The sequence below is a fragment of the Thermobia domestica genome, chromosome 16 (genome assembly GCF_964235325.1).
Source record: "Thermobia domestica chromosome 16, izTheDome1.hap1.1, whole genome shotgun sequence".
Lineage (NCBI taxonomy): Eukaryota > Metazoa > Arthropoda > Insecta > Zygentoma > Lepismatidae > Thermobia > Thermobia domestica.
Genome location: NC_137469.1, coordinates 10,469,683 through 10,758,040, shown reverse-complemented (window position 1 = coordinate 10,758,040; position 288,358 = coordinate 10,469,683). Strand labels below are relative to the sequence as shown.

At 38.0% G+C, this 288,358-nt stretch overlaps 3 protein-coding genes across 3 annotated transcripts in view; all 3 read left to right on the top strand.

Moving 5' to 3' along the window:
• The first annotated feature begins 25,923 nt into the window (after nt 1–25,923).
• LOC145672411 (uncharacterized) lies at nt 25,924–26,508 on the top strand. Its single transcript, XM_081741565.1, has one exon. It carries the CDS (start codon nt 25,924–25,926, stop codon nt 26,506–26,508), a length of 585 nt encoding a protein of 194 aa, XP_081597691.1.
• A 117,340-nt stretch (nt 26,509–143,848) lies between these two features.
• On the top strand, nt 143,849–266,993 carry LOC145672410 (cytochrome P450 4C1-like). Its single transcript, XM_081741564.1, has 22 exons — nt 143,849–144,031; nt 146,965–147,071; nt 151,106–151,199; nt 152,830–153,015; nt 154,963–155,032; nt 167,681–167,807; nt 177,214–177,304; nt 181,360–181,469; nt 182,515–182,583; nt 188,377–188,545; nt 192,338–192,517; nt 194,626–194,786; nt 232,513–232,606; nt 233,734–233,919; nt 235,880–235,949; nt 241,498–241,624; nt 243,523–243,592; nt 245,564–245,673; nt 253,468–253,536; nt 256,750–256,918; nt 259,603–259,782; nt 264,651–266,993. Exons 1-22 carry the CDS (start codon nt 143,998–144,000, stop codon nt 264,815–264,817), a joined length of 2,640 nt encoding a protein of 879 aa, XP_081597690.1. The 5' UTR covers nt 143,849–143,997; the 3' UTR covers nt 264,818–266,993.
• An 18,471-nt stretch (nt 266,994–285,464) lies between these two features.
• The window catches only part of LOC145672409 (uncharacterized), a 5,228-nt gene continuing 2,334 nt past the window's right edge, over nt 285,465–288,358 (top strand). The window contains exon 1 of the mRNA XM_081741562.1: nt 285,465–286,023. Within this exon, the coding sequence (XP_081597688.1) occupies nt 285,465–286,023 (559 nt within the window). The remainder of the gene's footprint in view (nt 286,024–288,358) is intronic.

Genomic DNA, 288,358 nt, shown 5'->3' with positions numbered 1-288,358 from the left:
ACTATGCATATATGTAATACATATTATATACAATTATGATAACCTCGAATTCATTGTTTCTTCCGAACACTCCGATAATCCCGAACTTTTCAAAATATTCAAGCGACTCGACAAATGCGATCATATTGATATATTTCTGTATTTGCTGCTTTCAAACAATTCGAGACTCTCGAAGAGTTCGAGTGTCTCGAAGTTGTCTAATGCTTTTTACATTTCGAGTGCCTCGAACACTTCGAGAGTCCCGAACATTTCAGGAGTGTCGAACATTTCAGGAGTCTCGATCATTTCGGGAGTCTCGAACATTTCGGGAGTCCCGAACATTTCGGGAGTCTCGAACATTTCGGGAGTCTCGAACATTTCGAGAGTCTCGAACATTTCGGGAGTCTCGAAAGTTCGATAATTCGATAAAATTAAAATTCTTTATCGATGAAACGGTTTTGAAATTTTATCGAATTATTATCGATTACTCGATTATCGGAACAGCCCTACCATGGACTCCACAAAGGAGGATATGGCCTCTCCCTAACAAGTAAGTGAATAGTTTTATATTAAGTTTCCGGGCATAAGCAAATATTTTCTGAATTTAATGCTACAGTAGTTTCTTTTCTTTTCTTTTTCCTTTCTTTTTTCTTTCTTTTTTTTACGTTTACAACTTCTGTTGTATAAATAGATATTATTCCTAGGGAGTATTTTGCACACCCCTAACATCCCAAATTTTCTTATACCTCTGGGCGTAAAAATAATGTTTTCTTTGAGTTTTTGTAGAATGTATATCATTATTCTGGGTGCACACCCTCTTTTATTTTGAACACCCCAGTAAATGAAAGTTCATGGCTTTCTTTGTGATTGTGTCATGTGGTACTACCGTGAATACTGAGATGGTATCAAATAAATCAGCGTCAGTGCGAATTCTTTGCATATCCTTTCTCTTATTATAGCTATATTACATTTTGGACTACATTTAGAACTTTGCCCTCTCCTGCGAAAATTCTCGTGGATATATATCAAGTCAGGACGGAAAAAAAGCAAGTCAGGAAAACCGAATGTATACTGGTGCGTACTGAACAGGCGGCTGCTTATGAAGGTTTGTCTTCTAACTCGAATAATCCAATGGAAAATATGTCATCCATCTTCCATCAGTTTCTTAAGGTTTGTGATCGTCTCATCGTCGGTTCATTTTGTCTGCAATCGAAAACGATTTCAAGCTGATTATACGTGTACCTTTCATAAATAGCTATCTACGATATTCTCACTAGCGTACATTAGATTTTCTGACTTGATTTCTTTTTTCAGAAAAAAAATAGAGCTGTTAAGAAATATTTGAACCAACGAATTCATATCAATATGCATTTCATTATGTCTTACAAATATAAATTTATGGAAACAGACTTCACCATTGTATTTCTCGTAAAATTCTAGTCCAACTTGATATTTTACATGTCTTCCTTCCAATTTAAAAAGGCGAGCAAGATACAAGATGGCCGACTTCAAGATGATGACAATGATAAACATACCCTCAAATAGATATCTACATCCTCCCCATGTCGGTTAAATGTGTATGTTTTTTTTTTTATCCCTTTACCCGTTTTACAAATTAAATGACATTTTCAAACTTGAAACACATTGTTATGGCATATTCTGATCAAATAGGTTTTTGGCCACTGTGGCCATCTTTATGGACGGAAGCATTTCAAATTTTGCTTACGCTCGTTTCTTGATAGCCCACACTTCTCTGCCATGTTTGGTCAAGAAAATAGACTTCGACATCGATAGGTTAACTTGTAAGAGATGAAAATTATGAAATACTGGTACAGAATCTTGAACAATTGCGAGGCACAAGAGTGAAATATGTATTTTAAAATTCATTTACTGTCTGTATTTCTATTTGAGGTATTTCTCTGAAAAATTAGCTGCTATAAGTAATGAACAGGGTGACAGTTTTCACCACAACATTTTGCAGATGGAAAAAAGTTATAAAGGGAAATGGGACCTATCCATGATGAGAGATTACTGCTAGAGCCTCCTGAAAGAGGTTTCCACAACATAGAAACGGGAAAATATTTCGAAACTGTCTTTGCCGTTAATCATTTTTCTTAATCAAGCTTATAAGTAAACATCGGGTTCCAGGGATGAACTGACAAACTTATCATGTATTCAGGATCTCAATACAAGAAAATGTTTCAAAACAACAAAATTAAAGTTTCAGACTTTTTGTTGAATTGAGGTTCTGAACACATATCCGAAGTTTGTCAGCTTTTCCCGGAACACCCTCTATATGAATACGTAATAACAATATACACATAAGTTTGTAAATGATGTGTTTGTAATGTTTAGTATGACATAGTATCACATATATGAATTTCTTGCATTAAAACATAATTTATCTTCATAAACACCTTTTATTTTATATCTCAAATTTCATTTGCTCCTATCAGCAGTTAATCATTATCATTATCATTATGACTGTCCTTTTCAGATATGATATACTAATATTGCTAGTTGTAATTTTATATTGAAATGTACCTTGTAAATGTTTAGCCTATTAACTTTCACTCACTATTTAAGCGCACATTTTTAATTGCCATCTATTCTAACTGCAAAATCTCTATTAAACTTTTGAAATGAAATGAAAATGTTATATATTTTTATTTTATGTCCCAGGATTTGTTTTTAGGAGATGAAAGATTTATAAAAGAGAGTAATTATGAAATTGTGTGTGCTCTCCCACCAGGAATCGGGCTCGAGACTATGTACAACACAGGCGCATGCACTAACCACTAATGGGAGAATGGAGACCAACAGGGAGAATGCTATATATATATATATATATATATATATATATATATATATATATATATATATATATAGTGCAAGTTAGTTGTAAACCTAGGGCCCCGCAAAATGTTTTCAATCGGGCCCCGCACCACCTAAGGCCGGCCCTGGTGTCACGGCTTCTTCATTGAATCCCTTTATCTCATTCAAACTTACTCCCTCAGGTTTCATTAGGCTTTGTTCGTGGATTTCTTTATAGAAACAGTTTTAACTAGTCCATACTAGCAACTTTGGTATTTCCATCAAAATTATGGGCAATTCGATTTGCTTCAGAAATTCGTACGTCAAACGCCAATGGTCTGTAGGTGTGATAGCAAAAAATAAATTTGCAACGATAATCACATTGTCCACAAATTCGCGTTCTTGTTCTCGCGAGAACACTGATTTCCTTCCTAGACTAGCACCGTATTTCCAGTTTTCATGCCTAGACGAATAGCATATTCCGCTGTTCCGTACAAATCTTCCAACTTCTCGAATCGCACACCCACTTTTAACAGAAACAACAACTTCTCTTAGTTGTTCCTCTGCATAACCACCTCTCGTAGTTGTTCTTTCTCTTCTTTTCGGCATCTGTAATGAGTGACGATATTTTGCGGATCTATTACGTACGCTTGTCATTAACATAAACACTCTTGAGGTGCAATTCTGCGCACTGCGCAAAATAACGCCACTTCGCCAATTAACAAAAAAACATGAAAATACGACATATCAAATATTGATTAGCACTACGAATTGCCATGATTATAATGTCTATTGTACAATATAAATGGAACATAAAAGTAACTACCTAGAAATATATAAAGTATAGAACGTATCGCTTAATTTGTTTGAAGAAAATTTAACATCAACAAGAAAGAAATAATTTCAATGGCCACTTATAGCCTAAACATTTGACATAATGGCTTCTTTCCTTTAATGTTAGTTACTAGTAATGGTTCCTTCGTGGCAACAGCAACCAATCTGTCGTAAAGATCTCCAAGTTCAAGAAACACGTGTGTGCAGAATTATCCACCGCACAGAATTCGACTACCTTCCCCTATTACTTCCTTTTGTTTCTCTTGAACACATACATGCTGCATTTCTATATGTATATACATAGTTTAAATTACAAATGTTATAAATGAACCTAAGCGACGTAAGAAATAAATAGCAATATGTAAAAAAGATAATTGTCTAGGTAAGAAAATAAAGTTAGACCTACATCTTCGATTGGTAATTTCAGTTGCAAAGAAAACTTCGGATAGGTTCATGAAGAAAGGCTTATCCCAAGAAATTGTGCACGCCTATTGTTTATCTACACCTCACAAAGAAATTAGATCTTCCTTTTTAAAGCACTACCACCTATATTATAAGAAAATATTATAAATTTATTTGTTTTCATGAGAAGAGAACAGATCATATCTTTAAGGTACCGTACTTCAAGCAATTCTGTGCTAGAGCAATCATAATAGTCTTAAGAACGTGTACAAATTACTGTCTAGTTAAAAAGTTAGCAGGGCGAGGAAAGAAGTGAAGTCGGTGAGCTATTTCCGTGGGTGCGACTCGATTTTGTATCAATTACCTTTATCAAATGTATTCCGGGGCTAATTTGAATAAATAAAGTGTTAATAACATTTAAGGAATAATTCTCAAAGGCGAATTTAGCTAGTACAAAAGAGGTTCACAGATGGTAGCACATTGAGCCTTTAACAATCTTTCAGATGACAAACACAAATTTGTCTATTCTGTAAACCTGTTTTTTATCGCCGATCAACATTTAAATTTCTGTTCAAATGGTTTCTTTAATGAGGACATACATGAAAGAGTTTTGTTCAAGTTTGATATGAAATAAAAGTACCCAAATTTTAAATATTTTGGCTGTTGATATTAGCTCGTGTTATGGGCAACCCGTGCATAAATATCAGAGGCATAAGCCGTATATCGAATTTTATTTTTGAAGAAGCAGTAATGGGTAATTTATGCCCTTGCTTCCAAGCTTAAATGATAATAAGGGTTAGTGATGGGCAAAATGGTTCATTTCGGAGAATCGATTCATTTAGTCTGATTCACTGAAATGATTCGATCATTTAATTCGTTCATATGAATTGGTTGTCAGCGCATTCCCTTCGCGCAAGTGAATTGGTTGGGAATGATTCGCTCATTGAATCAGTTGGGTTTCCGCGCATCTATTTTGCGCAGATGAATTATTCGATCATATGAATTGGTTGGGAATGATTCGCTCATTGAATCAGTTAGGTTTCCGCGCATCTATTTTGCGCAGATGAATTATTCGATCATATGAATTGAGTGGGAATTATTCGATCATATGAATCGCTTGGGTTACTGCATTGCTTTTCTGCGCAACTTAATAAATTCCTTGTGAGGAAAGGAAGTACACCAGATGACACGGCCAGCGTTGCATTGGGGTGAGAGGTGGCTCAGTGCTATTATGAAGTTTCAATAATATGGTGTTGCTCTGCTCCCATTGTTGTTATTTTTGCATCTTGTTTTGATATTACGGCTTGAGGCAAAAACGGGGGCGCGGTGGCTCAGTGGTAGAGCGTTCACCTCTGGTGATTGGGGTCCCGGGTTCGATCCCAGCCCCCGCCAAGTGGACTTTGTGGTGGACAAACATCGTGCTCGTGGGTTTTCTCGGGGTTCTCCCGTTTCCTCCCACTTTCTTCATTCCACCATTTCACTCATCTCTCATTATCACCGTCTTCTTTAGCCTAACCGGCATAACCGTGGGACGTAAACCTTAAAGATTTCATTTCATTTTTTGAGGCAAAAACTAACACTGTTGCAATCTCCACGTTTTTTCTGCCAATTTCAGTTCTCGAGGAAGTACTTTGTTGAAATATACTCCATAAAATTTTCACGGGAAACTAGCAATTTTAAGAATTTATTTGTAACTTCTTATTGTCGTACATATTAATATGGGGAAAAATATAGAGTCCTAAGTGCAATGGATAGGCTACATTCATGTTTTTGGTTTTAAATACAAAAGTACTATGTAATGAGTCCGTAGTAGTATATTCATTTCTGGTGCGTACTATTTCCCCAAGTTATGTACACTTTGTAAAGTACACATCATGTTAATGAATTTTATTCTGTTGTTACGTCTTACAGTTTTGCACTATAGGCTAAAGAAGAGGCAGATGATTAAAGTAAATTGTTATCTCGCAATCCATTCTATTCTATCCTGAGGTCACCGTGGCTCACTGATAAAGCTGTTACCTCCGGTGTGTGGGGTTCTTGGTTTGATCCACTGCTAAATAAGTCTGTGGTGTACATCATGATGTCGGTGGGTTTTGTCGGGTACTCCCGTTTCCTCCCACACTCTCATTCCACATACTCTTCCATAATCATTTACTTGCCTTAATCATTCGTTTTCCTTAGATTAATGGACATAAACGTGGAATGTTAAACTGCAAAATTTCTATTTTATCCTATTACATTCTAAAATATGTTCTATTTTATTCTTGACTGGCAAAAAATTATGATCTTTTTGAATTTTTTTGAGCTAGAGAAGAAAGGGAGTTAACACATCAACATATACTTAATATTATTGTGATCATTTTATAAGGTTTCCCTCTGGGAGACATTGAGTAAACGCGGAATGAAATGAAATGTTAAAAACTTTTACGTTCCATGGTTATCTTCGTCGAGACTAAAGGAAACGATGATGATGAGGATGAATGAAATGGTGAAATGAAGGAAGTGAGCGAAAACGAGAGAACTCAGAGAAAACCCACACATATGGTGTTTGTCCACCATAAAGCCCATTTGGCGTAAATAGGAGAAAATCAGGGACCGCATCCACCAGAGGTGAACGCTTTAAGATTGAGCCAATACAACTTCAATAAGCTAGAGATGAACTTATATTTGCGAAAATACTGGTAACCCCAATTCAACCCAATCTGAGAAATGCCCCAGGGGATAATTCTTAGCCTCGGGGTATTTTCTCCTCGCCTACCCCTGAAATCATCACTGTTCTTCTATATTCTTAAGAGAAAACCATTAGCTAGTTAAATTTGAGTTGAGTTGATTTTGAGCTTAACGTCCCATTCAGCAGCGAGGCTATATGAGATGTGGACCTACTGGTTAACATGGAATCCGAATCACATGAGCTCTTGCCGGGAATCGATCCCGGGTCGCCCACATCCTCGTGTTTACATGGAAGCTCAGAAAATCATTTGTATCTCTACGTCCATTTCAATAGTAGTAAAGCGAAAAATATGTGCCACTAAACAAGGGCACCGATTTTTCTGTAACTTAGGGCGGGGGGGGGGGGCGCATTAAGGTGTGTTTGGTTGCAGACAAGGGTCTAAAGGATTTTAAGACTAATTCAAGTTATGCTGAATATTGAATATTCATAAAAATGCATTTAAGCATTCAGGGGTCCGGTCCCCCCAGAATCGGCGCCCTTGCCACTAACTTTTTTGCATGTGGATAAGTGTTTCTACTGAAAGATGCATTATCTTCCCAGAAAGAATCTGCGTTCGTCTTTCTATACATGTATATACATTTGTGAAATCCATTATGTACAGTACAAATAGTTTACAGTGCACCTTTTCTGTGTAAATATTGTATTTAGATTGAATATAATATAGTACTTTGAGCTGATTATGAAACATTAAAATTGCCTTTTTTGGCTAGTGCAGTTGAAAGTGATGGTAATATATTTATCCAATGTACGTATAGTATCTTGATAAAATAGATAAGCGATTATCAAGAGTATGTTGAAACTAACTACGAAATCGTATTATATCAAATTGAGCAACACTGTCAGTACTTCACGACGAGCAGCAAGCAAAAGAAAAGTTTATTTTGAAAGTAATCTGCTTCTAACAACGCGGCTTCCTCTCTGCGCAAGAAGCAACCCTGCCATGCAGGATGAAAAAAAAAAAAAAAAAAAAACGCACGCCATCTACGAAAGCAGGAAGAAAAAACGCGCGTACGGTTTTCTTTCTTTTACCATTCCCCGTGAACTGCAAGCGCATTTGCAGAAGCAACCCTACCAATTCTCTCACAAAAGCTGGCACTTTGTGATTCTCAATTCATTTCGATCACGGAAAGCAATTCAGTGGAAAGTACAAATGATTCATTAGAAGAATCGATTCATTTCTAGCAAGAATCATAATTCATTTGATTCACGCCATGATTCGTTCATAATGATCGAATCGTTCATGATCGACACAACACTAATAAGGGTTATTATAGCGATGCGAATTCTGATTCCTTTCTGGTATTCGATTTCTTTGAATTTGTTGAGTTAGTGGAATCATAAAAAGAAACGACTATTTTCGTTTGATTCCAAGGACTCATTGTCCCTCTGAATCCCTGTACTCAGTTACCTTTTGGGTTTCTTTCCCTCAATTCTGATTACCCGTACTCAAACACATTTTCAAAGGCTTGTTCCTCGTTTTCGTCAGTGTATTCAGTTTGGCTTCGTAGTAGTTCGTATATCTTCGGCAGCATACGATTAATGAAGAAGTAAAATAGAATTCTGCATCGGGCGAGAACAAAAGAATATATTTAGGTAAGTGACTTTAAAAGAAAATAGCACCTAATTGTTGTGCTTAATTAATTAAATCGTTGAAATATTAAAACGTGTTATATTAAATAGTGTTGTACGAAAAGAAAATAACTAGAAACGTCAGAAGACAAATAACTTTCAGAAAAAAAAAACAATACGAAAATAAACCACAAGGACTTATTACGTACAAGTTGTTTGTCACATTCTTTAGTCTCTCAAACGAGTGTATAAGATTGAAAAATAGGAACATTATTATCTATCCGTCTCTCTTGCGTCTTCGATCTGACGTCGAGCGTCTTCCATTTGGATCTTGGATCTGGACACTTCTGAAGCTCAAACGATGATTGTCTTCAGTATAAGCTACATCGAGTTGAGAGAGAGACATCCGAATGTAAAATGTAAGTTTTAACCTTTTGAATATTTAGTCTCAGAAGAAGTAATTTCTTCAATGGCAGTCTCCTGCTAGGCCTCTTTGATAACAGCTCTTAAAGCCTAATTTTTGTTGATTGTTAAATTTAATTATTGGTTCTTTTGCAGACTATATTTGAGCTTATTGAATTTAAAGAATTACTGTTGATTGCAACAAGTCTGCATGTGTATAATAATGTTATAAGTAATCTCTTGTAATAAATCTATATATTGAAATTCTTTTCTGTCACATACACTACCTAAATAGTAATGAACTGTTATCAAGAGTAAAGATACTACCATCATACATATTCATACCGAAGGATAATTCAAATCATTAAATTAAACATAACGTTTCTCTCCGTCCTCTTTAGAGGGAGTGACTCCAGCGAGCGGTGGCAAATAGTTGTTTTCATTTTCCTTCAATATCCGACGTAGAACTGCCATAAATTTGATAGTACTATTGTGAATAAGTGCGGAGTGGCTAAATAAAATAAAGAGTGAAGTGCTGTATTTCACTGTATTATAACGTTTTTTAAAATCGTATTTGTTATGAACATAAATTTGAAGTGAAATAACATAATATCGTTCGAAAGTAAGAAAATACCGCGAAAATAGAATGGAATTTGAGATAAAAAAATGTAGAACGCAAAGCTTTCTAGTCTCCACTACATATCAAGCCTTTACAAACAGCAACTACAAGTAGTGTGCGAACTGGAGAATACCGGGGAATTCCTCCTCCGGAAGAATTGAAATCTCCTTAACTAACTAGAAATAGGTTCTGTCCAAGGGCGCCGATCCTGAGCTCCAAGACCTCATGTTGTCTCCCCAACTATATTTATAAATGAACAATATTTGGCATAATTTGAATGCAATTTCTTTTAAAATAATCATAAATATACCTTCTGCATCTGAATGGGCTTCCCGTCGTTTTCTCGTTTACTTGTTATACTCGTTTTCTACGCAGCCTACCTCCCGGCTTTGGCTAGGGATTACTCTGGGGACCATTCCAGGAACCCGTGTACCCCTGTTTCGCAGAAACGGGTTCAAACTGGTTTTGGTGCTATGTTTCGGAAAAGAGAATAATAACCCAATGCATGTGGTCCTGTTTCTCAGAATTGAGAGATTTTATTTTTCACATAGGTTTTGTGGAAAATCTATACTGCACCGGAAGTGTACCGATATTTGTATTACATTTTGAGAAATTGGTCCCATCGTTTGGAAATTAATTCCATCGTAATACTCTAATCACATTTAGAAATTCCAAGTAAAAATTCAATTATTTCAAATTATTGAGGAAGTGAAGATGACTGGTATACTAGAAGGGGTTGCACGAGAAGTATTTAGGACGATTCTTTCCCCTCTCTCATTTTGCTAATCGCAAAACAAAAATCAGTCGTTGTACACATTTGTGCCTCAGCAAATCAAGATTGTTGCTTCTGATTTTGTGTGCCAGAATTTATGATTGACTGAAAAAGTGGCAATAAACAATACAAGAGAGACATTCCAGCAAGGGACAATATGCTTTTGTTTCATTTTACCAAATTTATATTGAGAAAGGTAGAAGATATTGGGTTTGGATTCACTCTACAACAATGTTCGAAGTGTGGGAGGGTGAAGAGGAGGGGTTATATTTTATCACGATTTTGAGTCGACATACCGTCTATCTAAATGTTGAAATACAGTGAGGGTATATACCTACTGCCTAGAATATTGCATTTCTGTTTACACAATGACAGAAAACCATTGGAGAGCTTTCCTCTAGTTACTGGGGAGGGGCATGGAGAGACTTTGATCCTTCGCCAATACCTTTCTGAATAAAATAGAAAAATACCCTTTTTTGTTGAATTATAGAGAATTAAACACGAAATTGCTCAAAAACCGAATGAGAATATTAACTGTTTCCAGTGGGAAATATCCCGGATTCCCCACTCGACTGGAGGTACTCCAGACCCCAGAAGGTTCGCTCTCCAGCTGATTACCCCTAAATCCGCCCATGCTCAAAACACTGCATTTATATGCATTAAGGCAAGAAGATACACACATACATAAGAAAGAAACAATTCAATATATGACATCAAAACATTAACTAGATGAACTTCTATGAAGAGGCTTCATTTTAAAACAGGCCCGCAACCAGACGCAGAAGTTTGAGGGACCATGAATAAAATGGGGGGGGGGAGTCATTAAAAATTCTCTTACAAATATCTAAATTCTGATTTTTGTATTAATAATAGCATTTTGTATTGAGGTCTGGAGAGGCCATGAAAAGTTTAGGGGGGACCAGGCCCTCCTGGCCCCCCTCTAGTTACGGGCCTATTTTAGAAACAAAAAATAGGGAAATATAACAAAAATGTCGGTGTTGTCATCTTTGAAATTATTTCTACCTAAATTAAATCTTTTTACGAGCAAAGCTGTTCGTCAATTACTGTGTATAAAAATGGATTTACTAAAAGTATTTAGCACCTACTTCCAGTGACGGTATGTCTTGATCACTGAATAACCAGAGGCAGATCTAATTACGATCACTGCCTACAAGGCTGATAGTGATGTGAGGAAATAGGTAGTATTACTTCCTCTTGTTTCTTTTGAACACATACATGGTGCATTTCTATATGTATATACTATACAGCAAAAATGAAGTTTTGAAATAACACAAAATGACTATCACTTTAGCGTGTTACTGGTGTGTCAATTAAAAACAAAGTTTTTTTTATACAATGGTAACTCAGGCTAGCTACCTTTTATAGGGTTACGCCCTGTTTGAGGGAAGTGGTGTGAGAGAACTGAGATTTCAAGGTCTGGGGATGGTCTGAGTGCTGGAGTATACCTTTATTCATTTAATTGCTGGATTTAAGGAACTTTGCGTTCCCTAACATTTGGCGTGGATAAGAAATGAGCACAATTGACAAACATTAAATACAGTGATACATGTTAATACATACAGTCATGCAGTTGTTATGAATTGCAGAAAAAAATAATAAAAATAATGAAAATGAGGTTTACAGTATGTATGATAGTTACGGAAAAACACACATAAAAAACATAAGAGGGCAATTAGAACATGTATGAAAAGAGACAAATTTTGAAATAAAGACAAAAGAGAAAATATATGTTTTTAATATATGAGTCGGTAATTAATGTTGATGGAAGTGAAGGATGAAGTGAGGTGCGATGCACAGGACAACACAAGGGATTAAATGTTAGCAGACGAATGCGGTTATCTTCTTACCTCGGGGGACTCTAGGCTATGATGAAAGACGTTGAGAACCCAAGTTAGACAGTGAAATCACTGTGCATGAAATGATGGGAATATAAGAGGACGATGAACATGAGTAATGTAATCATTGATAAGCAAAAGTGAGGGATCATCGGGTGGAAGTGTGTAATGATATAGTGTGAAAAGAAGGGATAATGGAGTGTGTACATATCGTGAAGATGTGGGATGTAATGCTAAGTATTGCATTGTGTCAAAGAGAAGGAGATGGTGAGCTTGAAAGCGGCTACGGAAGTAGGTAAGTCGGAGTGCTTCGAGGTGATATTGCAACGTTGGGAATGAGATACGGGAATAGACGTCACGTGTTGGGGTAGGCAATGCTATGCGAAAAGCTATCGGGAAGCCGTGTCGTTCAAGGACAAGTAGTTTATTGTAGAAAGGGTCGGAAGCAGCGATCCAAGCTGTGAAGCCATACGTTAAGGTAGGGTGCAGAAATACCTTGTAGGTGTTTAATACAGTAGAAGGTGTTAGGCCCCACGTTGTACCCACGAGACGTTTAAGCAAATTTAGTCTATTGTTAGCCTTTGTCGTTATGGTTTTCAGATGGTGTATCCATGTAAGGTGATTGTCGAAAGTGATGCCTAAGTAGGTTACTGTCCTGGTAGCTTGCAACGGAACCTGATCGACATGCAGGGAGAGACAACATCGATTTCTGTGTACTTTAGATGTTTTCTTCCTCGGGATGAAGACTATGGCTTGTGTCTTAGTAGCATTAATTTTAAGTTTCCAGTGTCTCCACCATCGGCAAAAGTCATCTATGGCGGTTGGTAAGATGCGGTTGATGTGTTGAATGGGTGTGCCCAGAGCGAGAAAAGCAGTGTCGTCTGCATACTGAAAGGCATGAACGGAATCTGAAAGGCGTGGCATGTCAGCTACAAACAGAATGTACAGTAGAGGTGAGAGAGCAGAACCTTGAGGGACTCCTGAGAGTAAGAAGATCGGGTGAGATAGGCAATTTCGGATGGCTACATATGTAAGACGGCGGGAGAGAAAGTTAAAGACGAGGCGTATGTATGCGGTAGGTAGCTGAAGCCTGATAAGTTTGTAAATTAGTCCAAAATGCCGCACTTTATCAAATGCTTTTTCCAAGTCGAAGAGGACGAGGCATGATGGGTGCACTGAATTATAGTTTGTGCTGATTAGGCTGGTGAGGCGTAAGACTTGGTCATCAATAGAAAAGGAAGGGCGGAAACCTGCTTGACTGAGAAGTAGGATGTTTCTTAGTGAGAGATAACTATGAAGGCGTTATCAAGAATGCGCTCTACAATCTTGTTGAATGTTGTGGTGAGTTGAATCGGCCTGTAAGAAGATAGTTCATGAGGTGGTTTATGTCGTTTCGGAAACAATAGCGTTTTTGAAGTCTTCCAAGACATAGGGATGTATCCAGTACGCAGAATGAAAGGGAAAATGTTTTTAAGAAGAAGTAGTAATGTAGAAGGACATTCTCGGATCTGGCGATACGTTATATTATCGACTCCTGGTGCTGTATTTCATTGGTATCTGTGATCTCCGTGACGGTGATGGGTGCGGTAACAGGTTGATTTTGATTGAGAACATGTAGATGACTAGGTTGTAAGAATGGAGTAGATGGGTTTACTCTATCTGCAATGTGTGGCCGGTCCTCAGAGGCTGGCGGGGTGAAGATGTCTGGAGGTGATCGGCATAAACATTTTCTGTGTCTGTATCCGTATGAGCAGCGAAGTTTCCGATCAGTATGGGATAGGGAGTGTTGCTGGACTTGCCGCATAGAGCGTTGAATCTTTTCCAGTACTTAGTGCGATTACTGATGTTTGATAGGTTATTGCAGGTTTTAACCCTGCATCTGAGTTTGTACGCTTTGATGTAGTTGTGCACTGTCCGTTGCAGTTGTTTATGATGATGTAAAGCTTCAGGGTTTCCGGTGCGAAGGTAATCTCTGAAGAGTTGGCGGGAGTGGGGTATCATAGTCAGATAGTGTGGTGGTAGACGTGGTTGATATGGAATGCTTTTACTGGTTGGAATAGAAAGTTTTGGCTTCCTGGGTGGTAGTGGTAATAGTATCCATTGTAGCGTAGAGTTCATCTTCGGTAGTGGGTGATGTGAGATGTGCCGTATGTTGAGTCAAATAGCTGCTATAATCGGTCCAGTTTACTTTATCGAAGCGATAACAAGTACGAGAAAGCATCTGTGAGCGATATGATGTAGTGTCTTGTAGCTGGAGCGTAAGATGAACAGGAGCGTGATCACTACCTATTGTATCGAGAAAATTAATGTAACTATGGGTGAAGATATTAGCAGAGGTGATGACAATGTCAGGTGTTGTGTTGGAAATGGGTCGAGTAGGCTTTGGGAGAGGATGTATGATCCCAGATGTGTGCGTAGTTTTAAAAGCTGCAAAATTGACACGAATTAGTTGTGAGTGACTATGAAGATTAAAATCGGCCATGATGATATAGTGACGGTATGCGTTTGAAATATACTGTACAAACTGAGTCGGAAGAGGGTGACCAGGACCTACGTAAATGGTTGCAAACGTGATGCTGTGAGATTTGAAGTATACAGTGGTGACGAGATGCTCAGGTAACAGATTAATGCACAATGGTGTTAGCGATACGGGAGATGCGGGGAGAAACCAATTGCTACTCCATTTACTCGTTGTGCTGGAATGTGACTATCTGCCCTAAGGATGGTGCAGACTGGTATGCGACATAGAATTGTTTTGTCAAGAATGTTTCGATTAGCAGAAAAACTGTGATATGTTCCTCCATCAGGACAATTTCAAAGAGGAATTTATTTGTGGAGAGTGATCGGATATTCAAGTACAGGAAGTTTAAAGCCATAGCGAAAGAGTGATTATCCGATGTGAGTGATTGGAGATGTGTGAAAGTGAACTGTATTACCAGAATAAGTAGCTGTGAAATTGAGATGAAATGTTGATTTAGCTGCTAGAGTAATTTGTTGTAGGGAATGGCCTTATGAAAGGGTAAATATTTTGGAGTGCCAGACTAAAAAAGGTGAGCACTTGATTCAGGGGGACAGGAGTTGAAGGGGCTACAGGTGCTGTATGGGCTGGTGTTGGTTCCGGTTTTGTTCCGGTTCCGGTTTTGTTACACTTATAACTGTAAGTGGGTGGTTATCGGGACATGTGGAACACTTCGCTGGCTAGTGAAAATTGGTACAGAGCCGTGTTGAATGGGATCCGGCAGAGTAGTCGCACTTAGAATTATTTTCACATTCAGATGTGATATGTGTATTATATTCCTGACAACGTTCACAGCGTACTGGCAATGGTGCTAACGATCGCGAGGGTTCGACTCTATGTTTTCGATTATAAATGTATGCTCCATGTGCAAGTAGATCGTCTATCGTCTCCTGATGAGGAGTAAGAATTCGGACCATGTAGGTGGGCCCACGGTCGTTACGAATTCTAAGCAATTTAGTAACAGAGTAGCCATCGAGTTTCAGTTCCTCATGAATTGATCATCTGTGTATGAGGGATCTACGCCGCGGATAACCACAGAGAAAAGTGAGGGTTGTCGTGGTGGAGGTGGTTGTTTGCGTGCTGATTCAGAAAGGCTTGTGATCTCGGCGTTGGCCCCAAAAGTATCTATTGGTACTTTGTTAAGAATGGTGGTGTAAAGATCAGGGTCTGCTGTTTAGAGAATGTAACCATTCCAAGTATGAACTATTTCCTTGAGAACAGCGCGTGGTAGATATTTCCGTAATTGAAGTGAGACAAACTTCTCGTTGGAAAACTTGCTGTCGTAATTACGAAGTAATATGGAAAAAGTAGACGAAGTAGGTGAGCTGGACGATGTTGATGCTCCTATATCCATAGTATCAGTACCGGAATCTTCCTGGTGATGTTTTTTCTTTGGATATGAATCCTAAACACGTGAAGCATAGCTGTCTTTAGACTGACGTGACCTGGATCGGACGGAGGTTGTAGATTCAATAGATGCAACTCAAGTATGAGAATCTCTTCGTGTGCTAGAGGTTCTAGCGTTTGTCTGTGTCTTCGATGATCCCTTCCATGGCATCGCCTTCGTGGGACTCACAGGAGGTTCGTCAACGACAGAAGGAAGAGAGGTATACCGACTGCTCGCGCGTTTGCCAGAGGTGGAGAATGAATCTGTCATATTTAAAGACCGTCCGTTGGGCAAGTCTAAGTGGGGTTAAGTTATTTATTATTTATTTATTCTTTATTATTCATTATTCTATAGGGACATTATGATCTTTGCGATCATAATCATTCTGAAAGGTGGGATGAAGGTACAACATATAAGATATTAATCAGACATTAAATAATAATATGAATGAAAACAAAACATCAGTAATACCAGAAAATGTGAAGAAAGAAAAATGACGAAATGTCTTAGAGATGGGAAAGTACAGGTTCTGAGTTAATAAAGTGTAATGATAAATATAAATATAAAGACTGAATTATAATGGGCATGAGGGACGAGGTGAGGTGCAAAGCACGGCACAACACTTGGGAGATGTTAGTAAAACAAATGCAGTTACCTTCTGCCTAGGGGCGACGCTAGGCTGATGATGACATGGGGAGCCCTGTTAGTTACAAAGATAGAAACTGTACACTATATGTTGGGAAAAGATGCGGAAGATGATCGTGCAAATGATAGTCCTCGAGCAGGGTAAGGTCCGGATGATCAGAGAAGAGTGTGTAACAGTATAGTGTAAAAAGGAGGTGTAACGGTGTGTGATAATAACGAGAGCGACATGGATGGAGTACGATGTAGCGCATAGTCTCAAGAAGAAGAGGCTGATGATTGACATAACGTTCAGCAATAAGCTTGAAGCGGAGGGCTTCAAGGTGAAATTTGAGAATCGGGAAGGAGATGCGAGTGTACAGATCACGAGTAGGGCTAAGAAGTGATATGCGGAAGGCAATACGGAATGCATGTCGTTCGAAAATGTCCAGTTGTTTATAATAGGAGAGTGGAGCGGAGATCCAAGCAGGAAACCCATAGATGAGTACTGGGCGAAGGAACGCTTTGTAAGTATTCAGTACAAGATGTGCAGATAGTCCCCAGGTAGTACCAGTGAGGCGTTTTAACAGGCTTACTCTATTTGTGACTTTGGTCTTGAGAGATTTGAGATGGAGTTTCCAAGTGAGATGATGATGGAAAATTATTCCAAGATATGTTACTGTTTTAGAAGATTGAATGGGGTATCGTTAACTGTTAAGGAAAGCAAAGATGGATTTCGATGAACTTTGGATCGTCGTCGGGGCGGTATGAAATTTATACTTTGAGTTTTGCCTGCATTGATTGTCAGATTCCACTGGCGACACCAGCGTGTGAAGCGATTAATGGCTTCCTGAAGAGAGAGATTGATCTGTTGGATGGTTCGGCAGAGAGTAAGAAAAGCTGTATCATCTGCATACTGAAACAGGTGAATATTCTGAGGCAATTCTGGAAAATCGGCTACAAATAGAATATACAGCAGAGGCGATAAAGCTGACACTTGTGGTACACCACACGTGAGAAAAATAGGGTGAGAGAGTGCATCATAACTGCATATGACAGACGGCAGGTGAGAAAATGGTAGATGAGACGGATATATGTAACAAGGAGTTTCAGCTGGGTAAGCTTGTAGAGAAGAGCTATAAGTCAAATTTTATCAAAGGCTTTCTCTAGATCAAAGAGAATGAGACAAGATGGTTGAACAGAGTTATAGTGGTTGGTAATGGTCGTTTATGGAATACGAAGGTTGGAATCCAGCCTTATTGTGGGGATTATGTTTGGAGAGGCTAACTATGGGTGTAGGCGTTTAACCATAATCCTTTCAAAGATCTTGCTGAAGGTGGATGTTAACTCTATTGGTCTGTAGCATGAAATATCAGACGGCGGTTTATTCGGCTTGGGAAACATCAGAGTTTTGGAGCCTTTCCTGTCTAGCGGATAAAAGCCAGTGCGGAGTATGAAGGTATAGATTGATGAAAGAAGAGTGAGTAATGAATGGGGACTTTTTTTACATGGCGATAAGTGATACCATCAAAACCTGGAGCGGTATTACGTTTTCGCCGAACGACAGAAGTAATCTCCTCTATTGCAATGGGAGTGGTGAGTGCGTGTGTAGGTAGTGTATGAGTATCAGCTGGTTGGAGATGTGAAGACTGAGTATTAACTGCATCGGCAGGAAGAATGCGAGTAGTAGGAACTGGTGTGTCAGCACAGAGACATCGCCTTCCGAGGATATCAAAAATAACTAGTTACTACCTGAGAAAATTTGCATTGGTATTTATCGTTTAATATGACCAAAGCTTTGAGAAATATCTTTGGCACTTCTGCCAAGTAACGAGTAATATTCTATGTTTTTAGTAATCGCTCACAATAATATCGTTGTAAACAAGTGGATCATCTGAAAACAGTTACACAGATAGCTATGCTTCCATCTGTTTTCTTTATCTGTTATTCTTGTGTCTTAGTACATATGAACATACGATGGCAGAATTTTTGCCTGTGTTACTGTTGTCAGACGATTCACAGGCTCACAACAATATTATTGTAACCGATTACTGAAAACATAGAACATTATTCGTTACTTGGCAGAAGTGCCAAAGATATTTCGCAGAGCTTTGCTCATATTAAACAATAAATACCAATGCAAATTCTCTCAAGTAGTAACTAATTATTTCTGATATGGTCGGAAGGTGATGTCTTTCTGCTGCATACTTTCCCCGAAGGTTTCTCTGAAGCGCCACTGAGTAAATAGTGACGAGTTTTGCGAAATTCTTCCTTTTACTGCTCCTGAGCTTTTTCTCTGTCTCTTTTGCGCGAACCGTCTGTCAGACTGATCAAGCCAAGGGCAGCCGGTTTTACAGATCGAGGCAGGGGACCTGCTCCCCCTGGACAACTATCTAAACGGGTTGTCCTACTATCACTATCATCAACTTCCACTCAATCATTCATTTTTACATTGTCAAGCGTCACGGTTTTCCAGCACACATCAGTTTTTTTTCGATGGGAGATTCTGATGCTCATCCTGGGTCTGGTGGATGGACGCCACTGTGACTTACCTCCTGTCTTTGTCTCTCCGTCCGCTTCGACCGCGAAGGTGATCAAGCGGAAGAGTAAGGGCAATAGGCAGAGAACCCAATCGGGCAGTTCAACAGCATCCACTGCTTCAAATATCTATACTAAATCCAGGTCTCCAAGACAGCAGCAACTCCATGCTGACACTATCAAACAGCCTCGCCATCAAGCCAACAAAGATAATGCTTCAGAAACTTCTGACATGGAAACCGGTGACATGAGCTCTTCTGCGATCCATCAACCTCAATATTCGCCTATCAACAAAACTTCTGATAAGCCCATACTTCATTCATTTCTACGACAACACTACGACACTAAGTATAGCAATGAGAAGTCCATAACACTCTAAATTCGGAAATATCTTCCAAGTATACCGATCACAGAAGTCATCAAAACTCGAAATGGCTACATCTTCAAATCCACAGATCCGCAGTTTCTCACCACAGTTAGGAATAAAGCTTCCTTTGAAATATTTAGCAAGAATGCCACGATGTCATCTCTTTCTTCCGCACGCCAGAAACAACCGCCATCCCCTAAACGCCCGCCATTTCTGTCTGTCGTCATCCGTGGGGTTTATCCATCCTACTCTGATGACGAAATTCAAGAGGAACTTCACCTCGTTGGCCATACCATTCACAAAGCAATACGTATACGTAACAATAATGGTGCCACATATATGGTTCGTATGCTTACTTCCTCACAAAATACCATAGATTCCTTGCTTATTACTGGAGCTTACATATATCATCGTCGGCACAGAGTCGAGCCCTTACGCCCGCCTGCTCCTCTTCCTGTGTGATGCGAAAATTGCCAGACTTACAATGATCACAGTACTCGTCATTGCTAGAATCCACCAGTTTGTGGCTATTGCGCAGGATCTCATCAAACACGCACTTGTCAGAATCTCCAACGACCACCTGAATGTCCAACTTGTCATGGTCAATATCCGGCCTACAGCTAAAGGCGCAAAAATAAACTGCAACCTGACCAACAACACCCAGGTTTATAAGTTCCACTTCGTATCCCAGACCCTTCAACAAAATACCTGATCTGCCCAACAAAATACAGACCCAGTTACCATTCAACAACTCCTTCAATTTCTAACTCTCACTTTACAGAACATCCATCCTTTCAGCGTATTCACATTCTCCAACAACTCACTGGGGCCCTAAATCTGTTTTGAATGTCAACTTTTACGCAACATACACAAACAACTATGTCCATTTCTACACATCACTACAACAAACAGCCGTTTAGATATGCTTATCATGGATTTAGTCTTTCTTTTTTTTAATATTCGCTCTCTACCAACGAACAAAACTTTATTCAAAGCACTTCTACTTGAGGAACATGTATCAGTTTTCTTATTTAATGAAACGTTTCTAACGAAAACCATTCACTGTAAAATTCCTCGTTATACGCTTCTACGTCAGGACAACACAGTACCAGCATTACGGGCAACTGGCGGCGTAGCGATCGGCTTTCGCAATCATATACCTCATCGCCAACAAATTTGTTCCATTCCTCATCTCCCCGAACATCTCATCTCTACATTATACTTCAGGTCTATCATGATCACCTTTGCCACTATTTAGGTTCGACCCGGACACCCTATTCCTCTTGCTTTCTTCAGTCACATCTCTCATAATTATAAACATTATATCATCCTCGCTGATATCAACTACCATAGTCGCACTCCTTGAGAACGCACACAATTTTCCGACCATATTACCACTCATTACACTGACATTCTTCATATTTCTCCGGCTCCTATTAGGCCAATAACAAATACCACACCCGTTGTAGCTATCACGTCCAATACGTTTGATGCTCACATCACCCTTACATTTCTCGACCTCCTTGGCAGTGATCATGCTCCATCTTCCAACTTATCTTACAACTGCCATAGCACATCTGCACCCTCCTACTACATCAGAGGAGCTCTACGACCATGTAGCAACTATCACTTCAGAAATTACCCATGCATCAGAGCTCTATATCCCTGCTACTAGTTCAAAACCATATCGGCCTAAATTACCTCCGAATTGCCTTCCTTAAGTCAAACGCTCCCGACAAGCTTATCGAGACTACGTCAGAATACAAAATCACGACGCTCTTCGTCTTCACCGTCAGCTGCAACGTTCAGTTAAAAATTACATCCAAGCATACAAACGCCGTCAATGGATCAAAACTTGCAATAACCTTGCTGAAACTGCACACCCTTCACGTTATTGAAAACGTATTAACGCACTCTGTGACAAGTACAGCAAAACGTCATACCCTATCATCAACAACAGCCACGTACATTCTGACCAAGATAAAGCAAACGCGGTTGCCGATTATCTGCAAGACAATTTCACACCATCCCCTCATGCCCACATTTTTGGTCATCCAGTCGACAATATCAACCGTGCAAATCCTATCTTCCAACCAAATCATAATCATCTTTTACCGTCTCATGAACTCACATCTCCCATCTCCGTTACTGACATAACAACAGTTGTTCAACATAAACGTAACTGCTCCTGGCTTTGATTCCATCACACATCGCCATATTAAAGCAAGTCCTATTTCTCTACTTCTTCTCCTTGCATTTATTTACACCTGTATTCTTAGAACTGGCTTCTTTCCTGCTGGATGGAAAACGTCCAAAACCCTCATGTTTCTGAAACCAAATAAACCTCCCAGCGACGTCTCTTCATATCGACCTATACAACTAACTTCCACTTTTAGCAAAATCCTTGAACGTATCCTTGTCAACAGACTTCATCCATATCTCCTTGACCACCATCTCATACAATCTTTTCAAGCTGGATTCCGCCCGTCATATTCAATTAGCGATTAGCTTTAACGTTAACTACCCTCATTACCAACCACTATAATTCAGTCCGCCCATCCTGCCTTCTTCTATTCCACCTAGAAAAAGCATTTGATAAAGTCTGGCATCTCGCACTCATTTTCAAACTCATCAAATGTAGATTCCCCATGTCTTACATACGCTTTATTTTTCACTTTTTGGCCTGCCGTATCACATATGTTAATATCAACAATCATCTATCACGTCTCGTTTTCCTGAACTCTGGCGTACCTCAAGGCTCAGCTCTGTTCCCTCTGCTCTATTTACTGTTTGTTTCCGACTTCCCTTCTCTTCCGGACGATGCGTATCCTTTTCAATATGCAGATAATACAGCCTTCCTTGCCCTTGGTCGCACCATCAGCCATATGAACATCATCTTACAGGAATCTATAAATCGTTTCTCTCAATGGTGTTGCAAATGGCACCTCGCCATTAATGCTTCCAAGACAAGGGCCATAGTATTTCTACCACCACGCAAACGTTCCAAGATTCACCGGAATCCTTCTCTTCTTTCTCTGTCAGGTCAAGGTACATCGATCCGTCCATCTAGAACAGTCACTTACCTAGGTATTGTTTATGACCACCATCTCACCTGTCTACTTCATCTTAATACATTAAAACCAAAGTTTACAACCATCTGAATCTTCTTCAAAATTATCCTCAACACGTACAAAGTTTTTCTCCGGCCCGTCCTTACATACGGTTTCACGGCTTGGACATCAGCTCCCGTCTCCTACTACTACAAACTTGCCACCTTTGAACGCCATGCCTTCCGCATTGGTCATCACATTTCCCTTCCCAGCTCTACTCGACACTTATATTCACTCATTACTTTTCTTACTGTCTTTATAAGCTCGAGTCTCTTCGGCTCAAATTCATTACTGTCCGCTATATGCAGCAACAGCCACTCCTGTTAACCACCTTGTATTTTCTTCGACACGCCCTCGATATTACCATCTCCCTCTAAATTTACTGTTTACATTGTATTGTTATATCTTGCCGCCCAATCATCCCGACTTAGAACTCTTGCAGGACCATCAATTGCATGTTCATCTTCCGCATATATATCCATCGCATCAAGCGCAGTGATCAACCTCTGTCTCTAACAGGGCTTCCCCTCGTCTTCATTCGCCTAGCTTCGCCCCTAGGCAGAAGATAATCTGCATTTGTCCTTTCTATCATCTCCTATGTGTCGTGACGTTATCTGCACCTCATTCCATCTCTGCTTATATAACATTTCTAATCAACCTATCCTGTATTCTTTAATGTTATTATAATTGTTATTTTTTGTATTTATATGATATTCATACTTATGATTAATAATATGTTCATACATGTATAATGTATTACCTTCCTCAATAATGATTATGGACGCAAAGCCCATAATGACCTTCCAACTGAAGTATTCTGATTTTAATAATAAAGGAACACCCCATAGCCCAACGCCAGTTCTACCACATCCAAAATAGTTTTCTTTGCACCCGCTTCCCCCAAAGAGGATGTAGCCATCTACAGGGTAGCCAGCCTATGGGCTAGCCAGGGGTGTATCCAGCTGGTTTGTGTAGGAGGGCCCGTCGTTTTTGAGGGGGGCCAGCTACAATGTACAAAGCCAAAAAATGTGTTGCTGCTAGTGTTTTTGAGGCCTGAAAGAAAGGAAAATTTTGGTTTCCTTCTGGAAAACTAAAAGCATTATTTCGCTTCTTCTTCTTCTTCTTCTTCTTCTTCTTCTTCTTGTTATTATTATTATTATTATTATTATTATTATTATTATTATTATTATTATTATTATTATTTGTTCGGGCCATTCTGCCCTCTGTTTGTTTCATAAAATTAATTTAAAAAAGGAGGCTTGTGTTTTTTCAGTGTTCGAGCCTATTGTGAGCATTTCCAAAACTTGGAACAAAATATATGTTTTATGTAGTGTCAGTTTTGCTGTAGAGATGTCTCTGCAGGTCAATATGGTTTATATTTGTAGTATCTTACTCTGGCGGTCTCTTGTCTTTCTTTTCAAAAATACCGTTAGGCCGCCTCCTGCATCTTTTGTCAGTGTTGTGTCGTGCTTTCCTGCAAAAGCCTCGTGTGCGGGATCTTCAGTGTTTGTGTATTGGATTTTCTTCTTCTAATACTTATTAATTCCAGCAACTATACAAATTTATACAGTCCAAAATTCCAGATGCAAAATAAATTGTTATTGTTTTCAGTGACTCATTATCTGTTTAATTAAATGCGCAAAACAATAAACTATTGTTTGGTCGGCGTATACATGGTCCTCCGAACCGGATTACTAGTGCCTATGTGAACTGTTGCTGTGAACAATAATAGACTAGTGATTGAGTGTTTTTTTCCTCACGAACCTAGTGCAGTGTTTTAGAGATGGAGCCGCTAAAAATTAAGAAAAGAACATTAAAGTCAAAAATTACGCGCGAAGAAAAGCCATCACAGAGTTGGACGCTACCGCAGCGGCAGCCATGTTCAGTGAACTCCAACAGGAATGTTCAAAGCTGCTGGATGATATTTTGTTAGTAGCAGGAGACGAGGAGTTCGAAAAAGAAGAAGAGTTAGCGGAAATGGACAAGAGAATAGTCCAGATGTGTGTTCAATTGATGGATTTTCAGTTGTAGGGAAGTAAAGGAGCTCAGCCTTCGTCTTCGTCTGAAAGGCAACCTGCTAGTGACGTAAGACTACCGCAGTTTCAGTTGCCAGTGTTTTCGGGAAACCTCCATGAGTGGTTATCGTTTCACGATTTATTTGTGGCTTCAGTACACAATAACAAAAATCTCTCAGGTGCTCAAAAGTTGCAGTACCTCAAAACATCCTTGAAAGGGGAACCAGCACAACTCCTTCAAGCGATGCAAACCACGGACAGCAACTACAAAGAGGCGTGGGACATTTTAAACGCACGTTATCACAATAAGAGGGAAATAGTGAACGCGACAATTAAGCGCTTAGTTACGCAACCTGTAATACAACAAGAATCGCCAGCCGCCCTACGTAAGTTAATTGATACCACAATGGAGTGCACGCGGTCCCTCAAGGTGCTCGAGCAACCAGTCGAACACTGGGATGTTATCTTGGTTTATCATATCGTGGATAAACTGGACAGTGAAAGTCGTTGACAGTGGGAACTTTCATTGAAAACAAATGAACAGCCATCATTTGAGCAGCTCGCAGAGTTCCTCGATAACAGAGCCCGCGCGCTCGCAGTGTCTGCCGGCGGGAAATCGCGCGTCGCTGGAAGTAGTGAGCAAGTGAAGAATGGCGACAAAAAACAAACTTCCTCCCATGTTACCACCAGTGAACGTGGTCAAACATTATGTGACGTATGCAGTGCAATCCATCCCCTCTACAAATGTGCGGAGTTCACAAAACTCAAAGTGTCTGATCGTGTCACCCTGGTGAAAGAGAAAAAACTGTGTTTTAATTGTCTTCGGAAATCGTGTAGAAAGGATACGTGCGCATCTAGTACGTGTCGCAAGTGCGCTAAAAAAAACATCATACTCTCTTGCACTACGAGAGAGCTGAGTCACCAGTGCGTGAATCAAATATAGCGGACGCAAGTGTACCACAGGTGTTATTATGTACTGCCATCGTGAAAGTAAGAGGAAATAATGGTGTGTATTACCCCTTCAGAGCGATGCTAGATTGCGCGAGTGAATCTAGTTTCGTCACCGAAAACTGTGTACAAAAGCTGGGTCTGAAGAAAAAGAAATCCAGTATTGTGATTTCCGGGATTACAGGAGCAGGAGTGGCGACAGTGAGTGCAATGGTGGACTTTCAGGAGTTTCAGTCATTCGGGGGAACAAGTGAAACTTTTGAAACTCGTGCTGTGTTAGTTCAGAAAGTTACATCTGATCTACCCATCTGATCTAGTGCTACAAACTGGTCTCATTTAGAGGGCCTAAGATTAGCAGATCCCACTTTCAACGTAGTGGGCCCCATTGACATTCAGTTGGGAGCGGACGTGTTTCCATCACTTATGTTGAGCGGGAAGTGTATGGGGCCACCCGGGACGCCTGTCGCATTAGAAACTAGTCTCGGCTGGGTGCTATCTGGCAATATAGGTTCGACAAGTGGGAAGCTAGCGGTGACGTCACATCGAGTTTCCTGCGAGATCGATGAAGCTCTTCGCCAGTTTTGGGAGTTAGAAGAGCTCCCACTTACAAAACACCTGTCCAAGGAAGAAAGGAGCTGTGAAGAACATTTTGTAGCTACACACCACCGTGACGAGCACGGAAGTTATGTTGTGAGACTACCTTTCAGGGGTAACACAGCTCCATTAGGCAGATCACGTGTAATCGCAGTGAAGAGGCTATTAAATACCGAACGGAAGTTAGCTAAACAATCCTCCCTTCAGCAACAATATCGCGGCTTCATGAGGGAATATATTCAGTTAGGGCATATGGAACTCATTCCCCCAAGCGAGAGAAACGTTCCAATTGAAACTAGTTGTAACCTACCACATCATGCTGTTTTGAAGCCCACCAGCTCCACTACGAAGGTGCGAGTGGTCTTTGATGGGAGTGCAAGAACAACTTCGGGTGTATCTCTGAATCAGAAGCTCATGGTGGGGCCAAAGTAGCAGGACGATATTTTCCCGATTCTTGTTCGTTTTCGCGAGCATCGTGTTCCCTTATGTGCGGATATTGCAAAAATGTACCGGGCAGTGTTAGTGCACAAGGACGACGTCGACTTCCAAAGAATTGTGTGGAGAGGTTCTCCAAGTGCTCAAATCGAAGACTACCGTTTGTTAACAGTGACGTACGGTACTGCATCTGCTAGCTTTTTGGTAACCAGATGCTTGCTCCAGGTAGTTGAAGAAGAAGGGTAGAAGTATCCTTTAGCAGCGAAGGCGGTGAGAAGAGATTTTTTCATGGATGACTTCCTCGGAGGTGCAGCTAGTGTGAGCGAAGCAATTGAGCTACAACAACAGCTGATTCAACTTTTGCGAGAAGGAGGTTTCGAACTTCGAAAGTGGCTATCTAGCGAACCGGAAGTGCTCCAGGCTGTTCCTCCCCATATGCGTGAAATTGACCTACAATTCAACTTTGACACCGATAACAACATCAAGACCCTCGGAGTACAGTGGTCACCTGTTAGCGACGAGTTTGGGTTCAACGTAGTGCCTCCCTCTCCCCCTGCAGTGTGGACAAAACGAAAAGTGTTGTCAGAGATCGCCAAGATTTTTGATCCCCTTGGCCTCCTCTCCCCAGTAACCATCAGGGCCAAGATGATGTTACAATCATTGTGTAAGGAAAGTTTCGGTTGGGACGACCCACTCCCCTTTGAAATAAGTACAGCGTGGCGAGAGTACTGCGATGAGTTGTTTTTGCTCCGTGAAGTGAAGGTCGAACGATGCATTGTGCCCTCTGACGCCGTCAGCTGTCAATTAATGGGCTTCTGTGATGCTAGTGAGCGGGCCTATTCTGCAGTCGCCTATTTACGAGCAAAGCGTCTTAACGGTCATGCCGACGTGAGACTCATCGCTGCAAAAACCAAAGTTGCTCCCATCAAAACAGTTTCCCTACCCCGATTGGAACTGTGCGCCGCATTGTTCTGGCCAAATTGTTAAAAACAGTTGCAAGTGCCATCAGTGTAAACATTCAGGATACAAGGGCCTTCACTGACTCCACTGTTGTGTTGGCCTGGTTAGCCCAGTCACCTGATAAGTGAAAAACTTTCGTTTCAAATCGGGTAGCGAAAATACAAGGAATTTTGCCTTCGTCACAATGGTCACATACCAAGAGTGAAGATAATGCAGCTGATTGTGCGTCAAGGGGGTAAAGCCCAGCGAGCTCTTAGAACATCCCTGTGGTGGAGCGGTCCAGAGTGGTTGCGCGAAGCAATGATGCCAGAGCCTCCATATCCTTTCGCTGACTTTACTACAGAAGTGGAAGAAAAGAAAAAATGTATCACCGTTATGTGTGTGCAGCCTGAAAATGACATCGTGAACCGTTTCTCCTCCCTAGTGAGATTGAAGCGTGTAGTGGGTTGGTGTCGCAGGTTTGTTTACAACTGCAGGAATCTGGTGCAGAAACGCCAGGTGACTTGTACTTTTGAAGCAGTGGAAAAGAGTATTTTCTACTTGGTAAATGAGGTACAGAAAAGAGAATTCCATACCGAAATCAAGCGCCTAAAGAAGGAATCCCATCTTCCTCCCCAGCAATGGGGATTAGGACGTGTTCAGTGCATATTTCCAGGAAATGATGGCTTAGTGCGAGCAGTTACTGTAAAGACTGCCTTCGGGGAGTTGAAGCGGCCCATTGCGAAGCTGGTTCCATTGCCTTTCAACCCTTCAAAGTAAAGCGAAGTCATGCGAAACGCTACAACCTCGCTCATCAAGCATGTCTTATCATTGCATATGAATATTTGTCTTGTGTTTGTTTCTTTGTTTTTTTAATTATTACGCATTATTATTATTATTTCGTTCTAGTATATTTCCAGTGTGAAACTCGATCATTCGTTGTGTGCGTGTGTTATTTGAAACTAGAGCGTTTCAAGGTGGGGGCTATGTTCGGGCCATTCTGCCCTCTGTTTGTTTCATAAAATTAATTTAAAAAAAGGAGGCTTGTGTTCTTTCAGTGTTTGAGCCTATTGTGAGCATTTCCAAAACTTGGAACAAAATATGTTTTATGTAGTGTCAGTTTTGCTGTAGAGATGTCTCTGCAGGTCAATATGGTTTATATTTGTAGTATCTTACTCTGGCGGTCTCTTGTCTTTCTTTTCAAAAATACCGTTAGGCCGCCTCCTGCATCTTTTGTCAGTGTTGTGTCGTGCTTTCCTGCAAAAGCCTCGTGTGCGGGATCTTCAGTGTTTGTGTATTGGATTTTCTTATTCTAATACTTATTAATTCCAGCAACTATACAAATTTATACAGTCCAAAATTCCAGATGCAAAATAAATTGTTATTGTTTTCAGTAACTCATTATCTGTTTAATTAAATGCGCAAAACAGTAAACTATTGTTTAGTCGGCGTATACATTATTATTATTATTATTATTATTATTATTATTTTCTCCATAAACTATATTCAAGATAGTTATTATTATGCTTAATCAAGAACTACTACCCGGGACCAAACGCTATACTTTTGTGCATAACTATAAAGGTAACCAAGAAAGTTCTATCCCTTTTCGTGGAGGTCTGTGTTCAATTGGACCACACACCGTGAGTTGAATGCGAGTGGAGATAAGGCGAACGTGAATTGTTAGTGTGGGTATATTCGAAATACTATTTTACCTGGTTGTGGGAATTCAGATACACCGTGAACTTGCGTAAAGACAGAGGGAACATGGGACATCCCCAGAGCGTCATAAGAGCATGTATGCTGAACGGGTTCAAACGGTGGTCTAACGCCGCTGTAGCGGGACAGAAGATATGCCAGGCCTTTGGTGAGGGTGTCGTGACGACGCGGACAGTGCAGAGATGGTTTAACAAGTTTAAGGACGATGACGAAACATCCGAAAACACCACGTGCCGGAAGACCAACACATGTACAAAGAGGAACTGGGACTACAATTCAGTGTGTGGAGAAACCATGCGGCAGCACATCCATCAACTTGGAAAGCACTACAAGTTGGGTCGATGGGTCTCACATGTTTTGATTCCGGACCAGAAGGCAACGTGGCAGTAGCCTGTGTTTATTTTTTTCAGTTCCATTTCTGGACACGGTGCTGACATGTGATAAAAAGTGAGTCCTATACGAAGCTCTACGGCGCCGTCATCATTGGTTAGCATCCCATGAACCGATTTCAAAACAGCCAAAGCCAGCACTGTCCCAAAAGAAGGTCCTTCTGTATGTTTGAAGCATCTTGCATCGGGAACTGCTACCAGCTGGTCAGAGTATCAATGCAACTGTGTAGTGTCAGCAGTTGTGCTGTGCTCAAGAAAAACTCAAAACTCTGGAGCCATCACTTCTGAATTGCAAATGGGTCCTCGTTTACATAACAACGCTAAGTCCCACGTGGTAGGATGACTCAGGACACCATTCTCCGCCTTATGATGGGAAACAATGTTGCAACCACTATACTACCCGGGTATTGCACCGTCCGATTATCACCTGTTCCGTTTTTTGGGCAACCACCTTAGAGGACGCCAGTTCAAATCCCTAGTAAAAGTCCAAAATGCACCTGATACCTTCTTCGTCTCACGGCCCACCCAAGTTCTACCGCGATGGATTCCATGGCCTTCCAGAACGCTTCAGAAGGTCGTCGATGCTGATGGGGACTATTTTTGATCTTCCAGGTTAGGTGACATATCGATGTTCGAAGGTGGTGAGTGAAAAAGCAACAAAACTTTTCATGGTTAATTTATATTTAATTTAAAGACCTTGTATACAGAACCTATCTACACAAGATTGATTTTCTTTGAAATTTCACTTAATTTTTTTACGGTTTCCTGAAAAAAATATTTATTTATTATTCGTGACTAAAAAAAAACAATTATTTTATTACATTGAGTAGAAATAAAAGAGAGAGCGAATGAAATCCAAATTGAATAAAAACATTGTTTCTCACCAAATTTTCCATCCTCCATACACAGATGAAATTATTGGAGATTATCAGAACGGATTTAGGTAAAATCGATCAACTATCGACCAGATATTTACCGTTCGACTAATACTTGAAAAGAAATGGGAATGCAATATCCTGGCATAGACTATGGTAGAAGGAAAACATTGTACATGCTTACAGAATTTGGAATACCGATAAAGGTAGATTAATTAAGATGTTTAAATGAATCCCAAAGTAAAGTCCGGCTAGGAAAATTTTGTCTACGAGCTTTCACGTCGAGAATGACCTGAAACAAGGAGATGCGTTTTCGCCATTATATTTAACTTTGTTCTGGAGAACACTATAAGGAAAATCAAAAACAGCAATCAGGTCCTTAAGCTGAATTCAGGGGTCCTTTCAGACTTCGCTCTAGGGGGGGGGGGGGGCAAAAGCACTACCGACATAGACTTTCACGTTTTGTACTAGTATATTAATAAACAATCTATTAAAGTATATGTAATCCGCAAACTCTTGGGGTGGGGCAATTGCCCCCTCCTAACCTCCTCAAATGACGCCCTTAGCTGAATTGTATTTACCAAGTTATGGCGTACGCTGATTATGTAAATTTAATAGCGGATGATAGAACAATAGAAAGGAATGCAGAAGTCTTAATTAACGCTTGCAGGGATAATGGGGTTAGAAGTAAATGCTTAAGAAAACTAAATACATGAAAGTTTGTCGGGATCGTACTGTATTTTATGGATGCGTTAACATACCAAATAATATTTACTTTCGACAAAGTGAATACCTTTACATATCTAGGATTATTATTAACAGACCAAAATTATAATCACTACGAAATTTGATGTCAACTCAAAAGAGGGATTTCGTGTTATTATTCAGTTGAAAATCTTTTGTTGTCACGAATTCTGTTGAGGAATTTGTAGCTTAAATTATAAAACTATAATCATGCATGTTGTGCTGCATGGTTGCAAAAAATGATCACTGACTCTGAGGGAAAATCTCAGACTGAAAGTATTTGAAAACAAGATTCTTAGACCAATATTCGGACCCCAAGAGGAACGGGAATTGGGAGTGGCAGAAACTTCATAACGAGGAAGTCCATAATTTATACGTTTACCAAACATTGCTATGGTCATCAAGTCTAGGAAGCTCAAATGGGCAGGTCATGTAGCCAGGGGAATTGCGGAAACTTCATAACGAGAAAGTGCATAATTTATACGTTTACCAAACATTGTTAGGGTCAAAATCTAGGAGGCTCAAGTGGGCAGGCATGTAGCCAGAATGGAAGAAATTAGAAACGCTTTCGAAGTTCTAACTGGAAATCTGAATAGGAAAACAACAATTAGGAAGACCGAGGTGCAGATGGTATAACAATATTAAAATGGTTCTAGCAGAGATTGGAATATAAAGGAGAAACTGAGTTCAATTGGCTAAGGACAGAAATCAATGGAGAGCTTTGGTAAACGCGGTACTAAACCTCCTTTGTCCATAGGCTATAGAGCTATATTAAATTGTTGGTATATTTAGCTTCTTTCTATTTGACAGAAATGTTATTACAGGAATTAAAAAGTTTTTCTCTGGTAAACAGGATTTCGATTCGAGGTTTCCACAAATTAGCTATTTACGTTGACACTAAAACAAATTTGGTGATGATTTTGATATAAAATGAGACCCATACTTTCTTTCAGTCTCTCTTCCCCCCTCTTTCTCTCTCTCCGTATATATATATATATATATATATATATATATATATATATATATATATATATATATCAGTTTGTATGGGCGCCCTTTCAGTAGACTTGTCCACCGCCCGCATTATTATCCCAGCACGGGCCTGGGCACTCCTACTGTTTATCTACGCCTCACAAAGATATTATTACTTCCTTTCTAAACTACTAGCACCTATATTATCAGAAAATATTAAAAAATCTATTTGTTTTCATGAGAAGAGAACAGATCATATCTTTAAGGTACCGTACATCAAGCGATTCTGTGCAAGAGCAATCATAATTGTCTTAAGAAATTGTACAAATTACTGCCTAGTTAAAAGCTTAGCACGGGGAGGGGAGAACTGGACTCGGTGAACTATTTCCGTAGGTGTGACTCGGTTTTGTATGAATTACATTTATCAAATGTATTCCGGGACTTATTTTAAAATATGAAGAAATAAAGTGATAATAACATTTAAGGAATAATTCTCAAAGCCGAATATAGTTAGTGCAAAAGAGGTTCATAGATGGCAGGACAGTGAGCCTTCAACGATCCAAACACTCACCGATTATGAAGAAGAAAACACGGAGGACACCGTCCGAAGCAGGAAGATCCCTCCTCTATTCATATACGGCGTAAAGAAAAGGCACACATTCATAAAGACGCTAATCGCAAACTGCAAGGACCCCTTTAAAATACTGCAACCAGCGCATACATAAAGATCCATTGCACCACCTGGCGAGACTTTGAAATGATGGAAGCCTTCTGCGTCCAGACCGGACAATCATTTGCCACAGAACTTCCGAAGCAAACGCGTCCCATCAAAGTAGGCACCGAAAGATGCCACTTGACACTCCAACGGTTGACATACTGCAGGACCTGAAGGACCAAGGGTTCACACCAACCAATGTTGTCCAGATGCGGGGACGCAGTGACCCCTCCGGTAACAGGCCTCTGTTTCCACTATTCCTTGTGACTCTACCCAAGGACCCAATAAACAGCAAGATACACGACCTCAAGTTCATCCTAAGCTACAGTGGAACCCTACAAGGGACAGTCAATACTACAATGTTACCGATGCCAACGAGTAGGCACACCACGCAAACGTGCAGAGCGACCCGTCGCTGCATCAAATGCGAAGACTCCCATCTCTCCACAGAATGTCCGAAATAAACGAGGGACACTCCGGCCAAATGCTGCAACTGCGGAGGCGAACATCCCGCCAATTACATGGGCTGTCCCACGCTCAAGGCGGCAAAAGCCAAGAGGAAACAGCCAACCCAAGCACCAACCAAGTCAGACCCTCCCTCAAAACCTGAACCCAGCCATAGAAGAAACAACACTACATCCTACGCAGGAGCAGTTACGCCTGAAGACCAAAACAACACCAACCAGAAAAACAAGAGACCCTCTAACCAAGACACCAAGCAAAAGGAAACCCAGAAGGACAACTCCCAATCCAGAGCAGAAGACACCGAGGACAAAAGCACAGAACCATCATTGGCAGACACATTCAAAGAGATCCGAGAACTCTTCTCGGGCCTTAATCTTCGTTCGATGCTAGAAAAGCTGCGAGTAGGACTACGAAAGGTAAAAGACACGACAGACCCACTGAGCAAAATCACCGTCATGTTTGAGGTTGTTGCATCCATCCTTGACGATGGCCTGACTAAAAGAAGAATCAACAGACAAGTCAAAGTGCTGCACTGGAACGCAGAAGGAATCCAAAAGAAGAAAACCAACCTGGAGGACTTTCTCTGCAGAGAAGAAGTGGACATAGCCCTATTGTCAGAAACCCACCTCAAGCCACACCTAACCCTTAAAATCCGCAACTACTCCACCATCCGAACCGCCCGCCCAGACAGACCCCTCGGAGGAACCGCAATCCTAATCAAAAATAGTATCCCCTACGACCCCCTCCCTCTCCCTCCCCTACAATCGCTGGAAGCCACAGGGATCACCCTCCACGCAGCAAATGGACCGATCATAATAATATCAGCCTACAAACCACACTACAATAACCTCAACCCATTGGACCTACAAGCTCTGCGTCAACTGGGACAACGGATTCTGCTAGGAGGAGACCTCAATAGCAAACATCCGGCGTGGAACTCCAACGTGTCAAATGCAAACGGAAGGATACTACATCAAGCCCTCAATAGAATAGATTTTACTCCCACGGCTCCAACGGAACCCACGCATTATCCAAGAAACGGCGGGATGCCTGATGTACTGGACATGGTACTGACAGCGAACCTGGCAATCCTAGGTGTACCCCAGGTTATCCACGGCCTCGACTCGGATCATCTACCCGTTCTACAAACGATCGCAATCAGCTACCACTTCACAACTCGAACCCTTTCAACCCTACGCACAACAGACTGGGACCACTACAGATTGTTGCTCAGCGACATGTTAGATCCACGCCGGATAATAGAAACAACTGAAGACATAGAGGCCACCACTGCGTCCCTCACCACAGCCATCAACTCAGCCTTTGCCATCGCTTCAACCACCTCAACAACGACTCATCCATCACACCAGACCACTCCAGAAGAACGACGCACCTCAGCCTTGATCCACCTGAAGCGTTGGGCCCGGAAGCAGTGGCAACGTACCAGAATTCCCCAGTTCAAAACACTTTGGAACCACCTAGTTTCCAGGGTCAGGAAAAGGCTCATTCGAATCAAAATCAGAAACTGAAACCTCCACCTCCAGGAGCTAGAGGCACCCAGCAGGCAATTCTGGAAGTTAGTGAAAAACATCACAAGACCAGAAGCAAACTCCAGAACACTCACACTTCAAACTCCACAAGGAATAATACACGAACAGGAAGAACAGGCCCAGACCCTGGAAACCACCTTCCAGATCAACGCTACCAACACGCCAGCAACCACCACTGCAGCAGTACATAGATCCTACAACCACACCCGAACAGAAGACCCACCTCCTCCAGAAGCCCTCACAACACCGCGGGAGATACAAGCAATCATCAAGAGGATCAATGCACACCGGGCTCCAGGTCAAGACCGAGTGACGCCGCAAGCACTGAAGCACCTCCCGAGAAAGGCCCTGGTCCTACTCTGTAAGCTGTGCAACGCCATTATGAGAACCGGACACTACCCAGAAGCCTGGAAAGAAGCAAAAGTCATAATGCTGGCCAAACCAGGAAAGAAAAGATCAAACCCGGCCAACTACCGCCCTATCAGCCTGCTCTCGCATACCAGCAAGGTGTTTGAAAGAGTACTGCAGAGCAGACTTCAGCAGTTCATCGAAGATCATGACATCATCCCGGACCACCAGTTCGGCTTCAGGAAAGGACAGTGCGCGGATCAGCAGCTGGTACGGGTGGTAGAGAAGATATGTGACAGATTCAACGAGGGAGGCCACACCTTGGGGCTTTTTCTCGACATAGAAAAAGCATTCGACAAGGTGTGGCACGAAGGCCTCTTTCACAAGATGATGCTCCAGGGCACTCCACACTACCTTCTGAGAATCATCAAATCCATTCTACAAGGAAGAACCTTTCGTGTTGCCCATGCAGGACAACTAACACCCTCCAGACCTATCCAAGCAGGAGTCCCCCAAGGATCCTGCCTATCCCCAACCCTCTACGCCATGTACACGGCGGACATTCCCACAACCCCCAACACAGCGGTAGCAACATTCGCAGACGACACGGCAATCTTTGCCAGCCATGGGAACATCAGATACGCTGAACTATACCTTAGCCGACACGCTGAACTTCTCCACCGATGGTCTGAAGAGTGTAAGATCAAAGTCAGCGAACAGAAGACCTCAGTAGTAAACTTCACAAGAAACAGAAGAAGGGTTCACGTCAGGATCACCATGGCTGGAACACCCCTCCAGAATCGAGATGATGCCAAATATCTCGGAATAGTACTGGACAGGAAGCTAACATTTGCTCACCACATACATTCCATCGTCAAGAAAGCCAGTCAACGCCATCAAGCCTTGCTACCGCTACTCCTCTCCCCATCCCTCACCCTGAAAACCAAACGCCATATATATCAGATGAGCATTCGTCCCATCATGATGTATGCCCACCCTGCATGGCAACACGCAGCAAACACGCACCTCAGACAACTATAAGTCATCCAGAACAGAGTAGCCAGGGCCATCACTGGACACTCGAGAGACACTCGCCTCGAGCAAATACATGAAGATTTGGAACTCCCATTTCTACAAGACTACCGAATTCACCGATCAGCCAACTTCTGGAGGACAATCAGAGCCTCGCCACACCAACACATAGCCACCATAGGAACGGCAAACCCAAGAAGACGAACCTACAAGATGCCGCACCCCTAAAGCGCACAACCACTAACCTGACATAGGAACAGCAAAAGAGGAGCGCGACAGTTGCGTCCTCTCTCACAACAAATACGCACGCAAAACCAAACGACAGTCAACAACACAAATGTAAGGCAAGGGCTCAAGCCCGGTACTTAAAGCAACCACAAAAACCGCCAAGAAATCTCTGCTCTGCTCTGCTGCTCTGCTGTTCTCGTCCTTCTTATACCGGACATCGAATTTTATTTTTGAAGAAGCAATAATGGGCAGTTTATGCCCTTGCTTCGAAGCAGTGATACCAGTTGGCGGATTTTTTTCTTTAAAATATGCTGATAACGGGAAATTCTGGCATTCTCAACTTTTCTGGGCGTACAATAGCCCAGCCTGCAACATTGAGCTCTTTCTTGGTAAATCAGGGATAAAAGTGCGGGGAATGTGAGTTGAAACCGTCCCCCCACCTCGAAAAAATATATACAGCGTCCCTTCAATTCCTAAAAAAAAATTACAATGGGCAAAGATAGGCAGGGGGAACGGCGTGACGTCATGCCCCTACCTACCGTCCCCCCACCTTTTCAGATCCGCTTTTACCCCTAGGTAAAACAGGGCTAAAAGTGATGGGGGACGCAGGTGCATGTCGTCTCCTCACTTCCAGAAAATATCTGTGGCGTCACACGCTTCTAAAAATTACAATGGGAAAAGATAGGTCAGGAGACTTCTTTACGTAATGTGTCCCCCTACCTTCTGAGATCTACTTTATCCCTGGGTAAAAGTGAACATTACGAACACACAAAACACTTGAAACATCAAGCTAATGTAAATAAACTATTGGAAAATACCCTACTTATTGCTGCATTTTAAAACATTTTAAACTTTTACTTATTTATTTTTGTGGCAAGGAACAAGCGGTGTGCAAGCAACACCAGAATCGTGTTAAGGCTAATACAATTTAATTAAGTGTTGCTTTGCTGAACATAACATACCTTCCAAACCACAGAAAACACCATATTTATCGTAAAAATGGTGCACATTCTATTTTTTCTTTAAATTTTGACCTGCTATAGATATTGTAAATTATATCTACTGAAATTGACGGGAAATTTTGTATCTAATCGGGAAATTTATGGTTTCGGACGGGAATTTCGCTGTTACAAAACTGGCATCACTGCTTCGAAGTTGAAATGATTATAAGGGTTTGCTTATATGTTTCAAAGATTTTAATTGATCACTTTCTGCAAAGTACAGTGGGGATTTCTTGTGTTCATGGTGGACAGACAGCTTTTACTTTCTACTCGATTCCGAAAAAGGGATTAAATCTTGAAGTTTTACGTCTCACGTTTATGCCGGCCAGGTTGAAGGGAGAGACACTGAGAAATGAATGGAATGGTGGAATGAAGAAAGTGGGAAGAGACGGGAAAATCTCAAGAGAATCCACCATTCCAGGGACCACGGTGTTTCTCCACTACAAAGTTCACTTGGCACGAGCTGGGATTGAACCAAGGACCCCAGGCGCCAGAGGAGAACGGTCTACCATTGAGCCACCGTGGTCCCTACTCGAATCCAGGTAGTGTTGCCAACTCATACGTAAAAAAATGTAACTCTAATTTCCTGATGGTCTATTCCAATATCTATATTTATTGCGACGATTACAGCAACGACTATCACTCACAAAAATTATTATACAGCAAACGTAAATATCTCCTACAACGTGAAGTTATTGGCATTAGGCTTTAGAATTTCACAAACTAGTAAACTTTGCTGATACACGCATGAACAAAAAGGTTTATTGAATGGGGGGCGATGATCACTCATGAATGTGAAATAGCTTTTCTGGTTCCCGAAAAATGCCTTTCCTTGAAGGAGGAAAAATCCCCAATTACACCATTATGATTTTCAGCTGGAAGGAGGAAGTCTTACTTTCAGGAAGATTTCACGAACCTGTTTCTTATCTCTCCCTTTTTTATTTTTTGTTTTGTTGTTTGCATGTTTTTGATACAGATCCAGTGAAGTTTCAACATTCGACTGAGAATTAACAGAAGATTAGCGGAACCAATTTATTCCTTACAAGTGAGCAAAGTCACACGAGATCCTGCACCTGGAAGCAAGGGTACCGATTTGTCTGTAAATTTGGGAGATGCAGAAGCCATGTACAGGATGTTTGAACACAACACCGACAACGTGTGGGGGGTGATTTCTGACACCAAGATAAGACGAAAAGTATAGACTAACCTGGGTGCTCAAACGCTTCCTTTCGGAGTTATAGGTTGAGAGAAAACATGAAAATATGAACTTTCAGGATCCATATCTTCAATACTATGGGATCTACTGTAGTCGGGTCAAGACTTCACTTAGGAACTAATATGTGTGCTACCCAAATATTCATGTTTTAGAATCCTGCGGTACTTTTGTAACAAGTTTTATAGAGGTAGTTGGCGAGTATTTCACATTATATACCCGTAGCCAAACTCCCTCCATAAAAATTGTTGTGTGAGTACCTTAGGATTCTGAAACGTGTATTGTATTTTTGGATAGCGCGCATATTAGTTCCTGAGTGAAGTCTTAATCCGACTACAGTAGGTCCCATACCTTTGGAGCTATGGAACTTCAAAGTTCATATTTTCATGTTTTCGCCAGCCTATAACTCCGAAAGGAAGCATTTGTGCACCCAGGTTGGTCCATACTTTTCGTCTTCTCTTGGTGTAAGGAATCATCTTCCAAACGTTGTCGGTGTTGTTTTGATCGGTTCTAGATATTTCTCAAATGTAAGCAAACAATATTTCGGCGCCCCTACCCAGAGCATAATAAAAGAGTAGAAAGTTGTAATGGAGAAAAATTCTTCGAACAGTTGTTACAATTGCAAATTTCTTCAATATCTGTAGTCTCCCTCTGAATATTAACGAAAAATGGCGAAATTATAACTAATTGACTGTGAATGAATATTGAACAAAGTCTTAATTTTCATAATTATTAGCATTTTTTTAAATTAAATAAGCACAAGACATCACAACTAAGATATATACTTAAGACGTATTTTGACAAGTACAATTGAAACATAAAAGTCGAAACAGAATAAAACTCATGAGCTTCAAGTCCAACATTAACAGAGGTTTGATTTTGACAAAGAGATTTGCTCTTATGCTTCATTAAAAGCGTATTTACATAGCATTTACATAGTACAAAGAGCTCCTCAAATGATAGTGAAAGCAAGCATGAAAACATTCGAGCTCCATTAATGATAATGAACTCGAGCTTAATGAACAAGTTGGAAGCGAGATCGAGCTATAGGAAACCTCATTGTGGATAGCGTGCTTGAGCTCCAACGAGCCTGACTCTAAGATGCCTGAGCCTCTTTGAGACTAATGAACCTGAGCTTCAGTCCACAGTAGTTTCTGGGAAAGTTCTCCTCACTCATGAATATTCATGAGTGTAGAACTTCTCCACAGTGACTAATAGCTTTAAATTTCATATTCCGTGGAGATTCTCTACATTTGACAGTTTTTAATTATATATAATAATTGTATTTACGGGTGGTCCTTTTATAGTATGACAATTTGAATGAAACGTATATTTTTCTCTCATATGTAATGATCCAGGAAGTATATGTAAATGATAGAAGAAATATGATAATATATGCAGCTATGAATTACGAATCGTACGGACGTTTTATATGGAAAGAGGATGTGACATATAATAAATGATTTCCGTTTTTTAGAATGTTTAAGAAATGCTAATTTGGCAAACAGAATATAAATTGCCTTTAGAAATGAAATATGCAGATCACACACGTATAAGATAATATATCTGTGGAAATCCCTTTGATGTAGAATGGGATATCACGTGATGGACTAAGCATATTAAATACCCGATGTTTTAAGTGAAAGGAGTTATAGATTGGTTTTAGAACATGGATTTACCGAAACCTTCGTATCTTAGTACAAGAGATGAAAGTAATTTCACACAGTCTTTATCTTTGCCGGGGACAGAGTTCTCAACATCGCCGGAGGTGACCTCGCAATCTTCGCCACTGAAAACAGAAGTTACCACATCTAAATTGGATGTATTGACATTTTTAACGGGGACAGAGTTTTTATCTGAACCGGTGGTGAGCCCGCAATCTCCGCCACTGGAAACTTAAGTTTTCCATTTACTTGATGTATTCTGGGCCCATCGCGTGGTTAGCGTTTACAAGATTGTTTAAGGCTGAGTGTGCTTTCATCTGTGAACCTCTTTTGAACTAGCTATATTCGGCTTTGAGAATTATTCCTTAAATGTTATTGTCACTTTATTTCTTGATATTCTAAAATAAGCCCCGGAATACATTTGACAGAGGTAATTGATACAAAGTCGAGTCACACCCACAAATATAGTTCACCGAGTCCAATTCTCCCCTCCCCGTGCTAACTTTTTAACTAGACAGTAATTTGTACACGTTCTTAAGACAATTATGATTGCTCTAGCACAGAATTTCTTGAAGTATGGTACCTTAAAGATATGATCTGTTCTCTTCTCATGAAAGCAAATAAATTTATAATATTTTCTGATAATATTGGTGGTAGTACTTTAAAAAGGAAGATCTAATCTCTTTGTGAGGTGTAGATAAACAGGAGGCCTGCACAATTTCCTGGGATAAGCCTTTCTTTTTGATCCTATCCGAAGTTTTCTTTTCAACTGAAATTACCAATTGAAGATGTAGGTCTAACTTTATTTTCTTACCTGGACCATTATCTTTTTTACGTTTTGCTATTTATTTCTTACGTAGCTTACGTTCATTTACAACGCGTATAATTTAAATTATGTATATACATATACAAATTCATTATGTATGTCTTCAAGAGAAACAAAAGGGAGTAATACTACCCATTTCCTCACGTCACTATCAGCCTTGTAGGCAGTGGTCGAAGTTAGATGCTATGAGTGGTATGCCATACCGCCTCTGGTTATTCAGCGATCAAGACATACCGTCACTGGAAGAATGTGCTAAATACTTTTAGTAAATCCATTTTTTATACACAGTAATTGACGAACAGCTTTGTTCGTAAAAAGATTTTACTTATGTAGAAATAATTTCAAAGTTGACAATACTGACATTTTTGTTATCTTTTCCTTACTTTTTGTTTTTAAAATAAACCCGCGACTAGAGTTGGTCCTGGTCCCACCTAAACTTTTCATGGCCACTCCAGACCACAATACAAAATGCTATTATTAATACAAAAATCAAAATTTAGATATTTGTAAGAGAATTTTTAATGACTTGCTACCCCCCTATCTTATTCATGCCCCCCCCCCCAAACTTCTGCGTCTGGTTGCGGGCCTATTTTAAAATGAAACCTTTTCAAAGAAGTTTATCTAGTTTATGTTTTGATGCGCTGTATTGAATTGTTTCTTTCTTATGTATGTGTGTATCTTCTTGCCTTAATGCATATAAATGCCGTTTTAAGCATGGGCGGATTTAGGGGTAATTTGCTGGAGAGCGAACCTTCTGGGGTTTGGAGAATCTCACAGTCGAATGGGGAATCCGGGTTTTTCAAGCAGGAAACTGTTAATATTCTCATTCGGTTTTTGAGCATTTTCGTGTATAATTCTCTATAATTCAACAAAAAAGTTTTTTTTCTATTTTCTTCAGAAAGTTGTTGGCGAAAGATCAAAGTCTCTCCACGTCCCTCCCTCCGTAACTACAGAAAATCTCTCTAATGGTTTTCAGTCATTACGTAAATAGAAATGCAATATTTTAGGCAATAGGTATATACCCTCACTGTATTTCAACATTTAGATAGACGGTATGTCAAATCAAAATCGTAATAAAAAATAACCCCTTTGCTTCCTCCCCCCCACTTTGTTGTAGAGTGAATCCAAACCCAATATCTTGTACCTTTCTCAATACAAATTTGTTAAAATGAAACAAAAGCATATTGTCCCTTGTTGGAATGTCACTCTTGTATTGTTTATTGCCACTTTTTCAGTCAATCATAAATCCTGGCACACAAAATCAGAAGCAACAATCTTGATTTGCTGAGGCACAAATGTGTACAACGACTGATTTTTGCTTTGCGATCTGCAAAAGGAGAGAAGGGAAAAAATCGTCCCGAATACTTCTCGTGCAACCTCTTCTAGTATACCAGTCATCTTCACTTTCTCAATAATTTGAAATAATTGGTTTGTTACTTGGAATTTGTAAATGTGATTAGAGTATTACGATGCAATTAGCTTCCAAATAATGAAACCAATTTCTCAAAATGTAATACAAATATCGGTACACTTCCAGTGCAGTATAGATTTTCCACAAACCCTATGTGAAAAATAAAATCTCTCATTCTGAGAAACAGGACCACATGCATTGGGTTATTTTTCTGTTTTTTGAAACATTGCAACGCTGAGCGGGTAAAACCAGTTTGAACCCGTTCCTGCGAAACAGGAGTACACGGGTCCGTGGAATGTACCCCAGAGTAACCCCTAGCCAATGACGGGAGGCAGGCTGCGTAGAAAACGAGTATAGCATAGGTCTTCTGAGATATTTTTATTGATAGTATTATTACATTTATTAACTCAGAGCTGTAGTTATTCTTGGTTTCTGTTAAATAGTAGAACGAATATCATAATCCTATCTTTATTGTCTTTATAGTTATCATCAATTACAGCTTTTATGGTGTTTAACTTTTTATCTTAAAAACAGTATTATATTTATTTTTTCATTTTCAGTTTTAACGATGCAATACAATTTCCTTTATCCCTTTCGAGACAGCGCATTTTAGGCGTTTACATAGACTTCAAATTAATGAATTATAACTCAAAGACTTTACTCGATTCATATGGTTTATACCTTGTTTTTTAGAAGGAGAACGTAGACATTTTACGACCTAAATTTGATTGCTGTGTTGCCAACAGGAAAGAAATTATGGAAGGAAATGTAGGGGTAAAAAATTTAAAAAATATTCCTAACCGAATTTTAAGATTTTTTGGAGCTGGCACCACTCTTGCCACATGAGTCCAAGTCACCTCAAACATTCTTTGGTGTGTAGACAACGCACGGTGAAAACCTGAAGTCATTGGCTGCCAACACTTCACCAAAGCACATCTTTGGATGCCTGGGGTGGAAACATACACATGCACATGATAGCCCTGTCGTTAAATCGAGCTATTTGGTGTTATAGTCCAAATCATGTAACGCTCAGAAAAATAAGAAACGCAAGAAACGATAAACAAGACATAGCAACGATGCTGAGAAGTTTTCCAGCCTTCACGTCTTTCAATCCAGATGAGAACTTGCATGAACCGCTTTGGCTATTACTATCTGGAGGCCATTTTGAACCATTGTTCAAAACAGCAACTTGTGATTTAAACATGCAAAAAGTAATCACTGCAATTGTTCGTTGTTTTGTATGGAAGTAGTGTGATTGTGAAGAAGAAATGTATAAAACATTTTTTAAATTAGAAAAAGAGTACATGCTTGTGTGAGGAATGCTCCTCGAAAAGCACCTCGACCACGTCGTTAGGAGCGGAAACGGCTTCATAGCCGACTAAGAGTGCTTACTAAATTTAAAAAAAAATAACTAGGGATGAGCACGAGACAAGATTTGAGACAGTCTCGTCTTGAAAATGTGCTGTAAAAGTGATGTCTCTACTCGAAAAATATATATTTTTCTTTTGGAAGAGCTGTGTCTCGACACAAATTTTATCAGGAAAATCCTGTCTCGACTCGTCTCGTGCGCATTCCTAAAAATAACGTCGCAACTCTTTCCTTCCCTTGTGCAAAATATCGAATAATAACGCTTTCTCTGAAGTAGTTTTATTCCACCGTCACTTTTATCAGGTATTTTCATAGTTTGTTTTGAAAAATGAAATGAAATGAAATCTTTGAGTTTTACGTCCCACGGTTATGCCGGTTAGGCTAAAGGAGACGGTGATAATGAGAAATGAATGAAATGGTGGAATGAAGAAAGTGGGAGGAAACGGGAGAACCCCGAGAAAACCCACGCACACGGTGTTTGTCCACCACAAAGTTCACTTGGCGGGGGCCGGGATCGAACCAGGGACCCCAAGCACCAGAGGTGAACGCTCTACCACTGAGCCACCGCGGTCCCTAGTTTGTTTTGAGTAAGTGACTTGAACCACTGCGCAATAATGCGATGTTCTCCATGTTTGACTGCACCGATTTTAAAAATTCCTTCACTAATCGATTTCTCTCGTTGATCTCTACAAGAACCAGTTAAAAAGCTCGAGGGTCCCTTTTTCTTTCCCATTTTGAACCGGTTCATGAAAATGCAATTTTCTCCATTTTTGCCTGCGTCCATTTTGAAAATTCCTCAGTAATCGATTTCTCTCGTCGAGAACTACAAGAATCAGTTGAAAACTCGCGTGCTTTCTTTCTTCCCCCCAACCGAATATTTAATGTATAGCAAATAATAAAAATAACAAACGATTAATGTAAAACAATAAAATTAACAATAAAGCATAATTTGGAAAAAAGTAAAGCATAATTAAACAAAAATAAAGCATAATATGGGCTGCTCTACTTATATATATAAGGGCACTTTTCCCCAGTTTTCAGTACATAATTTCTTACTGGTACATCTGACTAAATACATTCGTATATTTTCTAAAGGTGTGGTCTCGGACGATTGAAAGAAGGTATTACTCATTCCTCTACGATAATCAGGGGCGGGACAATACATCCCTAAGTAAAAAATACACAAAACACAAAAAATTAACGCATTTTTAAGGAAATTATTAATTTGCCTAAAAATCTTACATGATGCATTGCAATGGAGGTCATTTTTCGGTCTCAGCATGTCGAAATCAATAAGAATCAGCAAACACATGCTGGGCATCAGAAAACACGTTTAATTTTGCAGACTTGTGATTACTGACAATCAATACCAACAATAAAAAACGAAGCAAAATAAAGTCTTCCAAGAGCTGAAGTCTACCATCTTGATATTTGGGTCTATCGAGATTGCCAGTGGACTGGAACCCGGAACATTTCAATTAGCCTATGAATCAAGAAAATACACTGTTATCCTCCAGTTCCCGATAAAAGTTATTGTGACAAGAGGTTTAGATATACTGTAGATGCTATATGGAATTTGCAAAGCTTTTTTTAAAAATATTTCTCTAATTTTCTCAGAATATTAGAGTGTTTCAAAGCTGCAAATTGATCCATTCCACTGGTTCCCAACCTAATTACTATCACGACCCCCATTTTATCACATCCTCTTGCCATCCTATTTATAATTTCTGGTTTGTAATAAGCTTGTGTGGGATTTCTAATATGCCCATTGCGGAGATCCCACGACATCCATCTTCTTCTATAATAGTATAACCCATTTCTTGTATATAGTGAATAGAGTAACTTTTACTAAAAGCGAATAAATTAAAACCAAATTTGGTTAGTTCATTCATATTACAAATATCGAATCCGATCCGTCATACTGTTTCAAAATGTAGAACGTTTGAGAATTTTAACACTTCATAACTCGCTTTATTTTAGGTCATATGATAAAAAAGAATAAATTGATTTCAAATTTTGGTTTTAAAAAACCTTGGACAGTTCTTTAGAAAGTTATTGAGTATTTTAAATGACTTAATAATGTGGGTCATTAAAATTGAACCGGACATTGCCGCACTAGTGAAATCACACCATGCTCAGGTATCTAATTAGATTAGAATTTTAATTGTATTTCAATATGCATGTTTTGTATTTTTCTGCTATTTCAATATACAATTCTCATCAGTTTAATATCGTACCTCTTTCGTTTAAATTGATTTTTAGACAACTCTGAAATTGTTAAAATGTTTAGTAGACCGATTTTTTTATTGTTCTTAACAATATGTATAAAAAATATATCTGGCAGAAAAAATTCAAAATAATATTTAATCATATTTTCCGGTATTCGATTCTACTTACATTTATCTCTTTCGGTTAATCTTCGCGATTCCCATGAAACCCTTTCGCGATCCTCCTAGGAATCGCGACCCCAGGTTGAGAAATCCTGATCTACGTTAATTCACATTCGAACAAAGAGATATCTCAACTGTAAATGTTAACATAGGCAGCGAATGTTGTTGGCAGGAAATGGTAATACATTTTTCGAGGACTGAAATATTCGCTTGAGTTGAGTTGATTTTGAGTTTATCGTCCCTTTCAACAGTGACGTTATGTGAGAGTGAACCTACTTATTAACGTGGAATTGGAACCACATGAGTTCCCGCCGTGAATCGAACTTGGGTCTTTCACGCCAAAGGCGCCTTCGCTAACCCCTTAACCACGAAGTAGCTCTGAAACATTCTGTGTTTGTCTGTGAGATATGTTCGGAAGTGATACAGACAGTGATATAATTGAAACTTGTTACACAAACAGAACATACAGTAACTATTCAAAAGAGGAAGATAAACTATAAGGTAACCAAGAAATTTCTTTTGCTTTTTGTGGACGTCTGTGTTCTATTTGCCTTCACACCGTGAGTTGAATGCGAATCGGTCAGTTGTTGGTGTGAGTATGGAATACGGACAAAATCTCGCGGCCGAAACATCGTCACCCAAAATCTCGCTGGCTAAAACCTCGGGAACCAGAAAGCTTTTCCACATTCATGAGTGATCCTCGCCCCCCGTTCAATAAAACTTTTCGTTCATACGTGTATCAGCAAAGTTTACTAGTTTGTGAAATTCTAAAGCTTAATGCCAATAACTTCACGTTGTAGGAGAAATTTGCTTTTGCTGTATAATAATTTTTGTGGGTGATAGTTGTTGCTGGAATCGTCGCAATAAATATAGATATTGGAATATACCATCACGAAATTAGAGTTACATTTTTTAACGTATGAGTTGGCAACACTACCTGGATTCGAGGGGGACCACGGTGGCTCAATGGTAGACTGTTCGCCTCTCGTGGATGGGGTCCTTGGTTCGATCCTAGCTCGTGCCAAGTTATCTCTGTGGTGGACCAACACCGTGTACTTGGATTTTATTGGTGTTTTCCCGTTTCTTCCCACTTTCTCCATTCCACAATTTCATTCATTCCTCATCATCACCGTCTCCATTTAGCCTGGCTGGAATATTTATGAGACGTAAAACTTGAAGATTTAATTTCATTTTCGGAATCGAGTAGAAAGTATAAGCTGTCCGTTCACCATGTACACAAGAAATCTTCCCCGCTGTACATCGCAGAAAGTGATTAATTAAAATCTTTGAAAATATATAACCATTAGTGATGGGTCGTTTTTTGCGGAGTCGTTACAAGGTAACGACTCTTCTTGAGTACTTAAAGGAACGAATCTTGAAAACAACTCAAAGGACTCGGATTCATTTCAGAATCTTGGGAGTCCAAGGACTCAAAGTATTCGTTTGCATTTGGACGTAAAGTTAGACATATGATACCTGAAATAAATTCACATCTGCATGGGAGAGATTGAAAAGATTTAGTAACGAATACTCACACGAAACGGTAGGCAAAAAAGCACGCTGGAAGCATATGGCTATTACAGTGCGCATACGTTAAAAAAACACTTTCTTTCTTTCTTTCTTTGTTTGATTCTTCTGTTTGTTTCTGCTTGTTTCTGCTTGTTGAGTGTTCTCTCCTCTTCATCCCTTATGCACGCTTCGTATACAGGAAGGCAAAACTAAACTGTTTCCCTCCCGTTTCTCTCGGATTGACAACTTTTAACATCCAGAATCCACGGCTTACCCACACAAGCGAACAAACAACGAAGTAATAGAGAAAATTGTGCTGCCCTCTATTCTCTAGTTATATACAAATTGTTTATAAATGTATTTATAACTATTTACACTGGCAGACTTTCTTACACATTTGCATATAAAAACAGAATTTTGGAGACTTTGTAAGGGTGCAAATACCTACGTGTAGTTAGCACCGCCGCCCACAAAAAATAAATAAATAAATAAATAAATTTCTTTTATGTCAATCGTTTGATCAGGTATGATCAACAATTTTTAACGTTTGATCAGCTGTAGTAATGTAAATATAAGTTATGTTTAGAAAGGACTAACTACACGCTAGCCCCCTCTTCGGCTATGGCTTAAGGAACCAGATAGCCCAATAGCTCATATTCGCAGAAACAAAAGATTTCCATCCGATGCCACTTTGAGCAGCTCCAATTCAATTTGAATCCTTATAAGGCTGAGTTCTGTCAAATAATACTTTTATTTCATTTGTAGTATGCAAAAACGTTTTGAAGTACAATTCTTAGAATTGAGAAGATGTAATATTTAAAAATACCTCAAACACAATACAATTTACATTTAATGTGTTGAATTCACTGTTCTAGTCACTCTCTTCATATAGATTTTTTAAATCATAATTTGTGGTAACACTGCAAATGTCTATAGATATGAACGCTAATGGTTGCTTTTATGCATCTTTTCTGGTGCATAACACCATTATCTATGATTTTGGTTATTCACATTGCCGTATTTGCTTTCATTCTTGATAAACTCAAAGGCAAAAGAAAAAAACGTTAAAATGTAATCAGATTCGAAGTAGTATTACCGTCTCTCAAAGATTCTGTTTCATCTTTAGGATTACAGGATAAGGAATTGGGTTTCTGGGCTTTCGGCATGGATGGCCATGTTAGCCCGTCACGTATGATGAATGACGACCTCGACTAACTGAGGAAAAGGTAAGGAAGGAAGCGGCCTAGGACCTATATGGAAAACCCAGGAAAATCCAATCAGGATGGGTGATCTCAGAAAGATTCTACACTTTGTCGACGGAGTGTCCCAACCGGGAATAGAACCCGGAACCTCTAGCACCAAAGGCGAGGGTGTGTTAGCGATTACGCTATGCGGGGCCACTCTTACAATTCTTGCGCAGAAAGTACCGGTACCTTAAATTTTTCAACCTTGTTGAATTTGTCATTTGTAGTCAGTATGCAAATTAATTTATTTAGGAGGGACAAAACCAAGGGTGCCCATTTTCTGTAAATTTGGTGGGGGCCCATTCAGATGCAGAAGGTATATTTATGAGGATTTTAAGAGAAATTGCATTCAAATTATGCCAAATACTGTATATTCATAAATATAATAGGGGAGCCCACATGAGATATTAGGGGCCAGGGCCCCAGACGATCGGCGCCCTGGGACAGAACCCAATTTCCATTTAGTTACGGACATTTCAATTTTTCCGGGAGAGGAATTCCCGGTATTTTCCAGTTCGCGCACTGCTTGTAGTTGCTGTTTCTAAGGCTTGATATGTAGTGGAGGCCAGAAAGTTTTGCGTTCTACATTCTTTTTATCTCAAATTCCATTCTATTTACGCGGTATTTTCTTACTTTCGAAGGATATTATGTTAATTCACTTCAAGTTCATGTTCATAACCATTACGATTTAAAGAAAAAATGTTATAATACAGTGAAATACAGCCCTTCAGTCTTTATTATATTTAGCCGCTATTTTCACAATAATTCTATCAAACTTTTATTTTATTTATCACAATAATCCTATCAAACTTACGGCAGTTCTACTTCTGGTGTTGAAGGAAGAATGAAAACAACTATTTTCCACGTCTCGCTGGAGTCACTCCCTCTAAAGAGGGTGGAGAGGAACGTTATGTTTAATTTAATGATTTGAATTATCCTACGGTATGAATATGTATGCTGGTAGTATCTTTACTCTTGATAACAGTTCGTTACTATTTAGGTAGTGTATGTGAAAGAAATGAATTTCAATATATAGATTTATTACAAGCGATTACTTACAACATTATTATACACATGCAGACTTGTTGCAATCAACAGTAATTCTTTAAATTCAATAAGCTCAAATATAGTCTTAAAACAAGCAATAATTAAATTTAACAATCAACAAAAAAATAGGCTTTAAGAGCTGTTATCAAAGAGGCCTAGCAGAAGACTGCCATTGAAGAAATTACTTCTTCTGGGACTAAATATTCAAAAGGTTAAAACTTACATTTTACATTCGGATGTCTCTTTCTCAACTCGATGTAGCTCATACTGAAGACAGTCATGATTTGAGCTTTGGAAGTGTCCAGATCCAAGATCCAAATGCAAGACGCTCGACGTTGGATCGAAAACGCAAGAGAGACGGATAGATAATAATGTTCCCATTTCTTAATCTTATATACTCGTTTGAGAGATTAAAGAACGTGACAAACAATTTGTACGTAATAAGTCCTTGTTGTTTATTATCGTGTTGTTTTTTTTTCTGAAAGTTATTTGTCTTCTTACGTTTCTAGTTATTTTCCTTTCGTACAACACTAAGAAAATGTTCGTGATTGTACATTCATATACAATGTTTCGTTTTAATATTTCAACGATTTAATTAATTAAGCATAACAGTTAGGTGCTATTTTCTTTTAAAGTCACTTACCTTAAAACATTCTTTGTCCTTGGAATCAAAGTAACGAAGGTAGTCGTTACTTTTTATGATTCCACTAACTTAACGAATCCAAAGAAATGGAATATCGGAGAGGAATCAGTATTCGCACCACTATAATAACCGCTATTATCATTTAAACTTGGAAGCAAGGGCATAAATTACCCGTTACTGCTTCTTCAAAAATAAAAGTGAAACTGAATGATAATACAATGTTAACCTACTCGGGCGGTTTTTTTTTTTTTTTTTTTTTTTTTTTTTTTAGTGTGTTTTACCGCAGACGATAACGTCGTCTCTTCGGGAGTGATTGTGATAGACATTGGTTATGAGTTATCACATATATGGGCTATGAGGTTTAACAACAATAATAAAGTAAGTCACTTTATTCATACACAGGTGAATTATTATTGTTGTTGTGAAACATAGATAGTAGAAACTAGAAGCACAGATATGAATATGAAATATTAACATGTAGTATTGAGGACAGATAGCAGATAACAGTGATCACATGTAAGGATGATGAATTTTTAGAAGGAGATGTTTATTCAGTGAGCGAAGCGAATGATGAGATGAAGTGCTTGGACGCCACAGTACACAGGGAAGAGTTAGTATTCACAAATGAGCTTATCTTCTGTGTTGGGGCTACTCAACACTGATGATAGACACGGGGGAAGCCCTTGTTAGGTGGAATCACTGTGCAGACGATGGGTAGATGTGCGGATTGAATTCTGATGGATGATAGGTAGCAAAGAAATGATGGTCAGGGTGCTCTGGATGCGTCCGGCTATAGATGGAGAGGAGATGTCGCAGTGGAGGATAGTAATATGTAGGTGAGGCAAAAAGTCTACTATCAATGTGTATGGTGTCCATAAGCGTATGATGGTGTATTCTCCATTTCTTGTCTATGTAGCGAGAGCGAAGGTCTTCCAGATGTCGAGTGATGTGCGGGAATGTTAGTCGTTCGTATAAGAGACGTGTCGGGCTGGGTAATTTGATTCGAAATGCGAGACGCAAAGCATGGCGTTCTATAATACGTAGACGCTCGTAGAAATCATCACTCGCACTAACCCAGGCAGTGTGACCGTGAGTGAGACATGGGCGAAGAAATGCCTTGTACGTTTTTAGAACAGTATCTGTATGCAAACCCCAGGTAGTACCGACGAGCCGCTTCAGGAGATTTAAACGATTTTGCGCTTTCTCCTTGATGGAAAGAAGATGAGGTTTCCAAGATAACTTGGCGTCGAAGGTTACCCCCAGATATTTAGCAGTAGTGCTAGGGTGGATGGGTACACCGTCTACATTAATGTTAAGTAATGATGGATTGCGGCGCACTCGACTGCGTCTCTTGTGTGGAATGATGACGAGAGCCTGGGTCTTAGTACAATTTAATTTCAACTTCCATCTACTGCACCAGTTGGTAAAAGCATCTATGGCTTTTTGCAGAGAGATGTTGATTTGGTGCATAGTTTTGCCACATGCGAGCAGTGCGGTATCGTCTGCGAATGTGAAGGTATAAATAGGCTCAGGCATGACAGGCAGGTCACTGACGTACAAGATATATAATAGTGGCGATAAGGCTGAACCTTGCGGAACACCGGTGTAAGGAAAAATAGGGAAAGATAAACTGTCGTTGATGGAGATGTATGCAAGACGATTCGTAAGAAAGTGGTACACCATACGTATATATGCGGCAGGAAGATTGAAGAAGTGTAACTTATACACAAGACCATTATGCCACACGCGATCAAAGGCCTTTTCAAGATCGAATAAAAGTAGGCATGAGGGTGCAGTTTTATTATAATGGTTCGTAAGAATAGTGCTAAGTCGTAAGAGGTTATCAAGGAGACTATGCTCAGGACGGAAACCAGCTTGGTGTTTAGGTAACAGATCATGTAGTAGCAAATGCCTATGAAGTCTGCGGACTACGATGCGCTCAAAGATTTTGCCGAGTGTGGACGTGAGCTGAATTGGCCTATAAGAAACTGGGTCCGTTTTATCTTTGTGGGGTTTCAGAAACATTAGCACTTTAGAGACTTTCCAAGTAGGTGGATAGTAGCCGGTTCTGAGGACAAAATTGTAAAGCGTTGCCAAAATATGTAGCAAAATAGCAGGGCCTTCTTTAATATGTCGGTAGGTTATACCATCAAACCCTGGCGCAGTGTTTTTCTTGTGACGTATCACGTCTGTAATATCCACTGGCGTTATTGGCGATGTTAAAGGATGCTGGTCATCCAGAGTATTGGCGACGGTAATTTGAAGATATTCATTATGAGGGTTGGTATATCTGGCAATGCGTCTGTAAAGTATCGACCTATCTCGAAAAGAAGTTTCTGGTGTAAAGGTGGTCTGAAGAACATGCGCAAAGGCATCCGCTTTCGCAGAGTCCGTTGTAAGAGCAGTATTCTTGTCTAGTAGAGGATACTGAGTGGTGCTGGTTTTCCCTATTAGCCGATTGAAATGTTTCCAATACTTAGTTGGATGACTTTCCTCTGCTAAAGCGTTAACTGTCTTTATCCAGTTGCGTTTTTTGTATGCTCGGATGTAATTTTGAACCATACGAAGGTATTGACGATGAAGTCGCAGTGCGACATCGTTACGGCTGTGTAGGTATTCCTTATACGCTTTCCGAGCTAGAGATATGAGTGAGAGATAATGAGGTGGTAGTTTAGGGCGGTAAAGATTACCTGTGGTTACAGGAATGTGGTTTGCACCGCTGTTTTGAATGCTTTGCGTAAGGCGATCTAAAATGGTGTCAAACGTAGGAATGTCAGATGGAAGTTCAATATCTGCTAGTGTGTCATGTATATCCTGCCGATAGTCTAGCCAATTAGCACGCTCAAAATTTGGCCGGGAACGGAGAAATTCCTGAGGTGGTTTTGATCGATTAGGAAAATTTATGTCTACCTTTATAGGATCATGGTCGCTACCAATAGAATCGAGGACACTGATATCAAGGTATGGTACTATACTAGAGGAGGCAATCACCACATCAGGAGTTGTATTAGAGGATGGACGAGTCGCTCTAGGCAGTGGACAAATTTCGCCGTTCGTGTGAGTGTTAATGAAATCGGAAAAAGAGCGTTTTTCGATAGCACTTCTGCTATGATAGTTAATGTCAGCCATGACGATATAGGAGCGGAAATTATTATCCAGGTAAGTGAAGAATGAAGTGGGTATACGAACATATGGTCGGATATATATGGTTGCTACAGTGATAGGTCTGGAGTTGAAATAAATGGTGACAATATTGTGCTCCGGTAAAGATTCAGTGAATCTATGATTAATAGTTTTGCTGGGTAACTTATGTTTAGTTCCGATAGCTGTTCCCCCATTAGCTCGCTGGCCCGGTGGTCCATCGTGGCGTATGAATTGATAGCCAGGAAAATAAACAGATTGTTTGGGAGTCAGGAAGGTTTCGTTCAGGAGAAAACTATGAACCTTGTGCTCATTTAATAAAGCTGTAAGTAGGTCTTTTCTGGTACAGAGTGACTGTATATTGAGGTAAAGTAACGTAATAATGAAGCCCGTATCCATGATATATGATAATTAAACTTCGGTTGTGAGTGGATAGATTTGAAAATGTACTGTCTGTCCGGAATAGGTTGCTTTGACATCTAGGTTGTAGAGTAGTTTTGTTGCATAGACAACTTGGTGAATTATGTGAGTCCGTAAGAAAGGATGTATATTCTGGAGAGCTAGACTAAAGAAGCGAATCATGTCTTCGACTGTAACTGGTTCTCTGAGAGAATTATGCGGAGGCACTGGTGTATCTGGTGTACGTAAAGGCACCACCAGTTCGGGTTTAGTGGGTTCAGGTTGAGGTTTGGCCTTACATTTATAGCTGTAAGTAGGATGCGCATCATGGCAGGTGTTGCAATTTGGTGGCGCTGCTCCATTAGGACAGTCTTTAGTCAAATGATTTTGGCCGCAGTAACCACATTTAGAAGTGTTCGGACAGTTAGATGTCTGATGCTGGTTGTAAACCTGGCACTTTTCACAGCGAATCGGAAGGGGTGGAGGTGTGCGAGATGGTTCTACTTTATGGCGGCGTTTAAATATGTAGGCCCCATATTGTAATAAATGGTCAATAGCTTGCTGTTCGTTTGTCAGAACTCTAACTAGATAGGTCGGACCAGTATTGTTGCGTATGCGAATACATTTGTGGATCTTGACGCCTTCAGCAGTAAGCTCTTCTTCTACTTCTGAGTCAGTTATCTCGGGATCGACACCCTTGATGACGACAGATAATAGCGGTGGTTTTCTTGGTGGTGGAGCTTGCGTCTGACGTTTGGGTTGCAAGATAGTAATATTTGCATTCTTGCCAAAGATCTCAAAGGAAGCCTTGTTACGAACGTGGCGATGAAAATCTGGGTTCTTTGACTTAAGAATGACACCATTGTTTGTGAAACGAATCTCGGCTATCTCCAATCGTGGCACATATTTAACAAGCTGTTGAAAAATATGCTTCGAATTTTTGAATTTAGTATCAAAGTTTGTCAGAAGGAAATTATAAATTTGATCGCGAGATTGAGTTGGTGTAGGGTCAGAGCTAGTGGAAGGTTGGATGTCCATACTCAAGTCCTGGTCATCAGCAGTGTTAACATTGGCCGCCTCAGGAGCAGACCCCGAACGGGGACGCTTATCAACCGACTTATCCGAGGTATCCGATTCCCGCCTAGTGCGCCTACGTTGATCCCTAGGCTGGGGGGCCACAGGTGGTAGTTTATGCATCGGGCCAGTGGCCCTTCAAAAGTGATGAATGTAAATGTATAGAGGATACTCGAAACCAGCTGAGAAGAGATGAGATGAGATGAAAACAAAAATACAGGTTTGAACCCTCCAAAAGGCGCAGAATCCTTTTGTCCACCCTGTAAAAAGCGTATTTGCACCGATCTCAGAAATACGTATTGCTATACTTCGTCATCGGAAGGTGCAATAACTACTTTAAGACAGGTTAGGCTAACCCAGAGAAGAATTTTGCGGGCGGGTTGCCCATAACACGAACTAATATCTACAGCCAAATAGTTTGAGCTTTGGGTATTTTTATTTCATATCAAACTTGAATGAAACTCAATCATGTATGTCCTCATGAAAGAAACCAGATGAATAGAACTTTAAATTTTGAACGATGATAAAAAGCAGGTTTACAGAATAGATAAATTTGTGGTTCTCGTCTGTAAGATCGTTAAAGGCTGAATGTGCTTCCATCTGTGACCGTTTTTTGTACTAGCTAAATTCGGCTTTGAAAATTATTCCTTAAATGTTATTAACACTTTATTTATTCAAATTTTAAAATAAGCCCCAGAATACATTTGATAAAGGTAATTGATACCGAATCGAGTCACACCCACGGAAATAGATAACCGAGTGCAGTTCTAACCTCCCCGTGCTAAACTTTTAACTAGACAGTAATTTGTACACGTTCTTAAGACAATTATGATTGCTCTAGCACAGAATTTCTTGAAGTATGGTACCTTAAAGATATGATCTGTTCTCTTCTCATGAAAACAAATAAATTTATAATATTTTCTGATAATATTGGTGGTAGTACTTTAGAAAGCAAGATCTAATCTCTTTGTGAGGTGTAGATAAACAGGAGGCCTGCACAATTTCCTGGATTTAGCCTTTCCTTTTGATCCTATCCGAAGTTTTCTTTTCAACTGAAATTACCAATCGAAAATGTAGGTCTACCTTTATTTTCTTACCTGGACAATTATCTTTTTTTACGTTTTGCTATTTATTTTTACGTTTCTTAGGTTCATTTACAACGCGTGTAATTTAACTATGTATATACATATAAGAATGCATCATGGGGTGAATGTGCCACTAGTCAGATCCTCACCGGTAGTCAGCCACTTACGTATTTTCGAAACAAAAATAAGAACACGTTACGTTTTGACCCTTATCAATATGAAGCATAGTTTTTAGACATTCATCCTGTACACATCCGATCACATGTCACACCGAAATGTCACCTAGTGTCGCAGCAATAGGTGGACAAAGAAGACGCTATGTTGTAATGCGTGAATCTGCTACGTAAAAAATAACAGACGAGACTTTTTGTTACAAGTATGTATTTGTTATCTAATGTAAAAATAATAAATATTCCTATTATTTTTTAATTTGTATACGTATATTAAGGAAATGAAAACAGAAAAAAATATTTTTGAAGATTTTGAACCAGGGGGGGGGGTCGAGTACTGGAATTGGGAAACGAGTTATTTTCTAATAGTCAGCCCCCGGGGCTGAGTACTGGAATTATCGCATATGTGTGCAATTTCGTCCATCACATGCCCAGACCAAGTATTCACTTCCCTTCTGTTAATAATACACAGCATGACTCACAAATCTTTGTTTTTCCAGTAGTCAGCCCTGGTAGAAATGCAAAGGCCGAGTACTGGTGCCTCGAGAGCCAAAAGTCAGCCCTGTTGGTAATTTTACTGCAATTTTAAATATCAATATCCAAATTTGCTAAAACCAGGTTCCTACTTACTCATTTCATGTAAGTAAATATAAATGAATGAAAAAGGAAGAAAAATGGAAGTTCAGAAATGAAAACAATGGTCAAATGAAAACGGTAGTCAATTCACCACTACTTAGAAGAGTCTATCTACAATGCACTGAGGGCTGTAGAAAATGGAATGACTATACGTGAAGCTAGCAGAACATTCAATGTTTCTTGCAACACATTGCAAGATAGGATTCATGGTCGAGTACATGAAAAGAAAAGGAAAATGAGACCAGATCCAATGTTAACACTACCAGAAGAAAATAAGCTTGTTCAGTGAATTACTGAAATAGCCAAAGTTGGATTTGGGCAAAATAAAATGGATATATTGAATACAGTATACAATATTGTAAAAAGTGACAATAGAAAGGAACTTTTCAAAGAGGACTGTCTAGGAGAGAAATGGTTTAAATTGTTCTTACAAGGAAACCCAGAATTAGTTTGCAGAGTTCCCGAAGGCAAGAGCAACAGTCACCGAAGAATTTATTCGGAAGTGGTTTAAAGAACTCGAGGAGTATCTCCAAAGCATTAACGCATCCGATATTCTTCAAGATCCCACCCGATTGTTTAATGGTGATGAAACTAGTTTTAGCCTTTGCCTCGAAACTGGTAAAGTTATCGCATCGAAAGGTTTGAAAAATGTTTATGAAGTCCGACGTGCAATTGATAAAGAAACAATCACTGTTCTTCTAGTTTTCTCTGCAAACGGCGAAAAAAAACTGTATTTTTAATGGTTATTTTCCCGTATGTTAGACCACCGCGTGACATCATAGAAAGTATGCCAAAGGTCTGGTTTTGTGGGAGATCAGAAACAGGCCTGGATGAGTATTGATACTTTTTATGAAAGTACGGTATCCTATATGAGGGTACATATAGGTTTTCCCTCATATCTATTCCGTCTATCACTATGCTCGAATTTTCCCGACATTCTCCAAATTTTCCCTGTTCAAGTGCGTTATGGGACCCAGGACCTAGGACCTCTGGAAAGCTTGTTTCATACTGAAGAGAATGAACCATAAACCATTACTTTCTAATGAACAGTGTTGATGCAATAGCTATTTCGCTGCGAATCTACGATTTTCTTTATACTAAGAGGGTTAATGGGCCCCAGGGACTTACTCCATTGTCCATGGCACCTAACTTTTTGAGAATGAACATATCTTTGTTAGGTTTATCGAATGGACAAGTTTTGATTCGGATGTCCGTATGACAGGTTCACGTCCATTCCTTGTCAGATCATTGAATGTTGTTGGAAGTGGTGGTACGAAAAAACGACCTTTTACAGAGGCCCACGTGAGGAAAAAATGAAATGAAATCTTTTAGTATTACGTCCCACGATTCCCACATGAAGAAATCACATGGAGTCAGGACATGTGTACACCAATCACAAATTTGATTGCATGATAATGAAGCACACAGAAGGATCTCTGTCCTCCATTGAAGGCTATTTTCCATAATTGCTCCTTGCTAATTCTTAGGAGTAGAAACTGTAAATACTGCGTGTAAACTAAACTTTAAAATTTTACCTTTCGAAGCACATGTCTCACAGTAATATCTGTATTAGATTTCAAACTGTACATTTCTGAAATCGAGTCCATCAATTTGACTTACTCTGTATAATTATTAGTGGGTTTGCATAATATATTGACCCCCCTTATTTCATGTTATAAAATTCTTATAAAGACTACATTATGAATCTGTATTTTGTGTTTCAAAGAATTTTGCAATGTGTTGAAATTTTCAATGAAAATGTTGTAAAATTGTAAAATATTGTAAGTTGATCAATATGAAGTTAATAAACTTATATAAATATCTATTAGGTCCAAAAAGTATTATATAACATAATAAAATCCCCAAAATACCTACATTTTGTCGCTCCCCATATATATATATAAAGGGTCTCTTTACTTTCAATTGCTTAGGGCCCCATGAACCCTAAATCCGGCACTGACTACATAGTCCTGGATCCACAGTAAATGCCCGTAAAAATTTGTGGGTGCACGGAGTTTCACTGTTGCATCGTGTTCTTCGACCTATCGTTGTCTACTTTTTCTTGGGTAGACATCTCAATTATGGTCGCTTATCTCTACAGACGCCATTTTCCAATATGGCCGCCAAATAAGCAACCAACATGCATAACTAAGAAACTAAGTCATCTAGGAAAGTGATTTTGGCGTCGAACCATAGGTTTTCGAGGTCAAGGAAGCTAAATATTACCATAAAATTGCTATATATTGAAGAATGTTATATATTACAGACAAAAGATACACTATGTATATACAGGGTGGACCATTTTAATTCATCCACGGGAATATCTCGAAAACCACAAACCGAATCAAAAGAAGTTTTCAATTGTATTTGTTCACTACAAAGAGAGACACATTTTGGCATACTCTTCAATACCAACATATTAACAGTGTTGCCAATCCATTACAAAGTTGTATTTTTTTAAAAAAAAAGTCACTACGTCAGGTTATTACAAATTTCAAATCTACATTTAAGAAGAAAACAAACAATACCACATTTATTGTTCAGTGTTGTAAACTAACGACGCTACAATACCACAAACATTAAAAACAACCAAACATTGAAGGCCTCTGAAATAATAATTACGCAAATGAGACGTACGGGACGAGACATATCGAATGCACCTTAGTGTCTAATACTAGCATCATGATTGGACTATTTCGAATAGATTTGAACAAAATTATAAGAAATTAAAAATTTGTCTTTTTGAAAAGGCTTTATTTCGGAAACAAAGTTAATATACAAAATGGCTTTACCTTTACAATATATGTAAAAGCAGTAAATCAAATATTGTGCTATTAGTACCATTATGAATTAATATTTGTTAATGGTGCAAAATATCATTAATATAAACAAATTGAACCATTAGAAAAGGTGCTGATGTGGCTAAACAACTGAGTATTCTTACAATATTTCCCACATATAAACAACATTATACACAACATTTTGGCAACCACAATATTTACAGTCTCTACTATTATTTTGTCATGTTTAATATATGCTATTTTTGTGTCAAAATATAAAATATCAATATCAACACATAAAACGAAGTGGTTTCATAAAGAGCACTGCGTTATCCTTTTACAATTTAATTCTTTCCCGCACATATCCTATACCTCACATTTGAGCAACCTTATTATTTAAACCACTAAAAGTAGTTTATTTTTGCAAATAAAGATTAAAGATTACCTAATATGCGTCCAAATTTATAAGTCTGAAACAAAATGCATGTGACTTACAGCTGAGAATTTTCACAGCGTTTGTAACAAAGACAGTACATTGCACAACAGTTGAAATTTCTTACATATATATTGTTTACAATTGTTTGTTTTGCAAGAACACACTCGCAATACAGCATCTGGTAAAGATCGGAAACTTTTTCGGTCTCAGGAAACCGTCTACTTCCTCCCATCCAAATTTCACAGGTCTTTCAGTAATATGTTCCTTTTCTAATGACAACAGAGATTCTCCGATGACCAAATACGCGCGTTTAATGGGACCTCGAATAGTAGATGAAGTGAGTTGCAGCTCTGATGAGTTTAGGGCTCAGTCGATAAATTTCATAGCATAAACCATCAAAAAGTTTCTACTTTAGTCGATTTCGCCCACACTTTCGTAAAATATGTTTCTGCATTCCTCATGTCTTCAGCTGAGAGACTCCTTGTTTCAGCAAAATGAAGAAGATAATTTGTTGGTTGTGCATTCAGTGCTGCATTGTTGTACCCACTTTACTTACAATGCCATTTCCAGTGAGAATGTGAGCCTTGAGGACGAGCTACTCATTTTGTCTCTAAGTGTATCATATAAGTGGTGAATAGGAATGAAACGATTCTTTTCTCCCACCTCGAACGTTACCTACAATTGCTTCAACCCTTTACTACTCAAGGTTGCATAATATCTTAGTAACAAAATAGCCACATCAGTATCATTGGAAAAGTCGTTGCACGCCTCGTTCAAGTGCCTAGTATGTGTGAGGTATAATTCTTTGGTCGGCTTCTTCACTCTTTGATGTGAGCATTTCAATATTAATTACGTCTCTTTTTATGCGTACTGTAGCAGGAAGGACACTGTCATTTATTACCATTCCGCTTGTAACAAGAATTAAGTCTGTCGAAGGTTTTTCAAGTATCATTTTTTTGCTAATGCTTGCAACATTATTTTATTTTGAATGGCATTCCAAAATTTCAGTTTGGATTGGTATATGAGTCTGAGACTGAAGGCAAGCAACATGAATAGATCCGGTAGTGTCTGATTGACGTACTCTCTTACTTTCTTTGAGTGAATTGTCACAATAATTTTCAAAAATAAAGCGTATTTCTTTGGCTGGGCATACTTTAGTGGTTCGTTCAATAACAGCGTTTATTGCTTCTCCAAAGTTATTAAATACTGACATTTTCAACATTCTTATCTGCGACATGAAATCAACAACTACAGTAGTCCGTGTTTGAAATTTTGGATGAAATGAATTACTCTCTTGTCGATTTTTTCTCCAAATGCGATACTTGCTCATACTATGTTGGTCTCGAAAGTGCATCACCTTCAAACAACTAACTTGAATTTACGAGATCATGAGAGAGTATTTCTTGCATTGTCAAACCTCTTTTATTTGCAATGTGATTTTCTTCTGAATCTGTGCAAAATCCCTTGATTTGATTATGGCAGGTGTCACAGTTACGTTGTTTGTGGTAAGAGTTTCGAAGGTGGGGACATAGACTTTTTCAATTCTGTCCGTCAGTTTCCTTTCTTTGGTAAAGAAGCTCTCTTTCCTAAAGTTCTCATTGTTACTCCTTGTATCTCTTAATACACCTAAAATTTTCGCCCTCACATCCTCAGAAACAATTTCCTTCGCCACAATGTTGTGTAAAATAAAAGAACCATCAAATCTGAATGGATTACCTTCTGCTATTATGAACTGAAGCAAAGGATTGACTTTGCTTCCCTGTTAATTCATGATGAACTGTTTCTGTGTGACTCACTACCTGTGCATTTATAAGATTGTTCCAAACAGGGCCGCCCACAGGGGGGATGTATGGCGCAAGCTGCGCCATTGAGAAAAATTTTGGGGGGAATTTTACTCTACTTTCGAACTAGCAATTTTACTGTCGGAATAGCATTAAAACACGATTTTGAGAAGCTAATTTTCAAAAATTTTCCGGGGTGAACCCCCGTACCCTCCTGCTTCGATACTCGATGAATGAAGTACCGCCCAAGTAGCCGTATGAAAGGAAAGGTTGGTTCGTTTTAAGAGAGAAGGGCCGCCCACCAAAGGGATGAATGGCGCAAGTTGTGCCATCCAGAAAAAAATTGGGGAAGAATTTTACTCTAATGTCGAATAAGTAATTTTGCTGTCGTCAGAATAACATTGGAACACGATGCGATTTTCTTTTACATCTCGAGAATGAATCCCCCTACCCCCTGCTTAGAAACTCTATGAATGAAGTACCGCGCAAGTTGCTATATGAAAGGATGGGCTGGTCGGTTTATCGCTTTGTGTAGGTAATTTACCCATTTTCTGCTGGGAGCATTTACTTATTTCTTATTTATACCATGTACGACACTTAATAAGTAATGCTGTTCAATTGCTACATGATGTATAATAAATGAATTAATGATAATATTTTGTATAGTTTTCTGTTTGTGCGATTACATTTTCCAGGGCCTGCGGTAAACTGAAAACCAGCTCAAAAGTGGCATCACTTTGGGGGGTGGAGTGCGCCATCAGCTTTGGGGGGGATGGGCACCTCTGGTTCCAAACATTGGCAATGGCGAGAACTTCGTGATAGGTCAGTTGCCATTCAATGACGTACTGAGTTTTACGCGTTTGTCCAATTCCTGTCGTACTTTTTAGAGCTCGTTGAATTGTTTCATATCTGGGCCCACTGCGTGTAATGGTGCCGGCTTTCCAGAAACTACAAACTGACCATTCAAGATCTTTTCATGCAAGTAAGGACAATCTATTCCAAGGCGCTTCATTAATTCCAAGTATCATGATTCATAACGTAAATAATTCAGTAATTGAATTGCTGAAATATAGGGATTAATGACTCAACAGTCTCAACATGTAAATTCCAGTCTCTTCGCGATCAGACGTTACAAAGATTTTGATGAGTCCTTCAATGTTAAGAAAATTGTTGAGGTAACTGCAAAGTTCTGATTTCTCGTTACATTCATTCACACATCTTAAATAGCAGTGTCTTAGTTGTTGACTTGAAACTAACAGTTGGTATGGAGTAATTTACATTTTTCTTCTCTATTTTGCAAGGCCAGTTGAAACTGATTTACTTCTTTAAGCATATTGTTGTATGCTTCCTTTTCGTTACTACTCCAGAGAGCATCCCGCATTTTCTCGAGTACTTCAGAGACAATTAACATTCCTTGAAACGCCCGAACATAATATTTTCCATTTAGTACACTCTTAACTGAATTCACTCTGAAGATCTCTGTTTCACCCAGAGCATCATCGAAACCGCTACCAAAGAGGTACTTTCCACCACACTGTAGAGCCACTTTTGTGGAATGAAACATTCTAAGCATTCGCAATATGTCATAAAATTCCTTTGGGTTACTTAGAACTATACACAATTGTACAGAATACTCCTTCGTCGCAGAAGACCGCAAGGTTGGGTTGTCTCAATAGTTGTCTCACAGATTCAAAGATTTTAAGGGCAGTACACACAGTAGCATAATCGGTAACTGGGGAAGGAATAACTGGCAGAAACCCAACTTGTTTAATTGGTACAACTTTGGATGAAATTAAAGAGTGTATATTTCTCCACGTTGGTGATACGAACTGAGCGTCGCCTGAAAACGCACCACATCGAGTAAGAGAAATAACAAATTCAGTTTTTAGAACACATGTGGATGCCTCATCAAATGAACGAATGCCAACATCCTCAGCTACTTTAAACTTGTTCGGAAGAGCAGGGTTGGTTGTACTCTTCCTTCGATTTAGTATTTTTTTTTCGACACGGTAGCTCACGCAAAAGTTTATAAGTTCTGTTCATCAGTGCAGTTTGAGAAATATTTGTTTTCTGTGGATCTCTTCTGATGTTTTATGTTGAAAAAGAACACGGCAGTACGATGGCTCTCAAATGTACCTGAGAGCGGTGAATATCCTCAAAATCGAACTTGTCAAGAGCTCCTATTGTAAAGTCTCTTAAGTTGAAATGACTTGGTATCGGTGTGTCAGCTTTGGACCTCCTCCGAAATAAATTCCTGTGTACGCCCCTGGCTATATTATATACAAGACTTCAATATATCGCAAATGTAAGGTAATATTTGAATTCTCTGACCCCGAAAACCTATGATTCGACACCAAGATCACTTTCCTAGATGACTTGGTTCCTTAGTTATGTACGTTGATTGCTTATTTGGCGGCCATATTGGAAAATGGCGTCTGTGGAGGTAAGCGACCATAATTGAGATGTCTACCCAAGGAAAAATAGAAAGCGATAGGTCGAAGAACACGATGCAACAATAAAACTCCGTGCACCCACAAATTTTTACGGGCATGTACTGTGGATCCCGGACTAACAGCAATCTGAATTGTCTTAGGAAAGTCTACAAAATCAAGGGCGGCTTGCGGTTTCCAAAGGGGGGCAAGTATAAGCGACGTTTCAAAAATAGTTTGCTGTAAATAATGTAAAAATTCTATTGGATTTTTGATATTCTGAGGTACAATTTCCTCTAGGGGCAAGTGCCCCACACTCCCCTGATGGGGGCCATGTACAAATTACTGTCCAGTTACAAAGTTAGCATGGGGGAGGGGAAATCCGAAGTCGGTGAACCACTTCCATGGATGTTACTCTATTTTGAGTGAATTACTTTTGTGTGTTCAGGGGCTTATTTTAAAACATGAAACAGTAATAATATTTAATGTAAAATCAAGCAGAATTTAGCTAGTACAAAAGAGATTCACAGAGGGCAGCACTTAAGACCTTTAATTATATTGCCGACTTGTGCCATAAAATTTATGTATTGTCTAAATGCGTTTTATATCATCCTTAAAATTTAAATTTTTAATCAAATAACTTCTTTAATGAGGACATACATGAAAGAGTTTATTCAAAGTTTTATATGAAATAAAAGTACCCACTTCTTAACCAGTTTGGCTATCCATATTTGCTTGTGTTATGGAGAGTGGAACGTTGATCTTATTATCTAAATCTTACCTCTTTTAATTTTTAAAGAAGCAGTGATGGGTAATTTATGCCCTTGCTTCTAAGTTTATAAGACAATAACTATTTCATATTTTCAAAGACTTTACTTGATCACTTTCTGCAGTGTGCATTGAGGAAGATTTCTTGTATACATGATGAACACACAGTTTCCACTTTCTACTCAATGCCGAAAATGAAATCGAGTTTTAAGTTTTGGATCTCACGGTTATGCCGGCCAGGCTAAAGGGAGATGGTCATGATGAGAAATGGTCGAATGGAGAAAGTGGGAAGAAACGGGAAAACCCCAAGAAAATCCACGTAGGGCTGCATGGTGTTTGTCCACCACAAACTTCACTTGGCACGAGCTGGGATTGAACCAAGAACCCCATAAACAAGAGGGGAACGGTCTACCATTGGGCCACCGCGGTCCCTACTACATTCCAAGTAGTGTTGCCAACTCACACATTAAATAATACAACTACAGTCGGCGGGAACTATCTTGGCAGTGACGTCGACGCTCTCAGTTGCAAGGCTACCAACTTACACTATTTACAAATAGTGTTTAGATGGCGCACTGAACGCTTCGCACGTCACGTCGTAACTACAGTTTAAAATAATGCTGGTAGCGAACTAGAGAGAATTTAGATAACAATGTATTTGAATAATACTAGCATAATATGTGCATTGTTACCACAAAGAAAAAATAAGATTAGACCCTATATTTATGTCGTCTAACGACAATATCTTTCCTTTCAAAAAGCAGTTTTCTATTTCCAATAGAATTTTCTTTTAAACCTAAATCCCAACTTGCGCAGTATTTGTTGTAATGCCCACTCAGAACCTTTGAAGTCATTGCTTTTCTTAAGTTCGCACAATAATTTATTTAAGGTGGCGACAATGCCTTCAGCATAGAGATTTGAATTGTTCTACAACTACTACTTCATCGAAAGAATCTAAATTTGTTTGTCTTTTCTGTGTATTTGGCCTTGCTTTACAGGATGTTACGACGGGTTGTCCAGACTTTATTCCTTCTCTTTCACAGTTCGCTACACGGATCTCTCATTGACACATGTTTGTTCGGGGGTTTCATGAACACTGTCAGATTTATTATTGTTTACTGCAAGAAAAGCTGTAAACATTAAAAACAATGTCTCCTGCATCACAATGCAACGGCTTGCCTTTCTTTAAGGTACCCATTCTTATACACAAAATTTCGAGAACGAGAATAAAACAAATATTGACAACTTTCACCAGTCAGCACAGACTGTACAGCCCTACACCAAGAAAACACGCGCTTTTCAGTTCATTTCATTTCGCTTTTGTCTTTTAATTTGTTTGTGTGTTTTTCCTGGAAGTGCTGTTCTTATGTCCTATTGGTAAATGTTATACTTTTCGAAGCTACATTCACTAACCCTCACGCTCTGTTTTCGCGACCAGGAAACACATTCACATATCATCCTCTAACTCAAGGACCGTGATAGGTGAAGACATGGGGGTTTCTTTAAAATAAACTTTGGACTTCCCTTCCCATTTCGTCCACTGCATATTTGTGTCTATCTTCAATAGAACGGAAGTTTGAAGCATGTTGAAATCTGACTGTTGTTAGAACAGAATAAACATAAATGGCTATCATTTAAAATTATTTTCCACATACTTATAATATAAAATTCATATATAAAATAACCATATTCTTCATGAAAGTTATATAAATATAAAAGCAAAAAATGTAGCATTTATGTCTCCTCAAACTCCAGTTATCGTTATACAAAGATGACAAGTAGGCTATATTTATCAAAAACGAGCCTCCCATTTCGGTTAATTTCCTTTCAGTAGTAGTCCCCCCCGTTGGCGCGAATGACTCATCCTCACTCTCTTTTACGACCGGGATTTTTGAAATTCGTTCCCTTTTACGGCTAAGATGAATGCTTTGGTACCTCGATTCTGATTGGCTGAGAGAGGTCACGTGACGTTAGGCCCCGCCCACGCGGGAAATTCAAACTTTCCAGGTCACGTGGTATGACGTCATGAGTCACCCGCGGGGAAAATCCCTCACCCTGGATTTTTGAAATTTGTTCCCTTTTACGGGTAAGATGAGTGCTTTGATACCTCATTCTGATTGGTTGACAGCTGTCACGTGATTTTAGACCCGGGATATTTGAAATTCGTTCCCTTTTACGGGTAAGATGAATGCTTTGGTACCACGCTGATGATTGGGTGACAGAGGTCACGTGATCTTAAGCCCTGTGACTTTTGAAATTTGTTCCCTTTTTACGAGTAAGATGAGTGCTTTGGTACCTCGATTCTGATTGGCCGACAGAGGTCACATGATTTTAGACCCGCCACACGATGAACAGATTACATGGGAAAACCCCTTACTTATTTGTTTTATTTTATGTGTAAGATGCGTGTTTTGGTACCTCAATTTTGATTGGTGGATAGAAGTCACATGATCTTACACCCCCACCCCCAATGCTAGACATTCAGAGTGCTATGACGACGATCCATCCTAGACCGGGATTTTAGAATTTTGTTCCTTTTTATGGTTATGCGTAAAGTTCCCATGAAGGGTTCAACCTCCTCCTTAAATAACCCTTTTTTGGTATCATGATATTGTACTGAAGTTTACATTAAATATTATCGTTCTCTTTGACAGATAAGATGATTACCAGCTTTTTTACCTTGATGGAGATCCTGTCCTTGAATTAGTAGTCTATGTCTCTGGAAGTAACAATGGTGAAAGAGAGGTGTCGCTTGTAGATTTCTTATAACACATTGTTGTGAGTTTAAGCGATTTTTTTTAAACGCTCAGTAAGCGCTTCATTAATGGAAACAGTGTTGCCAGATTTTTTTTACCTAAACTGCTCCGGTTCTTTTCGAAACGGTTCCGCAAAGTGCAAGAAATTTTAAACTAAAAATTTTTCGAACTAAAAAAATTTCAAAACTAAAAATTTTCGAACCAAAAAGTTTGTTACTAAAAATTTTGAAACAAAAATTTCAAACAAAAGTTTCGAACTAAAAAATTTCGAAACAAATTTTTCGAACAAAAAAATTTCAAACTAAAAAAATTAAACAAAAAAATTTCGAACTAAAAAAAAATTGAAACAAAATTTTGTCGAACTAAAACATTTTTTAAAAACAAAAGTTTCGAACTAAAGATGTAAATCACATCTAAAAATTTTCAAATCAAACTTTTTATCGAACTAAACTTTTAAAATTTTCGAACTAGAAATTGAAACCAAGTTTTAGAAAAATCCTAAGAAATGTTTCTCCAGGAATCGAACTCAGGTCTTTCAAACCAAAGATGTGTATCCTAACCGCTTAGCTATGAATGAATTCGGTTTTTTAATCGTGCTTGGTGGGTTTCGAACCATGGTTCTTGAAAAGGATACACATATACTTTAAGAAAATAAATCTGACAGTGTAACGTGGATTAAAATAAAATGCTGATAGACTTCTTTGTGTGTAGACATAGAAGCACATATGATTGAAAAAATGCAAACGTCAGCGGATCGCATTACTTTAGTTTTACTACGAACGTGTCAGCATGATTCATGAAAAAAAGCAAACATTGACATTCTCGTATGGAATATGAGGAAAATGAAATGTCGTCACAGTTACGACAAGTAGTGACATGATCCTGACAGAAAGCATTTGGGATCAGAACTGTGATACTAGATGTTGTAACTATTGAGAAACTTGAATGACGTCACGATCGATTGTTACACATCGTTTTCGTTCGTGATTCATGACAAAAGCAGCGAGCGTTTTGATTGGTTCGTTGTGATGTCATTTTATAAATTTCCTCGTTTCTGATTGGCTGACGGTGACATCGTTTTCACAACGACCTAAATAAAAATCTAAATTTCATTTTTCAAATCCTACATCGCTCTCAACTGTGAAGTGAAGAAGATCTGCTTTTTTAGAAGTGTCTTCATTTAAGAAGCTTTACTGCACCGACTTTTTGTTCATTGAATTTGAGGTAAGTTCAGTGAGATTTTATTTTTCACACAAGATTCGAAAATCATTTTTATTTTATATTTGTGGGGGTGGATCACTCATACACTGTTTTACTTTTAGTACGAAATATTTAGACTATGAAGGAATTAGTGGAATGGGAAAGTGGGAGTACGAATCAGGAACCCCCACACATTAGAAGTAAGCACGATAAATGATATGGTTTAGCGTCCCTTCAGCGAGCACCCGTCGGGAATTGAGCCATGGCCAGAAAATGTGTGCGCTTAGTTTTGAAAAGAATGCATTACAGAATATTAAAAACTATGTCTGAGAATAATATGGTTCGATACCCTTTGAAAGCATTAGTGTCCCTTCAGCTTAACGTGATATTCGAGCAACCGCCCGGGATTGAACCAAGGCCAGAGGTGTGTACGTCAATCATTTAGCTTAGTTTTGAAAAGAATGTATGATAACGCATGAGAATATTAAATTTCAAAAAAGGCTTGACAGCGATCCGATGTGGGAAAGCAAACCCACCGAGGATTGAACCAGAGCCTTCCACGTTAGAAAGCATGTACGCTAACCGCTTAAATAAAAAAAACGTATTTATTGATGTTGATGATGATATTTACACAATTAAAACGACGGTAAGTTTAATACATTTTTAAAGACAGTACGTTAGATTTTTTTCATTGTCCGGAATACTAAATTGGAAGCACTTGCAATCGTGATCGTCTCCAAGAAGGGATTCACTTTGGTTTCTGTTTCAAATGACGTCATAAACGAAACGCATGCTTGTCGCAGTACATTGACATCTTGAATACAATATTTGATAATTTCTTTCTGGAAATCAAACGTATCATTACGATGATCGTTGTACCACTGCATGAACTTGTTCCTGTCTTCGACGGCCATTTCATCTGCACCATAATACTTTGTTTCTGGAAGTGGTCCAATATACGATTGATTCTCCTTGGTGTTGAAGAAATGCGGGAAGTAGCCTTTGGTTGCGGGTAAATTGAACGCTTTTGACAATTTACTTAATGCCATAGGTAGGAAGTTCAACGAGTCAATGAACGTCAGATTATTCAAGGTTAAACTCAGTATCTTGGTCCCATTTAATATGACGTCAGGTCTCCATTGGCATTGTTCTACCATGGTCTTTAGGATAAAATGTCCATCGTATCCCTTAGCGTTGTGCGCGACACAGAAAATCCTATTTATATTGGGACGACGTTCCCGCAAGTACTGGAGAAAATCATAAACTGGATCCTCTCCTTGGAAAATATGCTGGCGCTGACCACACGTACTGCAAGACTGCTGGATATTATTGTTTTCAACACATGCATAACATACTTGTTGTGCAACCAATAAATTTGGAATGTGTACATACGTATTATCGCCAATATTTTTGTCCTGCATAGATTCTATATCATAGAATATCAACAAGGCTTTCTTTGCGTGCATGAGTGAAGGAACACCAGGTTTCAAGCATTGTCGATCAGGAAGCATAAAACATTGATGGGATCCCGGAACAATCTTCTTACAAACATTGCAAAAGATCTCATTGCAATCATGAATGCGTTGTCCACTTCGTACAAAAGAATAAACTCTGTAGCATTTAGTACATTGCTTCACCATTCTGCATACAGGTTCCCCACGATGATATACAATATTACGATGATTATTAAAACATTCTTCGCCGTAAAATTGCCGATGGCAGTCTTTGCATAATATCGGCGTTTGGTTCTTGTCGCATAGTGGTCTCTGTAGACATTTGGAGCACGTTACAGGACAATTTTTTACATGTCTGTTACGCTGATCATACTTTTTATGGCACGCTTCACAGTAGAACTTGGTTGCAAAACAAGCAGTTAAAGATTGAATGATGTCAAAATGGCCAGCCAAACAAATCAAATTTATGGGAGTGCGATTTTCATCGTTCGGTCCCTCGTACATGATATCACGGCCTGTGAAACTGGTATACACAGTAATTTTATATTCTTTGAGGTATGCCTGGAATTGTCGAATTTCATTTACACTGGCACCATGATCCAAATTGACTCCTGCATTTGCACATAACGCATCGACTTCTTGGTCCACAATACATTTCGATTGATGTTGATACTGCTTATGTCGTTTGACATCTACATTCTTGTATTTTTTCAGGCCAATAGCAATAACAAGGGCGTACGCCAGGCACCTTGAATCTTGATTTTGTACACGTACAATCCCTCGTTTGCAACGTAACAATTCTTCATTTTGAAGTATTCCTTGTGCTAAACGATCTCCATATCCGTATCCTCTTGGAATATCCACACGATGAAAATGCACGGTGAATGGCTCGTGCAGGAGAAATGCATTGTTACTTTGTAACACTCTTTCGAACGAGGCCCACATCGTTTCCAGTGTCAGGTTTCGCGCTTGGCGAAAACTCACCCAAAACGGCTTATTCGTGTTGCGTGGTGATATTACTGATAAACCAACCATCGCCTCATCGTCGACATTGACTAACAAATGGTCCAGCATCGCTTGGAAACTGTTATGTACATACTGTATGATATCGGTTCCTACGGGCGGTGCGTTGAATTGAATTTCGAGCATTCTGCCCTCAATGTTAAATCGTCTATAATGACGAGTGATTTCATTGCGAACAGTAAAACCCGATTCGGCCATGTTAATAAAAGGAGAAAACAAACAAACAGGTACGGTAAAACAAATATGTAATGTGGGGAAAAAAGGAATTATGCAGCGTGAATTTACTACAAAAGAAAAGAAGAAAGAAAAATCTTAATCACCTGATAAACAGGAAATCATAACATTCATGATAAATTCTTAACTAAACAATTCATGTAAAGGTCCTGAGTTTGATTCCTGGCGGTGACGTTCAGAATCTCATTATGAAAGCATATGTACTAGAAATCAAAGTTTTTTTTTTTTTAAAAAATAATTATGTTACTGAAATGAGTGTTTTATTGCTGTCAAACTCGAGAGCATTACATCAGCATGTAACTGACCTACCATTCTATAGTGATAAAAAGAATGCATGAAATGAATGAATGTTTCATCAGTGCTGAGATGTGACAAAGTACGCGTCAGCATTTTTTTTTTCCACTCACAACGACCTTTAAATGATGCGTTTGCAAGTTGAAGAGATTCATCGAACATTAACGATACACATACGTAATTGTCGAAACAAAATCTGCATAGCGTATTTTTTTTATTATTATTGTGACTAAGCGGTTAGCGTACATGCTTCGGACGTGGAAGGCCCTGGTTCAAGCCTCGGTGGGTTTGCTTTTCCACGTCGGGGCATGTCAAGCCTTTTCTGTAATTTAATATTCTCACGCGTTATCATACATTCTTTTCAAAACTAAGCTAAATGGCTGACGTACACACCTCATAATACATAAACGTACATAAATCGTCTATAATGACGAGTGATTTCATTACAAACAGTAAAACCCGATTCGACCATGGTTAAAAATGAAAACAAACAAACAGGTACGGTAAAACAAATATGTAATGGGAAAAAGGAATTGAGCAGCGTGAATTTGAGTTGATTTTTTGATTTTTAGTTTAGCGTCCCTTTCAGTAGCGAGGCTATATGAGACGTGGACCTACTGATTAACGTGGAATCCGAACCACATGAGCTCCCGCCGGGAATCAAACCCTGGTCTCCCACGCCAAAGGCGCGTATGCTAACCGCTTAGCCCAGGAAATCATAACATTCATGATAAATTCTTAACTAAGTAATTCATGTAAAGGTCCTGAGTTTGATTCCTGGCGGTGACGTTCAGAATCTCATTATGAAAGCACGCGTACTAAAAATCAAAGTTTTTTTAAATAATTATGTTACTGAAATGAGTGTTTTATTGCTGTCAAACTCGAAACCATTACATCAGCATGTAACTGACCTACCATTCTATAGTGATAAAAAGAATGCATGAATGAATGAATGTTTCAACAGTACTGAGATGTTAGAAAGTACGCGTAAGCATTTTTTTTTTCCCACTCACAACGACCTTTAAATGATGCGTTTGCAAGTTGAAGAGATTCATCAAACATTAACGATACACATACGTAATTGTCGAAACAAAATCTGTATAGCGTATTTTTTTATTATTGTGACTAAGCGGTTAGCGTACATGCTTTTAACGTGGAAGGCCCTGGTTCAATCCTCGGTGGGGTTTGCTTTCACACATCGGATCGCTGTCAAACCTTTTCTGAAATTTAATATTCTCACGCATTATCATACAATCTTTTCAAAACTAAGCTAAATGGTTGACGTACACACCTCTGGCCCAGGTTCAATCTCGGGCGGTTGCTCGAATATCACGTTAAACTGAAGGGACGCTAATGCTTTCAAAGGGTATCGAACCATATTATTCTCAGGCATAGTTTCTGAAATTTTGTAATGCATTCTTTTCAAAACTAAGCATACACATTTTTCTGGCCATGGTTCAATTCCCGACGGGTGCTCGCTGAAGGGACGCTAAACCATATCATTTATCGTGCTTACTTCTAATGTGTGGGGATCCTGATTCGTACTCCCACTTTCCCATTCCACTAATTTCTTCATAGTCTAAATATTTCGTACTAAAAGTAAAACAGTGTATGAGTGATCCGCCCACAAATATAAAATAAAAATGATTTTCGAATCTTGTGTGAAAAATAAAATCTCACTGAACTTACCTCAAATTCAATGAACAAAAAGTCGGTGCAGTAAAGCTTCTTAAATGAAGACACTTTTCAAGAACAGACCTTCTCACACGATAGTTGAGAGCGGTGTAGGATTTGAAAAATGAAATTTAGATTTTTATTTAGGTCGCTGTGAAAACGATGTCACCGTCAGCCAATCAGAAACGAGGAAATTTATAAAATGACATCACAACGAACCAATCAAAACGCTCGCTGCTTTTGTCATGAATCACGAACCAAAACGATGTGTAACAATCGATCGTGACGTCATTCACGTTTCTCAATAGTATCGCAATTCCGATGCCAATTCCCTTCTGCCAGGATCATGTCACTACTTGTCGTAACTGTGACGACATTTCATTTTCATCATATTCCATACGAGAATGTCAATGTTTGCTTTTTTTCCATGAATCATGCTGACACGTTCGTAGTAAAACAAAAGTAATGCGATCCGCTGACGTTTGCATTTTTTCAATCATATGTGCTTCTATGTCGTCACACAAAAAAGTCTATCAGCATTTTATTTTAATCCACGTTACACTGTCAGATTTATTTTCTTAAAGTATAAGTGTATCCTTTTCAAGGACCATGGTTCGAAACCCACCAAGATCGATTAAAACCGAATTCATTTAAGCGGTTAGCATACACATCTTTGGTTTGAAAGACCTGAGTTCGATTCCTGGAGAAACATTTCTTAGGATTTTTCTAAAACTTGGTTTCAATTTCTAGTTCGAAAATTTTAAAAGTTTAGTTCGATAAAAAGTTTGATTTGAGAAGCGTTACACTGTCAGATTTATTTTCTTAAAGTATATGTGTATCCTTTTCAAGGACCATGGTTCGAAACCCACCAAGATCGATTAAAACCGAATTCATTTAAGCGGTTAGCATACACATCTTTGGTTTGAAAGACCTGAGTTCGATTCCTGAAAAAAACATTTCTTAGGATTTTTTCTTAAACTTGGTTTAAATTTCTAGTTCGAAAATTTTAAAAGTTTAGTTCGATAAAAAGTTTGATTTGAAAATTTTTAGATGTGATTTACATCTTTAGTTCGAAACTTTTGTTTTTAAAAATGTTTTAGTTCGACAAAATTTTGTTTCAATTTTTTTAGTTCGAAATTTTTTTTGGGTTCGAAAATTTTTTGTTTGAAACTTTTTTGTTTCAAAATTTTTTAGTTCGAAATTTTTTTTTGGGTTCGAAAATTTTTTGTTTGAAACTTTTTTGTTTCAAAATTTTTTGTTTGAAAATTTTTGTTTAAAATTTTTTTAGTTTTGAAATTTTTTAGTTCGAAAAATTTTTTAGTTTAAAATTTCTTGTACTCTGCGGAACCGTTTCGAAAAGAATCGGAGCAGTTTAGGTAAGAAAAATCTGGCAACACTGTTTCCATTAATGAAGCGCTTACTGAGCAATAAATCGCTTAAACTCACAACAATGTGATATAAGAAATCTACAAGCGACACCCCTCTTTCACCATTGTTACTTCCAGAGACATAGGCAACTAATTCAAGGACAGGATCTCCATCAAGGTAAGAAAGCTGGTAATCATCTTATCTGTCAAAGAGAACGATAATATTTAATGTAAACTTCAGTACAATATCATGATACCAAAAAAGGGTTATTTAAGGAGGAGGTTGAACCCTTCATGGGAACTTTAAGGATAACCATAAAAGGGAACAAAATTCTAAAATACAGGTCTAGGGTGATCACCGACATATCGCTCTATATTTCACTCATGGGGTGTGTGGCGGGTCTAAGATCATGTGACCTCTGTCGGCCAATCAGAATCGAGGTACCAAAACACTCATCTTACTCGTAAAAAGGGAACGAATTTCAAAAGTCACAGGGCTTAAGATCACGTGACCTCTATCAACCAATCAGCATTGGGGTACCAAAAGGATTCATCTTACCCGTAAAAGGGAACGAATTTCAAATATCGCAGGGTCTAAAATCACGTGACATTTGTCAACCAATCATAAACACTCATCTTACCCGTAAAAGGGAACAAATTTAAAAAATCCCGGGTGAGGGATTTCCCCGCAGGGTGACTCATGACGTCATACCACGTGACCTGAAAATTTGAATTTCCCGCGTGGGCGGGGCCTAACGACACGTGACCTCTCTCAGCCAATCAGAATCGAGAAAATTTTTGCTGACTCGGCTGGACATAACGGGGTCCCTACTACTCTTTCGCTTTTCTGTTGGGGCCGGAGGGGACAGCATACGGCAGCGCCTCCATACATATGAGTTGTCAATTTAAAGTTGAATTCTCTGGGCTATTCTTTCTGCATAATACTTCAGTATTTTATCATGACCGAAATCAGAAAGTTTCACAATTATTACACTGTCAATCGTAAAAGTGTGTAATTACTAAATTCACTGCACATCCAGCTTTTCCTTCTCCCAGAACAGTGAGATTTTAGAGTAGTGGCTTAAGCGTTAGTTTCATAATGTTGGGATCGCGGGTTCGATTCTGGCTGTTGCAATTAAGGAAATCTTTATAATTTGCAATATTGATACTTCTGATGTATTCTAACATGGAATATATTCAATTTCTCTGGGGCTAAGAGTTGAGATGGCTTCCTTCACAGGTGAAATGCCAACAACACAAAATTACGTCATCCGTATCAACATTCATTCGAGACTGTCTGATAAGTAACGTGTTTGGACAAGAATTGATGAATACATAAGATCTAAACATGTCTACATTGCGCCAACAAAAATTCGGAAAGGAGAGTTGCCAATCAGACTTGCCAATGCCAATACTGTTTCAAGATGGGCAAAGGTGTCTCCATATGACGTCACGGACAGGGAGCTAATCAGAACACTAAACGCGAACTTGGGCTATCTGTTATTTTATATACCATGGTTCCATATATAGTATGAGAGGAATCCATAGTGGATATACATAAGTTCGTTTATAAAGAAGATTAATTATAGAAATAATAAATTAAATGCAGAAAATTTGCCAAAAATACAGTAGTTCAAATAAATTCGATTTCTTGTGTTATCATTTGGACAGTTGGTATATGAATATATCTTTAAAATATTTCCATAATTTTAATATAACGAACTCAGGGGTATTATATAACCTAAAACGTTATATAATAAATTGAAAAGAAATGATAGCACACGATGCTGACCACAGGAAATTATATCATAAGATGAAGACCATTACACTGCTCTAAAATCATTTTGCTGTTTGGAAACTATTAAGATTTTCTTACTGTTTTTGACCTGAGAAATCCAAAAATGTAATTAATTTTACTCTATCAAGTACAGTTTTCTTAAAATAGAGGGGAGGGGGAGAGGAAAATAACCGTATAAATGTATATTTCGGAAGAAGTACTGATTATAATTACAAATTACAACGATATATTCTTATTATAATCAATCTGTACCTATTTTGTCAATACATGATCAGAGGCGCAATAATCAAACATATAGCCTATATATAGTTAAAAAAAACATTATTATTGACATGACATGTTGTCATGGTAAAGACTATTATCGACATGATACACGAAATGGACGGATATAGATGGAATATGTTTGTGTAAACAAAAAGGAATAAATCAACGATAACTGGGTACGAGTGAGGTTATTTCGAAGCATTAAATAAAATGGTTAGTAGCTATTAATTGATATGTTTATTGTAATAACTTGATATATCTGCGAATTAGGGCTAAAGTGATTTTTCATTCGCTTTATCTGGTGCCGTAGACCCGGGACTATACCAAAAACCTTTAGTTCCGAAGGATAGTAAGAACGGAGTTTATGTGCATACATATATTTTACCTTTTATGAGTTTCACTACTTTGAGAAGTGGAAAGAAAATCCAAAGAACTGGCATTATGCAGGATTCGGAGATTGAAGAAGTGCCCAGTACTTTAGATGAAACCATGTCTGGAAATGCCGTAACTGTGTCCGAACGTTCTCATTCTAATCTTATTCATATGATTAGTCAACTACTAGATGCTAAATACGAACAACAAAATAAAAAGCTAGAACAGATACAGAAATCGAATGATGAGAAGCTAGAGCATATGAAAAAATCGAATGATGAGATGCTGGAGCATATGAAGAAATCAAATGACGAGAAGTTGGAACAGATGCAAAAATCCAATAATGAAAAGTTCGAGCAAATACTGGCGCAACACAAATCTCTTGCAGAGAACTTGCAAGTATTGGTTGAAAAAGTAAATGGTACTGGTATGAATATGAAAGTAGAACCGGAAGAAGGTCAGAACAAGGACGATGGACGAAATGAAAATATTGAAGAACAGGATGAAAACGAAACAACAGAACCTGTGGTGAATGGTGATGCTGAAGATGCTACAATTAAAAAAGAACCATCATCTCCGGCCAAGGAGACCATCACCACTACCACTACAGGCTGTGGTGGGCTAAAGTGAACGTGTTGGGCTTAGCCAGATTTCGAAATTAAAATACTTAAATATTCGCACCACAATGGTGGAGTGCCCTGAATGGACAGTCCTAAGAAGTATTTAAATTAAGGAATTAACAGAAGTTATGTAAATGAATTATATTAATTAATTGGAATACTTAAATATTAAAGATATAAATGAAGTATTCGGTAGAGCTTTTATTTAAAAAAATAATTAAGTGATTTGAAATATACAAAATACTCATTAACTCAGGTAATCAGTGGCTTGACTTCAACTCAGATGCTCCATTGAAATGGTCAGATTACAACCATACACCCATCTCTGTACATGTTCTTGCCATGCTGTAAAAGAAAAAAAAACATATGCGAAATTTTCCACATGCCTTAATTGATGTCTGGAATCCGTACAAGAAAGACTTCCATGTTATTTTGTCGAATTTTTAATGTTGATAAAAATTTAAAAAAAAAAACACTCCACTCCTCCACAGAAATCATACAGATTTTCAACACTGATATTCACACACACATATAAAAAAAATTATTTTATATTCACACGAATATTAAATCGAAGTGACCGGTCGATAAAAAAATAATGATTATTATTTTTTTATGAAAATTTGGCCATTATACATTTCTGTTCATAGTTCGTGCACGTATAGTTTTGATGTGTTCTTCATTGTCTTCTTCCTTCTGTCCTCTCTCTTCTCACTGAAGTTCACTCGGCATCCTGGAACCTCCTAGATGATATCAATTGCTGCTACTGGACGCTGCTCTGGTTGTTTGTCCGCTGCACTGGTGTCTCTCTCTTAGTATCTCTGGATCCATTTGAAGACATCTGGTTCATGCAGTGTTACTGGATAATTATCATCTGGATTGCCTCAAAGTCTCTGAAAATGTTCTGATTCTATGATCCAGTTCCAAAGTTCTCACTACATCGGCCACATATGACGCACTTAAAAATTTTACTTTTAAGATTTTATACATATATCACACGGCAAACTACATACGAGAGTTATACGCTAGTAGTCATTATCCTAGCTGCAGATTTAAGACTCAGTCTCTGCTTTAAAAAATATTCAAACTCTCCTCTTTTTAACATCTCGTCTCGCAACATGTGTTGCCCGTAAAGCATACACCGAGATTACGTTAAGTTCTGAGACAGTCAGATCGAGACGAAAGAAAAAAAACTCAATCTCGAGTAACACCGCGATTCTACTATTTAAATGTGCCTATCTCACAAAACAGACCATTGTCACGATGAGTCTTGCACTAACTATTACAGAGGAAGACCTCTGTGTATCGCGTCTTAACACCAACTAACTTGCTCCTTCCCTGTCAAACAGTTTTCTTTCAGAGGAAACAACACGATTTTCAAAGGCTCGCTCCTGACCTACCCAAAATTCAATGTATAGTCCCTTTTCGCGGACCCTAATGGTTTTGTCGCCAAAATGTCTGGGTAGTACACTTTCATGTAATCTTTTATTTATTCTTAGATTATTATTGCTTGTCATCTGTATTGAGTTTGACCACTGGATATAGGAAATACTAAGCTTTAAAACGGTGTATCATACACTTTGTTATTCAAATGTTAAATACTTGTTTTCGTATTGTTTTCCCCGGCGTCACTGTACATTTTCTTTGTAAACAATCTTCCTTGCCGAACCAGTCCATGTGCTTTTGTTTACCTCGCCAGAGTACTCTAGCGGTGATCTCTCGCAACCTCCACACACACATTTGTTCATGGTTTTTCACCTTTTTTTCACAATAATTATCATGAATCAACAATATATTCTATATTACATTGTACCTAATATTCCTCTGATTATATTTACATAGGATTCCAGCAGTGACATTCAATTTAGAATTAATAATCAATAAATATACACATATCGGCTGCTATGACATTCACGGTACTGCGTATCGCTGTCGTCTCAATTACAGCAATGTCAACACCAAGCACAGTAAAGTAATAAGCTTTTGTTTTAAAGTTAAGGTAACAACGAAAAATCTTTTCTGACCAAAATTACATCTTATCTTACATTTCTACAATTCTAAATATGTAATAATGCTAAGATATGACTGCATTCATAATTTTCAATGGGGGGAAAACCCACTCGCAGGAAGAGCAGAAGCTCTTCCTTGTCGAAACCGCGCTTTGAAGAAAAAGAAAATATAGGATAGTTTTCTGGCGGAATCCAACCCAAGCTATCGAAGTTTCTAGTGTCAAAAATGTTCACTTTACGAAAAAGTAACACCTTATTGTTCCCAAGAATTCAAACCCACTTGCTAAAATATCTGAGCAGTAATACACAAAGCTAATGGGATAGGATCTATGTCGCCAGGGCACTATCTGCAACAACGTTAGCAACTCTGCTCACTTCTACCTAACTAAGTTAGAAGTACGATTTAAATATATGACCTAGATAAAATTTCTCTCATACCACAATTCTTCTTTAACCTTAGATAGCAATCCTGGGTGCATGTACACAGCTTTTAACTGCTACGGAACATTTTCTTCTTTCTTTCTTTCTTTTTTTTTTAACTCAGTGGAGCTTTTCCAAGTTAGGTTTTCTTTCCTACATATATTTTTAATATATTCCAAATAAAAATGTTTAATTCACCTATTTTATATACTAATTAACCTAACATTACATATATATATATATATATATATATATATATATATATATATATATATATATATATATGTATAGATATATTCCTAAAAGTATATATATATATATATGCATAATCCTATGCATAATTCCAAGAATAAGTGAAAAGAAAAACTTCTATCCTAAACTAACTTATATACTCTTAGTTAACATATAGATATGTAAATTATTCTAATATTATGCAAAAATTTCGGTTGAAATTGACATAAAAATTTTAAATAGAAAATAGCTATATGTGTGCCTCTTATAAGGCGTATTCAAAATTGAAGTGAAAGGTCTGCCGAGATTATACAGGTTAGGGGAATTGAAAAAATTGTTGACAGACGATTTGAAGTTGGAAAGCCATACTATTAGATCACCGAAAAGAGCGAGTTCTTGGATTTATTTGATCTTCAAAACTGAAGAAGACCAACAGAAGGCAGTAAAGACCTTGAATGGATACAGTTGGAAGAAGCGAGTTCTTTCAGCCGAAGTTGCCGGAACTGATCAACGTAAGCGAAAATTGGAAAAGTCTGATGATAAGGATTCTAAAAAGGCGAAAGTTGAGTTACTTGTAGAAGGTAGAATAAAACAGGCTACAATACCTTTGTGGGATGTTACTTATGGAGAACAGTTCAAGAAGAAGACTGAAGAAATAAAATCTTCACTCACGCGACTGACGGATTTGCTGCTGAGAAGAAATCTGGATTTAGCAAGTTGGGCAGAAGAAAGAAAAGTGAATAATGAAGGACTTGCAGATTTTCTGAGGTGTTTGCCTATAGGGAAGATTACGGATGATTTGAAAGATTATTTCCAAAACAGAGAAGGTAACAGCTTGAATGTAACATCGCTCTATTTCCAGATCTTCACTGAGAAGGAAAAAGGTGAGAAACCTCCACCACTGCAGTTGTTGTTCGCAGAAGAATATGTGAAAGAAACTATCTGTGACATGAGTTTCCGAGTATCTCCAGATTCTTATTTTCAAGTGAATACTTCCGGAGCCGAGCAGCTTTATACTTCCATCGCGAAAGTGGTTGAAGTTGACGAAGAAACTTCCTTCATAGATGTGTGTTGTACCACTGGAGGAATTGGGTTTATTCTTGCTAAGAAATGTGCTCAAATTCTTAGCATAGATACGTTGAACCAGGCAGTTGAAGATGGCTGTATTCCTGTTTGTGACTTCTCGTTTAGCTTGACTGAATCTTTTGGCCATGTAACTTAGATTTGAGTTACGGAGTTTGAGAAGGCTGTATTTAAGTAATTTTGCTTTTAATAACGTTATGATTTTGTTTGTTATCCGTACTTTGTTTGAGTAATAACATTTTGTTCAGAAGGGGAAAAACAAAATATTTTTATGGAAATGTGAACCGATTTATTGTATTTTACTTTATGTTATTTAATCTTGAGTTTATGTCTATGATCGCGGTTACTCAATTTATGTCAGCATATGTCTTAATATTATGTGCATTACTTAATATTTGTGTTTCATACTATTTAAGTCTCTCTCTCTTATGATATACCTACTGTTTTGTTCATCTTCATTTCATCTTATGTGTTTAAGAAAGATCTGATTGTGTTAAATTGAAATTCATGACATTGATCTTAAATTGAAGCTTCTAAATGTAATTATTGCCTTCTGATCTTGTTGACATTTGATATGATGACGATCTTAATTATAAATAATGTTATTTGTATATGAATGTTATCGCTCGATGTAAAAAGGAACAATTAACTCGTAACTCTGCGCAAGTCATCAGTTAGTTATAATTTTGAATAGAACCATAAACAATATTTTTAATTAATCGACGTTTTCCTGATATGTGATTTGTAATAAAATAAAATGTTGTTATGAATGAATTAATATATATATGGAGAAAGAAGAGAAGTGAAAACTACTTATATTGATGTAATAATAATTAATACGAGGGCTGATGTAATAATAATTAATACGAGGGCTATTCAAAAAGTGAATGTTTTGAAAATATCCAGGGTTCTTTCCTTCACTGTAATACTGTTACAGAATTCCCGTTCTGGGCGACATTTTATACAACGATATATTCTTATTATAATCAATCTGTACCTATTTTGTCAATACATGATCAGAGGCGCAATAATCAAACATATAGCCTATATATAGTTAAAAAAAAACATTATTATTGACATGACATGTTGTCATGGTAAAGACTATTATCGACATTATACACGAAATGGACGGATATAGATGGAATATGTTTGTGTAAACAAAAAGGAATAAATCAACGATAACTGGGTACGAGTGAGGTTATTTCGAAGCATTAAATAAAATGGTTAGTAGCTATTAATTGATATGTTTATTGTAATAACTTGATATATCTGCGAATTAGGGCTAAAGTGATTTTTTATTCGCTTTAAAATATAAAAAGATACTTTCTATCCCATAGCCTTCTGATTATCTTTGAATTTGTAATAAAAGATGTGCAGTTACTTATTCTGATAACATTGAAAAATATGTACTGTATCTGGTAGCACTGAATGATATCACAACACGTTACACGTTAGGAACGCAGTAACAGCGCTGTGTAAGCTGTGATTGCGAGAACTATAATGCAGAGGAATGAAGGCTTTTTATTGATTCTAACAAGAGAAGCTTGAACGGTCTGCTTCTTCACAACAGCAACCAACAACCCTCTCTATACCCATTATTCATTCTGTACATTTAAAGCAGATTTACGAAAATATGTAAATGTTAAAAAATAAAAAATAAATAAAAAAAAATAGAAGGATCATCAGTGGTTATTGTGCGGCGATCTGAAGGTGATATGTAGGCTTCTTGGACAGCAGTAAGGGTACACCAAATATCCATGCCACGTTTTGCGAATGGAACAGCAGAGAACGCGATAAACACTGGACTCAAATTGATTGTCAGCGAAAGCCGCAATATACGAAGTAAAAATGTGAAAAACATCTGCCTTGTAGACCCTTCAAAAGTCATATTACCACCTTGCATATTAAACTGCGCCTAATGAACAATTTGTCAGAGGTCTGAATAAAGATGGACAGCGCTTCCAGTGTCTAGTGACAGAATTCCCAGAACTTTCAAGTGCTAAGTTAAAAGAAGGAATATTCATCGGTCAGATCAGAAAGCCTCAGATCAGTCAGACTTTGAACACTGTGTGACAAGTGTTGAAAAGGAAGCGTTAAGTGCATTCAGGGACGTGTGTCATAATTTTCTCGGGAACAACAGAGACGAAAATTACAAGTACATTGTGTCTAATATGCTCCAGAAGTTTAAAAGATTAGGGTGCAAAATGAGTCTTAAGATTTATTTTATGTATTCACATTTAAACAGCTTTCCTTCTAACTTCGGAGATTAAAGTGAAGAACATTATGAAAGATTTCACCAGGACGTCAAAGCAATTTAATTCCACTATCAGGGACGTAGGAGAGCAACAATGTTGGCAGATTATTGTTGGAACGTTGGTACGTGAAGATTCACGAATTACTCACAAAAGGAAGTCTAGTTTTAGGAGCTTCTAAGTGAAAAAAAAAGAGACAAAAATGAGGTAAGTTTTACTGTCCCTTGTCATGCAGCACTGCTAGTTGCGTCACTGTTTGTGAAAAGACAGGCATCCAACAGCAGGTACCGAGGCTTTTTGTTCTTTTCTGTTTTCACCCTTTTTATTGCCCAAGTTATGAATGGTGTTGCTAGGACATATAGAAATACATGGAACACGCAGAAACGCACATACAGCTATTCATGGTTCGAGATTTCAGTGTCTATTCGGCGACTATCTGGTTCATAGAATATATATTTCGTAGAAGCATTTCCACCGTCTCAAGTTATTCCAGTTTGAGAAATGGCTGTTAATAGTAAGCAAGCACTTCTTCATATTTTGCTGCTCAAAAAGAAGAAACGTAGAGGGAAAAAAAGAATGTCTGTGCATCCTATGCTATCAATATTGCAAACTGGCCTTTATCATACTTTTCATTATATAGCCGTGTTGCTTGGCTTCTGTTCGGTACCTTTATAAGGGAATCCAGCCCCTCTTGAGAGCATCATATCTCACTGTCTTTCTGGCATTTGCACACAACTCTCAACCATGACTCCAATCCACACGACCATCTCTAGTCCCAGCAAACAGACAGAAGGAACCAAAAACGATAACATACCTAAATCAAAACAAAATTCAAAGGCAAAATGAAATATAATTTGCAATATACATTACTTGGACAAAGTACCAATTATTGCTAATATGTCCTCTGTCTGAATCTTGGAGACACTCTTACGGTTTCTACTGATAGTAGATCGATCAGTGGCTGTTGACTATTCGAAATCTAAATAAAGTTGAATTAGTTATTTTTTGGACAGACCCTTAACCCTTTTAATTTATGATGGCACAACACCTGTGCCATGGCGTCGACCTTCGGAATTTGCTTTATAAATCTCTAGTAAAGCTTTTTAGACCGGGGTTTTTGCATTCATTCAAATATCATAGAACATATTTTATGAGCATTTTGCGGCCTTGTATGCTCTTTCTGGGGGCTATGACGTCAGAAACATGGACGATTGGTTAAAAAAAGGGTATATTTAAGAAGTTTTTTTTCAAAAAATCCCTGACACATTATTATTTACCCTAGAATCATGGTTTGTACCTCGTTGGTTTCGTTATGAGACAGGCTTTCGAAAAGAACCACTCAAATTTTTCTATCGTGTACCAGAAACGGGAAAATCTTGTCTAAAGTGAAAAAAAGGAATTTTTAAAGAAAAAATCCCTTTTCCCAATTTTTATCTTCACAGGTACACGATAGCGAAATTTGAGTGTAACCGTTTGAAAGGCTGCCTTACGCTTAAGAAAATGAGGTATTACTCATGTTGCTAGAGTCAACAGATGTGTGTCAAAAAATCTCGATTTCTTTATTTTTCCAATTTTTTATTACACATTTTTAGTCAATTACTTTAGTAAAGTATCTACAGTATTATCACTATTTATTCCAAATTCATGATATGTACCTAGTTTTTTTTCTTTTTTTGGTATGAACCAGTCTTTCAAACCGAACCACTCGCATGTCTGTAGCATGTACCATAGTGGAGGGGCCCAAAATGGGGAAAAAGGGATTTTTTAACAAAAATTTCCCTTTTTCGCGAATCTTCTCCACTATGGTACATGCTAGAGACATGCGAGTGGTACCGTTTGAAAGACTGGTTCATGGCAAAGAAAACGAGGTACAATTCATGTTCCCACAGTCGTGATGATGATAGTATAGAAATTCACTAAAAAGGTATTATCAAGGGAAAATATATAAATCGGCTGTAGCATCAAACTATTCATCCCAGGGCCACTCTTTGTATCTCGTTCTCTTCACCATAAAGCAAAGTTTTTTAGTAGGATTCGCATGATCGTATCCTATATAAAAGGGGAGCTTTCCACGATAAAAAAGGGATTTTTTAAAATAGAAAATCCCTTTTTCCCAGTTTAAGCGGAAATTTCCCGCATTTGGTACACTTTAGGGAACGTTTACGGACCCAGTTGGAAACACTGCTTTATTAGGAACAAAACGGGGTATGAACCATGTTCCTACGATAAATAGTCTTGACGCAATAGATGATTGAGTGAAAGATCCTTAAAAATGCCATAATTTAAAAGGGTTAAAGGTTGGCTGCTCCTGATAGAGAATGTCGCAATCTTCAATTATGGAGGCTGCTCGATTTTTATTTTAACTAGCTACAATTTATTTATTATCATTTTTTAAGAGAATTAGGTCAGATTGTTCCGACTTCCGGAACAATTTTTTAGATATTTAGAACTGAATCCTTTTAATGAGTGAGTTCCCTGGGTTCTGAAGATGCTGACATGAAGGGTGATATTTTAGGTTCCCCGGATGACAGTTGGCCTGAACCAGCTTGAATGAGGTTCGTGAGGATTCGCAGGACGGATCTCTTTCTGCCAAGAGATTTGCCTTAGAAAAGGATTTGCATGAAAGGAATCCTGTCATTAGGACTATATATATACATATGCACATTATTTCCATAATTTTTTTTTTTTTGAGGTATTGCAGCTCTAAAGTCAACATAAACTTTGTAATTAATTTCTCGATTTATATTCTTTTGTTAGGCGCAGGTAATACTCTTCCACTTACCAATATTTTTGTTTACATATTTTTATTACTTAGAGTTCAACTTCATTTCAACACCTACGCTACTAGGCTACATGGGACGTAGATCTACAAACCACAGTACCTGCCACCGGAAATCGAACCCGACTCCTGCAAGGCCAGCAAAGTTCTAAGCACTTAGCCACAAAGAATCCTATCAATATATGTTTGGTTTTGTCAACAACATATTTCCGTCCTTTACTTCTTTCATTAATGATTTAATAATAATAATAATAATAATAATAATAATAATAATAATAATAATAATAATAATAATAATAATAATAATATACATAATTCTGGTAAAGAAAATAAATAGAAGCGCGCCAATATTTGTCTTTCAAATTAGTATGGAAACCAAAAATGGTAAATGTATACCACGTTTGGTTTTGGTACAGATATTAGAATCGAGATGGAATATTACTCTTGAGACAGAATGGATTACAGAAAACTGCTTCTCCATATTACCGTTTTTACCTTATAGTAATCAACGTTTAGACCGGAAGTAGTTGATTTATGCCATTTCTAGTTTGAATAGAGGGTTAAGAGACGAGATAGTACACATTTTTGGAATGCTAAATTGATTGCAAAAACATTTTTCGCTATCTATTACGGTTTTTATTTTATGGCGATCAACACTGAAACCGGAAATGGTTGATTTCTGCCACTACCGATTTGAATAAAGTGTTCAGAGAGAAGATGCGAACTATTCTTAAAAGTCTAAGTCGATTCCAAGGAAATCGAACTTGCTCTCTTATCGATTTTTCTCTATATGGATTAATATTAAAACCGGAAGTCGTACTGGATTTCTACCACTTCCGGTTTTAATACAGTATTAAGGATAGACATTCCGTTATTCTTGAAACATTTAATCGATTTGAGAAAACCCCTTCTCGCTATCTATTACGGCTTTCGCTCTATAATGGCAACGTTAAAACCGGAAATGGTTTATTTTTATCACGTCCGATTGATTAATCGTCTCCAATAACGAACTCGGACGAGATACCATAATCGCTCCGCATATCTATTGCAAAAACAGAATATAAAAATTTGGCATTTGTCCAAGAGTTATCGTGGGAGTAACGGACGAACGTACTAAGAATACGATATTATAAGTCCTGTTACGTGATGATAATAATAATAATAATAATAATAATAATAATAATAATAATAATAATAATAATAATAATAATAATAATAATAATAATAGTTATAAGCATAGATCCGGAAATGATTCGTTTGGCATAAGGGGTGACTGCAAATCTGATGATTAATATAAATTACTAATATCCAAAGAACAAAACATAATAGACGACAAGGCAGGGTTGGATTTACCACTAGGCCCTAGTCTGGGGCGCAACGTTTTGAGGGGAGCACTTCGTATGAAAATTTAATTGGCAAGACAAAAAAAAGTGCAAAAGTATAATAATAATAATAATAATAATAATAATAATAATAATAATAATAATACAGTAGAGCGTCGATTATCCGAACGTCGGTCAACCGAACGACCGTTTAACCGAACTGTGTACTCGCTCGCACCTGTTACTCTCCCACCCTACCGTCCATCATCCCCCTCACTCCCAAACCAAGTTTCCCACAGTAGTCGCCGCACTGAGCCACCGCTGGCGGAACATTGCTTCTAATGGGGCCTTCATAAGGCGCTGCTGACCGGCCAAGCCGCCAGTCGCTGTGTTTCAATAATTAGCACACTTCTTTTTATGAATAAATTTACTGTACAATACTTCTTTTTGTCAAATAAACATGTACAGTTCGATTATCCGAACAAACCAGTTTTCGGAACACTTATGTCCCCCAATTACTTCGGATAATCGACGCTCTACTGTAATAATAATAATAATAATAATAATAATAATAATAATAATAATAATAATAATAATAATAATAACAGAAGTCAAATAAAAATAGAATTTTAATTGTACTTGCAATAGACAGTAGCGAAAAGGCGGGTAATTATAATATACTGCACTTCCCTCGCAACCCTCCTGTGCATGTGCACCTCAACACCTTGTCACAATATAAATCTAGATAAATTTCAACAATCCGATTATTTTATCCTTTTTAATAAAATTCTTAGTGTTGAAATATTCAAAATATTACGGACGAAAATTCAAAACGAATTTCTTTCATTATTTTGGCCAACGCATATTGTAAAACTCAAACTCATCATTCTGTCTAACTATTTGTATTTCAAACAACAAGAAAAGATCGTGAGTTTGTAGTAATTAAAGTCTTTCTTCACAGTATTTGTAAAATGAAAATTCATTAAAATTTATACTAAAACGAAATAAAGGTATACATAAAATAAGTTTTTCATTATTATTTTCTATTGTGTTAAAAATTTCCCCCAACACGAGGGGTAGAAAACCTGCGACTAGGGCAGGTACGGAAAGATCAAGTGTGCATGTTTCGTCTGATCAGCACTTTTTTTTAAATTTTTTTTTAAGCATATACATACATTGGCATCAAGACACACTGGCAACATTGTGCGGTGACAGTCACTGCAGTGTCCCAGTACGAAGGCTACAATTTAAAGCAATGCTTTCCCACGAGTGACGGACACTGAGAGTTGCTCGAGACAGTTGCGCGAGAGCGGTCGGTGGCGGCAACCGTTTTAGTGACGGCAACTGCAGTTACCTCGTACGAACGCAACAATTTAAAGCAATGCTTCACAAGCAGTTGCGTCACCGAGTTGCGTCACTCAGTGACTGCATATGAAGGCTCAGTTAGCGGCCCCCTGATCAACCAAACCAAAACGCTCCCCTAAATATTTGCCCAATTTGGGCCCTTCCAATCCGGCGCCCGGGTCACAAGCCCCGTTTGCCCCCCTATTAGTGCTCTCAACGGGTCGGGTCGGGTCGGGTTGAAGACCGACCAGACCCGACCCGTGACCCGAATTGACTGACCCGACCCGATGACCCGAACCGTGATCCGATCTGATTGACCTGACCCGATAACCCGACCCGAGCTGACCCGGTTGACCCGACCCGAATAACCCGACCCGACCCGAGCTGACCCGATTGACCCGACCCACCAACCCGACCCGAGCTGACCCGACCCGAACTGACCCGATCCGAGTCGGGTCGGGTCGGGTTGGGTCAACCCGACCCGAGCTGACCCGGTTGACCCGACCCGACAACCCGACCAGAATAACCCGACCCGACCCGAGCTGACCCGATTGACCCGACCCGACAACCCGACCCGTATAACTCGACCCACCAACCCGACCCGAGCTGACCCGACTGACCCGACCCGTAACCCGACCCGAACTCACCCGATCCGAGTCGGGTCGGGTCAACCTGACCCGTTTGAGAGCACTATGGTCACAACACTGGGTGAACGCCAAAATGCACTCACATTGGGAAACTAGTTTTAAAACCATAATTTTAGAAAATAAAGCATAAAGCATAATTTAAAATATATAGCACAATTCTTGTAAAATTCTCTTTAACTGAAAGTTTAACATACTGTGTTAATATTTTTTAAAGCCAATATTTACAATGCAAAATCATTGAGAACATAACAATGCAACAATGAAAAGCTTATTTTCATTTCTGTAAACTTTTCGGTGTAATCCTTTGATGTGGAGAAAAGAAAGTAAAAGAAGAAATTTTTCCGCCAACAATGAATAGTATGCAAGAACTCCATACTACATATATTGTTACAGTGACGACGCCAGCTTTAAGTTCTTAAGGGGGCAAAGGAGGGGCAGATACATTGTCGGGGGGCGGCTATTTGCCATACCAAAAATGACATACTTATTACGTTTGAATTATTTTACATTACATTGCGTATTTCGTTGCTGTTTTTATGTTAGATCTATATGATTATAAATTAAACTTATTTCAAATAAAATTTGTAACTAACAAATACGTAACGTCTGCACATGAAATATTTTTCAATGAAACTTTTGAAGCCTAAACATAAATTGAATTACTTTCGCGTATGCTACAAGTTACACAATCGTCTATATGCTACGTATCTCTCACTCTCTCCCTCTCTCTCTCTCTCTCGATATATATATATATATATATGGAGAGAGAGAGAGAGCCAGAAAGAGAATTTACGAGGAGCTGCTGAAAATGTCGTAGTCCAATCCAGAAGGAGTGTAGGTACTAGGTAGAAAAATGAAACCGTAGTTTAGAAAAACATATCTCTGTATGTACAAATATAAATTTTCATATTAATAATGGAATTCTTATTGTTTCTCAGGCCTCTGAAGTGATTATGTGTGCCCAAACAGATAATTTCACGAACATCCAGATCCTTACTGTTATAACATTTTTGTTCCACCAAGGAAAGTCACCGAAGTAAATTAATTAGGAAATCAGTGAAACACCACGGGACTCTCCTCCGTTATATATAGTGGTGAAGAAGTAAGTGGCTTAGTATAAACGTAGCAATTTCTCAACAAATTATGCTTTACATCCAGGATGATTAAAAGCAATGACTCTTCCTGGAATCATGGATGCAATTTGTGACATTATTCTTGAAAATTGCAGCATTTCAGCCAATGGTGGTTATAGCCCGGGGCCGGAGAGCCTAGGCCACCCCAGTTTTTGTGTGACAAAAATAATTTAAGCTATTTATATTTATTATAGTCTGAGGTCTGCACCCCGCTTTCTCAGTTTTTTACCTTCTCAGCAAAACTTGTGTCAGGGATTCTGGGCATTTCTTTGGAACTCGTCGGTAGCATAATTCAGAATGGCTTGGGTATGCGCAAGTTCTCGGCATAATGGGTTCCCAAAATATATGTCAGGAGAATAAAAGGGTAACGGCATTAAGAGAAGTATTCTTCCAATTTGACCGTAATGCTGATCAATTTTTCGCTGACGAATAGTAACCATAGATGAAATATGGTTGTACCACTATGATCCTGAATCGGAACAACAGTCAATGGAGTAGTAGCACTCATTTCTCCATCGCCCCAAGAAGTTCAAGACACAGAAGCAGGTTGAGAAATTGTTTGGAACATTCTTCTGGTATAAGTATGGAGTGGTAGACTACCTCCTCAATGGTCAGATATTTAATCCAGAATCTCTACATTACTTACAAAACTGAAAGAAAAATTCAGAGTTCAACGCTGCGGAAAATGAAAAGAAAGGAATTCTGTTCCTTCAGGAGGATACACCTGTCCATCAAGCCCCTGCGAACATAACTGACATTGCATAATCTAGGATTTCAATGTCTAGATCATCATTCTTATTCCGCAGATTTAGCTCCGTCTAACTATTACGTGTACTTATTTCCCAAACTTAAATAACACTTGAAAGACGCCATTTTAGATCTGATAGAGGTAGTGCTACGAACAGTGGTGCGAGGAAATCTAGATTTCTTAAATTTTTCTGCAAAAGCTGGAGCACTGTACAAGGTAGGATATTGACTCTCGGGGGAAGAGAAGAAGAAGTAAAACTTCACCAATCCACGTGCACTCCTTGTGGGTTGGGCTGCGAATTTTTCAGCAGTTCCTAGTCAATATGGTAGACGTCACGTCAGTACTTTGAAACAAAATAAGTAAAGGAGCACTAGTATAAACCAATTACTAACTAAAGATCAGCACTCTGACAATGCATTTTATTGGGAATCAATTTCATTCCATAATTTTATTATTATCATTTGCAGGAAGGGAAAACACAACTCTTTTTATCTCCTTCCAAAAATTAAGCCCTGGTAGTTGCAAACTAAGCTGTTATAAGCACATCCTCTGAATATTGGAAGCCGAGAATAATGTTTCAGAAAAAAGAAGTTTTAAAGAAAACAAAATATGAAACTGAAAACTTCAAACCTGGACAAATACAAACAAGTTACGTAACTGGTTTTACCTTTCTTTTGTTTTCAATCGAAGTTGATCCAATGAGAAGAAAACAAGTCGACCAAATCTACTATTGTTCGCTAGGCACAATTATTAAAAATCATAAGAAAGAAGTATAACTAAAATTTACCTCAAAAGGGGCTAAATTAGAAAACAGAAATATGCGTGCATACCCAGACGCTCAAAGAAGAAAGCTTGAGCATTAATCTGCCACATAGTAAATTCATGGAAAGTAGACTACAATTTGTCAATGAGATTGGTTATGATACTGATATATAATACTACATGAAGAATGTTTAAAGATTGTACGAGTCTGGGGGGGGGCAGTCTAGGTGGCAGTCAGGGGGGCAGAAGTAGCTACTAGGGGGGCGCTCGCCCCCCTTGCCCCCCTCTGGCGTCATCACTGTATTGTTATGTTTACTTTTTGAACTTAAGCACTTTCTGTACTTTTTGGTGGCATCTTTTACTTTCCCTTTCTGTATATATGTACCTGTAAGGCGCACACAAATGATAGAAAAAATTTATTCGAGCAAAGCACATCTCTTTACAATGAATTAAGTAGAAAGTTCATTAAATATGAGAGAAACTAGTTGCAAAAAATATCAATAAATAGATCAAGATATTTAGAATATTTGATGTATAATAAATATACATTATACACGATTAATGTAAAATAATCATTAAAATTAACAATAAAGCATAATTTAATAAAAGCATAATTAAACAAGAAATAAAGCATAATTTGGGTTCCTCTAACAATTAAGTTGTATGAAGACGAGAAGAAAACGAAAGCTGATTCCTTAACGAATTTCGTTGATCTTTGTGTCTACAAAAACGCATTCCTAGAAACCTACAAGCTAGGTATCATCTCTGTGATTATATCAGTTTCTAGTGCTACATGTGAAAGGTCATTCTCTTCTTTGAAAAGATTAAAGACTTGTATACGCAAGTCAATGACTCATGATAGGTTGAAAAACTTAGTATTACTTTATATTGAGAAGAAAATTGCTAAATCGTTAGATCTTTAACAAGTTGTGGATACAAGTATGTTTGCTGCTGCCCACACGAATAGAAAGATCCTCTTCAAGTAGAGGCATGAACCTATAAGTTATTTTCTTTACCTGTAAAAGTGTATTTGCTTCCACTTAAGTCAACCAGCTACACATATTTTAAACGCCATGATTAAATAACTATTTACTTATATTAGAAATCAATTGCATTAATGAATCCTAGTTGTTTGAGGTACTAAATTCTTATATTTTCACTGTTTTCCAAAGAGTAAAATCATGAACAATAAAGATGGAAACAACATTCACCTTGAATACACACATACACACACACACACACACACACGTATATATATATATATATATATATATATATATATATATATATATATATATATATATATATATATATATATATATAGATATACCTTATATTGGAGATGTCCCCCTCAAAATCCTCTTGGGCCCTTCCATGCCCCCCCCCCTGAAAAAACTTTAGCTACGCTACTGGACACCATGCACCAGAGATGAATTCTCTACCACTGAGCCACCGCGGCCCTGCTTGGGCTTGGTCGTCCATATCCAATCTCTCTTTTGGCGTTGCTTAAACAACTTCTAGTTTTGTTCTAAATCCAGACTCTATATTGGCGTAGATATTAATATTACAGTCGATTGGTAAAATCAATCTTCCACATTTAAAAATTAAAGTTCACACAAGTAGAAAAATAAGCATTTATCATAAAAACACTAGCTGCGAGTGTTCAAAATAGATTTATGGTTTCTATAAAATCAATTGAAAATTGCTATTTTTAATTAGGCAGCTAGTGAAAAACAGCAGTTTTCGACTCCAGCCGAGTTTAAACTCAACCTAAACTCAGATGACCAAAGTGAACTGACCCGACTGACCCGACCCGACAACCCGACCCGATAACCCGATTTACCCGACCCGACAACTCGACCCGAATAACCCGACCCGACAACTCGACCCGAGCTGACCCGATTGACCCGACCCGACAACCCGACCCGAATAACCCGACCGGACAACCCGACCCGTTTGAGAGCACTACCCCCTAGTTACGTTACTGATGACCTTAATTATTTAGAATATCGATGTTCAGATTAGTTCTGACGCAAAATAATGTTCCTTTGTTAGAAATATATAGTCATAATGTTACTCTATATTAGCAGCGTTGTTGTGTAAATAACACAATTTACGCAATCATGTTTTCCGATTTGTGAAAAAACCTGACGTGATGGGGGAAAGCTAATTTCATTTTCGTAATTAGCTACCTCAAATTATATAAAATCAGGCGTCAAATCAAAAACAGCTTTCAAAAAGTTTCATTTTGCCGAGCAGTGTTATCCTTAATAATATGTTTTTCTACAAGTTATCGTTCATTGTTGATGGAACTGTTTATAAAAGTTATATTTTGAAGTATCTTCACTGGAAATTACTTACTTAAAATTACGCTTTTTTCTTTAATATATATATATATATATATATATATATATATATATATATATATATATATATATATATATATATATATATATATATATATATATATATTAATAATATAAAATTCTTGTTTCTCAGCAACCTTTCACATGACATGAACTGAACAATTCAAGGTGAATATGCACGAACAATAACCTTATTATTTAGTGGTTAAGAAATCCAATTTCATAATTTCCGTTGAGTAATTAATATTACTTGTCACCTGAATTCCCAGGACCAAGGTTGTCAACTCAGTGTCAAAAGACATTCCTCAGCACTAGAATCCAAACTAAGGTAATTCACCTCTTCTTATGAGGTAAATCGCGCAACGCTTTTCCGCCTCCACGTTTTTTATTTTCAACATGTATTTCAATTCTGCTAATGGTGTATTTAATATTTCTAAGTTCACTTTTCAGTTCTTGACTGTCAAAAAGCATCTACAAAATGGCGATGGTTAAATGTACAGTCTTGTTCAAAAGATCTGGTCACCCATCTCTCTTTAAAAAGCCACTTTCTAACCTACAAGGGATACGGTGGCTGGTTCAATCATCTGAGAATTAAGTTTGTGGTGGACAACATCGTCTCCATGGGTCCATGGGGTTTCTCGGGACACTCCCATTTCCTTCAACAACCGTCATTGAATCATATATATATATATATATATATATATATATATATATATATATATATATATATATATATATATATATATATATATATATATATATATAATTATATAAATAAATTATTTACCATAACGTCTTGTTTAAGAGCCTTTTAACACCGAACCCGTCTTGCGTACGCCACTGGGATGAAAGTGTGAACACTTATCAGAATCAGATATTGATTAAGTGAAGAATACACATTGAAGCATGCAGAGATATGTATGCAGAGGCGGACCGAGTGGCAGGCAACTGCCCAGGGCGCCACAGGCAGGGGACGCCAAAATGATACTCAAACAGTACATTTTATAACTAACTTTCTACTGACTTTTTTGGTATATATTCTTGTAAACTAGCGTCAATTATATAATCTTTTTTCCATTCCACTACGGAAGAAGATAGTTTCATAGTACAGGACCTATAGAAAAAGAGTGGTTTAAATTGCTATGCGTAAAAGACGTTCTACATATGTGAAATTTATTTATTGGTATTTCACGTTATTATAATATATTAGCATCGATTACCCGTGTCGCTGGGTTAACATGAAAATATAAATGCACAACTCCGTATCTCACGTGTTTGGTACCTGTAAAATATGCTCTTTTCGTTTTTAGTGGCATCGATTTAAACGGCATCGGAAAGATCACTGTTCATCTCAGCGACCCCGAAAACTTTGAATTCGACACAAATATCACTAATTTTTGATCATTTTTGTACCCACTCAATCCCCAAGTTGCGGGGCTGAATTTGGATGTAAACAGGATTGAATGTGTGACTGTTCATACCAGCAATAACCTCGAAAATTATGGATTCAAAACTAATATTGGTCATTTTCTAACAATTATATATATATAAATTGTTAGAAATATAGGGGCTATATATATATTTCCCCCTCCCGCAAGTTGCGGGGCTGAATTCGTTTTTAAACGTGATCGGAAGTGTCACACCGTTTATCTAAGCGATCCCGAAAACTATTGATTCGACGCTAATATTGGTCGTTTTCGATCATTTATAAATGCTCCTCTCCTCCTTCCTCTCCTAAGTTGCACCGTCAAAATGATACGATACAAACCATCCCAGGACCGAACCCCATCCACGTTGAAAATTTGATCGAGATTGAAAGGGTGGTTCAAAAGTAATGAAGTCACAAAGAGAGTCACTTTCATTTTTTTTTCATGTATCTCCCCCCACCCCATAACCTTAGTTGCACCGTCAAAGTAAAATGATAAAAATTATTCCAGGCCCGAACATTATCTATGTTGAAAATTTAATCGCGATCGGTTCGGTGCTTCAAGAGTTATTAAGTTTTATTTATATCTATATATGTATGTATATCTCCCCGTCCCTTCCCTTCCCCTCCCCTAGGTTCTACCGTCACAGTATATATATATATATATATATATATATATATATATATATATATATATATATATAAACAACTTTTACGGCCCGAACCTCATCTACGTTGAAAATTTGATCGAGATCGGTAGGGTAACGGTGGTTCAAGAGTAATTAGTTTTTATTCACTTTCTTATAGTACTCTTCCTCTCATCTCCCTCCCCTAAGATCTACCGTCAAAGTGATATGATATAACCCACACTTGTCTTCATAATGATTCATGGATGTGTGTAGTCGTCAACCTTCTCCAGTTCCATCACGATCGAAAATCGGTTTTCCTCCTGAATCACCCTGTATATTATGTATTTGAGTATTATCTTTTCTTTTTCAAAAATGGGTTTAAAATATTAAAATTACTGTAATAAAATATAAAATATAGGTTAGGATTAGGGTGGCTCCAAAAAGTCACTTTGCCCGAGTGAAAATTTTGCCTTGGTCGGCCCCTGTATGCATGTTACCTACAAAAGTAGTAAAACAATCACGTGTATTAAAAAGGTGAAACAAGTGAAGAATATTATATTGAAAGTGAAAGAAGTGAACTGTAGGTCAGAGATATCGCAATAAAAAAAGAAAAATAAAATGGTCGGTAGTCTAACCATTCCCTGAGAGGATAGCAAGAAAGGAAATCCTCATACAATGTGGTTTAAAGCCTTCCTTCCAGAATATTTTGTCCGGAACTGGGGCAAAATCAAAATATGAGGGTGCTGCACTGGAGCCAGGGTAGTATTTATCATTTTTGTTGTCTTGGACCATAGAAAAATTGCCGCTCCGTAAATACCAATATATATCAGTGTAGAAAATTTGACACAGTGAAGTGAATTATCAAAGTTTAAGCGAAAACGAAAATTATATTATGAACGTACACGAAATTTAAAAGATTAAAGAAAATCTTCGTTTAGTTTCACTCACAAATTATGATTTTTATGAGTAAAATTAACGATTATTTTTTTAATTCTTAGTTCGTGGTTTCATTACAATCGTAATCGAAGCTATATTTCGCTCAGCATCTTCCTCCAGAACACTTCCAGAATCTTTATTTTGATCATTTCCTCACTTCTTAGGACGACATCATCATACCATGAAAGGCAATGGCAAACTGCCATGGACCAAAGGCCTATCTTCGGGAAGAACAACACATCATCATTGCAATTTAAGAAATTTTGTGAATTTAAAATAGATGATTTACAGTTGGTGGTTGAATCGAAGACAAACAATTACAAATAATTATACAATCTATTCAAACATCAGATTACATTTCGAGAGTAACTGATGAGAATAACCACAGTCTGTAATACGAATGCCGCTACCCACACACACTATCAAAGAAATTCTCCCAAAGAGTACGTGCGCTTTCTTTGGTAACTCACTAACGCGCACTCTTTGGGGAACAGCAGTCAACTCGAGTAAAATTCATCCATGTGGCTGCACATGCAAGACCCCCGAAACAAAGCCATGGTAAACAATTCTATCTGCATTCATGTTTTCTACCATGCAACAAGAGTACTGTAGTTAGCTGCTATATCAGAATAACTTCTTAACTAAGAGTATTAAAATAATACATCAAGAATTCAAAAAAGTTATTTTTAGCTGTATTTTCTGTTTGCAGCGATCCGTTAACTTCCCTTTTCTTCGTATCAACTCTAACACAAAGATAGATAGATAGATAGATAGATAGATAGATAGATAGATAGATAGATAGATAGATAGATAGATAGATAGATAGATAGATAGATAGATAGATAGATAGATAATATAATATAATATACGTGTAATAACATATCGTATAATAATATATAAATAATGATACAAAATGACTCCTGCATAAATCCGATCCAGACTGGGACACTATTTAGTGAAGGACGTGCTCTGCACAAGAGATAAATGTAGTCGCAGTTTAATTTATTTCAAATCCGAGAAGGAAGGGGCATATATCCCCGAAAGTATACATGACAGAAACACTAGTGGCTTCATTAACTCAAGAAGCAGAGTGAAGTAATGAAAAAAGAACTGTCCAAGATATAGGGTACTTGAGAAGAGTTGGAAGGCCTGTAAGAGATCGAGATTACTCCCGATACAGTTATCCCGGTAAAATTATTTCAGGAGGATAGATATCCCAGATATACGGTAACTAGGAAACAGATTGGCCCCGGGATTAGATTATCCCTCGTTGAAAATACCATCAAATAAACTCCTCATTCAAATATTATATATAAATATTATATTATATTATATTATATATAATAACGCATTCCAAAAATTGATTATCCCACCTATTTTTTCTGATATATCACAATATACTGCTTCCTTCAAAAAAGGCTGCGAATTAACACTCACAGAAAAAAAAAATTGAGGCGATTGTCAATGGATGCACTTCAAGTATATGTTTACCATTAATATAATCTAAACTATACACTAACAAGTGCCTTATTAGTAAATTCACCAATTAAGGAAAAAGAATAATGAAAGCAGTAATCTCATCTGGGCCAGGGCCATATTACTCCTATACAAAACACCAACAAATGAGCTCCACATTCAAATATTGTTCTTCTTTACCATTACCATCCCAAAAGAGTATTATTATCATTATTTGAAAAGGATTATTACAAACTTAAAAGACTCGACTGAGTCAGTATTACGATTACTTAATGCCTCTTGATTCTACTGTAGAAGTGTAGTGCTTTTTCTAAATATATATAAGAAGCTTTTAGGCGTAGGGAATCCTTCTGTAAAAAACGTAATTTTTGATTCTAGAATAGGAAAATTTACTGCGGACATCTGGCAACACTGCTTCGGCTTTCTTTGTTACTGTTCAAAACGTAACACTCAACCATTAACAAAGCCTTACCCTCACACCCTAGTAACAGGATATTGTTCTTTGTGAGTGAAAAACTTGTATCAGATTTTATCAGCACAAAGTTTTGCAGTGCAATAGACAGTCTGCTGCTTCTGTACACGATCTCATATATATATATATACAGATGGTTGATTATTTCGTGTGTCAATTTCATTTGTTCACTGTGCAAAAGTGGTATGAGGTAAAGGCGTGTAATTTGGTGTAACTTTAGACGAAGGACATAAGTTCTGTTTCGTCATAGAAGCATGTCACTTGTACTAAAGATTACAGAGATATAGGGTCAAAGATCGAATTTCGATTTTTTCCTTATGGGACTGTAATGATAAATTTTGAAAGACCTTGAAAAAGCGTAAATCGAAGTGATAACAAAGAAAAACCTGTATGGTATGATTCTATGTCGCAAGCGGACCAAATATACGTCAATCAAGTGTCAAGGTCAGAGGTCACGGTCAGATCAAGGTCACAGGTTATCTTGAGAACCCATTTGAATACTCTGAAAACAACGTAATGTCCGTACCTCATCATGTCAAATGGGTTCTGAATGTGAACTGTAACCTTGATCAGAGAGTGACCTCTGACCTTGACACTTGATTGATGCATATTTGGTCAGCTTGCGACATAGAATCATACCATACAGCTTTTTCTTTGTTATCACTTCGATTTACGTTTTTCCCAGCTCTTTCAGAAGTTACCATTGCTGTCCCACAAGGAAAAAAATCGAAGTTTGACCTTTCGCCCTATATCTCTTCAATCTTTAGTAGAAGTGACATGCTTTTATGACGAAACAAAACTTATGTCCTTCGTCTAAAGTTACACCAAATTGCACGGCTTTACCTCATACCACTTTTGCACAGTGAACAAATGAAATTGACACACGAATTAATCAACCCTCTGTATATATATATATATATATATATATATATATATATATATATATATATATATATATATATATATATATATATATATATATTATTTCTGCTGAGCAAATGTAGGGTTAACTTTACATTCAGAAAAAAGTAGAATATGGAACAAGGACGAAGTCTACGATGTAATTTCTTGAATTAAACATTAAGTTTCATTTTAACACAAACGTTTCACAAAGATTAATGAACCAAACTATAAATTTATAAACAAGGCTAGAAAGCCAGGCACGCGATGGAACGTCTATTGTATATTAACAGATTTGTTCAATTTGCGAACTGCAGTCCACTGGCACTTCTGCCGTCGTAAACTAGATTTGTCACAGGAGCCTCATTCTGTTCAGCGAGTCACATGGACATCTGGTACTGGTATTACCGTCAATTTAGGAATTTGGTATCATTTCTTCGTTGAGATGCCAGCAACAAGTTTATAAGACACTCATTCATACAGGTAGCGATACAAATATAAAAGATATCAGTCTAACTGGATGAGATTTCAAATTGAATTTCATGGGTTGTATGTGTAATAATCTTAAATAGGGATATACCTTATTTTCTATTTAGCTGTGACTTGTACAGTAAGGGACACTTCTGGATGGTACACTTTTGCCGTAAATTTTCATATGGGTGTGCCATCCAAAAGTGTACCTTACTGTACAAACAACGAACTATCTCTTTCGCACATTGCTGCACATATTACGGTAATAGTCTTTTTGTTTTAAAACAGCATTTGTGGTTTTCGGTTTTCAGAAAACCGGTTCCCCCCAAAAAAAACGAAAATTGCAAATGTCACAAAAATTCGACAGCACTAAGCAGATTACCCCGAGATCAGTTTATCCCCATATAAAACAAAAAGCAAAATAACTTCTCATTTAAATATTGTTCTAAAATGCTCCACCTTCAAAACCTAACCACTCTACCTATTATTTCTTCTTATATCTTATTATCCTTCTCTGCCAATAAAGGGTAGCAAAATAACATCCACAAAGGGAAAACTTAGAGGATTGTCAGAGGTTTCACTTGATGCGTACATCCGACAATGGAAGTCTATCTCTATCCCTTTGAGGATCCTATGGTACAATTTGGTTTTGCGGGTTTTCCATGGTACATTGCGTTATTTCTCTTCAATTTGAGCTTTTTCGTCCGTTTTTTTTTTCAAGTCCAGAGGCATTGTAGAAGACATTACGTATGGTTTCAGACCGTCCTACGTCCAGACATAGGAGGTGATGACGTCATAATCTTAAAATATATTTTTTCCTTATTAAGCCTATGTTCATTATTTTTTGGCGGGCTTATTTTTGAACGTAGAAGATTGAAATTTTGTACAAACATTCAGTCCACCGAGTAGTATTTACCAGATTTTTTGTTCCGATGTCAGTGTTAAAACAGGGGGGCGGAACCAGAGGGGCAAAGGGTTAAAAAAAGGGATATTTTTACCAAAAAATCCCGTTTTTCGTCATTTTCCCGCCTCACATACATGATGGGGACACGTGAGTCATACCGTCTGAAAGGCAGTTCCATTCTGAAGAGAATGACGGTCGAATTATTATCCTAGGGTAATTAGGGATGTCTCAGGGAATTTTAAAAAAATATACTTCTATGTAGGGAAAAATGGGACAAGGTCGGTTTATTTTTTTTTTGGCGGGCTTACTTTTGCACCTAGAAGATTGAAATTTTGCATAAACATTCATCAAACCTAGTAGAATTTATCAGATTTCTCAGATCTCTACATTAAAACATGGGGGGTCCAGAGGGGAAAAATGTTGAAAAAGGGAGTTTTAGACCCAAAAAATCCCGTTTTTCGTGATTTTCCCGCCACACATACATGATGGAGACACGTGAGTCATACCGTCTGAAAGGCAGTTCCATTCTGAAGAGAATGACGGTCGAATTATTATTCTAGGGTAATTAAGGCCGTCTCAGTGAATTTTTATCAAAATATACTTCTGTATAGGGTAAAAATGGGGCATGGTCGGTACATTTTTTTGGCGGGCCTGTTTTTTCACGTAGAAGATTGAAATTTTGCACAAACATTCAGTCCACCGAGTAGTATTTACCAGATTTTTTCGATTTCTGCGTAAAAACATGGGGGGTCCAGAGGGGCAAAAGTTGAAAAAAGGGATTTTTAGACCAAAAAATCCCTTTCGTCAGGATTTTCCCGACTTACATACATGATAGAGACACGTGAGTCACACCGTCTGAAAGGCTGTTCTATTCTGAAGAGAATGATGGGCGAAACATGACCCTAGGGTAATTAGGGATGTCTCAGGATTTTTTTCCCCTGAGATCATGGTGTTTTGCGGTAATTTTGGGCATTGTGGGAATTTCTGATAAAATTTCTCCCGCCCTTACTATTCAAGATAGAAACTTGAAATTTGACACACGCATTTAGTTTACCAAGTACTATTTATCAGCTTTTTTGGAGGTCTCTACGTTCACACAGGGGAGGGCCAGGGGGGCCCAAATTTGGACAAAAAAATTTTCCCCTCAAAATTTTCCCTTCGACATCAATATTTTCTCTCCTGGTATACGGTATGGGCATGCAAGTAATACCATTTGAAAGCCAGCTCTATTCTGAAGAGAATGAGGTATGAACCATGATCCTAGGATAAATAGTGACGATGCAGTAGCTGCTTGACTGAAAGTCTAAAAAATAGCCCAAAAAGTCAGGATCCGGAAAGGCTTATACAAACGAAGACCTCATTATCAACAATTAACAGGAGAAATAACATTGAGGCCGGAATCAGGCCGCGACCAAATTATTCCTCCCCCTAATTATATGCATTAAGTGTATCTACTGGCAACCGCCTCGATTTTTTCTTTGTAGATGTTGCTGCCTTTTGTTGGAGGAGGGGCATAAGGAGGTAAACAAGAAAGCAGGGGCGAATCCAGAGGTTGCGATCGGGGCAATTGCCCTTTCTTCCTCAGAAGAGGAGACGTTATTATTTTATTTATAAATAAAACCCATCCCAGAATTTCGAACTCTTAAAAGTAGCTTTAAGTAGCAATATTACACCCCACCGCCCCTCCAGAAGTCAGTCCTGTATCCGCCTCTGCGAGAAAGCAACAAACGGGATAGTTAGTTATTTGAAGCAGGGGTACATATATATAATAATATTTGAACGAAAAGTTCATTTGCTGGTGTTTTATATAGGGGTAAACTATTACGAAGTAATTTGGTCCTTCATTATAGCTGGAAAGTATCTTTATCCCTGATTTATTGTGTTTTTTACCGGGGAGTAAACACATTCCAGGGGTAATCTGAATCTGTTAGAGGGTCGTTATCTAGCAATGAGATGACAATGGTTGAATTAAGGATTTCCCCATTTCTTCTTCTATTACTGTCTTTCTCTATACACACACAGAGAGAAAAAACAAGAAGTGGAAAAATCTTAAATTCAGCACATTTTTCTTTTTGTTAATTATTATACTAATTAAACTCTTTAACCAAGTATCCACGCTTTTTTGTTAAGCAACAAATGGACAATGGATAAGTGAATATTTATCATTCATGCTCACAAGATGTCATAACCTTTGTTTTAATTACTCAAATTACCTTTTATTACTAATTACATTTTGAGAATTTTATGACGCACGAATATTTAAAAGAAAAAAGAAAAGGACTTATTTGTCACCTTTGAACTGAATTCTTTATAATAGTAAAGGAAAACTTTGTTGGAAGCAGGGCCATGCCGTGGGGGAGCGACGGCTCCGGGCGCCGAAGTAAGGGGGCGAAAAATCGGGAGAAAAGGGAGCAAAAGAAAGAAAAAAATACTTGGAATATATGTATGGGGGCACCGTCGTATACTCTCCCCCCGGGCGCTGATTTTCCACGGCACGGCACTGGTGGGAAGTTATTATAAACTTGTATGGTGGTACCGGTTTCTAATGGTAACCATTGGTTCTGTTGAAAAATCGGGTGCAGCTCATGTTATTAGAATGGGTTAAGAATTACATACATATATACATTTTATTCGGCTGTAGGCCCACGTCTCATATAGTTTTGGTACTAAAATGGGACGTTAGACTCCGAAACAAGTATGTAAATGCATACCTTAATTTCCTATTTAAATGTAATTTCAATATGCTAAACAACTATAAATAGTTAAGGATATCTTTCCCCCTCTTCCATCTAAGAAAGTCAGTTCCTGCAAACCTTGCAAGAACCTACGCTGTGTTAACCTTCTAAGTAGCGAAACGCAAAAAGTAGCTATTAAGTCTGATTTATAAACATTTAAATACATCTTCCTAATGGGTTCTGATTCACCGTTATCATCATAGGTATTCTGCCATTATTGGTAGGTTACTTGCCACACTGAGGAGCTTCCATGTTCCACGGTCTTCTGATAACCTTTTCGTCTTCACGTACGACTTTTCTATGTAAATATCGTCCATTAATTGTAGTCTTTTTCACAATCCCCTCTCTTTCCTGCCACCATTTCCTCTAGCACGTCCCTTATGATACATTCCTTCTTAACCAATGTCTCAACCAGTTTCTCTTCATCTTCTTAGATAATGTCTAAAATTGTTCTTTTCTCCGCAACTATTTCTAACACCTTTACTTTCGTTTTCCGCTCGGCCCAGCAAATTCTTTCCATTCTTTTTCAGACTCATATTTCAAAAGCTTCCAGTTATTTTTCATATATTTTTCTGACTAATAATGTTAAAATTATCCGAATATGCGTTTTCATTGTTCGAACAATTATTCCAAATGGTGGAGTAATTACCCGTTACCTGAATAACGAATGTTCCAAAAATCCATTTTTCCAGTATTTGAATTTTACCAGAACAAATTCTCATTACCAAACTAGGTAATAGTATACAACAGCTCCTCATCATCTTCCGTACTCGAGGATAGTTCTTACTCTTGCACCACGTACAGAAATGGTGGTATGTCATGTACAAGTGGTAATAGAATACAGAAGAAACCCAGATCATGTTGTACTCACACTGGAATATGCAGTATGAGTACACCGCGATCTGCGTTTCTTATGTGTGCTATTACAACTTCTACATGAAATACCATCACCTTTGCACGTAATGCAACAGTAAGAACTATCCACGAGCACAAGACATGCAATATGCGTTCAAGTCCCTCCCCCCCCCCCACATAGTGAAATATAAAGTACAAGGGCACTACAGAGGCGCACATAAAGTGCACCGTACTCGAGGATAGTTCAAACTCTTGTACCACGTACAGAAATGGTGGTATGTCATGTACAAGTTTCAGTCGATAAGTAAATGGAAGTCGCTTTGTTACCCCATTTTCAAGTTCCTAGATCCTCAATGAATAATCCGTAAAAAGCTGAACTTCGTGAGTCCTCGGGAAATGATGAGGACCTGTTGTATACTATATCCCCAAACTATTGCAAAAAGGCGCATTCTATCTTTCTTTCTTCTTTATGTGATAGTTATAACGGAAATTTGGTAATGTTCTTTGTTGAAGAGTTTGTTGAAGAGTTCATACCTGGTAGCTCTACATCACCACCTTCTTCATTCATATTTTCATTTCTACACACACTCATTTTTATGTTTCTCTAGATTCTTTTCCCACTTCTGAGTAAAATATACTCCGTGTTGAACTATATGCTGAGACAGCTTTACTTCAAACTAACCTCAATATTCCTGGTCGGTAAACCACCATCTTAAATGTAACGTATATAAATAACCACCATCTTAAATGTAACGTATATAAATAACCACCACTTAAAATATAACGATCAATTTATATTATAGCCTACATATATTTTACGTTACATTTCAGCCCACAGTCCGTGTAAGTTTTAAAATATGTCAAAATGATTTGATCACATTAAATTAGGCACGACTAAGTATATCTCTAAAACTCCATTAATTATTCTTTACTTTTTCGGTTGCCATAGCAACGTTTTAAACAAGCAACTATCTACTGTTAAGGTACTAAGTGTAAAGATTAATACACATAAAATCAACATATATCTTCTTAAATCTTATATAGATTAAATCTTTTTTTTTTCTATTTAGAATCAACAACATATATATTCTTTTCTTCTTCTTCTTCTTCTTCTTCTTCTTCTACACGACAGATTGTGCACTTTTATGCACCGTTGCCCAAAACCAAGATATAAAAATAGAAGAAATTACAAAATATATATACAATATCGTTGTAAAGTACATAATTTATACGGTTTACCAAACATTATTAGGGTCGTCAAGTTTAGGAGGCTCAGATGGGCAGGTCATGTAGCCAGGATGGAAAAAAGTAGGAACACTTTCAAAGTTTCAACTGGAAATTCAGACGGAAAACGACTTTAGGAAGACCTAGGGATGGGAGGACAATATTAAAACAGATCTCGCAGAAATAGGAATACAAAGTAGAACCTGGATCGAGTTGGCCAAAAGACAAAAGTCAATGGAGACCAAGGACAAAAATCAATGGAGAGCTCTTGTGAACACTGTATTCAACCTCCGGGTTGGATAGGAAATATAATATTAACATCATAATGGACCTCCTTTAGTAGCATTCCTTCCCCGCAATGCGAGCCCAACGGACCTATTAGTTATGCCACTAGCTATTGTTTTTTTCTTTTTTCTCAGTTTAGTTACTTAAACAGACACACAGCGTACCAAAGAATCAGGCCCGTATCGATGAGCAGTACTGGAGGCGGGTCCAAGGGCGCCGATTTCTCTGTAAATTTGGGTGGCATCCAAATGCAGAAGGTATATATATGAGGATTTTTAAGATAAATTGCATTCAAATTGTCAAATATTGTATACAGGGTTTGTCCGGGAAGTAATAGGACTGATTTTATTCCGCCATTACTGTACTTCGGAGCGTGCGCGCACCGACAGGATCCGGTAGAGGGCGTTCCTAGCTAACGAACGAGCGGCTGGTCAGTTGTCTCCGAGCACACGGAGAGTCAGGACAGGCTTTTTCGCGCGATGTGTTTCTGTGAGCGCTGCAAGCCGAAAATGCAGCGTTCGTTAGAGCAGAGGTACGCGATTAAATTCTGTGTTAAACTCGGTAAATCTGCGACAGAGACGTTTGATATGATCAAGCAGGCTTACCCAGATGATGCTTTAGCAAGAAGTGGTGTGTTTCGGTGGCAAAAGGCCTTTTCGGAGGGCCGGGAAGAGGTCGCCGATGAAGACCGTGCTGGAAGACCTTCGACTTCGACAAACACCGACAATGTGACTCGTGTGCGCGAAGTTTTGAACTCAGACCGTCGACTAAGTATTCGTTTAATTGCCCAGATGTTAAATTTATCAAAAACTGTGGTTCATGAAATTGTGACGGAGCATTTGAACATGCGCAAGGTGTGAGCGAAGATTGTCCCAAAAGTGCTCACTGACGACCAGAAATTGCGGCGAGTGGAATTGTGCCAACAAAATTTGAACATGTGTGAAAGTGACCCTCAATTTTTGAATAACGTAATCACAGGTGACGAATCATGGATCTTTGAGTATGATCCCGAGACAAAGAGGCAATCTTCCGAGTGGCACACGCCGGCGTCTCCTCACCCAAAAAAGGGAAGAATGAGCAAATCCAAAGTGAAAACGATGCTCATTGTCCTTTTGACATCAAAGGCATCGTCCACCATGAATTTGTTCCTCCTGGACAAACCGTCAACGCCAAGTTTTACGTGGAAGTGCTCAAGAGACTCAAACAAAAGGTCAATCGGAGCCGACTGGAAGCTGCACCACGACAACGCCCCGGCTCATACCGCCTTTCTTGTGAACAGCTACCTGACCAAGGCCGGCATCCCAACGCTTCCGCAGCCGCCCTACAGCCCAGATGTTTCCCCCCCGGACTTCTTTTTGTTTCTTCGCCTGAAACGCCCAATGAAAGGCAAGCATTTTGAGACGATAGAGGAGATTCAAGCAGCTTGCACCGCGGCTCTCAAGGCTATTCCGGAGAATGACTTCCGTGACGCCTTCAATGCTTGGAAATCGCGCTGGCAGCGCTGCATCGACGCAGAAGGAGCCTATTTTGAAAGTTTTTTAAAGAATTGTAACGATTAGCTCAATAATTTTTTTAAAATCCACTCAGTCCTATTACTTTCCGGACAAACCCTGTATTCATAAATATAATAGGGGGCCCACATGAGCTGTGGGGGCCGGGGCCCTTCGGCCCCCTCAGGATCGGCGCCCTTGGACGGGTCCCCTTAAATTTTTACTAGCTCCCAAAAATTTTCACGGTAAGCTTACAAATGAACTATAATATGGTAATGGACTAGAATGTGGTTGGATCGTGTCCCCTAACTTCTACCGCCCCCTCTACATTTTTGGTCTGGCTACGGGCCTGCAAACAGAGAATAATACGACCACCGGGCTACCGGGCAGCGCCCAATGCCCCCCAACGAATCGCCCTCAAAATGCAACATATAAAAGAAAATTTCGGACTGAATGGACGAAGTTTTAAATCGTGAAAATCGATGCGGCGTTGTGGAAAGAAGACAAAGGTGTTAGAAGCAGATGCTGATGCCTGAAAAAAGATCACATACCTATTTAGTGCCTGTAAACCTGCAAGACTATCAACTACTGACTGCCAACAGACTGAACACAGTATTGGAGTTAACGATCCTACCTCATCTGCTACGAGTGAAAATGAACAGGAAAACTAGTTTTATGAATGCTTAAATTAGTGCTCCCACCACATCAGCTACTAATGTCACAGTCAGAGTGCAAAATGAACAACAAGGTTCCACTTCCATGAGTCTCGAAATTAGTGCGCTCCCAACATCAACTACGATTGTTGCTATCGAAGAAAATTAACTGAAAATCTTCAGTTCTAGTGATACCGATTCCGAAGTCAGTGAAAACATTGAAAAGCGTTATTCAGCAGAGAACAGAGCACCAAACTCTTTCATGAGTCCACAAGAGGATGATATCCTCAAGTTTTTGAGTTCCATACCCATCAACCAAAATAAAGTATACTCTTTAATCCTGAGTTTGCATATAAACAAGCAGATGGTACCAATGAGGCCTGGTTGTCATATTCTGCTGCTCAAAATACATTTTGTTGCAATGTGTGCACAGCTCTTTCTTCAGATCGAACAAACACGTTTTTTAAAGGTTCTGTACGTGACGAACGTAACACTAAACACGGTTATCAGCGAGTAAGAGAACACACGGTTTAGAAACCACATCAGACTAGCGTGGATGCTTACGTATCAAACAAAAAAGGTCATAGGGTTAAGAAACTACTTCCTCATGGGCAGATAAAACAACGGCAATATCAGATTGAGAAGAACATACAGGTAATAAATCGAGTCGTCGAAGTGCTGAAATTGATTGGTAAAAGAGGGCTCAATTACAAAGGTAAAGGAAATGAAGCAGAATATAGACTGTAAGATACGGCTACAGATCATGGAAACTTTTTGAATAAACAAAATTTTACCTTCCGCTTAAAGTAATTTAGAGAAGGTCATAGAGAAGAGCAAACTGAGTCATGTACGAGGAAGTAAGCAGGATGGTGGTCACATAACTTTCAAAAAACACGGTGAATTATGTTTTGGATGATATCAATGAACTTATCAGAGAAGATATTTCGAAAGAAGTTTCTCAAGTTGGAATATTTTCTGTTCTATTAGACATTACTCAACAGGCCAGTGTTCTGTTGTTTTACGTTATGTTGTTCGAAATGTTTTTTCAAGAATCTTTGCGATTTATTGCTGGAAATTCTGCAGAAGTTGAACCTTAATGTTAAGAAGTGAATTGGAAATTCAACCGATGGCGCAAGTAACATGCAAGGACAATATTCGGATTTTACAAAACAACTATGATCATGTTACACTCATATACTCTATATTGTCATATGCGATCAGAAAAAGTTGCACTGGTTCTGTGTCATCGTTCTGCTGAATGACTGTGCGGCATATCTCTAGAAAACACCTCAAAGGTTGGTGGGTAACATGGAAATTTTAAAACTTTTCTCTGTCGTGAGAGAGCTGTTTTATACTTTGATAAGGCCTCTTCTTCATGACTGCATCTAGATATTCTACCCTTGATCTTTCTCTTCCCGGTTTTCTTTCTGCCAGTTTCTCTATCAACACGATGATCAATCGGAGTGCCGAATAAGATGGTTAAGAATGCTGTTTCTTCTTTTTCCTATTATCTTCATGATCTGTCGTCCTTCATTAGCTTCTTTTAGTACGTCTTCTTTCCTTTTTCTTTCGGTCCGTGATATGCGCATCATTCTGCGCCAACACCCCATTTCAAATGCTTTCAGTTGCGGTATTTATAAGTGGGTATTTTCTGCGACATTTGGAAGGTCAAATGTTAACAAAGGCGTCTTACAGTTATTGCGGAAACAAGATGGTAGAAAACACTGTGTTTTGCAGGTCATATTCGAACCCAGAAAGTAATATGTTCACAGAGTTGACCATAACAATGAAGAAAATTGCTTCTACAAAAATATCAAACCAGAAGTTAGGTACGTAGCGAAAGAGTATATAAAAGATCTTCTCAGGTTCAAAACAATTCTGACGGCACAAGTGTTCCTGAGAATATTTCAAGTGACGACCCCTCTGGCAAACTATCTCCAAATATTGGTGCTGGTGTATTGTAGTTGTATCGAATGGTGCAGGCTACTTTGTCCCAACTGAAAGAGTAGAGAGTTGATCTTGAATCTGTCAACATTTGCAGAATGAACCAATAACAAATTTGAAGAATTGGAACCTGATTTCTTCGTTTTCTACTCACCTTTCAACAACTAGACTTCGGAGGTGAAAAAAGGATGTTTCCCTATGAACACGAAGATGAAGCTGCTTCTGATTCAATGACCAGGTACTGCATCGAAGCATTCAACAAAATATTGGGTACGGTATTTCAAGTATTTCTTCAAGATTCAAGAAAAGAGATACTTTATGGATTACTTGGACATAGAAACTTCAACCAAGTAAGAGAACTTTCAGACACGGCTTTCAATAAACTTACCTTCTGAAGAAAAAAATCCAGTAAAGAACTTTCCAACGATTCCATAAAAGTCTTCTCTTGGACTTTTCAAGGAAGTGGGAACTCTTGAAAGTCAGTCTTGGAGACAAGTTCAACCGAGAAGAAACGTCTGATTGTGCTGATAGCACAAGTGATTCAGAATTAAGAAGAAATACATTTCTTCACAAGGAAGGCGAGTGCAAAAAGGGTTGCGAAAATTGTCTGATGTGCTTTTTTAAATTTTGCAGAGTTGTAATTTGTTCAGTAATGCGTGTCCAGGTTTGCTACTAGTATACAAATTTCTATTGACTTTACCCGTGTCTATGTGAAAGAAAATTTTCAAAACTGAAATTCATTGGAAATAGTGTAAGGAGTATCATGTCTCAGGAACATTTGGAAACATTTATGTTTAACTCTGTTGACAAGAACTTGTTAGAAATGTTTCGAATGAAAACGTGATAGACTTTGTTACATAAAAAAGTAGTACAGTAAAACGTCTGCTAATTTTGTAATATAGTATACGCAGTGGCGTATTTACGATTTTGTTTCGGGAGGGGCTTTGCTAACTTTCGGGGGAAGGGCTTTGCCATAAAATGTGAAAATTCTGCAAGATATTTCATATACTTAACAACAGTTCATTAACTTTATTGAAACAAACACGACAGGCATCATTCATCAACTTCCAGCGCACACACGACCCATCTCACAAACCACCCCAGACATTGTGATTACCTCTGCCTCCCTTCATAATCGCTGTAATGTTACAGTTCTGGGGAATCTGGGTAGCGATCATTTACCAATCAAGTTAACAATCACATGTTTAAAATCTTCTCAAACCCTATCCAGTCATACTGCTCGACGTATCCTGCGTTTCGATAAAGCAAACTGGGAAGCTTATAGAACTGATATAGCTACTGCGTTGGCGGAAACTCCTAGTCCAGAAACCGAAGAAGCACTTTATACTACACTAGATACTATCAACACAGCACTTCAAAATGCCGGGAATAAACACATCCCTACTACCAAGCTTACTTCTCCAAGCCGTCCTCCGTTACCTCCGCAATACTTACCTCTCATACGACGTTCCAGAGCCCTTTACAAAGAATATATCCATACCAGAAACGAAGAAGCTCTTCGTCATCATCGTCAACTTCAACGCACCGTCTCCAATTACCTTAAAGCTTATAAATTACGCAATTGGATAAAAGCCTGTAATTCCTTAGCCGAAACAGCTCATCCAACACAATACTGGAAGCGCTTCCGTCAGCTCACAGGACAATCCACTCGTACTTCATATCCGTTAATAGATAAAGATTCCCCACTACAAGGTGACAAGGATAAAGCCGACGCTTTTGCAACGTATCTCCAGGGAATCTTTACCCCGTTACCACCTGCATACTCTCAGCGCCTTCATCCGGTTGAGAAACTTAATTTTGACACCTTTTGTCTTCAACCTGACATCTCTCACACTTTCCCGCACAAGACTGCGCTTACAAAACCAATTACAATAACGGATATAACTCGAACTGTCCAGAACAAGAAAAATACTGCACCTGGTTTCGATGGGTTTACTTATCGCCATATTAAAGAAGCGCCTTATCAGCTGCTTTACCTTCTTTCTCTCATTTATACATTCATCCTGCGGACAGGCTTTGTTCCTTGTGAGTGGAAGACTTCCAAAACACTGATGTTCCTAAAACCACACAAACCACCAAATACTGTTTCTTCTTACCGGCCCATTCAACTTACTTCTGTGTATTGCAAAATTCTTGAAAGAATCCTTGTTCGACGCCTTCATTCTTATCTAACAGAACGAAATATAATCCCTCTGCATCAGGCTGGTTTCCGCCCCGGTTTTAGTATCAATGATCAGTTACTTCGTCTGTCTAATATTATTACCAATCAGTTTAATACACAATTTCCATCTTGTCTAGTGCTCTTCGACCTGGAAAAGGCATTCGATAAGGTATGGCATGCAGCTCTCATATATAAACTTATCCGTCTGAAACTTCCCATATCATATATCAGGTTTATTTATAATTTTCTTCACAACCGTTATGCTTATGTTGCTCTTAATGACACTCTCTCGCACCCGATATTTATTTTTTCTGGAGTACCACAAGGGTCTGCCTTATCACCTTTGCTGTATCTTCTATATGTAGCAGATATGCCACCATTGCCGCCAGACACACATATCTTTCAGTATGCAGACGACACTGCATTTCTTACATTAGGCCGGACTATTCACCGTATAAGTACTGAAATTAATGCAGCAATTCAAACTTTTCTCACCTGGTGTACGCAGTGGCGTCTGAAACTCAACCCAGATAAAACACAAGCAATAGTCTTTCTCCCGCCAAAACGCAGATCCCGGGTACATCGAAATCCTTCACTACTGAATATCCAAGTAGATAACATGCGGGTTCATCCAGCTAAACATGTAACGTATCTGGGAATTATTTTTGACCACCACCTCACTTGGCGCCCTCACCTTCAGAATGTAATACAGAAAGCATATAACAGGATTAACCTCCTCAAACGCCTCACGGGTACTACTTGGGGACCACGAGCAAATACCATTCTTAATACCTACAAAGTTTTCTTACGACCAGGCCTGACCTACGGATTCACTGCATGGATAGCCGCACTCCAGCGTCATTATGAAAAACTGAAGATACTAGAACGACATGCCATACGAATAGCCTACAGAATAAAACTTCCTAGTCCTACTCAAGATCTTTACGACATTATGCCTTTTCCACATCTTCTGTTCCATCTTGAAGCTTTACGGACGAAGTATATTACTAATCGATTCGAGTCCCGGAATCCGTTACTCCTCACCACAATGCAAGCAGACATACCGTTCAATCCACCTCGCAAATTACAGGATACACCTTTGTCGCTACTCTTAGCACTTTACCGCTATACTCTACCTCCTGATCATCCGGATTTAGACGCAGTTGCAGCTTTTTCATCATCCGTCGTTCCTCATTACATAGCCCCCTTCATCCTCTGCACAATAACAACCTCATGTCTTACCAGGGCACCGTTGGTCTTCATCACGTCCAAAGTTGGACAGAACATAACATTCGTCTGGTACACTATCACATCTGTGTTTGTGTTGAGACAGTGCACTTCATGTTCCTCTTTTCATTTACTTCTTCTACTTTTCTTTTTTACCATGATCAAATAAAATAGAACCTGCATAAAATGAAGATTAACTCCCCGTGTAACCAAATTGCACTTAGACCATCTATTGTACTTGTATTAGCAACACCAATACGTATTGTAACCTATGCCAAAGAGAGGGCGTAACCCTCTAATGGCTGGGAGTAGGAACTTATTTTATAAGGATAAAGCAATTCGATGAATAAAAATTTCAATGTTACCCTATTCCCGTACCCCCCCCAAAAAAAATTCATATACTTTACTATAGTAAGTAAGATTTCCGGGGGGAGCTTAAGCCCGGAAGCACCCCTAAATACGCCATTGTGTATAGAACACGTATTTCTTGAACTTCATATAACACCTTGAACAATTCAGAATAAAATGCTGATAAAATAATATATGATTTTCAATTGTTAATTGTTAATACTGTTAACTTATTGTACAAAGAAAATTGTGCAACAGTGGTTCTTATGGGGAAAAAGCGCCCGACTCCTCCTAATAATGCCTATCCACCTCTGCCTGCAAAGCATGCCAAATTAAATAAACAGTAATCAACACATCCTTAGCATGACAGAATCTTTATAATATAACAATGTAGCTTCTCAAATATTCAGATTTTTCGGCAATTGCACGCTCACCACCGATCTTCAGTTTTAGTTAGGTCATAGATACACAATAGATGGCAGCACAAATTATAATCTAAAGCTGTACAAGTGTTCAGAAATTCGTGAGTGTTGGAACAATCTATCAAAAATTCTAAAATTAATAATATTAGTCTTAATACACATATTATAGTTTTTTCTATGAAAATTCAAATATCAGTACAAGTGTTAAAACGTATTCTGACTCTCGCGTAATTAACGTTTATTATCAGCTATATCAACAAATTCAGGGTGTGGCCCGCCCACATCCAATACTTGCGATGGTCCCCACCCTACCTATTCATACAGATGCACAAAGAAACCGCCACCTCTACCAGATAAGCCGGAAACAGTCGTCCCGCTCCGTCTTCACCCTGCGGCACAAGTGTCGACAGGCACCCAGACTTCTCTCCTCCCGCCTCCGACAGTTGAAAATATCTTACAATTTGTCACCCTTGTGTTGCAGAATACGTTTCCGTATCAGCGGGAGGCCATACTTAACCATGCAACCAAGGCCGCCATCGACATATTCCAACTTCACATGGCTGCTACCTACTCCGGACTATCTACTTACTTCCATTTCCATTGTGATCCGGAATCATGAATCAAAGACCGAAGGGAAGGAAACCGCTCCATATCCTCTTTTCTAATGTCCGTTCCTTACCCAAGAACCGCATACTGCTAGAAACGCTAGCCACGGCTCATCATGTGGACTGCATCCTCCTCAACGAAACTTTCTTGAAACAATCTGAGCCCTACTATTTTCCACATTTCCACCTCCTGCGCTCAGATCACCCTCAACACGTTGCTCGGGGGGGGGGGGGGGGTGCCGCGGTGGCTGTCAGGTCATCGTTACCCTATAGATCAATTACACCTGTTCACGCGGCTGCGTATCCGGAGAGCGTTATTGCCACCATCTATTTCGCAGATAAAATCATCACCGTGGCTACCATCTACGTGCGCAAGACTCAGCCGCTACCCTACCGCTTTCTAACCTATCTTGACACACATTTCAAAACCTATGTGCTCCTGGCAGACCTGAATTATACATCTCGCACCGCAGAACAACAGCAGCGCTTTCAGGATTTCCTCCTGACCACCAAAGCCTCATTCATGCCGCTTCCACAGCCGACTCGCCCCGTCAGTAACACTACACCAGATGTCGTTCTCCTTTCAAGCAACCTAGTGGCGTCTTCAACTCTTGAAGTTCTAGGGACCATCGGCAGTGACCATCTTCCTATTCTCCTTACGGTTGCCAACCCTGGACGAGACACAGCCCTCGTACCACCACCTGTTACTTATAATTTTCGTAGGGCAGACTGGCATAAATATCAAACATATCTGACAGAAACGCTTGACGGTACCCCTACCGACCTTACTAGTGCTGATTCCGTCAACTTGTTATCCACCACACTAACTGATGCTATCCATCGAGCCACTGAACATGCAGTCCCAACGCAGCCAGCTCATCCATCTCGGCTTCCTCTTCCGCCCAGGGCCCTCACTCTTCTGGCACGTTCCCGATACTACCTTGCCGAATACAACCGCTCTAAGGATTCGCATTTCTTACAATTGCACCAGCAGTTCCAACGCATGGTTAAGTCCTATATCATAGCACGAAAACGACTAACATGGCGCAACTCCGGTAATCAACTTGGTACTGAAAGCAACCCAACTAAATTCTGGACCCTCTTTCCACGACTTACTTTTCAAACCAACAACCCACAATATCCGCTTCTGCTTCAGGATGCAGCTCCACCGACAGACGCCGCTAAAGCCCAAGCTTTCGCCACTCACTTTGAGCAGGTTTTCACTCCGCATATGGCTCCAATCTTTAGTCATCCTACCCATCACCATATCACTGAAGCTGGTGATCCGCACCGCCAACTTTATCAACCAATCTTCGCTCCTCAACCTACCGTTTCTACCGGCCTTCTTGCACCGATTACCACAGACGATATCCACACAGCTCTCTCTCATAGATGCAACACTTCACCGGGCGTGGACGCTATTAGTTACCGCCAGTTATCCCAGGCACCAGGCACCACTACAGCCATCCTCACCACGGGCTTTTTTCCTCCTGCATGGAAACTAGCCAAAATCATAGTCTTCCTCAAGCCAGGGAAAGATCCGACTCAGATCACTTCATACCGGCCCATCAGTCTCACCACAGTCTTCAGCAAAACTTTGGAGCGCATCCTCGTCAAACGGCTACATATATATCTGGAACGGCGCCATATCCTTCCGATCGCTCAAGCAGGCTTTCGTCCATTCTACGCCACGAATGACCAACTTTTAAAATTATCATCTCTCATAGTCAACCATTACAACAAGAACCTTCCCTCGGTCTTAATTTCTTTCGACATAGAACGTGCCTTTGACACGGTCTGGCACGAAGGCCTGCTTTACAAACTCAAACAACTACTACCTCTTCCCTACGTCCGCCTTATTGCCAATTTTTTAACCCATAGGCGGGCCTTTATCCATCTCAATGGAGCACGGTCTCACGAATTCACGTTGCGAGCTGGTGTCCCTCAGGGGTCCGTTCTGTCTCCTCTTTTGTATATACTGTACGTCGCGGACATGCCCTTACCACCACCACCAGTTCACGCACTGCAATACGCCGACGATACAGCCTACCTTGCCCTGGGGTCCTCTGTTGACCGAATTTCTATCCAGCTCGAATCTGCCATTGATACTCTGCTTGCCTGGTGCCTTCGGTGGAAATTGAAAATCAACCCGCTCAAAACTCAAATGACACTCTTTGGACCTAAGAAAAATAAGTACTGTCCCTCACGCAATCCGGACCGTCTCTGCATCACTGTTTTGGGTTCCACCATCCCTCTCCGCAGCAGTACTACCTACCTCGGCGTTCAATTCGATAGCCACCTTACTTGGAGACCGCAACTAAAAACTCTAGAGACCAACATCCGCCGGCGTCTTTATTTGCTGAGTCGACTTAAAGGAACTACATGGGGCCTAAATTCTTCAATATTGTTATACACGTACAAGGTCTTCGTCCGTCCTGCCCTCACCTACGGACATCTTGCCTGGCTCTCAGCAAATAAATACTTCTATGACCGCCTCCAAGTCCTTGAACGCCGAGCTATTCGCATCGCCTATTCATTACCAGCCCGAACATCCACTGCCGTAGTATACAATCATACATCTATGCCTCTTCTTCTGGCGCATATCTACCGCCTGCGCACTCGTTATATTGTGCAACACATACTCGGCAACCACCCCATTATAGCAGAGTTATTGGAGCAGACCCTGGCAATACCACGCAGAGCGTACCCACCCCTGGACCACCTACTTGCCATATATGAACGGGAAACAAATGCCGCTGATTACAACCCTGCTCGGCGCATATATCGCAGCCATCCGTTCATCTATCCATCATAAATGCATTTCCTCAAATATTTCCTCGTCTAACGTCACAAACATCATTAACTATCTCACTCCAGCTGGACACAAAGGCTGAATAACACACGCCAAAAAACTTTACTTACATCCTTTTACCATCTCTCTTCTCTTTTTCCATAAGTTTTGTATTTACTCTGGCCGAAGGGAAGGCGTAACCTTCCGTGGCCCGCCCATCTCCGGATGGGAATGAAATTGCTTTTGATGATGATGATGTGGCCCGCCCAGTTTCGACTCGGAATGAAATTGCAGTTAAAAAAAAAAGTGGAAGAAACATATTTTCCAGAGCTGTGCTCTGAAGCATCGCTTCTTGTATGGTGACGAATTTTGGAAAAACCTTCCTTTTCCTTATCCTGGGTCTCACCTTCTGTCTCTTTCTCACGAACCGTCTGTCAGACTTATCTAGCCAAGGGCAGCCGGATCTACAGATCGAGCCAGGGGAGTTACCCCACCTGGACAACTATCCAAACGGGTTGTCCCACCTTGCTCATCTCGTTCATCGCGCATTACTGCATCATTATTTAGGCTCACGGCTCTCCATTATGTCTGATCCTCCTATTGCTACTGGATCCTCGTTAGATGGACGACATCAAGGCCTTCCTCCTGTGTTTGCCGTTCCCTCTGCTTCGGCTGTGAAAGTGGCCAAGAAGAGGGATTTGAGCAACAGACAGCGTACGCAGTCAGGCAGTTCTACTGCCTCTACAACTTCTAATGTGTCCACGAGGTCCAGATCTCCACACGGTCAACAACTTTATGCTGACTCTGTTAAGCAGACTCGCCAACCGGCAAAGAGACAACATCGAGAAAATGCTTCGGATACTTCAGACATGGAAGCCCAGCCAACCAACATCAATAACTCATCTCATCTTTCATCTTCTTCACCGTCTGTCCCGATACTTCACTCTTTTCTGCTTCAAAATTTTGACACCAAGTATAGTAATGAGAAATTCGTTACAATACAACTCCGCAAGTATATACCGAGTGCTCCTCTTTCTCAAGTCGTAAAATCACGAAACGGCATGATACTGAAATCTCCAGACCCTAATTTCGCCAACCTAGTTCGGAATAAAGCTTCATTTGAGATCTTTGGAAAGCAGGCTATCATTACATCACTTAACTCCGCTAAACGTAAACAAGCGCCTCCCCCAAAACGGCCTCCACTTCTTTCCGTGGTTATTCGTGGCGTTGATCCCTCGTATACCGAAGAGGAGGTTCAAGAGGAACTTCAGTACGAAGGGCATACTGTTCAAAAGGTTGTTCGCATACGAAACAATATTGGTGCCACCTACATGATGCGTGTCCTTACGTCTTCTCAAAGCACAATTGACAACGCTCTCTTATGGAGCATATATTTATAAACGTAAACATCGTGTAGAGCCCTCCCGGTCGTCTGTGCCTCTCCCACTACGGTGTGAATTCACATCACACATCTGCCTGTCCAAATCCTACAGTTTGCGGCTTTTGTTCTGGCTCTCACCAAACTCGTTCTTGTCCCAACATGGCACAGCCTCCGAAATGTTCTACTTGCACCGAACAGCACCCAGCTTATAGTTATAAGTGCAAAGGCAAACCTTCTGCTCAAGAGTCTCATCCCGAACTTGTTGTTCCGCTGAAAACCGCCGAATCATCCACTTCCACCGATAATTCCGTTGATGACCCCGTTACAGTTAGTAAATTACTAGAATTCCTTGCCCTTACTTTGCAAAACATCCACCCTTTTCAACGCCAACACGTTCTTCAACAAATTATTGCCGCTGCCAAATCTACATTTCATGTCTCTTCGTTCGCAACTTACTCTAATAACTATGTTCACTTCCACACAACTCGCCTCGAAACCTCAGTATAATCGTACCCAGTATGGATATAGTATTTTTGTTTCTTAACATCCGATCCCTTGTTAAAAACAAAGTGCTGTTCGAAACACTCTTACTCGAAGAACAAGTCACAGCTTTCCTCCTTAATGAAACCTTTCTCAAACCCACTTCATCTTGTTCCCTTTCTCGTTTCACTTTACTCCGTCACGATAGTCATATGCCAGCCCTCAGAGCCAATGGTGGAGCTGCAATTGGTTTCCGACATACAATCCCGTTTCGGTCTCATAACTGTCCTCTATTACATCTCCCAGAACACATCACCACCACATTATATTTCCGTAACATCGCCCTCACCCTTGCTACTATCTACGTGCGCCCTGGCCTTCCTATACCTCATGCCTTCTCACATATTTCCAATACTTATAAACACTTTATTATCCTGGCTGATGTAAACTTTCATAGCCGTTCAGCAGCTGAACAAACCTCTTTCACTGACTTCATCACAGTTCATACCACAGGAACTTCTCTTAATATCCCTCGCTGTACTCGCCCCATCAGTAATACCACTCCAGATATAACAATAGTCTCAAACACAATCGTTGTACTGTTGATGTCCTCGACCTAATTGGCAGTGATCACGCACCCATCAAGCTCATATATCATTCAGGCCTGACTGCTGTTCAATCCTCATTTTCGCCACGCATCTCACTTCGCTATGACATAGCTGACTGAACTCAATATCGTACCTATCTCTCAAACACCTTAGTTGATTCCACATCTCCCACTACGCCGGACGAACTCACAGATCTAGTTACTCACTTAACCACTTCCATTCAACAGGCATCTGCACTCTATATTCCGCAATCAGAATCAATTCCATATCGTCCAAAACTACCACCCCAATACCTAGCCTTTGTTCGTCGATCACGACAAGCTTACCGCGAATTTCTACGCACCAGGAATCCCGACGCCCTAAGACTTCATCACCAACTTCAACGCACAGTCCGTAACTATATTTCTGCTTACAAATTACGCCAGTGGGTGAAAACTTGCAATCACCTATCCGATACAGTTCATCCTAGTCGCTTCAATTCTCTTTGTGGCAAGCATACTAAGACCCCATATCCCCTTCTTCTACAAGATACGCCATTACATTCCGACACCGAAAAGGCAAATGCCTTTGCTGATTACCTCCAAACTATATTCACACCCTCAGCATCAGATAACATTGGCAACAATCATCCAGTAGATCAAGTAGACCTTAACTGTCCATCACTCCAACCTCATGTCGCTCATCCACTACCCAATCATGCTCTTACCAGTCCCATCACAGTATCGGATATCACCTCTGTTGTCCAGCACAAACGCAATACCTCACCAGGTTTCGACTCCATTACCTATCGCCATATTAAGGAAAGCCCCGCTATACTACTCACCATTCTGGCGCTCATTTATACATTCATATTACGTACAGGTTTTTTTCCCACAGACTGGAAAGTTTCCAAGACTCTCATGTTCCCCAAACCAGCTAAACCACCGTCTGCTGTTTCTTCTTACCGACCTATTCAATTAACATCTACTTTCAGCAAAATATTCGAGCGCATTCTTGTGAAACGTCTCCACCCATATTTACTAGACCGCCAATTACTGCCGAGTCATCAAGCTGGTTTCCGCCCCTCCTTTTCCATTAATGATCAGCTACTTCGTCTAACAACACTCATAACAAATCATTACAATTCCATCCTACCGTCATGTCTTGTCCTTTTTGATCTTGAAAAAGCCTTCGACAAGGTTTGTCATATTGGGTTAATTTATAAACTCATTAAATTTCAGTTATCGCTGCCATACGTTCGCATCATTTATCATTTTCTCATCTGTCGCATCACTTACATTGCCATTAACGAACAGCTATCACATCCAATTTTCCTCATGTGCGGTGTTCCTCAAGGTTCTGCTCTTTCCCCATTATTGTACATCCTATATGTTGCCGACCTTCCACCTCTTCCTACTGACGTCCACCAGTTTCAGTATGCAGATATATAGCCTTTCTTGCACTTGGCAAAACTATCAGGATATCAATCTTTCGTTACAGATAGCCATCGATCGTTTCACCCACTGGTGTTCTAAATGGAAACTCAAGATTAACGCCACAAAAACTCAAGCTATTGTATTCATACCACCACGTAAACGAACTAAAGTCCACCGGAATCCATCTCGTCTGTCACTTCATGTCCATAATACGCCCATTATTCCCACACGAATCGTTACATACTTAGGTATCGTTTTCGATCATCATTTAACATGGAAACCGCATCTTCATCGTGTTAAAACTAAAGCTTATAACCGTCTAAACCTCCTGAAGAGACTAACCGGCACAACCTGGGGCCTCAAAGCACCCGTTGTTCTCAACACCTACAAGGCTTTCCTCCGACCCATTCTCACATATGGTTTTCCGGCATGGATTTTCGCCCCTCCCTTGTACTACACGAAACTAGCCATTTTAGAGAGACATGCTTTTCGCATTGCCTTCCGCATTTCTCTCCCCAGCCCAACCCGTGGTTTATATTCCTTAATATCATTCCCTATCCTCAGCTACCATCTCGAAACTCTTCGCTTAAAATTCATTACCCAACGCTACACACATCACCATCCTCTACTGTTTGAAACTATGCACCATCTTGCACTTCACTCCTCGCCTGCACGATACCATAATACTTCGCTTCATCTCCTCTTTACATTATATTGCTACACAGTCCCTCCAGACCATCTCGATCTACAGATCCTCGAAGACTACCGTTTGCATGTACATCTTCCTCATATCTTCCCATCATATGCACAGTGATTCCATTTCTCTAACAGGGTTCACCACGTCTCCATTAGCCTAGAGCCACCCCTAGGCAGAAGATAACTACATGCGTCTTTCTAACAACCCTCTATTGTGTTGTGGCGTCAAGTGCACTTCACCTCATCCCTCATTTTCATCATGTGTTCTGATTTGTTTTCTTTGCTCTTTAACTTTGTATTAGATTTCTCACACCCATTATATTGACTATGTTTTCTACTCTGTTTCTGCCTTATATACTATGTTGTTTTTATGCTCATGTCTGTATCTTGTTTATGTTCCAGTGTAACCTCCAGTATGTTTATGATCGCAAAGATCATAATGACCTTTCCTCCAACTGATGATAAGAATAATAAAGATTAATAAATAAATAATACAGCCCATAGCCCAACAACCAATCCTTCAGTCCTCTAGTAATCCTCTCACTTCCCTTCCCTAAAAGAGGGTGTAGCCCTCTTAGTGGTTGCTAGCCTATGGCTAGCATTAAAAAAATGGAAGAAAGCGGCATACTTTCCAGAGCTTGTCTCTACAAGTCTCTGAAGCGTTACCTGATAAGAGGTGGCGAGTTTTGATTTTCCTTCCTTTTCCACATCCTCGGCCTTTTGCTTTGTCATCCCGTGGCGTACCGTTTCGTCAGACTGATCCAGCCAAGGGCGACCGGTACAACAGGTTTGGCAAGTGAACTGCTGCACCTTGACTACTATCCGAACGGGTAGTCAAACCTAATATATCATTACATCACCGCACTTTACATTACATTCACCTACACTGCCGTATTCACACCATTGGGCAGCCGCCCACGGACGGACCTTTTCATGGCAGACTCAGGCTCAGTCGGAGGTCGTAAGAACAAGGGAAAACACCATGGACTACCACAAGTTGTTAGCGGACCCTCCGAAAGGTTCACGACGGTGAAACTGCGTAAGGATCAATCTTCTGCTCGTTCTAAGACCACAACCAAGCATCATCTCCGACGAACGGACTCAGTAGGATCGATTGACTCAGCAGCATCTGTCATCTCTCATTCCTCCATCCGATCAAGATCATCGCAAACATCTGACAAGAATGACAGCTACGCCACCCGTCTTCAGCATTCTCCTCCTGCGAAGAAGAACCACCTGGATTCAGCAACAGACTCAGATTCAGGACCAATGGATATTGGCGCCACTGGATCCCACACCGACAATCAACAGCCAGCTTCAACTCACTCGATGCTTCTCACAAACTTCGATCCAAAATTCAACACACCAAAGATGGTAGCTGTCCAACTTCGGAAATACCTGCCAAGGGCATCCATTGCACACATCATCCACACCAGAAATGGCATTATCTTGAAGACAACAGATCCATCTCTGTTCAGCACGATCAGGAACAAGGTACCGATCGACACTTTTGGCAAAAAACGCGAAGTTGGAAGCACTCAACACACCTCGAAGGAAGCAACCTCCACCTCCACGACGCCCAGTCCTTCTTTCCGTAGTCATACGCGGAGTAGATCCGTCGTATACAGATGAGGAGATACAGGAAGAATTGACCCTGGACGGACACACGATCACCAAAGTAATTAGGATTCGCAACGACCGGGGCCCTACTTACATGGTTCGTGTGCTCACCTCACACCAAGAGACTATTGACGAACTGTTAGCATCCGGAGCATCCATCTATAACCACACACAACGAGTAGAGCCTTCACGGTCTACCCCACCTATGCCAGTACGCTGCCAGTTAAATAATTCACACCACACGGCGGACTGCAAGAATACAAGTAAGTGTGGATACTGTGCCGGACCTCACAATACCAGAGCCTGTACTAATCTTCAACAACCTCCGAAATGCGCTACGTGTAATGAGCAACATCCAACATACAACTATAGATGTAAAGCGAAAACAGAACCTGCTTAGGAACATCCTGAATTGATCGTCCCACTGCGGCCTCCGGCCCAGGCACATGACACTCCGCATCCGCTCAACACTCCTGTTAATCTAGATCAACTCCTTACATTCTTAACACTAGCGTTACAAAACATCCATCCGTTCATCAGACCTCACATCTTACAACAAATTATACTTGCGGCCAAAACTACATTCCATGTTACTTTCACTGCTACTTATTCTGGTAATACTGTGCACTTCCATAAATCTCATGCTTCATCCATCGATTAAATTTCTTTGTGTTATGGCTCTAGTCTTCATGTTTCTCAATATACGCTCCCTTCTAAAAAACAAACTTTTATTTGAGCATCTTCTTCTAGAACACCACGTCACGGCCTTCTTACTTAATGAAACCTTTCTGACTTCGTCTCATGCCTGCCGTTTACCACATTATACAATGATCCATGCAGAAAACACTCTTCCAGCACTACGAGCTAACGGAGGAGTAGCCATTGGTTTCTCGCCTTCTTTACCATTTCGGCAGCACCACTACAACACAACGCCATTACCAGAATACCTTCTTGCCACAGTTTATTTTTAAAATATCGTCGTTACACTGGCCACTATATACATTAGACCAGGGCACCCCCTTCCGTATCAATTTGTGCAATACATCTCGAATACCTATCGTTCGTATATCATCATGGCCGATTTTAATATGCACAGTCGCACCAATCAGGAAAAAACAAATCTTCAGAATTTCATCACAGCTAACACCACAGGCATTATTGTTAATCTCCCTCAAGCTACTCGCCCAATTTCCTATACCACACCCGACATCGTTATAGTTTCTAATAATCTCATAACTCACTGCACCGTCGAAGTTCTTGACCTTCTCGGAAGTGACCACGCACCAATCAAATTAACATATCAATCACGTTTACTGAATACTGCTCGTTCACGACCACCACGGACTAGTTTACGCTTTGATAAAGCTAATTGGGAACAATACCGCTTACACATTTCCCGTCACACCCTTCATCTCACTGACCCTACTACTGAAGAAGAGTTAGATGCTACAGTCGACAGAATCACCACTGTCATTCAAGATGCAAGTAACACATGCATCCCAACTTCTACAACTACTTCATTTACACCTCATCTTCCTCCGCAATATCTCACTCTGATCAAGCGCTCACGCCAGTCTTACAGGGAATTTCTCCAAACACGCAATCCGGAAGCATTACGTCATCATAGACAACTCCAGCGTATGGTCCATAATTATATTAAGGCCTACAAGCTTCGGTGCTGGGTAAAGGCTTGCAATAATCTTTCTGAAACTAGTCATCCCAGCAAATATTGGAAACGATTCAATATACTATGTGGAAAATCTTCCACACCAAAGTATCCTCTCTTGCTAGGTGACACTCCCGCATCTACTGATACTGCAAAAGCAAATGCTTTCGCCAACCATTTACAAACTATATTCACAACTACCATGTCAGACAACGCTCCCCATGTGGTCGACAGGCTTAACATTTCCTCACCCCAACTTCAACCGAATATTCACCATGCACTACCTGCCAATTCACCCATAACAATGCCGATTACCATACAAGAGATCACTCAAGTCGTTCACAACAAACGAAATACAGCCCCTGGCTTAGACAATATAACGTATTGACACATTAAAGAATGTCCTGGCAGTCTGTTAGTCTTACTTGCGCATATCTATACTTTCATATTCCGCACTGGATACTTTCCAGTCTCTTGGAAGACATCAAAAACGCTAATGTTCCTTAAACCTAATAAACCGCCACAGGATGTAGCTTCTTACCGTCCCGTACAATTAACTTCTACATTTAGCAAAATCCTGGAACGCATATTAGTTAAACGTTTACATCAGTATTTGACCAATCGCAATCTTATTCCTTTCACACAAGCAGGTTTCCGACCCTCATTCTCTATAAACGATCAGCTCCTCCGACTTACGTCACTCATCACTCAGCAATATAATTCAGTTCAACCTTCCTGTCTGGTGCTATTCGATCTAGAAAAAGCCTTTGATAAAGTGTGGCATACTGGGCTCATATACAAACTCCATGCATTAAAGCTGCCAATAATATATATTCGTTTCATTTACAGTTTCACCTCCAACCGCCTCGCATACATCTCTGTGAACAACAGCCTGTCACACCCTATTTTTCTACTCTCAGGCGTACCACAAGGTTCGGCCTTGTCCCCATTACTTTACTTACTTTATGTTGCCGACATGCCTAGGCTTCCCGATAGGATCCATCTATTTCAGTATGCTGACGATACCGCCTTCCTTGCTTTATGTAACACCATTCAACAAATAAACCATGTCGTACAGATTGCAATTAACCGCTTTACCTCCTGGTGTACTCTTTGGAAACTTACCATAAATGCGGCTAAAACCCAAGCTATTGTCTTTCTACCACCACGTCGAAGATCAAAAGGACGTCGAAATCCTCGCCATCTCTCAGTAGATCATGAACCTATTCGACTCAGTAACACAGCCACCTATGTCGGAATTACTTACGATCGTCACTTAACATGGAACAAACACCTTGCAACTATCACGGCGAAAGCATATAATAGACTAAATTTACTGAAACGTTTAACTGGCACGACATGAGGACTTAACGCACAGACAATCTTAAATACATACAAAGTTTTCTTACGGCCAACTTTAACATATGGATTCACTGCATGGATAGCTGCATCAGCTAAATTCTACCAGAAACTTTTGATCCTCGAAAGACACGCTTTCCGCATAGCCTTCCGTTTCCAATTACCTAGCCCCACCCAGGAACTATACCAACGCATAACTTTCCCCACATTACAGTATTACCTCGAAAAACTACGTCTCACTTACATCAACAAACGCTTCCAAACCCAGCACCCTTTACTTCATGATACTATGCGAAACCTTGCTTTGAATCCCACACCACAACGTTATTACCATACCCCTTGACCCTACTTTTTACACTCTATCAGTACATTTTACCTCCGAGAGATCCTTCGCTCTTACTCATTTCTGACTACATTATTGATGCACATCTTCCGCTCATTCACCCATCATATCATGCACAGTAACTACCTTTGTTTACTCACTTGGGCTCCCCCCTGTTTCTCATCATCGCCTACAGATGCCCCTAGGCAGAAGATAGTTTCATTTGTCTGACTAACAAAACCCACATGTTGTCCTGTGCTTCGCACCTCGCCTCATTCTTCATCCTCATTACAAACATATCAAAATTTCAGTAATCATCTATATTATTTTGTTCTACTTATCTTGTATATACTCATATAAATTTTTCTCTATTATATTTTTATTTATATTATATATTTTCCATTTACGTTCAGTTATTTGTTATTGTTATCACTTGCTATATATATGTATGTTTTTTTCCTTTCATAATGGTAAGGATCAAAGTTCCTTACGTCCTTTTGTTAGTTAGTTAATGTAAGACGCAATAATAAATAATTTCAATAAAGCACATAGACCACCAACTGTACCTCGCACCTATAATCCTTTTCGTCACTCACCTCACAGAGGGCATAACCCTCTTATAGGTTGCTAGCCGCTTTGGCTAGCCGGTAAAAAAAAAAGAAGAAGAAAGCGATATATTATAGTTTTTATATACGATTTTGATTTTTAGAGAAGCAAAGTTGGGTTTTTTATGTCCTTGCTTCAAACAGTGTGACACTCGCTTGTACTTTCGTACTAGATCCAGCATCTTTTTATATTTTTTAAGTATTCTAGTACTTTTCTCATAAATACATTTGGGAGGGAGAAAGGAATCTCATGAAAATTTGGCAATGTACGAAAATTTCACTGTTAAGGGTATCGGGAAGAAATAGATCCATTTCTACCGATTTTGTGCTGTAACTTATAGTTCTTTCTATTGTGGAAAATAGAAAGTACATGAGTTTCAAAGAACGAAGGGTTAAATCTAATAAATGACCACAGTAAACAATATTAAATATTTGGTGGTCCGTTTAAATAGTAAGCTATTAAGGAATTAAAACTCGATTTTCTCAATAAGCCCATTTTTATTATATTTGTTGTTTTCTCCCGACATCCTCCAGGGGCGGATCCAGATGGACTTCTGGGGGAGCGGTCAGTAGTAATACTGCTACTTAAAGCTACTTTTAAGAGCTCCAAACTTTTTATGGATGGATTTATTTATATATGAAATAAGAAAGTTTCCTCTTCTGGGGGGGGGGGGCGATTGCCCTGATCGCCCCCCTCTGGATTCGCCTCTGACCTCCTCTATATTTCTCATACTTGTGTTAATTTAGTGGTTTTACAATGAGTTCTAATATGATAACTAAGCAGGGAATCTGCCAGGAGTTTTAGTTTGAGGATGTAAAGTCAAAATTGGGAGGGTGCAAGTGGTTTGCACGGTTTGTTTCGAATTTTGACTGTAAAAAAATATAGTTGTAGTTCCTTCAAGAATGTGGGCTTCCCTCCCTCACCCACATGGGAGGGGAAGTTGCCGGAGACCTTCTAATAAGATATTAATATGGTAAAATGTCATAAATAGTGTGAAATGGGAACAGATAAAATTTTAGTATTTATTCCCCAGATCTAATACTTTTCTTCTGCATAAGTTAGTACGAAATATTTCTGCTGGGTGGTCAGTCACACTGGCTTCAAAGTTGCTATATATTCATGAGGTTCTTAAGTAATTAAATATTAGGCACTATAGCCGATACTGTACGCTTCTAGAACAATTCAAATATTTTGCACTGTGTGTTGTTTAGTTACAAAATAATTATTGAAATTTCTGTGACACCTTTCCTTATTATGTAAAATTGTCGCTTTTATACGAAAGACCTTGTAAAGATGATTAGAAAGGCGAAAAGATATATGTTTATGGAAACACTGTTATCTGTCTCATATAACCTCGAGACGTTAAATCCGAGTGCATCAGAAACTACTTCTGAAAACGTGAAAATGATTTCATTTTGGTATAAAATTACAAAACAACGTGTTTCGAGTGAAATATTGTTGTAATGCTGTTTATTTATCATAAATGGTTTAGTTTAACTTAAATTTATGTCTAAAATAAAAATTAATGTATTTTCTCTTGCGGTTTTTAAATCAATCCAATCGGAGTACTAGCAAAACTATGACCTACAAACTAATCATGAGTGGATCAGTGGTAGAGCGCTCACCTTGACGGATGGGATCCATGGTTCAATACCAGCTGGCGTCAAATGAACTTTGCGGTGGAATCAGTGTATCTAGTCGAATCTAATGTAAATAAAATAAAGAGTTTGTTTGTGTGTGTCTGTGTGCTGCCTGGGGACCAGACGAGTGTGCCGACAGTTACCAAATTTTGGTCACGGATACCTTGGTCCACGCTCTAGATCAAGACGAAGAGTTTTTTTTTCTTTTAAATTCGAACCAGGGGGGTATCAGGGAGGTGTTTACCGGGATATGTAAAACTATTAGAAAATCACCGATTTAGTGTCCAATTAAGAGCAGGGATGGCCAAAAATTTTCGGATCCGGATCTCGGATCTGGATCCGAAATTCGGATCTCGGATCTGGGTCCGGATCTCGGATCTGGATCCGAAATTCGAACCTCAGATCTTGATTCGTATCCAAACCTACATCTGAAATTGTGATGATAAAATTGAATATCTAAAATTCGTTAAAACTTTTTTCGGATTCACTGATATAGTAGGTTGTTGTGCTTTTAAATGTTTCCATTACACGTTTCTGCTACCTTTGTTCTTTATTTTATTTTAACCTTGCAATATTTACACGTTGCACTTTCTGTCGAAGTCTCTTTAGTAAAATGTTTCCCAGTTTGATTTCTTCCCATTTCAGAGTATAGTGAACTGTCTGAAAACTGATGTAAATGGTAACAAATTCTTCTGTTTAGCTCCTCTTCGAAACTCAATGTTAGCTTCATATTGAAAATATTTATTTTATTCTTAGAAACTAAACTTTCTTCTTTTCTCATATACAAATGAAATATCTTTTAGATAAGGCCCTTGTAATCGCAGGAATACTGGACAAAACAAACTCTTTATTAATAGTAGTTTCTGACTCACTAGAGTCCAACCATCAACAAATAATAATGAATATCTATCACTTCGAAGTTATATACAACAAAAAATATAAACTGTTTGGCGTGGAACAACAGTAGATTTTTAAACATACACACGAGAATTTCAGGAGAGCGATATGGTTGTGTTCGTTGTATGACTTTATTACCTAACTTATGGCTTGCCCTTCTGAGGTCGGGAGTTTGTTGAAAGAGTAAATATAAAAGAGATTTCTGTTATTTTTTCATCACCCTCCAGGTTTCTTTAGTCATACATTGCAGGACGTAACCAAAACATATCCATGCATCGTATCATTGAAGCGTTTTGTGGTTTGTATATTAAAGTGTTCAAAAATATTTAATATATTCGCATTTGTTCATGTGATCTCAGGTTCAATTCTCGGTGGGAACATACATGAGGAAATTGAAAGCTAAAACAATATGAAAATAGTATTTAAAAGTCAGGAAATTGATATTAAAACTTTAACTATCTATTGGGACTGTAAGGCTGTAGTTAAATTAACCCACAAACTACCAGATGCATCCTCAGAGGCCACTTTACACTGTAGTAATCAACAGATGAAAACATTGGAAAAGGAATGGAAGGAAGGTCTCCAGAGCCTTAGATCAAGGTACTAACCTAGCATTTGCCCAGTATAACTGAGGAACAAGCCTGGAAAATCCCCAGTCAGGATGGCTGGTCTCCGAATTCGAACCCGGTATTATCCAATTGCGAAGCAAGAATCCCAACAAGTAGCCTGAGCTCGCTCCGTATTATTATTGTTATTATTATTATTTAATTAACGTAATGTTTTAAAATTAGTGCAAATTAAACCATACCGGTACTTTCTTTATTGCTGATGTCATAGAATACTAGAACCCCATCAAGAAAGAATACTAGAACTGGAATTCAGGAAGCGGGGGTGAAGAGATTAATGAGGATGAGGAAACTATGTACGATGCAAAAACAGTAATTATGACTTTGTCACAGATATATTCACTTATTTACGTCAATTAATATTTATCTGATACAGTGCACTCTTACTTTTTATAGTGGCAGGAAAATGGTCCGCTTTTGTAAACGAACACAGTAAGCACGTGCATATAGGCCCAGTGCAAAGAAACATAGGTAAAACTAGAAAAAAATAAGCAAAGCGAGGGGAAATTGATAAATCGCCCTTCAACTTAAAAAAAAAAAAACTAAAAATAACTAAACTTAGAGCTACGAAAGACACGAGGCGAATTTTATTGAAAAGATTGTTTTTCCTTAGTGATTAGTTGTGCTAACTATGAACATGAATTAAAAAGAAAACAAGTACCTAGCTCTGAGTTTCGCAAACTAGTTGAAAAGAAAATATTGGATAAAATTTAATAATAAAGAAGGCATTTATGATAATTAAAACCAACTAAATTCTTGGCACGACAGTCCTTTGGTTCCTACCAGCGAGCTTACGTTGAAAATGGGGATGTGTAGTCAACGCATCGACACCCGAAGTCCCTAATGTCGGCTTTCTAGATTGGAGTCCGCTACCTCTTACTTAAAATAACTCCCCAATTGTCCTCATGATGCTGGGTCAACATCGAAATTGTTGAATGCCTCTCCGGAAATTGAACCCATGACCACGGGCACCGAAGGCACGCTCTCCGTCTTCTATAGACAAAAAGCTATAGTTACCCACATTACCTAATACAGAAATAAGTTCTGATTCTCTAGTAGCTGCTGATGGTGATAGTCAAGGTTCACCGAAGCATGATCCCAAACCCAAACTGAGATATTGTTGTCACTGGAACGCCTGAAGAGTCATTGTGGGTAAGTGAATTGCCCACTTGTCAGGATCAAGGGCGATGGTGATGTGAAATGCGGGGCTGTCAGAGGTACTACTTATGATAATTGGACTTATAATATTCTATGTTGCCATAAACCCTCTTCAATAACATAACTGTTAATCTTAGCTTTGAAAATGTTATATAAGGAGTTTTATTGCTATCATTAGGTTGCATTAGGAATTATCGGATTTATTTTAACGCTTAACTTTCATATCTCTTCTGATTTACGAATATTTAAATCGCGATTACCCCCTTAAGGTCAATTAGTGATATTTTAAATCATTTCGAACCAACTTTATATATGGTTAGTCTTGTTATATGGGAATAATTGAGACCAGAAGCAGTCTACAGGTTAAGTCCAAAAGAATCTTGGCCGACCTCCTGATAAACCACGTCTTTCAGCAAGGTGAATTGTGGTAATTCGATACCCACATGAGGAAATCTTCGGTTTAGTGTGAAAGCTTCCATAAGAACCAGCACTCTAATCAGTGAAATGCTCTTTGCTAATTCTTATTCAATGTGAAAGTACCTAACTTTATTGTTAAAAAAAGAAAAGGCATTTATTTCAAACAAGTCGCTATTACAGTTTTCGTATTTGAACACAGCACTCATGAAAAGTCATGTTAAAGCGCGACTTGCCCCTGAAAAAGAATATTTATCTGTTTTTAGTTTCTCGTGTTCCCCGAAGTTCATGCGAAATTAGTGCAAGTGCCTTCCGCTCGCATTACCTAGGTACAAACGGCTACGATCTTGGTACTAGCACTTGTTTCGGTTTCCAGATCTCAAATATTTATCTTTCAGCGTGATTCCATGTATGAATCCGAAATTTCAAATCTAGATAAGGGGCACCAAAATTTATAGTTTATTCTCGGTGCTCATATTGCGATTTACTAAATAATTATTAAATCTAATTGTAAGGTATACATTTGATATTTAGAGCAGACTGAGCAAGATAAATATAGGTATACGTAAAAACTAGTCAATACTTGTAGTGTAGAATGAAGGAGACAAATAGACTTGTCAATATTCGTCTTAATTTTCTGTTTTCTTCTTCACTGTCAGGACTTCGTGAAATTACTTTCGGCGCATTTTTGATATTCAAGTTTATCACAATTTGGGTGGGATGTGGGTTTGGATAAGAATCAAGATCTGAGATCCGGATTTCGGATCCAGATCCGAATTTCGAACCCAAATCCGAGATCCGAATCCAGATCCGAGATCCGGATCCAGATCCGAGATCCGGACCCAGATCCGAGATCCGGATCCAAAGGATCCGGACCCAACAAGATCCGGATCTTCGGATCCGGCCAGATCCGGATCCGGCCATCCCTAATTCAGAGTTTTCGTAGTCGCTGAGATGAATGGTGTTACTCCCAGAAGCGTTGACTTCCAAATTCAACCCCCGTCGGCTGGGAATCAAGGGGTCTCAGGGGGCGTTTACCGGGATATGTAAAAGAAGTAGAAAATGACCGATATATATAGGCACTATGCACAGGGTGTTTCAAAACAACACCGACAATGTTTGGGAGGTGATTCCTGACACCAAGATAAGACAAAAAGTATAGACCAACCTGGGGGCACAAAAGCTTCGTTTCGGAGTTATAGGCTGTCGAAAATATGAAAAAATGAACTTCAAAAGTCTATAGCTCCAAAACTGCGGGACCTACAGTAGTCAGGTCAAAAATTCATTAAGGAACTAATATGTACGCTATCCAAAAATACATTTTTATTAACGCGAGGTACTTGTGCAACAATTTTTAGGAGGGAGTTTGACTACCGGCATATAATCTGAGGTACTCACCAACTACCTCTATAAAAATTGTTGCGGGAGTACCACAGGCTTCTGAAACTTAAATATTTGGATAGGGCACATGTTAGTTCCTAAGTGAAATCTTGACCCGACTATTGTAGTTCCCATAGTTTCTGAGCTACGGACCTTTAAAGTTCATTTTTTTTCATGTTTACGGCAGCCTTTAGCTCCGTAAGGAAGCATTTGTGCATCCAGGTTGGTCTATACTTTTTGTCTTATCTTGGTGTCAGGAATCACCTCCCAAACATTGTTGGTGTTGTTTTGAAACACCCTGTATATACATCCTGTTGGTTGTTCAGTTTCTTTACATAGACATTTTATCTGATCCATGGGTATTTAAGCTAGTTTGAGAATACAATCCTGAGTCGAATATTCAGACACAAGAGGAACGGAAAAGGGGAATAGCGGAAACTTCATAACGAGGAACTGCATAATTTGTACTGTTTATCAAACATTGTTAGGGTCATCAAATCTTAGAGGCTCAGGTGGGCAGGCCATGTAGCCAGAATGGAAGAAAGTAGGAACGCTTTCAAAGTTAACTTTAATTCCAATCGAAAAACGACCTTTAGGACGACCTAGGAGCAGATGAGAGGACAATACTAAGATAGACTTCGAAGAAATAGGAGTACTAAATGGAAACTCGATTCACTTGGCTAAGCAGACAAGTCAATAGAGAACTTTAGTGACTGCGGCATTGAATCTTTGGGTTCCATAGGGCATAGAGTTACTTTTTTCTTTCTTTTTTTTTTAAAAATAAAGAAAGAGGTACATACAACTTAATAGCTTGTAACAAATAACATACATACGTTTAAGCTATTATTCTACACTTTAATCTCATATTAATTAATATAAAAAGACATGACCTTGAAGTTTAAAAAAAAATGATTATAAATTATTACTGACTCACAAAAATAGCAGTGAAAGATTGTTTGACGTCACAAGACTTAACGTAAAAAGAAAGTCATTAATTTTCATCTGAGGATGATTGTGTTTAAGTTCTTTGTCCAGTACGTTTATTTGTAGATGGGAAAACGCTCTTTTCTGCAGGAGACATCGTGGGAATAGTCAACCACCGTAAACATCAACGATTATTATCAAGTCTTTCTTACATGATGTAATTTCCTAACGCATATAACACTAGTTACCTACATACAGCTTCCAGAATGTCGTGTTACAAGTTAAGTACTTCATATAAAGAAAAGTGAATGTGTACAGTTTGACAAGTGGTTAGTAGGAGAAAGGATTTTTGTGGAGAACGAATAGTAATACCTGATTTTTCTTGTCTTGTCATTGAATATCAATTTGTACAGTAAGTTAATTTTTAATCTATTTCTAAAGCAATGGTTGACTCCTTGTTCCTTACATAGACAAGCACACACTACATTAAGTGACGACGCCAGATTTAGCTTTTGGGAGAGAGAGAGAGGGTAGTTGTTTCTTGTATAAAGTAACTAAGTAACTCTATGGCCTATGAAGCCAGGAGGTTAAATGCCGCGTTCACAATGGCTATTCATTGACTTCTGTTCTTAGTCAACTGGATCCATTCTACTTTGTATTCGTATTTCTGCAAGATCCATCTTAATATTGTCCTCCCATCTGCGCCTAGGTCTTCCTAATGGTCGTTTTCCAATTGGACTTCCAGTTAAAACTTTGAAAGCTTCCCTACTTTCATCCATTCTGGCTGCATGACCTGCCCACCTAAGCCTCCTAGACTTGATGATCCTAACAATGTTGGGTAAACCGTATAAACTATGTAGTTCCTCGTTATGAAGTTTCCAGCATTCCTCATTCCCGTTTCTCTTGGGTCCGAAAATTCGTCTCAAGATCCTGTTCTCAAATACTTTCAGTCTATGTTCTTCCCTCAGAGTCAGCGACCATGTTTCGCAACCATACAGGACGAGAGGCTTGATTGTCATTTTATATATATTTTAAGCTTTCTCGACAGAATTCGCGACGACAAAAGATTTTGAAGTGAAAAATAACACGAATTTTTTGCTTTTAGTTGACATTTAATTTCTTCGTGGATATGATTTAGGTCCGACTCTACTACTGATATTATAAACATATTATTTTTTTTTAAATGTTATAAACAAATTAGGATGGGTAACTGCCAGAAGACACATGTCTCACCATTTTATCAACATTTGTGCATACATATTTATGTTCACAATATTTGCAAGATACTGACTTATCTTTATAATTTTGCACGTAACATTGCCACACACGACCTTTCTTTCTATCCATATCTCGAAACTTCATGCGTTAATTTACATGTAAGAGAAGTTCGAGCACCTCATTAGAAATCTGAGTCAGAGACAGGAGACAGACCGAAGTCTATTACTAATGGTGGTTCGGGGTGTATTAATAGTACATCTCTATTTCTACATAATTTCTACATTAGTTTACAAACTGGTTCCTTATCATTATTTGTAAATTAGTACTTTGCTATTTATATTGAAAATGGAAATTAAAAAATCACAAAGTACAATCAACGAATTTTAATTTTTTTAACCTCCAAATTATTTAAAACCTAGAAGTAATTCATTATAAATGAAAATACAGAAATTAGTCATATTGTTTTTTAAACTTGGAAGATAAAGTAAAGAAATTAAACTAAATTCCTTCCCGGGAATTTATATGCCAGGGAAAAAACCGGGAATATTCCCATTTTTATTTTCCTTCCCACCGGGAATATTCCCACTCCCCTTCTCTACGCGGACTGGGATTGAACCAGGGACCCCAAGCACCGGAAGTGAACGCTCTGCCACGTAGCCACAGTGTTTTTCAAAATTTTGCTTCTATGGGAGAAAGGCGGCAAATCTATAATATTCGAATTTACGATTCTTTATTCAGAAAATGACCCATGTGAGGATGGGTGCAAGTTGGATATGAGAAACTCGGTACATAAAATTCTTTTATTTTTGGGAGGGCGTGGTGGCTCAGTGGTAGAGCGTTCACCTCTGATGCATGCTGGGTCCTTGGTAAGATCCTAGCTAGCACCAAGTGAGCTTTGTGATGGACAAACACCCGGTGTGTGATTTTTCTTGGGGTTCTCCTGCTTCCTTCCACTTTCTTCATTCTACCATTTCATTCATTTCCCATCATCACTGTCTCCTTTAGCCTAGCCAGGATAACCTTGGACGTAAAACATAAAGATTTCATTTAATTTTTTTAAAAAACTTTTCTTTTAAATAAATAACAAACAAGGAAACATGTGTTTCAGTCATTTTAAAATCTTTTCCTCCTAAAGAGGTGTAAAATGGGAGAGCAATTTCTATAATATTCAAATTTTTGGTGTATATTTATTCTTCGAGCGTTAACAACGGCCATTTCAACTAGTATTTCAATCTTCTTGAGCAACTAGAATGGTTTCTAGCTAGAAGGTTTAATTACTGAGCTCTATTGTGGATAGATGGTTAGGATACTCGTCTTTGGCTCGATTCCTGGTGGGAACTGATGTGGTGTGTATCTTATGTTAATCTGTAGGTCGACATCTCATATAGCCTAGCTGCTGAAAGGGATGCTAAGTTCTAATCAGTCAGTTAACTTCAGATTTTTTACTAGGAATTGTGATAATATACGATTTCTGGTTAGAACAGTGATAAAACGGATAAAACGGAAATTATATTGACAAGCAGTTTTTTTTTTATATTCTATAGATTCACTGCCCCAAGAATACTTACACGCAGGGCCGGATTAAGACGGGCTTAGGAGGGCTCCTGGTGGACAGGAGCCTCCTCTCTGATCAAAATCTCAACTGGCTGTCTAAAAGGAATTATGAAGATACGATCATCATCATACAATAAAACATGACCCAAAATGTGAAACATATTCCCTTAACTTTCCTTCTGTACTTTCACAGAAATGTATTAGGTGAAGTCAGCACGGGCTACATATTTTTTTTCTAGCTCAGGGCCTCCAGATGGGTTAATCCAGCCCTGCTTACATGATTAAAATCTGATTTTATTCTTCTACTAACAGAATACTCGTTCTTCGCATGGGGAGAATATGTTCCATTCTGGACATAAACGACACCTAAACTGTCACCAATGAACTTAGGGACTCCAAAATCTATGAATTCGATATTAATATCGGTCATTTTCAATTATTTTTACATGTCACCATCCCTCTTAGGAGTACTAATAGGGGCTAAATTGGGATATAAATGGCATCGGAAGTGTCATTGTTCATCTAAGCGACCCAGAAAACTATAGATTTCTAATATCGATCATTTTCGTTGATTTTTAAACATCTCCCCCTCCCGCAAGTTGCACCTTCAAAGTAAATGATAAAAACCATCCCAGCCTCGAACCTCATCCATGATGAAAATTTGATCCAGATCGGTTGGGTGGTTCAAGAGTTATTAACAGGGGCGTCATTTAGGGAGGGCAGGAGGGGGCAATTGCCCCACCCAAGAGTTTGAGGAATACATATACTTTAATCGATTGTCTACTAATATACTAGTACAAAACGTAAAAGTCTTATGTCGGTGGTGCTCTTGCCCCACTCAAGCGAAGTGTGAAATGACGCCCCTGGTTATTAAGTCTTCTTTCATTTCTAGATATTGTCTTCTTTCATTTCTAGATATTAAGTCTTCTTTCACTTCTAGATATTAAGTCTTCTTTCATTTCTAGATATTGTCTTCTTTCATTTCTAGATATTGTCTTCTTTCATTTCTAGATATTAAGTCTTCTTTCACTTCTAGATATTAAGTCTTCTCTCATTACTAGATATTAAGTCTTCTCTCATTACTAGATATAAAGATCGCAACCGGAAGTTATAAACATCAATTAGCACTTCAGGTTTCACCATTAATCTCCATGGAGCAAAACTGTATGAGGTAGCGAGTAAAGAGTTTTAGCTATGGATTCAGCGTCCGAGGAACAGATCTATATTTGATGTTAATCCTCCATCGCAAGTAGTGTTTTCAGTCAGGGACGTACGCAGGAATTTATTTCTGGAGAGGTCTAAAGCGTTTCGGGAGGTCCAAATACAATGTGTGGCTAAATTATATGGACATTTCTAAAATTGCCCCTAAAAGTAGACTACATTTACAAAAAAGTCGGGATTTCGGGAGGTGGTCCGGTTGCAGGTACCGTTCTATCTGTTCTGATTTCTCGATCCCACTAGAGTTTCTGTTTGTCGTTTTCAAGTACTGGACGTGGCTAGTATTTGTAGTATGGGTGATTAGTTCTATGTTACGTGCCAGGAACTGATGAATGCTTTTCACAACAGTGTTCTGTCTTTTTAGAGAATCTGTGGGAGCCATTGTACAGTATGAGCCTATGATGTGTTCAATAATTTCTGATGTTTCCGCATTGTCTGCACTTTTCATTCGGTACTTCTACCTTCAACATGTATTTATAGTAGTTTCGGGTTGGTATCACTCGGTCCTTGATGGGCATCATAAATTCTACTGTTTCACAAACGAGTCCAGTTTTCTTGAGCCAGGCAGTTGATTGTCGCTTATTTGTGTTAATATGTCGCTTATTTGTTTCTTAAAGGTTCCTTCTGTGGAGTTTTTTTTATTTCCATTTGCAAAGCTTGTGTTCATCTGATTATATTATTATTATTATTATTATTATTATTATTATTATTATTATTATTATTGTTATTATTAACAATAGTAGAAGTAATATGTAGGTACGTATTTTATTGTTTTACACGTTGTACACATAGAATGACATATTTTTCAAAATACTATTGTGACTTGGTACAGTTTACAAATTGTCTAAACTAGTAGCTGGTTTAGAATATTTCCATTCAGTAGTGACTCGGGTGGGACTCAGGGGCGTCATTTAGGGGGTCAGGAGGGGAGAATTGCCCCCCAAGAGTTTGAGAAATACATATACTTTAAACGATTGTCTACTAATATACTAGTACAAAACTTGAAAGTCTCATGTCGGTGGTGCTTTTACCCCCGTTACGCGAAGTCTGAAATGACGCCCCTGGCCGGACTCTGGGGAATTAATCGCAGTTCTTTCAAAATTATTCTTTTTGTTAAATAAAACTTGGAATGAATCCAAACATTGAAGTGTGTGTGCACACAAATGGAGTGGAAGGTACTAGAAACAATTCAATATTTATGATTGGTGTTACTTTGATTATGGTGGTCGAGCCAGGAAGTTTTAAAACTTTCCGGGTTGGGTTCGCGCCAAATACCTTCACAATTTTCTGGTCCCGGCTTAGGTTGGGCCAAGGTACATTCCGGCTAGATTGGGCTTGGCCCGAAATATTTGGCCCAAGCAGGTCTCTATTGTGTGGAGCTTTTTCTTAAGTCCTGTATCCACAAAGCCGTCAATGAACGGACATTTAAAATTATGTAATCCATAAATTTAACTTGATTTTGACGTAAAAACAAAATAGCTCAATTTCATAGTAATGTTAATTTCCTAACTCATAATATGTTAGCCAAATGACATTTGAATTTATTTTTGTTTCTCAGCTTAATGTCTCTCGATTATGCTCCAAGGCTAAGGAACATAGTGATGATAACTTAGAAAATGAGAAAACCCAAACACACAGTGTTTGTCCACTACCCTTGGCACGAGCTGGAACCGAGCCAGAAATCCCACGCACCAAAGGAGAGAACACTACCACTAGACCACCACGTTCTCCGGTGCGCATATTCAGTTCTTTTTCAAAGTTTATAGACGGTTTTACTTTTCTGAATGCAAGCTAGAAGAGAGCAGTAAAACGAATATATAACTCTGAATCATTGGTATGAAAAAAAAACGAACAATAGAAAAGAGAGTACTGCTGAAGCTCTGTGTTTTTGCTAGTGATCCAAATCTGGAAAGTAAGTTCGGACCTTATATCTCAGAGCTGATTATGACACTTTGTTTAAACACGGAGTAAAATGGCGAAGTGAATACACTCTATTTGTCGTCAATTCTACGTCCAGTTTCTAGTATTGTCCTTTGTAGTCCATAGCATTGTGTTCATGAGAACGTAACAGACACATAAAAGAAAACATTGGGCCTACGAGAAGGCATTCATAATTGAGCTTTAATTGTATATGAAATCGATTGATTGATTGATTTTGAGTTTTACGTCCCGTTCAGCAGCGAGGCTATATGAGACGTGGACCTACTGATTAACGTGGAATCCGAACCACATGAGCTCCCGCCGGGAATCGAACCCGGGTCTCACACGCCAAAGGCGCGTACGCTAACCGCTTAGCCACGGAGGAGCTCTGTATATGAAATCGAAATGAAGAGTTCTGTCATATATATGTGTGTGTGTGTCAACAATATTCATCTCTGGAATTTTGTCCTATATTTTTAAACACATTTTATAATTTTGTTACTAACATAGTACTAATATTTATACAAGGTGTTTCAAAACAACACCGACAACGTTTGGGAGGTGATTCCTCACACCAATATAAGACAAAAAGTAGACCAACCTGGGTGCATAAATGCTTCCTTTCGGAGTTATAGGCTGCCGAAAACATGAAAAAATGAACTTGTTGCTTGAATACTATGGGACCTATCGTAGTCGGGACAAGACTTCATTTACGAACTAATATGTGCCCTGTCCAAAAATCCATGTTTCAGAATCCTAAGGTACTCACGCAACAATTTTTATAGAGGTAGTTGGTGAGTACTTCAAATTATTTGCCCATAGCCAAACTGCCTCTACAAAAATTGTTGCTGAAGTACTTGCTCCTAAGTGAAGTCTTGACTCGACTATGATAGGTCCCATAGTATTGAAGCTATGGATCTTTAAAGTTCATTTTTTTATGTTTTCGGCAGCCTATAACTCCGAAAGGAAACATTTATGCACCCAGGTTGGTCTATACTTTTTGTCTTATATTGGTGTGAGGAATCACCTGCCAAAAGTTGTCTGTGTTGTTTTGAAACACCATGCATAATACTTCTAAGGATTAATTAATTATTTTTTTTTTTTAATGTTACAGATATGGACATTAACCTTGATTTAGAGTTGTTAATATTTGGTTGCATTGCATCGCTTGCGCTTTTGCTCTGTTTCCTGAAACGATTTCTCAATTACTGGAAGTTCACAAGGGACCTTCACAAGTTACCTACTCCGCAAGCGCCTCCTGTTCTTGGTATGCTACTCGAGGCTTGTTTCTTAGATCCAGCAGGTAGGCAACCGAAAATGTTTGTTATTATGTCATAAGTTCCTCCATTTGTCAATATTTACATTTGCAATTCTTCCATTTCCGCAATATTTTCTTTCTCACCGTTGTATTATTGTTTTTTTTTTTTTTTTTTTTTTTTTTTTAATGAATGAAAGAACTAAAGTTTTTCCAGCCTTCGAACAAAGTAGATGTAAACGAAGCGAAATGAATTACTCCGCGGCTCACACGTGCTTCGGTAGCGAGAGACGTGAACAGCAAGATCTTTTGCTAGTTTACTGTCGTCGCGTAATTTCCAGACTATAAGGCTACAGTTTGTTGGTAAATAATTAACGGACTGACACTGACTACTGCTATGTTGGAGGTATGTATTTTCCTAAATCCTTATATAAACAAGATTGTCTCTATTCCTGTTGTCTTCTTTTGTGTTTTATAACAGGAGAAGAAAATGGATTATTGTCACACATCGTTGCCGTGAAACTCTGCATTCTACAATAATTTTAAATGTGTGGGGAAGGCGCATGAACGCATATGCATGCGCAGTAAATACTATATGTCCAGATACGGGTGAGGTTGAAATAAAGTTACATCTGTTGTTAAATATTATATATATTGCGCTTATTATCACAAAATTTAGGATAAATTCAGATATTTTTATTTGAAATTATTATTTTAGTAGGGATTATATTGCGGTAGGATGCTATTGCACTGTGGCCCACTACACGGAGAAAAATCCGTTCTCCGGACAGCGGTATATTGTACAAATATACGGTATCCTCTTGCTTACTACAGAAATCAGTACGGAACATACGTTATCCGTATGATACATAGGCACTGTCGTTAGATGTTACATCTTGCCGTTGCAGGATGCCTAACATCTAACAGTTTTCCGTATATCACATGCATATACTTATGTTATCTTCGTCAGCTATATGTTATATACGTCCATTTTTATGTGAGATCCTGACCGCCTACATTGTTTCATACGGAAAGTACGTATAGATGGAACACTTATACAGAAAGTATTATAAAACATGTGTTTTAAGTTATACATCTGCTGTACGTTAAGTCCAAAAACTACAGGAATCACGCATGTAGCCTATCTTTTTAAGTACGCCACCTACATTTTTTTTCTCAGTGTATCAATCACTGGCCATCAACAAACTGGTAGTCAGGTGGGTTTGTTTACATCTACTTTTTTCTAAGGCTGGAAAGAGAATAGTGATAGAGTTTTGTATTCTTCTCACCTTTCAAGGAGTCGATTTCACGTCAAAACGCCCCGGATAAAAGGATGAGAACAAGAAATGCCCTAGCCAATAGGGGCTTGCAACAAAATGGCCCAAGTAAACAGGACCCGAGTAAAAACTGTCCTACACACACACACACAAAGTCATTAAAGCAGGCATGGAATTGAAGTTACTGTACAGTTATTCCACACCGGATTTCCGGAATGTCTATGACGACCTGCGAAAAGGAAAAACAGCTCTTTTTGCCAACACAGGAAAGCTGGAGAGCACAAACTATACAATTATTCTCTTCGGATTTCCTGAACGTGAGTGGGCAAGATTTTATCTTCGATCAAATCCAGAAATCCTCAAAGGAATAACTGTACAGTTATTTCTCCCTAAATTTCCGGAACTTGTGTCCTGTGTGGCGATCTTTAAGTTCAAATCCGTAACATAAACCAATATTACGCAATTTTATCGAAAAGGATATATTATTGTCGTAATTAACTTTTCTTCTTCTGATTTCTATACTAAATTTATATAACACTTCTAGTCTTAATAGCTTCCACATAATTTTCACGGAGACATCAACAAAGAGACAAAACGAGAAAAAGATGTAAATAAATTATCAAGTGGTTTTCGTTTCACAGCCTGAAACTAGGGTAGACTCCTAAACTTTACGAATTCAATACTCTAACTTCAAGTAGCACATCTATAACTACTGGTTGCAATGGATGAATAAGATCTAAGATAGAACCTGTTCCTCGGATGGTGAATCCATATCTGAAAGCCATTACTCGCTATGCTTTACTGTCTAAGTCCTATGGTGATAAAAGATTGAAACCGGAATACGTTAATTTGAACCACTTCCGGTTTGGATAGATGCTTAAGGAAGTAGTTAGAACCTATTCGTGGCAAGTTGAATCGACTGCAAGAATCGATCGATCGATATATCTAACAGTTTTTGCCTTATGGAAAACAGTATTAAAACCGGAAGCAGTAGTAAATTTCAACCACTTCTGGCTTTGGTGGAGTGTTGCGAGTTGTGACAATATGTTGTCTTGACGCTTACAGAAAATCACTTGTCGCTAGCTATCACCATGTTCTATGGCGATTTGTTTTGAAACCAGAAACGGCTAATTTGAACCACTTCTAGTTTGAACAGAGAATTGAGGGAAAAGGTGCAACCTGTTCTTGGAAACCTGGAACTTTTCCATCATTCATTTCCTTTAGTCATGCGTCTCCTGTAACCTAACATGCATAATCATGAGACGTTAAACTCAAAGATTTCAACTTATTTCATTTCCCAAAATGTCACATATAGTGAACTCGTATTCATCTATACATATAACATATTTTCATATGAAGCTTTTTGGATAAATTTGAATGACCTATTCAATTTTGTACCAACGAGAAATGCCATTTTATCTAGCTCAGAATTTTATACCATTTTGTACTACTCCAATAAACGAAGGAAAAGAGTATTTAGTTTTGTACCAACCAGAAAAAAAGAAGTGAAGAATGAATAAGCTTCATATGAAGCTTTCATATGTGAACACCCTGTATATTTTAAATGTATTAGTAATGTAATAATTGTGAGATTTATTATTTCTCTAATTGTTATTAAGAAATATTCGTTGGTTTTCATATTAAAAATTCATTCTTGTCTGTTACAATCCTCTCCAACGTAGAACATGTTTTTGCTCATTCCAGGATTGTTTAAGATCGTACAATATTATTGCAAAAAGTTTGAGAACCTTATTCACGCATGGGCCTTGAATATCCATTTTGTAGGAGTTCTTCACCCGAATGGACTTGAGGTATGTATTCAACTTTAAATCTTAATTGCGGTTGCAAAAATGTACATGTTGTATGTAAAAATTAGTCTTTCTTTTATCACAAGTGGTTCTAGAAGGTAGAAACTGGGGGGGGGGGGGGGCACCAGAACCCAGACTGTGATAGGTATATCATGAGTTTACTATAAACTTTCAAAAATATATAAATAATAGCTTCAGTTTTATTCACTCAAGAAACTGGAGAACCTAGCCTCACGGTCCCGTTCTGGAAGTAGAACCGCCACTGCCTATTGTACCCGTCTGAAATATGAGTTTTAAGAGTAAAAACTGACACAGCCTTTGACAGATCACTAAACTACACTCTACACTACTTCTTTGTTTGTTTGTTTGTTTGTTTTTTGCGTAAAATAATTTGTTATACAGTGAAGTCCCAATTATCCACGGAATTGGATGGCAAGGGCACAGCTTATAGCGAAAATCGTGGATAACCCTATTGGTCGTGTGCACCAACAAAATTCAACCGTTGAACGAGGGTCATAACCAATCTCGGTGAAAATGTCTGTTGCACCAACAACGTTCAAGGTTAAGTCTCGGTCAAATGGTGGATAAACTTGGTTTTAGGTTGAACGGCCGAAATTGGGGGTTTCGTTGATCCAAGTCAGTCTGTTTACATTCAATTGTATCTTTGTATTTTTCCACTAATGAAATTACATTTCTCGTATTCGGAAACATTTTTTGTTCGTGGTTTCATTATTTTTTCCATCACAATTATGATCACTGAAATTAGACAACTCACATCTCTATGCAAACAATCTCGAAAGTCGAAAAGACCGACACGTGGTATGCTTTCTTCATTTGTTAGTTTCTAAACGAAGGTTGGAGACAAAAGATGACAACCAATCAGAGTCGATTTTACAAATTGACCGAAGTTTACTTAAACGAGATGTACTGAACTTCGACTTTCAATGGTGCAACAAAAGTCCTGGAACCACGTTTAAACTTAAAAGTTTAATGTTGAACGCATTTGAGTGAACGCTCGTTTAAACTTCGTTGGTGCACACTGCTGTATAAAAGAATAAACACGCGAAACCCTAAACTTAAGTACTGATAAAGGAACACTAACCACGACTGATCACTATGGACGTTTGCTGACAACTGACACCATTTTGGCAGGCCGAAAGAATACGTAGAGTGGAAAGATTAGTGAACTTGACAGATAGCCGTGTACACCAACGAAGTTTAAACGAGCGTTCACTCAAACGCATTCAACATTCAACTTTCAAGTTTAAACGTATTTCCAGGACTTTTGTTGCACCATTGAAAGTCGAAGTTCAGTACCTCGTTTAAGTAAACTTCGGTCAATTTGTAAAATCGAGTCTGATTGGCTGTCGTCTTTTGTCTCTAATCTTCGTTTAAAAAAGTAACAAATGAAGAAAGCATACCGCGTGCCAGTCTTTTCGACTTTCGAGATTGTGTGCATAGAGTTGTGAGTATTCTAATTTCAGTGTTCGTAATTGTGATGGAAAAATAATGAAATCACGAACAAAAAATTTGTCTGAACATAAGAAATGTATTGTAATTTCATTAGTAGAAAAAATATAATGACATTATTGAATGTAAACAGACTGACTTGGATCAACGAAGTTCAAACCCCCAAATTCGGCCGTTCAAGCTAAAACCAAGTTTATCCACCATTTGACCGAGACTTAACCCTGAACGTTGTTGGTGCAACAGACATTTTCACCGAGTTTGGTTATGACCCTCGTTCAAGAGTTGAACTTCATTGGTGCACACGGCCAAGAGTGGATCGATACACTAGCCTGCTCGGGTTGTTAAGGTCAGTGATCAGAGAATGTGAAAGCCATGATCACACAGAAAAGAGCAAGAGCCTTCCATTTAGCCACAAATTTCGAGAAGTCCTATAGGATTACGATGCACAATAATCATGTAAGTAATTTTCGACCTTCGTGCTGCAGGGTCTCCGGTTGTTGGCTTGGGTTACTTATTTATTTTTTAGTTTCGTAATTAACCTTTCAGTGGTCACCTGCGGACTCACTCCGCAGTGAACAATGAATGAAATTTATTACCACGCAAATGATTCTTCCCAATTCCCGTTTTTCATACTTTACAACAATCGGCTTCTGTTTACCAGAGTAGAGTTGCACCTGGAAGTGTGCACTATTATTAGAAATATTGATTTTCACAATGCAATTTATTTTTATGTTTTAGACCATATAGTACCTAGTTCCATGCGGAGTGTCAATCCACAGCGACTATTTGTGAAAAATAAATGAGCGCCACTGCAGCACAGTTATTTATTTATTTGCGGCACTCGTGGATAACCCATACAGCGGATCATCCATTCGTAGATAATCAGGGCTTTACTGTATATGATACTGGTTTTTCTTTTATATTGAACGTTCGGATACAATACCAGGGAACTTCTGAAAATTAATTACGAAAAAATGAGTTCAGTTTCGCAGTTGTGCAACTATATTAGACTTCCAAAATACGCGAATTCAATGTTGAAAGACATTTAAAACGTCCGACTGCAACAAGGGATAATGAGACAAAATCTGTTAAAGAGTAAACTTCTACCATTTCCGGTTTTAGTACGAGTGGTCATGGTATCGTTTCTTGAAAGGGTGAGCCGTTTTCAAAGGAAAAAAATACTTGTTATTATTAAACTTTTCGTTCTGCGGCTATTACTGTTCACTGTAGTCGTGAAACCGGAATCAATTGATATATACCACTTCCGGTTTCAATAGATGGTTAGTGGACGAAATGGAATATATTCTTGGGTCACTGAATCGATTTCGATAAACCACTTCTCGATATCTCTTACCGTTTTTCCTCTATGTAAATCCATATAAACCGAAAGTGCTATTAAATTTCAACCACTTCTGGTTTTAGTCAAGTGTTACGAGTGGTTATGATATATTTTCTTGAGACACTGAACTGATTCCAAAAACGACGCCTGTCGCTATGTATTACCGTTTTGCTTCTATGTCGATTAACATTGAAGTAGGAAAGGCTGATTTCCACTACTGCCGGTTCTAGTAGACTAATTCAAATGTTATTAATATGTTTTCCTTGAAGCTTTGAATCCATTCCTACAAAGAAATACATTTGTCGCTACCTATGGTATACCGTTTCTTGTTCTATGGTAACGCTGAAACCTAAAATGGGATCAGGGCGGTTCAGTGGTAGAGCGTTCAACTCTGGTGCATAGAGTTCTTAGTTCGATCCCAGCTTGAGCCAAGTGAATTTTGTAGTGGGTTTTCTGGGGGTTCTCCCGTTTCCTCCCACTTTCTTCATTCCATTATTTCATTCATTTGTCCTCGTCACCGTCTACTTTAGCCTAACCGGCATAACCTTGAGACGTAAAACTTAAAGATTATTTAAAGAAACCGGAAATGGTTAATTTTAACCATTTTCGGTTTGATTAGAGGTTTAACAGAGGAGATGAAACATTTTTGGGAGCCTGAATCGATTGTGAAAAAGCGCTTCTCGATATATCGTGCCGTTTTTGCTCTGAAACTGTCTACAGACATACGCACGGATATAATAAACTTACTTCCGTTGAATAATACTTCCGACACATACATAGAATAGTTTGAAAGTCTGAAGGGCACATAAATGCATCATCTTGGAGTTATATAGTCCACCATATGTTGGTCGGAACGATAAAAATGGAAGGTTATAAAGGGACAACGAAACGTTACATCTGCTTTATATCATGTATAGTTGTCACTTTAATCACTTAGAAGCATTTTGAAAGCACGTAGCTCAGTGGCAAAGCGATCACTCGTACTGACAGGTTTCTGGTTGAACTCCGAGCCATGCCTGTTTTTGATACACATCGTATCTATACATGCTGTTGAGGGTTTCACAATGTGATTCCACTCTTCCACCATCCTTCCACATTTTCATTTCCCGATTCTTTCACAATCTTTCACCTATCCTGAAAGTCACACCATAGAATGTTAAAGATTTCATTTCATTTTAGTTGAAAATATTGAAAACAAGTTCTAATGCATGTTATGTGTGTTTTACAGGCAGTATTGGGTAGTTCAAAGCATATCAACAAGAGCAAGTATTATATGATTGGTCTAAGAGACTGGTTAGGCAACGGACTGCTCACGAGTGGAGGTTAGTACTTCAATTAAATACAGCTTTAGTATGGTTAGTACTTCAATTAAAACATAATTACTGCTCCACCCTACTGATACCTACAATCTAATGAAGGTACAGTTACAGAATAGGTCCACTTAACTATTCTACAATATGATGACAATGAATATAGTAACATTTTGTATTTTTTGACCTATTACATATACGAGGACAGTTTTTTTAAAGATCTGGTAAGCCACCAGAGGAGAACCACGTGAGATTCCAAAAGACAGACTCTGGTATTCAATCACTGTGAAGTAGTGAGCGTGGCATCACTCTGGTGTTCTGTCTTTGTGGAGTAGTGAGCGTGAAACGTATCGAGTGTTCAATCATTGTGAAGTGGTAAGCGTGAAACCATCTGGTGTTCAATCATTGTGGAGCAGTGAGCGTGGAAACACTCTGGTGTTCAATCATTGTGGAGTAGTGAGCAAAAAACCGTATCGAGAGATCAATCATTGTGGAGTAGTAAGCGTAAAACCGTGTCGAGCGTTCAATCATTGTAGAGTAGTGAGCTTGAAACTGTATCGAGTGGTCAACCATTGTGGATTAGTGCGTGAAACCATTCTGGCGTTCAATTATTGTGAAGCAGTGAGCGTGAAACCACTCTGGTGTTCAAATCATTGTGGAGTAGTGAGCGTGAAACCATATTGAGTACAATCGAAACTCCCACTAAGAGTGAATTACATATGGCATGAACATAAAATTAGGCTGATTGTGATCAACTACGCCACATGCTTCCGACTTTTTTCAACAACTGAAGGTTATGTGCCCCAATCTCCTGCGTACGGACTACACCGTGATTCTGAACATATAAGGGAGGAATACAATAAGATAAATGACTTCATTACTATTCATACATGAAGAAGATTCTTGTAAATGGCTCCGGTAGTCTAGAGTTTGAACTCCAACTGTCACCATTTTCTGTTATAATCAGGTGTGGTAACTGGGTAAGATGTGCAGTATTTGTGCGCGAAAACTTAGACAAAAATCATTGGATTCATATGTGTTCTAGATTCATCATACACAACAGCCATTAAACATGTCCAACAATTGCTCAGCGACGAAGGCCTAGAGTTTGGACATTTTACAGTGCATGACTACAAGTATTTGCTTAATGTACGTAATTCAGAGTTTGGAGGAGAAATGTATAGAGAAAGAGGACCAATGGAAGCATTTGATAAGTGTGAGGAAAAATTTGATGAACTTGCCAAATCCAAATTTGAATGAAATTTGAGAAACAGTCCAGATGTAGAAAGTTGCAAGTTGAACTGAACTCGCTTTTCGTACGCTTACAAGAGATGCTCCAGTGATTTTTGTTAATGTTGAAAAATCTTGAGCTCCAAGCGACAGAATCTTACGTTCGAGAACAATCAAATGCAAGTTTCTTGAAAAGCAGTAATCTACTCTTTTTTTGTAACTAAGGTTATTTTTTGCTATTGTTAAATAAAGAATATTCATGGCACTGTTAAGTAAAATCTGTTTTGTCAGCATTTATTTTGCACCTCTGCGAATATATTATCAGACCATTTTCTCACTTTTTCCGACCACAACTTTGCACCTTAAAATCCAGTTCTTTTACTGATAACATTTCTCACTTTCTTTTATACAGGAGACAAATGGCGAAATCATAGGAAGTTGCTTACGCCTGGATTCCATTTTAAGATTCTTGAGCAATTTATCCCAATTTTTTACGAGAATAGCCACATATTTATCAGAAAACTCAGGAGAGAAATTGGGTCGCCGAAGTTCGATGTTTTACCTTACACTGGCCTTTTTGCTCTGGATGTCATATGTGGTACGTAAAGTTTAATCTTGTCAACTTAGAGAGAAACTTTAAGTATACAACTAGGAATAGTTGTCGAGTACTTAAACTTACTTAACCTACACTGAAATTTGTCTCCATACATTGCAGAAGGGGAAGAACAGGAGAAGATAAGAAAGATATAGGTTAGTAATACGAATTAATACTAAAGGACAGAGTAATATGTTAGTAATTAGTTTGTGTTAGATTAGATTGTACGTTAACATTGTAGTCAGCATTTTGTAACAGTTAGGACCTGCCTACAATTGTGAAAACCCTAATTTCGTTATAAGATTGACCAGGATTCTTTGGGACAAGATTGAATCTCATGAAACAAAGCAAAAGGAAGGGAATCTAGTTGTGCAAGATTGGCTTGAAACTGCATTTTGTGTAAGGAAACTCGGCTATTTCTAATTCGAGATTTTAAATCATAAAAAAAGTTTCGTGCTTCATATGACTTATCTCAGTTAACAATGTTTGTTTTATATTAACAAAAGTACTTATTCATTGTTGATTTCGAGATGCAGAAATTGAAAATGACGTTGTTTTCATGCTATATCGGGTACCATGGAAACTGTGGTTGATTAAAAGACATTTATACAACTAGGAAGACAGCGACCTAGTAATGATATTGCTGATTTCACCTAAAATTGAGAAGGAATTTGTTTTTCTACAATAAAATATTTTAAAAGTAATGAGTTGTTAAGGGAGAACGTCTAAATTGAATCTGTGCTAGAAACTATTATAACCTCTTAATCACAAGTGAGTATCTCAATATTCATGGGCATACTATCCTAAGATCAGCGTTCGGCTTATGCATCAGAATCGAAACCAAACATAAACACAATGTTACTCTAGACCTCTTTATTATTCTCATCTTCCATATTGCACAATCTGGTTACTGCTAGTAATCTGCTCCAATTAATCCACATATCATCACATTAACATCATTAGTGTCTACCACCAAAGAGAACATCCAAAATATTCCTTGAATCCCACTCCATCTTGATCCGCTTCGAATCTAAATTTATTTATTTGCACAGCATCTAACCTTCTTCTTGCTCGCCTCAACCATGGGTTGGTGGGCAACGTGGAAATTTTAAAAACTCTCTCTCCCTTGGACAACTGTTTTATACTTTGATAAGATCTATTCTTCGTAACTGCATCTAGATATTCTATCCTTGGTCTTCCTCTTCCTGGTTTTCCTTCTGTCTTTCCCTCTATCAACACCGTGATCCAATCGGAGTGCCGAATAAGATGACCAAGCAAGCTGTTTCTTCTTTTTCCTATTATCTTCATGATCTGTCGTCCTTCATTAGCTTCTTTTAGTACGTCTTCATTCCTTTTGCTTTCGGTCCATGATATGCGCAGCATTGTGCGCCAACACCACATTTCAAATGCTTCCAGCTTGGATATTTCAGCTTTTCTCAATGTCCACGTCTCTGATCCGTAAAGCGTCAGCTCCATACCAGTCTTAATAAATCGTTTTCGAAATATCTAACCTAGCAAAACATAATCAAAATATAGGTATGTTCCATTATTCCTTCATATTACGAGTCCGTAGCCTTATATAGCCTCATTCCCAACAGAATTCATACTCAAAACCTTGAAAGATCTAAAACTTTTTACTTTTGTTAGCTTAGCAAATGCAAGTTAGTTCTTAATGCCAGTTGGTTGGGCTGGGATTTAACATCCCTTAAACATCGAGACAATATGAAACTGAGCCTACAGCTTCATGTGGGATGCCAATACATCTGCTCTCACAGAGAATCAAACCCGGGACACCCGTGCTGAAGGAGAGTATGTTCACCATATAGTTATGAGGAAGCTCTGTTTATTGATATATATTTACTATCTGCAAATCCGAGAAATAAAACCACAGTTGTTAGCGTGTACATTTCATAGCTTTGCGAATTGACTGTTTTTTTTCTTGTTTTACAGAAACTACAATGGGTGTAAATATTAATGCTCAAGTTAATGACGACTCTGAATACATCGATGCTATCACCAGGTAACGTTACTTTTTTGCTTTACAAGAAACAGCTCTTCTATAAACTGTTGATCGTAAGAGTTCATTTGAGCAACTTCCACTCGAAATACAATTTTGTCTTCCACAACTAGTTGTAATTTCGTGCATTGTTAACTCTATAATCAGTAGCGAAGCTTTTCATGACACCTCAAAACATACTTTTTTTTTTTAGAGGGACTTGTTTCCTTTATGCTCTGCGCATTCTTTGTTTCCTCCGTGCTAATTTCAAAACAAGTTCCCCGGAGATAACACAGTCGAGTAATGTCTTGTTTTGTACTGCAAGTCATGGAGAGTCAGTGACATGTTGGAATGCAATCTGGGATGGCAAGATTGTTGTCCATTGCTGGAAGATTTCGAACTTTTTAGTGCATTTCTTGGGGTTCAACACTGTAACAATTTGTGATGATGGTTTGGCCTCGATGGAGAGACACCTCATGGATCTATCCCATCATAGACTGCCCTACAAAAAACGACCTTCTGCCGATGAAGGGGTGGTTTACGAATCGTCCTGGGCGTTGATTACGATTCAACCACTGTCATGACTATGTACGATTGTCGTAACAGACACATTTTTCATCAGTAATGACAATTCGATGCAGGAAATATACATGGTCATTATTATTACATATATATTGAGAGAACTGCTCACCTTCAGATGATGATCCTTGTTGACCAATGTCAACTCATGTGATACCCAGAAGTCCTATTTTTTCACCAGTGGCCAAATGAAAATCTTAAATACAAATTTTTCACCTAAACTGAATTGTAATCCCTGAACATGAATGCGATGTCTGCATTTGAAACATCGGATCAATACCTTCACGTGGCTGATAACATGAGCAGACTTACTAAAATAACTAACATTCGATTTCTGGTTTTTCAATTATGCACAAAGTTCTAAATCAATTTATTCGGTATAGTAAAAACATAATAAACACTGGTTTTAGACTTTTGATTTCTGAATTATGCAAAGCCAAAGTTCTATATTGTATAGTTCTTCTGATGTAGGTAGAAGGTAGAACAATTACACACGGGAAACGTTTTCTCCCAATATCAATTTTATTTCAAAACTTTAAGGTAAAACATGGTGCAATTTCACCAAAATACGTATAAAAGTTCTCTAATGATTAAGATAAGTAAGTGTCCAAAGACCAGATGGCCTCTTGAAGGACTAAAGTTCCGCCGCAAGCGGAGCGAGGTGGATTAAAATTCTTAATGCTCCGCTGCAAGTAAAGAGAGGTTAGAGTACCGCGGAGAACCCAGCAAACTAAGCGGAAAAAGGAGAACCACAAAGCCCCTCATGAATGCTGGGTGGTTTTGCAGTAAGGATCTCTTAAAGCTCCACTGCAAGCTATGAGAAAGGTTAAGTTCCCAACAGAGCTCCGCTGCAAGCTATGTGGAAACGAAGCCTCAAAACTCCAAAGGAAGTTCGAAAGCTATGAGAAGGGTTAAGTTCCCAACAGAGCTCCGCTGCAAGCTATGTGGAAAGGAAGCCTCAAAACTCGAAAAGAAGTTCGAAAGCTATGAGAAAGGTTAAGTTCCCAACAGAGCTCCGCTGCAAACTATGTGGAAATGAAGCCTCAAAACTCCAAAGGAAGTTCAAAAGCTATGAAAAAGGTTAAGTTTCCAACAGAGCTCCGCTGCAAGCTATGTGGAAAGAAAGCCTCAAAACTCCAAAGGAAGTTCGAAAGCTATGAGAAAGGTTAAGTTTCCAACAGAGCTCCGCTGCAAGCTATTTGGAAAGGAAGCCTCAAAACTCCAAAGGAAGTTCGAAAGCTATGAGAAAGGTTAAGTTCCCAACAGAGCTCCGCTGCAAACTATGTGGAAATGAAGCCTCAAAACTCCAAAGGAAGTTCGAAAGCTATGAGAAAGGTTAAGTTCCCAACAGAGCTCTGCTGCAAGCTATGTAGAAAGGAAGCCTCAAAACTCCAAAGGAAGTTCGAAAGCTATGAGAAAGGTTAAGTTTCCAACAGAGCTCCGCTGCAAGCTATGTGGAAAGAAAGCCTCAAAACTCCAAAGGAAGTTCGAAAGCTATGAGAAAGGTTAAGTTTCCAACAGAGCTCCGCTGCAAGCTATTTGCAAAGGAAGCCTCAAAACTCCAAAGGAAGTTCGAAAGCTATGAGAAAGGTTAAGTTTCCAACAGAGCTCCGCTGCAAACTATGTGGAAATGAAGCCTCAAAACTCCAAAGGAAGTTCAAAAGCTATGAAAAAGGTTAAGTTTCCAACAGAGCTCCGCTGCAAGCTATGTGGAAAGAAAGCCTCAAAACTCCAAAGGAAGTTCGAAAGCTATGAGAAAGGTTAAGTTTCCAACAGAGCTCCGCTGCAAGCTATTTGGAAAGGAAGCCTCAAAACTCCAAAGGAAGTTCGAAAGCTATGAGAAAGGTTAAGTTCCCAACAGAGCTCCGCTGCAAACTATGTGGAAATGAAGCCTCAAAACTCCAAAGGAAGTTCGAAAGCTATGAGAAAGGTTAAGTTCCCAACAGAGCTCTGCTGCAAGCTATGTAGAAAGGAAGCCTCAAAACTCCAAAGGAAGTTCGAAAGCTATGAGAAAGGTTAAGTTTCCAACAGAGCTCCGCTGCAAGCTATGTGGAAAGAAAGCCTCAAAACTCCAAAGGAAGTTCGAAAGCTATGAGAAAGGTTAAGTTTCCAACAGAGCTCCGCTGCAAGCTATGTGGAAAGAAAGCCTCAAAACTCCAAAGGAAGTTCGAAAGCTATGAGAAAGGTTAAGTTTCCAACAGAGCTCCGCTGCAAGCTATTTGCAAAGGAAGCCTCAAAACTCCAAAGGAAGTTCGAAAGCTATGAGAAAGGTTAAGTTCCCAACAGAGCTCTGCTGCAAGCTATGTAGAAAGGAAGCCTCAAAACTCCAAAGGAAGTTCGAAAGCTATGAGAAAGGTTAAGTTTCCAACAGAGCTCCGCTGCAAGCTATTTGGAAAGGAAGCCTCAAAACTGCAAAGGAAGTTCGAAAGCTATGAGAAAGGTTAAGTTCCCAACAGAGCTCCGCTGCAAACTATGTGGAAATGAAGCCTCAAAACTCCAAAGGAAGTTCAAAAGCTATGAAAAAGGTTAAGTTTCCAACAGAGCTCCGCTGCAAGCTATGTGGAAAGAAAGCCTCAAAACTCCAAAGGAAGTTCGAAAGCTATGAGAAAGGTTAAGTTCCCAACAGAGCTCCGCTACAAGCTATGTGGAAACGAAGCCTCAAAACTACAAAGGAAGTTCGAAAGCTATGAGAAAGGTTAAGTTCCCAACAGAGCTCCGCTGCAAACTATGTGGAAATGAAGCCTCAAAACTCCAAAGGAAGTTCAAAAGCTATGAAAAAGGTTAAGTTTCCAACAGAGCTCCGCTGCAAGCTATGTGGAAAGAAAGCCTCAAAACTCCAAAGGAAGTTCGAAAGCTATGAGAAAGGTTAAGTTCCCAACAGAGCTCCGCTACAAGCTATGTGGAAACGAAGCCTCAAAACTACAAAGGAAGTTCGAAAGCTATGAGAAAGGTTAAGTTCCCAACAGAGCTCCGCTGCAAGCTATGTGGTAAGAAGCCTCAAAACTACAAAGGAAGTTCGAAAGCTATGAGAAGGGTTAAGTTCCCAACAGAGCTCCGCTGCAAGCTATGTGGAAAGGAAGCCTCAAAACTCCAAAGGAAGTTCGAAAGGTATTAGAAAGGTTAAGTTCCCAACAGAGCTCCGCTACAAGCTATGTGGAAACGAAGCCTCAAAACTCCAAAGGAAGTTCGAAACTATGAGAAAGGTTAAGTTCCCAACAGAGCTCCGCTGCAAGCTATGTGGTAAGAAGCCTCAAAACTACAAAGGAAGTTCGAAAGCTATGAGAAGGGTTAAGTTCCCAACAGAGCTCCGCTGCAAGCTATGTGGAAAGGAAGCCTCAAAACTCCAAAGGAAGTTCGAAAGGTATGAGAAAGGTTAAGTTCCCAACAGAGCTCCGCTGCAAACTCTGTGGAAAGGAAGCCTCAAAACTCCAAAGGAAGTTCGAAAGCTATGAGAAAGGTTAAGTTCCCAACAGAGCTCCGCTGCAAGCTATGTGGAAACGAAGCCTCAAAACTCCAAAGGAAGTTCAAAAGCTATGAGAAAGGTTAAGTTTCCAACAGAGCTCCGCTGCAAGCTATGTGGAAACGAAGCCTCAAAACTCCAAAAGAAGTTCGAAAGCTATGAGAAAGGTTAAGTTCCCAACAGAGCTCCGCAGCAAACTCTGTGGAAAGGAAGCGTCAAAACTCCAAAGGAAGTGCAAAAGCTATGAAAAAGGTTAAGTTTCCAACAGAGCTCTGCTGCAAGCTATGTAGAAAGGAAGCCTCAAAACTCCAAAGGAAGTTCGAAAGCTATGAGAAGGGTTAAGTTCCCAACAGAGCTCCGCTGCAAGCTATGTGGTAAGAAGCCTCAAAACTACAAAGGAAGTTCGAAAGCTATGAGAAGGGTTAAGTTCCCAACAGAGCTCCGCTGCAAGCTATGTGGAAAGGAAGCCTCAAAACTCCAAAGGAAGTTCGAAAGGTATGAGAAAGGTTAAGTTCCCAACAGAGCTCCGCTGCAAACTCTGTGGAAAGGAAGCCTCAAAACTCCAAAGGAAGTTCGAAAGCTATGAGAAAGGTTAAGTTCCCAACAGAGCTCCGCTGCAAGCTATGTGGAAAGAAAGCCTCAAAACTCCAAAGGAAGTTCGAAAGCTATGAGAAAGGTTAAGTTCCCAACAGAGCTCCGCTGCATATTCTGTGGAAAGGAAGCGTCAAAACTCCAAAGGAAGTTCAAAAGCTATGAAAAAGGTTAAGTTTCCAACAGAGCTCCGCTGCAAGCTATTTGCAAAGGAAGCCTCAAAACTCCAAAGGAAGTTCGAAAGCTATGAGAAAGGTTAAGTTTCCAACAGAGCTCTGCTGCAAGCTATGTAGAAAGGAAGCCTCAAAACTCCAAAGGAAGTTCGAAAGCTATGAGAAGGGTTAAGTTCCCAACAGAGCTCCGCTGCAAGCTATGAGGAAACGAAGCCTCAAAACTCGAAAAGAAGTTCGAAAGCTATGAGAAAGGTTAAGTTCCCAACAGAGCTCCGCTGCAAGCTATGTGGAAAGGAAGTTTCAAAACTCCAAAGGAAGTTCGAAAGCTTTGAGAAAAGTTAAGTTCACAACAGAGCTCCGCTGCAAACTATGTGGAAATGAAGCCTCAAACTCCAAAGGAAGTTCGAAAGCTATGAGAATGGTTGAGTTTCCAACAGAGCTTCGCTGCAAGCTATGTGGAACGGAAGCCTCAAAACTCCAAAGGAAGTTCAAAAGCTATGAAAAGGGTTAAGTTTCCAACAGAGCTCCGCTGCAAGCTATTTGCAAAGGAAGCCTCAAAACTCCAAAGGAAGTTCGAAAGCTATGAGAAAGGTTAAGTTCCCAACAGAGCTCCGCTGCAAACTATGTGGAAATGAAGCCTCAAACTCCAAAGGAAGTTCGAAAGCTATGAGAATGGTTGAGTTTCCAACAGAGCTTCGCTGCAAGCTATGTGGAAAGGAAGCCTCAAAACTCCAAAGGAAGTTCGAAAGCTATGATAAAGGTTAAGTTTCCAACAGAGCTTCGCTGCAAGCTATGTGGAAAGGAAGCCTCAAAACTCCAAAGGAAGTTCGAAAGCTATGAAAAAGGTTAAGTTTCCAACAGAGCTCCGCTGCAAGCTATTTGCAAAGGAAGCCTCAAAACTCCAAAGGAAGTTCGAAAGCTATGAGAAAGGTTAAGTTCCCAACAGAGCTCTGCTGCAAGCTATGTAGAAAGGAAGCCTCAAAACTCCAAAGGAAGTTCGAAAGCTATGAAAAAGGTTAAGTTTCCAACAGAGCTCCGCTGCAAGCTATTTGCAAAGGAAGCCTCAAAACTCCAAAGGAAGTTCGAAAGCTATGAGAAAGGTTAAGTTCCCAACAGAGCTCTGCTGCAAGCTATGTAGAAAGGAAGCCTCAAAACTCCAAAGGAAGTTCGAAAGCTATGAGAAAGGTTAAGTTTCCAACAGAGCTCCGCTGCAAGCTATTTGGAAAGGAAGCCTCAAAACTCCAAAGGAAGTTCGAAAGCTATGAGAAAGGTTAAGTTCCCAACAGAGCTCCGCTGCAAACTATGTGGAAATGAAGCCTCAAAACTCCAAAGGAAGTTCGAAAGCTATGAAAAAGGTTAAGTTTCCAACAGAGCTCCGCTGCAAGCTATGTGGAAAGGAAGCCTCAAACTCCAAAGGAAGTTCGAAAGCTATGATAAAGGTTAAGTTTCCAACAGAGCTTCGCTGCAAGCTATGTGGAAATGAAGCCTCAAACTCCAAAGGAAGTTCGAAAGCTATGATAAAGGTTAAGTTTCCAACAGAGCTCCGCTGCAAGCTATGTGGAAAGGAAGCCTCAAACTCCAAAGGAAGTTCGAAAGCTATGATAAAGGTTAAGTTTCCAACAGAGCTCCGCTGCAAGCTATGTGGAAAGGAAGCCTCAAAACTCCAAAGGAAGTTCGAAAGCTATGATAAAGGTTAAGTTTCCAACAGAGCTCCGCTGCAAGCTATGTGGAAAGGAAGCCTCAAACTCCAAAGGAAGTTCGAAAGCTATGATAAAGGTTAAGTTTTCAACAGAGCTTCGCTGCAAGCTATGTGGAAAGGAAGCCTCAAAACTCCAAAGGAAGTTCGAAAGCTATGAGAAAGGTTAAGTTCCCAACAGAGCTCTGCTGCAAGCTATGTAGAAAGGAAGCCTCAAAACTCCAAAGGAAGTGCAAAAGCTATGAAAAAGGTTAAGTTTCCAACAGAGCTCCGCTGCAAGCTATTTGGAAAGGAAGCCTCAAAACTCCAAAGGAAGTTCGAAAGCTATGAGAAAGGTTAAGTTCCCAACAGAGCTCCGCTGCAAACTATGTGGAAATGAAGCCTCAAAACTCCAAAGGAAGTTCAAAAGCTATGAAAAAGGTTAAGTTTCCAACAGAGCTCCGCTGCAAGCTATGTGGAAAGGAAGCCTCAAACTCCAAAGGAAGTTCGAAAGCTATGATAAAGGTTAAGTTTCCAACAGAGCTTCGCTGCAAGCTATGTGGAAATGAAGCCTCAAACTCCAAAGGAAGTTCGAAAGCTATGATAAAGGTTAAGTTTCCAACAGAGCTTCGCTCCAAGCTATGTGGAAATGAAGCCTCAAACTCCAAAGGAAGTTCGAAAGCTATGATAAAGGTTAAGTTTCCAACAGAGCTCCGCTGCAAGCTATGTGGAAAGGAAGCCTCAAACTCCAAAGGAAGTTCGAAAGCTATGATAAAGGTTAAGTTTCCAACAGAGCTCCGCTGCAAGCTATGTGGAAAGGAAGCCTCAAAACTCCAAAGGAAGTTCGAAAGCTATGATAAAGGTTAAGTTTCCAACAGAGCTCCGCTGCAAGCTATGTGGAAAGGAAGCCTCAAACTCCAAAGGAAGTTCGAAAGCTATGATAAAGGTTAAGTTTCCAACAGAGCTTCGCTGCAAGCTATGTGGAAAGGAAGCCTCAAAACTCCAAAGGAAGTTCGAAAGCTATGAGAAAGGTTAAGTTCCCAACAGAGCTCTGCTGCAAGCTATGTAGAAAGGAAGCCTCAAAACTCCAAAGGAAGTGCAAAAGCTATGAAAAAGGTTAAGTTTCCAACAGAGCTCCGCTGCAAGCTATTTGGAAAGGAAGCCTCAAAACTCCAAAGGAAGTTCGAAAGCTATGAGAAAGGTTAAGTTCCCAACAGAGCTCCGCTGCAAACTATGTGGAAATGAAGCCTCAAAACTCCAAAGGAAGTTCGAAAGCTATGAAAAAGGTTAAGTTTCCAACAGAGCTCCGCTGCAAGCTATGTGGAAAGGAAGCCTCAAACTCCAAAGGAAGTTCGAAAGCTATGATAAAGGTTAAGTTTCCAACAGAGCTTCGCTGCAAGCTATGTGGAAATGAAGCCTCAAACTCCAAAGGAAGTTCGAAAGCTATGATAAAGGTTAAGTTTCCAACAGAGCTTCGCTCCAAGCTATGTGGAAAGGAAGCCTCAAAACTCCAAAGGAAGTTCGAAAGCTATGAAAAAGGTTAAGTTTCCAACAGAGCTCCGCTGCAAGCTATTTGCAAAGGAAGCCTCAAAACTCCAAAGGAAGTTCGAAAGCTATGAGAAAGGTTAAGTTCCCAACAGAGCTCTGCTGCAAGCTATGTAGAAAGGAAGCCTCAAAACTCCAAAGGAAGTTCGAAAGCTATGAGAAAGGTTAAGTTTCCAACAGAGCTCCGCTGCAAGCTATGTAGAGAGGAAGCCTCAAAACTCCAAAGGAAGTTCGAAAGCTATGAGAAAGGTTAAGTTCCCAACAGAGCTCCGCTGCAAACTATGTGGAAAGGAAACCTCAAAACTCCAAAGGTAGTTCGAAAGCTTTGAGAAAGATTAAGTTCACAACAGAGCTCCGCTGCAAGGTATGTGAAAAGAAAGCCTCAAAACTCCAAAGGAAGTTCGAAAGCTATGAGAAAGGTTAAGTTCACAACAGAGCTCCGCTGCAAGGTATGTGGAAAGAAAGCCTCAAAACTCCAAAGGAAGTTCGAAAGCTATGAGAAAGGTTAAGTTCCCAACAGAGCTCCGCTACAAGCTATGTGGAAACGAAGCCTCAAAACTCCAAAGAAAGTTATGAGAAAGGTTAAGTTCTCAACAGAGCTCCGCTGCAAGCTATGTGGAAAGAAAGCCTCAAAACTCCAAAGGAAGTTCGAAAGCTATGAGAAAGGTTAAGTTCCCAACAGAGCTCCGCTGCATATTCTGTGGAAAGGAAGCGTCAAAACTCCAAAGGAAGTTCAAAAGCTATGAAAAAGGTTAAGTTTCCAACAGAGCTCCGCTGCAAGCTATTTGCAAAGGAAGCCTCAAAACTCCAAAGGAAGTTCGAAAGCTATGAGAAAGGTTAAGTTTCCAACAGAGCTCTGCTGCAAGCTATGTAGAAAGGAAGCCTCAAAACTCCAAAGGAAGTTCGAAAGCTATGAGAAGGGTTAAGTTCCCAACAGAGCTCCGCTGCAAGCTATGTGGAAAGGAAGTTTCAAAACTCCAAAGGAAGTTCGAAAGCTATGAAAAGGGTTAAGTTTCCAACAGAGCTTCGCTGCAAGCTATGTGGAACGGAAGCCTCAAAACTCCAAAGGAAGTTCAAAAGCTATGAAAAGGGTTAAGTTTCCAACAGAGCTCCGCTGCAAGCTATTTGCAAAGGAAGCCTCAAAACTCCAAAGGAAGTTCGAAAGCTATGAGAAAGGTTAAGTTCCCAACAGAGCTCCGCTGCAAACTATGTGGAAATGAAGCCTCAAACTCCAAAGGAAGTTCGAAAGCTATGAGAATGGTTGAGTTTCCAACAGAGCTTCGCTGCAAGCTATGTGGAAAGGAAGCCTCAAAACTCCAAAGGAAGTTCGAAAGCTATGATAAAGGTTAAGTTTCCAACAGAGCTTCGCTGCAAGCTATGTGGAAAGGAAGCCTCAAAACTCCAAAGGAAGTTCGAAAGCTATGAAAAAGGTTAAGTTTCCAACAGAGCTCCGCTGCAAGCTATTTGCAAAGGAAGCCTCAAAACTCCAAAGGAAGTTCGAAAGCTATGAGAAAGGTTAAGTTCCCAACAGAGCTCTGCTGCAAGCTATGTAGAAAGGAAGCCTCAAAACTCCAAAGGAAGTTCGAAAGCTATGAAAAAGGTTAAGTTTCCAACAGAGCTCCGCTGCAAGCTATTTGCAAAGGAAGCCTCAAAACTCCAAAGGAAGTTCGAAAGCTATGAGAAAGGTTAAGTTCCCAACAGAGCTCTGCTGCAAGCTATGTAGAAAGGAAGCCTCAAAACTCCAAAGGAAGTTCGAAAGCTATGAGAAAGGTTAAGTTCCCAACAGAGCTCCGCTACAAGCTATGTGGAAACTAAGCCTCAAAACTCCAAAGGAAGTTATGAGAAAGGTTAAGTTCTCAACAGAGCTCCGCTACAAGCTATGTGGAAACGAAGCCTCAAAACTCCAAAGGAAGTTATGAGAAAGGTTAAGTTCCCAACAGAGCTCCGCTGCAAGCTATGTGGAAACGAAGCCTCAAAACTCCAAAGGAAGTTATGAGAAAGGTTAAGTTCTCAACAGAGCTCCGCTACAAGCTATGTGGAAACGAAGCCTCAAAACTCCAAAGGAAGTTATGAGAAAGGTTAAGTTCTCAACAGAGCTCCGCTGCAAGCTATGTGGAAATGAAGCCTCAAAACTCCAAAGGAAGTTATGACAAAGGTTAAGTTCTCAACAGAGCTCCGCTGCAAGCTATGTGGAAATGAAGTCTCAAAACTCCAAAGGAAGTTATGAGAAAGGTTAAGTTCTCAACAGAGCTCCGCTGCAAGCTATGTGGAAATGAAGCCTCAAAACTCCAAAGAAAGTTATGAGAAAGGTTAAGTTCCCAACAGAGCTCCGCTACAAGCTATGTGGAAACGAAGCCTCAAAACTCCAAAGGAAGTTATGAGAAAGGTTAAGTTCTCAACAGAGCTCCGCTGCAAACTATGTGGAAATGAAGCCTCAAACTCCAAAGGAAGTTCGAAAGCTATGATAAAGGTTAAGTTTCCAACAGAGCTTCGCTGCAAGCTATGTGGAAAGGAAGCCTCAAAACTCCAAAGGAAGTTCGAAAGCTATGAAAAAGGTTAAGTTTCCAACAGAGCTCCGCTGCAAGCTATTTGCAAAGGAAGCCTCAAAACTCCAAAGGAAGTTCGAAAGCTATGAGAAAGGTTAAGTTCCCAACAGAGCTCTGCTGCAAGCTATGTAGAAAGGAAGCCTCAAAACTCCAAAGGAAGTTCGAAAGCTATGAGAAAGGTTAAGTTCCCAACAGAGCTCCGCTACAAGCTATGTGCAAACGAAGCCTCAAAACTCCAAAGGAAGTTATGAGAAAGGTTAAGTTCTCAACAGAGCTCCGCTGCAAGCTATGTGGAAAGAAAGCCTCAAAACTCCAAAGGAAGTTCGAAAGCTATGAGAAGGGTTAAGTTCCCAACAGAGCTCCGCTGCATATTCTGTGGAAAGGAAGCGTCAAAACTCCAAAGGAAGTTCAAAAGCTATGAAAAAGGTTAAGTTTCCAACAGAGCTCCGCTGCAAGCTATTTGCAAAGGAAGCCTCAAAACTCCAAAGGAAGTTCGAAAGCTATGAGAAAGGTTAAGTTTCCAACAGAGCTCTGCTGCAAGCTATGTAGAAAGGAAGCCTCAAAACTCCAAAGGAAGTTCGAAAGCTATGAGAAGGGTTAAGTTCCCAACAGAGCTCCGCTGCAAGCTATGTGGAAACGAAGCCTCAAAACTCGAAAAGAAGTTCGAAAGCTATGAGAAAGGTTAAGTTCCCAACAGAGCTCCGCTGCAAGCTATGTGGAAAGGAAGTTTCAAAACTCCAAAGGAAGTTCGAAAGCTTTGAGAAAAGTTAAGTTCACAACAGAGCTCCGCTGCAAACTATGTGGAAATGAAGCCTCAAACTCCAAAGGAAGTTCGAAAGCTATGAGAATGGTTGAGTTTCCAACAGAGCTTCGCTGCAAGCTATGTGGAACGGAAGCCTCAAAACTCCAAAGGAAGTTCAAAAGCTATGAAAAGGGTTAAGTTTCCAACAGAGCTCCGCTGCAAGCTATTTGCAAAGGAAGCCTCAAAACTCCAAAGGAAGTTCGAAAGCTATGAGAAAGGTTAAGTTCCCAACAGAGCTCCGCTGCAAACTATGTGGAAATGAAGCCTCAAACTCCAAAGGAAGTTCGAAAGCTATGAGAATGGTTGAGTTTCCAACAGAGCTTCGCTGCAAGCTATGTGGAAATGAAGCCTCAAACTCCAAAGGAAGTTCGAAAGCTTTGAGAAAGATTAAGTTCGCAACAGAGCTCCGCAGCAAACTCTGTGGAAAGGAAGCCTCAAAACTCCAAAGGAAGTTCGAAAGCTATGAGAAAGGTTAAGTTCCCAACAGAGCTCCGCTGCAAGCTATGTGGAAACGAAGCCTCAAAACTCCAAAGGAAGTTCAAAAGCTATGAGAAAGGTTAAGTTTCCAACAGAGCTCCGCTGCAAGCTATGTGGAAACGAAGCCTCAAAACTCCAAAGGAAGTTCGAAAGCTATGAGAAAGGTTAAGTTCCCAACAGAGCTCCGCTGCAAACTATGTGGAAATGAAGCCTCAAAACTCCAAAGGAAGTTCGAAAGCTATGAGAATGGTTGAGTTTCCAACAGAGCTTCGCTGCAAGCTATGTGGAAATGAAGCCTCAAACTCCAAAGGAAGTTCGAAAGCTATGATAAAGGTTAAGTTTCCAACAGAGCTTCGCTGCAAGCTATGTGGAACGGAAGCCTCAAAACTCCAAAGGAAGTTCGAGGCTTGCGTTCGATTAAGGTTCCCTAAAGGCTTCGTAGCAAGCTAGGAGAGGGGACTTGACCAGCCAAAGACTGTCTATACCCATTGCGTTGATGCTTTGAATTTTACAGCTGTTCCAGTGTGGCAATGGCATTGGTGTTGCTACTTCACCATGTGATTAGTAGTGGAGCCGATGTTCTATCGTCTGCTTCTCATACTGGCTTGTAATACATGCACGTGGTATTGTTTGTAAATAAGAGCACATGTTACTGTTTACAAATGTGGTATTTTACAATATCAATTCGTTGGGCATAATACCCTTAAATACTCTTTAAATAGCTATTGGAGGTCAATAAAACAAGTCTAAAGAAAATGAAGAACAATTTTTTTTAATGACTGTAAGTACTTCACTTCTAACACGTAGTCTGTGTTGTTTTCCAGGTTACACAAAATACTATATAAGAAGTACCTGTCACCATGGCTATGGCCTGACATTATTTTTAAACTTACCCCTTTAGGCAGAGACCATGAGAGATGCTTGAAAATTATTCAAGGATTTACAAAGAAGGTAAGTTTCTCATAATAATAATAATAATAATAATAATAATAATAATAATAATAATAATAATAATAATAATAATAATTGCCTTAAATCTTATATATATAAGGAAGAGTCAAAATAAAGCTTTTAAAAATGCGCTAAGTTTTAGAAAGTGTGTTATTGCGGAGGTGTTCATCCTCGAAGGTGGCCCTTTCGAGGGTATTCTCACCCTCAAATTGTCTCGCCCACAATGGCACGAAGGTGAGAACAAATTCCCAACACGAGGGCGAGGGCGAGCGAGGGCAATGCACAGCTCCCTTTGCAAGAGTGAAGACGAACTTCGACGGCAAGGGCGAGGGTGCACGAGGGCAATGAACAACTTCCTATGCGATGGCGAGGGTGCGTGAGGGCGAGGACAAGTTTCCAGCACTAGGGCGTGGGCCAACTGCCAGTGTGAGGGCGAGGGTGAACGACGGTGGGGCAATTGCCACAAGTAAAATGAGCACCTTCGTGCAACTGTTCTGAAAGTATTTAACAATAGAGAGTGACAAACAGCGCTTTGAAACTTCACTTTTCAAATTATTAGTCGCTTGACTGGATTGGACATTAGTGTCCCATGCCAGCGCCGAATCTATATGAGACGAGAATACCTACAGTTTGCGATTCAACGTACTCAATCTCAAAACTCATCTTCCTTTGAGCTACATTCAACTGGACGCTCAGAACTATACTTAAGTTTGAAAATGTTTAGTTTAAATATATATTTACTGTATATACGTAATAAAGCGTGAAATATATTTCTTCAACGATCTACCTGACTTTTAATGCACTGATAAAACCCGAATTTACCGAGCAGATGTTCTATCAAAGATGTTCTCCAAAACTAAACACTGTAAGTTTTAACTCTTTTGTCCAGTGATGAGCGCAAGAGTCTTGGTCTTGCAGTTTTTGCAAGAGTCTTGCATGCAAGACCAAGCCAAAGACCAAGATCAGGAATACCGATGCAACACCAAGACCAAGACCATACCTGGAAGACCAAGACCAAGGGTCTTGCACAAGTACTGGCACTACTTGAATTTTTTATGGAATGTAAAAAGGAGAAAAATCATTACATCTTTTACTTGAATTTTTTGGCTTCAGTAAAAATGCCACTGCAGTGAATGTGTTTCCAGTAGTTTTATGCAATCCATGTGAGTCGATCTGCCCCTGTAGCATATAGCTACAGTATATCGTTTCCTGAATTGGTTGTTCGCGTTTTCTGTAGATATTGCTCGTTTTCAAACTACACATGTGTCATCTTGCGCCATGTAAGCTATTTTGGTGGACAAACATCGTATGTGTGGGTTTTCTCAGGTTTTTTCGTTTCCTCCTACTTTCTTTATTCCACCATTTCAGTCATTTTTCATCATCACCGTCTTCCTTAGCCTTGGTGCATAATTGTGGGACGTTAAACAAGATACTTCATTTCATTTCAAAGCATACTAGTGGTGTTCTTCTTCAAAACTGAAGAGAAATATAATATTGAACATCGGTAATTTCGTACACCATTGGTGCTGACTACATGGGTATGGCCTTGGCTCCGAGACTCAACCATCTGTTGGGAATTTTTAATGTGTGCTCGTAAAATTAATATCGAAATAACATTTTCATGACATTGCCAAAAACTTAGTGCATCTGACCGCAAGTTTGATTTCATGGGCGGATGCTTATACGTTGAATAATTGTTTATCAATATAACTTTTAGCCTCCTTAGGTATACGGCACATCTAGGATTGAGCGATATAACATTATACTACAACAGTAAATCTATATTATAAAATTGAAAGTGACTACTCCTAATCTCTTGAACCACCCGCTCGAGATCGATCAAATTTTCAATATAGATCAGCTTTGGGCCTAGAATGTTATTTGTCAGTTTACTTTGAAGGAACAACGTATGGGAGGAGAAGGAGGGGCAGGTATACAAAAATCAAAATAAATAAAAATAAAAATGACTAAGTTTGAGACTGAATAATTCTTGAACCACTAGACCGATCTTAATCAAATTTTTAACATGTATGAGGTTCGGAACTGGAAAGTGTTTTTAATAGTTTCACTTTGATGGTAGAACCTGGGGGGGGGGGGGTGAGGAGAGTGGGAGGTATATATAAAAATAAATAAAACTTAATAACTCTTGAAACACCCGACCGATCTCGAAAAAATTTTCAACATAGATGAAGCTCAGGCCTGGCATGATTTTTCTTATTTTACATTGACGGTGCAACATAGGGGATGGGGAGGAGGGAGATATATGTAAAAAAAAAATAAAAAAAAGTATAAGTGACTGTCTTTGTGACTTCATCACTCTTGAACCAGCCAATTGATCTTAATGAAATTTTCAACATAGATGAGGTTCGGACTTGGGGTGTTTTGTATCATACCACTTTGACGGTAGAACGCAGGAGAGGAGAAGGGGAGGGGATGTGTACAAAAATAAGTAAAACTTAATAACTCTTGAACCACCCAACCGATATCGATCACATTTTCAACATAGATGAGGTTCCGATCTGATATGGTTTCTGCTATATCATTTTGGCGGTGGATCTTAGGGGACGAGCAGAGGAGAGATATTTAAAAATAATCGAAAATGACAGATATTAGAGTGGAGTCTATAGTTTTGGAGGTCGCTGAGATAAACAGTGACACGTCCGACGCTGTTTAAATCCAAATTCAGCCCCGTAGCTTGGCGGGGGGGGGGGGATATCTAAAAATGATCTAAATTAATATTAGTGTCGAATTCATAGTTTTTGGGCTCGCTAAAGTGAACAGCGATACTTCCGATTTCGTTTATATGCAAATTCAGCACCGCAACTTGGGGAGAAGGAGAGGAGAGAAGTATAAAAATAAACGAAAATGACCGATATCAGAAAGCGCTTTAGTAATAATAAAAACTGACTGATTAACGAAACATATTATTATCTTTTTTTTTTTAAATTAACCCAACGAAGTGGGTAATTGATGCTAGTAATCCATATTCACAAGTGAGACTGATTTTGTCCAGTTATGTTAAATAACTTGTAGTTTCATGTCGTTATTTTGTATATCTAATATAGGTCAAAAGTATTTATACAAATTGAGTTTATAGAAAAGGCATAGACAGTTGAGTCGTTTTTTGTTTTCACTCAAATTATTCTAAAATATTAAGTTTCGATTATAATAATTATTTTAATTTTTTCTCTCTTTTTTTGGTCGATATGCTAAACATATCATCATAATCATCATGAAAGCTATTCTGCCATTATTGACAGGTTGCTTGCTGCAATTGAGAAACCTCGATGTACGGTGGTCCTCAGCTAGTCTCTCGTCTTAATGTAGCAATTTTCTGTTTTAATACCTTCCTTCAACTACAATCTCCTTTCCTCCCTCTCTCTCTTTCCTTTCACCGTACCCTCTAGTACGTCCTCCACAGCCAATATCCCAACCAATTCCTCTTTCTCCTCTTATCAATATCTAAACTTCTTCTTTTTTCTCCTACTGCTAATACAGAGGTTGTTCAGCCTACTTGTGGCCGATTTCTTCCTTCCCCTCCCGGGCAGAATGGACTCACCCAACCTGGCTCGTGGCGTCCTGCAGTGCTGTGCAGTGGGCTTCCTGGGAACGGAGTTGTTTTTCCGCGCAGACGACAATAACGCACAAAACAGGACCATTGTGGTGAGTGTTGTGTTATATTTGTTTCCAAGTGTGTGGATTTCCGCTCTGTAACCAAAATGCCGCCCAAACTAAGCCGGTTTTGGGAAGGCTATGTTGCGGCTCTTTATGACGCACACTTTAGTGTTTCTGTCATTAGAAAACAGTGCAAGAAGAATGGTTGCAACATTAGTTTAAGTTGAATAAAAGTGTTATTAAAAAGTACAAGGGCAACGAAGCTCCACCATTTGGATCACCAACGAAGTTGCCTAGGAAGCGGGAATGTACCAAGGCCACCTCCAACATGAAGAGGAAACTTCGCAAAATGGCAATGCAAGAAAATACGCCAACACAAAGGTGTATGGCTAATCGTCTTGACGTGTCTTCGGGGACTGAGAGCCGGACGTTACACCATCAACTCAAGCTGGAAAAGTCATCTTCTCACGGATGCCCACCAAAAGGAACGAAAGTGTAACACCCGGAAGCTGTACGAACGGCATCTGGCAAAACAAATATGGATGTACATCGTAACGCTCGATGAAGCATGGATTTACCTTTCCGACTGCGGTAAACCGAGAGCCATCATGTACCGAGAAAAAGGCGCCAAGAACTTCAGAAGGTGAGTCCGTGTCTGTAAAGAATCCTTTCCAAAAGAGTTCATGGTCGTTAGTGGCTACTGTTACCGAGGTAAACTGAAGATTCGTAGGGTGGCGAAGAACTGCAAAATAAATTCGCAGTATTTTCAGGAGCAGATCATGCGGCCGCTCTTCGAGCATGAAATTCCAACAATGTACGGAAATGATGCCAATCTGGTGCGCATTCACATGGACAAGGCGTCATCACATACCTCACGATCGTCCCTCGCATTCTACAGGGAGATGGAGGAGGCAAGTGGTATACAGATGATACCTTTCAATGAGGTACCAGTTAAATCTCCAGGTTCAAGTCCTCTGGTCTATTGTGGATTTGGATTGCTGAAGCGGACTTTGGGAAAACGGCGTGACAACTGTGGAAGGACTTTGGAAGTTGTGCAAAGGGAATGGGACAAGATTCCCCTCCCACTTCTTCAGAGAAGCCTATTACAGTGGAAATTACGCTGTCTGGCTATTGTTAAGAAGCCAGGGAAACACATCGATCACTTAGGACCTGGCGCCATGGATTCTTCTAAATTTTTAGGTAAGTGGAAATTGGCCAAATGTAGACTGAACAACCTCTGTAGTTTCTAACACCTTCTCATTCGTTTTCCATTCAACCTAGCTAATTCTCTCCTTTTTCTCCATGCCCATGTTTGAAAGCCTGCATTTTTTATCGCTTTTGCATAATGCCCATGTTTCTGCTCCATAGAGTGCATATTGGAATCAGTAAAACAAAATCTCAATATTTAATTATAACTTTGTTTAATACAAGGATTAGCTAATCGTGGTTGAAAAGAAAAATCTGACGCGTTTAGAGTGTAAAAATAATTTTGCAATTCATGGTATTTGCAATTCTGTATCGTTTTGATCTTCTTTCATTCGTCTCAGGGGTAGCCTCCCCAGTTTGGGAATCAGTGGAGTGTTGGATCTGTTAAAAAATATAAAAAGATTACGAAACGTCGTGATTTATCTTAGAAGTAGAGCACCCAATAAAAAATAAAGGTCATCACTTATATTATACACTATTATCATACTTACACGAAGATAAACTATGTTACATTTAGAAACATACTTTGTAATTCTGTTACTATTGGAACATTGTAGAATTTATTATCCCTTATATGCATAGTAAAATTTACCTATGAGAAGGATAAGATTTCTTAAAAACAAGACTTGCAAGACTCTTGCAAGCAAGACCAAGACCAAGACCGAAGGTTCAAGTGCAAGACCAAGACCAAGACTGGGTGTGCAAGACCAAAACCAAGACAAACACCACCCCGGTCTTGGTCTTGGCCTTGCATTTGCTCATCACTACTTTTGTCTTAGTGCTACCTATTCACAGTAGTGTAACCATGTATCAATGAGCAGTAAATTAAGTTAAAATCATTTTTTTAAAGAATGACGTCTATGTTTTACTTTAAGGTTTTCTTTATTTTAAAATTGTATGTTGGATATATTCATAATAGTCAGTGCACATCATTTTATGTTTTTCCTAATTAAAACTTGAAATCTTGCAGTTTTACGTCCAACGTTTATGCCAGCTAGGCTAAAGGAGACAGTGATGATGAGAAATGAATGGAATGGTTTAATGCAGAAAATAGGAGGAAACGAGAGAACCCCGAGAAAACACACACACACGGGGGTTGTCCACCATAAAGTTCATTTGGCGCAAGCTAGTATCGAACAAAGAATCTTATGAACCAGAGGTGAACGATCTACCACTGGGCTACCGAGGCCCCCTTTCTTCAATTAAGGTAGACGTTATACTGTAAAATGTATCTTAAAATGCGTACAATATTTTAATTTTTGGGCCTCGTTTCTTAACCGACTTCAAAATAGGAGGTTCTGAGTTTGACCTGTGTGTGTATGTTTGTCTATTTATATGTTTGTATGTTTGTATCTTTGTATGTTTGTATGTGTATATATGTATGCATGTATGTACTAGTGGTGGGCACAAAAATCGGTTTTCGAAAATTTTCAAAAAACCGGTTCGGTTTTCTCCGAAACCGGTTATCGGTTTTCTTCGAAACCGGTTCGGTTTTTCACCTGATCCGGTTTCGGTTTTCTTCAAAACCGATTCCGTTTTTTTTCCAAAATTTGTTCTATTTCTGACCAGAATGGCGTTTCGTTGTTCTCCGAAAACCGAATCCATTTCCACAGAAATAGTTTTATGTGTTTTCGAAAAGCTTTCACCGAAACCAGTTCCGGTGAAAACCGAACCGGTTTTGGAGAAATCCGAAATGTCGGTTTTTCGGGTTTCGATTTTTATAAAAACCGGTTTTGCCCATCCCTAGTATGTACACGAATATCACGAGAATCATTGGTCATATTTCGATGCGGTTTTTTCCTTATCGCATAAGGTGCTCCTCAGGAAGATTTATTCATATAAAAAAAATAGTTCAAAAAATACTAATTAATTCATTTTTTTTAATTTTTAAAGAATCAAATAATTTCTGCTAAGCTAAATTAGAAAAATATATCCTAAAATATACAAACCAAAATGCCAATAAAGTAAGGCGGGTTAAGTACAAGCAAGGGATTACAATCCATTTCAGCCACCTTTCTCCGATTTATTTAACACTGATGACGAATGTTTACGTCATTGATGATGCCGTGAATCTTTACATGCCGGTCTTGCTCAACTTTGGCCAGAATATCATTCAATCTTTCTGTGATTTGTTGCCTATTGCGAGAAACATCTTAGAAATCAAAATTTCCAGATTGAGAGCAACTGCTGTGCTGACTTTTGTGTCTAAGTTACCTATTTCAAGTACCTAAATGTCCGCAGTCTACTAAAAACAAAACTATAAAGTCATGAGTCGGATTTTGGTACCAGGCCATGTGATTTCGTGACGGACAATATTGTGCGTGTGAGAGAAGGGAGAGGTATTTAAATATGGCTACAGAAGAGGGTATATTCAAGTATGCAGTCTTAGAAGTGGAGTAACAAATGATCGGATAGTATCCATATTGAGAAAACTTGTGATTTTGCGAAGCACAACAAGAAGCGTAAGTTCTCTGTAAACACAACAAGAAGCGTAAGTTCTCAGTAAACACAACAAGAAGCGTAAGTTCTCAGTAAACACAACAAGAAGCGTAAATTCTCAGTAAAAAGACACAACAAGAAGCGTAAGTTCTCAGTAAAAAGACACAACAAGAAGCGTAAGTTCTCAGTAAACACAACAAGAAGCGTAAGTTCTCAGTAAAAAGACACAACACGAAGCGTAAGTTCTCAATAAACACAACAAGAAGCGTAAGTTCTCACTAAACACAACAAGAAGCGTAAGTTCTCAGTAAACACAACAAGAAGTGTAAATTCTCAGTAAAAAGACACAACAAGAAGCGTAAGTTCTCAGTAAACACAACAAGAAGCGTAAGTTCTCAGTAAACACAACAAGAAGCGTAAGTTCTCAGTAAACACAACAAGAAGCGTAAGTTCTCACTAAACACAACAAGAAGCGTAAGTTCTCACTAAACACAACAAGAAGCGTAAGTTCTCAGTAAACACAACAAGAAGCGTAAGTTCTCAGTAAACACAACAAGAACCCCATAAGCAATTGTCCGCCGCACATCGTCGGGCCGCTCGCTACTATGGCGGTATATAAGCGGATTTCGAGCGGGAACGAGGCGGGACATCGAGTCGGTTGAGTAACTGCAACCATTGGCGGACCGATGGCGGTTTTGTCGGGGTACCCGCGAACGCGGTACTGCGACGGATGTAGCCTTCGGACCATACGCTGATCGTGGCGGTTGACCCTGCTTACGGTCCTGTGGCGGGAACGGATCGGCTTTGCATTACCCACAATTCTTCACTCTTCGCGTGGTGAATGTCATTTGTTCTGGTTTTCATATGAAGAGAAGAGAACTCGGTAACGTCTGTTGACCTAGGATATAAGAGCAACAGGTGGCAGCATTGTACTCATGTAACTATTGTCAGACAGTTCGTTGGCTTACAAAACTATTTTCGTGACCGGTTACAGCTGAACATGTTACGTTATTTGTTACTTGGCAAAATGTCAAATATACTACCTAAAACTTTGCTCATTGCAAACAATCAACTCCAAAATTAAAATTCTCACTGACAATTACGAGATAGTAGTTCAGATATGCTTGGAAGGTATTGCCTTCTACAGCCCACCCATCTCTGGATGGGAATGGTATTCTTGAAAAAAAAATGTGTTAAATCTTTTCACTTTAATCATGTATTGGTATGAAGGTTTCAGAGCATAAGTGCCAATACGTTGTTGCCAAAATTGAGAGTAGATGACTAAAGGCGACATGAAAAGAAATTTTTGGAAGCAATCCGCCGTGGTTTGCGGTAGATCCGATTACGTCTTGCACACGGGGAAATATGGGTTGATTTCAGCGGCTGGGTATCGGCTAAAGGCGGGGGAGCAGCGGGATTATGGCGGATGTCCCGCCGGCGGGACGAAGGCGTAATTAGTGTAATCGAGCAGGTGGCCCGGTGGCGGCGTCCGCCAGCGGCCCGCCATTCGCACGTCGATGGGCCTACGGCGGCCCGCTGGCGGAATGCTTATGGGGAAGCGTAAGTTCTCAGTAAACACAACAAGAAGCGTAAATTCTCAGTAAAAAGACACAACAAGAAGCGTAAGTTCTCAGTAAAGCCTGTCTGTATCACACTGGCAAATGTCGAATTAAAGTTGAGAACATTTTTTTTTTTAATTTTTGAAGCATCAAATGATTGCGCAGAAAGGAAAGAATCTTAACATATGGAGAATAAAGAATTTTAAAAAATTCACAACTTTCGAAGACGAGTTTCGAACTAAGAACCTTTCGCTTATAGATCCATGACGATAAGTACTCACCCACGGATAAGGCGAGTTGCATATCTCGAGAATGTTAACACTTTCGAGGCATAAATATTGAAAATAAATTCTTATTGAGATTATATCTTGTTTGAAAAGTCTAAATATCCACAGCCTACTAACAACGAACCTATAGGAGGTCACGATAACCAATTGGTAGAGCACCTTCATATGGTTTAAAGAGTCGGAGGTTTGATACTCGTGCCTGTTCTTTTGGATTATGGAAATATTGCAACTCTCATTACTCATATGTACTTTAATGAACTTGTAAATTTAATATATATATAAATTGTCTTAACTTTGTAGGTTGTGCGACAAAGAATCGAGCATCTTCGTCAATTCAAGAATCATCAGAACGCGGTGCATAAAGTCTCGAATATATCAGAAGATAATCTACGTAAGTAAAAATCTTACTCAATTTCAGTTTTTTTTTTTTTTTTTTCAAAATGGATAAAATTTATGAGCTTGAATGGTAATCCACAGAATATGAACAGACAACTTATTCTTAAATCTTTTAAGATGTCAATGTTTATCTTAAGTGTATCGTCAAGCAAAAGGTTACAATCATAGGCTATACTATAGTTTCATTGATTGAATAACTCTTGTAATTCACGCTTTTAAAGTTTTAACTGTGATCAATAAAAGATCTCAAAGTGAAAAATGATTTGCAATGGTTCTTAGACTAGTAATAAGTAAAGAGGTAAAATTTGATGAGAGGAATATCTATTTTGTTCTTTTCCAATTTATCTTTTCTTCACATGAAAAAATCTGATTTTATTAACCCTAGGAACACCAAAGGAAGGGGGGGAGGGTCTCCGAGGCCCACAAATTATTATTGTTACATTTTGTAACGTTTCTAATTGCATTAAAAAATCTGAAAAAAAAAATGATATTGTCAAGCTTGACCCAATTCATCATAAAACATACTTGCTTAGTTTTTAGTGTTTTTATTTATTTATAAATAAAGAAAGTGCTGTGGGCCTCAGAGGGTACCCCCCCATTAGTACTACTAAGGGGCTATTCATCGCAAATACTAACTGTTATATTCCAGTGTTTTGGCTATTTATTTCATTTTCCTTTGAAATAAATTTGGTATTAAAACATGCAGGGGCACTCTGTGATATTATTGTGGCGCAGTGTTCCCAACTGCACATTATAAAAATTTAGTATAGGCCTATACATCTTTTCTGATTACTTTTAGCACCAAAATCATTTATTTTCCATTAGTTTATTCCTTCAAACCTGCTAACACCTAAGTGTGTCACTTTATATTATAATCACACACACACACACACACACACACACACATATATATATATATATATATATATATATATATATATATATATATATATATATATATATATATAAAGAGAAAGATCAAGTTTCAATAGTCATTGGAAAGAACTATGCTGCTGCACCTCTGGTGTTATCAAGTATTTTTAATCACAGAATCTACACTGAGAAAAAAATTGTAGGTGGTGTACTTAAAAAGATAGGTTACATGCATAATTCCTGTAGTTTTTGAACTTAACTTACAGGAGACGTGTAACTGAAAACGCATGTTTTATAATACTCTCCGTATAAATGTTCCATCTATACGTACTTTCCGTATGAAACAATATAGGCAGTCAGAATCTCACATACAAATGGACGTATATAACATATAGCTGACGAAAGTAACATAAGTATATGCATGTGATATACGTAAAACTGTTAGATGCCAGACATCCTGCAACGGTATGATCCAACACCTAAGGACAGTGAGTATGTAGCACATGGAAAACGTATGCTCCGTACTGATTTCTGTAGTAAACAAGAGGATTCCGTACATTTGTACAATATACCGCTATCCGGAGAACGGATTTTTCTCAGTGTACCAGTAGCAGCCTGCAATACTGACTGAAGACACATATTTCATAGGAAATTGTCAGTTCGTTATTTTGTGACTGTGACTGTATGTGGGAATCTGCAGCAGAATTGGAACAATGGCAAATCATACTCTTCGTCAAAAATCAATTGAGAAAGATCATAAAGAACTTTTAAATGAATCTGACATATTTTAGAAGGTTGTGATCACAAATATAGCAAGGTTTAAATAACCCTGTCAGATTTGGATGAAAACACAGTGATTTGAACATATTATTTGATAATGAAATTAGAACAAATGGAAGCAGTGGTACGTTTCTTGCAATGAATCCCTTGTAATATTCATGATGTTCTAGCGGTGTTTGTTTACAAAACTGACAGACAAGTCGTAGCTTGTTCGCTTATGTTTTACATGTTTATTCCAGAGGTGCAAAAACCTGACGTTGTGCTACTAGGAAAATTGTAAATTATGTTGAGTTGGCAACACTGCCTCTCTGGTGACATCAGTATGGTGTCCAATGAACGTCTCTCATACTATTTATCATTTCGCGGAAACAAAATTTGAAAGAATTTCTTCATTCCAAGGATGACCGGGATGGAATTATAAAAGATTAATCCCGAATTCATTGGAATACTGAAGTATACCCCACTCTTCCCCATTCTACCCAACTTTACTGCACCACCACCAAAATGCTTTTAGAAGCCGCCTATATACACGTACTATACTGTGCTAAGTCCTATTGATCTTTTTGATAGTTTTTCTACACAAACAAATAAAATAAATAGGTCATAGTTACTGACACACATAAAAAATGGTAACTTAAACAATTACACACATATAGTTGATAACACTGTACTTAGAAACTTAGTAGTAATAGAGAATAAAAATATATGATGTCTTAGACATCCCGAGTTCATATCAAACAAGATAAATTATTTTCTGTGAGAAATAAAGACCTTTATTCTGTGGGCCTCAGAGTCCCCCCTCCCTAGGGATGCGCACGAGACCAGATTTGAGGCTGTCTCGTCTCAAAAATTTGCTGTAAAAGTGATGTCTCGACTCGAAAAATGTATTCTTTTCTATTGGAAGAGCTGTGTCTCAACTCGAAATTTGTCAGGAAAATACTGGCTCGACTCGTCTCGTGCGCATCCCTCCCCCTCCCCCCGTTGGTGTTGGATGTATCCCAAAAATACCGTGGAGTTCCTAGGGTTAATACAGAGAAAACTTTTTCTTATTCATGATAATCACCGGACAAAGCGTCACGAATAAACGAAAATACACGATTAAGTGGAAATGTTTAATTACGAGTATTTGTCTCAATAGTACCTTAGCATAAGAAAATCATAAACATATATGTATATGCTTCATAAGTTACTTTATTCGATTTGCTTATCTAATACTGTATTTCTACTACAATTTTGTCATTGTTGCTGTTCATAGGAGCTCAGTTTACACGCATTTCACTCGTGTTTCAATCTTTCGAACAGCTTTACTGAAATGAAATGAAATGAAATCTTTAAGTTAGGCTAAAGGAGACGGTGATGATGAGAGATGAGTGAAATGGTGGAATGAAGAAAGTGGTAGGAAACGGGAGTACACCGAGAAAACCCAAGAGCACGGTGTTTGTCCACCACAAAGTTCACTTGGCGGGAGCAGGGTTTGAACCCGGGACCCCAAGCACCAGAGGTGAACGCTCTACCACTGAGCCACCGCGCCCCCGACAGCGTTACTAAAGTATAATAATAATAATAATAATAATAATAATAATAATAATAATAATAATAATAACACTTGCTCTCTCGTGGACAAGTGGTTTGCGTAGGCGCTTCTGCCGTGAGAGACCGGGTTTGATTCCCAGTAAGAACCTATGTAGTTCGGATCCTGGTTAAGCTGTAGGTCCACCTCTCATACCGGATAATCCGCCTACGAATAATAGAGAGCTTTACTGAACTATAAAAGAATTTGGCAGTCAATCAGTCGATTATAAATATACGGTTCTATACGGAAGTTAAAAGTTATTACTATATTGATGAAACTTACATTAATTAAAAATACATGCTTTATAATTTTAGATTTTAGTTCAACATTAATTGAAAACACGAGGATTAAAACTTTACCACTTAGTAATCCAGTAACTGATTTTTAAAATACCTTCAATATAACAAGAATTTTAGTAATTATCAAAAAAAATGGATCAAAAAGATCGCGATCTTGGCCAATAATTAGTTTTTGGATCAAGGGCCCCAAAATTTTTGAACGGCCCCTAAGTCGAGTTTTCGCATTTTCTACGGAATAAGGACATCATACTGAGTTAAGTGATAGTTTCGGTTTGGCGGTACTGTATGTAGTTCTCCAGATATAAGGCCTACAAGAAAATTTTTGGTTGAATGAAATATATTGGATTTTTCGATCCAATAATAACACAGAATAGTAACAGGTGTTACTAGAATCGGATCCATACCTACGTAATACATAATAAAACTTCTCTGTATTAGTCCTGCATTCTTTCATATCTATTGAATTAAGTGCTAAGAAAATAATTAAAACTTTGTCTATAACGTGGTTTATTGTCTTACTTTCAGAAAAGAAAAGGCTGAAGGTGTTTCTGGATATTTTAATAGAAGCTTCCGAAGAAGGAACTGTGCTCACCGAAAGGGAAATTTACGAACAAGTTGATACTTTTATGTTTGAGGTAATCATTTCTGCTCTTCCAGGATCTCTTTGTACAAACAACTTAATTATCAATGGATATTTAGGCTTGTGTATAGCCCGCTCCCCCCAATTCTTTGTCACCGAAACTGGAAGAGTCACTACTACTACTACTACTACTACAACTACTACTACTACTACAATTACTACTACTACTACTACTACTACTACTAAGGCCTATATCGAGAACGGAACCCAACCAACCCCTGCGGGGCTTCTAACCCGTTCCTACTACAACTACCACTATTGCTACTAACTACCACTACTACTACTACTATTACTACTAACTACTACTACTACTTATACTAAAGCTTCCTTACCTCAAAATTTTGATCTTAAATCTTTATAACATGCGATTCCAATTCATTATGAACTTGTATGAATCGTTATTATCACTATGATTCGTTAAAAATCACTGGGGGGAGCGGGCTATACTCAATCCGATATTTATTTTATGGCATTATTATTTACCTTTATTTTAATAGCAATACATTTTATTTTCATATCAACGATAAATTTTGTGTTTAAGACGGAACGTAACCTAACAAAACATTATGTAACATACAGTATGGACACATAGGTCCACAATCTCAAATTCTAGTACAATCTACAGTGCAACAAGCAAATTTTGAGAGTTTCGTTGTACTCAAGGGCGGATCTAGGACAGACTCCTGGAAGGGGGAGAGTAGACAAGGATTTCCAAATTTCTTTTCCACTGTGTTTGTGCAACACTGGTACTTGTGCCGCTGTGTGTGAGACGAAGAACGACCCTCCACAACTAGATCCGCCTATAGTTGTACTAGCTGTCAAATATAAGCTCTGTAAAATAATTTACAGAAGAGAATGGGCAACTTTAATGAACTCTAGTTTATCACTTTTGTTAATTAGGCGACTGTTGTGCCCGTGTCCAGATCCCATACTTGTCAGTGATTTGTTGTAGTTCAAAGAAAAGTTTTAGAGAAACATACTAGCTATGAAACAACTGGAAGGTGTTGGAAATAAGTAATGCATATATTTGTCCATTGTAGGGGCATGAAACCGTGTCAGCAGCCGTTGCATGGACCATTTTCATGTTGGGACACGAACAAGAAGTCCAGGTAAGATTTCGCAATATATACAGTAGCGTACGCAGAAATTTGTCAAGGAGGACTCAAGCTTCCAAATTCATATAATTTCAGGAGTTGTATACGTCATGTACAGAAAATCTTGAATGTGATACAGAATACTGTTAAATTTCCTTTCTCTGGTTTTTCTAGAGAAAAAAAAACCAGCGTTGTGTTTTCTCTCTGTAGATGGCAATTGAAATTAATAAATATAGATCTCTCACTTAGAGCTTCAACATTGAATTTATACAGTTGCGTAGTCTAATTCAGTTTGATAATGTGAGTCGATCTCGAAATCCATGTTTTCTGTTTTCCAAGTACTTGGACATAATCAGAGTTTCTACCTGAAAATTGAAATAGCTCCTAAATCGAATAATGATATTAATATTAAACAAGTAAGATTTGTGAAGCCATGGTATAATTCCAAACAATGAAATTTCAATACTGCTACCGGCAGTAGTAGTCAATTTCCATAGTGAAACCAGAAGTAGTAGTCAATTTCCATAGTGAAACTGGATGTAGTAAATTTCCAAAGTGAAACTGAAAGTAAATTTCCATAGTAGGCCTAAAACTGGAAATAGTAGTAAATTTCCATAGTGAAACCTGAAGAAGTAGTAAATTTCCATAGTAAAACCTGAGGTAGTAGTGAATTTCCATATTGGAACTGGAAGTAGTAGAAATTTCCAGAGTGAAACTGGAGATAGTATTAAATTTTCATAGTGAAACCGGAAATAGTAGTAAATTTCTATCACTTTAAGGTTTAGTAGAGAGATGTAGGTGAAGACAGCATCTTTTCTTCAGACGGTAAATCGATTCCAAAAAATCGCTTGTCTCTATCAGTTATCATTTCTGTTCCACTTCAAGCAACGTTGAAACTGGAAATAGTTAATTTTCACCCCACTTCTGAGCTGAATAGAGGGTTAATGTATGAAATGAACCTTATTCTTGAAACTCTGAATTGATTCCAGGAAACCTCTTCTGAATATCTCTTACCGTTTTCGCTCTGATATCTGTTGGTAGATCGACTTACGAATGTAGCCATTCTAAAAAACTACTTCCGAAACTTATGCATAGCAGAGTTTAAGACTCTAAAAGTACATTGCTGCACCAGAATCGAACTAGAGTTACACACCGAAGACACATACTCCAACCTCTCGGCTATACAGGAAACGTAACTTTAAATATAGTCTACATTTGAGTGGATTGTAAAAACTCGATTTTAAAATTTTTTCTATTAGTGTTAAAAGGTTGCCTTTGATGAGAAAAAACGATAAAAATCAAATTTTAGGGTATTCGGAGCATGCTTTCAGGTGACGCAGGTATACTCTAAAGTTTCAAAAATTTGACATTTCTTGTTCTATTTCAGCGTTTCACTCACTTTTTTTTTTTTTTTTTTTTGCGTAATTTTTGTGAATGAAATTAACTTTGTAAGACGGGAGGAACAAGGAGGGGTTTATATTTATGGTGTGATTTAGAAAAAATAAACCTTAAGCCAAAAATGTGCAAATAAACTATTTTTTAAAACGAAAAATTACTATATACTAAGATAGAATTATTTTTTTCTGTTCACCCCCCCCTAAAAAGTTTGTATAATTAACCCCTTGCATTCCAGATGTCATTTTCCTATGTGCGTGCTGTAATACCGGTTTCATTCACTGTTAAAAGATTGTCTAGACCGTTATGTAGGACATAGTTATTATGCGCGTGTGTGGGGAGCATTCACATTACTGATAAAAAACAATTATTGGTATTGTGGAACATTTGGACTGAAAAAGGGAAATTCTGATGTTCCGAAGGGATTTTGTGCTGCTTCAGGTTGGCAACACTGACCGGAGATCAAAGACAAAGATTTCCCTTTTCCGATCTGGAAATAGATCTCGAAGTTGCTAATAGTTTATCGTCAAAACCTGTGGCGTATGTAAGGGGACTTCTGAGCTTAAGCCCCCTGAAATTTTATTTACTTTATTAAAGTAGATTAAATATCTTGCAGAATTTTCACATATCCATGAATGAAGTTAGCAGAGTCCCTCTGAAACAAAATCCTAAATACACCACTGGTCGAAACAAACACATGTATGTTGGGGTTAAGGTTTCTATAGCGCAAATAAAAGAAGAGTAAAAGAAACTGATATAGAACTCGATATATCGAATTTATGAAATTTGGTTGTGCTTGTGGCACCGCAAAACATGGTCAAATTACCTTATAAAATGTTATTTGTCTCTTTTTCACATGAAAAGACATTTTGTCCGCACTATGAGAATATATATATATTTAAAAAAACATGTTTTCTGTTTCCATACAGGAGTGATGTTAGTTTATATATTATTGACTTACCAATATTTGTTTACCATATGTCACTTATAGACTGATAGTATGACCTCATAAGCACATTTATCTTTCACGGAACTATAACCTTTTCACACACAAGTGTTAACTCATCGTTTAATGTTTATTTATGCACAACAATTCGCGAAATCGTTGTCCCAAACTTCACAAATACATATGATATTACAGTATGTTCAAAGTAGGGATGGCCTTTTTCGAAAAATCTGTTTTTAGATTTTCGGAAATTTCATTTTTCGTTTTTTCGTTTTTCGCTTTTTCGAAAAAATTTCGTTTTTCGAAAAAAATTTCGGTTTTCGTTTTTCGAAAAATTTTTCGATTTTCGTTTTTCGTTTTCCGAAAAATTTTTCGTTTTTCGTTTTTCGAAATTTTTTTCGGTTTTCCTTTTTCGTTTTCGAAAAAATTTGGCCATCCCTAGTTCAAAGCAACTGAAATAATAGTAATAATAAGAAAGTAATAAAATCTTTCAGTTTAACGCCTCAAGATTATATGTCTATTAGACTAAGGGAAATGATGATTAAGGCAAATTAATGATAATGGAAGAATTGGTGGAATGATAATGTGGTAGGAAATGGGAAAACCCCGAGAAAACCCATCGACACAATGTTGTCCATCACAAATTTACTTGGTCCGAGATCGAACCAGGGACCACATGCACCAGAGGTAGCGGTAGACATTCAGAAAAGTACCGGTTTCAATATTGCTCTACATAGAGCAAAAATAAAGTAGCGAAAAGCATTTTATTAGAATCAATTTAGTGTTCCAACAACATGTACAATTTTTTACCCTCTGTTTTCAAACCGGTTTTCTGCAATCAATCTCTGTACTAAAACCGGAAGTTGTACAAATATCCTATCATTTTCGGTTTAAATATTGAGAAAATATCATTCCGCACAAACCAAACTCGATCATGTGGTATACATAGGACAATGCTACTTCTTTGAAACCATAAATTAAAACTTTTTTTTCTTAACTATTGATAGTAATAAAACGCACTAGACATTCTACAAAATACGCATTACAATAGGCAACGCGCCGATTTCATATATATCTTTAGTAATGGAGCATGCAAGTATAGCTATGTTTTTCATTGTTAGATATCCAAGCAAAGATATAAATGCTGAAAGCCCAAGCAAATTTGGGAGGTACAGCCCCCCTCCGTCTACTAGAATCAGTGCCCTGGTATTCCTACGAACACGTATTATTACTATATATCAAATAATCTACAATGAATCTACAGCAATTGGAATACGATCAGAAGCTTTCTGACTTAAAGTCGACACTTTCCTTTAAAACCCGGTGATTTGAAAAGGATTTGTAGATGTCCTTTCTAACTATGTATATGTGGAAATACATTAAAATTTGGTTGACGTCTCACTCATGGTCCATATCGTCCCTAGAAAGCAGAAAGGTGCTAAGCGCCATTTTCTTTGATTTCCAACTAAGTGCATATCCTGACTCCCCATTTCATGTTTAACGTTGTGCAGAAAGAAGACAAGTGGTAGGAGATAATATGAAAGGTCTCCAGTGAAAACTGAATTCTATACTCTTTCCAGTCTTAGAAAAAAGTAGATGTATACAAACCCACCGGACTACCAGTGGGTCTGCGACCAGTGATTGGTTGTTGGTATCATTGCAGTAGTATCCTATATATAATCCCTACTAAGATAATCCTTTCAAATAAAGATATCTGAATTTATCCTGCATTTTGTGATAAGAAACGCAATATATATAATGTTTAATAACAGATGTAGCTTTATTTCAACCTCATCCGTATTTGAACATATAATATTTACTGCGCATGCGTGTTCCTGTGCGCTCCGACTCTGCTCATTTGAAATTATAAAATGCAGAGTTTCATGGCGACGATGAATGACAATAGTCCGTCTCATGTTACAAAACATAAAAAAGGGCAAAAGGAACAGAGGCAATCTCGTTTATAAAACGACTTAAAAAATACATATTTCCAACATAAAGTGGTCAGTGTGTTAATTATTTACCAACCAACCGAGCCTTACACTTTAGAAATTATGCTACAACAGTAACCTAGCAGACGCTCTTGCTGTTCACGTCTCTCGCTGAAGAAGCACGTGTGAGCCGCGGAGTAATACATTTTCCTTTGTTTAAGTCTACTTTGTTCTAAGGCTGGAAAGACTTTAGAAGTAAGAAAGAATCGGAATTAATTATTGTTTCATTAGTTTCTCTCTCTTATGATAAATTTGCATTTTGGCGTTTAGCACCTTTCTGCTTTCTAGGGGAAATATGTTCATTGGGTGCTTTTATCCTGTTTATTTCAGATTCTATATAGAACACAAATCAACGGCGTTCTAACTACTCGTACCGGGAATCGAAATATTTATCTAATAGAGGGGTAAAAGGCTGGGGCACCGCAGATGGGCACATGGAAATTAGAGGTAGTATATATATGTATGTACCTGAATCAATTTGTCGTGCTAATTACATTTTCTTAGATGGTTTGTGATCTTATTCCGTACCAACTTTCGTAAAAATTGCTAAGCACAACGAAACGCAAAAGATGCAGAAATGAATTATTACTGATATCTATTATTGCAAACTAAAACGCAAATTTTGTGTTGCTATTGCAAACCGTTACGGAATGAGTTTCATGCTGTTACGCGCATTTACAACTTCCTCGTCACTGAAATGGTTACTAAATTTAACTCTAGGATAGGACAGGTTAGGTTATGTTACTTTAAGTTAGTAGGTTAAGTTAGGTTAAGTTACTTTAGGTTGCTAGAGTAGGTTAGTTTAATTTTAACTCTCCTTTTTGATCCGAGGGTGAGGTAATATGTATTCTTGACTTTTCTTTATAAAGTTGATTTTATATATGTGTACATGTTCTTTTTTTCTCTAACTTTTGAACTGGAAGTGGCTACAGGAAGAGTCTGCTCGTCGAGCTCTCAAATATTGAATTCAAGTTGGAGGTAACATGCTCACTTCCCACTGGCGCAAATCCAGGTGGATAAGGGGGACATGTTCCCTCCAATCTTGGAATTGGGAGGACTGTCCTCTCCCCAATAATCTGATTTGAAATGTGTCTTTTGGAGAGAAATGTGATGATTTGTGTCCGATTGCCACAAAAGAAGGTGAGATGAAACTGATATTCCCCTGAATAAGCCTCAAATCTGCTCGCCTCTCAATGTTAGATGATGTTCCAAGACAACTCTGCTCCCCTGATCCTCCATAGCATTGTTTTTCAACTTCATAAATATTTTGAACACCGCTTTAAAAAAATGAAAACGGTCTTACCCGTCACCTAATTTTGAAGACAGATTTGCGCCGCTGTCACTTCCGGTATTCTCCCGGGGGGAAATATTTTAAGAACTGTAATTATTGGAATAACCATAAAACTTACAATATTTCTGCGTCTCTGTACTTTGAATATATATAAAAGTTTAATTTTATGTTGTTTTTTTTTAAAGCAAAAAGTGAATGAGGAGCTTGATAGCATCTATGGAACAAATATTCGCGTACCTACAGTTGAAGACTTATCCAAGATGAAGTATCTGGAGAGATGTATTAAGGAAACCCTACGACTCTATCCGAGCGTCAGTTTCTTCTTGAGGACAGCGGAAGAAGATATCATCATTGGTAAGAAGTCAGAATTTCAAAATTAAAACATATAACCTAACCTAACCTCATAAAGACTACCGTTTCTGTCTATACTTCGTCCAACATTTGAATGCTAGGATATATATAGGCGCCGACTTTGGGGGGCAGGACACTTTTGGCTCCTTCAATATTTAAAGGTGGGTCCTCGCCCCCCCCCCCCCATATAATCCAGTCGAGGAAAAATTAACAAAGAGGAGCAAGAATTTTTGTCGTAAACTTTGTCGTGCCTTTAATTCAATATTAGGAACAGTCTTCTTATTCGATAGAAAACATCATTTTCAAAACTGTGTTTAAAAAGAGCACTGAAGCTTCATCCAACACTGGCAGCACTGATATGAAAAGTGAAGATCAATGTGTTGCGTAAGCTTCCAGTGAAGTTCCCAAATTTTGAGCTTGAATTTGTTTTAATGCCTTGAGGCAAATTTGACTTAGGTCGTGAATTTCCCAGCGGAGCGGACGCAGCGGAAAGAGATCTATGGCGGGAGGGGAGAAGGGGTCTTCATCAAGCAGTTGATATAAAACGACTGAATATATTTATTCTTATTTGCCCCCCCCCATATTTTCTTCAAGTCGGCGCCTATGTATATACATATATATAATAGTTAAGGAACACAGTAGTTGATCGCCGAAGAAACCAGCTTACGAATCGTGTTCTGTGTCAACCCAATTGCAATTCGTAATATTCACTCTAATTTAATCTTTTGTATACAGGATGAATCAGAAATGTGGCTGCATATTTCATTGCAAATGCTTGATCATGTGATAGAATTATAAATACAGGTTCGATATCATTGGAAAGGTAATGTCTCCAAACTTCCGCTGCATAAGTATACAACAATATCGAGTAATATATTTGTAGTATAGCTTAATTGACATTTTAGGAATACTGTTCCCTATTTGTAGTATAGCTTAATTGACAACGCTTTGGATAGTCATGTATTGAGTTTGTCCGGCAGGTAGTACGACTGACTTTTCCCCGTCAAAACGTGATGAAGGAAGGGTATGTTACTGCACTGATTGTATAGTGGGAGGTCTTAGCTACCAGCGCGCCAATCGCCAGTCGTCTCCAAACCTTCACGGAGTGTAGATCGAGTTTAAAGTGAATCCGTTTCAAGGTACCTTGTCATCCCAACAATGAATCGCTTGTTAGAGCAGCATCACGCGATGAAGATTTGCGTCAAACTGGGTAAAACTGCGAGTGAGACCCGTGACGTGATCAAGACTGCTAATTGCAGTGATCCTGAGAAAAGCTCGCATGAGCAAGTCGAAAAAGAAATTAGTGTTGATAATCTTTTTTAACTGCAAAGGAGTGGTTCATTGATTCTTGCTACCTGATCAGACTGTGAATGCTGCATTCTACATGCAAGCACTTGAAAGACTCAGAAAACGAGTTGCCCGCGTCCGTCCAGCAATCGCTGGATCATGGAAGCTTCTTCACGACAATGCGCCGAGCCACAACCTTTGCTGTCACTGACTTCCTGACCACCACATCTTCCCCAGCCACCCTACAGCCCAAATGTTGCTCCTGCAGATTTCTTCCTCTTCCCCTGACTAAAAAGGGTCATGAAAGGACGGCACCACGGCTCGGTCCAGCCCATTTAAGAAGCCGTAACGAGGGACCTGAAGAGCATTCCAGTTTCTGCGTTCCAGGAAGTCTTCAGTGATGGGCAGAGTCGCTGAAAACGCTATGTTGATGCAGAAGGGGCAAATTCCGAAAACTATTAAGACGATGTGTCAAAATTGTGAATATATATATTTCTTTAATTCAGTCGTACTACTTTCCGGACAAATGCTATATTGCTTTCTGATACACGGGCACTGGAATATCACGAATTTCCTTCATAGTTGTTCGTTAGTTTAGAATTAAGTCGCTTGAATGTGGAACCAGAATCACATGAACTCCCATCGGGAGTTGAACTCGGGTCTGCCGTGCCGAGGTCACAAAAGCTAACCATATAACCACGAGTGAGTTCCTCAATTGTGGTTTTCGTCATATTGATGTGTCACGTTTTTCGAGCACGAACTTCTTCAGATAATCTCACCATCTTGTTTCGCCAGTCTCACACGTTAACAGCGGTAACATGAATGTCTCTGCCTAATCTAAAACAATAGAATACAAAACAAAACATTATGCAGGTATTCAAGAACTCAATATACGTACTTATTACGCAAGTCTAGTTTTCCCTTTAAAATTGTCAAGCCTGCTAAGCAGCCAACTTTTTTCCTCCTCTGCTTCTGTCGTCAGACTTCGCCCAATTCTGATTGGCTGTTGCTTGTGCAATTCATAGTATTCGAGTTTCAATACAGATTATAAGGTGAAGTACATCCGCTTACAATTCTGCAGACCTTTCTCTTACATACTCGTCCTGTCTTTCTGCCAGGATCGTCTTGTAATTGCTTCGGACTTGAATTTGGTAACTACACTCTACGCATCAATTACATACACAACAAAATAGCAAAGACTAGAGATTCCCCTTATCGTATTTTGTGGCAAGTAAAGTCATTTCTTTCGTTTGTTCGTTTACACAGTGTTGCCAGCAGTGTTTCTTCCAGACGTGTTTGGGGAGGGGCAACACCCATTCGGACGAGACCAAAATAATACGACTATAATATAATAATAAATTGAATAGTACCAGCAATGTCCTTCCCGGAATACTAAGTGTGCTCCTCTGCCCCGGAGCATTCTTTCTGAAAGAAACACTGGTTGCCAGGTTGATAATTCCTACGGTAGTTTTGACATGAAGAGAGAGATTGAAAGAAGATCTTAGCCAAAAGTCTGAAATGAAGCAATTTTCTGTACTTGAAGTATCCAATTGACTTCAAAGCATTACGAAATCGAAAATTTATTTATTTTTTCTAGCTTTTGGCTACTAAGAAGATAGTTTTAGTAAATTCATTGGACGTCTCTCGTCTGTGAGACATGCATAATGAACCATTATCCCCCAATGACTGCTGACCTTTCACTAACCATTTTCAAGAAGTATTTTTGCTATCGTTATCCACCGATGTTAGAAGGATTCAGATTGAAAATAAACAGTAGTATTACATTCCAAGGCAAGTGACAAAATAGATCGATTGTTGTCTTTTCCTTAATTTATTCAGTAACATGACGCATTATCTTATCGAGGAAAAGATCAGACAGTTACTGGGTTTAGTCTTGTTTAGTGCATGGGTCATATCACTATCATAAATATGACTCTTTTAATTTTTAATATTTTCCACTGTGTAGGAATATTTTCCGAGTATAAGAGATACCGGTATTTGACATTCGTCTGAGTTTTTTGTCTAAGAGGATCTGCCATCACTGTATTTATATTCATATTTATAGTCTGTGACTTCTGTCGTCTGTTGGCGGTTGGCTATCGCCATAATTGATGGTATCGTAAGACATGGTTGGCTGCATTCCAAAAAGCAGAAAAAAGGAGCAAATTTAGACAGATTCAACATAAAAAATGTGTCTTTAAAATTACTTTCAAACATAAAGAAGTAAGTACCTTTGTTCCTACCATTCAACTCGTCCTGCATTTGAAAGTCTGTCCGTTTATCTGTGTGTTCCTCGATGGATTAACCAATGTCAAATTTGTCTGATTGTAATCAAATTGGAATAGGTAATGTAGCTTATTTGCTTGGAACCTAACAGTGATTAACCCAATACAAAGTTGTAACGTACTGTACTTTTATATACTCACGTAAATAACGTAATGAAATTAGTATAACTGTAATATCTAGGGGCTACTAATACTCATATCTAACTGAACATTTTTATTTCAGATAACTACAAAATTCCAGCCGAAACAGATATTGGTATCAACGTTTATCACACCCATAGAAATCCGGAATATTTTCCAAATCCAGAAAAATTTGACCCGGATCGATTTTTGCCTGAAAATGTTCAAAATCGTCATCCCTATGCATATTTTCCATTCAGTGCGGGGCCTAGGAATTGCATAGGTAAGTACAACTTGGTAAAATATTCTTTACTTGCAAATATTTAACAATTGCTTGCTGACACTTACTTTTATTTAATCTAACCAAAATAACGGGCATTCTAATAGTTATATACGTAGGGTTTTCGGCAGGGAGCAGTGTTTTCTGTAATGTAGTTCTAAATCTAATCTAATATTAGTGCTGGTGCCTAATCAAATCTTCATGGATAAATAATACTGTATATTAGGCGCAAATATAAAGGGTCTTCCTGAGAAAGTGACACACAAATAAAGACAGGGAACGGAGAGATATCCACGAACAACAAGGTCAAATGGCAAAAACAAGGTCAAATGGTGACTGTAAGATGAGCTCGTCCAGTAGATGGCACATCGGCCCTGTTTGACATTGCCAGAAGTGCTCAGTATGGGGTGTGATAACCTCGAATGGCTATACAGATTACAATAGCATGTTTTCACCAGGTTGACATCAACAGGTATCTCCAATGGCAATGGAATTACAAGTCTTTCAAAAGCACTATTTGAGGTCATAAAGAATCCATGGTGGTAGATTTCTGAGTTGCAATGCGACATCCAAAGAGATCCTAGATATGTTCAATCGGATTGAGATCCGGAGAGCATGGTGACCAATCAAAACATATCGTAATATCCTCGTGTTACAGGTATACGTCCTCCACCTGCGCCTTGTTTGTGCGACCATTTCGTTCACTGAACGAAATCTAAGATAATGAGAAAGTCGCACATACTTTTACAGGGTAATTTCCCGATAGTCTGCATCCATTACACTATTCTACAGCAGTACTCAAACCATAACTCTGGTACTTCCATAACAATCTCGGTTACAATATTGACAAGGTCATAATGTGTCCTTGGCCCCCCGCTATATGCTCAAACATCGACGATCACTTTCCACACTCAGCTAGGACTCACCATTATGCTACCCTGCTGTTTTTATATTCATTCACGGTGGGTTAGATGCCATGTTAACTGTCCTGATGGTGTTGTGGTATGAGTGGAATGTTCCTAGTGGATCGCCTTGCATAAGGGAACGCCTGATATAGTCGCCGATACACAGTTTGTCGGTAGACTTTGGTCCCTGAGACTGCTGTAAGATCTCGAGCAAATTCAGATGCAGTGCTAGTTGGACACCGTCCTTTGATTTAATGCCAAATAGCGCTCGCATTGCCTTCGAAAATTTTCGCTTTCCTAGAGTCCTATTCACAGCGCGAAATTACACTACGAGCCACAGGCAATTCTGCAGCTGCAGCTCGTTAACTTTGCCCTACTTCTAGACTTCCAACAATACTACCACGTGAAGTGTCACCCAGATGTCTTCTTTGTGCCATCCCCTATGTTTCCTATGCATTTAGTATGTACATACCCAATAAAAAACACGCTATACTACCAAACTGACCCTATGTACACATATATGCTAATCTCACGCAAAAGGTGCAATATATTCTGTCCAGGGTATGGAAATTACTACATTGTTTGGAAAAGTGCTGCACCTTAAAATCGACTCTGTAATAATCCCTAGCAAGCCTCTTTCCCAATAGTAAGAATTCTAACAATTCAAAGGCCATCTATATGGACCACTGCGAAGACAAACATAGCAGGAAGTAGCTAGAAGGCGTGAAAGCATTGCTCCTCCTGAATTATTAAGTTATTTTATTTAGAGTTCAGCATCACTTTTCAGCAGCGAGGCTGATGAGACGTTGATCTACAGCTTAACATGGGATCCGATTCGGGAATTGTACCAGTGTCTTCTACGCCAGTCTTTGGTAACCATATCGACACCCGATATCTCTCTTGGAATATTAAGAATAATGCATTATTCACAATTTATTATTCAAAAATTACTTCTATGGTCAAGAAGAAATAGTGTAAGCAATATTTAATTTTGTGTTCTTATAATACTTGAATAAAACTATATTGATTTCACTTATTACTTGGTAATACAAATATAACATTGTCCTATAAGTAGAAATATGCTGCTGTTAAAAATTTAAAAATATATTTAGTTTTATAAAAAATACAATAATATTTAAAAGTTTTCAATAAACAATATTATTTTGACTATCTTGCTAATTATAAATAATATATTTTGCATTCCAGGACAAAAATTCGCCATGATTGAACTGAAAATAGTTATTTCCGAGCTGCTGCGAAGGTATAGGATAGAAGCTGTCGACAAAAGAGAAGATTTGGAATTACTTCTAAATTTAATTTTAAAACCAAAAAATGGTATAAATATAAGACTGTTTCCAAAGAATAATAAATAAATAAATAAATACCTATCCATAAATTTAAGGAAGTGTATTAACATTTGAAGATAACTTTAACTTGACATACACATTGTCTCGAAAGCAGTATTATCCCTAAAAATACCAAGGGGGGGGGGTCAATTTTGCCCGCGCGTCTTTTTTGGTTCAATTTGAATACCTTAAAATGCTTTACGGATTCTCATTTTTTTGTTATTGTTACTTTTGATTAGAAGATCATTTTGGAATTTTTCCACCTATGTTTAAAGCAGTGTGGTTTTATATATATAAAAAAATATACATGTTGCGCGGGCTGATTTGACCCCCCCCCCTTGGTCATAGGTGCTACCCATTCTTTTATTTTTCGATGATTTCTTAATTTTGATTTTTTATGTCCAAAATTTAATTATTTTAAACTATATTGAATTTTCCTTTATATAAACACTTAGCCTTACGTAGAGCCGGCCCTAAAATACCATGATATCTTTCTGATTGGATAAGATAACCAAATGGTCATGAAAGTAAGTATTGCTTTTATATATAGTGATACATTACTTACAATATCACAATGGACCGATACTATACTTCCATTGAGTTAGCTGACGAATTATACACCAACAACAATCTGACAGTCGTTGGAACTCTCAAACTGAATAGGAAAGACATACCAAATGAACTGAAGGACACTAGAGATCGTGCAGAACATTCGTCAAAATTTGCGTTCACTGACCCTTCCACCGGGAAGCCACCTGTTACGCTAGTGTCATATATTGCTTCGAAAAAACCACTACGAAACATACTATGCTTTCCACCCAGCATAACGACGATCAAGTGAATCCAAGTGAATCAAAAAACCTGATATAATTATTTACTATAATGAAACAAAGGGTGGGGTGGACATCATTGACCAAATGGTTCGACAGTATTCATCGAAGCGGGGAACAAGAACATGGCCTCTCTCGCTTTTTTACACACTCCTGGATATACCTACTCTAAATAGCTACACACTATTTCTACTAAATTTCCCCGAATGGAATAGCAACAAAATGGAAAGAAGACGACTGTTAATGCTACAACTTGGGGAATCTCTTTTAAAACCGTACATTGAAGAACGGGTCTTGAACATAGACGGCCTCAAAAAGCCAGTAGTATCAGCAATGGAAAGCTTTCTGGGAAGGAATGTCCGTCCTAAAGAATTTAGGAAAAGAATTGCCCCAACTGAGCTTCCTTCAAGGAAACGTTGTGATCTGTGTGTTCGGGAAACTCAGACCAAGAAAGAGAAGGACAATCTCAAGAAAGTAAAAACGAGATGTGAACGGTGTGAACATTTTATTTGTGAATCCCATTGTACCCATAAGATCTTGTGTTTGAAATGTGATGCTGGTGATGACACATAGAGATAGCTTTTCTTATTTGTAACACATACACACACAACAGTGCATATGTAAAAGGCCTAAGGGCAAAATCTAGAAAAGACCACTGTGTTTACGTCTAGAATACACAATATAAAGTATATATATTGATCCTTTGTTATATAGTGAGAAAGACTAATAGATAAATGTTCAGAAGTACGCCAAAAGTATGAATGGGACAGCATATAAACGAGAGTAACTTACATCTCAATAATTTTAAATTTTTGCCTAACCTTATATAAACTGAACTTTATATTTTAATAAATAAAACAAGCATTTTCGTATAATATATCAGTGATTTCACGCATTTTTGATATATATACACTACCAGTGCTGGAAATATTCTCGGTTTTGAAATTTGTTCAACAGTTTAACCATTAGTCAATAAATAAGGTCTGCAAATTACTTGAATCGAGCGCGGGCAAATTTGACCCCCCGTTGGTACTTCACGTAGCTGTCGCGAGTATGGTCTTTCTAGGGTTATTAATGGTAAATGTTTTTTTTTTTTTTTTTTTTGCTGAAGGCAAATAAATGTTTTAATTCGACGCGCTTATGGAAGGGAATCGACATACATTTCCACACATTGGTCCCCTTTCTAAGCTGAAAACCATAATTTGGTGTATTTCCAAATGAGAGTCGAAATATATTTCGACATGTTGGTTTTGTTCACCAAACCGAAATCCGGAATTCGGATTGTTTTTACAGGAGAGCCGAAATACAATTTGACATATTATTCTGTTCACAATACCGAAAACCACAATTTTGTGTGTTTCAAGAAGAAAGGCGAAATATATTTCGCCATATCAGTTCTATTCACAAAACTAAAAACCATAATTCTGTGTTTCAAGAAGAGAGCCAAAATAACTATACCTCCACATATCAGTTCACAAAACCAAAAACCATAATTCTGTGTTTCAAGAAGAGAGCCAAAATAACTATACCTCCAGATATCAGTTCACAAAACCAAAAACCATAATCCTGTGTGTTTACGGAAGAGAGTCGAAATAAGGTTCACTTCACAAAACCGAAAATCACTATTCAGTGTTTCCAGAAGAGAGCCGAAATACATCTCGACATGTTGGTTATGTTCACAAAACCTAAAACCATAATTCTGTTTTCCATAAGAGCCGAAATACATGTCAACATATTGGTTCTATTCACAAAACTGAAAACCATAATTCGATGTGTTTCAGAAGAGAGCCGAAATACATGTCAACATATTGGTTCTATTCACAAAACCGAAAACCATAATTCGATGTGTTTCAGAAGAGAGCCGAAATACATGTCAACATATTGGTTCTATTCACAAAACCGAAAACCATAATTCGATGTGTTTCAGAAGAGAGCCGAAATATATGTCAACATATTGGTTCTATTCACAAAACCGAAAACCATTATTCGATGCGTTTCAGAAGAGAGTCGGAATACATTTGGACATCATCCTTTGCAAAACCATTGGTTATTTAAAATCGTCATAAGCTGCTAACGATGTTGATAATTTGTTTAATGATAACTCGAGGGAACGATCTACAGCGGTTTTGTTACAAAATCTATTTCTGTTTCTTCTTTAGCCTTTCGGGACAGGCGCTGTGTAGCTAACACTAGAACGGGTACGTTGTATTTCTTCCAACACTAGATTTTCTTTTAAGAAAGCATTAATTTGTATTGTAATGTACTTTATTCATTGTAGCTTTGGAAAATTCAAGATTACTTATAAAACTCCAACTGACCAAAGCAGTATATATATAATCTTAAAATATATATACTGCTTTGGTCAATTGGAGTTTTATTTGTAATGTAAGTTTTATCTTCCTGGACATTTGTTTGTTATCTGACGTATATTATTATGTTTTTCCTCATCTTGGGGTCGGTTATTATAGTAAATAAAATCAACAAAACACATGAGTGACAAGTACATGGCATAATAGAAACAGGAGATGGCCGGATTTTTTTTTTTTTTTTTTTGTAAGGAAAATTTCCATAAATGATAACACAAATTATTACTACTTCTGATCTACCTACATATGATATATTTATTGACACTTATAAGCTTCGTGTATGTTACTACTGTTTGCGTTACATTGTGCTTGTTCTTACACCTATTTTGGCATTTACAGAAAATTCCGTGAAAACAGGTGCGCTGCAAACTCCGTGATACCGTCATGTCACAGCTTATTTCACACTAACGAAGCGGATGAAGTTGATGCCACTATAGAGTGGGATCGACAATGGTTAAGTTGTATAGCAGGCAAGGGAAAGAGGAAATTTCTTACTGACATATACAAATTACAACAGAAAAAAGTATCACTGTTGTATCTTTTACTACAAGACCCGTGTCCGAAGATTCGTTTCCATGTCATGGTCACGGAACTAGAACTGACGTTTTCAGGAAATTAATTTCTGTTTTGTGATTAGAAATCCGAGTTCCTTGGGAAATTGGTTTCGGTACCGGATCCGTAACAGCTTTTGTCAGAAAATCTCTTTTAGTTTCGGGCTCAGAATAGTTTTTGCTGGAAAATCGGTTGTACTTGTGGAACCATTGTCTTGCAGAATCCTTTTGTGCGTATTGGTTCCATTGGCATTAAAAACCCTGATCAACATGTTAATAAGTACACAGGACATAGTAAGAATTTCATTTACAGTATTGAATTTAAGGCTGTACACTTAGTACTTCTTAAATTTCTGGTTGAGAGGACAAAGAGCTGAATTCAATCCTATTTACAGACAATTTTGCACATATATTAGGAAATATTATCTCACATTCAGATATACTTAATACAAAATATTTCCCAGCGTAAAACATTACTACGTTGCTAGGATGCACAAAAATCGTGTACAAAGGAAATAAAAGGCTTAATCCTGACTATAGGGAAAGTCGCGAGGTGTTACTTTTTCATATTGATACTATGCTCAATAGACTCGTTTTTAGATATGAAACAATTACGCAAACGGAGAAATCCTTGATCGATTGAATTACGAACGTTAAAATTTCAAAATTGAACAGATTTAGCGGAAAATTTGAAATAATCATTTCCTGAGATAGACGCTTTATTTTCGCTATATTGGGGCTTTCTTGGGTGTCCATCACAGTGATGAGGTCAAAACATATGCAATTTGCAAGATGAAAAAACTTATTGGGAGGGGAAGAAGGATAATGGCGTCTTACAACTTGCAAATTGACTCCAGTTTGGCACATTCAGTCGATAAGCTAACAAATTATATTTGCTACCTTTATTCGACTGTATTGTCATTTCGAATATTCCTTTCGTGTGTTGCCACCTTCAAATTGAACAATGACATTTGTCTTCGAAACGCTTTGCCAGGCATGCGAAATTGAATGACGAACGTCGTGTTATTCATAATTATTTTGTGATAATCTATATTGTGGTGTTTTTGCCTTCTGTAGGTAGGAGTTTGACCATATTTTCTCAAATGGCTCTGTTACCAATGTGTTATTTTGCCCAGATCAGCTGTCCAGCAAATATTTTGCACTACAACATATCATTTGTGGAAAACAAACATCTGTTTATTGTTAAAATGAAGTTAAACCAAATAAATTATCCACAACAGACTGGCAGTGACTGTGAATGCTAATATCATTTTACACCACTGGCATTTCATTTATAGTCGATCGCGCGGAATTGGCACTTCAAACAGATCGTGTAGCGCCAGAGCGGCTGGCCGCAGAACTAATCTGAGCTGTACACCAAATTCTGTCGGCCTATGCTTATGCATTGCCTAAGACGATGTTTCAATACATCATTGCTCTCCGTTTTTCTTTTTCCTTTTCTTTGTTTCTTTTTCTTTCTTTTTTAGTTTTCGGCGAATTGAGATGCGATTATAGGAAAATATTGGTCAAATTCCAGAGAATATTTGAAGATATTCAGCGACAAAATAGGCCTTTCTCTTTTTTAATGGTTAGCTAGGAAGTGCGCTCAAAGCTGTGAACAAGGTAATTTTTATTCTGGAAAAAACGACCTTTACATACACTGTACATCCTCGCTAGTCAATTGTTCGTTTTTGGCCACATTTATCGCCGAATATCGTAAAATATTCCCTGAAGTTTGGCCAGTATTTTTCGACAACCACCATTAAAATTCGTAGAAAATTTAAAGGAAAGGCTAGCGATGAGATACTGAAACACCGTCTTCCACAATGCATAAGCAAAAGTCGACTAGGTTCGGAGTCGCATTCACGTTAGTTCACAGGCAAAGCGTTTCGGAGACATGTCATTCTTCAATTTGAAGGTGTCCACACAGAAAATTGATATTTGAATGTCAATACAGTCGAATAAGGATGGCAAATACATTTTATCAGGCTATCGAATCCGGTATGCCAAACAGAAGGCAATTTGCAATTTGTAAGATGCTATTACCCTGCACTGTCTCTCTAAGAAGTGTCCTTGCAAAATACTTACGTTTTTACCTTTCCACTGTACTGGGCACCATGCGCGCTGACTACGTGCGTTGCTCTGGAGATTCGGTACCCACACAAATAATCTTGTGGGTGCGGGCACCCACAAGATTTTTAGTTTGAAGCCGAGTTTGAACCCGTTTCCCTTGTTTAAGTCAGCCGTGTTACCAATTGAGCTAGGGCAGCCCCAACTTATCCTCATAGTACTTTATCACAGCACAGCCCTTTATGACAATATTCATAAAAGATTTTAACTAAAAATAAATCAATCAAATATCGAGACATCCCTGAAAACATATAGGTTAACACGTCCCGCCATTGGTATGTACCTACATAAATTTGGGAAAGTCGGCGCCGTTGCTGCGTGCCCAAGAAAACCCTCAATACCAAAAACGAAGCATGTACCTCGAAAGATATTTACTTCAAACTTATTTGTAAAATATTTTCAATTTTGAAATTTTAATGCTCATATTTCAAACACACTTGCGATCGAGGATTTTTCCGTTTGCGTAATTGTTTCATTAGTAAAAACGAGTCTATTGAGCATAATATCGATACGAAGTCAGACTAACACCTCGCGACCTTCCCTGGTAAGCACCTTCGCTGCTATCTTAACCCTTTTACACTTTATGGCTTATTTTTACATACCGACTATGGCGTCGAACTTCAGAAATTTCTTTATAAATCTCTACTAAAGTTTTTCACACAGGAATTTTAGCATTCATTCAAGCGGGGAAGCATCAAAGAACATGTGTCATGGGCATTTTGCAGTCACGCGTGCGATGCCTGGTAGCAGTGACGTCACAAACATGGACGAAGGAAAAAAGAAAACTGTAAATTTTAGAACTTTGTTTAAGAAAAAAATCCTACAAATCCCTATTTATCCTAGTATCATGATCCGTATCTCGTTGTGTTCGAAACAAAGCAATATTTCCAACTGTATCACTCAAATTTCCCTATATTCGATTCCCGGTGGGAGCTAATGTGGTTCGGATTGATTCCACGTTAATCAGCAGGTTCACGTCTCATATAGCCTCGCTGCTGAACGGGACGTAAAACTCAAAAATCAATCAATCAATCAAATTTCCCTATTATGTACTAGAAGCGTCAAATCCCGCTCAAAGTGGAAAAAAGGGGACTTTTTTCTTTTTCGGGAATTTCTCCCCTCAGGTACATGAAATGAACATCTGAGGGATACCGTTTAAAACCTAACATCATTCCGAAAACAAGAGGTACAAACCATGATCCAAGGGTAAATAGGGATTTTTTTTAAAAAAAAATCTGAATTTTCCCCATATTACACATTTTTAGTCAATGTAAATGAAAATGAAATCTTTCAGTTTTACGTCCCACGGTTATGCCGGTTAGGCTAAAAAAAACGGTGATGATGAGAAATGAATGAAATGAAGAAAGTGGGAGGAAACGGGAGAACCCCGACAAAACCTACGACCATAGTGTTTATCCACGACAAAGTCCACACTGCGCGAGCTGGGATCGAACCAGGGACCCCGAGCACCGGAGGTGAACGCGCTACCACTGAGCCACCGCGCCTTCTTTTAGTCAATGTGTTTAGTAAAGTAGCTACAGTATCATCTCTATTTATCATAGTATCATAGTTTGTACCTCATTTTGTTCGTAATGAAGCAACGTTTACAACGATACTACTGTCATGTATCTGAAGGGATAAATTCCTGAAAAAGGGAATTTTTGAATTTCACACTAGTTCTTTATACATTTTGGATGGGACTTTCTGCCCTCAGGTACATGATAGGGACATGCAAGTGATACAGGTGGAAACGCTGTTTCATTACGAACAAACTTAGGTATAAACCATGGCCCTAGAGTAAATAGTTTTGGTGTTAGAGCTGATTTACTAAAGTTCTCTACCCATTTTTGAGTAATAATTACTAATGTATTGTCATTCAATAAGCTCTAGCGCCAAGGGTGTTCATTGTAGGATCACAGTTCGTACCTTATTTTCTTTGTAATGAAACAACGTTTCAAACTTAACCACTCACGTGGCGCTATCTTGTGTTTGGGGGAACGAATTTTCGAAAAAAAAAAAATTCTCTGAAAAATATCTTTTTTCCAATTTGAGCGGAATTTTTCTATTTCTGGTACATAATAGGAAAATTTGAGTGGTACAGTTGGAAATATTGCTTCATTACGAACACAACGAGCTTCAAAACCATGATCTTACGATAACGAGTCTTGACGCTAAAGCTTGTTGAATAGCAATAGATTAGTAGTTATTAGGAAAAAATGGGTCGGGAAAAACAGTAAATAAATTTTAACATTAAGACTATTTACCCCAGTAGCATGGTTCATACCTCGTTTTGTTCGGAATGAAGCAGGTTTTTTTTTTTTTTTTTTTGTTCCTTGTCCGTGTACCTGAGGGAAGAAATTCGCGGGAAACGGAAACTTTTTTTTAAATCTTTTTCCCGCTTTGGGCGAGAATTTACCGCCTTAGGTACACTCATGTCCAAACTTATTGATTCATGTCTATAAATATGTAGTTGTAGGAATATAATTTGATAACGAATTCGCCCGGTATTGCTTATAATATTAGTATATGTATAATCGGCAAAGACATGTATGTGGCAAATTTCGTGTGAAAAGAGCAGTAAATAAGAACAATAAAATGAAAATAAAACTTTCTTGTCCATTTAGAAACATTTTGTTGTATTCATTCTAATTTTCGTATTTATATATATATATATATATATATTTTGCCTATGACGTTTACCACAAATATACATTTCCAAATTATACACATAGTATCAGTATTAAAAGTACCCTGCAAAGTCATTATCAAATTATATTCTTACAAGAACGCAGTTATACATATGCAACAATCATTTTGGACAAGAGTGTACATAATAGGGAACTTTGACTGATACAGTTGAAAACTTTGCTTCATTCTGAAAAAAACGAGGTATGCACCATGATTCTCCTATAGATAGTCTTGACGCGATAATTGATTGAGTGAAAGTCTACAAAATACCTCAAAACCTCCAAACTTTAAAAGGGTTGATGGTCTTTCCTTAGGCTCAGCCTAACATTAAAGGAAAAATAATAATGAGTAACTTAAAGAGAATTCATTGATAGACTTTTTGAAACATCTTAAAAACCTTGGGGGGAGGTATGGAAAATTGACCTATTAGCCTTCTCTTACTACTACATGGTAGTGAAACAGATATTTTCTCCGAAAATCCAATGTTGCCAAGAAATTTTAGCTAGCTGACAATTCTCGACCAGAGGAGTGCGTATTGCTCTCTGTCACTTGAGAAAGGTTTTGGCGAAAAAGAAAAAAAAGTAGCGTAGAAACTCCGAATGGTTTGTGTTGTTTTGTTATTTGACATTTTGAGTGGAAAAATCTTCCTTCTTCCTTCGGAGAGGAACAAAATTCGAACTGGACGGCAGCTCTCGGCGAAAATAGGGGGTGAGCAAGAGCTGATCTTCTCCGTCACATGAATAAGGAATGGAATGTCTCAAATGTTTTGGCGAAGAAAAAAGTAGTCTGGAAACTCCGAGTGCTTGATGCTGCTTTTTTATTTGACACTTTCAACCTGCTTTCAACAGAATATTTCTTTTTCCATTGAGAAGGAATGATCTATATATGCAGGCAAGTTGGTCAGTGTTTGTTTATTTCCCCCTTCTCTATATAGAAAGAAAGAACCCACATGTGTAAGCCATTAATCACAGAGTAATGGGGACCAAAGCTATGGCAACGTCGTTGAACATAAGTTAAGTTACAATGTCACTAGTAAGAGGATATGATTGTTCGTACAGTTCCGATTACCACCCACTAAGGTTTTTAAGATTCTGCCAGTTCTATACCTCGATTTTTTAACATTCCGTTGAACTTTCCATATCACTCAATGTTGAAGTAATCTCTGTAAGATGAATGTTTAAAAATTACAACCTCGATAAGTCGAATTTTAAGAGTTTCATAATCATATTTAAAAACCTCAGTAACTAGAACTTTCCTACCTGCGAGCCTCTGCTTCTATAAGTAGAATTTCTCTTGTTATGACTTTGATAACTCGAAGCTATAGATTTTATGTAATTCTTGCTAGTCCTCTCATTGTTACTAATGTGTACTATAATTGTGTTTTACTCATATTTAGTTTTATTCTTATTGGTCATCTTAAGTTAAGAAACTTTTACAACTTCGAGTTATAGAGGTTGAAAAAATAAAACTTCGAGTTATAAAGGTTGAAAGAATAAAACTTCGAGTTATAGAGGTTGAATGAATAAAACTTCGAGTTATAGAGGTTGAATGAATAAAACTTCGAGTTCTAAAAGGTTGAATGAATAAAACTTCGAGTTATAGAGGTTGAATGAATAAAACTTCGAGTTATAGAGGTTGAATAAATAAAACTTCGAGTTATAGAGGTTGAATGAATAAAACTTCGAGTTATAGAGGTTGAATGAATAAAACTTCGAGTTCTAAAAGGTTGAATGAATAAAACTTCGAGTTATAGAGGTTGAATGAATAAAACTTCGAGTTATAGAGGTTGAATGAATAAAACTTCGAGTTATAGAGGTTGAATGAATAAAACTTCGAGTTATAGAGGTTGAATGAATAAAACTTCGAGTTATATAGGTTGAATGAATAAAAATTCGAGTTATTAGGTTGAATGAATAAAACTTCGAGTTATAGAGGTTGAATGAATAAAACTTCGAATTATAGAGGTTGAAAGAATAAAACTTCGAGTTACAGAGGTTGAAAGAATAAAACTTCGAGTTATAGAGATTAGGCCTATATAGTCACTTTTCATAAGAAACGCGGAATCTCGGTATCTGGAATTTTTTGTTCTGACCACCTTGAAAACTCGATATCTCAAATTTTCATTTACTCCCTTTAGCTTCGACTTATCGATGTCCAACTGTAATTGCTTTCAACATCGTTCATTAAATGTAAAAAACTCGGTGGCCAATACTTCCCAAATTTATGGGTCTACAAGGAATGATATATAAACGGTTATTGGTTTATTTAACAGCGTTTTGTAGATACTACTTGGATCACTTCCTATATTTTTTGGAATTCTTTATTGTGTCTAAGTTATTTATTAATTTTTAAAAATGTGATGACCTTAGTGAAGAACTAATTCAGAAAGTGGATAAAAAGGGAGCGATGAGTATGACTTTCCAAGGGGTTTACACCGCCATTCAATTGCCTATCCTTTGTTCTTATCTAAGCCCGCATGACCCATATTTAGCGTTGCTTACATACAATCCAGGTGTTCTTATAAACAACCAGAAATAACGCGTCGATAAATTTTGTAAGAGTGTGGTGAATGGGGCCATGTTTAAAATGAGGGCTAGCCATCGACAGATTCGACACGTTACTGTAAAAGACAGTCGCTTCATTCTCTTATGTTGTGGTCCAGGTAAATGGCAACGTTGCATTTTCATTTAGCATTGGGCACGTAAAGAGTGCACAGCCCAAAAGGGTCGTTCTATTAAAAAAAAAAAAAGAAAAGAAAAAAAACTTCACTTTAGATTGAAAACATCTTATATTTGGAGACGGTGTCCCCTCTTACATTTTGTTGTAATTCTGATTAAGAAAGTGGCAGTGGAAAGCAAGGGCGCCGATTTCTCTCTAAATTTGGGGGGACATTCAGATGCAGAAGGTATATATATACATATGAGGATTTTAAGACAATTTGCATTCAAATTATGCCAAATATTGAACATTCATAAATACAATTGGGGGCCCACATGAGCTTTGAATGGGGGGGGGGGCAGGATCGGCACCCATGGTGGAAAGACAGCTGTTGTAAAGGTCATAAGACATTTTTGAAGCTTGCAAAAGCTCGAGGATATTTGACTAGCAAAGTGTTTACATCACTATCCTAATACACAACTCTACATTGGTAAAAATATTATTTTTAATTTTTCATTTCAACACACACAACTAAATTTATCTATTAAGATATCTTGTGTTCAATTGTTTTTGTTTCCGAGTTGCCAAATCCTCTTCTATTTTTGTATACATAATATAGCTGTGATAATTCTTTTATCTCTTTAGTACGTTTGTGGAACGTAAATTATGCGGCAAAAGTCCAATATTGGCTACGTACATATTTCTCCTACGCATACGCTTATATTCGGTGGAAAATAAATTAGGCCAACTCTTGTGCAATTAAGCAAACTGACCTAATTTCTTTGTCTGTGTTATCACCAGTCTCAGCTGTTTTCCTTTTCTGTGTCAATAAATAAAGTGAATTCAATAGAATCGTATTGTCTTCGGTCGAATATTACGTCTTTATTCTGTATTAACTCTTGTGTCCTATACATTTAATTTTGTTATTCAATTGTAAATTTTGGGGGGCGCGGTGGCTCAGTGGTAGTGTTTAGCTCCGATGTTTCTTGGTCCCTGGTTCGATCCCAGCTCGCGCCGTGTGGACTTTGTGGTGGACAAACACCGTGCTCGTAGGTTTTCTCGGGGTTCTCCCGTTTCTTCCTACTTTATTCATTCCACCATTTCATTCATTTCTCATAATCACCGTCTCCTTTAGCCCAACTGGCATACCTGTGGGACGTAAAACTCAAAGATTTCATTTTTCAATTTGAAATTTCTAGTTAGGGCAGGTGACCAATAAGGGTCATATCTCCATAAATTTCATTAAAAAGCCCTAGTCTGTAGTCTAGAAAGCACTATAGCCTAGAAGATGGCTTCTTTTGAAGTGATGTGTGGTCAACACATTACATCATGTCGTCTTCCCTAGATGCACAGATAGTAGGCTTAACTCTGTTGAATAGAGATGGGCAGAAATAGTTTATATAAAAATCGGAAACCGGTTTCTAAGAAAACTGTAAACCTAAAAACCAATATTTCGATTTTCTCAAAAAACCGTTTTTTTTTTTTTTTTTTTTTTACCGAAACCAGTTTTGACAGAAGATAAAACTAGTTTCGAGGGGGCAGACAATTATCAAAAGCTGACAATTTTTCTTTTGTCAATTTTTCGTAAATGAAAAGAGAGAAATGAATTGTAACTTACCTCAATAATAGATAATGTTATTCTATACCCGACATGATGTCCACCACAATTTAGTCGACCGGGGATCGAACCAGGAACCTACATACCAAAGGTTAAAAGCAAATATTGTAAACACGGAAGACTTTCACAGGAGAAAATGAACAATCCTATTTTCTCAAATCCGAAATAGAAAATGAAAGTATGGAAAATAGGTATATATATATATACTTTAGAAATCTTACAAAAATCATCACATTGCAATCACAACTCAACCTCAACACATTCGCACAACATCGTTTACAGTGGCGTTCTACAATCTTAGCGTTAGTGGTGTGCGGACTCAGCTGTCAATTAACTGTGCCTAATCATGGACTTAGTCTTAACATAAGTACGAAAATATGTAATCCAGTGTAAATCAAAATATTATTTATTATCTTCTCCATACCCTCATTTACTTTAAATATTATTCATTTCTCTCTTATCATTTTGGTGACGGTCATATATTATGTGCGCATATGCAATAAACCCACGTTTTGTATTATTCTTTTAAGAATCTATTTGTCTCCTTTCAAGCACTATACTACCTGCCCTATGGCAATCAATCATGTTTTTTTTAATACGTCTAATTAAAGGTATCCGTTTCGCCACCGTAGAAGAGATCAAAAGAACGCGACGGCTGGAACTTTCATCGCTGTTTCCTGCAATCGCAGGACCTGTGGAACAACTCTGTATGTTCCGAAGGCAGGGGTGCCCACAAAGGGGTCTATGACGCAAATTGCGTCATTGAAATATTTGGGGGCGGCTTAAAAATCTATATAAATATGTTTGAGGGGGGTGTAAAAATTAATCGAAAAGAATTTTTTTTCATGGAAGAACACCTACGGATAGACAATTGAAGGGGGGTGCGTCATGGACATGAGGGGGGGGCACCACTGCCGAAGGTGCCATTTTTGAAGGCGTTTATGTAAGTGTGTACTTATATTAAGCTACAACAAAATTCCCGGAAGTTTTTGACTGCTCGTCGTATACCAGACTCAAGACTAGTTCATGGTTCGGAATCTAAGTTAACAATATAGCAGCCTTTCATAGCTTGGGTATTGCATAAAGACGTAGCACGCAAAAAGCTGAAGCTCACTGTTGAAATCCCAAAAAAATATAACGCATTTTGTGAGTATTTTCATTATTTTGGTAAGTATACCAAAATATCAAAAAGAAAAAAAAAAAGAAATGGAAGTAGAAACAAATCATGCATAAAAGGAGAGGGATTACTTTAGGAGCAGTAGCGTACGCAGGAATTTATTTTGGGAGGGGTCCAAACGCAATATTAGGGTATTTTATATTAAAAGTCCTAAAATGCCCCTAAAATTAGGCTAAATTTACACAAAAGTCGAAATTTCGGGGGGAGGACCTCCAGGTCCTACCCCCTGCGTACGTCTCTGTTTATAAGTATAAGGATTGCTCAAATAAAAAGAAGACTACAGTTATATCTAAAGAATAGTTCATTACAGAGTATGTGAAATGCGGTTGTATGTAGCTAACATGACACCGATAGATCCATGCGCATAAGAGTGTGGATGGCTTCAATGTTGTAAGTCTTAGGTTGCTGACGGATCTGTTGCTTCATAGTGCTCTGTCTACACGCCCTTTTCAAAAGCAAACCGTTCACCTTTCACTCAGTTTTGTAAGGGATTAAAGTCATGCAAGTCACATGGCGAGATATCCGGGCTGTACAGAGGATGTTTAAGGACTTTCCATCGAATGTTTCCAGCAAGCACATTGCGCCATCTATAGGCAAACATATTTCCCCATTTCAATTAGATACGAACCCGCAACGGTCAAAACTCCTTCTTTTCTCTTTGATAACCCTTATACAACGTGGATCATTTCACTTGAAACACGCCTGTAACTTTTAAATTAATTGATATAACATCAATAAAAATTTGAACAAGTATCAACACGGAAATATTGGGTTAGCCATCCGATTAACAGTGTTGCCAATCCAACATGAAGTTACACTTTTAAAAAAAAATCACACTGTTCGGTTATTACATATTTCAAATCTACATTGCCTATTTATTATTCAATGTTACACACTCAGATATCTACAGCATTATAAACATCCGTAAACGTCAAATTTTAGAGAATGCTACAACAGTAGTTACGCAAGACAGACAGTGTATGTGCAAAATACTTTAGTATCAGTTACTTTGGTCATGATATGACGCATATGGCACTAATAGAAAGAAAGTTGCAAGGAATAAACATGTTACTTTTTTCAAGTTGTTTTATGTTGAGAAGTGCTGAGATAAGCATCACATACAGTTACATAAATGGTTTCCTATAACGAAGATGATGCTGTCGTTAACAACAATTTCATATCTCAACTGGTGCGTAGAGTAGCTAGTTCGTACCCACCAAGTGGGTTTTGTGGTGAACAAACACCGTGTGCATCGATTTGCTCGGAGTTCTCTCGTTTCTCCCTACTTTTTTCATTCCATTACTATTAACCATCTCATTATCAACGTCTCCTCTAGCCTCGATTAGTAATTCTGCAACATTAAACTAAATTTTTTTTTAAAATCTTTTTTTTTTTTCTGCTGTAAGCTGAAAGTACGGGTATCGGACAAAAGCTCACCGGCAAAAAGCTCTCCGGACATAAGCTCACAACCATTCTTACGTTAAGCGTGCGGACAAAAGCTCACCGGCGTGGACTTAAGCTCACTTAAACATGAAATGTGATTTTATTTATAATTAAATTTTATGTACAATTACTTAAAAACAGTATTTTACATGTAGTGTTATATTTATACAATTCTATTTTTATTTATACAATTTATACAATTTATACAATTAAACAGTTCTACTTTTTATTATTATTGAATAAAATGCTTCTTTTTCTCTTTAGCGATTGGATGCAAACAGCCAATGATCGTTCAAGAAGGACTGTCCTATTTACAGCAAATTTTCTCAGAAATCTTGCGAGATTTGTTGTTTTATAAAGGTAACCAAGAAAGTTCTGTCGCTTTTTCACCCATTACCTTCAAACATCGTTATGTCACCTATATGTACCTGGAAAATCAATAATAGTCCCCATCAGTATCAACTATCTTCTGCCAACGTTCTGGAAGCCCATGGATTCCAACGCGGTAGAACTTGATAGCGAAGAAGATATCTAATGCATTTGACCTCTACTAAGGATTTGAACTGGCGTTTTCTAAGATGACCGTCCAAGGAATTGAATAGGTGATAATTGGACAGTGGAACGTCCGGAGAGTATAGCGGGTGCAATAGTGTTTACCATCCAAGGTATGGAATGGTGTCCCGGGTCATCCTAACCAGTAGGGCTTAGTGTTGCCCTGTAACAGAAGGACCCATTAAGAAGTGCTGGCTCCAGAGTTGTGAGTTTTCCTTGAACATATTCAACTGCTGACACTACACAGTTGCATTGATGCTCTGACAAGCTGATAGCAGTTTCTGAAAACCTGGTTCCAGAACCGGATCTTAGGAACCGGTTCCAGATCTGGATCCGAAAGCCCCCAAAGACCCGTAAAGGAGGCACAAAGTTCACCTTCAAAACACTGCAAACACTACAATACGCTTGTGCCCTTCCCGCCCAGACCAGCTTGTGCCCCCAGAAAAAAAAATGTTGGTCCACCAGTGGGTGTTTAGCCAAATGAGTTGGCCAGTTTGCCCGTTTAGCCAATGAGTTTGCCAGTTACCCAGTTTATTTAGCTAATTTCATCTAGCACACTGTTCACAGCCTTCCAGCAGCTCGGGTTTAGCGTACGGATGGTCACAAAGTTTCGGTTCAAGCGGAACCGGTTCTGTGAGGAACCGGTTCTTGGAGATCCGGTTTTCAGAACCGGTCCCGGAAGCGGTTCCAGAACTGGATCTTGGGAACCGGTTCCAGACCAGGATCCGAAAAGCCGGTTCCAGACCTGGATCCGAAAAACCGGTTCTGGAACCGGATCTTCTAGAACCGGATCCGTTCAGACCCGAAAACCGATTCCACCAGAAACCGGTTCTGGCTATCCCTACATCAAACACACAAGTGGATCTTCTTCTAGTGCAGTGCTGGTTTCGGCTGTTTTGAAACCGATTCATGGGATGTTAACCAATGATGACAGCGCCCTGGAGCTTCGTAATTCATCCACTTTTCATCACATGTCAACACCCTGTCCAGAAATGGCTCCTTTCTCAGACGAGACTGCAAAGAAACACAGGTGTCTGCTCGCGTTCCCTTCTGGATCGGAGTCAAATTATGTGGGACCCATCGACCCAACTTTTAGTGCTTCCGAAGTTGATGGAGGTGCTGCCGAATGGTTTCTCCACATACACTGAATTATACTCCCGTTCCCCACAGGTCTATCCATTGTTCGCCTCAATTGCTGCCTGAAGATCTTCATTGTAGACATGTGTTTGTCTTTGGCACGTGATGCGTCTTCAAGTGTTTCGTTATCGTCCTTAAAGTTGTTAAACAACCGCTGCACTGTCCGCGTAGTTTCAACACCCTCACCAAAGGCCTGGCATATCTTCCGCCCTGCTGAAACGGCGTTTGACCCCAGTTTGAACTCGTACAGCATACACGCCCTTATGACGCTCTGTGGAGGTTCCATGTTCACGCTGTCCTTAGGCAAGTTCACAGTGTAGCCTAACTGAACTCCCACAATCAGGTAGTATGTTGGATATAATCACACCAACAATTGATCTTCGCCTTATTTTCATTCGCATTCAACTCATGGTGTAAGGGCCAATTGAACAGAGACCTCCACAAAAAGCGACAGAACTTTCTTGGTTACCTTTGTATTTTGATAGTACGTTCATTATTGGTACCTTAAAATGTTTTACATCTCACACTAACATGGGACTTGTTTCTAGATTCAAGAGATACCCTCTTCTCTTTCCTAAGGAAATGTGGAACATGCATAAATAATGTATTACGAACAACATTAACTAAGCAATTAAGTAATACCTATAAATAATAATAATAATAATAATAATAATAATAATAATAATAATAATAATAATAATAATAATAATAATAATAATAATAACTGCCTAGCGTTATATTTCACGAAAAATTATGACAGGCTTATTACTGCATTTTTAAAGAATCATGGTTAGTTAGCTTATTTCTAAGAACGCCACAATTTTTTCAGACAGCTGCGGGAGAATTTTCTGATGATAATACTTCAGCATTAGAATTTGTGTGTAAATGATAAATCTAACATAAGACCAGCCTGTGGCGAGCAGCAAATAATATAGGAAGAAACAGTTCTGATATGTTTCTTAGATGATTTTTAATATTTTCAGGAGCGAATGAAATTAAATCTATGAGTTTTAGGTCCCACGGTTGTGCAGGCTAGGCAAAAGGAGACGGTGATGATGAGAAATGAATGAAATAGTGGAATAAAGAATGTGGGAGGAAACGGGAGAACACCGAGAAAATCCACGCACACGGTGTTTGTCCACCACAAAGTTTACTGGGTGCGAGTTGGGATCGAACCAGGGACCCCATGCACAAAACATGAACGCTCTACTACTGAGCCACCGTGACCCCTATTTTCAGGATCAGAAATATATTTAGGGTGAATTTGACCCTTTCCTACAGGGGTGCATCCATGAAGGGGTTCACTGAGTACGGATCGCCCAAAACTTCCTAACATACATCTGTACAATTTCTTAATAAAACTCTACTTGTTTAACAGAGAGAGATTGATGTAGCATGAAAATTTGAGTTTACACTTCGTCTGCACTCTTCCTCTTAGAAAAACAATCTGGTTCTATCATGTGTTCTGAAAATATAGGTGGAAGTATTTTACAATTATGTATCGCCTTTTCAGATGCAGAATAATACCCTACAATACTACATACTGTAGATGTAGCGGCTTTTAGCATTGGATCCCCCATCGTCGAAGGTTGGAGCTCTCCCAACAAAAATTTATTTCTGCGCGCCCAGCGACCCAAATACTCTAGTTGTTGCGCGGGGCAAGAACCCGCCATAGCGCCCCCTGACGAACCAAACCAGAACGTTCCCCCAAATATTTGTCCAATTTTGCACCCTCCCAATCCTGCACCCGGAGCACAAGCCACGTTTGCCCTCCTAGTTACGTCACCATAGCGCACCTTCCCGTGACCCTTTCCTATGAATTTGCATGACATCAAAGAAATAATTAAAACCTCTAGTGAATAGTGTGAAGACAGCTTTTGTTTGTAAAAACGCTAAGGAAACCAAAAAACAGCAGATAGCAACTCGACACGCAGGGGTACATGTGCTACATGTGAAAGAAAAAGATATGAAAGTCACAAGACCGATAGGAAAATGATAAAAGTTTTGTCATGTGAGGGAGAAATCGCATTTAGTTTACATAAACAACAACATCTCGTGACGTACGAGAACGAAATAAAAAAGTAGTTCTTCTATAACCGATAATTTAATCAAATATGCATTTTTAACAGTACCATATGTCATTGAAAGATCACAGTGGTCAAGATTTTTCTCTTCTTTCCGCAAATATCGCTTTCAGTTTTTTCAAGGTAATAATACATTGCTTGACAAGAAGAAATGATCCACTAAGACCATAAACCTATGTTATCATTTACCATAATGTTATTTTTTTTCTTTTTAAATTTAATAACACTTGCAACTGAGAATACTAGTCTGAAATTGAACTCTTAGTAACCATTCATAACTGGACTCATACAATACAAAAATTTACACCTTTTTATTTTTCCTAATTTTGCGATTTCTAGTTGAAATTTTTGTCAGTCCTCTACTAAACAAAATGGCCGCCGGTTAAGATGTTGCACATTTAGAAAAGTGCGTGCAGTGGCGGATCCAGAAGAGAGGCGCCCACCTTGGAAGACAAGAAAACACTTCCTGTGTTTTTTTTTTTTCAACGGGACGAGATGACATAAGTGTCTTTTGGTCAATATACTTTAGTAATAAAATATGCTATCAATTTATTGTTTGTATTAATAATCCCAACTATTACACCGGAATATATTATGCGCCCTCTCCAAATCTTCTATCCTTATTTTAAACAAGAATAATACTATATAAACCTTTCGGCGCCGCGGTGGCTCAGTGGTAGAGCGTTCACCTCTGGTGCTTGGGGTCCCGGGTTCGATCCCAGCCCCCGCCAAGTGAACTTTGTGGTGGACAAATACCGTGTGCGCGGGTTTTCTCGGGGTTCTCCCGTTTCCTCCCACTTACTTCATTCCACCATTTCATTCATTATTCTCATCACCGTCCCTTTAGTCTAACCGGCATAATCGTGGGACGTTAAACTCAAAGTGGCGCAGTGTAGTGGCCCAGTGTATGAGTGGCCCAGTGTAGTGAATCGGGGAGGCCCGGGCTGTGCGGGGAGGCAATCGGGGAGCGCCCGGGCGCCGAAAAGAGGGGGGCCAACATTGGGGAGAAAAAAGGAAAGAAAAAGAGAGAGGAAAATTACTTCAAATATTTTAGATCAACTGCAGTATTTTTCAATTTAATATTTAATTTGACGAGAGTGAGATTTATACTTTTTGTGTTCCTAGACACTTACTAAAAGTGCCTCACCAGTCTATTTAAACCCTTTAGAAAGTGGTTCTACAACGTTAATGTTACTTAGGCTACGAAAATGCATGTGCACATATATAAAATGGAAGGAAAAATAGTAAAATGTGCTCAAAATCAAGGAAAAGCAGGGTTATTTCAACGAAATGAGATAGCTGTAATTGTAATTGACCAAAAATCTGCTCTCAGTGTATTGTTACTACAACTAGCGAATATCCTCAAGTGTAACGGAGGTAATTAATATTTTGCTCCCTCTCCGAACCTTAAATCTTTTTGCACATGAATAGTAGTAGGTTTCTACCATTGCCTTCTATTCATGTGCATCCTTTGCTTCTTTAAACACACAAAAATGAAAATGAAAATGATATTGAATTAAAATTGAGTTAAAAAGATTTATTTAAAATTAAATAAAAATGGTGATGATGCAACTTCCACACCATTTACGTTTTTAGTAGACAGATAAAAAGTGAAGGTCTATTATCGATTTTCTTCATTGGTTGTCAAAGTTGAAATCGGAAATAGTTATTTTTTTTTTACCACTTCTGGTAGGGTTAATATAAGAGGCGGAACCTGTTTTAAAGGACGCTGAAACGATTCAAAAACAAAAGAGAAACGTTTGTCGTTCTCTTGGCTTTTTGCCCTGACATCTGTTAACAGATTGACAGACGGATGAATATATTTAGTAACTGTTCTGTAACACTTTAGTTAGTTATATTTGACATAGTATGGGAACACGGCGCTTACCTCTGGTGCGTGGGGTTCCTGGTTCGAACCCCGGGCAGGTAGGTTTGTGATGGATATAATCGTGTACATGAATTTTCTCGGGGGTACTCCCGTTTCCTCCCCCATTCTGATTCCACCAATTTTACCATTATCATTTTCTTGACTTAATCATTGTCTCCCTTAGCCTCAAGGGCATAATCGTGGTGACGTTAAACTGAGAGATTTTAAGGGCCGCGGTGTTCAGTGGTAGAGCGTTCACCTCTAGTGCATGGGGTCCCTGGTTCTATCCCAGATCGCGCCAAGTAAGCTTTGTGGTGGATGAACACTGTGCGCTTGAGTTTTCTCGGAGTTCTGCTGTTTCCTCCCACTTCCTTCATTCCACCATTTCATTTATTTCTCATCATCACCGTCTCCTTTAGCATAGGCGGCAAAACCGTGGGACGTAAAACTCAAATATTTCGTTTTTCTCATTTTTTTGAAAGATCTTATTTCAGTTCATTTGACAGAGTGTGGAAGCCGAAAAGAGAGATGTTTTCTTTTTTTCTTTCTTGTCGACATATAAACTTTAAAATATATATATATATCCGCAAAAATTCTGTACAAGCAAATATTAAAACGCAATACTTAGAAAATTCCTTTAAACAAAACAAAGCAAAAAAAAAAAAAAAAAAAACTGCATATCAAAATATTATTGCTTCATTTGTGTTGATTACGGTGAATACTTGCACTAATATATTACAGCAAAAAATAAATTGGAAATATACCATATATTTCACACATACACACACAAACATATATGCAAAGGTCACGAACGCAGGAGATAGAGAAGCATTGTGACGTGTGCCACATGATCATGCAGGGAAGGGGGAGAAATTTAATACTATCGACATGTAGCGGATACTAGAGAATTAGTCGAAAATTAGACACACACACGATGGACCTACAGACGCTGTTCCTCTGGGTCTGGTACAGTCTATTTCTTTTAGTTCCGCTGCTGTATCTGACCAGGTACATCAGGAAAATATCAAAATTTGCTAAAGATATCGATAATTTACCTGGGCCTACAACGTTACCAATCATAGGCAATGCTTTGGAATTCTGTTTTTTGAAAACAGAAGGTGAGTTGAAGAAGTCTGCTTATTTGATATTAAGAAATGTTCAATCCTAACTTAATTCTTTTTAAAAATATATGTATTGTTTTAACAATAATTATTTTTTAATTTGCCATTCTTCATGAAATTTTAGAGAACTTTTCCACGCTAATAAAATTTGGTTACTACAAGTAGGTTTACTTGTTTGTCAGGACATATTTAAACAATATTTAACAAGAATTTTAGAAATGATCCAAAAAATGGATCAAAATATTGCTGGGGGAGCGCGGTGGCTCAGCGGTAGAGCGTTCACCTCTGGTGCTTGTGTTCCCTGGTTCGATCCCAGCTCGTGCCGTGTGGACTTTCTGGTGGACAAACACCGTTGGTTTTCTCGGGGTTCTTCCGATTCCTACCATTATCTTCATCCCATCATTTCATTCATTTCTCATCATCACCGTCTCCTTTAGCCTAATCGGTATAACTGTGGGACGTAAAACTTAAAGATTTCATTTTTCATTTCAAAAGATCGCTATCTTGGCCAAGAATTTTAGGAATGAAAAAAAAGGCATGAAAAGATTGTCCTCTCGGAGAAGAACTTTAGGAATGATCCAAAAATTGCTTCAAAATATTGCGATCTTGACCAATAATTAGTTTTTGGTCGGGATCCACAAAATTTTTGAACGGTCCTAAATCGACTTTTTTCTTTATTTTTCATTCTTTGTTTTTTCTTTTTTCTTTTTATTCTTCTTTTTTTTTTTACCGAATAAGCATATCAAAAGAGTTGAGTGGTAATTTGGTTTTGGCCACACTATATGTAGTTCTTTAGATATAAGGCATACATGAATTTTTTTCCTGGTATGTATTGTATCTTTTGATCCAAAAATCACATCACGAGCTCTAGTATTTTTTTTTTTTTTTTACTTATTTGTTATTGCAAGTATAGTTTCGAAATCATGAATTGTATTCAGAATAAGGTTGATTAATTGGTTCGAAATTTTAAACTCCAATATCATCTTTGTGACTGTCTGAGACGAGATCCACTTTAAGTAATGAGATTCGAATTCGATTAGTATTTCTATGACAAATGTCTTCACCGGGGACCGTACTTAGAACCACACGTACAAAGTCTCAAGCAGTTTAGATTGTTCACCACCACACTAGCTCATCAATAAGTGAACTGAATTACATATTCACGCAACCAGCTCCGCTAAGGAAGCTCTGAACACAAAATGAAATGAATTTTTTCACGCTTTAATGTTGTTTTTATTCTTTGTAGGGTTCTAATTGAAGTTCTGGGGTAATAAGAAATTTAATCGAAAGTGACGAATATGATCGTCTATCACATAGTTGTAAGCCTATCTTTTGGGCCAAACAATGGACCCCTCAGACAGAACGGGCACCAAAGATGCCCGAACTCATGAGTTCGAAACTCATGCTTACTTGACATCACCCTCACGAAGTGAATGTGAGGTGGAATGTGTGCTAATTTCAAGTCATGTTCTAAGTGTGTGGTCGAGTGAGCATAATGTCGAAAGGATATTGTGAGTGTGTGGTCGAGTGAGCATAATGTCGAAAGGATATTGTGAGTGTGTGATCGAGTGAGCATAATGTCGAAAGGATATTGTGAGTGTGTGGTCGAGTGAGCATAATGTCGAAAGGATATTGTGAGTGTGTGGTCGAGTGAGCATAATGTCGAAAGGATATTGTGAGTGTGTGGTCGAGTGAGCATAACGTCGAAAGGATATTGTGAATGTGAGGTCGAGTGAGCATAATGTCGAAAAGATATTGTGAATGTGAGGTCGAGTGAGCATAATGTCGAAAGGATATTGTGAGTGTGAGGTCGAGTGAGCATAATGTCGAAAGGACATTGTGAGTTTGAGCATGGTTAGTCCAAAGTGGGCACATTTGATGGGTAACCTACTGCCATTCAGGCATCATGGTCTCTTAATATTTTTTATATAAAAACAATCAAAAATTTCGTTAAAACATTACTCGAGGATGACTAGGAAGCTAATAATTATTTCATAGACTTTTTTCCAAAGTAAGAATTAAAGGTACAGGACACTGCACTAAATTTTCTCTCTCTCATTTCCTATACTAAATTATGTGATGTGCACTTTATTAATGGATACTTATTTATAAAATATGTACAAAATTTTAATTATTGTGAAATTTCGTTCAAAGAAAACTCACTCGTTTAGTAGAACACATTCACTGTTAAAATTATTTTCTATTATCTGTGCGCCAAGATCTTTTCTTAGAAATAAGAGTTTGAAATTCTCATTAACGAGAAATGAAGAAAAGTAGAGGAGGTTCTATAAACGAGATAGCATACTGTTGCTTTCTTTATGCATGAGAATAGCTAAATTTCATTTCTAAGAAAATGGTACACAGATAAGAAACGGTTTCTCAAATTTAAGAAATCGTTTTTTACAGTATTTCGTGAATTTTCCAGACGGAAACAGATTATTCCATATTCTAGTATTAATAATGGGCTGTTTATTCAAAAAAAAATCAATAAAATCACAGAGCCATTTTTGAAAATATTTTCGCAACAAAATATGTTCGACACCAGTAAAGTAGCTTGTCTAAAATTTCGCGGGAATATAAACGTAATACACCTAGTCAGGGTCGATTTTGAAAAAAAAAAAAAAACATAGGGTTTTTTATTTTCATCGTGAAAATCTTAAAAGCACATTAAATTCCCATTATTCTCTGAAGTTTTGCTTTTCGGCTCTGTAACTTTTAATTAACAACTAACTCACTTTTCGGTAGAGCGTTTACCTCTGGTGATTGGGGTCCCGGGTTCGATCCCAGCCCCCGCCAAGTGAACTTTGTGGTGGACAAACATCGCGTGGGTTTTCCTCGGGGTTCTCCCATTTCCTCCCACTTTCTTCATTCTATCATTTCTTTCATTTCTTATCATCACCGTGTCCTTTAGCCTAGCCGGCATAAACGTGGGACGTAAAACTCAAAGATTTTATTTCATTTTTCCATTGACATAATGGTGTTCATTACATAAAATTATCTAAAAATCGCTGGTTATGCCTACGTTAGAGATGCTCGGGAACTTTAACTTAACGCATTCTCTTAAAATTTGCACTAACACCCCAAGTAGCAAGAAAGCTTTCGGTTAGTTGGTGCGCACTTGGCTTTCGGCTTCCTACGCGTAAATTTCAAAGCGTGTTTTCATACAATCTGTCTTTTGTTGTACTTGCAAGCGATACTTTAGATCCTTCGCAGGCCGTCATAGAATTACTGACAGTTGATTGGCTATTGACTTGCCGCCAGCGCAAAAGCTTGCGTCAAGCTTGAATGGAACGCTGAATGCAAGGTTGCCCCCATGTAACTTCGTTACTGGAATCCAGGTTGCGGCATGCTTGCATGCTTTCCAATCAAGCCAGATGCAAGCTTGCCGACTTCCAATCCAAACTTACAGCAAGTGGTTTGCAAGCTGTCTCTGCTACTAGGGATTGAATGAAATAAACTTAAAAATTTAATTTAGCACACAGTACTTATTAATGGGGAATATAAGACAGATTTTCGGAGGGCTTCGTATATTCACACATAAGATATTTATGGTGGTCCCATGTAAATTTATATTTATGTTGATCTCATGTATATTTATATCGGTCCTATGTAAGTTTATGTTTATGGTGGTCCCATGCATATTTATGATGGTTGCATGTAAATCTATGGTAGTCCCATGTATATTTATGGTGGTGCCATGTAAATTTCATTAGGATCTCATGATAGTCTTCGGAACTAAACCATGAAACTCCTTAATGGCATACATCGTTAATGCTGCAATTATGTGTACCTTCACGTAAAATTTCGTGACACTAGACAACTAAAAAAAGAATAAAAAATGTGTTCACATAAGGTTTCGTAGGCCTGACCATTTTATAGCAAGTTACTCCCTTTAGTTAGGTATTTACCTGAACTACTGGGGTAACGGGAAGTGGAAAAATAAAGCAAACTTCTTAAAACCATTAGTAGAGTTAAAAGGCAGAAAATATTTTTTAAGAAAAGCGCTAAAATCAAACAATAAAAGAACTTTAAATCGACTTGAGAAAAGTACTAAAAAGTAGAAAATAAAAGGGAGAGCACTAAAAAGTCACTATTATCAATAAAATGGTGGGCGGGTCATGTAGCTAGAATGGAAGAAAGTAGAAACGCTTTCAAAGTCTTGACTGAAAGACCAATCGGAAAACGACCATTAAGAAGACCTAGGCGCAGATGGGAGGACAATATTAAGATGGATCTCGCAGAGATTGGAATACAAAGTAGAAACTGGATGCAGTTAGCTAAGGATAAAAATCAGTGGAGAGCTTTTGTGAACGCGGCATTGAACCTCCTGGTTCCATAGGACATAGAGTGAGTGAGTGAGTGATTATCAATGAAATATTTTTGGGGCTGTGCTAAACTAAACAAATTTTGCCTAACAATTACCTAAAAACTCAATTTTATAATAAGCATCGATTTGTTTGACATAGAACAGATTTCAAAAGTTTGTAAATTGATAATACTGACTTTTTAGTTAGTGCCTTTAAAAAAAATATATTTTCAGCTTTTTCAGAGCCTTTTTTCTTATTTTGTATATTTTTAGATCTTTTAAAAATATTTTTTGAGTTTTAATGCTCTTTTTTTCAAAGCAAAAAAAGTTATGTTTATGTACACAATACACTGATATAAGAATAATATCTGTAGAGAAGTGAAGAATTGAGAGATGAAGGTAATAGCGCCTTATAGTTTGGGAGAAAATCCTTTTGGTTTCTAATGTAGGTCTAGAACATAGTAAAGAATTCTTACAAAGATAGCGAATAAACAGGATACAAATTACTCTTATTCTGTGGATCGGGTCAACCGAGACACTCAGCGTGTTGATTGGTTCTGTATTAACTATTACGTGCACGCACAAAATTTGATTTCCGGTGCGTTCTACTATTGTTCTAATGTGACTTGGTGCAGGGACGCATCCGGGGGGGGCGATCGGGGCGATTGTCCCCTCCCCCCAGAAGAGAAAACTTTCTTATTTTATATATATAAATAAAACCCGTCCCAAAGTTTGAGCCCTTAAAAGTAGCAGTATGACAACCCACCGCACCCCCAGAAGTCGGTCCTGGATCCGCCCCTGACTTGGTGGCCCGCCGAAGTTCTATGAAATGAGACCTGGGGGAGAAAGAGTTAGTGCTGATACTAAATATATTATCTCCTGTATGTCATACTTCCTATAATATCCTGAATTCGGAATACCCTTTACCTTTTTTAACTTTTGCTATTTTTTTTAAAGTATAACTCAGTTTTGAAGCTTTACCTTCTCTGTGATTCGATAGTTGATTTTGTTTTACCGTCCATTTTCAATACCTAGGTTAAATAAGACGAGGACCTAAACCTTAATGTGGGATCCGAACCACATAGTTCCCACCTGGAACCGAGCACAAATTTTCGGTGCCAAAGGTATGTATGCAGCTAACGTTATGGCCACAAAACAGTTCTAGTTTTCTCCGAGAAACTGTTGACAGTTAAAAGTAAAACCAGCTAGTTCTCAGCGACATATCAACACATTAGAGCTATGTAACGATTCTAAACAAAGCCTATATATATAAACAAAAAATAAAGAAATTGAAACATCCTCCAATTCATATGATCTATTAAAGTGATGTTTATCTGTAATTTGTGTTAGTTGAACCATTACGAGTTCAGAGTAAGCAAACAGATAAAACATATGTATACATATGGAAAAAAGAAGAAAATCTATTCATATGACTTTTATGGCGACTCACGAGACTTCGCATTCTTGTTTGTGATGCAACCTCATGTCCAAAGGTGGGCTCGTTTACAGAATACTGACATTCAATTTGGTGGTTCTTGCCAAACCACCGCTGGCAGAGTGACAAGATGTTTCTGTCTCTTGTATTTTATGTTGTGACTTCCAAACTACGCTATGCATAAGTGCATAAGTCCAAACTATGTTATTCTATGCAAACTCATTAATTATTATAAAAAGCGCAAAGGATAATCACAGATTATTATGGAATAAACAATAATAAGTCATACAACATTCTGTCCAAGGTATCAAAACTATGTATGTCCTAACAGCAGGACAGACAGTAATTGACTTGAGGAGGTAACACTAATGATGTTCCTAAAAAATCATCATCATCATAGGTATTCTGCCATTACAGGTCCCTTTCCATAATTGAGAAGCTTCCATCCTCCACGGTATTCCGCTAACCTCTTTGTCTTTATATACGATTCTCCTGTTTTGATAACGTCTACTAATTGTAGCCCCTTTCGCCCTCTTCTTGTCTTTTCTGCCACCATACCCTCTAGCAAGTCCCTCATGATACAGTCCCTTCTTAGGAAATGTCCCAATCAGTTTCTCTTCCTCTTCTTAATAGTATCTAAAATTGTTATTTTCTTCCCCATCATTCCTAACCTCCTCTCATTCCTTTTCCCACCAACCCAGATAATTATCTCCATTCTTCTACACACCCACATTTCGAAACCTTCCAGTCATTTTCAAGCATTTTTGCGTAATATCCATGTTTCTGCTCCGTTAGGGATGGTACCGAGACCGAGACAAGTCTCGGTCTCGTCTCGGTATCGTCTCGAATTATCGAGACGAGACCGAGACCGAGACGGCCTTTTATATACCGAGACGAGACCGAGACCGAGACGGCCTTTTATCTACCGAGACGAGACCGAGACCGAGACGGAGTTCTATAAATCGAGACGAGACCGAGACGAGACTTAGGTCAGTCTCGAAAGTCTCGGTCTCGTCTCGAATATTGATATAGACAACTATTATTATTGACCTTCTCTCAAAATTTCTTTCGTTGCTGTATTAGGTAATATGGGAACAGTTGACTAATGTTCGGTGGCGTATTTAGGGGATGGCTATCGGACTGAAGTCCCTCCCGAAATAGATTTGTGATCATTTTTTCGCATTGCACGTACAACACAAATATTTCTTACTCGTTCTCAAGCCTCTCCCGAAACAAAATCCACTGCTAATGTGTATAGTCATCTCCCTCTCTCAACACACACACACACACACACACACACACACACATATATATATATATATATATATATATATATGTGTGTGTGTGTGTGTGTGTGTGTGTGTGTACCAGGGGATCCAGGATATGATCGAGGGAGGGGCTAAACCATAGTTTGACATTTTATCCAGTGTAAAGAAAGAAGTAGGATTGAAGTCTATTTTATACAGTGTATAGCTGAGAGTCTAGGGGAGATATAACCCGTTTAACACTCCCCTTGGATCCTCGCCTGTATATCGTATCTAATATAAGTAAAAGGAAGAGTTTGTCTGTGTGTCTGCGTGCCTGTCTTTCTGATTGCCTGTGTGCGGCCTGGGGACCAGACGAGAGTCCAAGAGTTACGAAATTTGGGTGACAAGTATCATGTCCCAGGCCTCAGACCAAGAAGAAGCATTTTTTTTTTTAATTTTTGAATCAGGAGGGGCGTTTACCGGGAAATGTAAAAGTAGTAGAAATGACCGATATTAGTGTCGAATACATAGTTTTCGCAGTCGCTGAGATCAATGATGATACTTCCATTAGCGATGACTTTCAAAGTCAGCTACCAGTGCATGCAGGCCGTGGTTCACTTGCGGGGGAGGGGATTACTGAGACGTAAAAATAATAAAAAATGACCGATATTAGTGTCAAATAGTTTTCGCGTTTTCTGTGATCAATGTTGAAACTCCGATCGCATTAACCTCCAAATTCACCCCATTCAGCTGCGGGCCGGAGTTCACAGGAGGGATACCGAGACATGTAAAAGTAATCCAAAATGGCCGATATTAGTGTCAAATGTATAGTTTTTGCGGTCGCTGAGATCAATGGTGTCACTTCCATTAGCGATGACTTTCAAATTCAGCTACCAGTGCATGCGGGCTGGGTTTCACCTGCTGGGGAGAGGGTTCCGAGACATGTAAAAGTAATACAAAATGACCGATATTAGTGTCAAATATATAGTTTTCGCGGTTGCTGAGATAGTGATACTCCCACAGGCCTTGACTTCCAAATACTGGTCCCATGCGAAAAATGGGTATTTCATCTAGTTATAATAATAGTCATATATATTAAAAATGCTGATTTTTTTAACATGTTGTGTGAAATGTGGAAGGGAAAATTCTTCTAGATACTCTGCAATACCAGTAGATAAACAAGCAATGTTGCCAACGCAACATAAATTTGTAATTTCTCAAATTGCACTACGTTTGATATTACATATTTCTGTTCAGTTAATTTAGTTTAGTGCGTGGGTTTTCTCGGGGTTCTAACCGAGTCAGTAGTTTTAATTACAAGTCGCAGTTACATTATTTTAAGCAGCGTTGCGAACTTAAATAAATTGCTAAACATTATTATAAATATAGTGCAAATAACGTAGCTAAAGTGCAAAATATTTTAAAATTACTCGTAATTTGTTTTATGATGCAAGAATGTTTTCAAAACACGATGTTTTTCATAGTCTTTAGGCTACTTATAATGTTAATGTCAAAGTTTTCGTTCCAGCAATACATGTAAAAGCAAATTGTAACTGAAATTAAACGTAACTGATAACTTTTCAGTAGCACTAGTTGTTCTCCCTAAGCCTTAGGCCTGGTGTATTTTTTAGATTAAAACACTGCTTTATTAAAATTTTAATTACACCCTAACTGCATTTCACTTGTTATAGTTTGACCACCGATCACCTCAAACTCGATCCATACCATATAGCTATATGCAATTATTCAAAGACTTACAGTTAGTAATACACATTGTGTTGATTTTTGTTTTGTTTTGTTTTAGTTTAACGTCTCACGATTATGCTACGGCGGCTAAAGGAGACGTCGAGTTACTGATCATAGTGGAATCCGAAAAACTTCGGTCGTTGAACATTACCGCCACCGGGAATCGAACTGGGCCCATGCGAACCAAAATCAAGCGTACTAGCCATTACAGTAAATGGGGGTTCTTACATTGTGTTGATTTAAATAATTGAGTCAGTGTTGCCAGATCCGAAGATCAAAAAGTAGCGTGTCTGTGCTCCAAAAGTAGAGGATATGAACTATTCTTAGCCCAAATATATAGAAATGAATTATTTGGTAACTAATGACTGATACTAATGAAATAATGTTTAAAATAGACCGGAAAATGTGATGGACATATTGCAAGACGAAATTATGATCAATAGACGAAAACAATTTTAGATTCGATACCACGTGACAAAAACAGCCTAGGAAATGCCCGCATACAAGAAATTGTGACAAAATCAGGAACTACTGGGAAGTAACCTGGAAAAGAATTACCCAAGATAGACAGTTGTAGAGAAAACTTGGGAAGACTTCATCCAGCAGTGGATTGATAATGCTTGATTATGATGATGGTGATGCTTTTATATCGAGACCTCAGAGGTAAACTAAACCAAGTCATAATTTCGTAACTTTACAGGAGAAGCGAAAAACCGGTTCCTTAACTAAGATACTGTTTTTCAAACTATAATACTGTTTTTCAAACTATACTAAGTAGTTACAAAGTAGTAAGATGGCTTTAGACTTACATTATTACACCACTAGAAAGAACATATTCTAACTCAATTTGACCAAAAAGTGACTTAACATAGTCTACCACTAATGTTCATATATATATATATATATATATATATATATATATATATATATATATATATATATATATATATATATATATATATACATATATATATATATATATATATATGTGTGTGTGTGTGTGTGTGTGTGTGTGTGTGTACTGTATAAATTTACTAGGTAAGGTAGGGTAAAATTGGATCCAAAAATTTAACGAAAGTCATACAGTGAAATATATATATATATATATATATATATATATTTGACTATTTAATACTTCATGTTCCTGCAAAACTACGAAAATGAAAACAAAAGAAAACTAGAAAGTTAAGAATCACTTGTTTTGGCGAGAGAGAAAATAGATACAGCTAGCTCGAATTAACTATATACTTATATAATATGTAATGAACGCACGATTGGTTTTCTCGAATACAGATCACATGCACCGCTAAGAGCTCAGGAATAAGCTTAATCTATGTTACGGCAGTGGATATACGTATGCGTATGTAATGCATTACAACTTTAGGAACTTGTATAAGAAACAGAATGTACTTAAATTTAGACGCGAACTATGCGAAACATCTTACTTTCAATCTAACTTGTTTCGTGATGCAACCCGAGGCCACACATAGCAAAGATGAGTGCCCTAGCTCCCACCACAAAGTTCAGGAATTTCGTGTTATAAGGTGTCAATTAAGCACGTAGATGTGAAACAGTAATAAAGCATTTTATCAATTTTAAACAAAATATATTGTAGTAATAATTTACCCTATTTGTTCAGATAATGAACGTTATATTATGTTTTTAAAATGACAGTCAAAACAGAATGTATTGGATAATAAATGAGAAATTGTAAAATTTTAATTTCGGTACGATTAAATACATTCATGCTGCTATGTGTTGCGTTATCCGTTAGAATGTATTGAACAATTCTTATTCTAAGGAAGGAAATAAACTACTGTATAGTACTGAAGTTAATTTGATGGAGTTTAATTGTATAGGCAGTACTGAGGCCATATGAGAAAGTCTTTTGCTGAAAGTGAAATATGGGTTACTATTAGAATTTTATCCCAGATATGATATACCCACTGATTGAAACTGGAACATACGCATGGAAGGCATCAGCGCTAGCAAATTAGCTCTGAAGAAGTACACCATACTATAATTCTAAGTCAAGAATGAGGCCAAAAATAAGAAGCAGAAACGACAGACTTTACAATAATAATACTTTTACAATTTTAATTTCACCTATTTATTTCGAGACTTTCGAGACGAGACCGAGACGAGACCGAGATTTGGCCCTCGAGACCGAGACCGAGATCGAGACAAGCATTTGTTGACCGAGACGAGACCGAGACCGAGACGGCGATTTTTGACTCGAGACGAGACCGAGACCGAGACAGCTATTTTTAAACCGAGACGAGACCGAGACTGTACAAAGTCTCGTCTCGTCTCGTCTCGATACCATCCCTATGCTCCGTACAGTACAATGTTCCACACGAAGCATTTTATGAGACGTGTTCTCAACTCTTTGTTCGAGGTCCCACAAAATAGATTTTTTTTCCCTCTTAAAGGCTTCTTTCGGCAATCCTATCCTAGCATTTATTTCACGTTCGCACTTCATATCATCACTAACAATACTACCCAGCTATTGAAAACTAGTCACCTGTTCTTTTCTCTCTCCTCTTATTTCTATATTTGTTACCAACCACTTGGTCCTAATCATCATGACTTTTGTCTTTCTCACATCTATTTTCATCCTATATTCTTCACAACTTTTCCTCAAGTTTTCTACTGTTTTATTGATTTTCTAGAAAAAAGAAAGAAACGCAGGAAAGAAAGAAACTATCGTATAATGACGCTCAGCCTGAGCGGTACTTACTTGCTTTTTTATTAATATGATAAATGGTAAAGGTATGTATCACACAACAAAAAGTTTCGAAACCGACTATAAAACAAGAATTGATTAGAAAAATGATAAGGACATCGGATAAAATGTAGGAATTGTTTGTGATGGTAACATGAGAAATGCAAAGAAGCTTTTTCATACTAAGCGTCCAAGACTTGCATTTCTGACGAAACTTTTGTTTATTTGTACCTATATATACAGGATTATTAATAAATATGAGTGCGAAACGTATGATTTTTGTATTGGACAAAAAATGGTATTGATTTATTGTTAGAAAGGTTGTCATTACCTTCGCAGTAGGACAATCACACTCAACGTATATTAGGGCCCGCGGTTGCTCAGTGGTAGAGCGTTCACCTATGGTGCTTGGGGTCCCGGGTTCGATCCCAGCCCCCGCCAAGTGAACCTGGTGGTGGACAAGCACCGTGTGTGTGGGTTTTTTCGGGGTTCTCCCGTTTCCTCCCACTTTTTTCATTCCACCATTTCATTCATCTCTCATCACCACCGTTTCCTTTAGCCTAACCGGCACAAGCGTGGGACGTAAAACTCAAAGATCTCATTTCATTTTCAACCGTATATTGTTGCTTTTTCACTTTTGTAGGAATAGTTAACGGACTGACTGACAGCGGAATAGTAATACAGACAGTGGACAAAGTAATACACAAGTGTACGCTAACGCTTTGCTCTTTGCAGTGCACCTTTTCGTTTTGTATCATTTCATACAGCTTTTGAAATATTTTGCAAGTTCTCTGAGGTAATCGTAATGGTTTATGCTAAGAATGATGATTTTTGGAAAAATAGTTTTCCGATTTTCCGTTCTCAACTTTTCCATTTCCTCTTCTCTGAAAAAAAAATCCATTTTCTGCTTTTCTGGAAATTTTTTTTCCGTTTCCCGCTTTTAACAAATAAAAAATATTTTTCACTTTCCGGAAATTTTTAGCTTTCGGTTTTTCCGCAAAATTTTCCAGTTTCCGCTTTCCAGGTTATCGTGTTCCGGACATTTTCCGTTTCACTTTCTTTATGTGCTGCCTTTTTTAAAATCGCTTGTTCGCTATGTCTTCTAGTTTTGGTGCACTTTCGTTGTTTTACTTTTTTTCAAGTGTGCTCTCGGAAGGCAGCTTCACGAATCGTGCCGAATTCTTCCGATGCATCACACGTGAAAAAAAAAAAAAAAACAGTTCTATGATTGGTGCAGAACCTACGTTTCACAAGTCATCGCTGTCACTATACTTGTATCTTTCACTGTTTTTACTGTATGGCGATTGAGATCGAAAATGCCAGATGTTTACTACTTATGGTTGGTGGGTATAACAGGGGTAACTAAGGACATGAAATTTATTGCTGAGAAACTAAATTGCTATCAGAAAAGTATTTCTGCTTTGATATTTGTAGATAAACACACAGATAGAGATAGCGTTCTATAAAATTTTCCATCATTACGCATAGCATAGTTTCTAAAGCTAGGTTGACGTGGTGCAAGAATGATAGCTGTCATTAGGAAATCTTGCAATCCCATTTCCTGAAAGCACTGTTCTTTCTTCTCCCCTCCCATGCAGCACTGCACTCTAGTGGACAAATAGTGAACCTCCTCATTAAAAACGTGTATTTTGGTGCGGTTCCCCTCTCCGTCCAGAAGAATCTGTCGTTTCGGAAGCGGCGAAACTGATGTCAGTGGGAGGGCGATAGCAGGTGGCAAGCAAGACAACGCAGAAAGTAGCACATGGTTTGATTCTTTGCAAGATGAAAAGATTGTTGCATGTCCCTTTCAACATTATAGGCTATATTTATATGGAGAAATATGGTAGGATTGCAAGATTTTTGTTAATGACAGTTACAAGATTCTTGCAGCGTGGAAACTTAGCTTAAAGTCTTAAAAAAATTTTCGGTCCAAAATACGAAGTTTATTTATGTTTATAACTGTTTATTTCCAGATTTCTTTAACAAGATCCAAGAGGTTTGCAGAAAATTTCCAAAGTTACTTCGAATCAGATTGGTTCAAGTCCATGTCGTTGCAGTATTAGAGTCAAAGGATATCGAAGCAAGTATACGTATTTATTGTTAATTTGAAATATTGTATTAAGAAACAATGGTGAAATTTTACTTTGAACCTTTTAAGGAAATCTTAATTTGAAAACATGGAGCTCAATCCCCATGTTTTCACCCAGATTGAAAAATATCAAGAAACAGTATTAAAATTTCTTTGCACAAAGTGGTATTCAGTAAATAAAAAAAGTGGTATTCACAAGGAACGGAAGATTTAAGGTGCTAATATATCTCGAGAATCGTAAGTTCTAGAGAGATTATATTGGTGTTGATCAATATCTTAAAGGATGGTGAATAATTTGGTGCCAAACAGTAACCGGTGGCCACTGGTTTAGCCAGTGGCCACCAGTTAATATTGGTACCAAAATATTTACCATCCTCTTAAGTATTGATTATCATGAATATCATCTCTCTACAACCTACTATTACCGAGATATTATCGAAAAAATAGTTCTGATTTCGGGAGAATTAAGGAGCCATATCTAGGTAATTATAAGTCATAGAGAGATCATATTGGTGTTGATCAATACCTAAGAGGATGGCGAATATTTTGATACCAAATAGTAACGGGTGACCACTGTCCAACTGGCCAGCGTTCCCTAGATATTGGCCGAATTTCGGGAGATTTAAGGAGCCATATATCGGAAATCGTAAGTCATTGAGAGAGAATATTTTGCGATTTTTTTGCGAGAAACAGAAGAAGGTGCGGATAAAAAGATTTACTTTTAGATGTATGAACAATCACAGTTATCCTTCCTGCTCCATCTTTCCATTCTTTTTAAATTCGTTCTTGCAATGCTCTTGGAGCATTCTCAACTGTTTTCTCTTAAAATATAGGTGGAAGTATTTTTAAATTACTTATCGTATTTTTGGATGCAGAATAATACCCGTTCAATGCTACATAAACGTAGTGGCTTATAGTATTGACCCTCCCAAATCTTGAACCTCTCCCCACAAAAGGTTCTGGTTGTGCGCCTGGTACAGATCACTATGAAAGATAAACCCCCTCCCCGACAGTCAGTACAATGCATTTCCCGCCCTATGATCTCGTCTCCAACAAAAATACATTACAGAATCACCCTATCAGTGTCGGCTTTTCCGAATAAATGCTTCTACTGGGCTCAAACGAATACCATCTGGAGAGTAATTATCTCACAATAAAATCCCCAAAAAAGTTAATTTTTTGAATGTGATTGTTCCATATTGAACTAGCTGAACCTGCGCTCTCTACACAGCGCATCATTCACATATGAGCATGAATCTCGTTGTCATTCCTCACAACATCTGTACATGTCCCTTTACAAACACAAGTGAAAGAAGTCTTGATAGAAATCGGCAACGGGTACCATAAAGGGAAGATATTTTACGATTATTTTGAGAATTGCAAGATTTGCGCCCACTTTCGGTTGTAGTTTCTAGTTCATTTATGGTCAATATTTTCTTTCTTCTCGCATGCAGTATGTAGTAAGCAAATACATTACATACACAATTAATTATAATGTCAGTGATGTATGGTATTCATTAGGCAAAACACTTCAAACAATAAAGATTCATCTTAAACTGGGGAAATGGTTATCCTTCGTTTTTCATTACCATTTGGCCATTATAAAAAAAAAAAAAAAACGCTTGAGATATAGCCTATATACAACCCCCTGTATAAAAATATGTGGTGTTGGAATTGTATAACCTGTAGAATATGATGTTTTATTTATTTTTTTAAAAAAATCAACACTTCCAGTGTACCCCTAAAAAATGTAATAAAGAAATGACGGTCATGTTTTTTTTTAAATATTCAACTAGAACTAGACAATATAAGCAAAATTTGGAATCGACCAGCAGAAACGGCACGTTTCCTAGTACTTGTGGCTTTCGAGATTTCATTGTCGAAAGAATTGAAGACAAACATATAAATCTAGCATTTTGATATATAGATACTGAAGACACAGGTTCTTAATCATGTTTTTCCTTTATCTAATTTCAGAGTGTCTTAAGCAGCATAAAATACATCGAGAAGAGTAAATATTACATCGTTGCGTTGAAAGACTGGATGGGCAGCGGATTGCTTACCAGTGGAGGTATGAAAATGAATATTGTATTACCAAAAACTTATTATTCATTCTGTTAAGCCAATTATACATGGTCATAATTTTCCATCAAATATTGTATCAAACTTATCTTTGATAGACATTTGGTCAAATAAGTTAGCTAAAACTTTTACGCGTACTATAAATGATTAAATACAAAACTTAATTTTGTTCCTCATTTGTTTACATTTCTTCATTCAATTGTTACATTTGTTGCTAGGCATAGAGCGCAATGCGGTACTCGCTTGTGGCAGTTGTTTAGAAGTAAGCTGTTTTAACCGAAAATCTTAAAATAAACGAGCAATTGGAAATGTGAACCGTACATGTGAAATGTCAACGCTCACCAACCTGCGATCTCTGGCCTTGCCAGAATAACTTGAGCTACAATATTTTCCAAGCCTGCTTTGTGCTTGTATTTACTGTAATATTCTTTAACTTTACAGTTATATAAAATAGGATGCTGCTTGTAGGCATCAATAAGCATTTCAATTGCTTCCCGTTTCCACGTTTAGCTCCACCGCACAGTGGTTTTCGTTTGTTTTCGTTGATGCAACGGTGGATAGGAACAGAACATGTTTTATATTAGAACAGTTGTATCAAACGTTGTAACAAAGTCAAAAGTTGCATACAACTTGGTATCGTACACGTTCAATTACCACCTTGCTCAAATATTTGATACAATATTTCATGATATGTAACCGACTTTAGTTTCCCAAAACGTTCTCTCAAATTTTGATCTTACAACGAAGAAGGCAATAGCATCCGTGACAACGCCAGGCTCAATTTCTGGGGAATTGAGGGGTCAACTACTTTTCTTTTAACTGGAAAGAGAATTTTATATCACTTGGGTTACATTACAATTAAAAATAATATAATTCAATATAGTCTATTGTTTTGAGTAGATAAATAAATATACTATAAAGAATCGTTTTCTTTTTCTAGTAGGTAAAATCAAATTCAAGTATTGAATTAATGTAAAACTTTCTCATATTTCCTAAATGTCGAAAAAGCAAATAGGCACAAATGTTAGTTGTAAGTATTTCGAGGTGAGTGTTGTGTTTAATAAAGATGAGAATCATTTTTGAATATACTAATAAGCTAATTTCATTTATTTTCAGGGTCAAAATGGCACAAACATCGAAAATTACTTACACCAGCATTTCATTTCAAAATATTGGAGCAATTTGTCCCAACATTCCACGAGAACGCTCAAATTTTAGTTGAAAAACTCCAGGAGCAAATAAATTCACCGAAAATTAATATTCTTCACTATATTTCACTTTACGCTCTGGATGTCATTTGTGGTAATTTAGTTTTTCTTTACTTTTTTTCAATAGTTTTAAATATCAAACAATTATTTGATTACTTATTTAAATATTTAAAATGAGAAAATTCTTATTCTAGTAAAATGAATTATTGAAGTCGTTATTCAAATGTCAAACAATTATATTTAGCAATTGTTTGAAAGTATTTTTTTTTTTTAAAAAAAGCTATTTGAACAGTTATCCAAATATCAAAATTATTCAATAGTCATTTAACAGGTTGACTGCCAAGGTGATTTGAGGCTACTGGTCCCAGGAGGCCATAAATTTCATCTTACCTTTGGCTCGATTATTTATAGTTATATCACATTTTTGTCACGATCTTTTGTTTCTCCCGAAAATATACCAATGGGCGCCGAGCACCATATGTGATTCTCATTGTCTCACAGTAATTTGTGACAATGAGCATCATATATGATGCTCAAGAACCTGGATAAGTTAGTAATTTGTGATATCAAGCATGAGCATCATATATGGTGCTCATGGCCCCAGAGAAAAATAAGGTGAGCAACACATATGATGCTCATGGCATTCAACTAGAATTGTTGAAGACGTTTTTCAGATATCAAGCAATTGTTCAAGTAACTGTTCTAAAAATAGCAAACAATTATTTAAGTACTCATTTAAATATCAAACAATTGTCCAAATGGTTATTCAAATATGAGGCTAATTTCGAATAGTTATGCAAATATCAAAGAACCTGTCGAGTATTTACTTCAATAAATAATGAATATTAGTATTAAAACTGAATGTCGTAGTAATATAATCAGTGGTCGAAGTGAGGCGATATACGGTGGTATTCCATACCGCCTCTGGTTTTACTGTGATAAAGGCATACCACCTCTGTTTTTTCAATGATCAAGACATACCGTCACTGGACAGTGGATGCTAAGTATCTTTAATAAATCCATTTTTATACACAGTAATTATTATATAGAAATAATTTCTAAGTTGACAACATGACATTTTTGTTATTTTCCCTATCTTTTGTTTTTAAAATAAGGTGTCATCAAAGAAGTTCATCTAATTTATATTTTGATGTGTCATATTGAATTCTTTCTCTCTTATGCATGTATGTGTGTGTGTCTTCTTGCCTTAACGCATGTAAATATCGTGTTTTGAGGACGGGCGAATTCAGGTGTTGTCTACTGTGGAGGTGGATCTTCAGGTGACTGAAATACCCCTCAGTCGAGTAGGGGGTCCGAGAGTTTTTCCACAGGAAATTGTTATTATAAAATCTCGGTTTTTGAACATTTACGTTTATATTTCTCTGTAATACAACATAAGGGGATATTTTTTAAAAATCAGGAAGTTGTTGGCGGTGCACCAAGGTTTCTTCATTCACCCCCACCCCCCAACCCCCGTAACTTCAGAGAAGCTCATCAATGGTTTTTAGTCATGTAAATTGAAATGCAATCTTTTAGGCAACATACCCTCATTGTATTTCAACATTTAGATAGCCGGTATGTCGAGTCAAAATCTTAATAAAGCATACCGCCTCTGCTTTTTTTTCCACTTCGAACACTGAATATAATAAACAGTGTCAAATTATGATTGCCGTCTGTTACCAAATATTTTAAAACTACTATTCAGAGTATTAAGTTAAAATACCATACTATTTTATTATTATTATTATTTTACTAGTGAATTTTTGAATGTGTACGATGTACAACCGTACACTTCCTCTGAGTTTTAAAGAAAATTTGATTTTGCAGAATTTCATAATAGTAAAAGAAAACGTATACATTTTAAAAGTTTGAAAATAAATTCTTATTTGAATACACAGGGACTAACGCAGTATTTCAGAATGCAAGCAGAAGACACCATATATTTATTATTATTATTATTATTATTATTATTATTATTATTATTATTATTATTATTATTATTATTATTATTATTATTATTATTATTATTTTTATTATTATTAATTTTCTTACAGAAACTGCGATGGGGACCAAAGTAAATGCTCAAATAAGCACTACTTCGAAATATATCAATGCTATTACGACGTAAGTAACAAAATTAACTACTAAAACTTTTAAGTTCATTGTAATAACTTACAATTCTCCACAAATGCCCCAAATCTTGAATGCGTGGAACATTCATTAGCTTTGAATAACTATAATCATTTAGAAATTTTAATCCATGATTAAGCGAAATTTAGGGATTTTATTAATTTTGATAAAATAGAAAAATTAAATTGTAATTTTGAGACTCATTCACACTTATTGTAATATGATCATATAATATTTATATTATTTATAAAATTTAAATGATGAAGAGTCCTTTACAAAATTTAATCTATCTATATGCTCCTTATATAAGGTACATCGTAACTCTAATGATTTTAGAACTTGTTTTTTTTTTTAAAAAAAAAAAAAATGGGCTACACTCAATGTTGCCACACTTGGTACAATTGTACCAAATTCAGCCCTTTTTGTCATTCATCGGCCCGTTGGTACCACGCTGACATTTTCAGCCCTTTTTGTGAAAAAGTTGGTACAATTCTACCCAATTCAGCACCATAGATACTGTTGTGAGTAAAAATTCTTAATAATGTGTTGTGATGTCTTTCACGAAAGGTTCTAGGGCGCTGGACCGGTTTTACATTTTTTAATAAATGTCAGTTTACTTACTTTATATTCTTCTTACAGTCTATTATCCTCCATAGGTCGTGAAATAGGCGAGAATAAGGTGCAATAATTTATATTTTAATACTTTATTATAACGTACTGTTTACACACGAACTCGGAGATGATTGATTTGTTCCTCCTTTTATATATTTTTCATATATGGCCATAATACCGTTTTGGTTTACTGATCATTTTGAAATAGAGTTGCTTACGGTATCCTTACAATACGTACCGAAGATAATAACTGTTTTTCCTGTTAATTTGCGGCCGCTGTTATACTTCCTACGTGCGAGAAAAGTGTTATCTACTTCCACGGTTTCGGGGTTCTCCTATTTGTATGTTTTTAAAAAGTAATTTTTAAAAAGAGCACTTTCTTGATTTGATTTCTTGGAAGAGGTGATAGTGTTCTAGAACTTTACCTCTTTTAGTTTCATGTTATAGAGCCATGTATTACACTGGCATAAAATAACGAATTCAGCCCTTTTTGTTTCAATTTGGTACTATTTTTCAGCCCACTTCAGAGCTAGGACTGTGGCAACACTGGCTACACTACACTTATATTGCTAGTGCTACTTTCTGCCAGCTTTAAGGCTTTTTAGTTACATTAGGTCGTGCAATTTTGTTTTTTTTTTTTAAAAATCAGATTAGTATGTGATATTTTATTAGGTCATTGTCTCCATCGCCTCTGGCAGTCACTTTTGGAATTAAACTTTTTGATTACTGTCATGTGTCATTTCGTGACGAAAGCTTCAATTAGGAGCTAGTATCAAAACCGTTCTGGTCAACTGGAATTGACGTTTGAATCAACCATGTTGAATTTTGAACTAACTACTAAATTAACTACTTCTAACTACATCTAATAATATCAATGAAATTATTAGATGAGTTTCCTACTGTAGATATACGGTATATGAATTCTACATGCATCTTACATTAGAAATCAATAGAGTTGGAATAACTGGCAAAAAAACAAAACAAAACAAAACAAAATGTAAAGTCAAATAAACTATCAAAGTGTCAGACCAATTCGATTAGATATATTTTATTTTTTTCTTTGGTAATATCTATTAAGGTTTTTATATCTTAAGGTGCAGATTTAGGTTCCACTCGCCTAACTAGTGTTATTAGGCCCAAAAGATAATTATTTTGTATTGTATATGCTGGAGTTGATTGTTATACTTGTTAGAAAGTTATTTTTCAATCTGAAGAATTTATATACTGTAGTTACACCAAAGAGTATGGTTACACTTCCTAAAGAAAAGTATTTCTCATTTAACCTGTCGTGAAAGTTTGACATATTTTACAGCGTTCTTATAAGAATTATGACCTATGTTTAGCAGAAGTGGTCCAGCTCTTTTCTCTACAAAATGTTACAATTTTGGTAATTTCTGTTCATATTCGGTTAGTTTAGGGTAAGGTTGGTTTAAGTTAGGTTAGGCTAGTTTAGGTTACGTTAGGTTAGTTTAGTTTATGTTATATTAGTGTAGGAGTCCCGTATAATTTCCCACCCCCCCAAAAAAAAGATAGAATTTCGCTTATTTCTACTAATATTACGTTAGTTTAGGTTAGTTCAGGTTAGCTTACGTTAGTTTATGTTAGGTTAGGTTAGATTTCGTTACGTTATGTTACGTCTAACTACTTGCATCACTCATTTCTCCTGTAAATTTTGTGTTTCTTACGTGCTTCTGGACCCCTTGTACAAAAACATACCCCAGAATTATTACTCACATTCTTGTCTTTGAATATTTGGATAACTTTACATCTCTTCTCAATATGTACATTTTAGCCGGTAGTTTAGGATTTAAAATTTAGATTTCTGGGCTTTTGGTATCTATGCCCATTCAGAATGGTCTGTCACACATTGAGAGATGACACACAGACCTCGGCGAACATACTATCCGGGAAAAGGGAAGGAAGGAAGCGGCATGGGTCCTATAAGGTAGGTACCACACCGGCATTTGCCTGGTGTGTATGAGTAAAACCCAGGAAAACTTCATTCAGTATTTCTAACCTGAAAAAGCTTTTGATACTTTTTCGGCATAGTGCCCCCATCGGGAATCTTAGCCAGTGACGTAACACTAAAATTTTTGGTAGGTATACGCTCAATTGCTTTAAAGAATATAGGGGTACACCTGCCCCAGCACATAATCGTTCTTTTGTTAATTTAAGGACAGTAGACACTGGACTATAAAAAACATTAGATAGGTGTACGCCACATGATCTCATATAAGCTGTAATGCATCCATTGTAATCAACATTTTCCGAGGATCTTCCTATCTCACTTAAGATTGGGAGAAAGGAGGGACGTATTTGATCATCCTTGGGCGATGACACTGGTACAACTAGTTAATGGAAACAACCTAGATTACAACCTGAAGAGTACAACTAATTGTGGTTATATAATAATGGACATCCGATAATATTTCCATTCATCTATTGGGGGTTAATTACCCTATTCAGCACTGAGTTTAGACAACTCAAGTAACAGAGTCTGTATGAAATCCTTTCAAGTTAACAACCAGAAGCTTTGAAGTTCGCACTCCAGCTGTGATGGCATGAAGATGATACAACTTTATAATTACCATAAATTTCGCAATTCTCTTCGAAACTCGTGTTGTACAATGACAAATATGCAAATTTTTGTGCAGGGGTGTCACTGCGAAAGTTCAGTTTACTCCATATAACTTGATGCTTTAAAATGATATACACAAATTTCTTACTTGCTAAATACAGCTAGATAGGGTTCCATATTGAACCGAAGCCAAGTCCGAAGACCACCAGCACATGTGTACGCAATTGTAAACAAAATTCAAAAGCGGAGATTGATTTGGCTAAGGTTCCGCTGATGACGACCCCTAATGACAACCACATGATCCTGTTTACAACGTTGCATTACTAATTAATTATTGTAATTTTAAAGTGCCTTATCCAGAATTACTCGTTTCATTTTCCTCCTTAACTCGTAGTTGTTATTCAGAAATATGACTTATTTTCATGTTTTCCTGCCTTGTTTTTTACTAAATACGCATACATTTATATTGTATTACTGCTCAAAGTGGTACGTATTACTGACTGGTACAGAGAGAATGTACCATTGAATACACCTTAAAGTTTCACAAGAGCTTGGTGTGCATATAGAAGTGCGAAGTATACAAAATGTAACTCATCTAGAACTAGGCATAATCATCAGCATGATCAAGACTCGCCATCTTCCCGGTACATGATGAATTCCACACCACAGGTTTGGAGTTGAAGAACTCATGTAAGGCACTTTTCGCAGCCTCCACATAAGCAAAAGTCTTCCCAGTGAAAGAGGTTTGCAAAGGGCGAAAAAAGTGTATGTCTGTAGAGGTCAAGTCAGGGGAATAGGACGGCTGGGATAAAACCGCCGAAACAAAGTATATTAATTTTTGATTATTATCGCAGCAATGTATGGCTTCCCATTATCATGTTCGATTATAACCTGTTGGTGATTGGCAAGGCCTGGTTGATTTGACCACAATGATTCCTGCAGTCTGGGCAGCTGTTGACAGTAGAAGGCCACATTAATGTTTGATTAGGTTCCAGGACTTTCCAATGAATTATATCTTGAACATCTGTCGCACTCTCAACAAGATCTTCATGGGATGAAGTTCTTGTTTGGAAGTCGATGATAACAGTTCAGAAACGCAGTCCTGGAACGCTTCACGTTCCGGTACATGACGCACTTCACATCTCCTGTGACAAACGTGTCAAGAAGGGGTCATTTTTGTACCAAGAAAGCTAGGGAACGCATGTCGTGACTCAACCCTCTTTTGTTGAATTCCATTCAGCTGGTATGGAACCCAATGATCGAACTTTGTGATGAAACAGCGCTACAAGCCTTGTTTTTACTCTTGTCCTGTATACCTGGAAGGTTTTCACGAATTATTTTGCAGTTGGATTCGAACTGACTGTTATAGCTATGTCTAAGTTCTCTTCGGAAAACACAAATGGACCACCAAACAGGTAGTTGATGGTGACAGCTTCTGTCGCCGCCCCTGAATTTTTGAAACCAGTGACGACTTTTTTTCGTCAATTGTACCCTGACCAGTGACCATAGACTTGCCTAATGTTGTGGGAGACCAAACCACACTACTGTCCTTATCGCACTCAAACAGTAAACAGTGTCTGATTGGTGTCCATTTGATACGTACAACACTCTCTCCAGTTACGAGCCATGTACGCACTCACTGCCAGCTGCTGCTATAATGTTTTCTGGTAGCATAACCACCGATTCCTTCTCTTGGAGCGCTGGCCACAATACCTTTTACCAGCTACCTATCACGAATGGGTAGAACTTCGGCATGTACCCAACATATTAATCTGAACACTCTTTAGTATATCTGTTTTGTTCAAAAATTCATTTCACAATTTATATATGCAAGAAATATGAGAAATTTATAATGATTTTTATGATCTTTCTTATCAAACGTTGAATTATAAATAATTGGAAAGAGAAAATACTTTGTACAGTTGAATTACATTGAAATTTGATTTTTAAGTGAAACAGTGTTGGTGTACAGTGCACAGTGTGCACTAATATACAGTGTACAGGTGCAAGATTAAAAAGAATTTAAACCTAGCTTTCGATTACAGTAAAAATATGTCAATTTTAAGTAACGAATACAACTAATGGTCAACTTAATATTTAAGTCTGTAAATTTAGTCCGTTGGCTCCTAGATTCGTGCAATGTATTTCAAACCTGGGTGACGTTCGGAAATCTTGCGAGTGGCAACCTTAAGAAGACTGCATTAAAATTGGCAGGAAGTTGACAGCAGCGGTATCTGTCCTAGCGTTGCCAGACAACCCAAAAGACGGTATTTTAAGATTATATGATTCACTGTTGTATTCTGTATTTACAGTATATTGATCATAGTCTTGTTTCTTTTTTCTTTTATTTAGAATGCACGATATCATATTTCATCGCTTAGTTTCACCATACCTCCATATTAATCCTATTTTTAAGATGTTTCCCATAGGAAGACTTCAGAATAGGTGTCTTAAGATAATTCATGGCTTCACCAAAGAGGTAAGTTCCTTACAACGTTATCATAGTATTTTACCTCTTTCACTTCGTATACATCGACAACATGTGCATGCATAGTTTTTTAACGCCCTACCCTAGCCATCTGTTTTGTCACAAGGAAGCAGCTATGCGAAGTTACACCACTATGCGAAGTTACACCACCCGAGTGTGACGTATTATCAAGATGGAACAAAGTAATCCGGGTCTTCTAACCAAGGATGTTATAAAATAGAGGATCTGCCCATACAACAAAATCGTGAAGCCATACGTCACAGCTTCGCCACACCTACTCTGCCCACTCCGCGCCACTAAGATCGCAATGTCTCGAGCCAACAATCATGGCGGAAGCGAGAGCAGCCAATCAGACGTGCCGCTTTACACGATGCTCGGTTGTGTTTTTGGCTTCATTCAGTTCATATTGTGAATATACGTAGGAGCACATCCTCTATTTTATAACATCCTTGCTTCTAACCCTCTTTGCTCGCTGACGCTTGCTCAGCTGTGTTTCCTAACGTAAGTAAATTACTTTTTATGAATTATATATTACGTACAAGTGCTAAAGAGTATTATTTTCTTTTATCTTATTTTAATGATAAAAGTGTTATGAAAATGTAAAAAAAAAAAAAAAAAAAAAAGAAAAACTGTCCTTGGGCAGGGTTTGAACCCAAAAACGATTTTTATTACTAGCTCGAAAGCTAGCATGCTCGGCAACGGGAACCGACAGCAGTTCGCTTTTGATTTCTGCTATATGTTTGCTACGTGGCGAGAAACGGATAACTTCAACCAATCAGAAGTCTCTATTTAGCTCTTATGGCTAGGATCAAGAGTAATTAAAATATATGCCTTTTGCATTGCTATCTGCTGCTAACCTGTTTCGCTTGACGCAAGATTTAGACCATTTTTCTGTATATATAGCAAATAGTCGTGTATGATAAGCTTATTGCTAGATATTAGTCACATTTGTATCAGCTAACCATGATTGAACGTACAATGTAAGTTGAGGAGGTACAGAAACAATTCTGTTAAAATTTAGTTCAGTAATTTCTGTAGCTTTGATTTGATTTAATTTTGATTTTAACATCCCTTTCCAGCGACGAAGCTATATGAGACGGTACGTACTGATTAACGTGGAATCCAAACCACATGAGCTCCCGTCGGGAATCAAACCCGGGTCTCTCAAGCCAAATGTGCATACGCTAACCGCTTAGCCACGAAGGAGCTCTTCTATAGCTTTCGATTAGATAATTACACATATAAGATTTCCTAGCCTAGGCTAAATTTAAAAAGATTCTCTTTTTATTATTTTAAAATTTGATAAAGTGCAGTTTAAAAGCCGTTTACCTTATTGGACGAAGCTAACGCATATTACATGTATCTTTCTTCTCATGATATATCAATTTAGTTTGCTCTTCAGGGTATCTCAATTTGCATCAAGGAAATAAATAGTAGTATTTTAAAATGCTCTTCAGTAACGTATATTCAAAACTAAACTAACATTTTAATATAATCATTTTCATTCAAAACTGTAGCATGTAAATTTTCAATTTAAGTTAGAGTGGCTGTAATGTTCTCCTAACAGTGCAAATAATAGTCTATTAACAACAAATTTAAAAGAAGAATTTTGTACTGTACTATTGATATTTACTTCTTGTTTCTTCATGAGTTTTTATTTTCTATTCCTATGTAATCTTTAATTATTGTTTTTAGTCACAGCTCTAATTGTATGGGCATTTGTTCGATAGTTTCATTTCTCCTGCTTTCAAATTTTCTCTAGATCTGACTTTAGAATTTAGTTCTTTTCTTCCACATTTCTAGCTTTGGTGTTTTCTGTATATTAAAACTAGAAACATTTTTCATATTATTATTATTTTACATTTTAAACTTTCGTTCTTTATCCCCAGGTTATTCAGCAACGTAAGGAATATCTTAAGACTATTAAGATGGAGGATAATTTACCTGAAGAACAAAGAAGTAAGTACATATCAGTAGCATTGTGACACTTTTTTCTTTTCTTTTCAGGAGGCTTAAATGTCAGAACGTCAGTCACAAGCTTCGCAACTGAAATCAAGAAAGTTGACTTCTGTAATGAACGTTGTAAATACAAATCAGTGGATTTTTTATTGTTTATTTATTTACAAAACAACTCATCATAAGTTAAAGTTAAAAGTCAAGGCGGTTAAAAACAATATAATCATTAAATATTTTAACATCGTACTGCAAGTTGCTAGGTTTCCATGGGGATATGACACCATGTATTCCTGTTGGCATCCTACAACGAGCCCACAAGTTGCCGTCTCGGAGTGGGTAGGAGTGTTACATTGAAGGGTGTACACAGTTCCTTAACACCTACAGAAACATGAGAATGTCACACTATGGTTCATACACACCAAGAACTCTAATCCATGTTAACAGAACCACCACCAAACAATATAGCTGCCAGAATGCATGTATTACAGTACGCACAATGTAAGAAGGATCCATAGTTTTTGCTGTTGGTGCCACACACGCATGCGCCCGTCCGAGTGCTGTATCGCAAATCGTGATTCATCGGGACAACACACCGTTCTCCAATTATCAGCAGTTCAATTAGCATGCTGCTGTGCCTAAGAGCGATGAAGTCAGTGGTGACAAGTCGTGAGGAGTGAGTGACGATTGTGTCATCTGCTGTGGAACTTCATGCTTTCCAGCGTACGCTGTATAGTTGCGTGAGATATGGGTGTTGTGCATCCACTAATGTATTAGTCACGTAATTTCTGGACACTGGTGGTTTATTTGGCTGTCAGAAGGCGTTTGTTGTTTGTTGACGCGACTGCCGATGCCGTACTGTCTTTTGGATGCCGTTATCGCATTTTCTTTTACACTTTCACTACACTGGAACAAGAGCATCCGACAAGTATTACTGTCTGGGTTATAGACGCATCTGTTACTCGTACACTAGCAGTCATGTCCTTTTGGAATGTGGATAAATCCTGCCCACCTTAGAGGTCTGCACGTATTCGGGCCGAGCCCACGGGCCGGATTCGGGCCTCAAAGCATACATCGCTTCGGGTCGTCAAGTTTTAAATATACATCTATATTTCTCGGACTTTTCGGGCCTAACTTTGTCATAATACTGTACAACGATATTTATCGGACCATTCTTTCTGAAGAACTTTTAAACCACAACTGCAAAATTAAACCTCTAATTGCTGTAAACAAAAATATAATTTTGTGTTAATTATTAACTTTCTGTAATTAGGGCTCATGTGATCATTACATGAGCTCGGGCCTACATGCTCGGGTCAGACTCGGGTCGGGCCTCACATTGTAAATTCACTGCCCGTGCAGACCTCTAGCCCACCTCCCATGCTATCTGCCAACATGTAGCCTCGACTGTGTTCTTTCTCTGACTGTTCTTCAGCAGTTTTCAGTATCGCACAGAAAATCGTAATCTCTCTACACAATAGCGTAGTTAAAGTGAGTACTGTTGAGCGAGGACTTATAAGTAATTCTTGTTTCTCGTATGTTTTCTAATTTGTATTTTACATCCATTGCAACTTACACCAAGTAACTGTTCATATCATGTTTTATTTATGATAAATCACGGTTCGAAATTGCAGTATTTTCTATTGGTATGATGACACTGATGGAATGGTGGAGCTTTTAGGTCTTCCCTTTACAAATTTCAGGAAACTATACAGACTTTAAAACCTTTACAAAACCATTCACATCTTCAAACTTCAATTAATAAAAAATCTCAAATTACCGTCTTTAATGCAGTAAAATTTTTATTGGTAGTTAAAGGAAAGCAAGAATGCATGACGTTAATTTTCAGGTCTCTAGCTTTCAAAGACTTCCTCCATTTCTCTATTTTCCTATCAATTTCTTCCCTAATGGTATTGCATAGTACAATATCATTGGTTTGTAAATAATTGAAATCCTATCTGTATTTTATGTTTCCAGCAAAGCGCAAGAGATTGGCCTTCTTAGATCTTCTGATAGAGACATCACAAGATGGAGTTGTCCTCACAGACGAAGAAATCAAAGAAGAGGTGGATACTTTCATGTTTGAGGTAAATTTCAATCTGAACGCTGATATTCTAGCTTTGGAATTAGATATAACTTAAATACGTAGAAACAAAATCTGACAAATGGAAATAACAAATATCTGTGTTACAGTTTCGGTAACATATCGCTGCCTTCATCAAACACATTTCTTCTTAAACAGAAAATAAAGAAGAGCTAAAGAGTTTAAGAAGAAGGAAAGACACCGTAATACAAGAAACAGACAAAGGAGAAGCACCGGTTGCCTTATTAAGGTAGATCAAATTACAGACGGGATTCAGTTTTTATCTCACAACCATTTCTTATTATAAAAGTTTATGATATAAAATAATATAACACAGAATCACTGATACAAAATCCACTAAGTAGTTAGGGTACATAGGGTCCCAAGGTCCGGGCAGTAAAGGGAAGGATTCTCACAAAGCTTGAGGCAAGCTGAATGGAAGCAAGTTAGAATTCTCAGTGCTCCAGACAAGCAAAACGAAATTGGAGTCCAGCAAGCTAGGTGGGAAAGGAAACCACAAAGCTCCACTCAAGCTAGCAGCTTGCGGTTAGGATTCTCTCAGAGCACCACGCAAGCTAGCTGGTTAAAGTTAGGATTGTCTCAGAGCACCACACAAGCTAGCTGGTTACGGTTAGGATTCTCTCAGAGCTCCACGCAAGCTAGCTGGTTACGGTTAGGATTCTCTCAGAGCTCCACGAAAGCTAGCTGGTTACGGTTAGGATTCTATCAGAGCTCCACGAAAGCTAGCTGGTTACGGTTAGGATTCTCTCAGAGCTCTACGCAAGCTGGCTGGTTACGGTTACAATTCTCTTAGAGTTCCATGCAAACTTAGAGAGGGGGTTGAGTTCGTACAAAACTTCTGGGAAGCTGAGTGGGCAGGAGGCCTCAGAGCTCCAGGCAAGCTAAGAGAGGGGAGTTGATCAGCAGAAACTGATGTCCACTCAGCTTTAACCTTTTCGGGATCCTATGGTACAATTTGTACCATATGCACTTTTCATGGTACATTGCGTTATTTCTCTTCTATTTGAGCTTTTTCGTCCGTTTTTTTTTTTGTTTTCCAAGTTCAGAGGTCTTGCAGAAGACATTACGTATGGTTTCAGACCGTCCTGCGTCCAGACATAGGAGCTGATGACGTCATAAGTCAAAAATTTCTTTTCTCATTTTCTAAGCGTATGTTCAATATTTTTTGGCGGGCTTATTTTTCTACGTAGAAGATTGAAATTTTGCACAAACATTCAGTCCACGGAGTAGTATGTACCAGATTTTTTGTTCCGATGTCAGTGCTATAACAGGGGGGAACCAGAGGGACAAAGGGGTAAAAATAGGGATTTTTACCCCAAAAATCCCGTTTTTCGTCATTTTCCCGCCTTAAATCCATGATAGAACCACGTGAGTCATACCGTCTGAAAGGCAGTTCCATTCTGAAGAGAACGACGGTCGAATTATTATCCTAGGATAATTAGGGATGTCTCAGGGAATTTTTATCCAAATATACTTCTGTATAGGGTAAAAGTGGGGCATGGTAGGGATTTTTTCTGGCGGGCCTATTTTTTCACGTAGAAGATTGAAATTTTGCACAAACATTCAGTCCACCGAGTACTATTTACCAGATTTTTTGTTCCGATGTCAGTGCTAAAACAGGGGGGAACCAGAGGGGCAAAGGGGTAAAAATAGGGATTTTTTACCCCAAAAATCCCGTTTTTCGTCATTTTCCCGCCTTACATACATGATAGGACCACGTGAGTCATACCGTCTGAAAGGCAGTTCCATTCTGAAGAGAACGACGGTCGAATTATTATTCTAGGACAGCGCTGTCCAACGTTTTCACCTTATCGGGCGCAACTGGCTCTTGTTTTCCGACATGCGGGCGCCTTTCGAAAAAATACAAAACTACTATAGAAATAAGCCTACTGCTACTAGTACAACAACTACTACTTATTATTTATTTGTTATTATCATCATCACTATTATTATTATTATTATTTTGAAAATTGATACATACCTAGTGAGAAGACTGACACTGCACGTTTGCTGCCAGTTGAAGGAAATCTGGTGTGTAGCTGGAACAGGCTGCTCTTATTGCGTCATCCAGGTGAGAGGGTGTCAGGGAGGTTCGGTACTTATTTTTGATCATGTTCATGGCAGAAAATGCGACTTCGCAAAGATAAGTTGAGCCAAAGCAGGAATAAATTTTTTTAGCAACACTGCTCAGAAGGGGGTATTTTACTCTGTCCGTTAGAATCCATATATTAGTACAAGTTGCATAGGAAGATTTCAAAACTATATCTTCTTGAATAGTTAGGATGTCAAGTTCTAAATCTTCAAGATTATAATTTCCAAACACTTCACATATCCTACTACCAAGATCAATAACATCAACAGAGACAAATGGATTATTGATGAACAGAACCACTGGTTCAAGTGCTACAAACTGGGCAAATCTGTTCCGAAACTCAAGAATAAGAATTTCCAAATGCTTTGAAAATTTTGAAAGACTACAACCAACACAATTTACCTTTTCCACCATAGATTTGAAGTTTGGAAAGTGAGAAAGGGAATTCCTGTTTAAGTGAGCAATCCACAGCTTCATTTTCTTTTGAAAAGCATTAACTGTACTTATCATGGCTGAAATGTTATGGTCTTTCCCTTCCAATTCTAGATTTAACTCATTTAATTTGAAAGTGATATCTGCCAAAAAAGCTAAATCTAGCAACCATGATGTTTCATCGAGATCATGACAATACTGACCCTTAGATGACTTAAGAAAGTCCCTGATTTCATCCAAAAGACAACAGAATCGTTCCAGTGTCTTGCCCCTACTCAGCCACCTGACGTCTGCATGAAGAAGGACGTCACCATGCTCAGCATCTGATAAATTCAAAATACTTTTGAATAATCGATGACGAGTGGAAGATGACCTCATGTAATTTACTACACGAGTTACTATTTTCATGACATGGTCGAATTTTAAAACTTTTGCACATAAAGCTTCCTGATGAATGATACAGTGGTAAGACAGAAATGTTGGAAATGATTCATCCTTAGCACAAAGAGCAAGAAACCCGTTATTCCTACCAGTCATAGAAGGTGCCCCATCCGTTGTTATTGCGACAAGTTTAGAAAGAGGCAAATTGCTATCCTTAGCAAACTTTTGAAAGGTGTTAAATATATCTTCCCCCCTAGTATGCCCATGAAGTGGCAGCAATTTGAGAAATTCCTCTTTCATTGTGAAATCATCAAAAATCATTCTAGTAAATACGCACAACTCAGCAGTGTCGGACATATCAGTACTTTCATCTAACTGGAGCGAAAAAACATCACACGATTGCAAGTCCTGGTGCAAATGATTTTGCAGATTATTCGAAATGTTCCACCCTTCTAGCAACAGTTTGGTGAGACAACTGGAGTGCACTGATGGAAGACACGATTGTATGTTTATCTCTGTGTCCATCGAACAGGGATTCAGCGGCACTAATCATTGCTTCTTTCACTACTTCACCATCACTAAAAGGCTTTTTCTCTTTAGCTAACACATAACACACTTTGAAAGAGGCAATTGTTACGTTAGTAGCTTGTTGAACAGGCCTTTGAAACACATTTTGTTGCAGCGTTAATTTAGATTTTAGGTTTCTCACTTTGTGTTTCCTGAGTTCAGAATTTATAGGAAATTCAGTATCGAAGTTTTTGTGATTCGTCGCGAAATGCCTCTCTACATTACTTTTCTTAGGAATAGACACACTTCCATTGCACAATAAGCACACCGGTTTTCCTCTGTATTCAACAAAAAAATATTGTTCCTCCCATTCACAGTTAAAACTATACGTTCTTTGTCTCTTGGCCATGGCAGAAAAAAGGACTGAATAAAAGGAGTCACGGGTACAGTTGCAACTTTTCGCAACACACACGAGTTCACACAAAGAGTATTCCCCAAGAGAGAGCGAGTCTATCCTCACAATGGAAATTTTTCAAGGCGCGATATGACAAAAGACGATCGGGTAAAGACAGACAGCGCCGCCAGCAGCAGGCAGCGATTGCCATAGCGTAGCGGTAGCCTTATCCAAGTGTAAAGTAACAAATGTTCAAATTAACTGTTGTGAAACTATTTCTTCGATTTTGTTGAATGCTTTATCCCAGAGATCAGAACAGCCAGAAGTGCAAGTTACTATTTTCGAAATGAAATAACAGAAATAAAAGAAAATCTAATTTTGAAAACAAGAAATTTTGCGTATTTTGAGTTCGATTTCAGAGGGCGCCAGGAAAATGCTTGGCGGGCGCCATGGCGCCCGCGGGCACCGCGTTGGACAGGGCTGTTCTAGGGTAATTAGGGCCGTCTCAGTGAATTTTTATCCAAATATACTTCTGTATAGGGTAAAAGTGGGGCATGGTAGGGAAATTTTTTCTGGCGGGCCTATTTTTTCACGTAGAAGATTGAAATTTTGCACAAACATTCAGTCCACCGAGTAGTATTTACCAGAAGTTTTTTTTTCGATTTCTGCGTAAAAACTGGGGGGTCCAGAGGGGCAAAAGTTGAAAAAAGGGAAAATTTGCCCCAAAAAATCCCTTTTTTCAGGAATTTCCCGCCTTAGATACATGATGGAGACACGTGAATGGTACCGCCTGAAAGACAGTTCTATTTTGAAGAGAATGATTGGCGGATTATAGTCCTAGGGTAATTAGGGATGTCTCAGGATTTTTTCCCCTGAGATCATAGTGTTTTATGGTTCTTTGGGGCATTGTGGGAATTTTTGATACAAATTCTCCCGCCCTTACTATTCAAGATAGAAACTTGAAATTTGGCACACACATTCAGTATACAAAGTACTATTTACCAGATTTTTTTTGATTTCTACGATCACACAGGGGGGTTCCAGGGGGGGCCAAAGTTCGAGAAAAAATTTTTCCCTCCGAAATTTTCACTTTGACATTTTTTCCCGCTTCTGGTATATGGTATGAGCATGCAAGTGATACCATTCGAAAGCCAGCTCTATTCTGAAGAGAATGAGATATGAACCATGATCCTAGGATAAATAGTGACGATACAGTAGCTGTTTGACTGAAAGTCTAAAAAATAGCCCAAAAAGCTAGGATCCGGAAAGGGTTAAGGCGATGCATAGAATTTTATACCCTCTTCTGAACGATGGTGGCGCTTATGTTCTACTTCTATCACATGACCAATTAGTGAGGAGGATTCCTGTCGTCTACTTCATGTAGCAACTTGTAGTAGAAGAACACGTGGTTTTATTTATAAATAAAAGGGACATGCTGGTGTTTACAAACCTAAACTACGATTAGGATATGACAATTTGAAGTGAAATTAGAAGAGTTGCGATAGCTAAAACGGAACAGGAATATTAAGGGAAGAAGTGATAGAAAAGATAATAGAAAATAGAAAGAGACAAGATTTTATGAAGTGAATGAACGAGAAAGGAGAATTCCAAACATAGATAACATATCTGATGCAGTCAATGATATGTTGCTGAAAGTGTAACACATATTTATAACAGTAAGTATTTACTTTGGTTAGATTCTAATTTTATTAAACTTTCAATCATTCAATTGTATATTTTAAACAAACATTATGTGCGTATTTGCTTGATGCTTCTTTCAGTTGTATTCTGAAATTAAATTTTGCAATTAAGTAGTCCTACCTAGATGGTGACTGCCATGAGACGAAAGTGAAATCAATCGAAGCTTACGAGAAATCCATGAACTGTTTATCAAGCAAATACATCCTGCCAATTGCTACGGCGTCAAGTGATTATATTGATTATATCGACTTAGTGATATCGACTTAGTTATATCGACCTTTTTTAACCATGTTGATAATAGGTTCGAATGAGAAGTGCTAAGTTTAAGGAATATAAAAGTTCAGTATGTCTGTTGAAAGAAATGTTATATTTGAAAAATAATAGCAATGACTACGTGTTTTTATATAGGACTAAATATCATATAAAAAGATAGACTATTTAGATATATAATCATTAGCATAATGAACGACCTTCACACGGGAAGAATACAGTTTATGAAAAATATTTGATATATATAATACACACAAGTTCAATTTCACTGGATCTTAAAACGCTAACACCCGTTTACCTTCTTAAAGGCCACAGTTCATAAACAACCACAGTTAGACTAGGGTACAAGGGGATTTTTTTTAAATATAAACTTTCAAGTTCATACGGGCAATAATTTTGGAGTTCTGGAGAACAGCAAAAAACTTTTTATGAATCCTCTTCGGCCCCTTTAGGAGTAGCATTTCACAAAATTTTGTCATATTTGCGGTTTAAAGTACAAGATTGCTCCTACGAAATTTCAAAATTCTAGGAATTTCAAAATTTCTGGTCATTTCGAAAATCTGGAGAATGACAAAAAAATCTTTACGGTTCCCATTTTTCCCGTAAAGGTTATATTTCGTAAAACTTTGTATTATCATCAATCTGGAATGCCTATTCAAAATTTCAAGATTATACGTTTACTAGTTTCCGAGATCCGGGAAACGGCAAATCGAAAGTCCAGTTACGTTTCAAGATAATCAATAGTTCTAAAATAGTTTCACTGTGCTCTCCCCTCTAAGAGCTTCTCAATTTTTTACCGAAGTCTGTTAGAATGCAGCGTAGTTTTTGCGATGGCAAACACAGGAAGGTATCGACCAAGTCGAAGCAGTCACATAATGTTAAGAGGAAACACGGCGAAATGCGGTCTAATATAATTTCTACGCTTCAAAAGATTATTCACTTTTGTAGTAACTATAAAACATAATTAAGGGTATTTACAGGGTGTCCATAATCTCTTGGGTCAAATTTATGTAGGTCCAATATATGTATTTTGAGATAGGAAACCGAAGGTTGAAAAGCGCCACGCCATCTTGAAGTTACAGCAATTTGTGGGAACAAGTACCACGTTTCAATAACAAGTCGATGTAACCCTTTATTGTGCATAACACTACAGCGAGTCATACACGAAGGACCTTCCTTCCTTCGTTATGTACTGCCCGAACTATTGGCGACTGTACCTTTAGATGTCCGCGCGAGAATGTAGGTGCAACATGAGGATACACCTGCCCACTTCGATGTGGATGTTCGCCATTATTTGGGTATAATATTCCCTCATCGTTGAATTGAAATAGCAGGTCCTATCCGGTGGCCAACGCGCTTCCAAGATCTCAAGCCTCTCGATTTTTTTTTCTTTGAGGACATATCAAGACCTTGGTGTATGAATCGCCAGTAGAATCCGAGGAGGGCTTGCTTGCAAGATTCCTAGCTGCCTGTTTAATTGTGCAAGAGACGCCGGGGATATTTGAGTGAGTGAGGCAAAATTTCCTTGAGCGTTGGGCTACGTGCGTCGAGGAGGTTGATGGTCGTCACTTTGTGCAGTTACTGTTTTTCTTTTCTTTCTTTCTTTCTTTTTTCTTTTTTCTTTCTTTCTTTCTTTTTTCTTTTTTCTTTCTTTCTTTCTTTCTTTCTTTCTTTCCTTTTCTTTTTTCTTCTTTTTTTGGTACAGTGCAGCAGTAGATTTTTTGTACTAAGTGTTACGCACAATAAAGCAGGTTATATCGACTTCATAAACACATTTGTTTTTAAATGTCGTATTTGTTCTCACAAATTGTCGTAACTTCAACACGGCGTGGCGCTTGAACTAGCCGTTTTTGACCTTCGGTTTCCTAGCTCAAAATGCGTATATCAGACCCCTCTATCACTTGTATAAATTTGGCCCAAGAGTTTATGGACATCCTGTATGTGTAGTAGCTATTTCTAAAACCTTTTTCTCGTTACATTAATTTTTATTTTTAATACAGGGTCATGATACCGTTTCCACTGCAATATCATGGGCGCTTTTCTTGATAGGAACAGATAACAGTGTCCAGGTAAGTTTCGTTTTCACTTTAACTTCTTAGCTTTATAACCCATGAAGGGCTATTGTCCTTCAGACGACTTTTAGTATTGGATCTCAATTCAAATATCTCTCTGTTGCTTCAAAATGCTAAATGAACATCGAAAAATTGTATTTCCCAACAAGTAACCAAACCAGCAGTGCAAAAGGTATGTATGTTACCGTTCAGATTTGCTGAACGTGCATTATATGAATGGGTAGATGTTCAATATTTCGGCTCCCAATTGCCGCCCTTGATCACGAAGGTAAGAGTAGTTGTCATTATTATTGGAAATCTTACTATATTAAGCTATGTTGATTTGAGATAATATCGGACATTTCTGTACCCGTTTCACTTCAAAATTCAGTTGGGGGCGCGGTGGCTCAGTAGTAGAGCGTTCACCTCCGGTGCTTGGGGTCAAGGGTTCGATCCCAGCTCGCGCCGTGAGGACTTTGTGGTGGACAAACACCGTGCTCATGGGTTTTCTCGGGGTTCTCCCATTTCCTCCCACTTTCTTCATTCCACCATTTCATTCATTTCTCATCATCACCGTCTCCTTTAGCCTAACCGACATAAACGTGGGACATAAAACTGAAATATTTCATTTCATTTTTTTAAAATTCAGTTGTATTTATTTATCAGAGCATAAGCATTACTTTGATTCGTTAAGGCTACTTTTGCCTGAGAAATTTTGTAGTTAAATTTCATAGTGAATAAATAAATGTCGTACATAAAGTTAAGAGTTGACTTGGAAACCCTTAGAAACCAAACAACTGAAAGAAAATTTGATTATTGTAGTACTGTTTGAAAATTAAGTGTAAAGTAGAGTTTCAGACATCCCATGTTTTAACGGAATGGTCCTTTTCTTCTCAGAAAGTCATCCGATCTTCCAAGAAAAATAAAAAAGAGGACGCAAAGTATCCAATCTTTTTAAAAGCGTCCCGTTACTGGCTCGTAGTTATGTAGTAGATTTTGCATGGACTTCTACAGTGATCTGAAGGAGAGAACGAATTTCCTGTTGGAAATTTGGACATAAAACAGTATAAACTCAAAAGACAATTAACACCCCTAATCTTGGTTCCAGTTAAACGCCAGAATATAATGTGAAAATTAAAATTTGAATTAGCTTAAATAAGCAGAAATATGTTATTTTGAGACGCTATAGTCTTCTTCTTCATTGCCATGAATATCGACTTTGAGTAACTTCGTGGCTAAGCTGTTAGCATATGCACCATTGGCGTGGGAGATCCGGGTTTGATTCCCGGCCGGAGCTCGTGTGGTTTGGATTCCACGTTAATTAGCAGGTCCCGTCTCATATAGTCTCGCTGCTGAAAGGGACGTGAGACTTAAAATCAACTCAACTCATGAATATCGACCTAATAATGAATGAATCTAAATGGACTACCAAATTATCAACTTCAATGAATGCTCCGCTTTTTTAATATATATTTTTTAAGTCTGGTTACCCTAGTGTAAAGAATGCTATCTATTCCTTTAAACAATAATTTATACACATTAAGATATGTGGTCTCTACTATTTATATTAAACCATACAAACGTATTAGTAAGTGGTATTGCAAGGAATATATATATATATATCGCCTGTTTATTTCAAGAATGACATAACTCAAAAATCACCCTTATTGACTTATGAGCAGAAAATGAAAGCTAACCCTTGATGTCTATCTCTGGTAAAAATTTCACAGATGTGCTTTCAAAACTGGGCGCTAGAGAGCACTTCTGTCGTTCTTGCGCCAAGTTGTTTTTACCGCGTTTCTTGACTTGCAAACGCTTCTCTTGAAAAGGTTAGGAATTTTGAGTTACGTCACTCTTGAAATAAACAGACGATTATACTAAAATAAATATGGCCATTGAGAAAGATGGAAAACGTTTTGAATTTTGCACTACTTCTAACAAAATATCCAGGAATTGTATGGGCATTAATATCCATATGCAACGTATATATTAGGCGCCTAGTAGCAAAAATCCGCCACATCCATTTCGCTTAGTTTCGAGTAATCTCGCAAAACGTGCAGTGAAGTTCCATATACACGCATACAAAGTATCACATTTGAACTAGATTTTTAGTATGAAATATTAAGCTTTTAAAGGGGCAGACTACTAAATATTTTTCAAAAACTAACGATTTTTCTTTTTGCCAGATTTTCGCAAATGAAAAGAGATAATGAAATGTAACTTACCTTAATAATAGATAATGTTAATCTATACCCGAAAATATGAATGGGAAGAATTTTCATTGTTGCCATCCATAGAAATTACAGATTGATTCAGAATTTGAATTACCCAAAAATCTAGGTTATTTCAGCGAATAGAAAAATGTACCCAACGGCGACTGATGACTTATCATGCTCTCTGTGTTCCTTGTTAACTACTTTTTAAATAATGTTCGTATTTATTTTGTAATAAAGAGTACAAAATAAATAATTTTTAATAAACAGTAGAATTAAAATACTAATATTATTTTAAAAGTAATAAACAAGGAACACAGAGAGCATGATAAGTCATCAACTGCCGTTGAGTTCATTTTTCCAGACGCTGCCATAACCTAGATTTTTGGGTAATTCAAATTCTGGTCACACTGTAATTTCTATGGATGGCAAGACTGAAAATTCTTCCGATTCGTATTTTCGGGTGTAGAATAACATTATCTATTATTGAGGTAAGTTACATTTCAGTATCTCTTTTCATTTACGAAACCTGGCAAAAGGAAAATTGTTAGCTTTTGAAAAATATGTAGTAGTCTGCCTTCTTAAACAAAATTCTGTTTCCATGGAATTCCTTTAGATCAAACATGTAACAAGCGATATATAACTCAATTTCGGTTAAAAAAAAAAAAAAAAAAAAAAAAATGCTTTTCCTTTCTCTACCTATTGTTTACGAAATATATTCCAAATATGATAACTGTGCTGTAAAAATTAAAGCATCTTCCCTGCAGGATTGTTGGTAAATCAAACAATGATATATTTGTTTACATCGGGGTACCCTTTGATTACGTGCCTGATCATAATAGATAGATAACAACAATGGATTTGTTTTTTCAATTTCCTAGTAACAGAACAAAGACAAACTTACATAATACGTTTCAAAGTGCGCTGTAGAATATTGTAGTAAAGATAATGTCTAGCAAAACAAAATCTGACGTTCTGTTATTTAAATGATGCTACTGCACATCACTATTGCTTTCAGGACAAAGTTGTTGAAGAACTAAACACTATATTTCAAGGAAGTGACCGTTCACCAACAATAGAAGATCTATCTAATATGAGATACTTGGAACGATGCATTAAAGAAACTCTGCGATTATATCCAAGTGTGCCATTCTTTGGAAGGCATATGGATGAAGAGGTCATTCTTGGTAAGTTTATACATTTATCACGTTTTTCATGGGCGCTACTTATCCACAGACTCTTTAGACCAAACAAAAGGTTTTATGAAATAAAACATAAGTAATATAAAAAGTATCAAACTGAAACTAGTCATAATGTGATGCTTAAGTATGGTCTTCTGCAGAGCAGGGTAGGGGAAAGTCGGACAAAACCGGGACTCAAAAGGTTTTTACTTGTTCCTCAACATATATAGGTAAGGTATCGCTTCAATTAGTTTCCAAATGCTAAATAGATTTGTTGTTGACTCAAAATTTTCTATTTCAGTGGAAAAAGGTGATAAATTCAAGAGCAGAAAAATTTTTCAAGGGGTATGCAATATCCAGTTTTGTCCGAACAGGTTGGACAAAACCGGGTACAGAAGACAATAATTATTAAAAAGCTTTTTTTTTTACAAGAAAAATATGTAATTACTCCAAGAACTAGTACAGTAAACCTGAATACAACTGGAAAAAAAATATACGAGCTTAAAAAGTACGGAAAATATAGAGGGCTAGACTATATTAGACCAATAACATAGAAAAGTAACTTTAAGTCACTACTTTGTTAAATCTAAGAACAAAAATTACAAATAAAAGTTTCATCATACTTGTCCACATTACTGCAAGCTTCGTGTACACATCCTTCACAGTTAAGACATTGTATCCAACCTTCTCACACGTACACTGTAATTACTACCCGGTTCTGTCCGATTGTTGAGGTCCCGGTTTTATCCTACTACGCCATTACTCTTTAGGGGGCACGGTGGCTCAGTGGTAGAGCGTTCACCTCCGGTGCTTGGGGTCCCTGGTTCGATCCCTGCTCGCGCCGTGTGGACTTTGTGGTGGACAAACACCGTGCTCGTGGGTTTTCTCGGGGTTCTCCCGTTTCCTCCCACTTTCTTCATTCCACTATTTCACTCATCTCTCATTATCACCGTCTCCTTTAGCCTAACCGGCATAACCGTGGGACATTAAACTTAAAGATTTCATTTCATTTTCATTTTACGCCATTACTCAGAACTACAGGCCTAGCACCTCTCAATAAACACAAAAATACTGATTCAAGACATGAATAACAACAGAAGAAGGTATTGTTATATGTTGTACTTACATAAGTCAATCTTCCAGCGGTAAAAAATAGCAGTATATTATCGATGGGAGACAAATCAAAACTTTTCTACACAAATTCTTCAACACATCGCTAACGACAAAGGAGCCATTTACTCAGCTTTGTCTTAAACTAAGAATTACATGGCTGCTATTTGCAACTAATTGCATGCGATGACCGCCAGATGGCGGCACTAATATAGCCAGAAAACCCAGGTCTCGGTTTTATCCGCCTACCCGGTTTTATCCGCCTTTCCCTTATGTACTTATCATGTCATTACTTTCAGACTATTCTTATTAAATTTACCCTTTGAGGGTAACCTTTGTTTCATGTTCTATTTCTCCCAAGTTTGCTTTACAATAGATTTTCATTTCTTTGGGACGCTGGTGCTAGATATATTGCTACTAAAGTTTGAAACAATTATACTATACTAAGCCTACATTTTTTTTAAAAAGTGGAAACTTGTGAGCAAGGCTAATATTTTAAGGCTGTACTCATTTCAAAAGAAGTGGAAAATTTTTTATCAAAGCTACTATACCAAGGCTGAATTCTTTGAAAAAATTTGGAATTGTTCTGAGTGAATCTACTGTATGAAGACTGCAGTCCTTTGGAAGAAAGTGGAAACGTTTTGCGCGAGGTTACTATACCAAGGTCTGTACTCTTTACAAAGTTATTGGAAACGTTTCAAGCAAGAATACTATACCAAGCCTATATTCCTTTGAAAGAAAGTTGAAACTTTAGAGCAAGGCTAATATTTCAAGGCTGCATCCACTTGAAAAAAAGTGGAAACATTCTGAATGAGGCTACTGTACCAAGGCTGGAACTCTTTTCTTTCAAGTGGAATTATTTTGAATAAGGCTACTGTATGAAGACTCCAGTCCTTTGGATGAAAGTGGGAACGTTTTGAGCGAGATTGCTATACCAAAGTCTGTATTCTTTAGAAATAAAGCGGAAGCGTTTTAAGCAAGACTACTATACCAAACCTACATTACTATGGAAACAAGTGGAAACTTTTAGGCTAGGCAACTATAGTAAAGCTACATTCATTTGGAAGAAATTGGAAACGTTTTGAGGCTGCATTCCTTTCAAAGAAAATGAATGAATTGATGAATTAAAATTTAGTGTAAGCTATATGACATGTGGACTTATAACTTAAGGTGGAATTCGAACCACATTAGCTTCCACCAGGAATCGAACCCTGATCTCCCGAGCTGAGAATACGTATAGTAAAAATATAACCACCTGGGAATTCCGACGGAAAGTGGAAACTTTTTAAGTAAGACTAGCAAGACTGGATTTTTTTGAAAAAAAAAAAGAAAGAAAATGTTTAGTTGAGGCATTCTTTCGAAAGAAATTGAGAATGTTTTCATTGAGACTATTATATAAAGGCTGCATTCCTTTAAAAGAAAGTGGGAACATCTGATTTGATGATATTTTAGTAAATAGCGTTAGTGAGTTATATTATACGTATATTCTTTTAATTAAAATGAAATCACTCTTTTATACTATACATTTTCAAATGAATAATTATGTTTAATTATATCAAGAATACTTTCTTTTTCTGTAGGTGGCCATAAAATTCCATCTGGGTCTGAAGTAGCATTTAACATTTACCACACTCATAGAAGTACGGAATATTTTCCCAATCCTGAGGAGTTTAACCCAGACAATTTTCTACCGGAAAGGGTACAAAACAGACACCCATATTCGTACATTCCGTTTAGCGCTGGACCTCGAAATTGCATAGGTAAGCGAATCGAATAAGTACAATACATTTAAAAGTAGCAATTGCTTAATTCTATTAGTTTATTTACATCATCTTCATCATTATCATAGGTATTCTGTTATTATTGGCAGATCACTTGACGCAACTGAGAAGCTTCTATGCTCCACAGTGTTTCGCTAACCTCTTCGTTTTCATGTACAATTTCTCTGTTATGATATCGTCCACCAATTGTAGCCTCTCTTCTTTCCCTCTCATTTCTGTCACCATACCCTCTAGCACATAATTCATGATACAGTTCCTTCTTACCCAATGTCCCAACCAGATTTCTCTTCCTCTTCTTAATAATATTTAAAAGTGTTCTTTTCTCCCATAACATTTCTAATACCCTCTCATAAGAGTCTGGCTATTTGCATGTGCTATGTGAGTCAGATTACACTATGACAACTGCTTTTCGAAATTCAAACTTGGATATCATACCAAATATTAAAAATAGAATAATAGTTCTATTTATTTATTTAAGTCTTTACAGGATTTACGAACGAACTTTTCGATTAGCATTCCGCCAGAGGACCACTGTAGATCCGGTAACGTGCTAATGGCGGACCTGTAGCGAACACCATTGTTCGATTGAATTAATTATACAGTCTTTCCACTGGTGGACTAACTGCCATAATGTCCTGTCTCCCTATTGTTTCACAGTATTCAGTCGCTGAAATACAATCACATATTGGCTACATACCTACGAGTTATTACCCGTTCATTTTTATTGCAATGATCATCCAAGGCAGAAAGAGATATAGGAACAGTAGGCAGTGTAATACAAAATAATTGGGCATGCAAAAATCTTTGTTATCTACCTGTATTTCCCCTGACCTCTTTTACTTTCAGCATTCCTCTTTGTCAATCTAGAGAACATCTTAAAAGAAAATATCAATTTCCAGACCACTCACTCATTTTATTGCTTCTCTGTTTCCTTTAAAGATATTTTAATTCTATCAAGAACTGCTGGTCTTGGGTCTAGTTTTTAATAAACCGAAAGTTGGTAACAAGTGCAAATTATCTAGATACCTTTAAACTACACACAAGAAATAGCTTTAAATAAATAAATAAATAATAAAGAAAACCTTTAGTGAATAACCAAAAGAAATAATTTTCTTTACGCCACCATTATGGTCCACTTTACATTGATAGTGTCAATTATAGAATTTGAAAAAAGAATTATTGGAAGTGGTAGTGTCTATACATTTGAAAGTTCCATTAGCATGGTAGAACCGAGAAAGGGAATCGAAAATCCCCAGTCAGAATTGATAGCAGAAGATTTTAAATAGTGTTAGGAAATTTCACGTATTATACGGGAACTGCCGTATTTGACACATTTTTTTAAAAAAAACTTTTACCCGTCTTCTCATTTTGTTTATTCTGGAAGCTCATATCTCCAAAATTAAAAGAAAAATGGCAGCAAAATGGCAACCTCAATAATTAAAATACTGGTTAAATATAAATTCTTGAAGCTTATGTATTTTTTTCTTATATGGTCAAAATATCTTCAAATTTTCTGTAATCTCTGAATACCATGCAATCATTTTATACTTTTTTGATAATAAAATGCATTAAATTTAAGTTGGATCACTAGATGTTCTCGGTGCTATGATAAAAACTGCTTGAATAGTGTGGCGTTGCAAGATAGTGTCGAGTGTTAACTGATGCTAGATAATAAAGGGAGTAATCATCGAATTCTGCTTGGATACTTATTGGAGAAATTAGCTTTCGACTCTCAACGCAATTTCTCTTCTGGAACTGCAACGCTAGAATCCAGGAATTTTCTTACTGTGACTATTACAGTAAACGTACAAATTTTGCAACAACGCATTATGGCGTTCTGCGCAAGTTTCGTCTCAAAATTTATTTCCTTAAATGTAAGTTAATATTTAAATAAAATATGAAACATAACACGAAAAATGGTCAAACAATATACCTATTTCGTAATAAGATCGTTACTTTGAAATACTTTATACATAGAAATGAGCATTTCATAAAACTGAACACTTCTAGTAAGATCTAACAGCAAGTGCCACCTTGTGTGCTCATTGTAAAACGAATCAAATATTTTCTTTTATTTGTTACATTTTTCGATATCAGGAGACACAACCAAATGAATTAGTGTCTTGTGCTGTAGCTGAAATATTACTCTATCTTATAGTACAATATCTATAATATGTAACGTTTCATTGCGCAGTAGTTAAGGGAATGAGCTAAAACATGTCCTGACTTTCGGGTGGTGATCCACTTTAAACATATTTCTCCAATTATAATAGCCGTAACGTAAATAATAAACTCTAACTCTCTCTCTCTCTCTCTCTCTCTTTCTCTCTTTCTTTCTTTATCGGAGCTTTTAACGGAGAACCATGGAGCATAGAAGCTTCTCAGCTACTGCAAGTGACCTGCCAATAATGGCAAAATATCTATGATGATGATGACTTTCTCTCTCTCTTTTAATTTATTTTTATTTTATTTTATTTTATTTTATTTTATTTTATTTTTTTGTCTAGAAATAAAAGTTGCCAACCCTAGTTTCAAACTTGGACTCTGATTTCAAAACATAAAAGTTATAAGTGTACCTACTGTCATGTCGTGTACTGTTAACGTGGAAATTCTTAACATACTTTTAATAAAATATTTTCCCTTCGAGAGAAAAATCAACATTTATTTACACAACAATATTAAAAGTTCCAAATTATTGAGCTGAGCGAAGCGAAGTTCTTATACTCGGGTTAGCCGTTTGGTTGTCCGCGAACTCCTCCTAGATCGTTTGGCCGATCTCAACCAAACTTAGCACGCTGATAGAGTATGTCGTGCTGAGTGACAACATAGGTCGAAATCAAAAATCCGATGTACCATCGAGGAATAATCACCGAAAAACGCTTGCTCCTAGACCGTTTGGCCGATCTCGACCAAACTTAGCACGCTGATAGAGTATGTCGTGCTGAGTGAGAACATAGGTCGAAATCAAAAATCCGATGTACCATCGAGGAATAATCACCGAAAAACGCTTGCTCCTAGACCGTTTGGCCGATCTCAACCAAACCTAGCACGCTGATAGAGTATGTCGTGCTGAGTGAGAACATAGGTCGAAATCAAAAATCCGATGTACCATCGAGGAATAATCACCGAAAAACGCTTGCTCCTAGTCCGTTTGGCTGATCTCAACCAAACTTAGGACGCTGATAGAGTATGTCGTGCTGAGTGACAACATAGGTCGAAATCAAAAATCCGATGTACCATCGAGGAATAATCACCGAAAAACGCTTGCTCCTAGACCGTTTGGCCGATCTCGACCAAACTTAGCACGCTGATAGAGTATGTCGTGCTGAGTGAGAACATAGGTCGAAATCAAAAATCCGATGTACCATCGAGGAATAATCACCGAAAAACGCTTGCTCCTAGACCGTTTGGCCGATCTCAACCAAACTTAGGACGCTGATAGAGTATGTGTAGATGTTGAAAAAGTCAGAATAAACTGATTACGTAGTTTAAGCTCACTCAGCTCATTTCATTGCAATCGGGTATATCCATTGCATTCCTAGTATATATGTACATAGTAAGTTTAAAAAAATTATTTGATTTAATATTGTATATTAGTATATTTAATTATGTACGCTTAATTTTGCTTTCGAACATGAAACAGTCTTTATATGAGTAGATGCATAGGCAGATGCAGATATTGCTCTCACCTTATTAGCACAAAGGAGTCCCAGTCTAAATATAACAAAATAAAAATTTAAAGCAATTACATACAAACACATAATGTAAAATCACCAACAAAAAAACCTGAAGCTTTCAACCATTAACTGATCGTCATCAGGACATATGAGATCAAAGAGAAGGCGATCTTATATGAATACATTTCTTTGTTTTCCTTTCTGATCACTTCCATTAGGTATCTTGACCAAACAGTTTTGATAGCATTCGACTGTAGATGGACTTGTGAATTATGGTTTCCTTCTAACATATTCCTTTTAATTAATTAATTTATTTATTTATTTTCATACAGCATTTGTGATATTAATTTTCTTATGACAAAATTTGAAGAAAAAAAATCTCGTCTTGTGGTCGGGTAAAGACGGTAGGTCAATAGTGTTTGATTAGTTGCTTTCTAATTAACGAAACTAATCTACTCTATTGCAGAACAATTTCAGTCTCGTCTGAACTCTTAATGGTGCAAATAAAAGTGATCAAATTGGAAAGGAGATAGAAAAGTTTTAGTATAATACAAATGTCAGAAATATAAAGGTGTTCGTCTGTCACTGATATTTGGGGTCAAGAAAAAACGTTAGTGATAATATTAACTCATTTCAGGTGTGAGAGGCCTCTGGTTTGATCTTGTCTAGGTAATGTGAGCTTGTAGTAGGCAACATTGGTCCATCGTTTTTATCAGAATTCTCCCGTTTCCTTCCACATTCTCATTTCATTAATTCATTTTTAATCATTCGCTTTCATTAATCATATGTCTCCTTTAGCATAAGGAACATACTCGTGGAACCAGGGATAAAAGTGGATCTGAAAAGGTGGGGGGACATTAGGTAGATGCATGATGCCACGCCGTTCCCCCTGCCTATCTTTGCCCCTTGTAATTTTTTAGGAACTGGGGGACGCCGTACATATATAATTTTTCGAGGTGGGGGAACGACGTTCCGCCGCGTTCCCCCGCACTTTTACCCCTGGGTGGAACGTGAAACGAAGATTTCATTTCTTTTATTTTCCTTTATTGGTTCGATCTTTAGTTGCGATATTTTTTTTTTTGAATACGTATTCATATTTTGTAACTATTAGGATATTATTTATCATTGTTTATTTATTGATCATATATTATTTCTATGTTATAAATATAGGTCAGAAGTTTGCCATGTTGGAGATGAAATCTGCATTGTCTGCTGTGTTGAGACATTTTCGAGTGGAAGCAGCTGAGAGGAGAGAAGATGTGAAGCTAGTAACGGCTGTCGTTTTGAAACCAAAGAACGGGATAAATATAAGACTTTATCCAAGGAATAAATCTTAGATTGTAGCTACTACAAACAAACAAATACAAAACTTCTTGGTTATATTCACATTTGTGTGGGAGAGAGTGAGTAATGCTGACAAATTATTATTTTTAAGTTACCGTAAATGTACATACTTCCTCTCCTTTTTAAACAGATTAATTTTCATCAAGATCTAAAACAAAATACCTCCCGTATATTTTCTGTAGATTGAGGGGGAACAATGCAAACTGTTTTGTCTCACTGATGGTCACCACTAAGAATTACTACGGCAGTTTGTGCAGTTCATCGAAATTACATGAAAGACTTGCCTAATGTTGCCAAAATCTGAAAAAATAAGTATCTTCAACGAAAATGTATAACTAACTAACGAACTAACTCTACAACCTATGAAACCTGGAGGTTCAATGCCGCGTTCACAAAAGCTCTCCATTGACTTCTGTTCTTAGCCAATTGGATCCAGTTTCTACTTTGTATTCCTATCTTTGGATCCATCTTAATATTTTCCTCCCATCTGCGCCTAGGTCTTCCTAATGGTCGATTTCCGGTTGGAATGTCCACTTAAAACTTTGAGAACGTTCCTACTTTCTTCTATTCTTTCTACATGACATGCACACATGAGCTTCCTAGATTTGACGACCCTAATGATGTTTGGTAAATCGTATAAATTATGCAGTTCTTTGTTACGAAGTTTCCGCCATTCCTCATTTCCGTTTATCTCGGGTCCGAATATTCGTTTCAGGATTTTATTCTCAAACACTTTCAGTTTGCGTTCTTTCCTCACAATAAACGACCATGATTCACAACCATACAGCACAACAGGTATGACTATTGTTTTATATACTTTAAGCTCCAAATTCCTTGACAGAATTCGCGACGACAAAATATTTTGAACGAATATATATAAATTCCCCTTCATCAAAGAACCCTACCAATTTTGGAATTTACAACGTTGTCAAATTTGTTGGACAAGGTAGAAGTTTGATGATTTTTCTAAAATTTAATCGATTTCTATTAATATCATTATGGATGTTTCTCGTTATTGATGCTTCAATTAAATAAATTTTCTTTTGTTTGTTTATCTTATTTTTTATCATAAAAGTTCTGTCAATTCCTTTTATACATTTTTAACCCTTGTACAAGCTTCAATGAATTTCTATCTTACATAACGTTTCTCGTGTAGCAAAACCTATCACGGATCATCATCACAAGAGAATTTGTCTGTTAACTGTTATTTTATTATAAAGTATAAGAAATAAGTTTGACTGAAGTTTCAGCGAGGATACAGCGAAACATTGAGTAATTACATAAATACTTTAAAAACTGCAAATTGTGTATTTTATCCGTGTACAGTGTATTAATACAGTGTATTTATTGTTTAGAGTCAACACAAACATTTCAGTTAAAAGAAGACAAGAAAACATATTGAAGTAAAACTCATTTACATGTGAAATTTCCTTGCAATGCTGTGTTTTATTTTAAAAGCTAATTTATTTTTCACTTTTCATGAAAAAAGCTAAATCTCCCTTGAAACAGGAAAGTTCCATTCAATTGGGAACGCTGAATTATTCTACCGTTTTCTCCTTTAGGTACCAAACGGAAAATTTTACTTCCTGCACCAAAGAAACATGTGCTGTACCTTTGTTTATCACAGTCCACGCTATAAAATCGCACCAAATACGATCAAGATAATTGTTTTATTGTTAACAATCAAAGACTTTAAATCTTATTTTGTCTGTCAGTTTTACGACTCAACAAAGAAACCGTATATTGTCTGAATGGTAGATGTTTTAAACATGAACATTAACTATACTTATGCTAAGGCTACTCCTTGAGTCTTTCACCAAAACAAAAGCTAGTAGTCTGACGAACTAGTTTCAAAGTAGTACCATGTATTTCAGCGTTACTCACTCTCCCCTTATGTTTTCTTTTATACATTACTTTCTTTCATTTTGTAAATATTAAATTGTCATTTTCGTCATTATCATGTAGATCTCAGACTATTTTCTAAATATTTGTGTTTGTTATTTTGGACTTTTTGGTACGTTGATAATAATATTTCATCTATTCTTGTTATAAGGTTAGGTTTAATTATTTAATATGGATTATACTGTCTAGTTTAAATACAGATATTTTTTACTACATCAATGATACTGTATCTTTTATACTAATAAAAAGATTTGCTGAGAAACATAAGTAATACATATTATTTCAAACCTTACACTTTATATAAATATATATATACATATATACACATATAAGAGGCAAGACGGCAGTGTTCGAACTGTGAGTCTCCAATGCCTGATGGTGAGATCCAACGAATCTTGGCTAGCCAAGACATGTTAAACCTCGTTAACAATTTGAGACAGAAGTACCAACAAAAGGAGAGAGTTAAAATAATTAATAACTAAAATTGTTGCGAAAGCTTTGTTATTTACCCAAGAAAGAAAATGTTTTAATCAAAGTCTTACCAGAGAGGAGGATATTCTGGATAAGAGCATTGAATGAGTCTAAAAATAGTGCTGATCTTCATTTTTACGGGTGAAGACAGGGTTCTATTTACACATAGGTTACTTGCCCATGGCGGCAAGATTTGGGGGGAAATTTTCTTGGGGGGATTTAATTTTGCGTCAAATAAAATCAACCATAATTTAATTAACTGAAACAAAATGTCAAATATATGATTTTTTTTACATTTCCACTTAAACACTGATCATTCACTTCATCGTCTCATTTTTTTTACACTGCTATTTTATTTATTAGTTGAAATCAAATAGAGACATTTCACTGTTAATGATACCACTGGGATTTCACTCCTCACTCCTTGATATCGAGGAAGGATACAATTTTTTAATGGTAAAATAAGTCTTAAATACGGCCTGGAGAGAGAGGAAACGTATCAGTAGAATGTGTCATTAAAAATGGGTGGAATATGTAAATACGTAATTTTTAAACCGTGGCTTATTACAATAGAAATGAAAGATATTGTTTGAATTTCTCTTGTCTGATATTTTGCCACACAATCAAAATGAAACTTTTGATAACACCACACTAAGGAAAGGAACATTCCAATCCAAAATGACTGCTACCTTGCTCTTTATGATTCAGTCTTTTAAGAAAATGCAACAACAGTAATCAGAAAAGAAGTGTATATGTTGGGAGCAATGTTCGAAAACGGCCATTGGCCGAAGAAAGTGATCAATTCTAAGTTTGGACAGATGCAATTATCCAAAGTACGAAGAAGTCTATCATTTCGGGGTTTGGTCGCTTAATAGTATCCAAAGCTAGGTTTGGATAATTACAGTTCATCCAAAGCTCAATTTAGAAAGGAAAATAAGAAAAAAATTTATTAATTTTTTCACATTTTACACATTTTACAAGATTTTTATTTTTCAATGTTTAAGAAATGAAAATGTATATCACAAAATTCTGTCAAATAAGAAGTATGAAATTCGTATATGAATAAAAATAGTTCTTCGTATTAATTCCTTCTAATTCAGCTTACTTTCTTTTTTAGAAGACTTTTAGAAAATATGCACCATATAAAAATAAGTACAATAATTAATTAAGCATTAACAGCAAAGTGCGTTAAATGTTTTAAGTTCAGTTATTAACACAATGAAACAGTGAAGAATTTGAAAAACGTGTGCTGAAAATTTTAAGCTGTAAGTGCGAAAAAATATAATGAACTTACAGTTATAAAATGGAATAACTGAAATGCAGATTCGCCACATATACAGGCTCTTCAAGTACATTGTAATAGGTCAACTGTCCAGTTACTTGTTCCTACACGCACTTGAGGAATGACACTTTGAGTTACACTTTACACCCTTCTTTACACAATTACATTTTTTGTTCAAACAGAAGTTCCTGCAGCCGCACTTAATAAACCCCTGCCTGGAGTGTGTTTCTGCTTCAGCTACACTTCTAAGTGAAATGTCTCTCTGCGGAACATCACTGATCTGAAGAAACTGTTCATCTGCGAACTGGAACTCATTGCGCGCGTACAGCTTTCTAATAATTCCCGAAGAAGTCCCCAACTGGTAGAGATCGTTATCGTTTCTCCCCATAACCACAGCCATGACGTTCCTCGGAGCAGCTCTGCCTCTGTCCAATTCTGGGATTTTGATTAGAACAGTTTGTCCTACGTCTGCACGAGGGAATTTTTTACTTGACGCCATTAACATTTCATTTGCTTGTCGCTTTAAATGTATTTTGGATCCCTCACGTGCCTCTCGTATACTCTCACTTCTTGTGCAGATGTTGCATCTTTTTTCTTGATTTGCGCACGGACATGGAGATTCATTTGCTTCCACAATTGCAGTGTTGATGGTCTCTAAAGAAGCTGGAAATTCTGGAAAAGTCTCTCTTTCCTGCCGAAGATTATTAAGGGAATCACGAACGAATGAATGCTGTGCGTCCTGTCCTGAAGTGTCTTCTTGTACATCACGAGTCAATGAATACTGTACATCCTGTCCTGAGCCTTCCTCTTCCTGCATGGTGTCACAGTGTGGATCACGAGTCAATAAATTCTGTACATCCTGTCCTGAACCTTCCTCTTCCTGCATGGTGTCACAGTGTGGATCACGAGTCAATGAATTCTGTACATCCTGTCCTGAGCCTTCCCCTTCCTGCATGGTGTCACAATGTGGATCACGAGCCAATATTTCTTGTAGATCTTCCTCATTGGTCAAGTCTCGTAATAAATCACATGGAAGAGATGAATCCGAAAGTCCATTTCTCATGGGAACGCCAAACAAAGCCTCGTAGGGGCTCCGGTTAATGCCCCTATGGAAGGACCTGTTTTTCTTCATCTGGACAAAACGAAGACCCTCAGCCCAAGACGAACAGCTATTTTCTGCCATCCATGTAATAAGAATGTCTCGAACATCTTGGTTCGCTCTCTCAACACTTCCTTGAGACTGAGAGTGGCGCGGCTTGCCGTGCACTATTTTCGACCCAAACACTGAGGCCAGCTCACTTGTAACTTCAGCTGCGAACTCACGTCCGTTATCACTTTGAAGAATACAAGGTGCACCAATAATGCAAAATATATCCATCAGATGATAAGCAACTTCTGATGCTCTTTTTGTCTTTAATGGGCGCAAAAACAGAAACTTTGTGAGATGATCCTGATAATTTAATATGAACTTGTATCCTTTGTCCGGTTCACTCTGCATGTCGATAAGATCAACCTGACCCCTAGAATTAAGCAGATTACTGAGAATAGGTTTAACAGTCAGTCCTTTGCACTTTTGCTTCTTTTTCAACTGACACTGCCCACACAATTTGAGATAAATATTGATGATCTCTCGTGTTACATTACAGTACTTTAGCTTAAGTTCTTTGTCCAAGCATCTCAAACGTTTGTGGCCAGTGTCAATGTGAGCTTTATGAATGACACTGTATAATTCTCCGATGTGACAGAAATACCTAATAACACTATCACCATCTTTACGTTTTTCGATAAGTTTCTCAACCCCACCAATACTTAAAACATCATATCTCTTCAGGCGACGATAGTCCAGTGACGTCAGTGACTCACCTCTTTTCTTTTTCTCTTGCGAAGCCTTCACCTCCAACAGCAATTCATTGTACTTCTCTGGAGATAACAAGAACGTATTATCTGCTGTACTAGCTCGAACGTAGTCGTCTAGTTTTGCTTTGAAGTCTTCTGCTGCAACCATACTCATTGTTGTGCACGGTCTTCAATTTCACTTCAACGAATAAACAATTGTGAGTGGCAAAGAAAGCATACACGTTAACACATAAAGCTACCGCCTGACTGAAGACTGACTTCTGCTTTACCCTCCCTATATTCTCCGAATGCGCATGCGCCACGAATAAAAAATTGCAATGACATCTCGCAAGAACAACTGGAAATAACTAAATTGAGCTTTGGATGAACTGTAATTATCCAAACCTAGCTTTGGATACTATTAAGCGACCAAACCCCGAAATGATAGACTTCTTCGTACTTTGGATAATTGCATCTGTCCAAACTTAGAATTGATCACTTTCTTCGGCCAATGGCCGTTTTCGAACATTGCTCCCAACAAATACATAGCTGCTGCGTTAATTTTCAACATGTTAAGAAAAAAAGTAAGAAAGAAAGGAAAAGAAATAGCTCGTAGTATCTTAGTTTTTTAATTACCATATTCCCGGTGGATAACACTCTCTTTTTCTACGTTTCAAATAGATCTTATACATGGTATACATCTTACAGAATAAAGAGACAGATTATTGTAGCCCTTATTATTATTATTTTTATTGCTATGGCACGGTTTCTGTCAACGGCTCGTAATCACAGTGTATGAACTATGAATTAAATCTTATCTGGAGTGCGCTATCAATTGAAGGAAGGGGGTGGATCTTTTGTATAAAGACGACAATGATCATGAAAAGGAAGAAACAAACAAACTATTGTCTTTTTCATGTCATAGAATACTTATGAAAAGACACTATGTGACTTGCTTGGAACATGGTTATATATATATAGAGAGAGAGAGAGAGAGGGAGAGGGTGTCCGGGAAATAGGGACGAATATTAAAGTGCTATGAAACTAATATAAAATATACTGAAAAAAATATAAACACATTGAGTAACTTCTCCCATTTATGTATACATACACATTAGGTAATTTTCTCACATTTATGTGTGAAAAATTGTATCCGGCATATGGCCACCCAAGGCTGCACGGCAATGAGCAATGCGTTCATTGAAATTTGCGATAACGCGTTCACAAACATCTGGTGTGATGCCGTTAATAACCCTCTTAATTTCATCCTTCAGTTGTTGTATTGTCTGTGGTTTGCGTCCCAATAACATTGCGTCCAAGTGTCACACGCAAGTCTCGAACGGTTGCCGAGGGACTTTCCTTGTTTTTGTAATAACTTTTAATCACTTGGATGCGTTGCTTTGTTGTCAAACACTCCATGCCGAAATAAACACCAACCAACAATGCTCACCACACAGGCTACTAATCGGAAGGATAGAGGATAACAAACAGGGTAAAACCACGGCTGCCAACCGTCATATGACAAAATGGTGTAAAATTCAAATTCGTCCTTATTTCCCGAGCACCCTATATATATATAATAAATCATCATAGGTATTCAGTCATTACTGGCAGTCCAGCCACTTACCACAACTAAGAAGGTTTCGGAAGGTTGAAACTTCCATTTTTTACGGTCTTCCGCTAACCTCTCCGTCTTCACGTACAAATCTTCTGTCTTGATATCGTCCATTAATTGTAGTCTCCTTCAACCTCCCTACCTTTCCTACCATCATACCTTCTAGCACGTTTCTCATGGCATAGTTTCTTCTTAGCTAATGTCTCAACCAGTTTCTCCTCCTCTTCTTAATAACATCTAAAATTGTTCGTTTTCTCCCCCATCATTTCGAACAACTTCACATTTGTTTTAAGCTCGACCCAGCTAATTCTCTACATTTTTATCCACACCCACATTTCGAAAGCTTCCAGTCCACTTTTGCGCAATGTCCATGTTTCTGGCTCATACCGTACAATACTCCACACAAACCATTTTATGAATCTTTTTCTCAACTCTTTATTCAAAATCCCACATAATGGTCTTTTCTTCCTTGTAAAGGCTTTTTTCGCCATTCCTATCCTTGCTTTTATTTCACCTTCACACTTCATATCGTCATTAATAATACTACCCAGGCATCGAAAACTATTCACCTGTTCTATTTTCTTCCCTCTTACTTCTATATTTGACACCGAACCCTTTGTTCCAATCACCATGACTTTTGTCTTTCTAACATTTATTTTCATCCCATATTTTTTACTGCCGTTCCTTAAGTTTCCTAACATATTTTTGATTTTCTTTTCCGATCCCGCATCAAGCGCCATATCATCTGCAAATCTTTACACCTAATCATTGTATGTCCTACTGAAATGCTGTCTTCGTGATGTAAGCTCTTTTTCACTATCTTTTCTTGATAAATATTGTTGGCAAGAGACAGCATCCCTGTCGAAGTCCATTCCAATTGTAGTGTCCTCTGTCATTTCGTTATTTCCTCCTCTATTCTAACACAGAATTCTTGTATTCGATTTTTCAGGAAAACAATCAATGAAAGGTGAATAGCTATCGTCTACGAGTAAGTGGTTACCTTCCGTACAATATTAATACATGTAAAAAGCATCAGCAAACTATTATATCGGGTGTTGCAAAATAAGTGTTACAACTCTTGGAGGTGACTCCTGCCACTGAGACAAGAAAAAAGTTCTCTTGAACTTTCAGCTATCGGACATAGTTTCAGATCTACAAGGTGCCGAAAGCGTGGGAAAATGACTTTCGGACGCCAATAGTTGGGAAACTATCCAACATAAAGAGGGCGGGTAAAAAATTCACTGAAGAAGTCATACCTGCTCTATTGAATTTTGCATGTTTCACAATCCTACCACGCACGCGCAAGGGATTCCCCAAAGGAACGTAGGGAGTCCCGGATAATCTGCCAAATGAAACTTGGTCTAAATGGATATGAATTGATAGGCTTTCTACCAGATAACAATAATTCGTTTGTATTAAGTCGATATCTGGAACAAATACAAAATGGTGGACACTTTCATGCCCGTTGTGTGCGGTTGCATAATCGCCAGGTACGGATGCTGGCCAACAGTGACGTTCTGAGTACTAAGTGTAGCGAATTTGTACCCAAATGCTCTAGAAAGACATCTGGAGTGTCGGTAGAGCATAACAGATGAAGCAGGGTGATTCACATGTGTGGAAACACTTAACGAAAAATGCCCAGAAATGCACTAATACTCGGTAAACGTGAGTTCAAAGCGCCGGAAATGTAAGGATTAGCGTCAAGAACATGAAAGCTATTGCTAATTCAACAATCCGATGTAATATGATGTGCACGGTTGCATAATAAGGATGCAACGACTGAGGCCAAGTTGAAATTGTGCAATCGGACTCACTAACAAACTGGGTAAATTAAAGGAATGTCACTAGTGGGATCGCAAGATCGATATTGAAATGTGGCCAATGTGTATGTTGATATAGTTGTGTGTTGATATATATTCATGCAGGAGACTTGTCCTTTCATTTGATCTACATTCAACACTCAGTGAACGCTCATTCGCTGTAAACACTGTAGATCAAACGAAAGGACAACAGTCTCCTGCATGACTTGACAGTTAAAACAAAAATAAACATGATTAAATATCACTGATATAGCAAGAAGCAAGAGCAATGAATACTTATTGGCTTTTTGTCAAGTGTACATTTTGACGTTTCTCGCCTTCTGCTGATAGCGGCATTCTTCACTAGTGCTGCTGTGGGTGTGATAAAACAGTGAGTCACAACTAAAGGAAAGAAACGAGCTTTATAACGTTGACTGGACTAACCTTTCATCCTACTTTATTTTACGTCACAACAACGAATTTCTAGTTGAATTTGTGAACAAAACACCTCTTAGACTATGACATATTCCTTAATATTTTTATCCCCTTCAGCTCAAAAACACAAAGCACGCTTTGTTGTGTGTTATGGTATACTAAAGGAGTCACTATTCAGAAAATTTCAGATTTTTCTGTACAGGCCCACTGGAGATATTGAACAGTAAAGTGTGAAAAATTGGCATAACTCCTGAATGTTAAGAGTTTTATCAGACCTTTGGGAGCAGCTACAGGTCTGCAGATTTTTTAGTATAAACTTATGACCCCGGACTACATCCATACACAAATTCAGACCTCTACGTCAGTCGCTTCCTCTTCCCAAACACGTCTTCAATGTCCAAAAATGTTGCAACTATAGGCCCTAATTTCACTCCTTTTAAGTGGTTTTAGGTAAAAATGTTAAGAGATCACAATTTTAGCTCTGCAGGAGTTGGTGACGTCCAGCAATTGTCAATTTGGTAGTACAAATACATGCTCAGATATTCAAACAACACAAACGCTTAAAATCGAGGAAACGCAAAATGGAAACGCAGCCGCTACATTGCTATGCGATGCTGAAAAAATAATTAATTGTGGTTTTGAAGTACTCTTATATAGGATAGACATTCATGAAAAAAATAGATTTTCTTTTTTTCTTTTTCTTTTTCTTTTTTTTCTTTTTTCTTTTTCTTTCTTTCTTTTTTTTTTTGAGATGGTCGAGCGGCAATTTTCCGTTTTTCTCGATCACTTAGCATGGATTGACCCAGTAGATTTAAAAATACATCTCTGGCTTCACGCGTTTGTGTAGAAGAAAACAATGCGATCCCCATATATCTCGTCCAGAGTTAAGTCTACTGCGGTTGCTTACGGGCTTTTACTTCAGCGTACTTACCCCCTTAAACAGAACAGATTTCATTACTGCAGTTTATTTCATAGTGTGTTAAATATTTACCGACGATACAAAAATAATTTTCGTAACTTCTCTTTTCCTTATAGAGTATTTAATTAGCTTTTAATGGCTAGTTTTTTTTTTTTTAAACTAGAAGGGGGAGACACGATAAACGTAACGGCTGCTAAAACATTGCCGATGCATTTTCACGTAACTAAAACTGTCTACTCAAAGATACCGTTGCCAACTGACGATAAATTTCACCGTAGTGTCAACCTACATTCGTGCGCTCATTAGTATTGCCACTTCCACTGATTTCAAGTACGAAAAAATGTAGCTAAAAAGGAATAAAAGTACGGCCAGAAAGAATTGAATGAAATCTTTGATTTTAAGAAAAAGTAAAATTTTACTTCCATCTCCTTTTCTTTTATTTCTTCTCTCTCAACCAAAGAAAAATATTTTAATCAAAAAGAGCGGTAATATTGCTGGAACTTAACACGAGATTTGAAGAACTTGTCCCCACCGGGAATCGAACCTAGGACCCTTTGATTACAAGGCGGTGAGCGTAACCACTCACCTACGGGGAGACTCTTAATTAAAAAAAGGCAGTAATAATTTCCGGAATGGTCTGCGGGATTTTTTTTCAAGTACATCAGTTTTATTAGGTCTATTATTATTATTATTATTATTATTATTATTATTATTATTATTATTATTATTTGACCAAGCTACAGCCATAATCCATATATTTGCAAAACGTTTAACTTATTTGTATTAAATATAAACGCTAAGTGTAAAACTTCTTCGGCCAAACACTGACTCATGAAGTGTTTCTCGGAACATCTGAGTTCGATTATTAATTATATATAGGCCTATGTATTCCTCGTCGGAAAGGAAATTTCAGCGAGAATTGCTGCAGGACGCATTTCATACTTCTTTTATATTTCGTGCATTGAAATTTCTTTGGGAGTTAATAACTGATTGTGATTTCTATTGGGCTTCATAATAGCATTGCTTTCAGAAACCACACCAGGAAATAGGGAGACAGTTTGGTGCGGTGGGTGGGGCAAAATAGCTTACCTAATGCATCGTCCATTGTCGCGCGAGATGACTGATGTCAGATTCCAGACGAAATTCTTCTCTGTTGTGTCTTTTCTATTGTGCAGTGTGTGGTCTCTGAACATTCGACATTTCCTTGATTGTGTTTATTTACTTACTGTGCATTTCTGGGAACAAAATCCCAGAACACAGGTGCGTGAGTGTGTGTTAATATATCAAAATGGAAGAAATTACAGCCAGCACCTCTTTTAAGCGTAAGAGTGGTCAAGTGTTGAAGAGCAAAAAAAAAGGGCTATTGTTATGAACGTGTTTAATTATTTAAAGCAGAAAAACCCGGGTAAAAGTATAAGTTGGGTTGAGTTGGTATGATGATGATGATATGGGAGAAATGGATTCTTTGGAGTGCGATTGATTCGATGTGGTAAGTTGTTTACTATTATTTATTAATCGTTGTGGTGTCGTTCTTTTTTTTTACTACGTGGGTTGGCAAAATCAGTCGGTAGTATAATAGAAGCGCTATCTGTTCTGCATTTGTTTTAAATGCTCAAATTGACATCGTTGTTCCCATAAGACCAACAGTCCATTCTTAAGTCTGGATAAGCTAACGGAAAGAAAAACACACCATCACTTTTACAATCTACACATGGCGCTGAAGCAAGAGCATAAGCTACCCATTTTTTGCTTCTCTAAAAAGTAATCATTCGACAATATGATGTAAAATGCAACTTCTATAAAACCTGTAATTTGTTGATAAGCCTCGTACAGGACTACATATACACGAGAGTCAAAATAAGTCTCACCACTCCCATTGAGATTTATATTTTTATGAAACAAGCTACACTGATTTTACTGAGTCTAATATGTTCAATTCAGATTAGTGAGAGATTGATCCAACACTTTGAAAAGTTTCTGAACTCTAGCACACCATTACAGAAGCTTATGTGCTTCCATCTATTGAATACATTTGAACTAACATAAATTGAAAATCAGTTGTGAGCGTGCAAACTGGTTTAAGTATATTACTGTTTTAGAATCTCATTTAGTTGCTCGTCACCGAGTTGTCGTAAAATCTAAATATTTGGAAAGCTACATTGTAACATTGCAGCTTGTCACGCTCAGAGAGTAATCTACACCCCTCTAACACCCCCCAATTTTTTTTAAAACACACTCCTTGATGGAAAAAGAATACTCACCGAAATCCAATTGTATCAATCAGTCTCATATAGGCTATTTATTACATTGTAATATGCCATTACAGTCTAATGATATTATGTTCTTAATAGGAGGGTGCCCGAAATTTTTTGCACCGACTGTACTTGATGTTTAACAAAAAATTTCTGGCTGTTCATATAATTCGTAATTTTATTTGTTATTCTATTTCAAATTAACATGGAAAACTGTAAAAAATTCATTAGGAATTATAGTTTTGGGAATCAATATCTTTATTTATATATTAAATTAGTTATAAGTCTTGTATATGGATATGTAAATGGATTATTACAATTCTTACGGTGTCAGTGCTATCTGAAAATATAGATCCACTATTGGACGGAACTCTTCAGATTAAATAACCAATCTAAAATTCGACAGAATTTTCAGGACCACCCTTCACCTCTCTTTTAGATACCTAGGTCCTTCTAAAATCTAGTTTGATCCAGATTTTACCAAATTTTATTCGTTTCAAAGCCCCACCGCCAAAATGCTTAGTTTTGATTGGATGATAAACCCACGCGATGATATTAGAGCGCGATTATTCCATTCCATGCCGGGAAGTCTCGCTGAAGACGCCAGGTTCTGATCTTCTCGATCAAAAATTCGAAAAAGGAGCTAGAAAAGCTGCAAACAAGGTAACATTTGGATTTCATTAACACCTAAAATCACTGGAAGTCTCGAGGAGCCATGCACTATTAAATTTCATACTAAAAACTGAACTAAAAAGCTGAAATAGGAAGTGCAGTATAGTGACGCCATGATTTCATCTGCGGATCGCTATGGACAGGATTCAGAAGTAGTGTGATTTCTGTTTTCTTTTCCTAAAACCGGTTCTGAAGATCAGTGTTTCCCCTGATATTTTCACCTCCAATTTTCCTGCTAATTGAGGGTTACAAGACCTGTCCATATATAGATTTGTTTATGTAGGTAGCGAGTGATTTTTTTTAACATACATGGCGGTATTCAATTTTGCTGTAGTTAGGATAGTAACCATAATGCACGTGTAAATTTACAATAAGGGCTCCTATCTGACTCCCAAATTGGGAGTACGGCTTCCAGCGGGATGAGTTGAACATGTAGTTTGTTCCGGGTTCCTGCCCCTTCAGGGCAGGGGTCCTATTGTTAGTTAATACTTCGATACGTCCCCTCGGGGCATTGATTAAACACTCAAGAATGTGATTTAGTAAATATAAGGGCCAGTTGGCCCTGTTCATTTCTTTCCTTTTCCTTTCGAGCCGATTTAACATGGTAAAATATGAATGTTTTCTGTGTATATTTATTAGTATAACATGTATTAATGTAGTGTGTAGTATGAATGTGGCATGTATGTGTTCGTAATGTAGAAACATGTTCTAGTAGTAGTAATTGTGATAGTTAAGTGATGAAAGAGTGTGTGAGATAATTAAATATGGACAGTGTAGTATTTACTATGTGATAAATTTTTTATTATTCCGTCATTAAGTGAACTCATACACAATATTCAAAAGTGAACGTAATATAGTATAATAATTCCGTGTACAAGGTCACATTCAGTTGTTCAAGGGTTGATTATATCGTCGCTAGCCCTAGTGTCAAAAGTCAGTACTAACCGCCATTCTTCTGTCGAGGTGCTTAGTGATTTAGTTTTCATGAAATTGACCATTCTTTCCGAAATAAAACCTAGAAGGTATAATTCACAGCCCATATGAATGTACAGTTAGGTCAAGTGACCCAAAATTAATATATCCTGAAAATTTCAACATTCTGCCTAGTCTAGAAATCGAAATATTTAAGTAAATAAACAATACGTAAATTTTTAACAGAAGTCGGGCGATATGATGCTAGTTCTTCGCTTTGAAATTATATTAAATGTTCATTTTTTTTTTTGGCTGCAGAATAATTTCATTGTTGCTGCAGAATTTTATAAACATTAAATATTATCGCGGATAATTCTATTTTCAGTGAACATACGTAGGATTTTTTTTCGTTCTTAATAAAGCTACCAGGTATTACATAGTATTGTGTGTGTGTGTGAAAGAGTCTTGGGTTCGAGTGAGGTTGTCGTGCGGTGATCGGAATGGGAAATGTTTGTAGTGACTATAGATTTTAAGGTGTTATGATGAAATGTGTATATAGGCAGGGCGTAGATAGAGGAGACAGGGTGTTTGTAAAATATAGCGTCGTAATAAATGAAAAGAATGATAATATGAATATTATTGTGAATATGAATATAAAGTATATGAATATTGTAGTAAATGAATATACAATATAGGACACCCATATAGTTAAATATATAGTAGCCCAGTGAATACTTCGCCGTGTGTTGATATATAGATATTGAATAGATACGTGTAACTACAAACATCTCAGGTTCTTTCCCCTGCACCATGATATCACGCGGACAGGAGGGCGATATATAGTCGGACTATGGTAATACTTTGTAGTTTTATGTGTTATAGTAGTAATCAACCATAGGAATACCGTCTGATAGAATGGGTAGCATCATATAATCGCTGACTAGACATATTGAATAATCAATTATGAAAAGACAGTAGTAGTTATACAACAGGGCTGTAGTGAATCATATCTTCTGGTCGGTTTTAAAAATAGAATGTACCACTCCGTGAGATTTTTTTTTCTTCACGTTACCTACTCAGGCTAGCTTACAATGTTCATGGAGGCGACGGTTCGGACAGGGGTACAGAAGCAAAACAATTAATTATTGAAATTTATTATACCGTACCCGGGCATCGACCTCTCCCCCCTTGAATATTTTCGTTTTCTTTTCTTAGTTTTCAAACTAGATAGTGATGGAAATTATTCGATGCCTCAGAATTTAGCGCATTCTGCGAAGGGGAGCTATCGGTGAGGTTTGGCAATAGAAATCACCGATCCAAAATTCAGTTTATTTAATTTTTTTTTATTTTGGCAAATCACTAATTAGGGATATCTTAGTTATTACTTTTACTCTAGTTTCATTACTGTCCTTGAACCTTCTTAGTTCTTCTGAGGGGTCGAATATTTTTTTTTCTTACTTAGAGATTTCAAAATTGGGGACGCAGTTACCTGGTCCCTTCCCCCTCTCCTTTTATCCTGCTGGTCTGGGCCGGATACGGGGCTCGGATTTCAATTTTACAAACGAACTCTTGTGGGATTGGGATCTGATGGACACAGAACTTGCATCCTTGGCAGCAGGGCCTCCCTCCTAGTTTACGTATTTAAGTAAACTACCCTCTTTCGGCATATGTGAATATTTTTGGCTATGAGTTGTTATATATTTAAATTCGATCACTCTTCTGTGTAGTGAGTAGTACTTTAATCTTTCTCCTTTCGTTGGCGCCGCTTTCTCTCTCTTGTCTCTTCTTTCTTACTTCGAGATTTTTTTAAAAAAATTTTCAACCTTCCCCCCCCCCCCCCGATTTTGAACTTGTTGCTTACGATTTATTTAACGTACAATTCTGATCTGAAATTACCAGCTGAGACGTTGCAAGACACGATTCATGGATAAAGTAGATAGTGATTGGGTCCTCCATCACATTTTGACCTATCGCTGAAATGAACAAAGACTTAGTATTTGGCGACACTTCGATTACGTTCTTTCACCGTCGTTCCTCTTAAGTTTTTTTTTGTAATCCGTTGGTCACTGTCCTTTCTGTTTTGGTTTTCGATTACTTTGTAGTTAACCTGGGCCCAGAAATTGTACTTTGGTTTATCTAGTTATATCTTTAGAAATGCTCTGTGTTACGTGCCTGCCGCACAAAGTTTTTTTTTCTTTCATGATTTAAGCACGAACTGATTATATAAAAGTGAAAATTTATAGATGCGCGGTATCAGGTAGAAAAGCGATTTTCTTTTTTCATATGTAATGTCGGAAGTCATTTGTTTTTGGACAATGTTTGCAACCTTGTAAAAATTTTATTATTGGGGTGATTAATTTAAATGTGTGCGCATTTATTGAATATAAATATATATATATATAGAGAGAGAGAAATGAATACGTCGAAATGTATATGTACTTAGTATACGAATATGATTTTATAGTAAAAGTATGATATTAAAGGTATTATATGAATATATGTAAGAGCGCTCGTGTCTGTCGCCCTAAACGTGTGTTGGTTGCTATAGTTTACCAGTAAGTTCTCCGACGAATGTAAGAATGTAGATTTTGTTAAGAATACCGCCGTGCACTCAAGTAATTTTCCTTGTCTTTTGAATAAATGTAAATGATACCTTATGTAATTATGTAATGGCATGTATTGGAAGGTAACGGCAGGTCTAAACGTAACTCACATCATAACGAATATTATCCCGGAACGACTAACCCAAAAACCATTGTGGAAAGTGTACCTTGAATCCTTCTCACCTGCATATGTATCCTGTGACTTGACCAGTTTTTTTTTATCCTCAATTTAAACCTTCATACTCCGTACACCTGCGGGAGATCGTTTTAGATAACCTGGGCCCAGAAATTGTACTTTGGTTTATCTAGTTATATCTTTAGAAATGCTCTGTGTTACGTGCCTGCCGCACAAAGTGTTTTTTTCTTTCATGATTTAAGCACGAACTGATTATATAAAAGTGAAAATTTATAGATGCGCGGTATCAGGTAGAAAAGCGATTTTCTTTTTTCATATGTAATGTCGGAAGTCATTTGTTTTTGGACAATGTTTGCAACCTTGTAAAAATTTTATTATTGGGGTGATTAATTTAAATGTGTGCGCATTTATTGAATATAAATATATATATATATATATATAGAGAGAAATGAATACGTCGAAATGTATATGTACTTAGTATACGAATATGATTTTATAGTAAAAGTATGATATTAAAGGTATTATATGAATATATGTAAGAGCGCTCGTGTCTGTCGCCCTAAACGTGTGTTGGTTGCTATAGTTTACCAGTAAGTTCTCCGACGAATGTAAGAATGTAGATTTTGTTAAGAATACCGCCGTGCACTCAAGTAATTTTCCTTGTCTTTTGAATAAATGTAAATGATACCTTATGTAATTATGTAATGGCATGTATTGGAAGGTAACGGCAGGTCTAAACGTAACTCACATCATAACGAATATTATCCCGGAACGACTAACCCAAAAACCATTGTGGAAAGTGTACCTTGAATCCTTCTCACCTGCATATGTATCCTGTGACTTGACCAGTTTTTTTTTTATCCTCAATTTAAACCTTCATACTCCGTACACCTGCGGGAGATCGTTTTTAAAATCCGAATCATATAGACATATATACGAAAGTGATCCTAAAGAAAGGTCTCATGACGTGTCCCAGTGTTAAATAAATAACTTAAAACTATTCAAATAATAAGTTTGGAAATGGATCGTCTAAGAGGAGAAACATCCTCTAGTGAAAGTCATTTTCTCAAAATCCCTAGATGGATAAAGCGTCGTAGTGTGCGATTGCAGACATAAACTATTAAGAGTTACAAACCAAATATAGACGATGAATGGTTTTTGTAAACCAATAGTTAGATATATATATATAGATATATAAATAAACACAAACTAAGTTAAATGGAGCGAAATGTTTTGGACACTACGAGTAGTGCGTGATTTGTGATTTGAACGCTCAGAATTATTAATATACTATTGCTCAATGTGAGGTAGAGACTCATAAGTTTTAATACACCTAACAGTTTTTTTTCCTTTCTTCTTTGTCAATTTTTTTTAAGTGAAATAAGTGTCTTCTTTGCGTATGTCGCAAATCATAACTTTGCTTTAGCATGCCTAAGATATGATACATGTAATTATTTTTTTCTTTTCTTTCCATTTGTCAATATGATTGAATATACAAAAATTTACTAAAATATAACACTATGTACTCTATCAATATATAACCAAGAACTTGTGCTTTTAATATTTTCTTCATAATTACTTGTTTTGTCTTTTCTTTTCACTATGAATGTAATAAACTATTTGTACCCTTGTAGCTAGTTGATTTTCCTTTAAACATATATACACTGTCCTGAGTGAGTGAGCGTGTGAATGCATGATAGATTTAATTTAAGTAATTTTAGTGATATCATTTGTCATATTAACATCTGTAATATATGTGTCATGTTTTAATAGATGTGTTAAGGTAAATAACCTAGGTCATGAAGGACCGCTACTAATGGTTTAAATCGGCTCTAGGAGTGAAACAAAAATAGCAGGATGAGCCTAAATACGACATCTTTCTTCCAGGAAGTTGAAATTCTTATTGATACGATACATAAATTTATATTGAGTTTATAAGTCTGATTTTTTTTTCTCTTGGCTAATTCATATGTGTGGTCGATCCTAGAGAACAAAGTTCAGATGCTGGATGGTTATCAATCACCGGTTAGAAAAACAGTACAAAGAATGATTTCACTTTTCTCATTCCCAGGTCTAGGTCTGGGCAACCCCATGATCGTGGTGCCTGGAGCTAGGTCTGGGTGGTATGAGGGAACATGTGTCTATTCCGAAGCATTCCAAAATTGATTAGTCGTTAATAACATTTAGAATGATTCATCTTTCAACGACTTTCCCGACCTTTTACTATATTTCCGGAATTATCCAGTAATCTGTTTCTTACTAAAATACCCTATTTCTTTTCTTTCTTCTTTTCCTACCTCCTTCTTTTACCCTTCTACTTTCTTCTCTTTCTTTTCTATTTCTAAATGAAAGAAAACGGAGTCATGACAGAGTAGTCGCTATTGGCACGGTCAATAAGTTGTTTCAATGAGTTTTCTTCGGGAGTCCGATATGGAATAATTAACAATAACAAAAGGTTTATTGGAAGTTACTTTATTGGAGAATAATCATGATTTCGATTAGTAGATGATGTTTCGTAATTCGTCCTCGTTAAAGAGAATTAATTTTAGCGACTCCTCTACATTGCGCTTATCTTCGTTTACTTTTTTTTTACGTTTTCTTTCAACATCAAGTTAAAAAAAAGGTTTAGCGTTTAGGAAAGAAGGCAATATTCTTACTTATTTAATCACTTCAAAGTACGAAGCGACCTCGTTCTCACGTTTGGCTTCAACAATGGCGTATTTACGATTTTGTTTCGGGGGGGGGGGATTAGCCTGAAAATGTGAAAATTCTGCAAGATATTTCATATACTTTACTATAGTAAGTAAGATTTCGGAGGTCTTAAGCCCGGAAGCCCTCCTCCCTAAATATACCACTGGGCTTCAAGAACCACAGGACCTCATTGTTTCGGGCGGTGTTTCGATCAAAATAATTGACAAAACAGACCCGCTCATATCTACCCTTCTGAGCTTCGCGGTCGTTTCCGATTACAGCGGCGTGCCGTCTAGGGGACTAGGCTAGTCCCCTGGCATTTTAATTAAAGTACGTTGTGATAAATATATACGGAAGAAAACGGAACCAGTGTTTATATTTCTCTATTTTCTTTGTAAAATAGCTGTTTGAATTCCCACACAACTTTAATCCGCGCTCGTCCGCTGGCTGCGATAGCTAGTAGAGATCGGAAAAGTTCGGGCCGTAATCGGCTCTTCTCGGGGAAGGGAACAGGTTCCGGTCAGCTAGTCCGTGTATCGCGCTGTGTAGAATCTAAGTGTGGGCGTTCCGTCGTAAGTAAATTTAATGTTCGTTTGCTTTTTACTAGTTATAGTATTGACTCAATTAAACTTACATTATTATTCTTGACATTATAAGAGATCTAGTGAAGTGTGAACTTGTTGCATTATCAATATATTTTGAAAGTGAGTTGAAGTGTAAAGTATGGAAGGGGACTCGGCTGAAAAATCTAGTCCCTTGAAGCAGAGGGATGGCACAAGCAATGGTATTTCAATTGATACAGGGGAGTGGGGATCGGGCCTTTCAATGCTGTGTTCTGGACAAACTATTCATGGTATCGTTTGGGGGCCTTAGTTTTCAGGAAAAACAACAAATAATAACCAATGGTAGACCAACTCCAAGTATTTCAATCCAGACAAAAATGAAAGATTGTACACGTAATTTCAAAACTGACTATTATGCTTCTTCAAAATGGATAACTGCATGTAAGTTAAGAAACAAACTATACTGCTGGCCTTGTGTTCTATTCCACACAGAAAAAGACGTGTGGAATAATGATGGATTTTTTTGACATGAGCAATTTTCACAAAGCCAAGATGCGCCACGAAAAGTGCTATTCACACCTGTCCGCAATAACAAAATTGAAAACTTTCGGGAAAACCAGAATTGATTTTCAATTGAGCGAGCAAAGAAGGTTAGATGTTTTAAAGCATAATGCAGAGGTTGATTCAAACCGAGAAGTAATGAAGCGATTGATAGATGTCTGTTGTCTTTTGGCTAAACAAGAGCTGCCATTTAGAGGACATAACGAACAGGAAGATTCTGTCAATCAGGGAAACTTTATTGAAGTAATTCAGTTACTCTCTAAATACGATAGTAAATTGAATTCTCATCTTCATAGTGCGGGAGTGTTTAAAGGGACATCCAACAAAATTCAGAATGATATTATTAAATGTGTTGGTGACGTAATTCTGGATAAAATTAAGTTAGAAATAGACAATACACTTTTTATAGCAATAATGTTGGACGAAATTACGGACATTGCAAAGCTCTCTCAGCTTTCAACCGTCGTTCGGTACGTGAATGACAGCATTATTCATGAAAGGTTCATTGGTTTTATAGACGTCAGTAGTGATCGCACTGCGACTGCTCTAAGTGAGCATGTTTTCCAAGTTCTCTCTCACTTTAATTGTGAGCAAAAGCTTGTAGCCAGAGCCGTAGCTAGAGGGGGACCAGCGGGGCGCTCGCCCCGGGCGCTGATAGCAAGGGGGCGACGAACGAGCAAGAAGAAAGGAAAAGTGTTGAAAATGAATAAACGACGCGGTGCACCGTAAACGTTCTGGCGCCCTATTAACTCAATATTGTCGATTAGCAAAGAAATGGATTTGTTAAAAAATTTCTTGCTCGCTCCGCTCGCAACTCAAACGTTTCAATAACGGTTATAAGTTTTTCACTTATTAAAGAAAGTTATTATATATGACTTATTAATGGCGATGTGATATCAAGGTGCCGAGTAATGTCTTATAGATTACGCAGGAGCATTTTCAAAGTCAAACGGTCAAAGTTTGAAATGTGTTTTGATGGTGATGGATTTACTTAGTTAATCATGCCTTTCTACCCAATCAGGTTAATTACGATGGTGAGAATGAAGGTATGAAAAGTAAAGGAGTGAAGAGAACATGCAAGCTGCTGTTTGCGCGGGAATATTAAAACTGAAAGTAAACAAGAATAATATTTTGAAGAAGTTGTAAATAGAGGCTTAAGACGTCAGAACTTAACCAACGATTTTGTTTTTTTTCAAGACTGGTCACTACCAGTAATTTTTAAAAAATCAATTGACATACGAATTGCTTCCAATTTGAATCATTTCTCCATGGATATTTTTTCTGCATATGTATCTAGTTGTGTGATATTTTTACCTATCTACATACATGCAAAATATACACACATTATATATCCGTATGTATTCCGTTATATTTCACAAAAATATTTTTTACCGTAAAAGATTCGAAATTAAAATACTATTCAAATAGAGAATAAAATTACGGAAGTTTACAATTATTACTGGAAATCAATGTTGTCACCCATTTTGAATATTTTAAAAGAACATAGTTTCTAATGTATTGAAATTTCATTTCTTATGGATAGTTTGAAATGTAAAGAGTTGTAAAGAGCCTGGAGAAAATTCCATTAAAATCCTTCTACAATAGGGAAGCCGTGTCAGACATGGAGTTAGTGAATGCAGATGGTGGCATTGGAAAAGTCCGGGTCTCCTGAGCACAGTGGTGATATCAGAAACCGAGCCCCAGCCATGAGGCTTCAGAAAAATGAGGTCCCGAAGTTTTGGGCGCGGGCTCTTTTTATACGCCTATTAAACATGGAATTGTACGTGGGTGGTGAAGTTGGTAAGGTTCGGGTCGTCTGAGTACAGTGGTAATATCAGAAATTGGGCCCTTGTCTCAAAGGACCAAAAATGGTGTCCCGAAATTTTGACCTCGTCTTCATTCTATTTTTTCTTTTAAGCATGGAGTTATTGGATGCAAATTGTGGTCTTGGAAAGCTCCGGGACCTGAGGTCCCAGAAATGAGGTCCCAAAAGTTTGTTTTCGGGTCTCTTTTTATTTGCCTATCTAACAAGGTGTTGTACTAGGGTATTGGCGTTTGAAAGGTCGGGGTCGATTAACGAAAGCGGTAATGTCAGAAATTGGGCTCTGGCCTCGAAGCCCCAAAAATGAGGTTCCGAAATGTTGGGCTCGAGTCCACTCTATTGCTCGTTTAAGCATGGAGTTTGTACATGCAGATGGTGACGGTGGAAAGATCCGGTTCCCCGCAGCACAGTGATTCCGGAAATGAAGTCATGAAATATTGCTTTCGGCTCTCTTACATTCGGCTATTAAACAATGTGTTTTTGGACGCAGGTGGTGGCGTTGAAAAGGTCTTGGTCCCTTGAGCAGTGCGGTGATGTCAGAAATCAGGTCCGGGTCCCGAAGTTTGGGTTGTGTTTTAAACGTTTGCAATGGCTCAATCTCAATACTTGATTGCGAGAGATAAAACCATCAATTCAGCTATTAATATGGTTTCATATTGCACAATCAGGTATTGAGATCAAATAGACAAAAGATTTACGACACAAATAGAAAAAAATGGGGTCCCGGAACCAATTTCTCATCAACGTTGTGTTCAAGAGACAAAGCCTTCCAACGCCACCACTTTCATCCTACAACTCCATATTTAATAGGCAAATAAAAGGAACCCGAGCCAAAGACTTCGGGACCCCATTTCTGAGGCTTCAGGTCCCGATCCCCAGTTTCTGACATCACTGCAGTTCTCAGAATACCCAGAGCTTTCCTACTTTACCATTCTCGTCCAACAATTCCACGTTTAATAGGCAAATAGAATGGACCCGAATCCAAACTTAGGAACCCCACTTCTGAAGCTTTGACACTAGGGCCCGATTTCTGATGTTACGCTGTACTCAGGCGTCTAGGACC

What these genes read in the sequence shown, in the direction of transcription:
- LOC145672411 (XM_081741565.1), top strand. Translation starts at nt 25,924, where the DNA reads ATGGGGCCACCCGGGACGCCTGTCGCATTAGAAACTAGTCTCGGCTGG.
- LOC145672410 (XM_081741564.1), top strand. Translation starts at nt 143,998, where the DNA reads ATGCTACTCGAGGCTTGTTTCTTAGATCCAGCAG. An exon ending in CGGATTGCTTACCAGTGGAG is followed by an intron (nt 232,607 to 233,733) that starts GTATGAAAATGA and finishes ATTTATTTTCAG; the next exon opens with GGTCAAAATGGCACAAACAT. An exon ending in TTCATGGCTTCACCAAAGAG is followed by an intron (nt 241,625 to 243,522) that starts GTAAGTTCCTTA and finishes CTTTATCCCCAG; the next exon opens with GTTATTCAGCAACGTAAGGA.